General features: G+C 38.5%; 7 protein-coding genes across 30 annotated transcripts in view; 4 read left to right on the forward strand and 3 right to left on the reverse strand.

The window, feature by feature from the left end:
- Positions 1 to 38,909: 38,909 nt before the first annotated feature.
- On the reverse strand, positions 38,910 to 202,915 carry TSGA10 (testis specific 10). Of its 15 annotated transcripts, XM_063695605.1 has the most exons (23): positions 202,641 to 202,915; positions 175,110 to 175,238; positions 168,194 to 168,225; positions 166,547 to 166,571; positions 166,319 to 166,456; positions 165,331 to 165,546; positions 158,376 to 158,441; positions 156,915 to 157,082; positions 156,358 to 156,516; positions 153,060 to 153,230; positions 152,790 to 152,969; positions 151,500 to 151,651; positions 128,841 to 128,956; positions 126,216 to 126,370; positions 120,615 to 120,670; positions 119,303 to 119,471; positions 116,502 to 116,612; positions 112,572 to 112,757; positions 76,568 to 76,777; positions 61,651 to 61,853; positions 59,911 to 60,015; positions 59,575 to 59,724; positions 38,910 to 39,873 (listed from the first exon to the last, which is right to left on the reverse strand). In XM_063695605.1, exons 8-23 carry the CDS (start codon positions 156,963 to 156,965, stop codon positions 39,849 to 39,851), a joined length of 2,199 nt encoding a protein of 732 aa, XP_063551675.1. In that variant the 5' UTR covers positions 156,966 to 157,082; positions 158,376 to 158,441; positions 165,331 to 165,546; positions 166,319 to 166,456; positions 166,547 to 166,571; positions 168,194 to 168,225; positions 175,110 to 175,238; positions 202,641 to 202,915; the 3' UTR covers positions 38,910 to 39,848. The 15 variants fall into 15 exon arrangements, with proteins under 15 accessions (XP_063551675.1, XP_063551674.1, XP_063551673.1 ...); XM_063695604.1 differs by lacking the exon at positions 168,194 to 168,225; XM_063695603.1 differs by lacking the exons at positions 166,547 to 166,571; positions 168,194 to 168,225.
- LOC134756766 (structural maintenance of chromosomes protein 3-like) lies at positions 149,556 to 150,635 on the forward strand. The gene has a single exon (XM_063695615.1). The coding sequence runs from the start codon at positions 149,955 to 149,957 to the stop codon at positions 150,282 to 150,284; it is 330 nt and encodes a 109-aa protein (XP_063551685.1). The 5' UTR covers positions 149,556 to 149,954; the 3' UTR covers positions 150,285 to 150,635.
- C12H2orf15 (chromosome 12 C2orf15 homolog) lies at positions 189,089 to 199,618 on the forward strand. 2 transcript variants are annotated; one of them, XM_019020872.3, is made up of 4 exons: positions 189,089 to 189,231; positions 190,018 to 190,134; positions 195,351 to 195,442; positions 198,440 to 199,618. In XM_019020872.3, the coding sequence occupies exons 3-4, from the start codon at positions 195,417 to 195,419 to the stop codon at positions 198,789 to 198,791; spliced, it is 378 nt and encodes a 125-aa protein (XP_018876417.1). In that variant the 5' UTR covers positions 189,089 to 189,231; positions 190,018 to 190,134; positions 195,351 to 195,416; the 3' UTR covers positions 198,792 to 199,618. The 2 variants fall into 2 exon arrangements, with proteins under 2 accessions (XP_018876417.1, XP_004031536.1); XM_004031488.5 differs by lacking the exon at positions 189,089 to 189,231 and adding an exon at positions 189,399 to 189,671.
- LIPT1 (lipoyltransferase 1) lies at positions 202,896 to 207,698 on the forward strand. Of its 7 annotated transcripts, none has more exons than XM_063695614.1 (4): positions 202,960 to 202,999; positions 203,430 to 203,492; positions 204,247 to 204,372; positions 206,457 to 207,698. In XM_063695614.1, exon 4 carries the CDS (start codon positions 206,458 to 206,460, stop codon positions 207,577 to 207,579), a length of 1,122 nt encoding a protein of 373 aa, XP_063551684.1. In that variant the 5' UTR covers positions 202,960 to 202,999; positions 203,430 to 203,492; positions 204,247 to 204,372; position 206,457; the 3' UTR covers positions 207,580 to 207,698. The 7 variants fall into 7 exon arrangements, with proteins under 7 accessions (XP_004031528.1, XP_055234462.1, XP_063551682.1 ...); XM_063695613.1 differs by lacking the exon at positions 202,960 to 202,999 and adding an exon at positions 203,010 to 203,316; XM_055378487.2 differs by lacking the exon at positions 204,247 to 204,372 and having other exon boundaries at positions 202,914 to 202,999.
- Positions 207,699 to 213,719: 6,021 nt separating this feature from the next.
- Positions 213,720 to 225,414, reverse strand: MITD1 (microtubule interacting and trafficking domain containing 1). 3 transcript variants are annotated; one of them, XM_004031487.4, is made up of 7 exons: positions 225,141 to 225,369; positions 218,374 to 218,475; positions 215,968 to 216,104; positions 215,801 to 215,887; positions 214,990 to 215,105; positions 214,006 to 214,066; positions 213,720 to 213,927 (listed from the first exon to the last, which is right to left on the reverse strand). In XM_004031487.4, exons 1-7 carry the CDS (start codon positions 225,364 to 225,366, stop codon positions 213,832 to 213,834), a joined length of 825 nt encoding a protein of 274 aa, XP_004031535.1. In that variant the 5' UTR covers positions 225,367 to 225,369; the 3' UTR covers positions 213,720 to 213,831. The 3 variants fall into 3 exon arrangements, with proteins under 3 accessions (XP_004031535.1, XP_018876422.1, XP_018876420.1); XM_019020877.3 differs by lacking the exon at positions 225,141 to 225,369 and adding an exon at positions 222,618 to 223,964; XM_019020875.3 differs by lacking the exon at positions 215,801 to 215,887 and having other exon boundaries at positions 225,141 to 225,414.
- MRPL30 (mitochondrial ribosomal protein L30) lies at positions 225,369 to 241,921 on the forward strand. Its single transcript, XM_004031478.5, has 6 exons — positions 225,369 to 225,559; positions 230,497 to 230,574; positions 232,493 to 232,573; positions 239,045 to 239,191; positions 239,411 to 239,484; positions 239,867 to 241,921. Exons 2-6 carry the CDS (start codon positions 230,524 to 230,526, stop codon positions 239,997 to 239,999), a joined length of 486 nt encoding a protein of 161 aa, XP_004031526.1. The 5' UTR covers positions 225,369 to 225,559; positions 230,497 to 230,523; the 3' UTR covers positions 240,000 to 241,921.
- Positions 241,922 to 286,566: 44,645 nt separating this feature from the next.
- Positions 286,567 to 288,358, reverse strand: part of LYG2 (lysozyme g2) — a 12,706-nt gene continuing 10,914 nt past the window's right edge. Inside the window, exons 6-7 of the mRNA XM_055378489.2 lie at positions 288,207 to 288,345; positions 286,567 to 286,685 (exon numbers count right to left, since the gene is read on the reverse strand). Of these exons, the coding sequence (XP_055234464.1) occupies positions 286,567 to 286,685; positions 288,207 to 288,345 (258 nt within the window). The remainder of the gene's footprint in view (positions 286,686 to 288,206; positions 288,346 to 288,358) is intronic.

Consider the following 288,358-nt stretch of genomic DNA (forward strand, 5'->3'; position numbering starts at 1 on the left):
GAAAACTTTTTGTAACAGGCAATTGAAATTCTAGGTTTCTATGGACATATAGTATATATGTATTCTATATAAATATTCATGTGGCTCTATATACACGCACAATGATTTATCTCTGTGTGTGTATATATATACACATACACATATATATGGGGATATATTTATATATACATATTAATATATGTGTGTATATATATATAAACCCAGACCTTTCAATTACCTACTGTAAAAAGTTTTCACCAGTCTATGTAATTGTTAAGGGTGTACATATATACATGTATATTTATACATATTACATATTATATACACATATTACATGTATATATAAATATACATCTGTGTGTGTATATATATATGTATATATAAACCCAGACCTCTCAATTACCTACTGTAAAAAGTTTTCACTAGTCTATGTAATTAAGGGTGTATACATACATGTATATTTATATATACATATTACATATTATAATACATGACATATTACATGTATATATAAATATGTGTGTGTGTGTATATATATATACCCAAACCTTTCAATTACCTACTGTAAAAAGTTTTCACCAGTCTATGTAATTAAGGGTGTATATATACATGTATATTTATATATACATATTACATATTATAATACATATTACATATTACATGTATATATATGTGTGTGTGTGTATATATATATACCCAAACCTTTCAATTACCTACTGTAAAAAGTTTTCACCAGTCTATGTAATTAAGGGTGTATATATACATGTATATTTATATATACATATTACATATTATAATACATATTACATATTACATGTATATATAAATATGTGTGTGTGTGTATATATATATACCCAAACCTTTCAATTACCTACTGTAAAAAGTTTTCACCAGTCTATGTAATTGTTATTAAGGGTGTTTTCAAAAAGGCACTAGATATGGCTTTCCTCCAATAGATATAATTGATAGATTTATTAATGCTTACAAAACCCAGGATTAACTGCCTTCTTCCAAATAGAAGGCCTGAAATGGTCTAAGAGACTTGTATCATCCTGGTTAACTTGACTATTGAATTTTCCGACTCTAGGCTGCTAAGGAAGTTCTTGAACTGTTTTCTGCCCATGACCATTTTCTTCAGATCTGCCTTTAACTTCCTTCTGCAAAGACTCACTGCCTGCTTTTGTCTGAGTAAATGCTTACATAAATCATTATATAGACTTACTAAAGTATGTTTTGTTTAGTAAGAAAGTTTTGGAAGGTAGAGAGAAGTGGACCATGTTCCAAAAATGTAAATGTAATTGAAAAAGGAATCCCTCAGCAGCACCCAGTTTACATTGCCAATAGACAGGCATGGAGTTCACCAGCCATTTGGTAGAGAATGAGACACATGCTAAGACTGGCTGTGCGAGAGTGCAATTTCAGTGAGTTCTTAGGGTTACATAAAAGTGTCGAGGCAAACCTTTCACCCAGATGAATGTAAAAAAATTGGTTTCACACATGTTCATTCAATAAATATTTATTGAATATCTTCTATATGAAAGATATTGGCACTTAAGGATGAATTAGTTGAAAATGGTGCAACAGTCCACTGAAAGAAAAATAGGAAGATCTACATACTAAATAAAAGTAAATGTCAGTTTAAGTTTATAGTTAAATACAGATGAAAACATTTTTCTTTGATAATAAAGTCAAGAACAAGATGATCGTGAGACATGTTCCTGATTCCATGGCTCTATTTGTCTAAAGGCTGTTATCTTGAATCACAGACATGCACAGATGGAGTTAATTAGCTGCCCTTCAGCTAGGCTTACCTCCAATTGCCCAGACATTGATGGAAACATCATTAAAGAAACCGACCTTTAATAGCAATCCCTGAGATTCCACAGCCTGTTAAGAAAACTGAGGAAGCAGAGGGATTTCTGTCACATCAAAGAGTCTGAAATCTTCTATTTCAGAATATTGCAAGATGGCATCTCTGTTACATCAGTTTAAGAGATAATGCAGATGCGTTAATAATTACTATAATGTCTGTTTTATTCTCAGATAAAACTGTTTAAATTGAGCTCAACTAAGCACATATAAGTAGGTGGCAAACAGAATGTAGAGTTTTTCTTAAATCTTAAAAACATGACATCATATTTGTCTTGCCTAAGTAGATACCAGCTCCGTATTACCATACATGTAATTACTATTACTCCAAAAGTAAAATAAACATAAAATAATTCTTTGTTTCCTGAGAGACAAGAGTGGGGTACTTATATATTTTATCTTTTCTTGTTTGTTAAAACTTCATTTGGCCTTCATTTTACTAAATGTGTGGGTGTAAGATACAAAATTTCCTGTAAGTACAGCAAGAACTTTAAAACATAAAGGGAAGTGGCTTTTTCCCCAACACTAGTCATAAACTCTTAGTCGACACTAAGAAAGGGAAAGGGGCTCAGAAAGCATAACAAGAGCTTGTTTCCCAACTGAAGACCTGGCCTTTCTCCTTGGGAGAGCTTCTCCCAACTCCCCTCCCTACATCAGCTGCCTCTGGAATTACCCTTGGCCCTTGAACAACATGGGTCTGAACTGTGCAGATCCACTTATACACGGATTTTTTTTCAATAAAAGTTAACATGGAGTGTGCCTGCCTTTCCTGTGACCTCTCCTACCTCTGACACCCCTGAGACAGTAAGACCAACTCCTACTCTTCCTTCTCCTCCTCAGCCTGCTCAATGTGAAGATGATGAGATAAAGATCTTTATGATGATCCACTTCTACCTAATAGTAAATATATTTTCTGTTATGATTTTCTTACTAACATTGTCTTTTCTCTAGCTTACTTATTGTAAGAATACAGTATATGATACACACAGCATACAAAATGTGCTAATCGATTATTTATGCTCTTGGTAAGGCCTCTGGTCAACAATAATTAATAGATAAATTTGGGGTGAGTCAAAAGTTATTGAAGAGTTATCCACAGATTTTTGGCTGAGTTGGGGAGGGAGAGTGTCAGTGCCCCTAACACCTGCATTGTTCAAGGGTCAACTGTACCCTCCGCAGCTTCACTGGCCCCTTGTTTGACTCCACATGCCACACCTCTCTGACCACTTCCACTGAAAGCAATAAACATGAGCCCCTCAACCACAGACCAGCCAAGTTCATGGAACTCCTAGTGTCCATGAACTTGCATCTTTTCTTTTTGTGACCATCAAGTACATGAATTTTTGTGAGACCTAATCCTTTTTTATTTTTTAAAAAGCTTTTATTTTAGGTTCAGGAATACACGTGCAGGTTTTTTATATAGGTAAACTTGTGTCATGAGGGTTTGATGTACAGATTATTTTGACACCCAGGTACTAAGCCTATTACCCAATAGTTATTTTTTCTGGTTCTCTCCCTCCTCCCACTCTCCAGTAGGCCTCAGTGTCTGCTGTTCCCCTCTATGTGTCCATGTGTTCTCATCATTTAGCTCCCACTTATAAGTGAGAACATGCGGTATTTGGTTTTCTGTTCCTGCTTTAGTTTGCTGAGAATAATGGTCTCCAGCTCCCTCCATGTTCCTGCAAAGGACACAATGTCATTCTTTTTTATGGCTGCATAGTATTCCATGGTGTATATGTTCCAGATTTTCTTTATCCAGTCTTCCATTTATGGGCAATCAGGTTGATTCCATGTCTTTGCTATTGTGAATATAGTGCTGCAATGAACATTCGCATGCATGTATCTTTATGATGGAATAATTTATATTCCTTTGGGTATGTATGAGTAATAGGATGGCTAGGTTGACTGGTAGCTCTGTTTTTAGCTCTTTGAGGAATTATCGCTCTGCTTTCCACCCTGGTTGAACGAGTTTACACTCCCACCAAAAGTGTATAAGTGTTCCCTTTTCTCTGCAACCTCACCAGCAACTTTTAACTTTTTAGTAATAGCCATTCTGACTGTTGTGAGATGGCGTCTCATTGTGGTTTTGATTTGCATTTCTTTTCATATTCTTATTGGCTGCATGTATGCCTTCTTTTGAAAAGTGTTTGTTCATGTCCTTTGCCCACTTTTTAATGGGGATGGGTTTGTCTATTGCAAATTTGTTTAAGTTCCTTATGGATGCTGGATATTAGACCTTTATCAGATGCATAGTTTGCAAATACTTTTGCCCATTTTGTAGGTTGTCTGTTTACTCTGTTGATGGTTTCTTTTGGTGTGCAGAAGCTCTTTAGATCCCATTTGTCAATTTTTGCTTTTGTTGCAATTGCTTTTGCCATCTTAATCATGAAATCTTTGCCCATTCCTATGTTCAGAATGGCATTGCCTAGGTTGTCTTTCAGGGGTTTCATGGTTTTGGGTTTTACATTTAAGTCTTTAATCCATCTTGAGCTGATTTTTGCATATGGTGTAAGGAATGGGTGCAGTTTCAATTTTCTGCATATGGCTACCCAGTTATCCCAGCACCATTTATTGAATAGACAGTCCTTTCCCCATAGCTTGTTTTTGTCGGCTGTGTCAAAGATCAGATGGTTGTAGGTGTGCAGCCTTACTTCTGGGCTCTCTATTCTGTTCCATTGGTCTATGCATCTGTTTTTGAACCACTCCTATGCTGTTTTGGTTACTGTAGCCCTGTAGTATAGTTTGAAGTCTGGTAGTGTGCTATCTCCTGCTTTTTTTCATTTTGCTTAGGATTGCCTTGACTATTTGGGCCTTTTTTAAGTTCCATATAATTTTTTTTTTTTTTGAGACAGAGTCTTGTGCTGTTGCCCAGGCTGGAATGTAGTGGCATGATCTCGGCTCACTGCAACATCTGCCTCCCAGGTTCAAACAATTCTCCTGTCTCAGCCTCCCAAATAGTTGGGACTGCAGGTGCCTGCCATCATGCCTGGCTAATTTTTTTGTATTTTTAGTAGAGACGGGGTTTCACCATATTGGTCAGGCTGGTCTCAAACTCCTGACCTCAGGTGATCCACCCACCTTGGCCTCCCAAAGTGCTGGGATTACAGGTGTGAGCCACCACGCCCAGCTGGTTCCATATAAATTTTAAAATAGTTTTTCTAGTTCTGTGAAGAATGTCATTGGTAGTTTGACAGAAACAGCATTGAATCTGTAAATTGCTTTGGGCAGTATGGCAGTTTTAATGATATTGATTCTTCCTATCCATGAGCATGGAATGATTTTCAATATGTTTGTGTCTTCTCTTCTTTGAGCAGTGTTTTGTAGTTCTCATTGTAGAGATATTTCACCTCCCTGATTATTCTCCCTGTATTCCTAGGTATTTTATTCCTTTTGTAGTAACTGTGAATGGAAGTCCATTCCTGATTTGGCCTTCAGTTTGTCTCTTTTCGGTGTATAGGATTGCTAGTAATTTTTGTACATTGATTTTGTATCCTGAAACCTTGCTGAAAATTGTTTATCAGCCTAAGGAGATTTGGGGCTGTGAATATGGGGTTTTCTAGATACAGGATCATGTCATCTGCAAACAGGGATAATTTGACTTCCTCTCTTCCTATTTGGATGCCCTTTATTTCTTTTTCTTGCCTGACTGCTCTGGCCAGCACTTCTAATACTATGTTGAATAGGAGTGGTGAGAGAGGGCATCCTTGTCTTGCACTGGTTTTCAAGAGGAATGCTTCCAGCTTTGGCCCATTCAGTATAGTATGATATTGGCTGTGGGTTTATCATAGATGGCTCTTATTATTTTCAGCTATGTTCCTTCAATACCTAGTTTGCTGAGAGTTTTTAACATGAAAGGATGTTGAATTTTATCAAAAGTCTTTTCTGCATCTATTGAGATGATAATGTGGTTTTGTCTTTAGTTCTGTTTATGTGATGAATCATGTTTATTGATTTGCATAACCAACCTTGCCTCCCAGGGATAAAGTCTACTTGATTGTGGTGAATTAGCTTTTTGATATGGTGCTGGATTAAGTTTGCTAGTATTTTGTTGAGGATTTTTGCATCAATGTTCATCAAGGATATTGGCCTGTTTTCTTTCACTGTTGTGTCTTTGTCAGGTTTGAGTATCAGGATGATGCTAGCCTCATAGAATGAGTTGGGGAGGAATTCCTCCTCCCCAATTTTTGGAATAGTTTCAGTAGGAATGGTACTAGCTCTTCTTTGTACATTTGGCAAATTCAGCTGTGAATCCATCTGGTCCAAGGCTTTTTTTGGTTGGTAGACTATTACTGTTTCATTTCAAAGCTCGTTATTAGTCTGTTCAGGAATTCAGTTTCTTCCTGGCTCAGTTTTGGGAGAGTGTATGTTTACAGGAATATGTCCATTTCTTCAAAATTTTCTAGTTTGTGTGCATAGAGGTGTTCATAATATTCTCTGATGGTTATTCCTATTTTTGTGGGGTCAGTGGTAATATCCCCTTTGTCATTTCTGATTGTTTATTTGGATCTTCTCTCTTTTCTTCTTTATTAATATAGTTAGTGGTCTAGCTATCTTATTAATTTTTTCAAAAAATCAGCTCCTGGCTTCACTGTTTTGAATGGCTTTTCATGTCTTAATCTCCTTCACTTCAGCTCTGATTTTTGTTATTTCTTGCCTTCTGTTAGCTTTGGGGTTGGCTTGCTCTTGCTTCTCTAGTTCTTTTTGATATGATATTAGGTTGTTAATTTGAGATCTTTCTAACTTTTTGATGTGGGCATTTAGTGCTATAAATTTCCTTCTTAATGCTGCATAAGCTGTGTCCCAGAGATTCTGGTTTGTTGTATTTTTGTTCTCACTAGTTTCAAGGAACTTCTTGATTTCTGCCTTAATTTCATTATTTACCCAAAAGTCATTCAGGAGTGGGTTAATTTCCATATAATTTTATGGTTTTGGGCAATTTTCTTAGTCTTGAATTCTATTTTTATTGTGCTGTGGTCCAGGAGAGTGGTTAGTATGATTTCTGTTCTTCTGCATTTGCTGAGGATTGGTTTATGTCCAATTGTGTGGTTGATTTTAGAGTATGTGCCATGTGCACATCAGAAGAATGTATATTCTGTTGCTTCTGGGTGGAGAGTTCTGTAGATATCTACCAGATCCATTTGGTCCAGTGTTGAGTTAGGTCCTGAATATCTTTGTTAATTTTCTGCCTTGATGATCTAGTCTGTCTATGGGGTGTTGAAGTCTCCTACTATTATTGTGTGGGAGTCTAAGTCTCTTTGAAGGTCTCTAAGAATTTGCTTTACGAATCTCAGTGCTCCTCTGTTGGGTGCATATATATTTAGGATAGTTAGGTCTTCTTACTGAATTGAACCCTTTACCATTATGTAATGCCCTTGTCTTTTTTTAAATCTTTGTTGGTTTAAAGTCTGTTTTGTCTGAAATTAGGATTGCAAACCCTGCTTTTTTGTTTTCCATTTGTTTGGTAGATTTTTCTCCATTCCTTTATTTTGAGCCCATGAGTGTCACTGCACGTGAGATGGGTGTCTTGAAGATAGCATACCATTGGGTCTTGCTTCTTTACCCAGCTTGCCACTCTGTGCCTTTTAATTGGGGTATTTAGCCCATTTACATTCACAGTTAGTATTGATATGTGTGTATTTGATCCTGTCATCATGTTGTTAGCTGTTCATTATGCTGAGTTGTTTGTGTGATTGCTTTATAGTGTCATTGGTCTGTATACTTAAGTGTGTTTTTGTAGTGGCTGGTAACAGTCTTTCCTTTCCATATTTAGTGATTCTTTCAGGAGCTCTTGTAAGGCAGGCCTAGTGGTAACAAATTCCCTCAACATTTGCTTGTCTGAAAAGGATTTCATTTCCCCTTTGCCTATGAAGCTTAGTTTGGCTGGATGTGAAATTCTTGGTTGAAATTTCTTTTCTTTAAGAATGTTGAACATAGGCCCCCAGTCGCTTCTGGCTGGTAGGGTTTCTGCTGAGAGGTCCACTGTTAGTCTGATGGGCTTCCCTTTGTAGGTGACTTGTCCTTTCTCTCTAGCTGCCTTTAACTTTTTTTTTCATTTTGACCTTGGAGAATCTGAAGATTATGTGTCTTGGGGATTATCTTCTTGTGAAGTATTTTGCAGGGGTTCTCTGCATTTCCTGAATTTGAATGTTGGCCTGTCTAGCTAGATTGGGGAAGTTTTCATGGATGATATCCTGAAATATGTTTTCCAAGTTGCTTCCATTTTCTCCATGTCTTTCAGAGATGCCAATCAATCATAGATTTAGTCTCTATATAATCCCATATTTCTCAGGGGTTTTGTTTGTTCCTTTTCATTCCTTTCTCTTTATTCTTCACTGACTGTCTTATTTCAGAAAGCCAGTCTTAAAGCTCTGAGATTCTTTCCTCAGCTTGGTCTATTCTTCTGTTAATACTTGTGATTGCATTACAAAATTCTTGAGGAGTGTTTTTTAGCTCTATCAGGTCAGTTACATTCTTTTCTATATTGGCTATTTTGTCTGTCAGCTCCTGTATCATCTTATTATGATTCTTAGCTTCCTTAGATTATGTTTCAATGTTCTCCTCAATCTTGATGATCTTCATTCCTACCCATATTCTGAATTCTATGTGTCATTTCAGCCATCTTAGCTCAGTTAAGAATCCTTGCTGGAGAACTAGTGCAGTTATTTGAAGGAAAGAAGAAACTCTGGCTTTTTGAGTTATCAGAGTTCTTGAGCTGGTTCTTTCTCATCTTTGAGGGCTGACGTTCCTTCAGTCTTTGACGTTGCTGTTGTTCGGATGGGTTGTTTTTTTTTTTTTAATCTTATTTGATGACCTTGGGGGTTTGATCATCATATAAGGTGAGTTCAGTCTACTGGCTTTGTTATTAGAAGACTTTAGGGGACCAAGGCTTAGCTAAGGACTTCTGGACTGTGTGCTCTAACTCTGGGGGACTGGTATTAGGCCTTGGCTCTGATTTCTGGCTCCTTGAGGTTAGGAACGTGCTGCGCTGGAGAGGCAGAGGTGCTCCCAGATGGCTGGTCACAACACTACAATGGCTGGTGCCAGCCAAAGTACTTCACAGGGCAGTGGCAGCAGGATCTGCCCTCATGTGCATGTGCCAGCAGCAGTGGCAGCAGCAGCACACTGGGTGCATGCTCATCAGCTGCAGCAGGGTGCTAGTGGGTGCTGGGGTGCTGGCCTCTGTGCAGGCATTTGCAGCAGTGATAGTGCTAGTATGGCTGAGGAGGATGGGAGCCCCCGCCAGCAATTGTGTGCACATTTGCACTGATCGTGGTGTTAGCATGGGGACTGAGTGCTGGTGGGCACAGAACTATGTATGCCTTCCGTGCATGTTCACTCTGGTGGCAGTGGCTGCTCAGAGCAGGGATCAGGTCTGCTATTTTCTGTGCCTAGTTTTGTGCCAGCCTCCCTGGTGCAGGGTTGGGGTGCTGGTGGGCTGGGACTGGTGGATTCCATGCCCACCAATGCTTCCATAACAATGACGATGTGGTGGGGTGCACTCACACCAGCAGCAGTGGCATGGCATGGTGCACGCACACAGGTGCACTGGCAGGGAAGGGAAGGCTAGGTCCATCTGTGCACACACGCACCAGCAAAGCAATATGGTGGGTGGCTGTGTGTGAGTACCTAAAGGCAAAGGTGGCAATGGCAAGGCTGCAGGGGAGGGAGGGTACAGGCAGGTTGCCTGATCATTTTGACTCCTCATCAGCAGCCTGTTCTCACCATTATTAGATTTATCTCTTTTTTTTGTTGGTGATGATTATATGGGATATTTCTTTTTGGTATCTGACATTTTTTATTGATATATAATAATTGTACATATTTATGGGGGCACATGTGATACTTTGATACATGCATATAATGTGCAATGATCAAATTAAGGGAAATTAGTATATCCAGCATGTCAAACATTTATCATTTCATTATGTTGGGAACATTCCACATCTTCTTCTCTAGCTATTTTGAGATATACCAGAAATTATTGTTAATTATAATCACTCTGCTACGCTATTAAACACTATAACTTGTTCCTTCTATTTAATTGTGTTTTTGTACTCACTAACCAACCTCTCTTCATTCCCTCTTACCCTGTACCATTCCCAGCCTCTGGTAACTGCCATTCTACTCTTTACTTTGATGAGATCAACTTTTTTAGTTTCTACATAAGTGAGAATATGTGATATTTGTCTTTTGGTGTCTGGCTTGTTTCACTTAACATGTCTTCTAGTTCCATCCATGCTGCTACTGCAAATGACAGAATTTCATCACTTTTTATGCCTGAATAATATTTCACTGTGTATAAGTACTGCACTTTCTTTATCCATTCATCTGCTGATGGACACTTAATGTTGATTCCGTATCTTGGCTACTGTCAATAATGCTGCAATAAACAAGGGATATCTCTTCCACAGACATCTCTTCCACATAGTGATTTCTTTTCTTTTGAATATATACCCAATAGTGGGATTGCTGGATCATATGGTAGAGCTATTTTTTTTTCTTCATTTTTTTGAGGAGCCTCCATATTGTTTTCCATAGTGGCCATACTAATTTATATTCCTACTAACAGTATGTTAAAGCAAACTAAATATGGCCTGAGAAGGACTATGTACTTCTATATTTGAGTCCTTGTGGATGAACTGTAATGTAATTTAGTAGGTAGACAAGATTGAAAACCCAACTTAGGAGTATGTGCCTGTAACTTGTAGCTGAGTCCTGGCCAATCCTAGCAGCCATACTTCAATCACTCATATACTGCTCAGTGTTCAAACTGTGTTCAAATAAGACAAACACCAACTGGTAACCAATCCAGCTGTTTCTGTACTTCACTTCTAACTTCTGTACATCATGTTCCTTTTATTGTCTATAAATTTGTTCTGACCATGAGGCATCCCTGGAGTGCCTCTGAATCTGCTGTGATTCTGGGGGCTGCCTGATTTGTAAATCATTTTTTTTCTTGCTCAATTAAACTCTGTTAAATTTGAAGTTTTTTATTTTTTATCAAGTGTATAAGAGTTTCCCTTTCTCCATATCCTCACCGGCATATTTTTTGTCTTTTTGATAATAGCCAGTTTAACTGAAGTGAGATGATATCTCATTGTGGTTTCAGTTTGCATTTGCCTGATGATTAGAGATGAACATTTTTTCCTATCGCTGTTGGTCATTTGTAGGTCTTCTTGGTGAAGGTCTTCTTGTATTCAGATCATTTGCTCATTTTTTAATCAATTTTTTTTGCTAATGAGTTGAGTTCCCTATATATTCTGGTTATTAATCCCTTATCAGATGAATAGTTTGCAAATATTTTCTCCCATTTTGTAGGTTGTCTCTTCACTCTGCTGATTGTTTCCTTTGCTGTGTAAAAGCTTTGTAACTTGATGTGATGCCATTTGTCTATTTGTACTTTCGCACTTTTGTGTTATATTTTGTAAGACCTTTTGAAGTCTTAATAAAATATTTGCCCAGACCAATGACCTGAAGTGTTTCTCCAGTGTTTTCTCCTAGTAGTTTCAGGTCTTACATTTAAGTCTTTAATTCACTTTAATTCATTTTTGTATACAGTGAGAGACAGAGGTCTAGTTTCATTCTTCTGTATATGAATATCCAGTTTTCCCAGCACCATTTATTGAAGAGATTGTCTTTTCCCCAGTGTATGTTTTTGGTGTCTTTGTTGAAAATAAGTTGGCTGTAAATGCACAGATTTATTTCTGGGTTCTCTATTCCGTTCCATTGTTCTATGTGTCTGTTTTTATGCCAATACCATGCTGTTTTGGTTATTATAGCTTTGTAGTATATCTTGAAGTACAGTATTTTGATGCCCCCAGCTTTGTTATTTTTGCTCGGGATTGTTTTGGCTATTTGGGGTCTTTTGTGGTTCCATACTAATTTTAGAATTGCTTTTTCTAGTTCTGTGAAGAATGTCATTGGTATTTTGATAGAGGTTGCACTGAATCTGTAGATCACTATGGGTAGTACAGACATTTTAACAATATTAATTTTTCCAATTGATGACCATGAAATATTTTTCCATTTTTTGTGTCCTCTTTAATTTCTTTCATCAGTGTTTTATAGTTTTCATTGTATAAATTTTTCACTTCTTTGGTTAAGTATATTTCTAGTTTTTTTTTCCCCTTTACAAGCTATTATAAATGGGATTGCTTTCTTCATTTCTACTTCAGGTTATTTGCTGTTGGTGTAAAGAAATGCTACTAATTTTTGTATGTTGATTTTGTATCCTGAAACTTTACTGAATTTATCAGATCTAACAGTTTTTTTATGGAGTCTTTAGTTTTTTCTAAATATATGATCATGTCATCTGTGAACAAGGATAATGTGACTTCTTATTTTCCAATTTGGATGCCTTTATTTCTATCTCTTGCATAATTGTTCCAGCTAGAACTTCCAAAAATGTGTCAAATAAAGTTGGTGAAAGTGGGCATCCTTGTGTTGTTCCAGATCTTACAGGAAAGGCTTTCAATTTCTCCCAATTCCGTATGATGTTAGCTGTGAGTTTATCATATATGACCTCTATTGTTCTGACGTATGTACCTCCTATAGTCAGTTTGTTGTAGAATTTTTTTTATCATAAAGGGATGTTGAATTTTATCAAATGGTTTTTCAGCATCTATTGAAATGGTCATTTGTTTTTGTTCTTGATTCTGTTAATGACGTATCATGTTTATTGATTTGTGTATTTGGAACCATCCTTGCATCCCTGGGATGAATCCCACTTGATCACAGTGAATGACCTTTTTAATGTATTGTTGAATTTGACTTGCTAGTATTTTGTTGGGGATTTTTGCATCTATGTTTATCATGGATATAAGCCTGTACTTTTCTTTGTGTGTGTGTGTCCTTGTCTGGTTTTGATACCATAGTAATGCTGGTCTTGTAGAATGAGTTTGGAAGTATTCTCTCCTCTTCATTTTTTTGGGATATTTTGAGTAGAATTGATATTAGTTCTTTAAATGTTTTGGGGAATTCAGCAGTGAAGCTGTCAGATCCTGGGCTTTTCTTTGGTAGGATACATTTTATTACTGTTTCAGTCTTGTTACTTATTATTGGTCTGTTCTGGTTTTCTATTTCTTCATGGTTCAATCTTGGTAGGTTGTATGTGTACAGGAATTTATCTGTTTATTCCAGGCTTACCAATTTGTTGGCAGGTAATTGTTCAGAATAGTCTCTAGTGATCCTTTGTGTTATCTGTGGTATCAGTTTTAATGTCTCCTTTTTCATCTCTCATTTTATTTATTTGGGCCTTCTCTTTTTTGTTCTTAGTCTTGCTAAAGTTTTGTCAATTTTATTTTTCAAAAAATAACTTTCTTTTCATTGATCTTTTGTATTGTTTTTAGTTTTATTTCTGCTGTAGTTATTATTATTTCTTCCCTTCTACTACTTTTGGGTTGGGTTTGTTCTTGTTTCTCTAGTTCCTTGAGGTGTATCACTAAGTTGTTTATTTGAGATCTTCCTACTTTTTTGACACAGGCATTTATTTTTATAAAATTCCCTCTAAGAGCTACTTTTGCTGTATCCCATAGGTTTTGGTATATTGTGTTTCCGTTTTCATTTGTTTCAAGGAATTTTTAAATTTCCTTTTAATTTCTCCATTGACCCATTTGTTATTCAGCAGTATGTTAAGATACCCGATATGATTTCAATTTTTAAAAATTTATTAAGACTTGTTTCATGACATAACATATGGTCTATCCTGGAGACTGTTTTATGTGCTGATGAGAAGAATGTGTATTCTGCAGCTGTTGAATGGAATGTTCTGTAAGCATCTGTTAGGTTCATTTGATCTACGGTGCAGTTTAATGTCTCTTCGTTGATTTTTTGTTTGGATGATCTGTTCATTGTTGAAGGTGGGATGTTAAAGACCCCTTCTATTACTGTATTCCAGACAATATCTCCCTTTAGGTCTATTAATATTTGTTTTATATATTTGGGTGCTCTGGTGTTGAGTGCATATATATTTACAATTGTTATATCCTTTTTCTGTATTGACCTCTTTATCATTACACACTTGCCTTCTTTGTCTTTTCAAAACTGTTCTTGACTTAAAGCCCATTTTATGTGATATATGTATAGCTACTCCTGATCTTTTTTGGTTTCTATTTGCATGGGGTATCCTTGTTACATATTTCTGTATTGCCTATCTCTTAACCAATTATATTAGTTACTGTTTTTAATAGTTTTAAGTCCACATACTTAATACATAAATTGTTTACTTACAGTATTAGAGTATTCTGAATTTGCCTATTTTCTTTCTTTTACCAGTGAGTTTAATACCTTCAGATGTGTTCTTGTTACATGTTAGCATTCTTTTTTTTCAGATTGATTGAAGAAATCCTTTTAGCATTTCCTTTAATACAGGGCTGGTGTTGATGAATTCTCAGAAGCAGAGTCTATTGCTCCTTCATGTTTAAAGGATTGCTTTGCTGAGTACAGTAATCTTGGCTAGCAGTCCTTTTTTCCTTCAGCACTTTTAATATACCATCCCATTTTCTCCTGGCCTGCAGGGTTTCCACTGAGAAATCTGTTGAAAGCTGTATTAGGGCTCCATTGAATGTGATATGTTTCTCTTCTCTTGCTGGTTTGAGTATTATTTGTCTTTTATTTTTTGCGAATTTGATTATAATATGTCTTGGAGATTTCCTCTTTGGGTTGAATTTTGTTGGTGATCTCTGAGCTTCCTATACCTAAATGGTGTCATTTTTCTCCAGATTTAGGAAATTTTCAGCCTTCATTTCCTTAAATATGCTTCCTAGGCATTTTTCTCTCTCACTGCCTTCAGAAATTCCTATTAGGTGGACATTAGTTTGCTTGGTAGTGCATCATAATTCTTGTAGGCCTTGTTTACTCTTTTTAATTTTTATTTTTGCTCCTCTGATTGGGTAATAAAGCTCACTAATTCTTTCCTCTGTTTGATCAAGTCTGCTGTTGAAGCTTTCTACTGAGTTTTTCAGTTTAGTTATTGCATTCTTTATTTCTAGGATTTCTATTTGGCTTTTAAATTGTTTCCATTTTGTTGTCAAATTTCTCATTTTGTTCCTGGATTGTTTTGCAAATTTCATTTAGTTTTCTTCTCATATTTGCTTGTGATTCCCTTAACTTCTTTAGGGGGATTATTCTGAATTCTCTGACATTTCATAGATCTTCAAATCTTCTGGGTCCATTGGTGGAGCTTTGTTGGTTTCTTTTGGTCGTATTTCCCTGAGTTTTCAAAATCTTTCTGTCTTGATGCCTTCAAAATCTTTCTTGATGCCTGCACATTTGAGAAGACATCCACCTCTTCCAGCTTTTGCAGGTGTTCTTTGATAGTGTCAGACCTTTCCTAATTAGTATCAGAACTTAAATACCAGCCTGTTGTTTGTTCACATTCTGGGGAGGGCTTATAATGAGCCCCAGAACTAAAACACTGCCCTAGAACTAACCCATTGCCCTGCCATTCTTTCCTGGTCTGAGGAAGACTTACAGTGAGTGCCAGAAGTTAAACATTATCCGGGAACTATATTGCTGCCTTGCCATTGTTTCAGTCTGGGGGCAGAGGTAAGTGGGCATGAGAAGTTAATCCTCACATTTTAGTTGTTTCCAGGTCAGTGAGAAACTCTACATGAGCACCTGAGCTTTCTGGAAAAATCTGGCCAGCTATTCAAGACTTCCCACAGATTGTACCCCTTGCAGCTCTACGACATCAGCCTATCTCTTCAATGTGGCATCCCTGCTGATCAAAGCACATAGTAGCCGCCAAGATCAATGCCCCAGCCACTGTAGTCAGTGCCCCACTCTGTGTTCCTAATTCACCCCAGGTGGCTCAGCCCTTCTGACACTTCCAATGGTTCCTTTGGAATGAGACCAGAATGGGTTTCCTTTGAAGATTCCCAGACTGATGGGGATAGTGAATGTTCACCTTCAATTCCCTCCTCTTATCTCAGAAACTGTGAGTCTAGGGCAATTATCTGTGAGTGGCACTGTGCCTGTTTGGAGGAGGAGGTGGCACAGTCTGAAATGACTATTTCTCTTGCTGATCATGGTTTCTCTAGATTTTGTAGGCCTAGGGGGTTTCTCTACTTCTCCCCTAAGTTTTGGTGAATTCACAGTGTCATTCTTATCTTTGAATAGTTTCTAATTGTACTTTTGTAAGGGTAATGATGCCAGGAATCTTCTATTCTGCCATCTTGCTACCATTAAAAAAAAAACTGCAACAAACAAACAACCCCCCCACCCCCACACACACACTTCCATCAGTAGTTGTAGCAAAAAAAAAAAAAAAATACAATCCTTTTCTTAAAAAAGAGGAAAATCTACTTTGATGTATTCTGGGAGTTTATTAAATCCAAGTCCTAAAAAGTGGTGACTTTTAAAAACCAATTACAAAAATAATTGGGGCAGGACTTCCAGAATGAAGTGTGAGGAGCTTGACCATTTCATGGGGGTAGGGGAGAGCAGGAAATAAGACAGCTTTTTAGGGTTCCTAGATGTTGGACTTAGAAAACAAAGACTTCAAAGCAGCTATTGAAAATATGTTCAAAGAACTAAATGAAATCATGTTTAAAGAATTTACATAAGGTATGATGATGTCTCATAAAATAAAGAATATCAACAATATGTAGAAGTTGTATTTTTTAAAAAAGAACTAATTGAAAATTCCGGTGTTGAAAAGTACAATAACCACAATGAAAAACTGCTAGAGGGACTCAATGGTAGATTTGAGCTGGCAGAAGAAAGAATCAGCAAACATAAAGAGATCAATAGAGTATGCAATCTGAAGAGTAGGGTGAATAAAGAATGAAGAAAAGTGAGCAGAACCTCAGAGAAATGTGGGACACCATTAATCTCAAAAATATATGTGTAAGGGGACTGTCAAGAAAGGAGAGAAAGAAGAAGCAGAAAATATATCTGAAGAAATACTAGCTGAAAAGTAAAAACTTTGATGGAAAACATTAATCTATATATATCCAATAATGTCAACCAACTACAAGATAAACACAAAGAGATACATACCCAGACACAACATAGAATATTCAAGCTAAATACAAAAATAAAAACTTGAAAGAAGCAAAAGAAAAATTACTCATTACATACTCTGATAAGATTAACAGTTGACTCCTAGGCCATTATACGAAGCCCCAAAAGACTAATAGCTTATTTCTCATCAGAAGTAATGGAGGCCAGAAGGCAGTGAGACGAACAATTCAAAATGCTGAAAAAAAATCCTGACAAATGAGATTCCCATATCCAGGAAAACTATCTCTCAAAAATGAAAGAGAAATAAATACATTTTAGCTACCCCAAAATGAAGAGAATTTGTTGGTGGCAAACCAGCTTTAAAAGAGCTACTATAGGAAGTTCTTTACCCTGAAAAATTGTGATGCCAGACAGTAATTTAAATCCACACAGAATAACAAAGAGTTCCAGTAAAAGTAATTATGTAAGTAATTAATTACAAAAGATGGTATAACTGTAGAGTTCTTCTCCTTCCTTCTCTGAACTGATTTATAAAGCAATTATATAGAACAATATGTATATAATTACATTATTCGGTTTATAACATACAGAAATAAAATATATTTGAAAAAACAGTAGTCCCTCCATATCAGGAGGGAGGGGATACATTCCAAGACTACCAGTGGATGCCTGAAATCAGACACAGTACCAAACCATATATACCACGTTTTTTTTGATGTGATAACCAAGATGCCTACTAAGTGACTAATGGGTGGATTGCCTATATAGCATGGATATGCTAGACAAAGGGATAATGTGAGTTTTCATTACACTATTCAGAATGGCATGCAACTTAAAGCTTATGAATTGTTTATTTCTGGAATTTTCCATTTAATATTTTCAGATTGTGTTGGACCATGGGTAACCATGGGTAACTGAAACCACAGAAAGCAAAACTGCAGATATCAAGAGACTACTGTAATATCACAAAGGAGGTGTGTGAGAACAGAACTTTATTGGAATAAGGAAATAACACTAGTTGGTAATTTGAAGTCAAAAGAAGAAATAAGGAGAACCGAAAATAAAAAATAAGAAGGTTAATTTTTTAAAACCCTCTATAAGACTTGTGCTTTTCTTTTTTCCTTGAGCTTATTTAAAAGACATAAAATTATAAGAAGTAAGCATTATAACTGTGTATTACTGGGTTTGTAATATATAAATACTACATATACACATATATACACAGATGGAAGGGCAAAGAGTTATATGGGGTAACACTTCTATAAGTCATTAGAATTAAGTTAGTAAAAACATGAAGTAGATTCTAATAAGTTAAAATGTATACTGTAAGTCCTAGGGCAATCACTAAGGAAATAACTTTTAAAATATCACGTAAAAATTAGGTCAATTAACATGTTAACTAGAAAGTATTCACTTAATGCAAAAAAATACTAAAGGAACAACACAGGGAAAACAAAACATGAGATATATAGAAAACAAAATATTAAATAGCAGAGGTAAATCTAACAATATCAATAATAATATTAAGTGTGAATATAAATAAAAAAATTCAATCAAAAGACAGATAGACTGAATGTGAAAAAGTGATCCAACTATATGCTATCTACTGAATACACTTTAGATTAAAAAATATAATAGATTAGGCCAAGGCAGGTGGCTTACCTGAGGCCAGGAGTTCAAAACCAGCCTGGTCAACATGGCAAAATCCCATCTCTACTAAAAATACAAAAAATTAGCTGGGTGTGGTGGCAGACACCTGTAATCTCAGCTACTCAGGAGGTTGAGGCAGGAGAATTGCTTGAACCCAGGAGGCGGAGGCTGCAGTGAGCTGAGATTGTGACACTGCACTCCAGCCTGGGCAACAAGAGCAAAACTCCATCTCAAAACAAAACAAAATATATATATAATATATATATATTCAATCTTATATATATATAATATATATATATTCAATCTTATATATATATAATATATATATATTCAATCTAACATATATATATATTAAATTGAAGGCAAAAAGACTGAAAAAATATATTATGTAAACAGCAACCATAAGAGAACTTGAATGGCTATAAAGTATCAGACAACATATAAATTAAAACAAAAAATGCTACCAGAGGCAAAGAGAGAAATTTTATAATTATGAAAGAATCAATACATCAGGAAGACATAACAATTATAAACACATATGCACCACCTAACAACGGAGCCCTAAAATACATAAGGCAAAAACTGATGGAGTTGGAGTGAGAAATACACAATTCAACAATAATAGTTGAAGACCAATATTCCACTTTCAATAATGGATAGAACAGTTGGCAGTAGACAAGGAAACACAAAAATATGAATAACACTATAAATCAAGACATAACTGACATCTACAGAACACTCCACACAAAAACAGTTTAGTACACAGTGTTCTCAAGTGCACATGGAAGATTATTCGGGACAGACAAAATGTTGGGCCATGACACAAACCTCAATAGATTTTTAAAAGATTTAAATTGTATAAAGTATGTTCTTTAGCCACAGTGAAAATAAATTAGAAACTGGTAACAGAAGGAAATTTAGGAAATTCAAAACTATGTGAAAATTAAATAAGATTATTTATTGATTACTCCTGAATAATCAATAGGGCAAAGAAGAAATCACAAAGGAAATTAGAAAATATTTTGAGATAAAGGTAAGAGAAAAACACAACATATTAAAATTTGTGGTATGCAGCTAAAGCAATAAAGGGAATTTTAAAAATTTATTTAGTAGAGGAAAATTTATAGCTACAGGTATTTAAGTAAAAAAAAATCTTAAATAACATAACATTTCATTTTAAGAAACTGTAAAAAGAAAGAGAAAATTAAATCCAAACAGGAACAGCTCCAGTCTACAGCTCCCAGCATGAGCAATGCAGAAGATGGGTGATTTCTGCATTTCCAACTGAGGTACCGGGTTCATCTCACTGGGGAGTGGCAGACAGTGAGTGCAGGACAGTGGGTGCAGTGCACTGAGCGTGAGCCAAAGCAGGTCGAGGCATCGCCTCACCCGGGAAGCGCAAGGGGTCAGGGAATTCCCTTTCCTAGTCAAAGAAAGGGGTGACAGATGGCACCTGGAAAATCGGGTCACTCCCACCTTAACACTGTGCTTTTCCAAGGGTCTGCACACCAGGAGATTATATCCCGTGCATGGCTGGAAGGGTCCTATGCCCACGGAGCCTCGCTCATTGCTAGCACAGCAGTCTGAGATCAAACTGCAAGGTGGCAGTGAGGCTGGGGGAGGGGCGCCCGACATTGCTGAGGCTTGAGTAGGTAAACAAAGTGGCCGGGAAGCTCGAACTGGGTGGACCCCACCGCAGCTCAAGGAGGCCTGCCTGCCTCTGTAGACTCCACCTCTGGAGGCAGGGCATAGCCAAACAAAAGGCAGCAGAAATCTCTGCAGACTTAAATGTCCCTGTCTGACAGCTTTGAAGAGAGTAGTGGTTCTCCCAGCACGCAGCTTGAGATCTGAGAACGGACAGACTGCCTCCTCAAGTGGGTCCCTGACCCCCGAGTAGCCTAACTGGGAGGCACCCCCAAGTAGGGGCACACTGACACCTCCCACAGCTGGGTACTCCTCTGAGACAAAACTTCCAGAGGAATGATCAGGCAGCAACATTTGCTGTTCACCAATATCCGCTGTTCTGCAACCTCTGCTGCTGATACCCAGGCAAACAGGGTCTGGAGTGGACCTGAAGCAAACTCCAACAGACCTGCAGCTGAGGGTCCTGAGTAGTAGAAGGAAAACTAACAAACAGAAAGGAAATCCACACCAAAACCCCATGTGTACGTCACCATCATTGAAGACCAAAGGTAGATACAACCACAAAGATGGGGAAAAAACAGAGCAGAAAAACTGGAAACTCTAAAAATCAGAGCACCTCTCCTCCTCCAAAGGAACGCAGCTCCTCACCAGCAATGGAACAAAGCTGGAAGGAGAATGACTTTGATGAGTTGAGAGAAAAAGGCTTCAGACGATCAAACTACTCCGAGATTAAGGAGGAAGTTTGAACCCATGGCAAAGAAATTAAAACCTTGGAAAAAATTAGACGAATGGCGAACTAGAATAACCAATGCAGAGAAGTCCTTAAAGGACCTGATGGAGCTGAAAACCATGGCACAAGAACTACGTGATGAATGCACAAGCCTCAGTAGCCAATTTGATCAACTGGAAGAAAGGGTATCAGTGATGGAAGATCAAATGAATGAAATGAAGTGAGAAGAGAAGTTTAGAGAAAAAAGAATAAAAAGAAACGAACAAAGCCTCCAAGAAATATGGCACTATGTGAACAGACCATATCTACGTCTGATTGGTGTACCTGAAAGTGATGGGGAAAATGGAACAAAGTTGGAAAACACTCTGCGGGATATTATCCAGGAGAACTTCCCCAATCTAGCAAGGCAGGCCAACATTCAAATTCAGGAAATACAGAGAATGCTACAAAGATACTCCTCGAGAAGAGCAACTCCAAGACACATAATTGTCAGATTCACCAAAGTTGAAATGAAGGGAAAATGTTAAGGGCAGCCAGAGAGAAAGGTCGGGTTACCCACAAGGGGAAGCCCATCAGACTAACAGCTGATCTCTCAGCAGAAACTCTACAAGCCAGAAGACAGTGGGGGCCAATATTCAACATTCTTAAAGAAAAGAATTTTCAACCCAGAATTTCATATCCAGCCAAACTAAGCTTCGTAAGTGAAGGAGAAATAAAATACTTTACAGACAAACAAATGCTGAGAGATTTTGTCACCACCAGGCCTGCCCTAAAAGAGCTCCTGAAGGAAGCACTAAACATGGAAAGGAACAACTGGTACCAGCCACTGCAAAAACATGCCAAATTGTAAAGACCATCGAGGCTAGGAAGAAACTGCATCAACTAACGAGCAAAATAACCAGCTAACATCATAATGACAGGATCAAATTCACACGTAACAATATTAACCTTAAATGTAAATGGGCTAAATGCTCCAATTAAAAGACACAGATTGGCAAATTGGATAAAGAGTCAAGACCCATCAGTGTGCTGTATTCAGGAGACCCATCTCACATGCAGAGACACACATAGGCTCAAAATAAAGGGATGGAGAAAGATCTACCAAGCAAATGGAAAACAAAAAAAGGCAGGGGTTGCAATCCTAGTCTCTGATAAAACAGACTTTAACCAACAAAGATCAAAAGAGACAAAGAAGGCCATTACATAATGGTAAAGGGATCAATTCAACAAGAAGAGCTAACTATCCTAAATATATATATGCACCCAATACAGGAGCACCCAGATTCACAAAGCAAGTCCTTAGAGACCTATAAAGAGACTTAGACTCCCACAAAATAATATTGGGAGACTTTAACACCCCACTGTCAACATTAGACAGATCAATGAGACAGAAAGTTAACAAGGATATCCAGGAATTGAACTCAGCTCTGCACCAAGTGGACCTAATTAGACATCTACAGAACTCTTCACTCCAAATCAAGAGAATATACATTCTTTTCAGCACCACACCACACCTATTCCAAAACTGACCACATAGTTGGAAGTAAAGCACTCCTCAGCAAATGTAAAAGAACAGAAATTATAACAAACTGTCTCTCAGACCACAGTGCAATCAAACTAGAACTCAGGATTAAGAAACTCACTCAAAACTGCTGAACTACAGGGAAACTGAACAACCTGCTCCTGAATGACTACTGGGTGCATAATGAAATGAAGGCAGAAATAAAGATGTTCTTTGACACCAATGAGAACAAAGACACAACATACCAGAATCTCTGGGACACATTCAAAGCAGTGTGTAGAGGGAAATTCATAGCACTAAATGCCCACAAGAGAAAGCAGGAAAGATCTAAAATTGACACCATAACATCACAATTAAAAGAACTAGAGAAGCAAGAGCAAACACATTCAAAAGCTAGCAGAAGGCAAGAAATAACTAAGAACAGAGAAGAACTGAAGGAAATAGAGACACAAAAAACCCTTCAAAAAATCAATGAATCCAGGAGCTGGTTTTTTGAAAAGATCGACAAAATTGATAGACTGCTAGGAAGACTAATAAAGAAGAAAACAGAGAAGAATCAAATAGATGCAATAAGAAATGATAAAGGGGATATCACCACCGATCCCTCAGAAATACAAACTATCAGAGAATACTATAAACACCTCTATGCAAATAAAGTAGAAAATCTAGAAGAAATGGATAAATTCCTCGATACATACACCCTCCTAAGACTAAACCAGGAAGAAGCTGAATCTCTGAATAGACCAATAACAGGCTCTGAAATTGAGGCAATAATCAATAGCTTACCAACCAAAAGAAGTCCAGGACCAGACGGATTCACAGCCAGATTCTACCAGAGGTACAAAGAGGAGCTGGTACCAGTCCTTCTGAAAATATTCCAATCAATAGAAAAAGAGGGAATCCTCCCTAACTCATTTTATGAGGCCAGCATCATCCTGATACCAAAGGCTGGCAGAGACACAACAAAAAAAGAGAATTTTAGACCAATATCCCTGATGAACATCGATGCAAAACTCCTCAATAAAATACTGGCAAACCGAATCCAGCAGCACATCAAAAAGCTTATCCACCATGATCAAGTGGGCTTCATCCCTGGGATGCAAGGCTGGTTCAACATATGCAAATCAATAAATGTAATCCAGCATATAAACAGAACCAAAGACAAACACCACATGATTATCTCAATAGATGCAGAAAAGGCCTTTGACAAAATTCAACAACGCTTCATGCTAAAAACTCTCAATAAATTAGGTATCGATGGGACGTATCTCAAAATAATAAGAGCTATCTATGACAAACCCACAGCCAATATCATACTGAATGGGCAAAAACTGGAAGCATTCCCTTTGAAAACTGGCACAAGACAGGGATGCCCTCTCTCACCACTCCTATTCAAAATAGTGTTGGAAGTTCTGGCCAGGGCAATCAGGCAGGAGAAGTAAATAAAGGGTATTCAACTAGGAAAAGAGGAAGTCAAATTGTCCCTGTTTGCAGATGACATGATTGCGTATCTAGAAAACCCCATCGTCTCAGCTCCAAATCTCCTTAAGCTGATAGGCAACTTCAGCCAAGTCTCAGGATACAAAATCAATGTGCAAAAATCACAAGCATTCTTATACACCAATAACAGACAAACAGAGAGCCAAATCATGAGTGAACTCCCATTCACAATTGCTTCAAAGAGAATAAAATACCTAGGAATCCAACTTACAAGGGATGTGAAGGACCTCTTCAAGGAGAACTACAAACCACTGCTCAACGAAATAAAAGGATACAAACAAATGAAAGAACATTCCATGCTCATGGGTAGGAAGAATCAATATCGTGAAAATGGCCATACTGCCCAAGGTAATTTATAGATTCAACGCCATCCCCATCAAGCTACCAATGACTTTCTTCACAGAATTGGAAAAAACTACTTTAAAGTTCATATGGAACCAAAAAAGAGCCCACATTGCCAAGGCAATCCTAAGCCAAAAGAACAAAGCTGGAGGCATCATGCTACCTGACTTCAAACTATACTACAAGGCTACAGTAACCAAAGAAGCATGGTACTGGTACCAAAACAGAGATATAGATCAATGGAACAGAACAGAGCCCTCAGAAATAATGCTGCATATCTACAACTATCTGATCTTTGACAAACCTGAGAAAAACAAGCAATGGGGAAAGGATTCCCTATTTAATAAATGATGCTGCAAAAACTGGCTAGCGATATGTAGAAAGGTGAAACTGGATCCCTTCCTTACACCTTATACAAAAATTAATTCAAGATGGATTAAGGACTTAAATGTTTGACCTAATACCATAAAAACCTTAGAAGAAAACCTAGGCAATACCATTCAGGACATAGGCATGGGCAAGGACTTCAGGTCTAAAACACCAAAAGCAATGGCAACAAAAGACAAAATTGACAAATGGGATCTAATTAAACTAAAGAGCTTCTTCACAGCAAAAGAAACTACCATCAGAGTGAACAGGCAACCAACAGAATTGGAGAACATTTTTGCAATCTACTCATCTGACAAAGGGCTAATATCCAGAATCTACAATGAACTCAAACGAATTTACAAGAAAAAAACAAACAACCCCATCAAAAAGTGGGCGAAGGATATGAACAGACACTTCTCAAAAGAAGACATTTATGCAGCCAAAAGACACATGAAAAAATGCTCATCATCACTGGCCATCAGAGAAATGCAAATCAAAACTACAATGAGATACCATCTCACAGCAGTTAGAATGGCGATCATTAAAGAGTCAGGAAACAACAGGTGCTGGAGAGGATGTGGAGAAATAGGAACACTTTTACACGGTTGGTGGGACTGTAAACTAGTTCGACCATTGTGGAAGTCAGTGTGGCGATTCCTCAGGGATCTAGAACTAGAAATACCATTTGACCCAGCCATCCCATTACTGGGTATATACCCAAAGGATTATAAAACATGCTGCTATAAAGACACATGCACACATATGTTTATCATGGGACTATTCACAATAGCAAAGGCTTGGAACCAACCCAAATGTCCATCAATGATAGACTGGATTAAGAAAATGTGGCAAATATACACCATGGAATACTATGCAGCCATAAAAAATGATGAGTTCATGTCCTTTGTAGGGACATGGATGAAGCTGGAAACCATCATTCTCAGCAAACTATCGCAAGGACAAAAAACCAAACACCGCGTGTTCTCACTCATAGATGGGAATTGAACAATGAGAACACATGGACACAGGAAGGGAACATCACACCAGGGCCTGTTGTGGGGTGGGAGGAGGGGGGAGGGATAGCATTAGGAGATACACCTAATGTTAAATGACGAGTTAATGGGTGCAGCACACCAACATGGCACATGTATACATATGCAACAAACCTGCACGTTGTGCACATGTACCCTAAAACTTAAAGTATAATTAAAAAATCAAAATAAAAAAAAGTAATGTCAAAACCGCAAAAAAAAAAAAAGTTACTTGAACTTGTTTTGCACTGTTATTTTATGAGGCCCTGTAAACTTTCTTCTCTTTTGATATGTTTATTCCTGTGTGAGATAGCATTGCTTTAAATTTTCACTACCTGCTAACTAAAACAGCCTCAAAATGAAGCTGAAGATGTGATGTACATAGACTCACCCTAGTTTTCTTCTCAAGAATAGTTAAACTGACTTGAACATTTTTGATTCCAGTAGAATCATGAGTGGTTTGAAAGTTGTCCCTTGCCAAGAATCCTTAAAACTAGTATATTAAAAAGCTCAGGATCCTAAACCACCAGAGAATTGTGAGTGACTGTCATTCACCAAAAATACCTCACATACGATATTAATAACACAGTTCAGGTCTTCTGAATATTTTTTCCAGGTGAAGATAATAGTTTAAGATGTAATATTTACAAATCTTCATGTACACCCAAGTCAGTTCGAAATATATTTGCCTAATTTGCTTCATGTATGTATCAGTCTGTGGCTGCTTTTAACTTTTGTGTTTAATGTCAAATATTTAAATTTCTTGAAATGAGTTTGCAGTTTCTAAATCCAAGTGCTTAGAATGGTGCTAAGCACATAGTAAGTTTTCAATATATGCTAACATCCGTATGGTATCATTCCCTTACTTATCCCATAGAGAAATTGAAAAGGACACAAAGAAGACCCATGCCCCTTTTCATTAGTACTTTCTGATATTAAGACTACTTAAGGCCGGGCACAGTGGCTCATGCCTATAATCCCAGCACTTTGGGAGGCTGAGGCAGGTGGATCACTTGAGGTCAGGAGTTTGAGACCAGCCTGGCCAACATGGTGAAACCCCATCTCTACTAAAAAAACAAAAAATTAGCCGAGCATAGTGGCAGGCACCAGTAATCCCAGCTACTCGAAAGGCTGAGGCAGGAGAATCGCTTGAACCCGGGAGGCGGAGGTTGCAGTGAGCTGAGATGGCACCACTGCACTCCAGACTGGGCAATAGAGCAAGAATCAATCTCAAAAAAAAGACTATTTAAAATTCTTAAAATAATTAATTTACCAAGCACAGCAGGGCTGCAAATTCACTACTGTTAAGAATTCTAATATGTCTTAAACAGTATATTTTAAATAAGTTTAAATGTTTATGTGTGCTAAAATATAAATGCCTTCTCTTTATTTTCAGTGGACAGTTGAACACCAGATTTTATTTTATTTTTTTTCAACTTAACTTTAGGGGTACATGTGCAGGATGTGTAGGTTGGTTACATAGGTGAACATGTGCCATGGTGATTTACTACACACGTCATCCCATCACCCAAGTATTAAGCCCAGTGTCCATTGGCTATTCTTCCTGATGCTCTCCCTCCACCCCCAACAGGTGCCCAGTGTGTACTATTCCTCCCCATGTGTCCAAGTATTCTCATCAATCAACTCCTACTTATAAGTGAGAAAATGCAGCGTTTGGTTTTCTGTTCCTGCGTTAGTTTGCTGAAGATAGTGGCTTCCAACTCCATCCATGTCCCTGCAAAGGACAGGATCTCATTTCTTGTTATGGCTGCATAGTATTCTATGGTGTCTATGTACCATATTTTCTTTATCCAATCTATCATTGACAGACATTTAGGTTGATTCCTTTAGGTTGATGACTTTGCTATTGTCAATAGTGCTGCAATGAACTTATGCGTGCCTGTATCTTTATAACAGACGGATTTATATTCCTTTGAATATATACCCAGTATTGGGATTGCTGGGCCAAATGGTATTTCTGCCTCTAGGTCTCTGAGGAATCACCACACTGTCTTTCACAATGGCTGAACTCATTTACACTCCCACCAGCAGTGTAAAAGTTGAACATCATATTTTTTTTAAACCCTCAAATCTCTCACAGTAGAAAAGGCAATGATTTTGAGCAAAATTCTTATATATTATCTCTTTACTGTGCTTGTCCATATTTCTTGGCTCAGTACCAAAGCATTTGTTAAGTGAGGGAGGTTTAGCCAGATTGATACTTGTAAGCACAACATGTGAAATATTATTTCCTGAAATGATATCATCATGAATGACATAATGCTGAAACTCAGACATTCTGAGAGGTAAGTCAGACTGTAGTGTGCTGTTTTAATATGGATTGACATTTTCTTCATGGCCCTACTTTTTTAATAGTCTACTCATCATTTCCTTCAATGCATTTTCTTATGGTGGAATGGTTTAGTCTATTATTACTGAATCTGCACTTATTCTTCCATATAAATTAAATAACTAAATAAATTATACCATGAAATGAACGTGTCCCTCTCAAAATCAGTACCATGCTCTCTCCAGATTGGAAGCATTTTGTTTAACATTTTCAGATACAATCCAGGAGCTTTGAGGCCAACTGAGAAGAAAAGGGGAACTGTGTCCCAGTTGAAGCCCAGAATCCTTTGCATTTGCACCTTGTGAAGGCGGAGAGTATAAGAGACTGGTTAGAGGAACCTGAAGAGAGGTTCCCCATGCATATGAGATAAGGAGCTTTTGGAGGACAAAGATGACTAATAATTATAGCTAACAGCAGAAATACATATATAATTATATTCACACACAATGTGTATTTGTATGTACATATATACACACATCTATAAATATACATATTCATTTTTGCTTTAAAGATACAGTATTTAAACTTATTTTTGTTTAGATATTTGCTCATCCTCAAACAATTAACAGAGGTTAACATTCAAAGGGAAAAATGATCTAGACATTCCAATAGATGACAAGTTAATAAAAGCCAATACAAATGTGACTCCTTAAAAATTAATGCCAAAAAAGTTAATGCTATGGCTTATTAAAGTAGAAGTAAAATGCTCAGTTCAAGAGTGGTTATAACTATGCTGTGATCAGTTAATTTCTCTGAAGACAATGGGGTAAAGCTACAATTTTGCCAATTTTGTTGATATTTTGTAAGAACCGACTTTTGATTTTGTTGCTTTTCTCTACTGTTGTTCTATTCTCTATTTCATTTATTTCCACTGTGATCTATATTAGTTCCTTCATTCTGCTTGCTTTGGATTTAATTTTCTTTTATTATACTTTAAATTTTAGGGTACATGTGCACAGTGTGCAGGTTGGTTGCATATGTATACATGTGCCATGTTGGTGTGCTGCACCCATTAACTCATCATTTAGCATTAGGTATATCTCCTAATGCTATCCCTCCCCCTGCCCCTCACCCCACAACAGGCCCCAGGGTGTGATGTTCCCCTTCCTGTGTCCATGTGTTCTCATTGTTCAATTCCCATCTATGAGTGAGAACACGCGGTGTTTGGTTTTTTGTCCTCGTGATAGTTTGCTGAGAATGATGGTTTTCAGCTTCATCCATGTCCCTACAAAGGACATGAACTCATCATTTTTTATGGCTGCATAGTATTCCATGGTGTATATGTGCTGCATTTTCTTAATCCAGCCTATTGTTGTTGGACATTTGGGTTGGTTCCAAGTCTTTGCTATTGTGAATAGTGCCACGATATACATATGTGTGCATGTGTCTTTATAGCAGCATGTTTTATAATCCTTTGGGTATATACCCAGTAATGGGATGGCTGGGTCAAATGGTATTTCTAGTTCTAGATCCCGGAGGAATCGCCACACTGACTTCCACAGTGGTTGAACTAGTTTACAGTCCCACCAACAGTGTAAAAGTGTTCCTATTTCTCCACATCCTCTCCAGCACCTGTTGTTGCCTGACTTTTTAATGATCGCCATTGTAACTGGTGTGAGATGGTATCTCATTGTGGTTTTGATTTGCATTTCTCTGATGGCCAGTGATGATGAGCATTTTTTCATGTGTCTTTTGGCTGCATAAATGTCTTCTTCTGAGAAGTGTCTGTTCATATCCTTTACCTACTTTTTGATGGGGTTGTTTGTTTTTTTCTTGTAAATTCGTTTGAGTTCATTGTAGATCCTGGATATTAGCCCTTTGTCAGATGAGTAGATTGCAAAAATGTTCTCCAATTCTGTTGGTTGCCTGTTCACTCTGATGGTAGTTTCTTTTGCTGTGCAGAAGCTCTTTAGTTTAATTAGATCCCATTTGTCAATTTTGGCTTTTGTTGGCATTGCTTTTGGTGTTTTATTTATTTATTTTTTTTGGTAAGAATTTATTTATTTTTTTTTATTGATCATTCTTGGGTGTTTCTCACAGAGGGGGATTTGGCAGGGTCATAGGACAATAGTGGAGGGAAGGTCAGCAGATAAACAAGTGAACAAAGGTCTCTGGTTTTCCTAGGCAGAGGACCCTGCGGCCTTCCGCAGTGTTTGTGTCCCTGGGTACTTGAGATTAGGGAGTGGTGATGACTCTTAACGAGTCTGCTGCCTTCAAGCATCTGTTTTACAAAGCACATCTTGCACCGCCCTTAATCCATTTAACCCTGAATGGACACAGCACATGTTTCAGAGAGCACAGGGTTGGGGGTAAGGTCATAGATCAACAGCATCCCAAGGCAGAAGAATTTTTCTTAGTACAGAACAAAATGAAGTCCCCCATGTCTACTTTTTTCTACACAGACACAGCAACAATCTGATTTCTCTATATTTTCCCCACCTTTCCCCCTTTTCTATTCCACAAAACCACCATCGTCATCATGGCCCATTCTCAATGAGCTGTTGGGTACACCTCCCAGACGGGGTGGTGGACGGGCGGAGGGACTCCTCACTTCTCAGACTGGGCGGCTGCCGGGCAGAGGGGCTCCTCACTTCTCAGACAGGGTGGCTGCTGGGCGGAGGGGCTCCTCACTTGTCAGACGGGGAGGCCGGGCAGAGACGCTCCTCACCTCCCAGATGGGGTCGCAGCCGGGCAGAGACGCTCCTCACCTCCCAGACGGGATGACGGCTGGGAAGAGGCGCTCCTCACTTCCCAGACTGGGCAGCCGGGCAGAGGGGCTCCTCACATCCCAGACGATGGGCGGCCAGGCAGAGACGCTCCCCACTTCCGAGACAGGGTGGCGGCCGGGCAGAGGCGCTCCTCACTTCCCAGACTGGGCAGCCGGGCAGAGGGGCTCCTCACATCCCAGACGATGGGCGGCCAGGCAGAGACGCTCCCCACTTCCCAGACGGGGTGGCGGCCAGGCAGAGGCTGCAATCTCAGCACTTTGGGAGGCCAAGGCAGGCGGCTGGGAGGTGGAGGTTGTAGCTAGCCGAGATCACGCCACTGCACTCCAGCCTGGGCAACATTGAGCACTGAGTGAACGAGACTCCATCTGCAATCCCGGCACCTCGGGAGGCCGAGGCTGGCGGATCACTTGCGGTTAGGAGCTGGAGACCAGCCCGGCCAACACAGCGAAACCCCGTCTCCACCAAAAAAATACGAAAACCAGTCAGGCGTGGCGGCACACACCTGCAATCGCAGGCACTCGGCAGGCTGAGGCAGGAGAATCAGGCAGGGAGGTTGCAGTGAGCCGAGATGGCAGCAGTACAGTCCAGCTTTGGCTCGGCATCAGAGGGAGACCGTGGAAAGAGAGGGAGAGGGAGACCGTGGAGAGGCGAGAGGGGAGAGGGGAGAGGGGAGAGGGGAGAGGGGAGAGGGGAGAGGGAGAGGGGTGTCAGGCTGGTCTTGAACTCCCAATCTCGCTTTTGGTGTTTTAGATATGAAGTTCTTGCCCATGCCTATGTCCTGAATGGTATTGCCTAGGTTTTCATCTAAGGTTTTTATGGTTTTAGGTCAAACATGTAAGTCTTTAATCCATCCTGAATTAATTTTTGTATAAGGTGTAAGGAAGGGATCCAGTTTCAGCTTTCTACATATGGCTAGCCAGTTTTCCCAGCACCATTTATTAAATAGGGAATCCTTTCCCCATTGCTTGTTTTTCTCAGGTTTCTCAAAGATCAGATAATTGTAGATATGCAGCATTATTTCTGAGGGCTCTGTTCTGTTCCATTGGTCTACATCTCTGTTTTGGTACCAGTACCATGCTTCTTTGGTTACTGTAGCCTTGTAGTATAGTTCGAAGTCATGTAGCATGATGCCTCCAGCTTTGTTCTTTTGGCTTAGGCTTGCCTTGGCAATGTGGGCTCTTTTTTGGTCCCATATGAACTTTAAAGTAGTTTTTTCCAGTTCTGTGAAGAAAGTCACTGGTAGCTTGACGGGGATGGCATTGAATCTATAAATTACCTTGGGCAATATGGCCATTTTCACGATATTGATTCTTCCTACCCATGAGCATGGAATGTTCTTTCATTTGTTTGTATCCTCTTTTATTTCGTTGAGCAGTGGTTTGTAGTTCTCCTTGAAGAGGTCCTTCACATCCCTTGTAAGTTGGATTCCTAGGTATTTTATTCTCTTTGAAGCAATTGTGAATGGGAGTTCACTCATGATTTGGCTCTCTGTTTGTCTGTTATTGGTGTATAAGAATGCTTGTGATTTTTGCACATTGATTTTGTATCCTGAGACTTGGCTGAAGTTGCCTATCAGCTTAAGGAGATTTGGAGCTGAGACGATGGGGTTTTCTAGATATGCAATCATGTCATCTGCAAACAAGGACAATTTGACTTCCTCTTTTCCTAGTTGAATACCCTTTATTTCCTTCTCCTGCCTGACTACACATAATTGTCAGATCCACCAAAGTTGAAATGAAGGAAAAAATGTTAAGGGCAGCCAGAGAGAAAGGTCGGGTTACCCACAAAGGGAAGCCCATCAGACTAACAGCTGATCTCTCGGCAGAAACTCTACAAGCCAGAAGACAGAAACCCTACAAGCCAATATTCAACATTCTTAAAGAAAGGAATTTTCAACCCAGAATTTCATACCCAGCCAAACTAAGCTTCGTAAGTGAAGGAGAAATAAAATACTTTACAGACAAACAAATGCGGAGAGATTTTGTCACCACCAGGCCTGCCCTAAAAGAGCTCCTGAAGGAAGCACTAAACATGGAAAGGAACGACTGGTACCAGCCACTGCAAAAACATGCCAAATTGTAAAGACCATCGAGGCTAGGAAGAAACTGCATCAACTAACGAGCAAAATAACCAGCTAACATCATAATGACAGGATCAAATTCACACATAACAATATTAACCTTAAATGTAAATGGGCTAAATGCTCCAATTAAAAGACACAGATTGGCAAATTGGATAAAGAGTCAAGACCCATCAGTGTGCTGTATTCAGGAGACCCATCTCACGTGCAGAGACACACATAGGCTCAAAATAAAGGGATTGAGGAAGGTTTACCAAGCAAATGGAAAACAAAAAAAGGCAGGAGTTGCAATCCTAGTCTCTGATAAAACAGACTTTAAACCAACAAAGATCAAAAGAGACAAAGAAGGCCATTACATAATGGTAAAGGGATCAATTCAACAAGAAGAGCTAACTATCCTAAATATATATATGCACCCAATACAGGAGCACCCAGATTCATAAAGCAAGTCCTTAGAGACCTACAAAGAGACTTAGACTCCTACACAATAATAATGGGAGACTTTAACACCCCACTGTCAACATTAGACAGATCAACGAGACAGAAAGTTAACAAGGATATCCAGGAATTGAACTCAGCCCTGCACCAAGTGGACCTAATAGACATTTACAGAACTCCCCACCCCAAATCAACGGAATATACATTCTTTTCAGCACCACACCACACCTATTCCAAAATTTACCACATAGTTGGAAGTAAAGCACTCCTCAGCAAATGTAAAATAACAGAAATTATAACAAACTGTCTCTCAGACCACAGTGCAATCAAACTAGAACTCAGGATTAAGAAACTCACTGAAAACCGCTCAACTACAGGGAAACTGAACAACCTGCTCCTGAATGACTACTGGGTGCATAATGAAATGAAGGCAGAAATAAAGATGTTCTTTGACACCAATGAGAACAAAGACACAACATACCAGAATCTCTGGGACACATTCAAAGCAGTGTGTAGAGGGAAATTCATAGCACTAAATGCCCACGAGAGAAAGCAGGAAAGATCTAAAACTGACACCCTAACATCACAATTGAAAGAACTAGAGAAGCAAGAGCAAACGCATTCAAAAGCTAGCAGAAGGCAAGAAATAACTAAGATCAGAGCAGAACTGAACGAAATAGAGACAAAAAAAAAAACCCTTCAAAAAATCAATGAATCCAGGACCTCTTTTTTTTGAAAAGATCAACAAAATTGATAGACTGCTAGGAAGACTAATAAAGAAGAAAACAGAGAAGAATCAAATAGATGCAATAAGAAAGATAAAGGGGATATCACCACCAATCCCACAGAAATACAAGCTATCATCAGAGAATACTATAAACTCCTCTACGCAAATAAACTAGAAAATCTAGAAGAAATGCATAAACTCCTCGATACATACACCCTCCTAAGACTAAACCAGGAAGAAGCTGAATCTCTGAACAGACCAATAACAGGCTCTGAAATTGAGGCAATAATTAATAGCTTACCAACCAAAAGAAGTGCAGGACCAGACGGATTCACAGCCAGATTCTACCAGAGGTACAAGAAGGAGCTGGTACCATTCCTTCTGAAACTATTCCAATCCATAGAAAAAGAGGGAATCCTCCCTAACTCATTTTATGAGGCCAGCATCATCCTGATACCAAAGGCTGGCAGAGACACAACAAAAAAAGAGAATTTTAGACCAATATCCCTGATGAACATCGATGCAAAACTCCTCAATAAAATACTGGCAAACCGAATCCAGCAGCACATCAAAAAGCTTATCCACCATGATCAAGTGGGCTTCATCCCTGGGATGCAAGGCTGGTTCAACATATGCAAATCAATAAAACGTAATCCAGCATATAAACAGAACCAACGACAAAAACCACATGATTATCTCAATAGATGCAGAAAAGGCCTTTGACAAAATTCAACAACCTTCATGCTAAAAACTCTCAATAAATTAGGTATTGATGGGACGTATCTCAAAATAATAAGAGCTACTTATGACAAACCCACAGCCAATATCATACTGAATGGGCAAAAACTGGAAGCATTCCCTTTGAAAACTGGTAGAAGACAGGGATGCCCTCTCTCTCACCACTCCTATTCAACACAGTGTTGGAAGTTCAAGTAACTTTTCAAGTAATCTGGATACCTTTCACTCCCAATCAAAACATCAAGCAAACAATGGAGAATTAAAAAAAAAATCTATACTGTTAGAAAATACAAAATTACCATCTTCTTTTTTTTTTTTTTTTGTTGAGATGGAGTCTTGTTCTGTCACCCAGGCTGGAGTGCAGTGGCACGATCTCAACTCACTGCAACCTTCACCTCTTGGGTTCAAGTGATTCTCCTGCCTCAGCCTCCCAAGTAGCTGGGATTACAGGCACCCGCCACCATGCCTGGCTGATTTTTGTATTTTTAGTAGAGATGGGGTTTCACCATGTTGACCAGGCTGGTCTTGAACTCCTGACCTCAAATCTGCCTGCCTGGGGCTTCCGAAGTGCTGGGATTACAGGTGTGAACCACTGTGTCCAGCCCAGAAAATTACCACCTTATATCCTTAAAGGGTTGAATTTTATTTTGTAAGAACTAGACCCTATCAATAATGGATTATGATACTACATGGTCAGATTAAACACTAACCTCTAAGACCTAATTCAGAAAATAGCTTGAGTACATGAGGACTGAGCATCTCATGCTCCAATGTTTTTGTCACATGAAGTACTTTATTACTATGGGATCACACCACTCTCAGTGATTTACTATTTCAACTAACCTATGATGGTAATATATATTGCCTTATTCAAAAATTTTCACACTTTTTTAGTTAAATTAAAAGAGGAACAACTAAAATTGCATGAATTAAAGTGGTTAGAGCAACAATTACATACAAGGTACTTCATGTTTAGTTGCTATTCAAAATTTTAAGTGCATTAGTGTAGTAAAAAGACTAGGCAACATTGTTTTCTGGAATGCCATGGTTTATAAGACAAAAAATGTGACCTTTTAATTGAAAACAGCCTCATAAATAACAGATATATCGTGTAAACATTCTGAGTATCTGTTACTCTGAAGAATTACACCCACACTTGAATAAAATCTTGTTAAATCCAAGAAGCAGCAAAGAAGCCTCAAAGTGAAAGTTCTTCAGAAAGCACAAAGAGATGATGAAGATTCATTGCTTATTGGCAAATACTCCAGTTAGTGAAAACACTGTGATTGGCAGGCAATGATCACAAAAATCACAGCCAAAGATAAATGAGGCAGAAGAGCAAGGTGGTTAAGTGCATGGTCATTGGCATAAGACAGACACATGTGTTCAAAGACCATGGCTCAGATACTTATTTGCTTTGTGATTATATACAGGACAATCATATAACTTCTTTGAGATTCCATTCTCCTCTCTTTGTACCCATAATATGGAAAAAATCATATCTATGTCACTGGCTGTTTGGGGAACTAATTACTTTCGTTCTCCAAAACTTAGTGATGAACTAAGAATAACTATATTCATTATTAAAGAAGAAAAGTTAAAATAAGAAAGAAGATGGCAGAGTAAAAACAGTGTGATGAAAGGTCATCAGTTTACAACAAAAACAGATTGGCAGTGATATAGCTGATGGGGTGGACCCTGCAGGGACATGATAAACAACATGCAAACAGCCCAATAACCTCACAGATGCCCCTAAACTATGCAAAGATATAACAATCAAAAGAATGCTCAAGTAGGCTGCATGCCTTATGAAAGAGCAAACCAAGACTCACTCACTTAAGTTGTTTCTGAAGTTACCACCATAGATAGCACTCAAAGGTACATAATTCACTTCAGTAACAGACTAGAAAAGACCATTTATAGTAACATGTAAAACATAAGGAATGTTACAAAACCAGAAAATAGATGAGTGTATTTGAGGAGCCATCCTATGATCCTAGAGAATCAAAGCAAGCAACATAATAAAAATGCACAAACTCTACGGGGGTGGGGGCAGGGAACAGCTGGGTGCAGTGGCTCACACCTGTAATCCCAGCACTTTGGGAGGCTGAGGTGGGAGGACTGCTTGAACCCAGGAGCTCGTGACCAGCCTGGGTGACATAGTAAGACCCCATCTGTACAAAAAGTTTTTAAAAATTACCTGAGCATGATGGCATGCAACTATGGTCCTCACTACTGACCTGAGGCTGAGGAGGGAAGACAGCTTTATAGCCCCAAAGGGTTGGATTTTATTTTGTAAGAACTAGAACCTATCAATAATGGATTATGATACTATATGGTCAGATTAAACACTAACCTCTAAGATCTAATTCAGAAAATAGCTTGAGTACATGAGGACTGAGCATCTCATGCTCGAATGCCATGATCACACCACTGCACTGCAGCCTGGGCGACACAGCATGACCCTGCCTCAAAAACATAAAATAAAAATAAATAAAAAATAATTAGAACATTTAAATGCATTTGAAAGAGACAAGTATAAAATAATTTGAGTAGTATAATAATCATATATTTAAGTTAGGTCCACAAAACTCAGAAAGGTGATTGGTTAGTCTTCAGAATTGGGTCACAAACTAATACTTATTACACAAGAAATGCAACTTTGAGCATAGCCTTTGGGAAGCTAAGGCGACTCTATTAAAGATGACAGCAAGGATTTATGAGAAAATGAGTAGGAAGACAGAAAAGAGAAAAGCAGCAGATTCTTATGATAGTGTTATTTTAAAATATTAATATATTTCAAGTATCTGAATTCATAATTTCAAATAATTTTTGAAGCAATAACTATTTAGGAATCATAATTGACTTCAAATCCAGTGGCTTCCACTCATAGTCTTTTTTTCTTCTTTTATTGCTCCAGGGTGAATGACTTATGATCATTGTGGCCAATATTTGTACAGAGTGTCAGCTAGAAATTTTCTTTACATCATTTACACTTTTAGTTGATTCAAATCTAAGTTTTTAGTAGCTGATATTATTATCAGAACATGTTTAATTAATTCATTATGCCCACTGGTTGCTAAACTGTAATAAGGGAGATGAACTCTAATAGTAATAATATACTAAAGATCAAAAAGATAACACCTGCTCCTTTTGAAACTATAGCTTATGAACTTCAGAATGGAGCCTCGTGTGAATGCCTTGCTCCTACTTCCAACAGAAAGTTGCATGACGTCTCAGATAAACCAAAGAAAAGACAGAGTTCCGGCGGTGCCTGGAATTTCAAAATAGGGTTTATATACAACAAATTTTAGATTTAAATTACTCAGAGGGTTAACAATTCTTTTTTCACAAACACCCTTACTTTAGCAGGAGTAGGTGTTTTATATTGAACATGATATTTGAAAGCTGAGAACTCTTTTTCAGGAGACTTCCTTTTCATCCAAGGAAGAATATGTTTGGTATAGTTTCATATATTGTGTTTACATTAGGCAGTTTCTACCATAGCAACAGGCTATTAAATATTTATATCAAGCAATTAGAATCTCATTTAAAATAACAAATGTTCTTGAATATTACCAAAACAAAAATCTTTTCTTTGAAATTTTAACATAGAATGCAGATGAATTTTCTCCTTCCTTTAGATAATGATGGTCCCTTTATACTTACTATATAATTGTCCCATAAAAATGTTCTGTAATTAATGGCACAAGGCAAGTAAAGCATACTTTCAAACATGGAAATATTTTCTTACATACTTCATTCCTGTTTCCCTCATGCTCCCTTCCCACATACTGCCCTCCATACATAACATGTATTAAGTGCATACGACAGTAACATTCAGCTCTTTATCAGCTCTTCTAGATTGATAGATTAAAGTTAATGTGATGATCTAGTGCTAAGGTCATTGAGTCACCCAGTAAAGGTGAATTTTTCATGTTTATCAACATCTTATTTAATAATAGCAAGGACAACTTTTTGCATATTATTTTTAAAAATGCTTATAAAAGGGCATTTTACTTTAAATTATTAATTCTTTAACCAATCTGTAATTAATGTCTTAAACCAGATGACTGAACCCAAAGGTTTTAAAAAAGCAAACCACAGTGAATATGTAGCATGAAATTATAGTAAAATATCAGCATGCTAGTGATTAAACAAAACCTAAATCAGAGCACTTTCCTACATCACTATAGTCATATTGAATAGTAACTATATAAAATGAGAAATTGTCTACATCATATGAATACTATTAATGACAAGCCTTTTTTTATTAAAATGGCAAGAATACAAATAGTTTATATCAGTAAAATACAGTAGCATTCAGGCTCTAATATGAACATTACATCAAAGCCTATGGATAGATAAGGTAAGAGATTTAGGAAATTGGGGGAGGAAGGAAACATCACTTATCTTGTTACTCCAGATTACAGACAGCTGCCACAGACAATAAAATAAAATGGCAATTAAGTTGATTGCAGTACTTGAAAGAAAACTTATTAAAAATAAAGATTTTTAATAAAATCTTACATTCTTGACAGATATATCATCACCTACCTTTCTAAAAGCAGTAGTAGTAAACACAGTTGTAGAATATGTATGTTACTTAGTCTTTGAGTGGTACAATACTATAGGTTTTAAAACCCTGACAACACTCCTACTTTCTGCTGCTTCAATATCAGATTATGGCATGGAATTTATGTAAGGTTGGTTCCAAAATGGAATATCAGATCCCAGACCAGTATCAGTAAGTTGTACCCATTTTGGCACAGATTTTCCAGCCATGAAAACACAAATCACAAAGAAAAAAAATTAACCAACCAATTATTTGAGATACTAAGAAAGGAAAGGAAAGCAGTTTTGTAAAAACACTTTTCCCTGTTTTAATAAGCTTCTTTATTTACTCCAGATAGTGAACATAATAGTGTTCAATAGTGAAGTAAGCAGATTTTACACTCACTATCACTGCATGGATAGAAAGAGCCATATACATTTTTGTTTTTATAAGTCATCTCAGATCACTGCAACATGGCACATTAGAACAGAGATTCAGAGACACAAAGTTAATAAATACATTTAACATTGCCAAGCATTTAAAAGATAAATGCACTCATGTAGCAAAAAAAAAAAAAAAATCAGTTTGTAACTTTGACCTTTCTCAGGGATGTGAAGAATCATTTCAGGTGTCAGAAATCTCTGTAGCAAAGATTCCTATAAGAGAAAAAATCATGCTGATTAATATTTTTAATTCAACTTTTTCAACATGTGTAACAAATTTATTCTAGCAAGTGTATCACTTCAGCAAAACGTAAGATTTTTCTTCGTTTCTATGAAGGAAAACAAAAAACAATATATTTTTTCACTCAGTTTTCACAAACTGTGGTACATTCATACCATGGAATACTATTCAACAATAAATAGGAATGAACTATTGATACTTACAGCAGCTTGGATGGATCTCACAGGCATTATGCTGAATGAGAAAAGTTAATCTGAAAAGGTTATCTCAAAACGACAGAATTATAGAGATGGAGAAGAAAGTAGTGTTTCCCAGGAGACAGGGAGATGAAGAAGGGCAGGGCTACAACTATAAATAGGCATAATGAGGGAGTGAATTCTTTGGTGCTGATGGAACAACTTTGCATCTTGATCATAGTTGTGCTGTGTGTGGATTGTAAAAAATATATATATACACATACAAACAAATGAATGCATCTAAAAACTAGTGAAATCTGAATAAGGCCTTTAGACTAGTTAATCACACTGTGCTAATGTCAATATCCCAGTTTGTAAGATACTACATTATAGAAGCTGGGGTAAGGATATGTGGGACTGTCTGTGGTATTTTTGCAACTACTTGTGAGACTATAATCATTTTATTTTTATTTTTTAGTTACTATTTTTTGGAGACAGAGTCTCACTCTGTCACCCAGGCTGAAGTGCAGTGACACGATCTCAGCTTACTGCAACCTCTGCCCCCAGGTTCAAGCAAATCTCATGCCTCAGCCGCCCGAGTAGCTGGGATTACAGACATGCGCCACCATGCCCAGCTAATGTTTGTATTTTTAGTAGAGTTGGGGTTTTGCCACGTTGGCCAGGCTGGTCTCAAACTCCTGGCCTCAAATAATCCTCCCACCTCAGCCTCCTAAAGTGCTGGGATTATAGTCAGGAGCCACTGCGTATGGCCAAGACTATAATCATTAAAAAAAAGTACCTGTGGTACATCTATACTATGGAATACTACTCAGCAGTTAAAAGGAATATGTGACAACTACTAATACATGCAACAACCTGGATAAATCTGAAATATATTATGCTGGGTGAAAGTCAACCGCCAGAGGCTGCATACTGTATGATTCCATTTACATGACAACCTGGGAAAGGCAAAACTAGAGAGGCAGGAAACAGAGCAGTGGTTAGAGGAAAGTAAATTCAGTGTGATGTCTGTTGTCTAGATAATAGGTGTCAGTCAAAGGACACCATTTGAAACTGAGAGTAAAAGGTTAAGTGAGAAAAAAGGTGATTAAGGGCATTGTTAATCATATTAATAGAAAGGTAACAACTAAAATAAAATAAACTCTTCATAAAAGCCAAAAGAAATTTGTTAAAAAACAAAGAAGACGATCAAATGAAGAAATACAACAAATATCACATAGTACAGAAAGTAATTATAACTACTGATGTGACATAACAGTCATATCAATAATGTAAAAGATTTTAACTCATCTATTTTATTTATACTGTTCTATTCTATTTTTGAGACAGGGTCTCATTCTGTTGCCCAGGCTGGAATGCAGTGGCATGATTATGGCTTACTGCAGCCATGACCTTCCAGGCTCAGTTGATCCTCTGACCTCAGCCTACCAAGTAGCTGGAAATACAGGCACGTGCCACCATATCTGGCTAATTTTTTTTGTGTGTGTATTTTTTGTAGAGATGGGGTTTCACCATTGCCCAGGCTGGTCTGTAACTCCTGGGCTCAAGCGATCTGTCTGCCTCAGTCTCCCAAAGTGCTAGGATTACATGTGTGAGCAACCACGCCCAGTGTAACTCACCTATTTTTTAAAAAGATTTTCAAAATGGCAGGGTGTGGTGGCTCATGCCTGTAATCCTAGCACTTTGGGAGGCTGAGGCGAGTGGATTACCTGAGGTCAGGAGTTTGAGACCAGCCTGGTCAACATGGTGAAACCCTGTCTCTACTAAAAATACAAAAACTAGGCAGGGTGTGGTGGCTCATGCCTGTAATCCCAGCACTTTGGGAGGCCAAGGCAGGTGGATCACCTGAGGTCAGGAGTTCGAGACCACCCTGCCCAACATGGCAAAACCCCGTCTCTACTAAAAAAAAAATGAGCTGGATGTAGTGATGGACACCTGTAATCTCAGCTACTCAGGGAGGCTGAGGCAGGAGAATCACTTGAACCTGGGAGGTGGAGGTTGCAGGGAGCTGAGATCCTGCCACTGCACTCCAGGCTGGGGGACAAGAGTGAAACTCTGACTTAAAAAAAAAAAAAAAAAAAAAAAGGGGATCATTCCAAGATGGTCAAATAGGAAGAGCTCCGGTCCACAGCTCCCAGCATAAGCAACACAGAAGATGGGTGATTTCTGCATTTCCAAGTGAGGTACCAGGTTCATCTCACTGGGACTTGTTGGACAGTGGGTGCAGCCCACAGAGTGTGAGCCAAAGCAGGGCAGGGCATCGCCTCACCTGGGAAGCGCAAGGGGTCGGGGAATTCCCTTTCCTAGCGCTCGGGACACTCCCGCTCTACTACTGTGCTTTTCCAGTGGTCTTTGCAAACAGTACACCAGGAGATTATATCCCATGCCTGGCTCGGTGGGTCCCACACCCATGGACCCTGCTCACTGCTAGCACAGCAGTCCGAAATCGAACTGCGAGGCGGCAGCAAGGCTGGGAGAGGGGCGTCCACCATTGCTGAGGCTTGACTTGGTAAACAAGGCAGCCTGGAAGCTCAAACCGGGTGGAGCCCACTGCAGCTCAATGAGGCCTGCCTACCTCTGTAGACTTCACCTCTGGGGACAGGGCATAGCTGAACAAAAGGCAGCAGAAACTTCTGCAGACTTAAACGTCCCTGTCTGACAGCTTTGAAGAGAGCAGTGGTTCTCCCAGCACGGAGTCTGAGATCTGAGAATGGACAGACTGCCTCCTCAAGTGAGTCCCTGACCCCCTGGTAGCCTAACTCAGGGACACCTCCGAGTAGGGGCAAACTGACACCTCATACAGCCAGGTGCCCCTCTGAGATGAAGCTTCCAGAGGAAGGATCAGACAGCAATATTTGCTGTTCTGCAGCCCCGCTGGTGACACCCAGGCAAACAGGATCTGGAGTGGACCTCCAGCAAACTCCAACAGACCTGCAGCTGAGGGTCCTGACTGTTAGAAGGAAAACTAACAAACAGAAAGGAATAGCATCAACATCAACAAAAAGGACACCCAGACCAAAACCCCATCTGTAGGTCACCAACATCAAAGACCAAAGGTAGATTAAAACCACAAAGATGGGGAGAAACCAGAGCAGAAAAGCTGAAAATTCCAAAAATCAGAGCATCTCTTCTCCTCCAGAGGAACACAGCTCCCCACCAGCAACGGAACAAAACTGGACAGAGAATGACTTTAACGAGTTGACAGAAGTAGACTTCAGAGGATCAGTAATAACAAACTTCTTTGAGCTAAAGGAGGATGTTTGAACCCATCGCAAAGAACTAAAAACCTTGGAAAAAGATTAGACAAATGGCTAACTAGAATAAACAGCATAGAGAAGACCTTAAATGACCTGATGGAGCTAAAAACCATGGCGCGAAAACTACGTGACGCATGCACAAGCTTCAGTAGCCAATTCGATCAACTGGAAGAAAAGGTATCAGTGATTGAAGATCAAATGAATGAAATGAAGCAAGAAGAGAAGTTTAGAGAAAAAAGAATAAAAAGAAATGAACAAAGCCTCCAAGAAATATGGGACTATGTGAAAAGACCATATCTACATCTGATTGGTGTACCTGAAAGTGACGGGGAGAATGGAACCAAGTTGGAAAACACTCTGCGGGATATTATCCAGGAGAACTTCCCCAATCTAGCAAGGCAGGCCAACATTCAAATTCAGGAAATACAGAGAACGCTACAAAGATACTCCTCGAGAAGAGCAACTCCAAGACACATAATTGTCAGATTCACCAAAGTTGAAATGAAGGGAAAATGTTAAGGGCAGCCAGAGAGAAAGGTCGGGTTACCCACAAGAGGAAGCCCATCAGACTAACAGCAGATCTCTTGGCAGAAACTCCACAAGCCAGAAGACAGTGGGGGCCAATATTCGACATTCTTAAAGAAAAGAATTTTCAACCCATAATTTCATACCCAGCCAAACTAAGCTTCATAAGTGAAGGAGAAATAAAATACTTTACAGACAAACAAATGCTGAGAGATTTTGTCACCACCAGGCCTGCCCTAAAAGAGCTCCTGAAGGAAGCACTAAACATGGAAAGGAACGACTGGTACCAGCCACTGCAAAAACATGACAAATTGTAAAGACCATCGAGGCTAGGAAGAAACTGCATCAACTAACGAGCAAAATAACCAGCTAACATCATAATCACAGGATCAAATTCACACATAACAATATTAACCTTAAATGTAAATGGGCTAAATACTCCAATTAAAAGACACAGACTGGCAAATTGGATAAAGAGTCAAGACCCATCAGTGTGCTGTATTCAGGAGACACACCTCACATGCAGAGACACACATAGGCTCAAAATAAAGGGATGGAGGAAGGTCTAACAAGGAAATGGAAAACAACGACAAAAAAAAGCAGGGGTTACAATCCTAGTCTCTGATAAAACAAACTTTTTTTTTTTTTTTTTGAGAAAGAGTCTCGCTCTTTCGCCCAGGCTGGAATGCAGTGGTGCAATCTTGGCTCACTGCAACCTCCACCTCCCAGGTTCAAGCAATTCTCTGCCTCAGCCTTCTGAGTAGCTGAGATTATAGGCAAGTGCCACCATGCCCGGCTAATTTTTGTATTTTTAGTAGAGACGGGGTTTCACCATCTTGGCCAGGCTGGTCTTGAAGTCCTGACCTCGTGATCCACCTGCCTCGGCCTCCCAAAGTGCTGGGATTATAGGCGTAAGCTACCGCGCCTGGCCTAAAACAGACTTTAAACCAACAAAGATCAAAAGAGACAAAGAAGGCCATTGCATAATGGTAAAGGGATCAATTCAACAAGAAGAGCTAACTATCCTAAATATCTATGCACCCAATCAATACAGGAGCACCCAGATTCATAAAGCAAGTCCTTAGAGATGTACAAAGAGACTTAGACTCCCACAAAATAATAATGGGAGACTTTAACACCCCACTGTCAACATTAGACAGATCAACGAGAAAGAAACTTAACAAGGATATCCAGGACTTGAACTCAGCTCTGCACCAAGTGGACCTAATAGACATCTACAGAACTCTCCAACCCAAATAAAAAGAATATACATTCTTCTCAGCACCACATCACACTTATTCCAAAATTGACCACATAGTTGGAAGTAAAGCACTCCTTAGCAAATGTGAAAGAACATAAATTATAACAAACTGTCTCTCTGACCATAGTGCAATCAATCAAATTAGAACTCAGGATTAAGAAACTGACTGAGAACTGCACAACTACATGGAAAGTGAACAACCTGCTCCTGAATGACTGCTGGGTAAATAACGAGATGAAGGCAGAAAGATGTTCTTTGAAACTAATGAGAACAAAGACACAACATACCAGAATATCTGGGACACATTTAAAGCAGTGTGTAGAGGGAAATTTATAGCATTAAATGCCCACAAGAGAAAGCAGGAAAGATCTAAAATCGACACTTTAACATCACAACTAAAAGAACTATAGAAGCAAGAGCAAACACATTCAAAAGCTAGCAGAAGACAAGAAATAACTAAGATCAGAGCAGAACTGAAGGAAATAGAGACATAAAAAACCCTTCAAAAAATCAATGAATCCAGGATCTGGTTTTTTAAAAAGATCAACAAAATTGATAGACCGCTAGCAAGACTAATAAAGAAGAAAAGAGAGAAGAATGAAATAGATGCAATAAAAAATGATAAAGGGGATATCACCACCGATCCCATGGAAATGCAAACTACCATCAGAGAATACTTTAAACATCTCTATGCAAATAAACTAGAAAATCTAGAAGAAATGGATAAATTCCTGGACACATACACCCTCTGAAGACTAAACCAGGAAGAAGTTGAATCTCTGAATAGACCAATAACAGGCTCTGAAATTGAGGCAATAATTAACAGCTTACCAACCAAAAAAAGTCCAGGACCAGACAGATTCACAGCCGAATTCTACCAGAGGTACAAAGAGGAGCTGGTAACATTTCTTCTGAAACTATTCCAATCAATAGAAAAAGAGGGAATCCAGATGCAATAAAAAATGATAAAGGGGATATCACCACTGATCCCTCAGAAATACAAACTACCATCAGAGAATACTACAAACACCTCTACGCAAATAAACTAGAAAATCTAGAAGAAATGGATAAATTCCTCCACACATACACGCTCCCAAGACTAAACCAGGAAGAAGTTGAATCTCTGAATAGACCAATAACAGGCTCTGAAACTGTGGCAATAATCAATAGCTTACCAACAAAAAACAGTCCAGGACCAGATGGATTCACAGCCAAATTCTACCAGAGGTACAAGAAGGAGCTGGTACCATTCCTTCTGAAACTATTCCAATGAATAGAAAAAAGGGGAATCCTCCCTAACTCATTTTATGAGGCCAGCATCATCCTGATACCAAAGACTGGCAGAGACACAACAAAAAAAGAGAATTTTAGACCAATATCCTTGATGAACACTGATGCAAAACTCCTCAATAAAATACTGGCAAACCGAATCCAGCAGCACATCAAAAAGCTTATCCACCATGATCAAGTGGGCTTCATCCCTGGGATGCAAGGCTGGTTCAACATATGCAAATCAATAAATGTAATCCAGCATATAAACAGAACCAAAGACAAAAACCACATGATTATCTCAATAGATGCAGAAAAGGCCTTTGACAAAATTCAACAACGCTTCATGCTAAAAACTCTCAATAAATTAGGTATTGATGGGACGTATCTCAAAATAATAAGAGCTATCTATGACAAACCCACAGACAATATCATACTGAATGGGCAAAAACTGGAAGCATTCCCTTTGAAGACTGGCACAAGACAGGGATGCCCTCTCTCACCACTCCTATTCAACATTCTGTTGGAAGTGCTGACCAGGGCAATTAGGCAGGAGAAAGAAATAAAGGGTATTCAAATAGGAAAAGAGGAAGTCAAATTGGCCCTGTTTGCAGAAGACATGATTGTATATCTAGAAAACCCCATTGTCTCAGCCCAAAATCTCCTTAAGCTGATAGGCAACTTCAGCAAAGTCTCAGGATACAAAATCAATGTGCAAAAATCACAAGCATTCTTATACACCAATAACAGACAAACAGAGAGCCAAATCATGAGTGAACTCCCATTCACAACTGCTTCAAAGAGAATAAAATACCTAGGAATCCAACTTACAAGGGATGTGAAGGACCTCTTCAAGGAGAACTACAAACCACTGCTCAATGAAATAAAAGAGGATACAAACAAATGGAAGAACATTCCATGCTCATGGGTAGGAAGAATCAATATCATGAAAATGGCCATACTGCCCAAGGTAATTTATAGATTTAATGCCATCCCCATCAAGCTACCAATGACTTTCTTCACAGAATTGGAAAAAACTACTTTAAAGTTCATATGGAACCAAAAAAGAGCCCGCATTGCCAAGGCAATCCTAAGCCAAAAGAACAAAGCTGGAGGCATCATGCTACGTGACTTCAAACTATACTACAAGGCTACAGTAACCAAAACAGCATGGTACTGGTACCAAAACAGAGATATAGATCAATGGAACAGAACAGAGCCCTCAGAAATAATATCACACATCCACAACCATCTGATCTTTGACAAGCCTGACAAAAACAAGAAATGGGGAAAGGATTCTCAATTTAATAAATGATGCTGGGAAAACTGGCTAGCCATATGTAGAAAGCTGAAACTGGATCCCTTCCTTACCCCTTATACAAAAATTAATTCAAGACGGATTAAAGATTTAAATGTTTGACCTAAAACCATAAAAACCCTAGAAGAAAATCTAGGCAATACCATTCAGGACATAGGCATGGGCAAGGACTTCATGTGTAAAACACCAGAAGCAATGGTAACAAAAGCCAAAATTGACAAATGAGATCTAATTAAACTCAAGAGCTTCTGCACAGCAAAAGAAACTACCATCAGAGTGAACAGGCAACCTACAGAATGGGAGATAATTTTTGCAATCTACCCATCTGACAAAGGGCTAATATCCAGAATCTACAAAGAACTTCAACAAATTTACAAGAAAAAAACAAACAACCCCATCAAAAAGTGGGCGAAGGATATGAACAGACACTTCTCAAAAGAAGACATTTATGCAGCCAAAAGACACATGAAAGAATACTCATCATCACTGGCCATTAGAGAAATGCAAATCAAAACCACAATGAGATACCATCTCACACCAGTTAGAATGGCGATCATTAAAAAGTCAGGAAACAACAGGTACTGCAGAGGATGTGGAGAAATAGGGACACTTTTACACTGTTGGTGGGAGTGTAAACTAGTTCAACCATTGCAGAAGACAGTGTGGTGATTCCTCAGGGATCTAGAACTAGAAATACCATTTGACCCAGCCATCCCATTACTGGGTATATACCCAAAGGATTATAAATCATGCTATTACAAAGACACATGCACACGTATGTTTATTGTGGCACTATTTACAATAGCAAAGACTTGGAACCAACACAAATGTCCATCAATGATAGACTGGATTAAGAAAACGTGGCACATATACACCATGGAATACTATGCAGCCATAAAAAATGAGCTTATGTCCTTTGTGGGGACATGGATGAAGCTGGAAACCATCATTCTGAGCAAACTATCACAATGACAGAAAATCAGACACCGCATGTTCTCACTCATAGGTGGGAATTGAACAATGAGAACATTTGGACACAGGAAGGGGAGCATCATACACTGGGGCCTGCTGTGGGGTGGGAGGAGGGGGGAGGGATAGCATTAGGAGGAATACCTAATGTAAATGACGAGTTAATGGGTGCAGCACAGCAACATGGCACATGTATACATATGTAACAAACCTGCACATTTTGCACATGCACCCTAGATCTTAAAGTATAATAATAAATAATAAAAAAGAGTGTAAATTTCTCAAAAAAATTCACAATGACTCATAAAGCAAAACTCAAATCCATACTGTATATAAGAGATATATTTAAAATGCAGTTACTCAAAAAAGTTAAAAATATTTACCATGTAAATAGAAACAACAAGAAAACAGGAGTGGCAACACTAATACCAGACAAAGTAGAGTTCAGCAAAAGAAAAAAATCTAAATGCATCAGAAAAGGACACTTTATAAAAGCCACATTCCATGATGAAGAATGACAGTTCAGAATATCAATGCAACAAATAAAACAGCAAACCACCTATATAAAGCAAAATTTAGAGGATATGGAAAAAGCAATTAAAACATACTAATAATAGGAGACTTTAGAACACCACTCTTGATATAAAACAGGTCAGATGAACAAATATTAAACAGTGATATAAAAGATCTGCAAAAAATGAAAAAGTGGAGGTATTTACACCACAGAAATTGGCAAGTGCTACAGATCAGGGCCTCCCCCTCCTCTCCTTTGGAAAGCCAGTTTACCAGCACACCACTGAGCTATCCCTACAGAATTAAAAATACCACATAGCCTCTATAATTAAATAGTGTGGGACTGCACATGAATAGGCAGATCAATGGAATAGAAATAGAAAGTCCAAAAAGAGATCTGAATGACTGGGACAAAGAGTCTTTTAAATCAATGATCTTGCAACTTGATAGTCAGTTGGAAAAAGATAAAATTAGATCCATTTCTCAAACCATACATAAAATAAACTCCAAATGAATCAGATATCTAAATGTAAAAAGTAAAAATATACAAGTACTAAAAGAAAACATTCCTCTACTATCTGGGGAGAGAGAAAGATTTGCTAACTATGAATAGAAATCCAGATGCATTAAAGGAAAAGGTTTAAAATCTGACTACACAAAAATAAAAACTCTTTATAGAGAAAAAGGCAATACAGTAAGATTAAAAGACAAATGGCAAAAAAGTGAGAAAATATTTGTAGCATATATCACCAATAAAGAGATAATTTCTGAAATGTACTAAAAAATTTTTTAACAAAAAGATCTAAAGTCCATTAGAAAAATAGGCGAAGAAATGAATAGCTAATTCCCAAAAAGAGATATAATAATAGCCCTTAAACCTATGAAAAGGTATTCAACTTCACTCACAATAAGAGAAATGCAAATTAAAGCTACACTGAAATACCATTTCTCATCCACCGCAGTGGCACAAATTCAAAAGCTTGACAGTGTGTTCTATTAGTGATGCTGTGGGGAAACAGTACTTTCACACATTGCTGAAGGGACTGCAAAATGGAGGGGAATGTGGCACTGTCTAACAAAACTACATGTGTATTTACCCATTGACCCAGCAATCCCACTTCTAGGAATTTATTCTGAAGATACTGCAACAACATGAAAATACATATGTACAGGATTATTCATTACAGCCTTGTTTGTAATTGCAAATTATTGGAAACTACCTAAATGTCCAAGTTTAGGAGGTGGGTTGCATAACTATGGCACATCCATACACTGGAGTAGTGTGCACCTGAAAAAAAGGACTAAGGAGAATCTCTATGAATCAATATGGAGAGATTTCCAGGAGATAGTGTTAAGTGAGAAAAGCAAAGTGCAAAGAAGCATGCTACTTTTTGCATAAACAAAGAAAGATATGTATCTGTGTATCATTAGCACAAAACACAAAGAAAGAGGGCAGAGACATGGCTGATGGGATGGAAGGCATAAACAGAAAGTGACACTTCTCTTAGTATTATTTTTTGCAGAGTGTTGACCTTTAAAAGCATGCTAATCTACATATTCAAAAATAAAATTAAGTTGAGGAAAAAACTAGGAAGTGGAAATATGAAAAATGAAAGCAAATTGAAACAAATGAATCCAATGTTACTTACAATGAATACCATGACCAAAATAAAAGATGGAAAAAAATTAATCCAAATAAGTTACAAACTCAGTATTTAACTAAATGCTCTCAAGACTTGGGCAAGGTAGCGTACAGGCGTAAGAAGGAAGAACTGCAAACAGATTCTGAGCTTTTAAAAAGTTGGCCTGTTCAGGAGATCGAGACCATCCTGGCTAACACGGTGAAAACCCCGTCTCTACTAAAAATACAAAAAATTAGCCGGGCATTGTGGCAGGTGCCTGTAGTCCCAGCTACTCAGGAGGCTGAGGCAGGAGAATGGCGTGAACCTGGGAGATGGAGCTTGCAGTGAGCCGAGATCGCGCCACTGCACTCCAGCCTGGGTGACAGAGCGAGACCCTGTCTCAAAAAAAAAAAAAAAAAAAAAAAAAAGTTGGCCTGTTTATTGCGGTGACATCAGTGAAGAAATTTTGAAACTATTGTAGATGCATTCTGGGATTGAGCAAATTAGTAACTACATTGATATTGCTGAGTAAACATGTTAATGTTGAGCCAAGGTTCTCACTGTAGAAGAAAGAACATATATATAAGTAATGGAAGAAAGCAAGGATGAAACCTGTGGGCATGGTTTGGAGTTTTGGTTATATTTTTAAATGAGCCTCTGTGAGTGTGTGTGCAAGTGTGCATGTCCGTGAAGAAACATGCAAGCATGTGAGCACATGAGCCACCACATGTATATATAAGAAAACAAATGGGGTAAAATTTTTTAAATAGTGAGTATGGGTAAAGGGCATGTAGATGTTCTTTGTATTCTTATTTTTGTAACTTTTTGAAAGGTTGAAATTGTTTCCAAATAAAAAGTTTTTATGAAATTTGTGATACATAGAAATATATCTAAAATATTTTCCTCTGAAAAACAAGCTGATTACTTTCCTAGAACATATAAATTTTGTGGTGCTATAATAACCAATGTTTTGTAATTAAATGAAAGAAGTTAATGTAGAAATAAAAAGGAAATCAAACTCTTAAAATACAATTTATGGGGCAGATGGAGTATGGCAGATAGGAGACAGGCCTAATGTGCAGCTCCCACATGGAAGGACAGAACATTGTTAGAGACTCATATTGTGATCTTTTGCTCCAAGATTCACTGTAGGAATATACCAGGAAAACCAAAAGAATTCACATATCCTTCGAAAGAAATGGCATGCTGCTGCCAATTCCATGAAACAGGTGAAAAACTGTGAGTTCCCAAAGTGTGAGAGGGAAGAAAACCTACCTCCGAACACGTCCCCACTGGGGAATCTAAAAATCCACATCACGGGAGAAAAATTTAACCTTATCTAGAGATGAAAGGGATTTATGGAGTCACGTAAAGTATAAAAGTAGAAGTAGCAGCAGGAAGTGCCTTGCACGCACTCCCAGTCTCCAGCTCAAGCCCAGGGAAGCCAGCAATGACTATCTCACAGGTGTCCTTGGGAAGGCAGCCAGCAGAATTGGGGAGGGGTCACAGAGTGAAGGAAGCTCCCAACTGAAATTGGTAGTGGTTTTGACTGGGCACAAATTTTCTTGAGCAGAGTCCAGGGGACGAGTGGAAGCTGCTGCAGATAGGAGCCAGGGCAAGAATAGCCAGACAGGGAAGGGCCAGGTTCAAATGCTGTGCTTGCTTTTTCAGTGGGGTAGCTCATGGCCTGGGGCAAAATCTGAGCAAGGCACTGCAGGAGCGAGGCTGGCCTTGCCAACTACATGGGAGCTGGGCGAGGCCTCTTGCTACTGGCTATTCCCCACTTCTCTGGCAAACTGTATGATACAGCAGAGGTGGCCAAGATCCCCTCTATAACATAAGCCCATTGGCCTGAGAACCATACCCCCATCCCCCAAGGTGGCCGTGGCAAGCCCTGCCCAAGTAGAGTCTGAGCCCAGACCCACCTAACCCTGCCCCAACCTAAAGTGATGCATCACTTTCCTGTCACCTCTACTAGAGCAGGTACTGGTATCCATGCTGTTGCCAGGCTGTAGTACAGTGGTGCAATCTCTGCTCACTGCAACCTCCGACACCCGGGTTCAAGCGATTCTCCTGCCTCAGCCTCCCAAGTAGCTGGGATTACAGACATGTGCCACCCACCTGGCTAATTTTTGTATTTTCAGTAGAGATGGGATTTCGCCATGTTGGCCAGGCTGGTCTTGAACTCCTGACTTCAAGTGATCTGCCCACCTCGGCCTCCCAAAGTGCTGGGATTACAGGCATTAGCCACCATGCCCGGCCAAAGACAGGTCTTTAGAATTACCCCAATCAGACAAAGACAAAAAAGAATTTTAAAAAATGAACAAATCCTCCAAGAAATTTGGGATTATGTTAAATGGCCAAACCTAAGAATAACTAGTGTTCCTGAGGAAGAAGAGAAATCTAAAAGTTTAGAAAACTTATTTGAGGGAATAATTGAGGAAAGCCTCCCTGACCTTGCTGGACCTCCTCCCTGACCTTTAAATGAGCCTCTGCAAGTGTGTGTGTGTGCAAGTGTGTGTGTGTCTGTGAAGAAACATGCAAGCATGTGAGCACATGAGCCACCACATGTGTATATAAGAAAACAAATGGGGTAAAATTTTTTAAATAGTGAGCATGGGTAAAGGGTTTGGAGATCTAGACCTCCAAACACAAGAAGCTCAAAGAACACCTGGGAAATTCATTGCAAAAAGATCATCACCTAGGCACAAAGTCATCAGGATACCAAAAGTCAAGACAAAGGAAAGAATCTTAAGACCTGTGAGACAAGAGTTTATCTTTATAGTTTATCTATAAAGATAAACTATAAAGGAAAACCTATCACATTAACACCAGATTTCTCAGCAGAAACCCTGCAAGCCAGAAGGGATTGGGGTCCCATCTTTAGCCTTATGAAACAGCCAAGAATTTTGTATCCAGCAAAACTAAGCTACATAATGAAGGAAAGATAAAGTCATTTTCAGACATGCTGAGAGAATTTGCCACTACTAAACCAGCACTACAAGAACTGTTTAAAGGAGTTCTAAATCTTGAAACAAAACCTCAAAATACATCAAAATAGAAGCTCCTTATGACATAAATCTCACAGGGCCCATAAAACAATAACACAATGGGGGAAAAAAACACCAAAACAAGGTATTAAGGCAACAACTAATGTGATGAATAGAACAGTACCTAACATCTTAATACTAATGTTGAATGTAAAGAGCCTAAATAGTCCACTTAAAAGATACGGAATGGCAGAATGGATAAAAATTCACTGACTAAGTATCTGCTATCTTCAAGAGACTCACCTAACACATAAGGACTCACATAAACTTAAGGTTAAGGGGTGGAAAAAGATATTCCACGCAAATGGAAAGTGAGCAAGAGTAGCTATTCTTATATCAGACAAAACAGACTTTAAAGCAACATCAGTAAAAAAAAAGAAAAAGAGGGACATTATATAATGATAAAAGGAATAGTCCAAAAGGAAAATATTGCAATTCTAAATGTATATGCACCTAACACTGGAGCTCCCAAATTTAGAAAACAATTACTATTAGACCTAGGAAATGAGATGCACAGCAACACAATAATAGTGGGAGACTTCAATACTCCACTGACAGCACTAGACAGGTCCTCAATACAGAAAGTCAAAGAAACAATGAACTTAAACTATACCCTAGAACAAACGGACTTAACAGGTATTTACAGAACATTCTGCCCAACAACTGCAGAATATAAATTCTTTTCTTCAGCACATGGAACAATCTCCAAGACTGAACATATGATAGGACACAAAGCAAGTCTCAATAAATTTAAGAAAATCAGATTTATATAAAGTATCTTCTTTTTTAACTTATCTTTTGTAATTTTTTTGTCTCATTTTCATTGAGTTCTGCTCTGATCTTTGTTATTTCTTTTCTTCTGCTGGGTTTAGGTTTGGTTTGTTCTTGTTTCTCTAGTTCCTTCAGGTGTGACCTTAGAGTGTCTATTTGTGCTCTTTGAAACTTTCTGATGTAGGCACTAAATGCTATGAACTTTTCTTAGTACTACTTTTGGTGTATCCCAGAGGTTTTGATAAGTTGTGTTTCACTATTACCTCTCAGTTCAAAGAAGTTTTTAATTTCCATCTTGATTTCATTGTTGACCCAAAGATCATTTAAGATCAGATGATGATGATGTGATGACAATAATAATAATAATTATTAATTTTTTTGAGATGGAATCTTGCTCTGTTGCTCAGGCTGGAGTGCTGTGGCGCAATCTCGGCTCACTGCAAGCTCCACCCCCTGGGTTCACACCATTCTCCTGCCTCAGCCTCCCGAGTGGCTGGGACTACAGGTGCCCGCCACCACGCCCGGCTAATTTTTTGTATTTTTAGTAGAGACGGGTTTTACCATGTTAGCCAGGATGGTCTCAATCTCCTGATGTCGTGATCCGCCTGTCTCCGCCCCCCAAAGTGCTGGGATTACAGGCGTGAGCCACCGCACCCAGCCTGAAGTATCTTCTTAAACCACAGTGGAATACAAGTGGAAATTACCTCCAAAAGGAACCCTCAAAACTATAAAAATACATGGACATTAAATAATCTGCTCTTAATGGTGGATGCGGGGGCTCACGCCTGTAATCCCACCATTTTGGGAGGTGAAGACAGGTGGATCACTTGAGGTCAGGAGTTCAAAATCAGCCTGGCCAACATGGTGAAACCCTGTCTCTACTAAAAATACAAAAATTAAGGCTGGGCGCAGTGCCTCATGCCTGTAATCCCAGCACCTTGGGGGACTGAGGCAGGCAGATCACCTGAGATCAGGAGTTCAAGACCAGCCTGGCCAACATGGTGAAACCCTGACTCTACTAAAAACACACAAAAAAATTAGCCAGGCATGGTAGCAGACGTCTGTAATCTCAGCTACTTGGGAGTCTGAGGCACAAGAATCGCTTGAACCTGGGAGATGGAGGTTGCAGTGAACTGAGATTGTGCCATTGCACTCCAGCCTGGGCAACAGAGCGAGACTCTGTCTCAAAAAAAAAATAAATAAATAAAAATAAAAATAAGCCCGGCATTGTGGTGCATGCCTGTATTCCCAGCTACCTGGGAGGCTGAGGCAGGAGAACTGCTTGAACCTGGGGAGCAGAGGTTGCAGTGAGCCAAGATCATGCCACTGCACTCCAGCCTGAGCAACAGAGCAAGATTCCATCTCAAAAAAATTAATAATAATTATCATCATCATCATCATCATCATCTGATCTTGAGTGATCTTTGGGTCAACAATGAAATCAAGATGGAAATTAAAAACTTCTTTGAACTGAGAGATAACAGTGAAACAACTTATCAAAACCTCTGGGATACACCAAAAGTAGTACTAAGAGAAAAGTTCATAGCATTTAGTGCCTACATCAGAAAGTTTGAAAGAGCACAAATAGACACTCTAAGGTCACACCTGAAGGAACTAGAGAAACAAGAACAAACCAAACCTAAACCCAGCAGAAGAAAAGAAATAACAAAGATCAGAGCAGAACTCAATGAAAATGAGACAAAAAAATTACAAAAGATAAATCAAACAAAAAGCTGGTTCTTTGAAAAGATAAACAAAATTGATAGACCACTAGTGAGATTAACCAAGAAAAGAAGAGAGAAGATCCAAATTAGCTCAATGAGAAATGAAACGGGAGATATTACAACCAATACCACAGAAATACAAAAGATCATTCGAGGCTACTATGAACACCTTTACACACACAAACTAGAAAATCTAGAGGAGATGGATAAATTCCTGGAGATATACAACTCTCCCAGATTAAATCAGGAAGACATAGAAACTCTGAACAGACCAGTAACAACTAGAGAGATTAAAACAGTAATAAAAAAATTGCCAATAAAAAAAGTCCAGGACCAGATGGATTCACAGCTGAATTCCATCAGACAGTCAAAGAAGAATTGGTACCAATCCTATAGAACACTACTGCACAAGATAGAGAAAGAGGGAATCCTCCCTAAATCATCCTATGAAGCCAGTATCACCCTAATTCCAAAGCTAGGAAAGGACATAACAAAAAGTGAAAACTATAGACCAATATCCCTGATGAACATAGATGCAGAAGTCCTATACATCAAATTTGCTAACTGAATCCAACAGCATATCAAAAAGATAATACACCATGACCAAGTGAGTTGCATACCAGGTATGCAGCAATGGTTTAACATATGCAAGTCAATAAATGTGACAGATCACATAAACAAACTTAAAAACAGAAATCATGTGATCATCTTAATAGATGCAGAAAAAGCATTTGACAAAATCCAGCATCCCTTTATGGTTAAAACCCTCAGCAAAATTGGTACAGGAGGGACACACACTTCACATAGATAGGTAATAAAAACTATCTATGACACACCCACAGCCAACATTATACTGAATGGGGACAGTTGAAAGCATTCCCCCTGTGAACTGGAACAAGACAAGGATGCCCACTTTCATCGCTTCTATTCAACATAGTATCTGAAGTCCTAGACGGAGCGATCACACAAGAGAAACAAATAAAGGGCACCTAAATCAGTAGAGTCAAACTATCACTGTTCACTGATGATATGATCATATACCTAGAAAACCCTACAGACTCATCCAAAAAGCTCCCAGATCTGATAAATGAATTCAGTAAAGTTTCAGGATACAAAATTAATGTGCACAAATCAGTAGCACTGCTATACACCAACAGCAATCAAGCTGAGAAACAAATCAATAACTCAACTCCTTTTACAATGGCAGCAAAAAACAAACAAACAAACAAAAACACCAACTTAGGAATATACCTAATCAAGGTGGTGAAAGAATTCTACAAGGAAAACTACAAAACACTGCTGAAAGAAGTCACTGATGACACAAACAAATGGAAACACATCCTATGCTCGTGGAGAATCAATATTGTAAAAACGACCATACTGTCAAAAGCAATATGCAAATTCAGTGCAGTTCCAATCAAAGTACCATAATCATTCTTCACAGAACTAGGAAAACAATCCTAAAATTCATATGGAACCTCAAAAGACCCCACATAGCAAGACTAAGCAAAAAGAACAAATCTGGAGGCATCACATTACCTGACTTCAAACTATACTACAAGACTATAGTTATCAAAACAGCATGGTACTGATATAAAAATAGGCACATAGACCAATGAAACAGAATAGAGAACCCAGAAATGAAGCCAAATACTTACAGCCAACTGATTTTTGACATAGCAAACAAAAACATAAAGTGGGGAAAGGACATCTTATTCAACAAATGGTGCTGGGATAATTGGGAAGCCACATGTAGAGGAATGAAACTGGATCCTCATCTCTCACCTTATAAAAAATCAACTCAAGATGATCAAAGACCTAAATCTAACATCTGAAACCAGAAAAATTCTAGAAGATAACATTGGTAAATGTCTTCTGAACTTTGGCTTAGGCAAAGATTTCATGACCAAGAACCCAAAAGCAAATGAAACAAAAACAAATATAAATAGATGGGACTTAATTAAACTGAAAAGCTTCTGCACAGCAAAAGAAATAATCAGCAGAGTAAACAGACAACCCACAGAGTGGGAGAAAATCTTCCCAAACGTGCATCCAGCAAAGGACTAATATCTGGAATCTACAAGGAAGTCAAACAACCAGCAAGAAAAAACAAAACAAAACATAATCCCATCAAAAAGTGGGCTAAGGACATGAATAAACAATTCTCAAAAGAATATATACAAATGCCCAACAAACATATGAAAAGATGCTTATCATCACTAATTATCAGGGAAATGCAAATTAATACCACAATGAGATACCTACCTTACTCCTGCAAGAATGGCCATAATGAAAAAATCAAAAAGCATAGATGTTGGCATAGATGTGGTGAAAAGGGAATGTTTTCATTTACACTGCTGGTGGAAATGGAAACAAGTACAACCACTAAGGAAAACAGTACAGAGATTCCATTTAGAACTAAAAGTATAACTACCATTTGATCCATCTATCCAACTACTGGGTATCTATTCAGAGGAAAAAAAAGTCATTATATGAAAAAGATACTTGCACACGCATGTCTGTAGCAGCATAATTTGCAATTGCAAAAATATGGAACCAGACTAAATGCCCATTGACCAACAAGTGGATAAAGAAAATGTGGTATAAATACACCAGGGAATACTACTCAGCCATAAAAAGGAACGAAATAATGGCATTCATAGCAACCTGGATAGAGTTGGAGACCATTATTCTAAGGGAAGTAACTCAGGAATGGAAAACCAAAAATCATATGTTCTCACTTTAAGTGAGAGTTAAGCTATGAGGATGAAAGTTATAAGAATGATACATTGGACTTTGGGGATTCAGGGGGAAGGATGGGAGAAGAGTGAGGAATAAAGGAGTACACAATGGGTACAGTGCACACTGTTTGGGTGTTGGATGCACCAAAATCTCAAAAATTACTGCTAAGGAACTTATCCGTGTAACAAAAAACCACCTGTTCCCCCAAAACCATGGAAATAAAAAAATATATAATTTATGCAAACAGATAAAATATTAGACCTTTCATTTTAGTATAATATATATAATTCTAATTTAATTATCAAAATCCTGTATTTTATATCAATATATCTTGGTAATCATATTTAAATATCACTATTAAAGATAGACTATTGAGTTTCCTTATTACCCCAAATGTTCACTATACTAGATACTGCTATTTGATCTCAAGAGAATGGATCCTTAAACAGACTCACTCTTCCAATGATCGATCTAGGCCTCGGTCAGGAGATCGATGGTGAGCACGTTCTGGTGAATGACATTTTGTATTTGGCTTCATTGTAGAACTCATATGATAAGCATTACTTGAATAATTTTGGCGGCGAAGTTCTTGTACGGCCCTCTCCCTAAAGCAAAATAGTGATGCTTTAAATTTTACATCCAGCAAAATTATTAAAACTATCATAAAACTAGCTCAATTCATACTTGAAAATCTAACCATCATGAAAGAACTAAAACCTCTTGTTACCTAAGAAACAATGCTTTCCATGCTGAAAAGCATTGTTTTTGAGCTTGCATAGAGATAAACTTACCTTTCAAAGCGCTCTGTTCCTAGTTGTCTTTTGGTAATGTCTAAATCAGCTTCCAATTGTGTGACAACATTTCTGAACTGGGCCACATCTCTACTCTGGATGGCCCTGTTTAAAAGAAGATAAGAGTTATAGTCGACTAAACTTAAAATATGGCTATGATTCTGGGGTACATGAAACCATATTGATAGTGGTTTCTCAGCTGGATCCAAATCACATTGTGATTTTTATGGCCAGATTTATTAGTACATCTAAAATATGCCCATGTTAGACATAGTAAGTATGCAGAGTAGCCTACTTGAAAAGCCTAAGCAATCCCAGTCCCATTTAATTAGTTAATCCTTCTCTGTTTCAGCTTCCCTGTGGGAACATATTATACATCATCTGTCTATACTACTTACTATAAATTGTTTTTTATGTAAGTACTTAGAGGTATTCTATAAAGTAGTGGTATGATCAAATAATTAACACCGGAATTCACTAGCTCCATGATTAATATGGTCTGTTTTATATATATCTATTCAACCAAGTGCCTTATAATGAAATTTGACATACACAATCTTCAATTTAATAGAATCTTCCTTAAGGCTAAAAAATGCCTCAAAAAACCTGTAATAAGGCACAATATCATAGGGAAGATAAACATTGATGAATGCCACTCACACAGAACATTCTATCCTCTTCACTTGCTTTCAGGATAGTATCACAGACTGCTGAAATCTAAACTTTAGAGACTAATAACAAACACTTCTCATGCTAATTCTAAGTGTTAGTATTTACCAGCCAGTCTAAAACAGAGTATAGCCCTTAGGGTGGAAGTTTTGGCGTATTTCACGAAGGTAGATTTCCACCTACCATCCTGAGAAAGTGATCCTGCAAAACCTGTTGAAGGAATCATAATAGGCTAGCTACAGCAATGGAAAAGAAGGACTCAGTCACCGCCACTATAACCTGAAAACGGTTTCTGAAGGAAACTGGCCCTGGCTCTGAAGCCCTTGCCTAGTCAGGGGCTCCTAGGATTGCTGAGACCATGCTTCTTATCCTTCCCCATGTCCTGACCTCAGATGTGAGGACAGAGTGGAGGCTGGATGAAAAGTGTTACAGATGGGACAGGTAAGAACAGGGGTTAAGGGTCCCCCATCAGTTTTTATGAGAGGTGATCAAGTTTAATAGAAAAAAAATTCACTATACAGGGAGGCAATTCCACCCAATTCTCCAGCCAAATGTCTTTTAATAAGGTGCTAGGAGTGCTAGAGATCCTAAAAAAAAGAAAAGAAAAAGAAAGAAAAGAAGCCAAAATCAATGTCCTGGGAAGTCTTCTGTATTTTGTGAATGCAGGTGTTCTTCTAGGTATCCAGTACATGCAATAGGTACAAAAGAAAATATGATGTGGCAAATGCAAACACTAGGTTGCAATATATTGGTCTAAATATGAAAATTCTTCTGGTTTCAAACTGGTTAATTTTTTTTCTCATTTTGTTATATTTCCTAAAGGCAGTATTTTAGATCAGACATTCTATTATACTCAAAACTCTGTTGGAAAGAATCAGTAGAGATCATTAAACTTAAATTTAGATAAGAAAAACATAATAGAAAAAGTACCACCTCTTAGGCAAATCACAGTATTTCTGATCCTTAGGCAAATTATAGAAGGCAAATTCTCTAAATTCTAGCTTAAAAATTCTACTAAAGTACCAAAAAATTAAGATGTATGACTTTACTTTATATTGCTAAACAACTCACATTTTATTTTCTGCCAAACAAAGGTGTTCTTTAAGAAGCTGAATTTCAGATTCTTTTTCTTGAAGTGCTATCTGAGACTGATATTCTTTGTCTCGATTGGCCACCAGCAAAGCTTCTAGATTCTGCATGGAGATTCTCTCATTTGCCATCTGACTCCTCAGGAGTTCAATTTCAGAACGAGCAGAATCTAACTCATTCTCCCTCTGTTCAATAACAAGAAGATATCTACACTTATTCCCATTAATTCACTTAACTATTATATTATCAGGGACTCACAAAATTTTCATAATCTGTTATAAACTGGCAACTACTTTTAATGTGATTTGAAATTGTGTCCCTCCTTCTTACCAAATAAACACACCACACATGTATGTATAGTATCACTTTCTCCATCTCTCTGATCATATCAGAAAATTCATTAATTTAAGAAAAGGCTTATTAATTTCAAACTGCAACCAGTTTCTACTACCAGCTTTGATATTTCTTTATATACTCCTGCAAGACTGACAGGATGATATCTGTGAGCACTGCTTTGTCCTGAGTTAGGTGAGCTACATGCTTATAGAATGTCATTGGACTCCATAATTAAGGAATATAAGGAGTAATGTCTTATATTCTTATATAAAGAGTAATCTTTTATAGTCTCTTAATATAATTAATAATTATATTTAATAATGTAATTAAATATAATTATAATTAATATAAGGAGTAATCTCTTATATTCTCTTGCATAAACTTGTGGAAAGCTTCCTTTTGAAAATTATCTTGAGCCTTAAAATATGCTCAGTGAGACAAATGTTTTTTAAAAAGGAGGAAGAACAGTCACTAATATTTAGAAAACAATTATTCCTTATCTTGTAATATACATAACAAATTCTATATGCATTTAAAAGTTAAATTTGAAAAGGTAAGCTTTAAATTCCAGTGAAAAGAAATAAAAATGAAATTACATGGAAGGGAGATAGGTAGGTAGGGAAATTTTCTAAGCTAGATACAATGCAAAAAAAAGTTTCATCACATTAAAAAAATAAACATTTTGATAGTCAATATAAACTTAACCAAAATTTGAAAGGAAACAACTGGAAGACAAATAAACTTAGTAAATCAAATTAATAGCTTATATCTCTACTAACATAAAGAACGCATACAAACTGATGAGAAATATGAGCTAAATGATAATGATCAGAAAATTTACAAAAGGAGAAATACAAGTAAATTGTAAACGTATGGGGAAAATTTACCCTTACTAGCAATCAAATAAACTAAAACAAGATGCCATTACTAGTTCAGGGCTTCTTACCTCAACATTACTGATGTTTTGGGTTGGATAATTATTTGGAGTGGGGGCAGCACTATGCATTACAGGATGCTTACCAGTATCCCTGGCCTCTGCCCAATCAACGCCACCAGCATTCCCCACTCTAGTCATGACCACCAAAAAGGTCATTACTAAATGCACACTGGGAGCAAACTCTCTTTCAGCTGAACTGGAAAAACTCTACCAAAGACACTGTTCTAGTCTATCTAATTCGCAAATTTGTTAGTTTGTGTTAATGAACATTACATTGGGCAATGGCAATCTCATATACTTTGCTGGCAGGAGTAGAAAATGGACCGTGATTTTTTTGACAATAGCTTTTTTGAAATATAATTCACATGCCATCAATGATTTTTAGCATATTAACACAGTTGTACAATCGTTACCACAATCTAATGTGAGAACTTTTTCATCATCCCAAAAAGAAACTCAAGGTTGGGCATGGTGGCTAACACTTGTAATCCCAGCACTCTGGGAGGCCAAGGTAGGTGGATTGCTTGAGCTCAGGAGTTTGAGACCAGCCTGGGCAACATGGTGAAACTCCATCGCTACAAAAAATTCAAAAACTTAGCCAGGCATGGTGACATAGGCCTGTAGTCCCAGCTACTCAGCAGGCTGAGGTGGGAAATCGCTTGAGCCCAGAAGTCGAGGATACAGTGAGCCAAGATGGCACCACTGCACTCCAGCCTCGGCCACTGAAGGAGATCCTGTCTCAAAAAAAAAAAAAAAAAAACACCCAACACAGAACCAGAACCTTCTCTGGCCCTAGGCAACCCCTAAACTATTTTCTACTATTTGCCTTATTCTGGGTGTTCCATATAAACGGAAACAAACAATGTGTATGCGGTCTTTTGTGACTGGCTTCCTTTATTAGCACAATGTTTTTAAGAGTTATCAATGTTTTAGCAGGATCAAAACTTCATCACTTTCATTGCCTAATAATATTCCATTGCATAGATAAACCACAGCTCTATTCATGAGTTAAAAATATTTGACTTATTATACTTTGGGACTATTATAAATAATATTGCCATAAAAATTTGTATACAAGTTTTTGTATGGACATGTTTTCATTCCTCTTGAATAGACAGAAGTGACATTTATGAGCTGTAAGGCAATCTAATTTTTAACATTTTGAGGAACTGCCAAAATGTTTTACAAAGTTGCCTTACTATTTTACATTTCCACCAGCAATGTATGAGGGTTTCACTTTTTCCACATTTTTGTCAACATTTTTTATCTTCTCTCTGATTACAGCCATCCTAGTGGTTGTGAAATAGTATGGTTTTGATTTGCATTTTTCTATTAATGATGTTCAGCATCTTTTCATGTGTTTATTGGCCATTTATGTATCTTATGTAGAGAAATGTCTATTAATATCCTTTGCCTAATTTTTTAGTTGGGTTATTAAGTTTTTTGTTTTTTGAGACAAGGTCTCATTCTGTCACCCAGGCTGGAGTGCAGTGGCATGAAGATGGCTCACTGAAGTAAACCTCCCACCTCAGCCTCTCAAGTCGCTGGGAATACAACTGTGCACCACCACACCTGGTTAATTTTTGTATTTTTTGTAGAGATGGGTTTTTGCCATGTTGCCCAGGCTGGTCTTGAACTCCTGGGCTCAAACGATCCTCCTGTCTAGGCCTCCCAAAATGCTAGGATTAGAGGCATGAACCACCACTACATATTTTGAATATGAATCTCTTATCAGATATATGGTTTGCAAATGTTTTCTCACATCTTGTGCATCGTCTTGCCACTTTCTTGATGATATCATTTGCAGCACAGAAGGTTTTTTTTTATTTTGATCAAGTCTACTTAATCTATTTTTTTTTGTTTGTGTTTTTGATGTGTATTTAAGAAAGTGCTGCCTAACCCAAGGTCACAAAGATTTACTTCTGTGTTTTCTTCTTAATACAGTTTTTGCTGTTACATATAGCCCTATGATTCATTTTCAGTTAATCTTTGCATGTGATCCAACTTCATTCTTTTCCACATAGATATTAGGTTGTCCCAACGCCATTTGCTAAAAATACTATTCTTTCCTCATTGAATTGTCCTAGCACCTGTATTTTCAAAAATCATTTGGGCACAAATGTATAAACCATTTCTGGACTCTGAATTCTGTTCCATCAACCTCTATGTCTTTCCTTATGCTAGTACCACATTGTCTTGATTACTTCAGTTTTGCAGCCAGTTTTGAAATCAGGAAGTGTGATTCTCCAACTTTGTTTTTCTTTTTCAAGATTGTTCTGGCTATTCACTTGCACTTCCATATGAATTTTAGATCAGTTTGACAATTTCTACAAGACACCTGGGATTCTGATAAGCATTGCCTTAAATTTGTGGATCAGTTTTGGGAGTAATGCCATCTTAACAGTGATAAGTGTTCTGGCCCATGAACATGGGATGTGTTTCCATTTATTTAGGTCTCCTTTAATTTCTGTTGACAACGTTCTGTAGTTTTGTAAAGTACAAGTATTTGTCTTTTTTTTTTTAGACAGAGTCTTGCTCTGTCACCAGGCAGAGTGCAGTGGCATAATCTTGGCTCACTGCAACCTCTGACTCCCTGGTTCAAGCGATTCTCCTGCCTCGGCCTCCCAAGTAGCTGGGATTACAGGCACGTGCCACCACACCCAGCTAATTTTTGTATTTTTAGTAGAGATGGGGTTTCACCATGTTAGCCAGGATGGTCTTGATCTCCTGACCTCACGATCTGCCCACCTCGGCCTCCCAAAGTGCTGGGATTACAGGCATGAGCCACCGCGTCTGGCCGTATTTGTTCTTTTTTAATGCTACCCTTTTTGATGCTATTCCATTTGATATAATTTTCAGATTGTTCATTGTTAATGTATAGAAATAAGAAATATGATAACTGGATATTGATCTTGTGTCCTACAACCCTGATGCTCATTAATTCTAATACTTTTTTAGTGGATTCTTAGGATTTTCTACATTTCAGATCATGTCACCTGCGAACAGAGATAGTTTTACTTCTTTTCCAATCTGGATGCCTTTTATTTCTTTTTCTTGCCTAACTGCCCTGCCTAGAACCTCTGCTACAGTGTTGAATAGAAAAGGCAAGGTGGGCATTCTTGTCTTGATACTGATCTTAGGGCAAAATCATTCAATCACCACTAAGTACAGTGTTTGCTGTGGGTTTTTCACAGGTGCCCTTTATGAGGTCAAGAAAGTTTCTATTTCTAGTTTATAGAGTGTTTTTATCAGGCAAGAATGTTGGATTTTGCCAAATGCTTTTTCTGCATCCATTGAGAAGGCTGTGTGGTTTTCGTTCTTGATTCTGTTGATATGATGATGTATTAATTGATTTTTCAGTTGTTAAACCAACCCAGCATTCATGGAATAAACCCTACTACATGGTGTAAATTTCGTTTTATGTGTTGTTGGATTCAGTGTTATAGTATTTTCTCGAGAATTTTTCATCTGTATTCATAAGAGATAATGGTCTGCAGTTTTATTTTCCTGTGAGGTCTTTGTCTGGCTTTGGCCTCAGGGCAATAATGGCTTCATAGAATGCATTAAGAAGTGTTGTCTTCTACTTTTGGAAGAGTTTGCAAAAATGCTGGATCAATGCATCATGAATCATTTGGAAGAATTCACAACTGAAGCCATCTGGGCCTCAGTATTACTTTATGGAAGTTTAAAAATTTCTATTTTGACCTCTTTAGGTTACAGGTTTATTCAGATTTTCTACTTTTCCTTAAGTCAGTTTTAATAGTTTGTGTTTTTCTGGAAATTTGTTGATTTCATCTAAGCATTTAATTTTTGGCATTCAGTTGTTCATGATATTCCCCTATGATACTTTTTTTTATAAGGTTAGTAGTGATGTCCCTTCTCTTATTCCCGATTTTAGTAATTTGGCTCTGTCACTTTGCTAAAGATTTGTCAATTTTGTTGGTATTCTGAAAGAACAAGCTTGTGGCTTCTTTGATTCTTGATTGTTTTCACTTAGTTTCTGTTCTAATCTTGATTATTATTTTCATTCTTCTTGCTGTGGGTTTAGTTTGTTCCCTTTTTCCAGTGTTCTAAGTGGAAGGCTAGGTTAGTGACTTAAGAGTTTTCTTCTTTTTTAATATAGATACGCATTTATAGCTATAAATTTCCCTCTAAGTACTGCTTTAGCTGCATCCTATATGTTTTGACACGGTACACATTCATTTTCACTAATCTCAGAGTATTTTCTTTTTTTCCTTTGTGATTTCTTCTTTGACTCACCACTATTTGGGAATGTGCTGCTCAATTTTCATATACTTGTGAATTTACAAAATATTCTTCTTTTATCAATCCCTAACAATTCCATTGTGATGGGAAAACATATTTTGCATAAGTTCAATCCTTTTAAATCTATTGAGGCTTATATTATGGCCTAATGTATGATCTATTCTGGAGGATCTTCCATGTTGAGAAGACTATGTATTCTACTGTTTTTGGAAGAGTGGTTTATATATTTATGTTAATGCCAATTTGGTTTTTGTGTTGTTGAAATCTTATATTTCCTTGTTGATGTTCTGCCTAGCTGCTCTCTTCATTATTGAAAGTGGGGTATTGACATCTGCAACTATTACTGTTGAACTGTTTATTTACAGCTCAATACAGAAATGTTATTCCTACATAGCTGTTTTTCTTCCTTTTCTCACTAGTGATATTAGTCTTACACTTACATCTATATATGTCACAAGCCCAATGATACATTGTTACAATTATTACTTTTAAATGTTATAGCTTTTAAAGAAGTTGATAGAAGAAAGGACAGCAAAAATATACAGTCAAACTTAGTAGCTCTTTTTTTTTTTATTTTTGAGACGGAGTCTCACTCTGCCACCCAGGCTGGAGTGCAGTGGCATGATCTCAGCTCACTGTAAGCTCTGCCTCCCAGGTTCATGCCATTCTCCTGCCTCAGCCTCCCAAGTAGCTGCGACTACAAGCACCTGCCACCACGCCTGGCTAACTTTTTTGTATTTTTTTTAGTAGAGACAGGGTTTCACCGTGTTAGCCAGGATGGTCTCGATCTCCTGACCTCGTGATCTGCCCACCTCAGCCTCCCAAAGTGCTGGGATTATAGGCATGAGCCACCACGCCCGGCCCAAAGCAGCTCTTTTAAATATGTTCAAAGAAATAAAGGAAGTCATACTTAAGGAGGTAAAGTAAGGCCATAAATGGATGAATTGATAAAGAAAACATGGTATATATACAAAATGGAATACTATACAGCAGCGGTCCCCAACCTTTTTGTCACCAGGAACTGGTTTCATGGAAGACAATTTTTCCATGGACAGCAGTGGGGGTGGGGATGGTTTTGGGATGAAAACTGTTCCACCTCAGATCATCAGGCATTAGTTAGATTCTCACAAGGAGTGTGCAACCTAGATCCCTTGCATGCGCAGTTCACAATAGGGTGCACGCTCTTACGAGAATCTAATGCCACTGCTGATCTGACAAGAGGTGGAGCTCAGGCAGTAATGCTCACTCACCCACTGCTCACCTCCTGCTGTGCGGCTAGGACTGGTACCAGTCTGTGGTAACAGGCTATGGGCCCGTACAGGTCTGCGGCCCAAGGGTTGGGGACTCCTACTATACGGCCTTTAAAAAGAAAAATATTCTGTCATTCATGGCAACCTGGGTGGAATTGGAGGACATTATGCTAAGTGAAATAAGCCAGGCAAAGAAAGACAAATACTGTATGATCTTACTTATAAGTGGAATCTAAACAAGCTGACTTTATAGCAACAGAGAGTAGAATGGTGGGAGGAGGAAGGATGGAGAAAGGGGAGATGTTGATCAGAGTCCAAAGTTTTAGTTAGACTGGAGAAATAAGTTTTGGTGATTTATTACACTGCATGGTGACCACAGTTAATAATAATCTACTGTATAATTCAAAATTGCTAAAAGAAAATTTTAATGATATCATGCAAAAAATAAGTTGATAAGTTGATTGATATGTTATTAGCTTAATTAAACCTGTCTACCATACATACATCAAATCTGTCTACATACATAGACCAAAACATCACATTGTACTCCATAAATATACATAATTATTATTTGTCAACTAAAAAAAGAAAGAAAAAAGTAAAAGAAGGCCTAATAACAATGTCTCATCAAATAGAGACTAATAATAAGGAAATAATAAGCTGCTCTAAAAGACAGTTTCTTTTGTTTGCTTTATTTTCCTATGGATGGGCTGCATTTTCCTGGCTTTTTGAGGGTTAAATTTTTGTTGTTGAAAACTAGAAATTTTAAATAATATATTGTAGCATCTCTAAATACTGATCCTCCCCATCTTGGGGCTTGTTATGGTTGGCTTATTTCCTTATTTATTTGTCTGGACTGTTTCTATGATGTCTGTTTCCCTTGCGGTATATAGCCTCTGATGTTGCTCCTCAGGGTATGCACATAGTTACCCCGATCCCCTCCTATGGGCATTTACACAGTCATTCTAGCCCCTCCCGCTAGGATGCAATGGATTTAGCCAGGCTCTCTTTGACTGTCTCTCTCTGATCTCCCTGTTAAGTGTCTGGCTGGTCTGTCCCTACTGGTATCAAATCCAACTATTAGCCTCTATTAATTGCTAGCTGACTGTTCTATTTATTTTGATAATCAACTGTGGGTTACCTTGCTTCACAGTCTGATCCAATTACATTTGATCCCTTTGCAGGGGTACTACTTCCCAACCCAAGCATTGTTGAGGTACGATTGACAAATAAAAATTATATATACTTAAGGAATATAACATGATGTTTTGATACACACATACATTATAGAATGATTGCCACAATTAAGCTAACTAACATATCCATCACCTCTCTCTCAACTAGTTACTGTTGTATGTGTGTGTTAAGAACACGAGATCTATTCACAGCAAATTTCAAGCATACAGTATATTAACTGTAGTTACCATGCTGTACATTAGATCTCCCAAACTTATTCACCTTGTAACTGAAAATTTGCACCCCTTGTCCAACGTCTCCCTTCTTCCCCTACTCCCCTCACCCCTAGCCCCTCATCACCACCATTCTACTCTCTGTCAAACTCACAGAAGGGGTAGTTTTGAGGCAAGTTTTTGAGGCTTGCTCTGATCCCAGAAGGGCTCTTGTTAGCTGCTGCTGTCCATGGTTCTCTATTCAACTTCTAACTGGTCTATTGTTTCCATTTTTGTTTTCGTGATGTTTCCTCTTAATTGTGAAGCAGTGGCTTTTTGAAAGCTCGTTGGCTGTATGTGCCAAAATTTCCACTTGTGGGAATCCATCTTAAGGACATAATGCAAAATGTGATAAAAGTTTTACTTAAAAAAATTTTCCATGTTGTTTTATACAATAAAAATTTTACATTTTTTATACAGAAATGGTAAAAAGTAGAATAATCCATTTAATATATTATTTTGCAACTATGCAAAAGAACACAAAAATCTGGCCAGGAAAAGAAAAGGCCAGAAGGAAATGTAACAAAATGTCTATAGTGGGAGAAAGTACCTTATTCTAGTTTTAGGTTCTGAAATCCATTGTAGCCTAAGGTGATGACTACATTTTTAAAAATCCTTTGCTTCCTTCAAAAATTATATGAGATTCTCCAAAGCACTTCTCATATTATGCCTAAGGAAATCACCCATAACATAAGCATTCATTAAAAGATGATAAAGGAAGAATATTTAGAATTCATGTTCTCAAAATTCCTTGAGAAGAGTTAGTTAATAGATATGCTATTAATTTAGAGATAGAAAATCAAGACCAGGGTATATTGTATAGTGTGAATTATATATCAACAAATATATCTCGGTAAATGTATTTTAAAAAAAAAGAAAAGCAAAGAAAACTAAGACTGAAAAAAAGGTCCAGATAGTGCTTTAAACTATTTTTATAGGAGAATGAAGGTGGCAACATAGATATTTTTGACCCTAACTTCTCTTTTCTTATTTAAAATTACCTGAATGATCTCAGGGATGGAAGGCTAGTTCAATATTCAAAAACAATTAATGTGATCTATCATATTAATAGGCTAAATAAGAAAAATAATTGGATCTTATAATTAGATGCTGAAAAAGCATTTGACAAAATTCAACATCAATCTATGATAAAACCTCTTAGAAATATGGGAATAGAGGGGAAATCCCTCTACTTGATAAAGAACAACTGCAAAATACTACAGATAACACTAGTGGTGAAACACTGAATGCTTTCTGCCTAATATTGGGAAGAAGGTAAGATGTCCACTTTCACCATTCTTAACTGACACCGTGCTTAAGTACGAAACAGTGCAAGAAGGCAAGAAAAGGCAAACAGATCAGAAAATAATAAAACTGTTCTTATTTTCAGATATAGTGGTTGTTTACCTAGAAAACCCCATGGAATCTGTAGGAAAACTCCTAGAACTAGTAAGTGGATTTGGCAAGTTCATAGGACACAAGATAAACATTCAAAAATTAAAATTGTTGGCTGGGCACGGTGGCTCATGCCTGTAATCCCAGCACTTTGGGAGGATGAGGCGGGCAGATAACTTGAGGTCAGGAGTTCGAGACCAGCCTGGGAAACATGGTGAAACCCCGTCTCTACTAAATACACAAAAATTAGCTGGGTGTGTTGGCACATGCCTGTAATCCCAGCTACTCGGGAGGTTGAGGCAGGAGAATCACTTCAACCTGGGAGGTGGAGGTTGCAGTGAGCCAAGATCGTGCCACTGTACTCCAGCCTGGGGGACAGAGCAAGGCTCTGTCTCAAAAAAAATTAAAATTATTGGCTGGGCATGCTGGCTAACACCTGTAATCCCAGCATTTTGTGAGGCTGGGGCAGGAGGATTGCTTAAGGCCAGAAGTTCGAGACCAGCCTGGGCAACATAGCAAGACCCCATCTCTACAAAAATCAAAATATTAGCCAGGCATGGTGACACATGTCTGTAGTGCCACCTAGCTACTTGGGAGGCTGAGGTGAAAGAATTACTTGAGCCCAGGGGTTCAAGACTGCAGTAATCTGTGTGCCACTGCACTCCAGCCTGGGCGACAGAGTGAGACCCAATCTCTAAAACCAAACCAAAAGAAAACAAAAAACAAAAATCAATTGTACTTCTACATACTAGCAAGCAACACGTTGACAATGACATTAACACTAAAATACCACTTACAATAGCTCAAAAAAAGAATACTTCTTTTTATTTTGTAGGTGGAAATCCAAACATATACAGAACTTGCATGCTGAAAACTACACAGTTAACAAAAGAAATCAAGGAAGATCTAAATAAGACATATCACGTTCACGAATTGGAAGCCTTAGCATAGTAAAGATGTTAATTCTCCCCAAGTTAATGCAATTTTAATGCAATTCCTGTCAAAATTCAAGCAGGATTTTTGAAGATATAAAAAGATTATTCTAAAATTTATGTGAAAAATCAAAGAGATTAGAATACCTAAAACAATTTTGAAAAAAAAAAGAATAAAGCAGATGAACCTAAATTAAAGACTTAATATATAACTACAGTAAACAAAATTCTGTGGTATTGGGGGAAAGACAGATACATAGGTAAATGTAAAAGAATAGAAAACCAAGAAATAGACCCACACAAATATACCCAATTGATTTTTCACAAGGGTACAAAATCAGTTCAATGGCAGAAACATAGCTTTTTAAACAAATGGTAAGAAGAAGTTGGATACTCATAGGCCAAAAAAAAAAAAAAAAAAAAAAAAAGAACCTCTATGTCAACCTCACACTTTACGCAGAATTAACTCAAAATGGGTCACGGAATTAAATGTGAAAAATAAAACTATAAAACATTTAGAATAAGAAGTAGGAAAATCTTTGAGATTCAGAGCTATAGCAAATAATTTTTAGACTTAAAGCCAAAAGCACAATCCATAAAAGGAAAATTTATAAATGCGACTTCATCAAAATTGAAAACTTTTTAATTGAGAAAGACCCTGTTAAGAGGATAAAAACCACAAGCCACATACTTAGTGAAAGAAAATATTTGCAAACCACATGTCTGATAAAGCAGGAGTCCCTAACCCCTGGGCCACAGACTGCTACCAGTCTGTGGTCTGTTAGGAACCAGGCCACACAGCAGGAGGTGAATGGCAGGTGAGCCCGCAAAGCTTCATCTGTATTTACAACTGCTCCCCATTACTCGCATTACTGTCTGAATTCCACCTCCTGTCAGATCTGCAGCAGCATTAGATTCTCATAGGAGTGGAACCCTGTTGTGTTCCACAGGCAACGGATCTCAGTTGTGCACTCTTTAAAGGAATCTAATGCCTGATGATCTGAGGTGGAGCTGAGGCACTGATGTTAGCTCTGGGGAGCTGCTGCAAATATAGATTAACATTAGCAGAGAGGTTTGACTGCACAGAGACCTTAATAAATCAATTGCTTGCAGACTCATATCAAAACCCTATTGCTGAGTGGCAAGTGAAAATTAAGTTGCATCCAGTAGTAGGATTTATAGTGGCAAGTGAGTTGATGTGCTTCAATTGTACAGTTGCATCTAGTGGCAGGCTTTAAGTCAGAATCTGACACTTATTTTAGTCTGCATGTGGCCTGCCCATTTTTTTATTTACCACTTCCATCCGTGTCTCTTTCCTGCACTGAGTACTTGTCTCAGTCACAGTTTTGGTAAACCCACAAGCTAACCATAGCCAAAATGAGTAAAAAACAAACATCACTAGAGAGCTCCTTTGAAAAGGGCAAAAGACCCAATGATGAGACAGCAGAAGAATCTAAGACTATCAACAAAAGGAAAGCTGCATTTAAAAGAAAATACCAAGTCCCACTTAAATTACGGGTTCATTGCAACAGGTAGATTCACATTCTCCAAGTCTACTTTGTATAATATGTAGTGACCGGCTATCCAGTGAAACCATGAAACCTTCAAAACTGCTTTGCCACTTGGAGACCAAGCACCCTGTATTAAAAGACAAGACTTTGGAATTTTTCAAAAGAAAAAAATGTGAACACAAAGAACAGAAGCAATTATTAAAGGCCACCACTTCATCAAATGTGTCTCCACTGAGAGCATCATTCTTAGTGGCTAAACACATTGCTAATTCTAAGAAGCCCTTTGCTATTGGTGGAGAGTTGATCCTGCCTACTGATAAGGATAATGTCATAAAATTTTAGGAGAGGCTGAAGTTCAAAAGGTGGCACGTGTTCCTCTTTTGGCTAGCACCAATAACTAGATGAATTGATGAAATAACAGAGGATATTGTGACACAACTGTTAGGATTAATGAGTCACCGTGGTATGCAATCCAGGTTGACGAGTCTACGGATGTTGAGAGCAAGGCAACAATGCTTGTTTCTGTGTGATATATTTTTCAGGAGCATGTGCATGAAGATATGTTATTTGCGCTTTTGTTGCCAACCAACATCACAGTTGCAGACTGCTCAAGTCTTTGAATGACTACACATCAGGAAAACTGAATTGGTCATTTTGTGTCAGTATATGCACAGATGGCAGTGGTTGCCATGGCTGGATAGCTTTCTGATTTCATTACTTGGGTCAAAGAGGTCGCTTCTGAATGTGAGTCTACACACTGTGTCATCTATAGAGAAATGCTGGCTATCCAAAAAATGTCACCTGAACTTAACAACGTTTTGCAGGATGTGATTAAAATTATCAGCCACATTAAAGTACATGCCCTTAACTCATGTCTGTTCACATAGCTCCGTGAAGAGATGGATGCGGAGCACACACATCTTCTCTTATATACAGAAGTGAGATGACTTTCTAAAGGTGTATCACTGGCCAGAGTTTTTGAGTTATGAGAGCAACTCCAGAGATTTCTTTCATAAAATGTCACCACTGGAAGCACATTTTAGTGACAGAGAATGGGTCTCAAAACTTGCTTACTTGTATGACCTATACAGCCTGCTCAGCAAACTCCATCTGTCACTTCAGGGGAGAATGACAACTGTGTTCAAGTTGGCAGATAAAGTGGCTACATTCAAAACTAAACTGCTGTAATCCCAGCACTGGGAGGCCGAGGTGGGCAGATCACTTGAGGTCAGGAGTTCAAGACCAGCCTGGCCAACATGGTGAAATACTGTCTTACTAAAAATACAAAAATCAGCCAGGTGTGGTGGTGGGCACCTGTAATCCCAGCTACTCAGGAGGCTGAGGCAGGAGAATTGTTTGAACCCGGGAGGCGGAGGCTGCAGTGAGCCAAGATCACGCCACTGCACTCCAGCCTGGGCAACAGAGCGAAATGAAACAAAACAAACAAAAAAAGCCAAACTGGAATTATGGGGGCAACGAGTGAACACTGGGGTTTTTGACATTTTTCAAACATTAACAGAGATTTTGAAGGAGGGTGAGCCAGGGCCTTCTTTCTCCCAGTTGGTGTATGATCACCTAGCTCAGCTTTCAAAAGAGTTTGAGCATTACTTCCGAATCACAAAAGACCCGTGAACTTGGAAGGAATGGATCTGCAACCCATTTGTGAATATGCTAGGTGAATCGACTTTGTCCATGCTAGAAGAGGATCAACTGCTTGAGAGTGCAAATGATGGTGGCTTTAAAAGTATGTTTGAGACAACTTCAAATCTCCATACATTCTGGATTAAAGTCGAGGAGTTCAAGACCAGCCTGGCCAACATGGTGAAATACTGTCTTACTAAAAATACAAAAATCAGCCAGGTGTGGTGGCGGGCACCTGTAATCCCAGCTACTCGGGAGGCTGAGGCAGGAGAATCGCTTGAACCAGGGAGTCGGAGGTTGCAGTGAGCTGAGATCATGCCACTGCACTCCAGCCTGGCGACAGAGTGAGACTCCATCTCAAAAATAAAAAAAATAAAGGTTCAATAGGGTTTGGTAATAACAGAACTTTAAACATGACCAAAATTTTCCACTATTTCAAATACACTATGCATCTTCTATACATACCCCTTTAAAATTCGGGCTCTATCTCTCCAGCCACTTCCTCCCATGCATGCTACACTAGCCATTACAAAGTACTTATTATTCACTCCATACCCTTGTCCGTGTTGTTTTTCCTTCTGAATGGGATGCCTCATTCCTTTAGAGCTCCTGAGTATCTCCTTGTGTACTCTTCCCTGATATTCCTGGGCTGAATAGAAATTTCCTCTATAAAGCTTTTAGTGTCTCTTATTAATATATCATTCATTACAAATTATTTGTATGTCAATGGGAAGTCCCTGAGGACAGGAACCTATATCTTTGAATATTATACTCCCTGTGGCAAGTAGAACGGCAGGCACAAAGTAGATACAATCAACTGAGTTACAGTTAAAAGAACCCGGCCAATTAGTAAATAAATTTAGCTTAAAAGAATATCATTAAAGTTACAATTTAGCTAAATAAACCTCAACCTCATGGTTCTTTGCTGATCGCTATGTCAATGTGTTTTATGATTCTGCTGGCTAAAAGTAAATGCAAATTACATGCTCAAAGGAAGAGTTTCAGTTACAGTCTTAAGTTGTCTGGAATACAGCTGTCATAAACCTCTTGGATTTTAAAAATAAAATCTAAGTTCAAAGACATGGATTCATGTAATATTACATAAAAAAGAACTTACTTTTCCAAAATTATACTAACTTTACAGTAATAGCAATTTTAAAGATTTTTAAAATATATTACATACCATTTCTATTTCTTGATCTTTAGCAACCAGCTGTCGATTAAGAAGTTCTTTGCTTGAGTCAAGTTTAATACAGAGTTCCCTAGTAGAAGACAAATCTGCAAGAGCGGACACTTTTTCAAACTGAACCTTCTGAAGCTCCTCTTCCATTTTTACAACAGATTTATGTAAGGTAGAAATCTGGGACTTGTAAGACCTTTCTGCATTTAAGTGCTGTAAGAATAAAATTATATATATGTATGTATACATATATATTAAACTGGAAGGAAACTATAACATGGAAAAATGAAGTGGGGCAAATCTAAGAGTAGTGCACTTCGACTGTATGAAGTTTAAATAATACAGGTGGTAACAATACGTACAAAACAGTCTAAGATAAATTCAGGTTTTGACTTTTTTTTTAACATAAAATTCATGAGCAGGGTGGTCAACTGGTCATTCTTTTTAATGTACTTAGGAAAAAAAAACCTTTCCCATTTAAAAGTCTCCAGCCCCAAAACTAGTTGAGATATATCATTTGACCAACAGTTTTACCTATATTAGCCAGTTTCAATTATTTTATAATACAAATGCTATTGTTGTTGTTAAAAACAAAAATGCTAGCCACTGTTTTATTCACAACATCTGTTTCTGAATTCTTGACTGGCATGTCAATTTCAATCATAATGTCATAAAATGAAAACTGATAACTCTTTAACACTTACTAATACCTCTGAGGGAAAGAGACTAAGGGCAAGTATAAATTAAGTATATATCCACATTATAGGAAATAAGAGTGTGTTTTTAAAACTATGAGATTCAAGTTACATAAATGCTTTCGAATGTTCAAGATAATTCCACCCCCACCCTTTTCTTTCAGAAAAATGTCTTATGTAAGTGCACTGCCACCTACAGAGAAGTATTTGTTTGCTATAATGTGAAGACAAGTAGAACTGAGAGGCAAATAAATTTATGTGTTTTTACAAGTGATTTTACAAGTGTAAAGCACTAGAATTTGCTCCCATTATAAGTTATTTGGCCATAATTCACTCCTACTTTTCCTCTATCTCTTCCCTTCCTTCCTCACTCACTCTTTCTTATTCTCCAAGCCAACTTTTTATCCATCCTTTCATCCACCCACCCATTCATCACATATATATTGAATGTACTCTATGTTCCAGTCACTGTGCCTAGGTACATATTCGATGGTATGTGGTATCTGCTCTAATGAAACATCCAGACTACTAGAGAAGTCATATATTAATCAAATAATGATACAAATAACTATATAAATACATACAAAGAAAATATAATTAATACCCTAAGAGAAAAAACAAAATGGAATTATATAACATGCTTGATTAAAACCAGAAAAGGCAGAAGAGCAGCTGAAGACTAAACAAACAAATGAACAGGGCAATAAATTAAAGATACTTATAAATATGGGAAATATTAATCCAACTATAATTACTTTAACTGTGACTAATCTATATACCCCAATTAAGACAAATGGTCAGAGTGGATAAGAAAACAAGATCTACTTATTTAGCTACAATAAATTAATATTAATATTCAAATGTTAATGCTAATAAAAGGAAAGTTGGGGTAGCTACATTAATTTCAGACAAAGCAAATTTCAGAGAAAGGAAAATTATCAGTAATAAAGAGAGGGCATGACATAATGATTGTAAAAAGTTAATTTTCAAAGAAGACATAACAATCCTTAATGTGCACATTCCTAACAACAGAGCATGCCAACATATATAAGGCAAAAAAATTGATGGGATGGCAAGGAGAGATACCCATATCTACTATTCTAGATTACTATTATAGATTATTATTGGAGAATGCAACACCCATGTATCAGTAACTGACAGATCAAGCAGGCAGAAAGTCAGCAAGGATATAATTCAACTGAACAGCGTTATCAATCAATTGGATCTAGATATTTACAGAGTACTTTATCCAAAAACAGCAGAATACACATTCTTTTCAAGCTCACATGCAACATTCACTAAGACAGACTACATATGCCCTATAAAACACATCTAAACAAACTTAAAAGAGCAAAAATCATACAAAGTATACTCTCAGATCACAATGGAGTTGAACTAGAAATACATTAACAGAAGGATAGTTGGAAAATCCCAAAATATTTAGAAATTTAACAACATACTTCTAAATAACACATAGGTCAAAGAAGAAATCACAAAAAAAATTTAGAATATTTGAATGAAACAAAAATTAAAATGTAACTTACCAAAATTTGTGGCATGTAGTTAAAGCAGTACTTACAAGAAATTTATAGCACTGAGTGCATATATTAGAAAAGAAGGAATATCTAAAATCAATAACCTGGCCGGTGTGGTGGCTCATGTCTGTAATCCTAGCACTTTGGGAGGCCGAGGCAGGTGGATTGCCTGAGGTCAGGAGTTCGAGACCAGCCTGGCCAACATAATGAAACCCTGTCTCTACTAAAAATACAAAAAATTAGCTGGGTGTGGTGGCAGGCACCTGTAATCCCAGCTACTCAGGAGGCTGAGGCAGAAGAATCACTTGAACCTGGGAGGCAGAGGTTGCAGTGAGCCGAGATCGTGCCATTGCACTCCAGCCTGGGCAACAAGAGTGAAACTCTATCTCAAAAAAAAAAAAAAAAAAAAAAAAAAAAAAAAAAAGATCAATAACCTAAGCTTCTACCTTAGGAAACTAGGGAAAAAAAGAACATATTAAATCCAAAAAAACCCAGAGGTATTAGTGTGTTTTGTGTTGCTATAAAAGAATACCTGAGACTGTGTAATTTATTAAAAAAAAAAAAAGAGGTTTATTTGGCTCATGGTTTTACTAGCCGTACAAGCATGGTGCCAGCAGCTGCTTCTGGGGAGGGCCTTGGGAAGCTTTTATTGATGGTGGAAGGCAAGTGGGGAGGAGGTGTGTCACATATCAAAACAGTGAGCAAGGGAGAGAGAAAAGAGGTCTCAGGTACCTTTTTTTTTTTGAGACAAAGTCTTATTCCATCGCCTAGGCTGGAATACAGTGGTACCATCTCTGCCGACTACAACCTCTGCCTCCCAGGCTCAAGCAATTCTCATGCCTCAGTCTCCTGAGTAGCTGGGATTACAGGTGTGTGCCATCATGCCCTGTGCATTTTTGTATTTTTAGTAGAGACAGGGTTTCGCTATGCTGGCCAGGCTGGTCTCGTACTCCTGGCCTCAAGTGATCCATCCTCCTAGGCCTCCCAAAGTGCTGGGATTACAGGCGTAAGCCACAAGTCCGGCCCCAGATACCTTTTAACAACCAGATCCCATGTCAACCCATTAGCCTGGGGAGAGGACCAAGCCATTCATGAGATCTGCCTCCATTACCCAAACACCTCCCACTAGGCCCCATCTCCAACATTAGAGATCACATTTCAACATGAAATTTTGAGAGAACAAACATCCAAACTATATACACAGAAGAAAAGAAAAATAAGAGCAGAAATCTATGAAACTGAAAACAGGAAATTAATAGAGTAAATCAAAGAAATCAAAAGTTGGTTCCTTTAAAAGATCAATAAAATGATGCACATATGGGCAGGCTAATCAAGAAAAAATTACTAATACTGAAATAAAAGAGAAGCCATTACTATGGACTATATAGACATAAAAATAATAAGGGAATATTATTAATAACTCTGTGCCCACAAATTTGATAACTTAGATCAAATGGACCAATTTCTTGAAAATAGCACAAATGATTTACCCTAATACCAAAATCAGCAGAAGACACTACAAGAAATAAAAATTATAGACTAATATCGCTCAGAAAAATACATGCAAAATCTTCAACAAGATATTAGGAAATTAAATACAATAAAGTGTAAAAAGACTTATACACCATGACCAAGTGCAATTTATTTTGGATATTCAAAGCTGATTCAACATTCAAAAATCAGTTGATGTAATCCATCACATCAACAGGCTAATGAAATCATATGGTCACATCCATAGATGTAGAAAAAGCATTTGACAAAATCCAATATTCATTCATGACAAAAGCTGTCAACAAAGTAGGAATAGAAGAGAATTCTCAATTTGATAAAGAAAATCTACAAAAAATCTACAGCTAACATCAGACAACGGTGAGAAACTAGATGTTTTTCCTCTAAGATTGGGAACAACGCAACAATGTCTTCTTTCAACAGTTCTATTCAACGTATTTCTAGAAGTCCTAGCTAATTCATATGATTTGGATCTGTGTTCCCACTTAAATCTCATGTCACGTTATAATCCTCAATGTTGGAGGTGGGGCATCATGGGAAGTGATTGAATAATAGGGGTGAATCCTTCATGAATGGTTTATCACCATCCCCTTGGTGCTGTTCTCGTGATGGTGAGTGAGTTCTCATAAGATCTGGTTGTTTAAAAGTATGTAACACCTTCCCTGCCCTCTCTCTTCCTCCTGCTCTGGTCCTGTGATGTGCCTGCTCCCATTCTGGCTTCTGCTATGAGTAAAAGTTTCCTGAGGCCTCCCCAGAAGCATAGCAGAAGCCACTGTGTTTCCTGTAGAGCATGTGGAACCGTGAGCCAATTAAAGCTCTTTTCTTTATAAATTACCCAGCCTCAGGTATTCTTCTTATAAGAATGTGAGAACTAGTACAGAAAACTGGTACTGAGTGGGGCATTGCCATAAAAATACCTGCAAATGTGGCAGCAGCTTTGTAATTGGGTAACTGGCAGAAGTTGGAAGAGTGTAGAGGACTCAGAAGACAGGAAGATGAGGGAAAGTTTGGAACTCCCTAGAGACTTGTAAAATTGTTGTGACCAAAATGCTTATAGTGATATAAGCAGTGAAGTCCAGGCTGAGGAAGTGTCAGATGGAAAATGAGGAACTTATTGGGAACTGAATTGCCAGAAATATCTGAATGACAAATCTCTTAATGGCATTTTCTGCATTGCCAGAAAATGCATTCAGAAGGTAGATTATTAAGCTACTCAAGAAGGCACCAGAAAAAGGTGAAAATCAACTTAAAGAAATTTTAAGAAATATAGGATATGGATGACAAAATTTCCAGAGAAATAGATAGCATGAATAAAAAACAATCACAACTTTTGCAAATGAAAGTCAAACTTAGAAAAAGGCAAAAAACACTGGAAAGTTTCAACAATAGACTAGAACAAATGGAAGAAATTGAGAGCATGAAGACAAGGCTTTTGAATTAACCCATTGCAACAAAGAGAAGGAAAAAAGAATTAAAAAAAATAACACTGGCAAGCTGAGGCAGGAGAATTGCTTGAACCCAGGAGGTGGAGGTTGCAGTGAGCTGAAATTGTGCCATTGCACTCCAGCCTGGGCAACAAAAGTGAAACTCTGTCTCGAAAAAAAATATTAATAATAACAAATCCTCCAAGAAGCTTAAGATTATGCTAAATCACTAAACCTAAGAGTAATTGGTGTTCCTGAGAGAGAAGAGAAATCTAAAAGTTGGGAAAACTTATTTAAGGGAATAATTGAGGAAAACTTCCCATCCTTGCTAGAGATCTAAACATCCAAATACAAGAAGTCCAAAGAATACCTGTAAATTCATTGCAAAAAGATCATCACCTAGGCACATAGTTATCAGGTTATCTAAAGTCAACACAGGCCAGGTACGGTGGCTCACATCTATAATCCCAGCACTTTGGGAGCCCGGGGCAGGTGGATCACCTGAGGTCAGGAGTTCGAGACCAGCCTGGCCAACATGGTGAAACGCTGTTTCTACTAAAAATACAAAAATTAGCTGGGTGTGGTGGTGGGTGCCTGTAATCCCAGCTGCTCTGGAGCCTGAGGCAGAAGAATCATGTGAATTCAGGAGGCAGAGGTTGCAGTGAGCTGGGATCACGCCATTGCACTCCCCCTGGTCAGCAAGAGCGAAACTCCATCTCAAAAATAAATAAATAAATAAATAAATAAATAAATAAATAAATAAACGCAAAAGAAAGAATCTTAAGATCTGTGAGGCAAAAGCATCGAGTAACCTATAAAGAAAAACCATCAGATTAATAGCAGATTTCTTAGCAGAAACCATACAAGCTAGAAGGGATCGGGGTCTTATCTTTTACCTCCTTAAACAAAACAATTATCAGCCAAGATTTTGTCTCCAGTGAAACTAAGCTTCAAAAATGAAAAAAAAAAAAAAAAGCTTTTTTTCAGACAAATGCTGAGAGAAGTTGCCACTACCACGTCAGCGCTATGAGAACTGCCGACAGGAGTTCTAAATCTTGAGACAAAACCTTGAAACACACCAAAATAGAATCTCTTTAAAGTATAACTCTCACAAGGCCTATAAAACAACAACACAATTAAAGAAAAACAAAGTATTCAGGCAACTAGTAGCATAATGAATAATAGTACCTCACATCTCAATACTAACATTGAATGTAAATGGTCTAAATGCTCTACCTAAAAGACACAGAATGGCAGAATTGATAAGAATTCACTAAATAAGTATCTGATGTCTTCAAGAGACTCACCTAACACATAAGGACTCATACAAGCTTACGTAAAGGGGTGGAAAAACATATTCCATACAAAATGAAAACCAAAAGCGAGCAGGAGTAGCTATTCTTATATCAGACAAAGCAAACTTTAAAGCAACAACAGTTAAAAAAGACAAAGAGGGACATTATATAATGATAAAAGGAAGAGTCTAACAGGAAAATCTCACAGTTCTAAATATTTATGCATCTAACATTGGAGCTCCCAAATTTATAAGCAATTACTACTAGACCTAAAAAATGAGATAGATGGCAACACAATAATAGTGGGGGACTTCAATAGACAGGTCATTAAGACAGAAAGTTTAAAAAGAAACAATGGACTTAAACTATACCCTAGAACAAATGCACTTCACAGATATTTACAGAACATTCTACCGAACAATTGCAGGACATACATTCTATTCATCAGCACAAGGAACATTCTCCAAAACAGACCATATGATAGGCCATAAAACAAGTCTCAATAAATTTTTAAAAATCGAATTTATATCAAGTATCTTCTCAAACCACAATGGAATAAAACTGGAAATTACCTCCAATAGGAACCCTCAAAACTATAAAAATACATGGACATTAAATAATCTGCTCTTGAATGATCTCTGGGTCAACAATGAAATCGAGATGGAAATTAAAAAATTATTTGAGCTGAACAATAATAGTGCCACAACTTATCAAAACCTCTGGGATACAGCAAAAGTGGTACTAAGAGGAAAGTTCATACTATTAAATGCCTACATCAAAAAGTCTGAAAGAGCACAATCTAAGGTCACACCTCAAGGAACTAGAGAAACAAGAACAAAACAAACTCAAACCCAGCAGAAGAAAAGAAATAACAAAGATCAGAGCAGAACTAAATAAATCGAAACAACCAAAAAAAAAAAAAAAAAAAACCACTACAAAAGATAAAAGAAACAAAAAGCTGGTTGAGAAGATAAACAAAGCTGATAGACTATTAGTGAGATTAACCAAGAAAAGAGCAGAGAAGATCCAAATAAGTCCAGTTAGAAACGAAATGGGAGCTATTACAACCAATACCACAGAAATACAAAAGATCATTCAAGGCTACTATGAACATTGTTACATGCATAAACTAGAAAACCTAGAGGAAATGGATAAATTCCTGGAAATATACAACCCTTCTAGATTACAAGCAGCAAGATTCAAATGGTAAAAAACAAAAAAACAAAAAACAAAAACAAAAAACTGCCTGCCAATGAAGAAAAGTCCAGGACCAGATGAATTCACAGCTGAATTCTGTCATTCAAAGAACTGGTACCAATCCTACTGAAATTATTCCACAAGGCAGAGAAAGAGAGAATGCTCCCTAAATCATTCTATGAAGCCAATATCACACTAATACCAAAACTAGGAAAGGACATAACAAAAAAAGAAAACTACAGACCAATATCCCTGATGAGCATAGCTGCAAAAATCCTCAATAAAATACTAGCTAGCCGAATCCAACAGCATAACAAAAAGATAATACATCATGATCAAATGGGTTTCACATCAGGGATGCAGGGATGGTTTAACATACGTAAGTCAATAAATATGATAGACCACATAAACAGAATTAAAAACAAAAATCACATGATCATCTCCATAGATGCAGACAAAACATTTGACAAACTCCAGTATTCCTTTATCATTAAAACCCTCAGCAAAATCAGCATAGAAGGGACATACCCTAAGGTAATAAAAGCCATCTATGACAAACCCACAGACAATATTACCGAATGGGGAAAAGTTGAAAGCATTCCCCCTAAAAACTAGAACAAGACAAGAATGCCCACTTTCACTACTTCTATTCAACATAGTACTGGAAGTCTTAGCCAGAGCAATCAGACAACAGAAAGAAATAAAAGGCACCCAAATTGGTAAAGAGGAAGTCAATTGTCACTGTTCGCCAATTATATGATCATATACCTAGAAAACTCTAAGATTCATCCAAAAACTCCCAGATCTGATAAATGAATTCAGTATACAAAATCAATGTACATAAATCATCACTGCTATATACCAACAGCGACCAAGTTGAGAATCAAATCAAGAACTCAACTCCTTTTACAATAGAAAAACAAACAAACAAACAAACAAACAAACAAACACAACTTAGGAATATACCTAACCAAGGAGGTGAAAGAGCTCTACAAGGAAAACTACAAACACTGCTGAAAGAAATCATTTATGACACAAACAAATGGAAATACATCCCATGCTCATGGATGGGTAGAATCAATATTGTAAAAATGAGCATACTGCCAAAAACAATATACAAATTCAAGGCAATTCCCATCAAAATACCATCATCATTCTTCATAGAACCAGAAAAAAAATCCTAAAAATCCTAAAATTCGTATATGACTAAAAAAGAGCCAGCATACTGTAGAAAGTAGAAAAGTTAAATCTTCAAAGCTCATCTTGATTTAAAAATAAAATAATAGACACTAGGAATAACAGTTCCTTACTCTAAAGCCTCCTATCAACTATTAGTTCTTACACTTTAGCCCAGTTAGTTGCTTTGGCTTACTCAGGCATGTCTGGACAGGCCCAGGCAAGTCTCAGCTCATAGCTTATGCCCCTTCCTTATTTGGAAATGTTATTGCTTCCTTAAACCTTTCATAAGCAACTTCCTCTTCTTTGTTCTCTCTTGCACTTACCTATTTAGGAAAGTTTTAGGTTATTAGCAAATTGGGTATCAGTTTAAGATTGTGAGGTCCAGCTCCAGCCAACGGATGCAGGACACTGCAGTAAGGATGACCCAAATGCATAAGAGATAAACATGTCTGCTTTTCCTTTGCTCAAGTGTGCTCTCACCATTGTTCCATCTGCAATGGGCACCCTTTCTGCAGAAAGTAAAAATGGCCTTGCTGAGGGAATTAAATTTATGTTCAAGTGCTATTTCTTTGCGACACCAGGGAACAAGCATTTCTAACAATACCCAAAGCAAGACTAAGCAAAAAGAACAAATCTGGAGGCACCACTTACCCAACTTCAAACTATACTACAAGGCTATGTTACCAAAATAGCATGGTACTGGTATAAAAATAGGCACATAGACCAATGGAACAGAATAGAGAACACAGAAATAAAGCCAAAACTTACAGCCAAGTGATCTTCGACAGAGCAAACAAAAACATAAAGTGGGGAAAGAACACCTTATTCAACAAAATGGTGCTGAGATAATTGGCAAGCTATATGTAGAAGAATGAAACTGGATCCTCACCTCTCACCTTATACAAAAATCAACTCAAAATGATCAAAGACTTAAATCTAAGACCTAAAACCATAAAAATTCTAGAACATCGGAAAAACCCTTCTAGACATTGGCTTAGGCTTCATTACCAAGAACACAAAAGCAAATGCAACGCAAAGATAAATAGATGCGACTTAATTAAACTAAAAAACTTCTGCACAACAAAAGAAATAATCATCAGAGTAAACAGACAGCCCCCAGAGTGGGAGAAAATCTTTGCAAACGACGCATCCAATAAAATAATAATATCCAGAATGTACAAGGAACCCAAACAAATCAGAAAGAAAGAAACAAACAATCTGATCAAAAAGTGGGCTATGCACATGAATAGACAATTGCCCCCCCCACCTTTTTTTTTTTTTTTTGAGACAGGGTCTTACTCTGTGGCCCAGGCTGGAGTGCAGTGGTACTGTCTCAGCTCACTGCAACCTCTCTGGTTGAAAATGACATTTTTATAGATAAACACAAACATTTTGAAGGTTTGAGTCACTCGCTTTGTGAGGCTTGGCCAGTGTTATATTGTTCTCTTCACAGCCTTTGTGAGCCAAGACAGGTCTTTGAGTTGAGATGTGCTGGGGCGCAGGTCTTATGTGGTACCACATTCTAGAACAGAAATGACTGGGTGCATTTTGTTGGCCCTGGGGCATCCTAAAAGGGCCCCTCAGTAGGGAAGAAAGCGCTGTAGATGGGACATGGCCAGCCCATCCAGCAGAGAGGGCCCAGCAGGTAGCACGGAGAAGGCTGGTCAGCTGTCTGGGGCTCTGACCAGATGAGATTTCCCTCACCTCAGTCAGGCTGCTCTTTGGCCACTGTGTAACATGGCTTGAAGCTGGGTGCTGCAGTAACTGTCTCTACCGTCAAGCCTAGGAGTGGAACAGGAGCAGATCTCTTACAACATTTGGGGCATAGCCTTCTGAATTTCTGTCTGTGCTATACTGACTATACATACATATGTATATGTGCAAAAGTGCATATTTACCTGAAAGAGGTACTGTCTGCATTGTTTTGTGAGCTTTTTTGTTTTTTGAGACGGAGTCTTGCTTTGTGGCCCAGGCTGGAGTGTAGTGGCGTGATCTCAGCTCACTGCAACCTCCACTTCCCAGGTTCAAGTGATTCTCCTGCCTCAGCCTCTCAAGTAGCTGGGATTACAGGCATGCACCATCATGCCTGGCTAATTTTTTTTTAGTAGATACAGGGTTTCACCATGTTGGCCAGGCTGGTCTCAAACTCCTGGCCTCAGGTGATCCTCCCGCCTCAGCCTCCCAAAGTGCTGGGATTACAGGGATGAGGCCACCATGCCTGGCCCCATTCTTTATTTTGTAAGATTGAGGATAACACATTTTCAAGCAACCAGATGTCATATTTAACAAGCAAAACTTCAAAGTAGGCATTAAAAATATGTTCAAGGACCTGATGATGCATGGTTAATGAAGTAAAGGAAGATATGATGACAATGTCTCATCAAATAAAGATTATCAAAAAATATATATAAATCATTTTTTTTAAAAGAACAAAATGGAATGTCTGAAACTTGAAATTACAATAATTGAAATGAAAAGGTTTCCCAGAGGGTCTCAGCAGTGGATTCTGAACTGGCAGAGGAAACAATTAATGAATTTGAAAAAGACTGATGAAGATTATGCAATTTGATGAAGAAAAAAAGCAGAATGAAGAAAAATGAACAAACCTCAGAAAAATATAGGACACTATTAAGCACACCAACCTACATATAATGATAGTACTAGAAGGAGAGAATATAGAAAGGACCAGAAGAAATAATTGAAAAAATAATGGCTGGAAACTTCATAAATTTCAAGGAAAATTTTCATCTTCATATTTAGCATGCTAAATAAGCAAGTAGGATAAAAACTAAGAGATCTACAATCAGACACATCATTATAAAAATGCTGAAAGCAAGGAAAATATCTTGAAAGCAGCAAGGGAAAAATGGCTTGTCAATTGCATAGGAACTCCAATAATATTAACAACTGACTTCTAAGCAGAAACAATGGAATCCAGAAAGCAGTGATCTAACATATTCAAAGAGCTCAAAAAACAAAACAACCCAAAATACCAAGAATTCTTGTCAACCAAGAAGCCTACACCCAGGAGAACTACCTTTCAGAATAAAGGGAAAATATCTACAGAAATGCTACAAGCCAGAAGAGAGTGGGAGCCAATATTCAACATTCTTAAAGAAAAGAATTCTCAACCCAGAATTTCATATCCAGCCAAACTAAGCTTCATAAGAGAAGGAGAAATAAAATCCTTCACAGACAAGCAAATGCTGGGACATTTTGTCACCACCAGGCCTGCCTTACAAGAGCTCTGAAAAAAGCACTAAAATTGGATAGGAAAAACTGGTACCAGCCACTGCAAAAACATACCAAACTGTAAAGACCATCAACACTATGAAGAAACTTCATCAACTAATGGGCAAAATAACCAGGTAGCATCATAATGACAGGATCAAATTCACACATAACAATATTAACCTTAAATGTAACTGGGCTAAATGCCCCAATTAAAAGACACAGACTGGTAAATTGGATAGTCAAGACCCAGTGGTGTGCTGTATTCAGGAGATCCATCTCACGTACGAAAACACACATAGGCTCAAAATAAAGGGATGGAGGAATATTTACCAAGCAAATGGAAAGCAAAAAAAAAAAAAAAAAAAATCAGGAGTTGCAATTTTAATCTCTGATAAAACAGACTTTAAACCAACAAAGATCAAAAGGGACAAAGAAGGGCATACAATAATGGTAAAAACATCAATGCAACAAGAAAAGCTAACTATCCTAAATATATATGCACCCAATACAGGAACACCCAGATTCATAAAACAAGTTCTTAAAGACCTATGAGAGACTTAGACTCCCACACAATAATAGTGGGAGATTTTAACACCCCACTATCAATATTAGACAAATCAATGAGACAGAAAATTAACAAAGGTATTCAGGACTTGAACTCAGCTCTGGACCAAGCGGACCAAGCAGACCACAGAACTCTCCACTCCAAATCAACAGAATATACATTCTTCTCAGCACCTCATCACACTTATTCTAAAATTGACCATATAGTTGGAAGTAAAACACTCCTCAGCAAACGCAAAATAACGGAAATCATAATAAACAGTTTCTCAGACCACAGTGCAATCAAATTAGAACTCAGGATTAAGAAACTCACTCAAAACCGCACAACTACATGGAAACTGAACAACCTGCCCCTGAATGACTACTGGGTACATAACAAAATGAAGGCAGAAATAAAGATGTTCTTGGAAACCAACAAGAACAAAGACAGAATGTAACAGAATCTCTGGGACACATTTAAAGCAGTGGGTAGAGAGAAATTTATAGCACTAAATGCCCACAAAAGAAAGCAAGAAAAATCTAAAATCGACACCGTAACATCACAATTAAAAGAACTAGAGAAGCAAGAGCAAACAAATTCAAAAGCTAGCAGAAGACAAGAAATAACTAAGATCAGAGCAGAACTGAAGGAGACAGAGACACAAAAAACCCTTCAAAAAATCAATGATGCCACAAAGATACTCCTCGAGAAGGGCAACTCCAAGACACATAATTGTCAGATTCACCAAAGTTGAAATGAAGGAAAAAATGTTGAGGGCAGCCAGAAAGAAAGGTCGGGTTACCCACAAAGGGAAACCCATCAGACTAACAGAGGATCTCTCGGCAGAAACTCTACAAGCCAGAAGAGAGCAGGGCCAATATTCAACATTCTTAAAGAAAAGAATTTTCAACGCAGAATTTCATATCCAGCCAAACTAAGCTTCAAAAGTGAAGGAGAAATAAAATGCTTTAAAGACAAGCAAATGCTGAGAGATTTTGTCACCACCAGGCCTGCCTTACAAGAGCTCCTGAAAGACGCACTAAACATGGAAAGGAAAAACTGGTACCAGCCACTGCAAAAACATGACAAATTGTAAAGACCATTGATGCTAGGAAGAAACTGCATCAACTAACGAGCAAAATAACCAGCTAACATCATAATCACAGGATCAAATTCACACATGACAATATTAACCTTAAATGTAAATGGGCTAAATGCTCCAATTAAAAGACACAGACTGGCAAATTGGATAAAGAGTCAAGACCCATCAGTGTGCTGTATGCAGGAGACCCATCTCATGTGCAGAGACATACATAGGCTCAAAATAAACGGATGGAGGAAGAGCAAATGGAAAACAAAAAATGGCAGGAGTTGCAATCCTGGTCTCTGATAAAACAGACTTTAAACCAGCAAAGATCAAAAGAGACAAAGAAGGCCATTACATAATGATAAAGGGACCAATTCAACAAGAAGAGCTAACTATCCTAAATATGTATGTACCCAATACAGGAGCACCCAGATGAATAAAGCAAGTCCTTAGAGACCTACAAAGAGACTTAGACTCCCACATAATAATAATGGGAGATTTTAACACCCCACTGTCAACATTAGACAGATCAGCGAGACAGAAAGTTAACAAGGATACCCAGGAACTGAACTCAGCTCTGCACCAAGCAGACCTAATAGACATCTACAGAACACTCCACCCCAAATCAACAGAATATACATTCTTCTCAGCACCACACCACACTTATTCCAAAATTGACCACATAGTTGGAAGTAAAGCACTCCTCAGCAAATGTAAAAGAACAGAAATTCTAACAAACTGTCTCTCAGACCACAGTGCAATCAACTAAAACTCAGGATGAAGAAGCTCACTCAAAACCACTCAACTACATGGAAACTGAACAACCTGCTCCTGAATGACTACTGGGTACATAACGAAATGAAGGCAGAAATAAAGATGCTCTTTGAAACCAATGAGAACAAAGACACAACATACTGGAATCTCTGGGACACAGCTAAAGCAGTGTGTAGAGGGAAATTTATAGCATTAAATGCCCACAAGAGAAAGCAGGAAAGATCTAAAATTGGCACACTAACATCACAATTAAAAGAACTAGAGAAGCAACAGCAAACACATTCAAAAGCTAGCAGAAGGCAAGAAATAACTAAGAACAGAGAAGAACTGAAGGATATAGAGACACAAAAAACCCTTCAAAAAATCAATGAATCCAGGAGCTGGTTTTTTGAAAAGATCAACAAAACTGATAGACCACTAGCAAGACTAATAAAGAAGAAAAGAGAGAAGAATCAAATAGACGCAATACAAAATGAAAAAGGGGATATCACCACTGATCCCACAGAGATAGAAACTACCATCAGAGAATACTATAAACACCTCTACACAAATAAACTTGAAAATCTAGAAGAAACGGATAAATTCCTGGACACATACACCCTCCCAAGACTAAATCAGGAAGAAGTTGAATCCCTGAATAGACAAATAACAGGCTCTGAAATTGAGGCAATAATTAGTAGCTTACCAACCAAAAAAAGTCCAGGACCAGATGGCTTCATAGCTGAATTCTACAAGAGGTACAAGGAGGAGCTGGTACCATTCCTTCTGAAAGTATTCCAATCAACAGAAAAAGAGGGAATCCTCCTTAACTCATTTTATGAGGCCAGCATCATCCTGATACCAAAGACTGGCAGAGATACAACAAAAAAAGGATGATTTTAGATCAATATCCCTGATGAACATCGATGCAAAAATCCTCAATAAAATACTGGCAAACCGAATCCAGCAGTACGTCAGAAAGCTTATCCACCATGATCAAGTGGGCTTCATCCCTGGGATGCAAGGCTGGTTCAACATATGCAAATCAATAAATGTAATCCATCACATAAACAGAACCAAAGACAAAAACCACATGATTATCTCAATAGATGCAGAAAAGGCCTTTGACAAAATTCAACAGCTCTTTATGCTAAAAACTCTCAATAAACTAGGTATTGATGGGATGTATCTCAAAATAATAAGAGCTATTTATGACAAACCCACAGCCAATATCATAATGAATGTGCAAAAACTGGAAGCATTGCCTGTGAAGACTGGCACAAGAGGGGGATGCCCTCTCTCACCACTCCTATTCAACTGTTGGAAGTTCTGGCCAGGGCAATCAGGCAGGAGAAAGAAATAAAGGGTATTCAATTAGGAAAAGAGGAAGTCAAATTGTCCCTGTTTGAAGATGGCATGATTGTGTATTTAGAAAACCCCATTGTCTCAGCCCAAAATCTCCTTAAGCTGATAAGCAACTTCAGCAAAATCGCAGGATACAAAATCAATGTGCAAAAATCACAAGAATTCTTATACACCAATAATAGACAAACTGAGGGCCAAATCATGAGTGAACTCCCATTCACAATTGCTTCGAAGAGAACAAAATACCTAGGAATCCAGCTTACAGGGGACATGAAGGACCTCTTCAAGGAGAACTACAAACCACTGCTCAAGAAAATAAGAGAGGACGCAAACAAATGGAAGAACATTCCATGCTCATGGATAGGAAGAATCAATATCATGAAAATGGCCATACTGCCCAAGGTAATTTATAGATTCAATGCCATCCCATCAAGCTACCAATGACTTTCTTCACAGAATTGGAAAAAACTACTTTAAACTTCATATGGAACCAAAAAAGAACCCACAATGCCAAGACAATCCTAAGCAAAACAAACAAAGCTGGAGGCATCATGTTACCTGACTTCAAACTATATTACAAGGCTACAGTAACCAAAACAGCATGGTACTGGTACCAAAACAGAGACATAGACCAATGGAACAGAACAGAGCCCTCAAAAATAATACCACACATCTACAACCATGATCTAAACCATCGTGTTTGACAAACCTGACAAAAACAAGAAATGGGGAAAGGATTCCCTGTTTAATAAATGGTACTGGGAAAACTGGCTAGCCATATGCAGAAAGCTGAAACTGGATCCCTTCCTTACACCTTACACAAAAATTAATTCAAGATGGATTGAAGATTTAAATATTTGACCTAAAACCATGAAAACCCTAGAAGAAAACCTAGGCAATACCATTCAGGACATAGGCATGGGCAAAGACTTCATGTCTAAAACACCAAAAGCAATGGCAACAAAAGACAAAATTGACAAATGGGATCTAATTAAACTAAAGAGCTTCTGCACAGCAAAAGAAACTACCATCAGAGTGAACAGGCAACCTACAGAATGGGAGAACATTTTTGCAATCTACTTATCTGACAAAGTGCTAATATCCAGAATCTACAAAGAACTCAAACAAATTTACAAGAAAAAAACAAACAACCCCATCAAAAAGTGGGCAAAGGATATGAACAGACACTTCTCAAAAGAAGATATTTATGCAGCCAAAAGACACATGAAAAAATGCTCATCAACACTGGCCATCAGAGAAATGCAAATCAAAACCACAATGAGATAGCATCTCACACCAGATACAATGGCGATCATTAAAATGTCAGGAAACAACAGGTGCTGAAGAGGATGTGGAGAAATAGGAACAATTTTACACTGTTGGTGGGACTGTAAACGAGTTCAACCATTGTGGGAGACAGTGTGGCGATTCCTCAAGGATCTAGAACTAGAAATACCATTTGACCCAGCCATCCCATTACTGGGTATATACCCAAAGGATTATAAATCATGCTGCTATAAAGACACATGCACACATATGTTTATTGCGGCACTATTCACAATAGCAAAGACTTGGAACCAACCCAAATGTCCATCAGTGATAGACTGGATTAAGAAAATGTGGCACATATACACCATGGAATACTATGCAGCCATAAAAAAGGATGAGTTCATGTCCTTTGTAGGGACATGGATGAAGCTGGAAACCATCATTCTCAGCAAACTATCACAAGGACAAAAAAACCAAACACCGCATGTTCTCACTCATAGGTGGGAATTGAACAATAAGAACACTTGGACACAGGAAGGGGAACATCACACACCGGGCCCTGTCATGGGGTGGGGGGAGGGGGGAGGGAAAGCAATTAGGAGATATACCTAATGTAAATGACGAGTTAATGGGTGCAGCACAGCAACATGACACATGTATACATATGTAACAAACCTGCACGTTATGCACATGTACCCTAGAACTTAAAGTATAATTTAAAAAAAAAAGAAAAAAGAAAAACAAAACAAACAAACAAAATCAATGAATCTAGGAGCTGGTTTTTTGAAAAGATCAACAAAATAGATAAACCCCTAGCCAGACTAATAAAGAAGAAAAGAGAGAACAGTCAAATAGACACTGTAAAAAATGATAAAGGGATATCACCACTGATCCCACAGAAATACAAACTACCATCAGAGCATAATATACACACCTCTACGCAAATAAACTAGAAAATCTAGAAGAAATTGATAAATTCCTGGACACATACACCCTCCCAAGTCTAAACCAGGAAGAAGTCGAATCCCTGAACTGACCAATAACAAGTTCTGAAATTGAGGCAGTAATTTATAGCCTACCAACCAAAAAAAAGTCCAGGACCAGACAGATTCAGAGCCGAATTCTACCAGAGGCACAAGGAGGAGCTGGTACCATTCCTTCTGAAACTATTCCAAACAACAGAAAAAGAGGGACTCCTCCCTAACTCATTTTATGAGGCCAACATCATCCTGATACCAAAATCTGGCAGAGACACAACAACAACAAAAATTTCAGGCCAATATCCCTGATGAACATTGATGTGAAAATTCTCAATAAAATACTAGCAAACCAAATCCAGCAGCACGTCAAAAAGCTTATCCACCATGATCAAGTCAGCTTCATCCCTGGGATGCAAGGCTGGTTCAACATACAGAAATCAATAAACGTAATCCATCACATAAAAAGAACCAATGACAAGAACCACATGATTATCTCAACAGATGCAGAAAAGGCCTTCAGCAAAATTCAACACCCCTTCACGCTAAAAAATCTCAATAAACTAGGTATCAATGGAATGTATCTCAAAATAATAAGAGCTATTTATGACAAACCCACAGCCAATATCATAATGAACGGGCAAAAGCTGGAAGCATTCTCTTTGAAAACTGGCACAAGACAAGGATGCCCTCTCTCACCACTCCTATTTAACATAATATTGGAAGTTCTGGCCAGGGCAATCAGGCAAGAGAAAGAAATAAAGGGTATTCAAATAGGAAGAGAGGAAGTCAAATTGTCTCTGTTTGCAGATGACATGATTGTATATTTAGAAAACCCCATCGTCTCAACCCATAATCTCCTTAGGCTGATAAGCAACTCCAGCAAAGTCTCAGGATACAAAATCAATGTGCAAAAATCACAAGCATGCCTATACACCAATAACAGACAAACAGAGCCAAATCATGAGTGAACTCCCATTCACAATTGCTTCAAAGAGAATAAAATACCTAGGAATCCAGCTTACAAGAGATATGAAGGACCTCTTCAAAGACAACTACAAACCACTGCTCAAGGAAATAAGAGAGGACAGAAACTGAAAAACATTCCATGCTCATAGATAGGAAGAATCAATATCGTGAAAATGGCCATACTGCCCAAAGGGATTTATAGATTCAATGCTATCCCCATCAAGCTACCATTGACTTTCTTCACAGAATCAGAAAAAAGCTACTTTAAACTTCATATAGAACCAAAAAAGAGCCCATACAGCCAAGACAATCCTAAGGAAAAAGAACAAAGCTGGAGGGATCATGCTACTGGACTTCAAACTATACCACAAGGCTACAGTAACCAAAACAGCATGGTACTGGTACCAAAACATATATATATACACACACCAATGGAACAGAACAGAGGCCTCAGAAATAACACCACACATCTACAACTATCTGCTCTTTGACAAACCTGACAAAAACAAGAAATGGGGAAAGGATTCCCTATTTCATAAATGGTGTTGGGAAAACTGGCTAGCCATATGCAGAAAACTGAAACTGGACCCCTTCCTTACACCTTATACAAAAATTAACTCAAGATGGATTAAAGACTTAAATGTAAGATCTAAAGCCATAAAAATCCTAGAAGAAAACCTAGACAATACCATTCAGGACACAGGCATGGGCAAGGACTTCATGACTAAAACACCAAAAGCAATGGCAACAAAAGCCAAAATTGACAAATGGGATCTAATTAAACTAAAGAGCTCTGCACAGCAAAAGAAACTGTCATCAGTATGAACAGGCAACCTAAAGAATGGGGGGAAATTTTTGCAATCTATTCATCTGACAAAGGGCTAATATCCAGAGTCTACAAAGAACTTAAACAAGTTTAGAAGAAAAAAAACAGACGACCCCACCAAAAAGTGGGCAAAGGATATGAACAGGCACTTCTCAAAAGAAGACACTTATGCAGCCAACAAACATGAAAAAAAGCTCATCATCACTGGTCATTAGAGAAATGCAAATCAAATTCACGATGAGATACCCTCTCACACTAGCTAGAATGGCGATCATGAAAATGTCAGGAAACAACAGATGCTGGAGAGGATGTGGAGAAATAGTAACACTTTTACAGTGTTGGTGGGAGTGTAAATTAGTTTAACCATTGTGGAAGACAGTGTGGTGATTCCTCAAGGATTTAGAACTATAAATACCATTTGACCCAGCAATCCCATTAATGGGTATATACCAAAAGGATTACAAATCATGCTACTATAAAGGCACATGTGCACGTATGTTTACTGCAGCACTATTCACAATAGCAAAGACTTGGAACCAACTCAAATGTCCATCAATGACAGACCGGATAAAGAAAATGTGGCACATATAAACTATGGAATACTATGCAGCCATAAAAAAGGATGAGTTCATGTTCTTTACAGGGACATGGATGAAGGTGAAAACTATCATTCTCAGCAAACTAACACAAGAACAGAAAACCAAACACTGCATGTTCTCACTCATAAGTGGGAGTTCAACAATGAGAACACTGGGACACAGGGAGGGGAACATCACACACAGGGGCCTGTCAGGGGGTGGGGGGCTAGGGGAGGGATGGCATTAGGAGAAATACCTAATGTAGGTGACAGGTTGATAAGTGCAGCAAACCACCATGACATGTGTACACCTATGTAACAAAGCTGCACATTCTGCACATATACCCCAGAACTTAAAGTATAATTTAAAAAAAAGAAAAAAAAAGAAAAATACATTCCTAGAGAAACAAAAAGTGAGAGCATGCCTTGTTGGCAGATCCACCATATAAGAAACACTAAAGGAAGTTCTTCAAACTGAAAATAACTGATCACAGATGGTAATTCAAAACCACACACAAAAAGCAAAGAACAACAATAAAATAATTATGTAATTATAAAAGACAGTATAGCTGCATCTCTTTTCCATTTGAACTGATTTTAAAATCAATTATATAATATTACATAAGATGATACAAATATAATTGTACTATTGGTCCTATAACATATAAAATACAATATATTTACCAATAAATGCACAAAGAACGTGGGTGAGAGCAAAGCTTTATTGGACTAAGGAAATGAAAAGAGACTAACTCAAAGCCAAAGTAACAATGAAGACACCCAGAAACGGGAGGGTGAGGGAAGGCTAACATAACAAAAATCTATAAATATACAGTTGCCCTCATTTTTCCTCTCAGGTTTTTAAAAAGACACACAATTGTATAAAGTTATAATAGCAACAATGCATTGTTTAGTAGTATACAGAAAATCCAAAATACTCCAAAATCCGAAACTTCTTGAGCACTGACATGACATTCAAAGGAAATGCTCGTTAAAACATTTCAGATTTCAGATTTTCATATGTATTTTGAAAAGCGCAACTAGTAAGTAAAATTCAAATATTCCATAATCAGAAAAAAATCCAAAATCTGAAATATTTCTGGTCCCAAGCATTCTGGATAAGGGATTCTCAACCTGCAATATGTATAACAGTAATAGAAAAAAATGGAGGAAAAGGGAATAGAACTATGTAACAGTAACAGTTCCATATATCATCAGAATTAAGTTAGTATAAACCTGAAGTAGATTCTGGTAAGTTAGATGCATGTAGTAAACACCAATAATTCACAAAATGCAGGGATGAAAATCACAAAAAAATTTTTTAATGTTTTATTAGATAATATACACTTAATGCAAAAGGAAACAGTAAAGGAGGAATAGAGGAACACAAAGGCATAAGTCATATAGGAAAAAGTAAAATGGCAGATATAAATCCAACTACAGTCATGTGACACATAATAATGTTTTGGTCAATGATGGACCAGCACACATGATGGTGGGCCCATAAGACTATAATATCATATTTTTACTGTGCCTTTTCTATATTTAGATATGTTTATATACACAAATACTATTGTATTACTATTGCCTATGTATTCAGTACAGTAACATGCTGTATAGGTTTATAGCCTAGGCACAACAGGCTATTCCATATAGCCTAGGTGTTAGGAGATTAAACCATCTAGGTTTCCAGAAGTACACTCTATGATGTTCACACAAAGAAACTGCCAAATGGCACATTTCTCAGAATATATTTTCATCATTAAGAGACACATGACTGTATATCAATAATATTAAATGTAAACTGATAAAGCAATTTAATCACAAAAACTGAAAAACTAAGTAAATAAGCAAGGTTCAACTATATGCTGTCTGTAAGGGACACACTTTAGTTTCAAAGTCAAATAGAATGAAACTAAAAAGATAAAAAATATATCATGCAAAGAGCAACATAAGAAAGCTGAAGTGGTTATGATAATATCAGAGAAAACAGACGTTTTAAAAATGTTACTAGAGATAAAGGAGGACATTTTACAGTGGTAAAGGGTCAAGGCCATCAGAAATGCATAAGAATATACATATATATGAACTCAGTAACAAAGCACTAAGTAAATGAACCAAAAACTGACAGAAATGAAGGGAAAATGATAAAATTCAATGCTCATATTCAGACTTCAATACCGTACTTACAATAATGTTACCACAATAAGGCAGAAGATAACAGGTAAATAGAAGACTTAAACAACATTATAAACCAATCAGGCCTAGAAGACATCTATAGATCACTTCATCAAACAAAGTAGAATACATATTTTTTTCAAGTGCACATGAAACATTCTCTAGAATAGACACTACACTGGGCAATACAACAAAATCAAGAAATTTTTTTAAACTGTAAAAATATAAAGTATGTTTTCCAACCATAATAATAAAATTAAATTAGAAATGAATAACAGAAAAAAAGGGGAAACTAACAAATATGTGGAAATAAAAAATATAGTCCAAAATAACCAACGGGACAAAGAAGAAATCAAAAGGAAAATTGGAAAATACTTTGAGATTACTTAAAATGAACATACAACATACCTAAACTTATGAGATGCCGCTAAAGCAGTGCTTAGAAGAAAATTGATGCAGGTAAGTACCTATCTTTAAAAAGAAAAAAAATCTCAAATCAACAACCTAACTTCTTAAGACACTAAAAAAGAAAGGCAAACAAAATCTAAAGCAAGCAGAAAGAAGAAGAAATAAAAATATAAAGGATTGGAGCAAAAATTATAATAATGACTAGAAAAAATAGTAGAAAATATCAATGAAACTAAGAGTTGATTTCTGAAAAGATAAACAAAACTGAGAAAACTTTAGCCAAACTAAGAAAAAAAGAAGTCTCAAATATACAATTATAAATGAAAGAAGAGACACAACAAGAAATACAAAGAATCATAAGTGACTACTGTGAACAATTATATGCCAACAAATTGGATAACCTAGAGGAAATGAATAATTCCTAGAAATATACAACCTACAAAGATTGAATCATGAAAAAAAATTTTTTTAAAGTCTGAAGAGACCAAAGCAAGTAAGGAGATTAAATCAGCAATAAAAATAAATCTGTCCCAGCACTTTGGGAGGCTGAGGAGGGTGGATCACGAGGTCAGGAGATTGAGACCATCCTGGCTAACACGGTGAAACCCCGTCTCTACTAAAAATACAAAAAATTAGCCGGGCGTGGTGGCAGGCACCTGTAGCCCCAGCTACTTGGGAGGCTGAGGCAGAAGAATGGCATGAACCCAGGAGGCAGAGCTTGCAGTGAGCCAAGATCGCGCCACTGCACTCCAGCCTGGGTGACAGAGCGAGACTCCATCTCAGTAAAAAAAAAAATTAAAATAAATAAATAAATAAATAAATAAATCTGGCCGGGTGCAGTGGCTCATGCCTATAACCCCAGCACTTTGGAAGGCTGAGGCAGGTGGATCACCTGAGCTCAGGAGTTCAGGACCAGCCTGGGCAACATGCCCATCTCTACCAAAAATACAAAAATTAGCTGAGCATAGTAGCGTGCACTTGTAGTCTCAGCTACTTGGGAGGCTGAGGTAGGGGAATAGTTTGAGCCCGAGAGACAGATATTGCAGTGAGCCTTGATGGCACCACTGCACTCCAGCCTGAGTGACAGAAGCAGACCCTGTCTCAAAGATTAAATAAATAAACAGTGTATTCCTGATAGTTAAGATTTAAAAAAAAAAATCTTACATCAAAAAAAAGCTCAAGACCAGATGGCTTCATGGGTGAATTCTACTAAGCATTTAAAGAACTACCACCAATCCTCAAATTCTTCCAAAAAATTGAAAAGAAGGGAAGACTTCCAAATTCATTTTAGTGGTCAGCATTATCATGATACCAGAGCAAGACAATGTTTTCTACAAATTTTCTACAAGGAAACTACATGCCAATATTCTTCCTAAATAAAAATTCAAAAATTTGCAAAAAAAAAATACTAGCAAACAAAATTGGATAACATGTTAAAAGGATCATACACCATAATCAAGTAGCATTTATCCCTGAGATGCAAGGATGATTCAACATATACAAATCAATCCATGTGAAAGGCCACGTTAACAGAATGAAGGATAAAAATCATATGATAATCTCAATACATGTAGAAAATGCATTCGACAAACTTCAACGTCCTTTCATAATAAACATAAAAAAGCTCTAAAGAAACTAGGTATAGAAGGTATGTACCTCAACACAATAAAGGCTATATATGACAAGCCCACAGTTAACATCATACTCAGTGGTGAAAAGCTCCAACAAAAAATGGTTAGAAGTAATAAATTCAGTAAATTTTAGGATACAAAATCAACATACAAAGATCAGTAGCATTTCTATACACTGACAGAATGGAAATCAATAAAATCAATAAAACAATCCCATTTATAATAGCATAAGAAAAAAGATGTTATCTGTTCACTGAAAACTATAAAACACTGATGAAAGAAATTGAAGAAGACACAAATAAATGGAAAGATATTCCATGTTTACAGATCAGAAGAATTAATAATGTTAATGTTCATACTACCCAAAGCAATCTACAGATTCAGTGTAATCCCTATCAAAATTCCAAGAGCATTTTTACAGAAATAGAAAAAAAATCCTAAAATTCATATGGAACCACAATACACCCTTTAGACAAAGCAATCTTGAGCAAAAAGAACAAAGTTGGAGGCATCACACTACCTGATTTCAAAATACTACAAAACAACAGTAATCAAAACAGAATGGTAGTGCCATAAAAAGCAGACATAGAGACCAATGGAACAGAATAGACAGCCCAGAAATAAATCCATTCATTTACAGTCAATTGACCTTTGACAAATGTGTCAAGAAGATGCAGTGGAGAAAGGACTATCTCTGCAAATGATACTGGGAACATTGCCTATGGAGAAGAATGAGATTGGACCCTTATTTCAACATATACAAAAATCAACTCTTAATGGATTAAAGACTTAAATGTAAGACCTGAAACGGTAAAACTGCTAGAAGAAAATGGAGAGGAAATGCTTCTTGACATTGACCAGGGTAGTGATTGTTTTGGATTTAATTCCAAAAGCATAGGCTTCAAAAGAGAAAATAGAGAAATGGGGTTGGATCAAAGTAAAAAACTTCTGCATAACAAAGAAAAGTGTGAAGAGAAAATCTACAAAATGGGAAAAAATTTGTAAACCATACAGCTGATAAGGGCTTAATATTCAAAATATACAAGGAATTCAATAGGAAGAAAACAAATAACCCAATTTAAAAATGGGCAAAGAGCCTGAATAGACATTTGTCAAAAGAAGTCATACAACTGGCCAACAGGTATGTTAAAAAACACTCGACATTGGTAATCATTAGGGCAACATTGCTAATTATTAGAGAAATGCAAAGTAAAAACCACCTCACACCTGTTGGAATGGCTATTACAAGAAAGACGAAAGATAAATGTTGGTGAGGATATGGAGAAAAGGAACCCCTTGTACACCATTGGTGGGAATGTAAATTAGTATAGCCATTATGGGAAACAGTATAAAAGTGTCTTTAAAAATTTAAAACAGAACTACTATATAATCCAGCAATCCCACTTCTGGATATACATCCAAAGGAAATGAAATCAGTATGTCAAAAAGATATCTGCATTCCCATGTGCTCTGAATTATTTACAATAGCCAAGATATGGAATCAACCTAAGTGTCCATCAGTGGCTGAATGGATAGCAAACTTGTGGTATATAGATATACAATGAAATACTATTCAGCCTTAAAAACAAAGAAATCCTGCCATTTGTGACCACATGGATGACCCTAGAGGTTCATTATGCTAAGTGAGATAAGCCAGGCACAGTAAGACAAACACTGATCTCGTTTATATGTGGAATCTAAAAAAGTTGAGCTCATAGAAGCAGAGAGTAGAATGGTGGTTACCTGGAGCTGACAGGGCAGGGTGAGGTGAGAGAAAGTTTCAGTTAGACAGAAAGAATAAGTTTTGGGGACAATAGTTAATAATAATGTACTGTATGTTTGAAAATTACTAAGAGGGTAGATCTTAAATGTTCTCACCACAAAAAAAAAAAAAGGCAAGCATATGAGGTGCTGGATATGTTAATTAGCTTGATTTAATCATTTCACAATTTATACATATATTAAAATATCACATTGTACACTGTAAACAATACAATTTTTTATTTGGTAGATTATACCTTAATAAAACTGGTGGGGGAATAAAGCCAGGCAGAGTTCCTACTGCCAGAAAGAGAGAGAGAGAGAGAGAGAGAGAGAGAGAGAGAAAGAAATTAACAAAACAGCCAGGCAGAGTAGCTCACACCTGTAATTCCAACACTTTGGAAGGCTGAGGTGGGAAGATCTTGAGCCCAGGAGGTCAAGGCTGCAGTGAGCCGTGATTGCACCACTGCATTCCAGCCTGGGCAACAGAGCAAGACCTTGTATCCAATTAACAAAAAAAAAAAAGGAAGAAAAGAAATTACTGAAATAAAGAAAATAACAATAGTCGGCCAGGCACGGTGGCTCACGCCTGTAATCCCAGCACTTTGGGAGGCTGAGGAGGGTGAATCACGAGGTCAGGAGATCGAGATCATCCTGGCTAATACGGTGAAACCCCGTCTGTACTAAAAATACAAAAAAATTAGCCAGGCGTGGTGGCGGGCACCTGTAGTCCCAGGTACTCGCGAGGCTGAGGCAGGAATATAGCGTGAACCCGGGAGGCAGCGCTTGCAGTGAGCCGAGATCACGCCACTGCACTCCAGCCTGGGTGACAGAGCAAGACTTCGTTTCAAAAAAAAAAAGAAAATAACAATAGTCAACACAACCAAGTAATCAAGTTAGTTTCTGAAAAGATCAACTAAATTGACAAGTCTGTAGCTAGATTGATCTAGAAAAAAAGACTCAATTAATAGAATCAGAAATGAAATAATGCAGTAACGCAATCCTTACATACTGCATTAATAGTAATGTGACCTTACTGAAATGAAATAGATTATAAAAATACACTATAAACAACTGTATGCCAATAAATTAAATATCTTGGATGAAATGAACAAATTCCTAGAAAACACAAACTAGCAAAACTGTCTCATGAAAAATAGACTATCTGTATAGATCTATAACAACAAAGAAATTGATTAGCAATTTTAATACTGCCCATAAAGAAGTAATTTTAAAACTTCCCATAAAACTTCTCTACCATATGGCTTTACTGGTAAATTTTTACCAAACCTTTAAAGAAGAATCAATGCCAATTCCATACAAACTGTTTTGAAATACAGAAGAGGAGGAAACATTTTCTAACTCATTCTATGAGGCCAGTCTCACTCTGATATTAAAAACAGACAACACATTACAAGAAAAGAAAATTACAGACGCTCCTAGAAATACACAAAATCCTTCAAAAAAAAAAACAAAAAACTAGAAAGCCAAATCCAGCAACATAAAAAATAATTACATACCATGACCAAGTGGGATTTATCTAAAAATGCAAAGTTGGCTTAGCATATGAAAGTCAATTAATGTAATATACTATATCTATAAAATAAAGAAAAACTATATGATCATCTCAATAGACACAGAAAAAGCATTTGACAAAATCCAACACCCTTTTTGATAAATACACTCTTCAAAGTAGGAATAGAAGGGAATTTCTTCAGTGTCATAAAGGTTTTCTATAAAAAACCAACAGCTAACATCATACTTGATGGTAAAAGATGAAATGCTTTCCCCCTAAAATCAGGAACAAGATAAGGATGCCCCTTCTGGACCCTTCTATTCAACACTGTACTAGAAGTTCTAGCCAGGGTAGTTAGGCAAGAAAATAAAATAAAAGGCATCCAGATTGGAAAGGAAAAAGTAAAAACTATCTCTATTCACAGATGACATGATCTTTGATATAGAAAATCCACCAGCCCAGGTGACAGATATAGAAAATCCTAAGGCATTCACTAAGAACTTTTAGACTTAATAAATAAGTTCAGCAAGGTTGCAGGATACAAGATCGATATACAAAAATTATTGTATTTTTATACACTTGCGATGGAGAATCTGAAAATAAAAATAAGAAAACAATTCTATTTACAGTTGCATTCAAAATAATAAAATACTTAAGAATAAAATTAACACAAGAAGACCTAACTTATACTCTGAAAACAACAAAATATTGTTGAAAGAAATTAAAGATCTAATAAACAAAACTACACCTTGTGTTCATGGATCAGAAAACTTAATATTGTTAAGACAGCCATATTCCCCAAATTGATCTACCAGCTCAGCATAGTCTCTATCAGAATCCCAGGTGGTTTCTTTGTAGAAATTGACAAGCTGATCCTAAAATTTATGTGAAAATTCAAAAGTCTCAGAATAGCCAAACAATCTTGAAAAAATGAAAACAAAGCAGGAGGACTTTCACTTTTCCATTTCAAAAGCTACTACAAAGCAATAGTAATTATGCCAGTGTGGTACTGACATAAGGATAGACATACAGATCAATGAAATAGAATTAAGAGTCTAGAAGAAGCCCATGTGTCTATGATCTATTGATTTTTGATAGAGGTGCCAAGACCATTCAAATGGTGGGGGGAGGGGAGAAATAGTCTTTTCAACAAATGTTACTAAGATAACTAGATGGACACATGCAAAAGAATGAATTTGGACCCTTACTTCATACCATGTGAAAAAAAATGAACTAAAAATGCATCAAAGACCTAATGGAGGGTTTGGTGGTGATAAAGGGTACAGTGATTCTTTTCAAAGTGATGAAAATGTTCTAAAATTGATTGTGGTGATCATTACACAACTCTACGAACATCTAAGCACTATTAAATTGTATACTTTAAGTGGATAAACTATATGGCATGTTAATTATTCTCAATAAAGCTGTTACAAAAAATAGCAACACAAAAATATGTAGAATACAGCTAAAGCACTGTGTAGGGGAAAATACATACCTTAAATGCTTAGAAAAGAAGAATGGGCTAAAACCAATGACCTAAGCACCTACATTAAAATACGAAGAGAAAAATTAAACATATATTATTTAGAAGGAAAGAAATAATAAAGGGAAGAAATCAATGAAATAGAAAACTAGTTCATTAATAGAGAAAAATCAATGAAATTAATACTCCTTCTTTGGAAAGATAAACATAAATGATAAACTTCTGGCTAGACTGATGAAGAGAATAGAGAAATGCTACAAATTACCAATAACAAGAATGCAAAAAGGAATATAACTACAAAGTAAGAACAAATTTGCCTACAAATTTGACAACTTAGATGAAATAGGCAAATCCTAGCAAAACACAAATTACCAAAATGACCTAAGAAATCAGAAATCCTGGCTGGGCGCGGTGGCTCATGCCTGTAATCCCAGCACTTTGGGAGGCTGAGGTGGGTGAATTATGAGGTCAGGAGTTCGAGACCAGCCTGACCAACATGGTGAAACCCTGTCTCTACTAAAAATACAAAAAATTTGCTGGGCATAGTGGTGGGCGCCTGTAATCCCAGCTACTCAGGAGGCTGAGGCAGGAGAATTGCTTGACCCAGGAGATGGAGGTTGCAGCAAGCTGAGATCACACCAGTGTGCTCCAGTCTGGGCAACAGAGTGAGACTCCGTCTCAAAAAAAAAATAATATATATATATATTTTTATATATTTATATATATATGCAATCTAATAATGTATGTTTAAAAATACATCATGACCTTGCACCACGAGTGCAGCCTGGGTGACAGAGCTAGACCATGTCTCAACAAAAAACAAAACCACCATGACCTACTATCCAGGAATTATTTTTTAAAGCAATGTATTAGCCAGTTTAACAAACTAAAAAATTAAAGTGATATGACCATCTCAATAGCTGCAGAAAAAGCATTTGATAAAATTTTATACCCATTCATGATACAAACTCTAAGTAAACTCAGGCCAGGCATGGTGGCTCATGTCTGTAATCCCAGCACTTTCGGAAGCCGACATGGGCAGATTACCTGAGGTCAGGAGTTCGAGACCAGTCTGGCCAACATGTCAAAACCCCATCTCTATTAAAAATACAAAAAAAATTAGCCAGGCATAGTGGCAGACACCTGTAATCCCAGCTACTCGGGAGGCTGAGGCAGGAGAATTGCTTGAACCTGGGAGGCGGAAGTTGCAGTGAGCCGAGATCACGCCACTGCACACCAGCCTGGGCGACAGAGCAAGACTCAGTCTTGGGGGAAACACACACACACACACACACACACACACACACACACACACAACTTTAAGTAAACTTGTAAGAAAAGGGAATGTTTTCAACTTGACAAAATGCTTCTACAAGCCCGGCCAACATGGTGAAACCCCGTTTCTACAAAAAAATGCAAAAATTAGCCAGGCATGGTGGTACGCTCCTGTATTCCCAGCTACTCAGGAGGCTGAAGTGGGAGAATCCTTTGAACCCAGGAGGCGAAGGCTACAGTGAGCCAAGACTGAGCCACTGCACTCCAGCCTGGGCGACAGAGCGAGACTCCATCTCAAAAAAAAAAAAAAAAAGCTTCTACAAAAAACCTGCAGCTAATATCATATTCAAAGATGAAACACCGAGTCCTATTTCCTTATGGCTATATATGAGGCAAAAAATATCCACTCTCACCACTTTTATTCAATACTGATATTTGAAGTACTAGGCAGAAGAAAAAGGCGTTCTGAGAAGAGTAAAAGAGAAGAAGTAAAACTATCTTTATACATTTAGGTCATAATTGCATATGTAGAAAATCCTTTTAAAAACTACAAAAACCTACTAGGACTAAAACATTGCATTTAAACAATGTTACAGAATAAAAGGTCACAAAATTCTATTCTACTTTTGTGTATAGGCTATCAAAACCTGGAACATAAAATTCAAGAATAAAATATCATTTTTACAATGGCATTGTAAAGACTCATGAGATATTCTATAAGAGCCATAAAAAACCCCATGAGATAATATGGGATACATTTAACAAAATATATTTAATACCTATACACTGAAAAGTACAAAACATTGTTGAGAGAAATAAAAGACCTGCCTAAATAAATAAATGAGTGGATACACCATGTTTATGGATTGGAAGACTCAATATTGTTAAAATCTCAACTCTTCCCATACTGATCTGTATATTCAAAATAACGCTAATCAAACCCCAAGTAGGTTTTTTTTCTGTAGAAAATGATATGCTCATTCTAAATTTATGTGGAAATGCAGAGGACCCATAGTAGCCAAACATTTGAGGAAAGAACACATTTGGAGGATTTAACTAACTCATTTCAAGATCTACCATAAAGATATATTAATCAAGTCACTGGGTTACTGGCTAAGGATAGATGTATACCCAGAAGAGAGTATAGAAACAGATCCACACATATATGATCATTTGATTTTTGTGAAAAATTTGCAGATAATTCAATGATGAAATAAGTCTTTTCAATAAGTGGTGCTGGATACCTTCATATCCGTATGAGAAAAAATGAACCTTGACCCTTATCTTACATCATACACAAGTATTAATTCAATTGTAGCATAGATCTAAATATAAAATCTAAAAATATAAAATTCCTAAAAGAAAGTCTATGCACCTTGGTGCATGCAAAGATTTATCAGGACACAGAAGTACAAAGTATAAAAAGAAAATTGGTAAACTGGACTTCATAAAAAATGTAAAACTTCTGCTCTTAGAATGATTTTATTAAGAAAACAGAAAGGCAAGCCAATGACTGGGAGAAAATATCCAAAATCTAAAGTGTTCAAAAAATATCTACAATTTAAGAACAAGAAGATAAACATGCCAATAAAAAGATGGGCAATAGATTTGAACAGCTACTTCACAAAAGAAGATAGACTCATGACCAGTAAGCATGTGAAAAGCTGTTCAACATCATTAGTCATGAGGAAAAGGTAAACTAAAATATGAATGTGATAACCTTACTCATCTATTAACAATACCAAGTGTGGGAGAAGATTTAGAGCAACTATCACACAGTGCAAGTGGGAGTGTAAACTGATACAACCACTTTGTTTTTTGTTTCCATCTCCTCCAGCATTTATCCTTTGTGTTACAAATAATGCAATTAGACTCTTTTAGTTATTTTTAAATGTACAATAAATTAGTGTTGACTATAGTCACCCTGTTGTACTATCAAATACTAGATATTATTTATTCAATTTGTCAAGTTTTTACAAAGTTAAGCATACTTACCATATAATCCAGCAATTCCACTCCTAGTTATTTATCCAAGAAAAATGAAAACTTACATGAACGCAAAGACTTGAACACAATGTTCACAGAAATTACATTCCTCATGGCCAAAAACTAGAAACAACCTGTTATGGACAAAACTGTGTCCCCTCCAAATTCATACGTTGAACCCTAACCCCCTAGTGTGACTATATTTGGAGATAGGACCTTTAAAGAGGTAATTAAGGTTAAATGGGGTTATAAGGATAGGATCCTAATCCAACATGACTGGTGTCCTTATAAGAATAGGGAGAGACACCAAGGATGTGCATGCACAGAAGAAAGGCCATGTGAGAATGTAGCAAGAAGGCAGACATTTGCAGACCAAGGAGAGAAGCCCCAGAAGAAACCAAACCTTCCGGCACTGTGATCTTAGACTTCCAGTCTCCAGAACTGTGAGAAAATCATTCAGAGGGAAATAAACAAATCCACAGTTTCAGAGGAAGACCTTAACATGTCTTTCAGTATTTGAGAGATCAAGAATACAAATATAGTAAGGATTTATAAGACTTGACTGACACTATTAACAAGGCTAATCTGTAAATACATATAACATACATATATGCGTCCACCAAGAAGTGAGCACAGATGCTTTTCAAGGTCATGTAGAATATTATCAAATATTGATTACATAATCTGCCACTAAGCAATTCTTAGCAGATAACAAAGAATTAATTATCATAAGCCATTTTATCTGATCACAATATTAGAAACATTAGACAATAAGATATTAGACACAACAAAGTAAAAATAGACTAATAACCTCAAGTCCCCTGCAAGTTGGAAAGTTTTTTAAAACTTCAGGTCAAGTGTGGTGGCTCATGCCTCTAATCCTAGCACTTTGGAAGGTTGAGGTGGGAGGATCACTTGAGGCCAGGAGATCAAGACCAGCTTGGGCAATATAGTAAGACTCCATTGCTACAAAAAAATTAAAAATTAGCTGGGTGTGGTGACTCACACTTGTAGTGTTAGCCACTTGGAGGCTGAGACAGATGGATCACCTGTGCCCAGGAATTGGAGACTGCGGTGAGCTATGATTGTACCACTGCACTCCAGCCTAGGAACAGAGTGAGACTCTGTCTCAAACAGACAAACAAACTTTAGTAATTAAAAATAAATCATAATGAAACGAGATGATATTAAAAACTGAATGGCAATGAAAGGATTATCTCAAAACTTGTGGGCTGCAGGTGGCTGCACCCAAAAAAATAGAAATTTCCAGTCTTCAATGCATAGAAAAGAAATAAAATCATGAAATGTGATACATTTATTCTAAAATTCATTTGAGACAGGTTAATAAGGACCAAGTACAGTCCAGATAATTTGAGGGAACATTAATTCTTCCAGATATCAAGACTCAACATAAAATTATAATAGCTACAAGAGTGTATTACTGACAAGCGGATAAATTGACCAATGGAGCAGAATGTATGGGAACTTATTTTTATGACAAAGTAGACTTAACTTATATTTCAGAGAAGAAACGACAACGGATATCTATTCACAAAAATAAAAATTATATGTCTACTTCGAACTGCACAAAATCAATCTCAAGTAGGTTAAAGTCCTAAATGTAAATGGCAAAATTTCACATACTTTCAAACATTTAGAAGAACTTTTAAATGAAAATATAGGAAAATATCTCTCTGGCCTTGGGATTGTATAGGATTTCTTAAAGAAGACATAAAAGTATAAACTATATAGGAAAATATTGATAATAATTCTGAGTATATCAGAACTGAACATGTCTGTTTATACTGCAAGGAAGGTGAAAAGACAAGCCACAGACAAGGACAAGATAATTGTAATATCTTTAAAAGGATTATTATCAAGAATACATAGAGAATTCCATTAAAAATCAATATGAAGGCAGGGTGTGGTGGCTCAGGCCTGTGATCCCAGCACTTTGGGAGGCCGAGGTGGGTGGATCATGAGGTCAAGAGATCGAGAACAGCCTGGCCAACATGGTGAAACCCCATCTCTACTAAATACAAAAAAAAAACTAGCTGGCCAGGGTGGTGGGCACCTGTAGTCCCAGCTACTTGGGAGGTTGAGGCAGGAGAATCACTTGAATCTGGAAAGCGGAGGTTGCAGTGAGCCAAGATCACGCCACTGCACTCCAGCCTGGCGACAGAGCGAGACTCCATCTCAAAAAAATATATATATATATGAAAAAGATAAGCTATGCAATAGAAAAATGGCCAAAGTTTACAAAAATTTCATTCAAGAGAAATTCAAGAAAACGTTCATAGATGAAGAATCCTAAATGGCAAAGAAACATGAAAAGGTCCTCAATTTCACTTGCAATCAAGGAAGCACAAGACAAAAAGTATGGAAAAAATTGTCTGACAATATCAAGTATTGATTCATATTTGAGAAAATAACTCATGATTTCTTATGGCAGAATGACACTTTAGAGAGCAATTTGACAAAAACTTAGAAGAGCAGAAATTGCACATATCTTGGATCTACTCCAGGCATATAGCTTTTTAAAATTCACTTCCAGGCATAAATATAGGGAAACATGTAGTCAAGGAGAAATGTAAAAGGTTTGTTGCAGTGTTTTATCACAGAAAAAAGTGAAAAAAAATTAACTTTCCTTCAATATGGGAATGAATTTTAAAAAGGGAATATTTATACAATGAATATATGCAACTGTTTGAGTAAAGCAGTACACTATATATATATCAAAATAGATGTGTCAAAATTATAATATTGAGCAAAGAGGGCAAGTTGCAAATGAATATCTCCAACTATGTTTGTTTTCACTTAAATAAAAACCAAAACATACCAAATAACATTATACATTATTTGTGGGTGTAAGATTGTAGAAAAAGTATAAACATATGCAAAGGAGTTAGACACACTGACAGGAAAGTTATGCACACCAGCAACTAGGGAGGTAGGAGGGAAAAGGATGAGAGAAGTTTTATCTGTAATGTTTTATTTCTTTAAACAAGGAGACATTTGAAGCAAACATGGCAAAATGTTAGTATCCTTACATGTGGGAGCTGGGGATATGTTTATCTGTTTTGTCACTTTTGCACTTTTATGGTATGTTTGAAATAGTTTCTAATTTTAACAAATGCTAATGATTGTTCTGGATGTAGGGTAGATAAGAGATTGTAGAAGAATCAAAGTATAAGGAGAATGGTTAGCATGCTACAATTCACAGTACATTTAAATAATTTACGTGTTTGTTCATACATTTAATTTATGGAAGGCCAAACAAAACTCTTTTAAATATGATGCAGGATGTATTATAAGCATATTTTTCCAAACTTACTTGCTCAACCTCTCTGTTGAGGGAATCTACTTTTTCTTTTAATCTGTTACCCTCTGCCTCAGCAGTGATAAGTTCCAGTTTGAGGGTATTGTTATCTGCCTCTGATTGACGGGCTTTATTTTCCCAGTTTTCAGCATCTTCACTGGCTTTTCGAAGTTGTTCCATCATTTGCCGGTTCTCAGATTCCTGAAAAGCAAACTTTAGCTATTACTTTAAAATGTTCAACATATGATAAAAATTAAACATTATTATCCAAGTCATTGGGAATTCACTTGCCATGAGAAGCGTTTATAATAGAACCCTGAGGAAATGTATCTATACTCTTAGTTTAGAAAACAGGTCATCCTGTAATTAACAAAGAGTGCAATCAGCATCTGCCCTGGCTCCTGAGTAACACTCAGTGAACACTAGTAAATAGTAAATTTAGGTAAATTACTCTTTTCTTCAAGACCTGAATGAATTTGTTCTTATATTTCCTTTTGTTCGAAGTCCTCCACAGCCTGCTTTTCCCATATGTCTGCTTACTGACTACTTGCTGGTCTGGATTCTGAGCCTCTGACCTTTCGTACTGGTGTATTCCCTTGTTCTTGACCAATTTACCAGGCTATGCTGGCTACAGAGCTTCTGGGTACTTGCATATTTTAAATGTCAACTTCCGATAATTTCCTTTCTGGTGTCTGCCTTTTATTCATAGCCCCAGCCTTAATTATCTTGATCATGAACTGTTCTATGATTATCTTTTACCTGCTAGTCTAGTAACTTTCCTGAAATTGCTCATAAGTAAACTATCAAACCTATGCCAATAAACACTAGCTGTAAATATGCATTCATGTATAAATTGAGCATACAATAAGAACCAGATTTTTTAAACTTTCAAAATTCTATCATGAGCAGAATAACTGAAGTAGGGTCTGATTTCTAGTAGGGAAATAAGGAGGGAAAAAAATTCAGCTCCACAAACAATATAATAGACCGAGTAATCATTATTAGGCTATTTAAAAAAATATTTTATTATGGTTTGGTGAATTCATTCTAAAAAATTAGTTGTAATTTTGGTAATTTTTTTAAAAGGCACTAGATCTCTTTCCCTCCTGTTAATAAATAGTGCACGTCCCTATCAGAAATCCTGGGCTAAATAAAATGACCAAATTGCAATAAATAATGTCTAATACTCCTTTCAAATCAGATAAGCCATCTCCTGATTATGTTTACTGGTGGAAATTCAGCTAATATTGCCACCTTGTGGCCTCTAATGTGAAAGATCTTTGCCAAGTCTGTGTTAGTCAACAATATACTAAACTACACCTTATTGGCTTTCAAGATTCAGATACTCCAACTGTGTCAGCAGGAACCTGATATGTGTTTTCCATGACTGTACTAACAATCATAGTTGTGTACAGAGTATGTACTTGGAGGGTGCTTGTACAATATACTTAAACGAATTGTATTCACATTGATCTTTACCCTCTTTAACTTTGTGCAGTACTTACTGTCTATGTCATTCACTTAAAACTGCCTTACAGCTTTGTGTTGTTAGGTGTGGATGTAAAGCCTCCCTGATAACACCTTGTATTTCTCTAAAGCAGGAACCATTTTTATATTAAATTTAGTTCTGTGACCAGGTAGTACATTATTCAAAGTGAAAAGGGATTCCATAGAATGTCTCTCCTGTCCTCCAACCTCCCAGTGCTCCCTCCTTCCTGGCAAGCAGAAAGCATATTTTACCCTTTTTCATATCCTCCCATAGAGGCCTGAGCAGTGTTGAGCATGAGAGGCAACACTATAAAGAAAATGAAACTGTTCTTTGGTATTCTCTATTTCCTGTTTTCAGGATCTCTTTACTTCTATATGGTGCCTCCCCTGTATCCACAGCTCCCTCTGGCCACCCACAAGTCTCACTGCAACACTCCATAGGCCTCAGCTGGAATCCTTTGCATTTCTTGCCTAAATTATGGTTACAACCTCTTCTAACTGCTCTCTCCACTTCTGATTTTGTTACCCTTCTGGTTTATTCTTGACGTTTCCAAAATAAACTTCCTAAAAGGCAATCCTTAAATAACTTATATGTTTTAGTTCTAACAAAAGCTTCTGAAAATAGGGTTCAAAGAAGGTCTTTCTTACCTCTCCTTTATCATCCACTTGTACACACTACTCTACCTACAGAACCTACTTTTTCCCCTACACCTTTGCTCATGTTGTTCCCACTGCCTGGCAGTCATTCTGTTTCCTCTCCGTTATTCATCTCTGGCACTCCAGCACCTAGCACGCTGCATGAATGAGTGAATGAATGAAGTACTCCACACTTCTTGATGGTCTATCCCTATCAAAATGGATCCGTGGTTCATTCTCTCCGGGCCTGCATCCATCCAGTGTTACGCAATCTCATAAACAAATTCATACTAGGATGCTAAAATCCCCAGCACTTCGGAAGGCCGAGGTGGGAGGATCACTTGAGCCTAAGAAGCTTGATGTGTGATGTCTGAAAATATAATTCTAGAATCTGAAAGTTCTAATCCCTAATGGTGGAATTTCAGGTAATGTTACTAACAGACAAGGGAGATAAAGGGAAGTGTTTAACACTGGCTGAAAGCTTACTATGTTAAATGTTGCTCTGGGGTGAGTGCGGTGGCTCATGCCTGTAATCCCAGCACTTTGGGAGGCCGAGACAGGTGGATCACTTCAGGTCAGAAGTTCGAGACCAGACTGGCTAACATGGCGAAACCCCCGTCTCTACTAAAAATACAAAAATTAGCCGGGCATGGTTGCATGCACCTGTAATCCCACCTACTCAGGACGCAGGAGAATCGCTTGAACATGGGAGGCAAAGGTTGCAGTGAGCCACGATTGCACCACTGCACTCCAGCCTGGCAATACAGTGAGCCTGTCTCAAAAAAAAAAAAAGTGTTGCTCTGGATATTCATTTATTTATTTCTGACCTATTCTAGAATAGATTCAGATGGCTCACTGTGCTAGGTGTTTTAAATTATCTCACTTACTTGAGTGTTCTTCCCGATTACAGATGGGAAGAATGAGAGAGGCTGAGTAGCCTGCATAAATAAAAAGCCTTTTGTTCATTTATGGTATTACATTGCTGGAACCTTAAAATCAGGAAGTGTAGGAAACCACGTGCTTTTCCTACACAGGCTGCTTGCTGCCTGAAAGCAAGGATTGCAATTTAGAAATCCTTAGAATCTCTTCTGTCTCAAAGCCCTTAACAGTACTATGCATACCATAAATAAATGTTCAAGATATGTTTGTGGACTGACATGAAATGATAAAATAGTATAGGTGGATTGATTATTATAATAGGTATAGTGTTACCTACATACCACTCAAACCATTAATAGGAACATCCTCCCTCAATTTTAGATAATATTTTACCTAATAGACATATCTAAAATCCTCAGTAAAGCTGCTTGTTTATTCCTGAGTTGCCACACATGCACCACACTTATTGGAGTCATCTGATGTCATGTACATGTGCCTGGTCAAATGATTGCTAACAGAGAAGTGTGAGGAGAACCATCTGCCTTGTGGTCCTAAAAAAAATAGATGGCCCCATAACAGGGTAACCAATTCTGATCTGCTACATAATCAGGTGGAACCTCTTTTGTCAGAGGTTTATAACTGGAAACCCCACCACTTTCAATTAATTATAAGCGAGGTCAAATTGATTTTAGCCCTTTGTCCATCATCCAGTTAGGAAGACTCTGCTTGTCTAGAGTGGCAGAGTTGCAAAACAAAAGGGGCATATTCTCGAGGCATCTTTCTGAACATTCTAAATATGTAGTTAACCCACCATTGTCAAAACTAAAATATACTATGTATTAAAGAAAGCTTTGATTCACCTGTCGTTCTGAGTATACCAACTTCTAAATTAACTCTAGTGAAAACTAAGTATCATGAGCAAAAAGAAAAAAAAATACATACTTCAGACTTTAATACATTCTTCAGCTTGTTAACCTCCAAATTAGTATCTTGAACCTTCTGTTTTATGTCATTAAGTTCATTATGAGTGTCATTCAATTTTTTGGACAGTGCCTACGAAAAAAAGATAGGTATATTTGACTATGAAAAATAAAAAATTTCTATATCTCAAAAATACCATAAAAAAATTTTTAAACACTTGGAACAAATAAAATTAACATACCTAATATATAAACTCATATAAAAAAAGAAAACACATAAGCCCAATAGCAAGTGGGCAAATGACCCAAATAAGCAATTCAAAAAAAGCAGCATAAGTAGGTAAGACCTGAAAAAAACTCTACTAGCAACTGAAGATATGCTAATTAAAACAACAAATTACTATTCTGCTTATCAAATTAATAAAGATTTAAAGCTATTCAGCTATGGTAAAGAATGGGCATTTCCATGTACTACTGGAGTAAATGTAGATTTGCAGAAAGCAAATCTGTGATCAGGTATCTGGTGATGTATCAAGAGACAATTTTTAAATGCTCATAAAAACAAGAAAGACAAAAATGTTGATTATTTTTGAAGGTGGGAAATGGCACATGGGGATTCATTATATTTGAAAATGTCTATTTACATTTTTTTAATTTAAAAAAGAAACCTCAGCTGGGTGTTTTTCCTGTAATCCTGGCACTTTGGGAGAATCACTTGAGCCTAAGAGTTTGAGACCAGCCTGAACAACATAGTGGGAACCCAACTCTACAATAAATAAATAAATAAATAAATAAATAAATAATAATTAAAAAGAAACCTGATAATCTGTGATTCAGTCTGAAATGAAATCTAATAAAATTTAATGAGATGCTGTCATTAAGGCATTTGTTACAGTGACAATATTTATTCACATTAAGTGAATCATGCAGTAAATAATAGTATATCTACATAGTGGCATAACCACATAACGGAATATTACATACCTGTGAGAAATGTTTGGAATGATTTTTAATAATACAGGGAAATATTTGCCTATGTTAAGTGAAAAAAAAATTGTGCTAAAACACAAAAATACCTCATTATCCCAATTTGTTAAAAGTTGTGGTATCAAGGATAAAATTTTTTAAAGTTTCCACTTTCGAGTCTTCTGCAATACTGGTTCCTAACCTGTGGTCCACAGAGAGAGACCTCTCTTCTACCTTGGGCCTATGACCATAATGCAGAAAAAACTACTTTTGAGCATATGTAAATTGTTATGACAACAGTTTTCTTCTGATTATAAAAAATGTTTACAAAGTTTGAACAAGGCAGGAAAATGCTTACAATATTATAGTAAGCTAATAATAGCTATAAAATATTTATTGAGTGATATACTGGACAGTACAGTAAGTGCTTTCCAGGTATAGTCTCACTTATTAACCATTTTTACAGATGCTACAGAGACTCAGAGAAGTTGGTTTATATGATCACACACGCAGAGAGCAAGATTCAACCCATGTGAATCTTACTCGACTCTACTGCCTCTTCATGTAGAAAAAAGCATGATATAAAGTGATAGGTGATTTTATCTCACTACATTAGAAAATGTGTATAAAAATAGTGTTAAAATTTTTAAGTGCACTGTATAGCAATTAAAAAAATATGTCAAATATAACAGTAACTGAGTGTTAAAAACATGGGGGCTTTTCTAAACTCTTAACTTTTTGTTTAGAAAAAAGACTTTCTAAACCAATCAAAAAAATAGAAACTAAATTTCTAGGTTTTCATAAATAAGATATATCCACCTTTAGCCCATATGCTCTAGCTGTAAAGAGTACACAAAGGCAAACCTTACAAATTCCCATGTTTTGGTTTTTATTGCTATTCATTAATTTTTTAAATAAACTTTTAGAATAGTTTTAGATTTACAGAAAAGTTGTGAAGACATTATAAAGGGCACCTCTATTGTTAACATTTTACATTTGTATGGCGCATACGTCACAATTAATAAGCCAATATTGATACATTATTATCTAAAGTCCATACTTTATTCAGATTTCTTTCCTTTTTTACATAATGTCCTTTTTCTGTTCCAGCATCCCATTATTCATTAACTTTTAAACAAAATACTTTAACATCTCAGATAATTTTTTATGATTAACAAAGTATTACAGCTTTATAGCTGTTTAAGTAAATTAATAATCTTCAACAGTTAAAGAACACAGACTTTCAGGATGCAAACTAAACACACTGAAAGTGATATCAAAGTGGGGAAAACCATTTGGTCTTAAAAATTTTGAGAAGGGAAGAAATTTTCCAAATAGGATTTTTAAATGTTCACATTAAAATAAATGTTATTGGAAATGAGAACTGCAGATCAGACTTCAATATATTGCCTTAGGGAGAAAGAGTAATTGTAAGAGGAACTTTCCTAAAAAGAATCACAGTGCTAATGAGAACCAAAAAACAAGACACAGTCCATACATTCATACTTAAAACAGAATAATATGTAGTCCACTTTTAAAAAAAACAAAACCTATTCTTTTCTTTAAGGTTTCTCAAGGTTTTTATTCTCATTTTTTGATTATTCAAATATTTATCCTTCAGCAAGGAAGTACTAAGGTTTAATACAAATATAGCCCTGTTCTCTCTTTTCTTTAATATTTAACCCTTTGTGTCTGAGAATTCCATTTAAAAATTATGTGGCCTATTTTGTTATTTAAAAAAAAAAGAAAAGGCTAGTTCCAGTGTCTGAGCTCTTCTATAAAATAAAATGAGGGCTGTTCCTCACAAGAAATTCATATTTTTTTTCTTGGAGAAAATGATTCTAGGAACAAGTGTACCTGGTTTTCTTGTTTAGCTTTAGCAAACTGTTCCTGGAGATTGTCATTGTCATGAGCCAAGATATCTCTTTCCCTGGCGATCTGGGCCAGCTCATCATTTGTCTCATCCAATTGCCGACGCATTCTGGAAACGTCTTGTTCACACACAATTAGGGCCTCAGTACACTGTCTATTCCACAAATCAAAGAGTACATAAGAAGAGACATTTTACTGAAACAGAGCAACAAATTCTCACAAGACAGAAGATGGACAGTTAGTATGAAAACATTTGAAGAGATTTTAAACACGTTTGAATTTATAGGAATAAATACTGCAAAGACAGTGCATTAGAGTTTCTCAATGTTGCCATCATTTCGCTATGAAAAGGATACTAAGTATACATAATAGTCAATGATTTGCCAAATATTTCAAAACTTCTTACATCAAGTATTAGGAAGCCTTTCATCCTACTTCTGTTATGGCTTAGTCTCCTTTACAGATTCCTCTTCCTCTGCCCACTTAAAAATTAATGCTTTTCAGGGCTCAAGCCCTAGCCTCCCAATTATTCTCACTCTAACCCTTCTCTCAGACAAACTCTATTCATATCCATGGTTCCCAACCCCATCTATATCCAATGACTCCAAAATAATTATCTCCAGTTTTAGCCCCTGTGTTATACCCCAGACTTATATTTAACTGCTTACTAGACATGTCTACAATAAGGTCCCAAAGGTTCTTCAAATTCAGAGGTAAAATCATTTTTTCTCCTCATACTTTCTTCATGTTCAGTATTTGTCCCTGGCCAGAAACCTGGCATTTTCCTGGTGTCTCTCCTTCATACAAAAGCATTTCACTCCTTCTGTCCCACAACTCCTAAACCCCAATTTATCACCACCTCTTCTGCTTAGGTATCTTTCTAACACAAAAATCTCCTCAGAATTCTTTAATGATTTCTTATTGCCCAAAGGATATAACCAATACTCATTTGTCTATAACACAAGCCTCTGCCTGCCTATTTAGCCTCCTCCCTTCACTTCTCCCCTTACACTCTAGGTTTCAACAACACTCACCCACTTGTAGGTCAAGAAGATTGTCAACATGATCTGTGGTTCTTTGCTATTCTTTCTACTTTAAATGCCCTTCCCTTCCCCTTATTTTACTTGGCAAACACCATCCCCTCTTTTAGTTCCTTAGACAGACTTAGGCCTCCTTTGATGAGAGAGTTAGCACCTTACACGTATCACTAAGCCCCTTGTTTCTTACTAACTTTGTACCTAACATGGTACTTGGCCCCCCAGTAAGAGCTCAAATATTTGTTGAATGACTGATTTACCTTGATGCCTGTTCCATCTCAGCAATGATATTCTTCATGCCTGAAATGGTCTTTTCCTTGAAAAATAATATAAGTATTAAATAAAAAAATCTTAAGCTGTTATTTCTGTTAAAATTGAATGAACAAAAAGAAAATTTCCCTTTCCCTTTAGGTTTCCATTTGGTTTTAAAAACATGTATGTCCTATTCTTTTCCACACGTTAAAGCCTAGTATATCAATGTGAATATTTGCACTGGGTAAAAATAGATTATGTTCATTAAAGTAAAGGCTATACTTAGGTGTAATTATGAGATCAGTATATCAAATTCTTTGTCAAAAGATATTTTGTGCAGTCACCCAGCAACACAAGAACCCTATAACCACCTGTTTTTGGAGGCAAACCAATGGTTTGGCATTGGAGTATTGGCATTTTATACTGGGATTTAGAACTGGTTCTCTTGCTCACATTCTTTATGTTATAAAACCCAGAGAAGCCAATCATGTATACCTAAATTTAGTTTTTAAGAATAATTTTGATTAAGTGTATTATTTATATTAGCCAGCAACAAAATCTTCAAAAAGCTGTTCCAATCCAATTACTTATAGAAGTATACTACTGATATTTAGGTGAGAGCTAATAAGAAGGTAAGCATTAGGCCTCAAGCAAAGGTAAGAAAAATAAACTATTTATATTTTCCTTTTTCAAAGGCGTGATGAGGGAGTAGAAGTAGTGGAGTCAGTCAAGGCAGAAATGGGTTTGAATATCTTAATGCCTTTAATACCATTCCCACACCTCTTTTTAAAACTCCCATTGACCCTGAACTAGTCCAACTATAAACAGATACTTAGAGCTAACATTAGCCCTAAAAAAGTAAGAAAGTTATTTCACTAAGTAATAACTAGATTTCACCTTGCCGTTTGGATTTTCAAATTTTAAGTAACTAAGTAAAAAGATTTTTAAAAACCCAAACCTATATTTTCCAACCAATTCTGTTCTTGTTTCTTTTCTTTTCTTTTTTTTTTTTTTTTGAGATGGAGTTTTGCTCTTGATGCCCAGGCTGGAGTGCGAGGGAGCGATCTCGGCTCACTGCAACCTCCACCTCCCAGGTTCAAGCGATTCTCCTGCCTCAGCCTCCCAAGTAGCTGGGACTACAGGCATGCGCCACCATGCCCAGCTAATTTTTTGTATACTTAGTAGAGACGGGGTTTCACTATGTTGGCCAGGCTGTTCTCAAACTCCTGACTTCAAGAGATCCACCCACCTCGGCCTCCCAAAGTGCTGGGATTACAGGCGTAAGCCACTGCGCCCGGCCGTTCCTATTTCTTTAGCGTTAGTTTTACACATATTTGCGTGTGTGTGTGTGTGTGTGTGCGCTATCTTCCTTTATTCATGTGCTCTTCTCCAGGGTATTTTTAGCTACAGTTTCCCATTCTGCTTTCTCATGGAATGGTACAGATTCCACATCTGGCAGTAATAGATACTGGTGTGTTGTTAAAATATGCATTAAAAAAAAAGTTAAACCCCTTCAAGAAGGACAAGCCAACGAAGGAAAAACTAAAAGACAAAATACTCCATAAAATGTAATGTTTACACATTTTTGAAATATAATTTAATACATTTCTGAACAAATTCTGAAAAGCTAGTTGAACTAGTGCTTTTGAAAGTCCTTACTTGAGGCCGAATGCGGTGGCTTATGCCTGTAATCCCAGCACTTTGAGAGGGTGAGGCAGGTGGAACACGAGGTCAGGAGTTTGAGACCAGCCTGACCAACATGGTGAAACCCCATCTCTACTGAAAATACAAAAATTAGCCGGGTGCAGTGGTGGGCGCCTATAATCCCAGCTACTCAGGAGACTGAGGCAGGGAATCACTTGAACTCGGGTGGTGAGGGTTGCAGTGGGCTGAGATCGTGTCACTGCACTCCAACCTGGGTGACAGAGACTCCGTCTCAAAAAAAAAAAAAAGTCCTTTCTTGATTAACCTTAAAATATGTTTGATAAGCCTAAAAAGGGCTTCACTTTATCAATATAAGAGCATCTTAAAAAAAAATTCTCTAGAAACATTGTAAAGTATCCAGGGCAACAAAATTTCTGGGTTGAATCCAATAACATATACTCTTAGCCTATTTTTCTCTTAATGTGACCCTAATACCACCATTTCTCAAATGTGCCATCATTCCTTGTACAACCTCAGTATGTTCTAAGATGTATTCCTTGTACAACTTCAAGGTTTAACAATTTTTTAAAATAATATTTAATATTTCTTATTCAACCTCATATGTTGTCCAACTAGGGATGTAGATTCATGTTAACTGTCAAAATTCAGTCTGGACAGGATGGTGCTAAGTATATTTAGAAAAAATAAACTATAACTTTATTCAAATAATTCTGGCTTTTCTTACCCAAAAATCTATGAAGTTGCCATTGAGTTTTCTAATTTTAATTGGTAGCAAGTAGTAAAACATATTTTTAAACCATGGATACTAGAAAAAAATCACTTTATTCACTATAATGTAGACTTTTCCATGCTAATTTATTTCTGTAATCTCTATATGAACAGTATTAGTTTTCACTGAGTAGCCTTTGTTAGTTCAGCTCTGAGGTATCATTATAGAGAACATTTCATCTTTTGATTGCCTAACGGTACCTTACAAGTTATTTTCCCTACAGAGGATGGATGTGTTTACTTTCATAAAATCTTATACAAAGTTCTCGATTTTGAAGTAGACTTGTAACTCAATATTGCTTGTGAAGGAAATATAACATTGGTACGGTTCGCAGAATGGAAGAAATGTGAAATATTAGATATAGCACAAGAAAATGAGATTTTGAAAGATGTGAAGAATTTTGCTTCTAAATGTTAGTGTTGTGAAAGGAAATCATGCTTAAATATTCAAAAATGTTTTAAATATAATGAGAAGCAAAATTCCACCTAAAAAACCTAAAATTTCAAAACAATGAGTCAGCCTTTTCCACAAGCATTTACCATCTCATGCCCTTTGATGACCTCAATTATGTTCATGATTCCCAAATCTACTAACTTTAATTAAATTTTCCTCCAAACCTAAAAGTCCAAGAGCCTTTAAATATTTCAATATTTCACCTACATAACCCAAAAGACAACTCAAACTCAACATGTCAATAACTTTCCTTTCTAAGCCTGTTCTAGTTCCTGTTTCTTCCTTCATACATAGGAACTATCCATGTGATTCTTAAGCCAGAAACCATACCTTGTCAATTTTACTTCCTTAAGAGACCTATTTCTCTCACTGATACTCCTACTATTCTAATATAGCTCTCAACACTGTTTTCTTAACTAGTGTCCCTGTCACTACTCTCATTTCCCTATAATCCATCTTTTATATGAATTTACAAATGCCAGAATATTTGTTATAAAATAAAGACCTAATTGTAACATTTCATTATCATTATTTCAGTGACCCTCTATATCCATGATGATAGATCTCACACTCAACATCACATGTACTTTTATGATTTTTTTGCTTAACTATCCCATCTCTTCATATATCTATATCTCTATGGGATAGATATATGAAGAGATGGGTTATATACATATATATACACACACACACACACACACACCGTAAGGCTGCAATGAGCATCACAGCAGAGAAGGGACTGTATGCCTATCCCATCTTTTCTTTGCCCTCCCATATCTATCTCTCTACAACCTGTTCTCTGGCCATGCTAAACTATCAGGAAGTCTCATGAAATTCTCATGAAAGCCACTGGACTCTCACTTAAGCTGTTCAACCTGTCTGGATCACCCTTTCTCATTGTCTTCTTTCCCTGACTACTATCTAGTCATTCTCCTGACTACTATCTAGTCATTCAAATATTCTCCTGACTACTATCTAGTCATTTTTCAGGGTAGTCCAGGCACCATCACTTAATGGAAGATTTTTCCAGACCTTCCTCCTCCCTTAACCCAATTCCCAGGCTGAATCAGGTGTGTTTTTGCCCAATTCCAACAACACACTGTGCATATGTCATTATGGCACTTAATATATTCTGTCATAACAGTATCTTTATCTCTCTCCTTATTACACTAGAGGCTTTGAGAAGGCGGACCATTCACCTTTTTTTTTTTTTTTTTTTTTTTTTGAGACAGAGTCTTGCTCTGTCATGCAGGCTGGAGTAGGATGGCACAAACTAGGCTCACTGCAACCTCCACCCCCCAGGCTCAGGTGATACTCCTGCCTCAGCCTCCCAAGTAGCTGGGACTACAGGCGTGTGCCACCATGCCCCTGCCTCACCCTCAGTTTCTAACATAACATCTGGTACATGTCAACAAATGTTTGTTGAAAGAATGAATGGATGGATGGAAACATAAATTAATGAATTAGTTACCTTAGTAATAAAGTAAACTAATAAAGCCCTTATTCCAATGATGCTGCTTTTGCTTAAGATATTTGTGAAAACAGCTTAGGAACTGCTTTCAGAATCAGTTTATAAGCTAGAAAATAATATCAGTATCTGCCTTGTTGGCAACACCTTTTATTTATTTTATTTATTTATTTTTGAGACAGAGTCTCGCACTGTCGCCCAGGCTGGAGTGCAATGGCCCAATCTCGGCTCACTGCAAGCTCCGCCTCCAGGGTTCAAGCGAGTCTCCTGACTCAGCCTCCTGAGGAGCTGTGATTACAGGTGCCCGTCACCACGCCCAGCTAATTTTTTGTATTTTTAATAGAGACGGGGGTTTCACTATGTTGGCCAGGCTGGTCTCGAACGCCTACCTCATGATCTGCCCTCCTCGGCCTCCCAAAGTGCTGGGATTACAGGCGTGAGCCACCGCACCCGGCCTGCACGCAGCCAGCTACATCTTTTTTCAACAACAAAAATGTGGGATGGAGGTTATTATCCAGCTTTATTCACCAGCCCTATATGATCTATTCTCAAAGCCTGAGGATGATGTAAAAATGTGCTCCTAGGGCAGGGTGCAGCGGCTTACGCCTGTAATCCCAGCACTTTGGGAGGCTGAGGTGGGCGGATCACGAGGTCAGGAGATTGAGACCATCCTGACTAACATGGTGAAACCCTGCCTCTACTAAAAATACAAAAAATTAGCCAGGCGTGGTGGCTGGCACCTGTAGTCCCAGCTACTCAGGAGGCTGAGGCAGGAGAATTGCTTGAACCCGGGAGGCGGAGCTTGCAGTAAACCGAGATCGCGCTACTGCACTCCAGCCTGGGCAAGGGAGGAAGACTCCCGTTTGAAAAAAAAAAAAAAAAAGAAAAGTGTTCCTAGTTCTAAACACAATTACAAAGGGTAACTACCTGAAAATATGCTTTTAAGAAGAAATCAGTCTCACTACTTTATTGTCATGCTTTATATTTTGATATCTGAATTAGTTCTTGTCAGTTGATATTAATTACTAATTCATGATAGAAAAATCAACTTAAAATATTAGCTACTAGATTTGTACACATGCTTCCTAAAACTATCTTAAAATATTTCAAAGTCAGATTTTGAAGTTCCAGCTTCTAGAAAAACATTTGAGAAAATTCGAATATTTTATTCAGATTCTAGTTCTTTTAAGCCATAGTTTAACATTTAACATTTCATTTAAACGTTTCTTATAAACCACAGTTCTCAGAACATACTTTCATTGCCAAACTCTCTCCAAGGGATGCAATATTCTGAGATTTTTTATCCAAACATGCTTGCAGGCATTCCTTTTCTTTAGCCAGATCATTGAGGGTTCCACCAAGAATGCTGATTTCTTCTCGCTGTGCAATATTTTGCCTTGTAAAGTTATCTATATATGCAATCATAAAAGTGTTGTTTTAATCAAAATAAAATCTTTTTTCTATTTCAAGCAGATTATCGTACTTTTTGAAGTTCTCCTTACTTCTAATATATATTATATTCAATTACTAACAATGAGTACTATATCCCAAATTAAAAAATTTTTTTTGGTTAAAAGCTACAGTGAATCACAAAACTCTAAATGATGCATAAACACAAAAGCACAATAACAATGAATTAGAATAGTGAAGGAAAGCTCTACATCGCAAGCTGTCAAAGTAGACTTAATGTATGATGGGAAAAGAGAGAGTGGGTGGATGAAGTAAGTGGAATATCAAAACAATCTGCGGCATTTCTCTCCTGTAGTTTCCCCTCCCCTCCCTCTAGCCTAGAATCACTGTTGTATATAAAGTTGGTAAGTAACAAATCTTAATAAAATATTCAATTAAGTCATCTTTAAAGTAAAATGTCTTCTAATATTCTGGTATTTCTAAAGTAGTGTTATAAAAATTCCTAGGAAAAAAAATCATCCCAGGAAGTATGATTCAATCTGTGAGAACTCTTGCAAGCCAATGTCAATGTTGAAGGCCTGAATGATTGGTACAGAAGAATAGTTTTCAAATTGTGGTTTCTCAACCAGCACCATCAGCATCACCTGGGAAATGTACATTCTTATGCCTCCACTCCAGACCTACTGAATCAGAAATTCTGGGGGAGGGAACAGCAATTTATGTTTTAAAAACTCCTTCTTTCCCCAGTGATTCTAATGTATAATGAGGATTGAGAACCACTCGTCTAGAGTAGTTCACCTACTCTAGGTATTAGATTTACCTACAGAAACTGTTAGAGACACAAAAGCTCTTGTTCTAGCCTACTTCAAGGAGGCTGGCTCCAATGATCTTTATTAGCTCTCAAGGTGATTCTGACACAGATGAAAGTTTGAGAACCACTGGTCTAGAGCTCTACAAGGGAAGCTCTGTTAGACAGACTTCTAGGTTAATCCCTACTAGGTTAATACCTGTGAGGGCCATCCAGGAGCAGTGCTAAGGGAGATAATACCATATTGTCATATGCCAAAAGCTTGATCTATATAGTACTGGAGAATACACCATGTCTCTTTTTGCAGGCAGTATTGCCTTTAAGACAACCCACATGTTTTGTGTGTCCTGATATCTGAGTTCATTCCCACTGGCAATCAAACAATCAATACATCTCTAAAATAGCTCTAGTATCTCCTAGCTTAAAAAAATTATCAACCTAACAGCCCACTCAAACTATTACCTTATTTTCTTGCTACCCTTTAATAGCCAAACTTCTTGAGAGACTTCTATTCTTTTCTGTCCTGACTTCACTTCCCATTTATTCCTCAGCCCACTCTATCTTCTACATCCAACACTCCATTCAAACTTTTTTTTGGTGTACCAAATCTTCCAATGTGCCAAATCCAATCAATATTTTTCTTTAGCCTCACTTATTTCACTTCTCAAAAGTGTCTGACAATTGATCATATCCTCCCCTTTTAAAAACACTTTGCTTTCTGGTCTTCCAAAATAACACTCACTTCTGGGTCTTCTTCCTACTTCTTTGGCTTCTTGTTACTCAGTCCTGGATCCTCTTCTCCTCATTCTCTATATTTCCCTAGGTAATTTCACGGTTTTAAAATATCATTTATATGCTGATGTGTCCCAAATATGTATCTTTCTCTTCTGAGACACAAACTTAAATATTCAGCTGCTTACCTTAGATCTTTATTGGGACTTAAAATACCCAAATGTGAGTTCTCCTTCAATATTATCTTTTATATTTCTGTTTTAATATTTCCTGGTTTGATAAATAGTATCTCCATCTACCTAGTTGGTTATACCAGACATTCTTGAACTATATAATAGCAAGTGTTAACAATATTTCCTCTGCTTTAAAATAGGCTCTTCTATAGCCCTGACCAAAATTTTACCCTGTAATATTAAGTTATGACCATATTTTCATACTGATCACTAACAAGAAACATAAATAAGAAACTTTAAAAAAGTAACTTTTTCTATAAACCCCAGTAATATCACAGACATAACTAACACTATCCCCTTGGTGATAAGTGAGTTCTTGCTAGACATAACTAAACATATGTACACTTTCCACCAAAAGTAATATATAGGTACTGTTTCATTACAGCAGCTATGGACAAGCTACAATATTACACAAAAAAATTCAAATTTAAGTTATCATCGTAAAGTTTACAAACTGTTGCTGCTGAGTTTAGCTATTACTTCATTGATAAATTTTAACTTATCACTAAGTACTTATGGTGCTAAATCTAAAAAATTTTGCTGTCAAAGAAAAATGAATTTTTCTACTATTTTTTATTCATAAACTTAGTTAAGCGCTTGTTTCCAAGTTTTTCTGTTATACTGAAGAGAAGAAAATACATCTTTGCTACCAAACTTAAGAAAAACTAAAAGTAATATTAAGAGAAAAAAACTCACCAATTTTTTCATCCAAGCACATAATTTTCTCCTGAGTAAGCTGTAGCTCATATTTTTTCTTAGCAAGGTGTCGCTGAGTATCAGAAAGATCTTTTTCTGTGTTTTCATACAAAAGTCTGCAAATATTTTAATAATAAAACTAATTCTGAAATTTTTGTTTTGTCATCTTGTAGTGTGTTTAAATCTAAAAACTTTTAAGGACACTAATATATTTATTTCCTCTTAATATTTTTATACAGTTTTAATATTTTCATTATAAAACCAGGAAGTTTAAAAAATAAAGGGTAAGAAGGGATCTTCAATCCACCACTCCAACATAAGCTACTATTAGCATTTTGGTCATAATACCTTCCTTAGGTCCCTTAATGCCAAATCAGAGCAATCAGATTAGGAACTACTATGTTAGCTCTGGTTGGGGTTTGTCTGTCTCAACAGCCTAGGGTTTTATGTTTTAATTCAGAAACAAGACGAGGCCATAGAGATGTGTGCAACACAGGAAATAGAACTAAGGTGTCCCATGTAAATATGGAGAGATATACCATTAGTGAGAAGGTCAGACTAGAGAAAAACACCTTGTCAATTGCTGCTAGGCTCAGGAAAATAATAACAACTGTAATGCCTAACCTTGTTTTTTACTAACTCTATTTTTAAATTTTCCCTTTTTGTCTCCTTAACTACCTAGCCTTGTTTCCCATATAAATAAGACTCTCCCTTAGCTGGGAAAGCCGGACAAACTCCATTTGGCCCCTTGATTTACAAGACATTAAGGGCTCCTTACCCGACCCCCTTCCTCAAGGAGTTAACTTGTGTAAGCAGATCCTCAGCATTTCAAAGGAGCCCAATTAACTGATAAGGTACTGGAACAAACAATGTGTGAAGTTCCCAGGATTTTGCTCAAAAAGATAACAACATAAAGCCTTGAGTCTGCGTCCAGCATAGCATCCATATCTAACTCTAACAAAGGATTTAGAGCCCTGCACCTGGTTCCGTTGCTTTTTTTGTAACCGTTTGCCTTTTAAATTGTTAATCTCTCTGTAACCATTTGTTTTTTTGATTCTTGCATGTTTTTACTTCTGTAGAATTATTGCATTTGAGCTCCCCTCCCCCTCCTAAACTAAGGTATAAAGTTAATCAAGCCCTTCCTCGAGGCTGAGAGAATTTTGAGCATTAGCCGTCTCTTTGGCCCCCGGCTTAATAAAGGACTCTTAATTCGTCTCAACGTGTGGCGTTTTCTCTAACTCGCTTGGGTATAACGCAACAAAGAGTCTTAATCTCAATCTAAGCATCAAAATAAAATTTGGTTCCCGATTGGTCATATAATCAGGAACCCCTCGCAAAACTCTGGAGGCATGCTCTCAACCCAAGCACAGAACTAACCCCAGACAAAGGCCTATGGAAAATGATCTCATAATTCAAAATTTAAAAATACATCAAGAAACAATCCAACCTTAGTGGGAGTCAAAAGACACACAAACTAAATTAGATCCCTAAGAACTTCAGACTACAGCACTATCAAATAGAAACTTAGAAATACATGTGTTTAAATACAAACACATAAAATAAGTAATAGGATATATAAAGAAAAAAATAATCAACAAATTTGGAAAAGAACCAAATAGAACTTCACAAAATTAAACTAACATCAAAATTTTAAAGATTACAAAAACTCAGTGGACAAGTTAAAAATACAGAATAGACACTGTGAAAGAGATAACTGGTAAACTGGGGAAAAAACAGATCAGAGGTCCTATATTAGAGCACAAATAAAACAATGAAAAAATACAAAATAGAGGTTAACAGACATAAAAGACAGAATAAGAAGGTCCAATATTTACCAAATCAAAATCCCAGTAGGGAAGAATAAAGACAATATTCAACAAAATAATAGCTAATAAAAGATGAAATCCAAGACTAAAGAGGTATTAACCTGTATCTATTAAGACAATTATAAATGGGGGAGGATAAAAGGACTTAAAAGGAGACAAGATTTCTATACTTTATGCAAACTGATAAAATGTGACACCAGTGGATGGTGATAAGTAAGTACAATTCACAGAGCAACCACTGAAAAATCTATAGACACTCAAAAATACTACAGATATCAAAAATGGGATTCTAAAAAATGTCAAGTAATCCATGAAAAGGCAGGAAAACAAAAACAGAGACATGAGAAACAGAGGAAAGAAACAAACGAAAAACACCCCCAAAAAATAACATGGAGAATTGAGCCCTACCAATAATTATATTAAATGCATATGGTCTACCTTATTTTTAACAGCCAAAACCTGGAAAAAATCAAAATGTCCCTCACCAGGTGAATAGCCGAACAAATTATGGTACATTCATACTATGGAATGTTACTCAGCAATATTAAAAAGTAGCAAAATTTAATACTTGGCTGGATCTCAATGGCATTATTCTGAGTTTTCAAGCGAATCTTGAAAATCATGGCTGTATGACTCTTTCTATAACATTCTTGAAATGACAAAATTACAGAGTTGGACAATAGATTAGTGTCAGATATTAGGGATCATGGTGGGGGAAGAGGAGATGTGACTGTAAAAGAGTAGCATGAGGGATATTTTTGCGGTAATAGACTTTCCGTGTCTTGAATGTGGTAGTAGTTACATGAAACTACATATGTGATAAAATGACAGAACTATGCACACACATGGTACCAATGTCAATTTTCTGGCTTTGATATTGTACTATAGTGATATAAAATGTAATCATTGTGGGAAAGTGGGTGACGGGAATACATCGACTTATCTGTATATTTTTGTAACTTCCTACAAATTATGAAATTATTTTAAAGCAGCAAAACAAAAAAAAGTCCTAGAGTTAGGCTGCACAATTATGCCAATTAAATTAAAATCTCTGGGAATGAGAATCAACATCACTATTGTTTTTTAAATCTCCTCATTTGATTCTAATATGCAGCCAAGGCTGTTAAGGAATGCATCTGATATGGTTTGGATGTTTGTCCGCTCCAAATCTCATGTTGAAATGTGATTTCCAATGTTGGAAGTGGGGCCTGGGGAGAGATGACTGGATCACGGGGGCAGGTCCCTCATGAATGGTTTAACACTATCCCCTTGGTGATAAGTGAGATCTCGCTAGTTAGTTCACATGAGATCTGGCTGTTCAAAGAAATCTGGGACCTCCCCTTTTCTCTTGCTCCTGCCCTTGTCATGTGATGCACTGGCTCCCCCTTTGCTTTCCACCAAGATGGCAAGCTGTCTCGTGCCCTCACCAGAAGCAAATGCCAGCACCATGCTTCCTGTACAGCCTGCAGAACCATAAGCTAAAATAAATCTCCTTTCTTTTAAAATGACCCACACTCAGGTATTTCTTTATGGCAACACAAGAATAGACTAATAGAGCCTCCTGATGTCTCTTCATCTAGGGTAGCAAAGGGTGAAAAACTGACAAAGCAGGTGTATATGAGGCAGAAAGTGATAGTGGTTTTATGGCATCAGCGTCTCTCCCATCCCCCCATACCATGAACTCAAAGAGGCTGACATTGTTAGTCACCCAAAAGCATTGTTTTACACAATAACTTATATCTCCATGGGAAAATGTGTTCCAGGGCCAAAATTATAAGACATTTGAGATGGCCAGTCATTTAAAAACGAAACAAAACAAAACACACTGATTACAAAATCAAGCAGAAGCTGGTATATTAGAATAAATGCATCCAGGCCGGGAGCGGTGGCTCATGTCTGTAATCCCAGCACTTTGGGAGGCCAAGGTGGGTAGATCATGAAGTCAGGAGTTTGAGAACAGCCTGAACATGGTGAAACCCTGTCTCTACTAAAAATACAAAAATTAGCCGGGCACAGTGGCATGCACCTGCAATCCTAGCTACTCAGGAGGCTGAGGCAGGAGAATTGCTTGAACCCAGGAGGCGGAGGTTGCAGTGAGCTGAGATCGCACCACTGCACTCCAGCCTGGGTGACAGAGTAAGACTCCGTCTCAAAATTAATTAATTAATTAATTTTAAAAATGCATCCAAAAAATTAATTAGCCCAAAAAAATTTAAAAGAAAGGAGAAGCCAGGCATGATGGCTCATGCCTATAATCCTAGCACTTTGGGAGGCCAATGTGGGAGGATCACTTGAGGCTGGGAGATCAAGACCAGCCTGGGCAACATAGGAAGACCCCCGTCTCTATAAAAAAATTTTTAAAAATTAGTCAGGCACGGCGGCACATGTCTGTGGTCCCAGCTACTTGGGAGGCTGAGGCAAGAGAATCACCTGTGCCTGAGAGGTCAAGGCTGCAGTGAGCTGTGATTGTGCCACTATACTCCAGCCTGGGCAACAGAGGGCGATCCTGTCTTTAAAAAAAAAAAAAAAGTTGTTTTTTTGGAGGTTCTAGAAAAATTTTAAAAACTAAATAAAAGACACTGCTAGATATTATCAATATGAAAAAAGACAAGGAAAAAAGGTACAAATAACAGTTATAAGAAATGTAGTAGATGAAGTTAAAAAAAATACATGGTGTAAATAGTAGAATGGATACACTTGATAAATGAATTAGCACACTGACAACAAATTGAAGAAATTCCAGTAGAAGGATAAACAAACAGAAAACAAGAAATAAATGTAGAAGACTTACCAAAGCTGACTTTGAGACTTACTACAGTATTCAAGATGGTATGGCATTAGTCTACGGATCAACAGACTAATAAAGCAGAATACAGAGCACAGAAATAGACCACAGATATATGGTCAATCGATTTTCAATAAATACACCAAAGCAATCCAATGGGGAAAGGAAACAATTGGTGCTAAAACAACTGCATTGCCCTGAGTGATGAAATATTCTGTACAACAAACACCCATGACAGGGGTTTACCTACATAACAAACCTATACATGTACCCCTCAACTTAAAAGTTGAAAAGTAAAATAAAATGAACAAAAACAAACCAAAAAACACAATTGTATTCTTTTGTTGAAAAATAAGAACTCTGACCACTACATGACACCATACACAAAAAACCTAACCATAAAATGTAAAATTACAATGCTTTTGGAGAAAGCATAAACATGTATGTTAAAAGTTTTAACCAATCCTGTTAATCAAATCCAACCAAATCAGAATCTACTATGACCAAATGGGGTTTACCCAGGCATGCCAGGTTGGTTTACAATTTGAAAATTAAAAATTAATCAATAATAACTCATCATATTAACAGACTGATAAAGAAATAATTATGATCATATCAACAGATGCAGAATAAGCATTTGACAAAATCCAATATCCATTCTTAATAAGAACACTCAGCAAATTACAAATAGAAGACACTTTTTCCAATCTCATAATAGGCATCTATGAAAAGCTTATTGCTGACATTACAAAGATGAAAGGCTGAACTGCTTTCCTTCCAAAACCAGGAACAAAACAAGGATGACTGTTCTCATTCTTCTGTTGAACACTGTACCAGAGGTTCTACCAAGTAAATAAGGAAAGAAAAAGAAACACAAGGCATTAAGATTAGAAAAGAAGCAAAACTCTTAATTCACAGGTGACATGATAATCTACATAGGAAATCATATAAAATCTACCAAAAAACTGAGGCTAGATGTTCAAGACCACCCTGGACAACAGCAAGACCCTGTGTCTAAAAAAAAAAAAATTGGGGGGCCGGGCGCAGTGTTTCATACCTGTAATCCCAGCACTTTGGGAGGCCGAGGAGGGCGAATCACGAGGTCAGGAGACTGAGACCATCCTGGCTAACACAGTGAAACCCCGTCTCTACTAAAAATACAAAAAATTAGCCGGGTGTGGTTGTGGGCACCTGTAGTCCCAGCTACTGGGGAGGCTGAGGCAAGAGAATGGCGTGAACCCGGGAGGCAGAGCTTGCAGTGAGCCAAGATCATGCCACTGCACTCCAGCCTGGGCGACAGTGCAAGACTCCGTCTCAAAAAAAAAAAAAAAATTTTTTTAGGCCAGGCACAGTAGCTAATGCCTGTAATCCCGTCACTTTGGGAGGTCGAGGCAGGGAGATCACCTGCGGTCAGGAGTTCGAAACCAGCCTGACCAACGTGGAGAAACCCTGTCACTACTAAAAATACAAAATTAGCCGGGTGTAGTGGCGCATGCCTGTAATCCCAGCTACTTGGGGGGCTGAGGCAGGAGAATCGTTTGAACCCGGGAGGCGGAGGTTGCAGTGAGCCGAGATGGCACCACTGCACTCCAGCCTCGGCAACAAAAGTAAAACGCTGTCTGAACAAAAAATAAAAAAAAATTTTTTTTTAAATTGGCCAGGCATGGTAGCGCATACCTTTACTCCCAGCTACCTAGGAGGCTGAGGCAGTAGAATCACTGGAGCCTAGGAGTTTGAGGCTACAGTGAGCTGTCATCACACCACTACTGTCCAGCCTGAGTGACGGAATAAGACAGTGTCTCTAGAAAAAGAAATACTAAAATTTTTTGTTCATCAAAAACAAAGCAATTACAAGCAAAAAACAAGCCACAGACTAGTTTAAAAAAATCATACATTTCAGATAAACGGCTTCTAGCTACAATAATGCCTACAAATAAACAATAAAAACCACCAAGCAAAAAAATGAGCAATAGAATTGAACAGACACTTAACAAAAGAAGATATATAAATGGCACACAAACAGGCACTCAACATCATTAGGAATCAAGAAAATACAGATTAAAACCACACAATTATACCTCTTCACATCCAGTAAAATGGCTAAAATTAGAGACTGAAAACACTAAATGTTGCTAAGGATATGGATGGAACTCACATGGGGTTCTGTGGGAGAAAGAACTAGATAAAATTAATTCAGTGACTATTTTCTCAATTCTCTCAAGGATAGCCCAAAGCTAGTACAATTCTAGATTCCTATGAATCTAAGAGAGATGATAATTCAGTGTAGTAGTCCCCTCTTATCTGTGGTTTCTCTTTCTGTGGTTTCAGTTACCCACAGTCAACTGAAAACAGACAGACCACATTCACATGACTTTTACAATATGTGGTTATAATTAGTTATTGTTGTTATATTTTATTATTAGTTATTGTTGTTAATCTCTTACTGCACCTAATTTATAAATTAAACATTATCATAGGTATGTATATTTAGGAAAAAACACATAGTACATATAGGGTTCAGTATTAATATCTGTGGTTTCAGGCATCCACTGAGGGTCTTGGGACATATCCCCCCTCGATAAGAGGGGACTACTATACATACAATAGGTATCTTAGCAAATTAGAACTCAGTTCTCATTCTCTCTGAGAGGCCTGATTTAAAAGGGCTGCATTATAAATTGTTACTGGGACTGTAAAATCACACAATCACGTGGAAAACTGATCATTCCTTATGAAATTAAATGCGTGCTTACCATGTAACCCAATAATTCCACTCTTATTTATTCAAGAGAATAAAAACATATGCCCATAAAAGGCATATGCAAAAATTTTACAGCAGTCTTACTCATGAATTGCAGCTAAAAGTGGGTGACTAATCCAAATATCTATCAACAAAGTATTAATAAAAGCATGTGGTTTATCTATACTATGGACTACTACTTCACAATTTTAAAAAAGGATTGTGGTAGGGAAAATGGCAGATAGGAGGCAGGACTAATTTGAAGCTCTCACTCAGACGAACAGAGCAGTGTGTGGAGACTCGCATTGTGAACTTTTGCTCCAAGAACTACAGCAGGAACATACTAGGAAAGCCGAGAGAATCCACAGACCCTTTGAAGGAAGAGGATTGCTCCTGCAGGACCTGAGAGACAGCCCAAATAATTTGAGTGCCCAAAGTGGGAAAGTGGGAAAAGGGGATCATCCACCCCTGAACACACACCTTCACTGGGGAAACTGAAGGTCCAGATCACGGGAGAAGGATTTGACCTTACCTGGAGCTGAGATACTTTAGAGAGCCAAGCGAAATACAGGAGTAGAGTAAGCTGCGGGAAGAGCCCTATGGGCTCTCTCAGTCCCCAGGGAAGCCATCTCTGACATTTTCTCACAGGGGTCCTTGGGGAGGGCTGCCAGAGGAACTGGGAAAAGACCACAGGGAGAAGGAAACTTCCAACTTAATTTTGTAACAATTCCAACCAAATGTGAACTTTCTTGGACAGAACTCAGGGAAAGAGGTGAAGCTCAAGTGCAGATGCGGGCAGGAGGGGTGGCACAAAACCTGAAAGCCCTGCTTGCTTTCTCAGCTGGGAGGCTAGTAGCCCAGGGCAAGTTCTTAGCCCTGCTTGCCCACTGCCTGGAAACAAACTTGGTGTTGTTGGTGGGGAGGGCACAGTGGGAGTGAGATTGGCCTTTTGGGTTGCATGGGAGCTGGGTGAGGCCTGTAATTGCTGGCTTTCCCCCACTTCCCTAGTGACCTGCATGATACAGGAGAGGCAGCCATAATCCTCCTGGGAGCATAACTCCGTTGACCTGGGAACCACACTCCCATCCCCCACAGCAGTGGTAGCAAGCCCCACCCAAGGAGAATCTAAGCTCTGACATGACTAACCCTGCCCCACCTGAGGGTCTTCCTCTATCCACCTGGTAGCTGAAGACAAAGGTCATATTCTCTTGGGAGTTCTGGGGCCCCACTCACCACCTGATCCTCCCTATACTACCATAGCTGATGCTCTCTTGAAAGTGCCACCTCCTGGCAGGAGGCCAACCAGCATAAAACCAGTGCAATAAACAACAATAATACAACCAAGGACCCTCGCAGAGTCCATTTCACTCCCCTGCCACCTGTACCAGAGCAGGTGCTGCTATCCATGGCTGAGAGACCAGAAGATGGTTCATATCACAGGACTCTGTACAAACACCCCCCAGTACCAGCCCAGAACCTGGCAGACCCACTGGGTGGCTAGATACAGAAGAGAAATAACAATCACACAGTTTGGCTATCAGGAAGCCACATCCCTCTAGGAAGAGAGGGAGAATACTACATCAAGGGAGTACCCCATGGGACAAAAGAATCTGAACAGCAGCCCCTGAGCCCCAGATCTTCCCTCTGACATAGCCTACCCAAATGAGAAGGAACGAGAAAAACAATTCTGGTAATATGACAAAACAAGGTTCTTTAACACCCTCAAAAAATCACACTAGCTCACCAGCAATGGATCCAAACCAAGAAGAAATCCCTGATTTGCCAGAAAAAGAATTCAGAAGGTCAGTTATTAAGCTAATCAAGGAGGCACCAGAAAAGGGCAAAGTGTAATTTAATGAAATAAAAAAAGATACAAGATACGAGGGAAGAAATCTTCAGTGAAATAGGTAGTATAAATAAAAAACAATCACAACTTCTGGAAATCAAGGGCACACAGAAATGCAAAATGCACTGGAAAGTCTCAGCAATAGAACTGAACAAACAGAATAAAAAACTTTAGAGCTTGAAGACAAGATTTTCAAAATAACCCAATCCAACAAAGACAAAGAAAAAAGAATTTTTAAAAAATGAACAAAGCTTCCAAGAAGTTTTGGATTATGTTAAACAACCAAACCTAAAAATAACTGGCATCCTGTGGAAGAAGAGAAATCTAAAAGTATGGAAAACGTATTTGGGGGAATAATCGAGGAAAACTTCCCTAGCCTTGCTAGAGACCTAGACATCCAAATACAAGAAGCTCAAAGAACACCTGGGAAATTCATCACAAAAAAATCATCACCTAGGCACACAGTCATCAGGACATCTAAAGGCAAGACAAAGAAAAGAATATTAAGAGCTGTGAGGCAAAAGCATGAGCTAACCTATAAAGGAAAACCTTTCAGATTAACAGCAAATTTCTCAGCAGAAACCCTACTAGCTAGAAGGAATTGTTGTCCTATCTTCAGCCTCCTTAAACAGAACAATTGTCAGCCATTAATTTTGTATCCAGTGAAACTAAGCTTCATACATGAAGGAAAGAGTCTTTTTCAGACAAACAAATGCAGAGAGAATATACCACTACCAAGCCAGCACTATAAAGAACTGCAAAACGAGCTCTAAATCTTGAAACAAACCCTCAATATACATCAAACAGAACCTCGTTAAAGCATAAATCTCACAGGACCTATAAAACAACACAGTAAGTAAATACATACATGCATGCATGCATACATACATACATACATAAATACCAAGGTATTCAGGCAGTAAATAGCACAATGAATAGAATAGTATGTCACATCTCATTAGAAACATTGAATGTAAATGGCCTAAATGCTCCACTTAAAAGATACAGAATGGCAGAATTGATAATTCACTGAACAAGTATCTGCTGCTTTCAAGAGACTCACCTAACACATAAGAATTCACATAAACTTAAGGTAAAGGGGTGGAAAAAGACATTCCATGCTAATGGACACCAAAAGCAAGCAAGAGTAGCTATTCTTATATCAGACAAACAAATTTGAAAACAACAGCAGTTGAAAAAGACAAAGAGGGACATTATATAATGATAAAAGGCCTTGTCCAACAGGAAGGTATCACAATCTTAAATATAGAACAATTACTACTAAACCTAATAACTGACATAGACAGAAGCACAATAATAGTGGGGGACTTCAATACTCCACTGACAGCACTTGACAGGTCATCAAGAAAGAAAGTCAACAAAGAAACAATGGATTTAAACTATACCCTAGTACAGGACTATACCCAAATGGACTTAACAGGTATTTACAGAATATTCCACCCAACAACCACAGAATATACATTCTATTCATTAGCACATGGAATGCTCTTCAAGATAGACCATATTGTAGGCCACCAAACAAGTCTCAATAAATTTAAGAAAATTTAAATTATATCAAGTACTGTCTCTGACCACAGTTGAATAAAATTGGAAATCCACTCCAAAAGGAACCTTCAAAACCATGCAAATACGTGGAAATTAAATAACCTGCTCCTGAATGATCACTGGGTCAACCATGAAATCAAGATGGAAATTTAAAAATTCTTTGAAGTGAACAATAATAGTGACACAACCTATCAAAACCTTTGGGATACAGCAAAGGCAGTGCTAAAAAAGTTCACAGCTTTAAATGCCTACATCAAAAAGTCTGAAAGAGCACAAACAGACAATCTAAGGTCACACCTCAAGAAACTAGAGAAACAAGAACAAACCAAACCCAAACTCAGCAGAAGAAAAGAAATAATAAATATCAGAGCAAAATGAAATGAAATTGCAACAAAAAACACAAAAAAATTCATCAAAAAGCCAGTTCTTTGAAAAGATAAGTAAAATTGATAGACCATTAGCGAGATTTAACTAAGAAAAGAAGACAGAAGATACAAATAAGCTCAATTAGAAATGAAATGGGAGATATTACAACTGACATCACAGAAATACAAAAGATCATTTAAGGCTACTACAAACACCTTCACACGCATAAACTAGAAAACCTAGAGGAGATGGATAAATTCCTGGAAATATACAACCCTCCTAGCTTAAACCAGAAAGAATTAGAAACCCTGAACTGACCAATAACAGGGGGATTCAAATAGTAATTTAAAAATTGCCCACAAAAAAAGTCAAGGACCAGCTGAATTCTATCAGACATTCAAAGAAGAATTGGTACCAATTCTACTAAAACTATTCTACAAGATAAAGAGGGAATTTTCCCTAAATCATTCTATGAAGCCAGCATCACCCTAAATACCAAAACCAGGAAAGGACATAACAAAAAATGAAACTATAGACCAATATATCTGATGAATATAGATGCAAAAATCCTTAACAAAATACTAGCTAACCAAATCCAACAGCATATCAAAAAGATAATCCACCATGATCAAGTGGGTTTCAAACCAGGGAGGCAGGGAAGGTTTAACATACGCAAGTCAATAAATGTGACAGACCACATAAACAGAATAAAAAACAAAAATCACATGATCATCTCAATAGATGGAGAAAAGGCATCTGAAAAATCCAGCATCCCTTTATGATTAAATCCCTCAGCAAAATCAGCATAAAAGGGACATACCTTAATGTAATAAAAGCCATCTACGGACATACCCACAGCCAATATAATACAGAACAGGGAAACACTGAAAGCACTCCTGCTAAGAACTGGAAAAAGAAAAGGATGCCCACTCTCTCCACTTCTATTCAACATAGTACTGGAAGTCTTAGCCAGAGCAATCAGACAAGAGAAGTAAAGGGCATCCAAATCAGCAAAGAGGAATTCAAATTGTCGCCGTTTGCTGATGATATGATCGTAGACCTAGAAAATCCTAAAGACTCCTCCAAAAAGCTCCTAGAACTGATAAATGAATTCAGAAAAGTTTCAGGATACAAAATCAATGTACACAAATCAGTAACACTAATATACACCAACGGCAATCATGCAGAAAATCAAATCAAGAACTCAACACCTTTTTTAATAGCTGCAAAGAAAAAAAAAACAACTTGGGAATATACCTAACCAAGGAGGTGAAAGATCTCTACAAGGAAAACTATAAAACACTGCTGAAAGACATCACAGACGACACAAACAAATGGAAACATGTCCCGTGCTCATGGATGAGTACAATCAAAAATGTGAAAATGAACCTACTGCCAAAAGCAATATACAAATTCAATGCAATTCCCATCAAAATAACACCATCTTTCTTCACAGAACTAGAAAAGACAATCCCAAAATTCATATGGAACCAAAAAAGAGCCCACATAGCCAAGGCAAGACTAAGCAAAAAGAACAAACCTGGAGGCACTGCATTATCCAACTTCAAACTATACTACAAAGCTACAGTTATCAAAAAAGCATGGTACTGATATAAAAATAGGCACTTAGACGAATGCAACAGAATAAGAACGCAGAAATAAGGCCAAATGCTTAAAGCCAACTGATCTTCAACAAAGCAAACAAAAATATGAAGTAGGGGAAAGGACACCTTATTCAACAAATGGTGCTGGGATAACTGGCAAGCCACATGTAGAAGAATGAAACTGGATCCTCATCTCTCACCTTATACAAAAATCAACTCAAGATGGATCAAGCACTTAAATCTAAGACCTGAAACCATAAAAATTAAAGAACATTGAAAAAACCTTTCTAGACATTGGCTTAGGCAGTGACTTTACAACCAAGAACCCAAAAGCAAATGGAACAAAAACAATAAGTAGGTAGGACTTAATTAAACTAAAAAGTTTCTGCACAGCAAAAGAAACACTCAGCAGAGTAAACAGAAAACACAAACAGTGGGAGAAAATCTTCACAATCCATATATCTGACAAAGGACTAATATCCAGAATCTACACAGAACTCAAACAAATTAGCAATAAAAAAACAAACAATCCCATCAAAAAGTGGGCTAAGGACATGAATAGATAATTTTCAAAAGAAGATATACAAATGGCCAACAAACAAATTAAAAAATGCTCAACATCACTAATGATCAGGGAAATGCAAATCAAAGACAAAATGTGATACCACCTTACTCCTGCAAGAATTGGCCATAATCAAAAAAATTAAAAACCAACAGATGTTGGTGGGGATGCAGTGAAAGGGACCACTTTTACACTGCTGGTGGGAATGTAAGCTAGTACAACCACTGTGGAAAACAGTGTGGAGATTCCTTAAAGAACTAAATGTAAAACCATTTGATCCAGCAATCCAACTACTGAGTGTCTACCCAGAGGAAAAGAAGTCATTATACAAAAAAGATACTTGTACACACGTTTATAGCAGCACAATTAGCAATTTCAAAAATATGGAACCAGCCCAAATGCCCATCAATCAATAAATGGATAAAGAAATTGTGGTATATATATATACCATGGAATACAATCCAGTCATAAAAAGGAATGAAATAATTACATTCGCAGCAACCTGGATGGAACTGGAGACCATTATTCTAAGGGAAGTAACTCAGGAATGGAAAACCAAACATCTTATGTTCTCACTCATAAGTGGGAGCTAAGCTATGAGGATGCAAAGGCATAAGGATGATACAATGGACTTTGGGGATTTAGGGGAAAGGATGGGAGGTAGGGTGAGGGATAAAAGACTATAAATTGGGTACAGTGTATACTGCTCGGGCTATGGGTGCACCAAGATCTCACAAATCACTTAAGAATGTACTCATGTAACCAAACACCATCTGTTCCCCAAAAACCTATGGAAATTAAACAAATAAAATAAAATAAAAAATAAAAGGTTCATATTAGAAATATTAAAGATTGTACTATTAATACTTTTATAGGTGATAATGATTCTTTAAAAAATTCTATTGAAAGAAACAAGCCAGATACAAAAAAGTATATACTTTATACTTAAAAAAGTATATACTTTAGTGAGATTTAACTAAGAAAAGAAGACAGAAGATACAAATAAGCTCAATTAGAAATGAAATGGGAGATATTACAACTGACATCACAGAAATACAAAAGATCAGACAGAGTCTCGCTCTGTCACCAGGCTGTAGTACAGTGGTGCAATCTCGGCTCACTGCAACTTCTGACTCCCTAGTTCAAGCGATTCTCCTGCCTCAGCCTCCCCAGTAGTTGGGATTACAGGCACGTGCCACCACGTCCAGCTAATTTTTGTATTTTTAGTAGAGACGGGGTTTCACCATTTTGGCCAGGCTGGTCTCAATCTCCTGACCTCGTGATCCACCAGCCTCGGCCTCCCAAAGTGCTGGGATTACAGGCGTGAGCCACTGTGCCGAGCCAAAAAAAAGTATATTGTATCAGTACGTATGTAGGCAGCCCCAACTTTGACAGCCATGTAGGACCACAAAAATGACTGTACAAGCTGTCCAGGCAAAGTAATCTTTAATAATCAATGAGAAAAATAATTTTTCCATAACTTTTAAATTTTAAGTCAAAATATAACTTTATTACTGTCATTTATAAGTGTATAGCAAAATTTTAAAAACTAGTATTTATTGAGTACAATGTAAATTAAAACATTAGGTACACTGAGAATTAACATGTTTTATTCTTTATAAAAAGTTTATCAAGAGTAGTTTGAACAGTGCTTGCCGCCTCTTATCAAAACAAAATACAGAGCAAGCATGTTTTTTATGTCTTGGCAAGTTGTTATACACCTTTCTAAGTTTGGATCAGCTTCCATGTTTTACCCTTTATGCTTTCAATGGCATGAAATATCTCGGAGAGTTCTTTTAATGTGATGGCTTTTGCCAATGTCACGTCTACTGGGCTGCCTTCATCCTTTTTGTCACAATCACTTTCTTCAATTATGTTGATAAGGTTGCCTTTATTAGTTTCCCTGGCTGCATATCTAGAATCTCATTAATGGCAGCAGTGTCAACATTTCCATGACAGCTATTTCTTCCTTAATTCCCTTTACACTTGACTCAAATTTTGCTTCCAGTGTTGTAACTCTTGGTTTCTTTGTAGCATTTTCATCTTTGATGGCCAATTCCCCCCTTTCAACTATCCATTTTATAAAATGTCACATGTTTATCACTGGGAAACGAGGAGGCAACAGAAAACAGACTTTGCTATCTAAGCATAAACTGATTAACATGTCACTGATCAATCACCCACACACTTTAAAAGAAGTGATGTGATTGGTCACTGGTCATGATTTATATCTGTTATTTTCTTAGGGATTTGTAGATTAAAGAGCTAGCAGTAAGTTTGTACTTCATGCGATTACTCACAGTAATTACTCTGGTAACTGAAACTGTGTTGGTAGAGAACTGATATTACTAAACTAAACCCTACTAACCAAATTAATACATATAGAAACCATGCAAAGTGGGGACTCCCTCTAAGAAACCCAGATACAGGCAAAATTTACCCATGGTAATAAGTGTCAGGCAATGGGGAGGAGGAGAAATGACTGGAAAGGAGAATAAGGAAACTATCTGGAGGGAAGGAAACGCTCTGTATCTTTTTTAAAGTATGGTTACACAGTTATATACAATTGTGTACATTCATCAAACTGACCATATGTTATTGCATATTAATGACCTGAATCTGAAAATATATATATATAGGACCCCAAAAACTTAAATTCAGACAAAAATTCTAAAATAAATTCTAAAGGATATTTTTCTAACAGAAAATAAAGGACCCCAGATCACTCAAAGGCAACAAAAGGAATGAAGGGCAATGAAAAGAATAAATGTACAGGTAAATCTAAACAAATATTGACTGAGCAAACAACAGTAAGTGTTTTATTCAGTTTATATATATAGTTATACACACATGTATGTATATGTGTTATTAAAATATTTGGCTAAAAATGGTACAGAAGTTAAGATGGGTAAATGGAGTTACTGTTCTAAGGTTCTTGAAATTCTCAGGTAATCACTAAAAGAATAATAAATGAGTTTATGACTTCTAGAATGATTTATAAGCTGACAGAAAACAATAAAATGATTTTTTAAATACCCCATCAATCCAAAAGAAGGCAAGAAAAGAATCATACAATTGATAATAACAGAAAGCATACAAGACATTAGATTTAAACCCAAAGATATAAGTAAATAAAATACAAATGGACCAAATGATCCAGTTAAAATATAAAAGATGTCAGATTAAATTTTAAAAACTTAACACATGCTATTTGTGAAAGATGTCTAAAACATAAGGACACTGAAAAGTTGACAGCAAAAGAAAATATTTTTCATGAAAATGAATACTCAAAGAAAATTGGTATAGCTATGTTAGTATCACACAAAGAGGTAAGAAACATGAGTAGAGATAAAGAAAGTCACTTAGTAATAGAAAAATTGTAAACGTATATGCACCTAATAACATACCATCAAAATATATAATGAAAAAATTGACAGGTCTCCGAGGACAAAAAATTTTTATACAGAAAATAGTAAATATCAAAACCTTTAGAATATACCTAAAGAAGTATTTTGAGGATAATTTAAAGCTTTACATGTTTCTATTAGAAAAAAAGGCCTAGCCGGGCACGGTGGCTCACACCTGTAATCCCAGGACTTTGGGAGGCCGAGGTGGGTGGATCACGAGGTCAGGAGTTTGAGACCATCCTGGCTAACACGATGAAACCCCGTCTCTACTAAAAATACAAAAAAAAATTAGCCGGGCGTGGTGGCGGGCGCCTGTAGTCCCAGTTACTTGGGAGGCTGAGGCAGGAGAATGGCGTGAAGTTGGGAGGTGGAGCATGCAGTGAGCCGAGATCGCACCACTGCACTCCAACCTGGGTGACAGAGAGAGACTCTGCCTCAAAAAAAAAAAAAAAAAAAAAAAAAAGAAAAGAAAAAAGAAAAAAAGGCCTAAAAAGTAAAAATGTAAACATTCATCTGAAGAAAATTCAAGAAAAAAAGAAATCTAAAAAAAATAGAGGAAAGGAAATAATAAGAACAAAAGTAATGAAATAATAAAAACAAAAAACAAACAATAGAGATGATCAAAACCAAAGCAAAATGTTGGTCTTTGGAAAAAACTAATAATAACCACCAACTGCAGAATAGAAAAACAGGAAATAACTACAGACTCTATGTACATTCAAATGTTCACAGGATATTATAAATAACATTATACTAAACATCCTTTTAAATTTAGACAAAATGAAAACTGCTTACATATATATACTAACTCACGTAAGAAGGAAATTCTAATTATTTCTTTAATAAATAAATGAAATAAAACCTACCCTTAAAGAAGAGATCCAAATGACTTTATTGGTAAGTTCTACAACTCCAATCTTATACAAACTGTTCCACAAAATGACAGAAGAAAAAATGAATTGAAAAGAGTATTATAGTATGAGTTTACATTACCTTGCTATCAAAATCTGATTTTAAAAAGCCATAAGAGACAGCTGAGCGTGATGGCTCACACCTGTAATCCCAGCACTTTGGGAGGCCAAGGCAGGTGGATCACCTGAGGTCGGGAGTTCAAGACCAGCCTGACCAACATGGAGAAACCACATCTCTACTAAAAATACAAAATTAGCTGGGGGTCGTGGCGCATGCCTGTAATCCCAGCTACTCAGGAGGCTGAGGCAGGAGAATCACTTGATCCTGGGAGGCGGAGGTTGCGGTGAGCCAAGATCGCGCCATTGCACTCCAGCCTGGGCAACAAGAGTGAAACTCCGTCTCAAAAATAATAAAAAATAAAATAAAGCCATAAGAAAGGTAAATTATCAGCCAATCTAAATTACAAAAATAGATGTAAATATACAAAACAAAGTATTAGTTAACATAGACCAACAATAAGTAACAAGCATAATATAGTGTGACCAATCTATATTTATTCTACCCTGTAAAGTTGGTTTAGTATTACAAAATTAATCAGTGTAAGTTCACATTTTAACAGAAAAAGGGAGAAAAATAATGTGACCATCTAAATCCATGAATAAAAATTATCAGATCAATTTCAACATTCATGTATGATTTTTTAGTATCTGGGCAAAATAAAAATAGGAGAAAATTTTCTTAAATCTAATATTACATAGTTATCAAAGAACCTACAAGAAATATATTTAATAGTTAATTAGAAGTAATTCACATATAACAAGGCAAGAAAAATAAAATGTATAAGAATTAGGCAGGAAAAGAATACTTGCGGATAACATGATTTTATGTACACAAATGAAAAAAACTTCTGTAGGTGGGTTATTAAAATTAATGAAAAGTTAGCAGGACTGTTGGATACCACACCAAAATACAAAAATCAATTTTATTTTTACATAACAGCCACAATTTTTAAAAACAGTTAAAATCAGCTCAAAATACTGAGTACCTATGAATTTAACAAAATAAATGTAAGACCTCTCTACACAAAAAATAGGAAACATTATAGAGCAAAACTGAAAAATATAGAGAGATATACAATGTTTATGGTGGCCCAGAAGACTCAAATAACATAAAAATAAATGATTTCAAAATTAATCTATGATTCAACTCAATGCCATTAAAATCTTAACAGTGTTTTTCTTTTTCGGGGTGGACTTTGACCAGCTCACTCTAAAATTTATATGAAAATTGAAAATGCAAAGGGCCGGCAATAGTCAAGACTTTCTTGATGAATAACAAGGTAGATTTGTTCTTATAGGTTTAACACTTTTACAGTTATAGTAATTAGGAAAGTTTTGTAATGGTACAAGAACCACGTAAAAGACAAATGGAACAGATTATTGACCCTAGAAATACACACATACATAGATATTTATTTTTAAGAAAAACATCTCTGCAGAGCGGTAAAGGACAATCTTTTCAACAAATATTACTGGGAAAATTGAGTAATCATGTATTAAAAAGCAAAATAAAACAAAACTTGACCACTGCCTCACAACATACACAAAAATACACTCCTGGTAGGGCCGGGTGCGGTGGCTCACGCCTGTAATCCCAGCACTTTGGGAGGCCGAGGCGGGCAGATCATGAGGTCAGGAGATCGAGACCATCCTGGCTAACACGCTGAAACCCCGTCTCTACTAAAAATACAAAAAATTAGCCAGGCGCGGTGGCGGGCACCTGTAGTCCCAGCTGCTCAGGAGGCTGAGGCAGGAGAATGGCGTGAACCCTGGAGGCAGAGCTTGCAGTGAGCCGAGATTGTGCCACTGCACTCCAGCCTGGGCAACAGAGCGAGACTCTGTCTCAAAAAAAAAAAAAAATACACTCCTGGTAAATTACAGATATAAATATGAAGATAATATAGGAACATACCTTCATGATCTTAAGGTACAAAAATATTTTCTCAGTTAAAAAAAAAGCATAAATTAGGCTGGGTGCAAAAAAAAAAAAAAAAAAGCATAAATTAGGCTGGGCGCGGTGGCTCAGGCCTGTAATCCCAGCACTTTGGAAGGCCAAGGTGGGCGAATCACGAGGTCAGGAGATTGAGACCATCCTGGCTAACACCGTGAAACCCCACCTCTACTAAAAATACAAAAAAAAAATCAGCCAGGCGTGGTGGCGGGCACCTGCTGAGGCAGGAGAATGGCGTGAACCCGGGAAGGCGGAGCTTGCAGTGAGCCGAGACTGCATGACTGCACTCCAGCCTGGGCGACAGAGTGAGACTCTGTCTCAAAAAAAAAAAAAAAAAAAAAAAAGCATAAATCAAATGGGAAAGATGAATAAATCTGACTACATAAATAACGTCTGTTAATAAAAAGATACTTTTATTTTTGTAGAGACAAGGTCTTGCTATATTGCCTAGGCTTATTTCAAAGTCCTGGCCTCAAGTAATCCTCCTCCCTTGGCCCCTCAAAGGGATTACAGGCATGAGCCACTGTCCCCAGCCCAAGACAAGCTTTCTTGGAGAACATCAACAGTAGACTAGATGAAGTAGAAAAAAATAATTTGTAAACTTGAAAGCAGGTCATTAGAAAATACCCAGAGGATAAAAAAGAAAAAAGAGTAAAAAGAAATGAAGAAAGCCTATGGAATATATGGGACACTATCAAGAGAGCTAACATTAACAAAGAATTATAAAAACAAAAGGAGAGAGAGAGAAAGGAACAAAAAGATAAAGAACTAAAGATTCAGCCTCAAGAAAGGAGGAAATTCTGTCATATGCTACATCGTGGACAAACACTGAAATTATGCTAAGTGAAATAAGACAACCAGAGAAATACTACTCAATACTCCACTTACAAGATGTCTCTAAATAGTTAAACTCAGAAACAGAAAGTAAAATGGTAGTTGCCAGGGATTGACTGGAGGGGGAAATAGGGAGTGCTGTTCAAAGGATACAGAGGTTCAGTTATGCAATATGAAAAACTCTAGAGATCTGCTTTACCATACTGTTCTTACATTTAACAATACCAGATTATACACTTAAAATTTTGTTAACAGAATTAAAGAAGTACAGCCATGTTAACAAAAACGCTTTGGATCAGTTTGTAAATTTCTCCGAGCAGAAAGAAAAGTTAATAAAGCGACAAGAAGAGTTAGATAGGGGTTACAAATCGATCATGGAGCTGATGAATATACTTGAACTTCGGAAATATGAAGCTATTCAGTTAACTTTCAAACAGGTATCCAAGAACTTCAGTGAAGTATTCCAGAAGTTAGTACGTGGTGGCAAAGCTACTTTGGTGATGAAGAAAGGAGATGTGGAGGGCAGTCAGTCTCAAGATGAAGGAGAAGGGAGTGGTGAGAGTGAGAGGGGTTCTGGCTAACAAAGCAGTGTCCCATCAGTTGACCAGTTTACTGGAGTTGGAATTAGGGTGTCATTTACAGGAAAACAAGGTGAAATGACAGAAATGCAACAGCTTTCAGGTGGACAGAAATCCTTGGTAGCCCTTGCTCTGATTTTTGCCATTCAGAAATGTGACCCGGCTCCATTTTACTTGTTTGATGAGATTGACCAGGCTCTGGATGCTCAGCACAGAAAGGCTGTGTCAGATATGATTATGGAACTTGCTGTACATGCTCAGTTTATTACAACTACTTTTAGGCCTGAACTGCTTGAGTCAGCTGACAAATTCTATGGTGTAAAGTTCAGAAATAAGGTTAGTCATATTGATGTGATCACAGCGGAGATGGCCAAAGACTTTGTAGAAGATGATACCACACATGGTTAACTGGAAAATACTACCTACTGGTTTGGGAGATGTGTATAGTAATATGATTCTCATACCCAGGAACTGTAAATTTAAACCTAAATATTTGGCCAATAGTTTTCAGACTTAAAGCATCATAGTCCTTTTATATTTGTCTTTGTATTTTATAAGATACTCTGTAATGTCATGTTTGTACTTACAGTTTTAGAATTTAATTTCCTGCACAACTTTTTGTAAAATGTTCTGCTCCTATTTTAAATGTTTTGAAACATGCTAAATATTCTTTCCTAATTATTTTATCACTTATACTGCCTTTTTTATAGCTTCAATTAAATAATCGGTTTTATGACTAAAAAAAAAAAAAAAAAAAAATTTCTTAAGAAAGGCCAGGCCCGGTGGCTCATGCCTGTAATCTCGGCATTAATAGGAGTGTGAACTACTATTTTTCTTTCTTAAGTTCCGGGGTACATGTGCAGAACATGCAGGTGTGTTACATAGGTAAACATGTGCCACGGTGGTTTGCCGCACAGATCAACCCATCACCTAGATATTAAGCTATTACTATTTTTCAATGTTCATAGATGCAATGAAATTCAACCTTACTGAATCTGTAGAACCTCTGTTTCTCACAGCAACAGATACTAAAAGTAAAACCACTCATGTAGAGGTCTTCAAAAACTCATTCTCCCAAGCTTATTGCTGTAGGCTGCTTCAATTGATACATCTTCGGCAACCATACCAGTACACAGGAAAGGCTAAGTATAGTACTTGCATTCATTTAATAGATGTTCCATCACGTGCTCCTATTTCTCTGTTACGGCTTTTCATTATATTCTAAATCACCCTTTTTCTAAGCAAACCTGTGCTTTGTGTTTTCTTATACTGTTCATATCCCCAAACAGAATTTAAAGTTATAAAGGTAAATTAAACAATCAAAGTCAAATATATTCGGTACCCAGAAGAGCTTTGTAAAAGCTATTTCAGTTAAAAGTTGAAGTTTTTTACAAATGTAAAGTAAGATTACTAGAAGTGTGATTCCTAGTTAAGTGTGGCATTACCAGCCTGTGACTGAGCTCAGGAAAATTGTTCACTGTGTGCCAAGGGTTCCTACAACTGCTTTTCAATAACCCTCTCAGAAACTGAACTCAACAAATAATTTTCATTATAAAATACACTATAAAAAGCAGAGCTATAGTAATAGTAAACTGTTGGTTGTTTAAAGGTGATTTAGTTTACCTCAAAGAATTATTCTCTGCTTTTTGTCTGCCAAGTTCACTTTCGGTATCCATTGCCTTTCTTGCTAGTGATTTCATTTCTTTTTCCACAGTGCTTATGGTTTCCTTCATCAAAGTCATATTTGACATTTGCTCCATACGTTCATCATCCAGCTATACAAGTAGAATGACAAGGTTACTGCCATCACTAAAAACACCTTAGTAATCTTCCTGAAGGGCATACTCCCTCTGTACAAACTGGTTTATGGCAAGACTAACATGATGAGATTATCAGGTTAGACCTGACTGCTGTAGAAGGTTTTACAGATAAGGTGTTGTGAAGTAGGACCAAGAAAAAGCCACTGCAAAGTAAAGCTTATCACAGTATATCAGTCTATATTTTTCAATCTGGTTCAATTTGACTATAGTATAAATATGCTGTTTGCAAAAGAATTTATTTGTTGCCCAACATTAATAAATTACACATATAATGTAGAATTATGAAAACAAAAATTATTTTCTCCTGTCTAGTAATTTTTTTTTTTTTTTTGAGACAGAGTCTCGCTCCATCGCCCAGGTTGAAGTGCAGTGGCACGATCTCGGCTCACTGCAATCTCCACCTCCTGGGTGCAAGCAATTCTCCTGTCTCAGCCTCCCAAGTAGCTGGGACTACAGGCGCATGCCACCACACCTGGCAAATTTTCATATTTTTAGTAGAGACAGGGTTTCACCATATTGGTCAGGCTGGTCTCAAACTCCTGACCTTAGGTGATCCACCCGCCTTGGCCTCCCAAAGTGCTGGGATTACAGGCATGAGCCACCGTGCCCAGCTCCATCTCATATTTTTAACTCATTATAATAAAACAGTACAGATGAACTTATAAATATATTCAATGATATTTGGTAATAGAAAGTTAAATTCTCTTATGTTTATATAGTGACAATATCATCAATATATATTCATAGCAATATCAAATCTGATTAGGAAAAAGGTGATGTTTCACATTTAAATTTAGTTTAAATAAACTTTGCTTATAATTTTTATTTCATCATAATTTTCTCTCCTTATCCACTCTTTAGGTAGAATAAACCATTTTCTTTACATCTGGCAATATTATCTTTAACAAAATATGGAGATGAGAAAGTAGATAAGATCCCTGAAAATGAATGCCTAATGATTTTTTTAAAGTACCTACTTTGCAACCTAACACCAAAAAACATTTACTCACATTTTTAGAAGGAAATAAACAAATGAAAAAGTGACAATTTACACTATAAAATACCTTAAGTATTTTAGGACTATAAACACTACCTTAGAAAAATAAAATAACTTCTCTGAATACAGAAAAAGGAGAAAGGGGAAAGCCATTGAGTGTTTATAGCCAAAAGAGACTTTTCTTTTTTTTTTTTTTACATTATGAACTGTACACTCCAGCTCCTCTATCCTTTGTTCCAGGTGAGCCTTCTCATTAAATGCTGTCTCTTGAGCAATCTGATTAAAAAGCAAAAACAAAATAAAGTGATTTCAATATCCCTGAATTTGTGTTTCACATATATTCACGTAAATAAAATCCTTTCCAACCTTTAGCCTCTCCCTTAGACTATCTCGTTCTGTGGTCATTCTTCGTAAATCAGTGAAGGCTACATCTCTTTCAGTCTCCACTCGCCGGAGAATAGCATGTGCCGTTGTTGATTTAGGACTCTTACAGCTTTTCATCATTTCTCGTCGAAGTCGGGCAATTTCTTCCTGTGCCTATTATTTAAATCATAGACTTTGGTTTAACAAGCTTTAGAACACATAAACATAAAAAATTTTATGTATCTAGCCAGTTAAAATGCAAACCTACATCAACATGCATGCAGCAGGGTAATGGTATCACTTTTATTTTAAAATAAGCTTATACAAATAAATGAAAATGAATATATTTAATAGAAGTTCATGTTACAACATCTTTGCCAAAAGTCTAAAATAAAATTAATTTGGAGGAAGTCATTGCAACAGAGAATGTTTTGCTAAGAAATATATTTGGTATACTCCATTTATTCATTTTGTAGTGTAAATTTAAATTCAGCACAATTTAGACAGACTACCAGTTTAATGAATATTATCATAGTGTTTCAGTCTTCCTAAATATAAATGCATATGCCATTCCTATGTCTTGGCTACTTCTGCCCTGACAGAAAGGCCCACCAATCCTTACTGATAACCCAACAGAGTCTCTGCACGTCTGTTCAACCATCCTTGGGTCCCAAATCTATTCCAAACCTGCAGATTATTTAATATCATAGTTCGCTGCACAGGTCTCTTTTCCTCTTGATTTTGATCACTGTCTATTCAGATAGTCTCCAAGCCCCAAAGGAAAATATATAACTTCCCAATTTCCACAGCTAAGCCTTCACCAGAACCCCAAACCTCATCTCCTAAAGTGTCTTCTAAGATCTCCCTGACTCAATTATAATTATTTCTTCTCATCTTGAATAGTACCCTCTCCACTGGCACTTTCTCCCCTGCCTTCAGTCATGTACAGTGCTCCCTTATCTTGAAAACCTGTCACTTGATCCTGCTGACCAATTTACCATCCTATGTCTCTTCTTCCTGCGACACATTAAAAAAAAAAAGTCCCATGGTCTATAACTATTGCCAATGGTTCCTTATCATCCATTCTATCACCCCAGAATAACCTGGCTCCCACCCTCCCACCCTGTGTGGAATTTCAACTAAAGACCTAACCAAATATAATGGTCTTTTCTCAGTTCCTGTTCTCCTTGATATTTCAGTGGTCTGTTGCTGTTCACAACATCCTTCTTCTTGAGATTCTTCCTCCCTTATAACATTGTTCCTCCCTAGCTCTCTGTCATCTTTGTCTCTTTCAAAGGTTCCCTTCTGCATCTTGAATATTATAACTTAACTTTTCTGCTCCTCTATGTACAGTTTTCTCATTCAGAGACTTCATCCACTCTGAAGGCTCGAAGCTCACCTCTAAGCAGATGACTTCCAAAGCTAACTATTTAACTCTTGCCTCTCTCTACTCCAGTCCCACATTTCTTACAGTCTGATGGCAATTATGACCTGACTGTGCTATCATCATCTTACTCTGTCTAAAAACAAACTCACATCTTTTTCCTCAAACCACCAATGACTCTATTTCTTATTTTATTACCACATTGCTGAGTCATTCAAGACAGAATTTTAGTCACTGTCATGCAACCCTCCTTCTTCCTAAAATCAAATCATGTCAAATCTTCCTTCACAGGGTCTTTTGCATCTGTCCCTATATTTATCTCCATTGAAACACCCTTGCTTAGTCCCTTAATGCCTTATATGTGCACTACTGTAACAGCCTTCTAAGGAGGAGTCCATGGTCTCTCCCTCCATCAATTCTCTCAAAGGAGAAATTGTTAAATAAGAAGACAATATAGAAAGATTATGTGAGAAATAAAAATTTGCCATAAGGTTAAAATTGTAAAATTATAAAAATGATACTTTGTTCATATTTTGCCTGCCTTTAAAAAAAAAAGATTGTTTGTTGCTTATAAAGCAAAATATAAACCCCATATAATGCCCATTGAACAGCCTGTACCATTTAGTCCAGAAGTCAGCAAACTATATATAACTCACAGGCCACATCTAGCCTGCCTCCTGTAGGTCTGTAAGTGGAGAAATATTTTTGCATTTTTAAATGGTTGGGGAAAATATCAAGAGTATTTTAAAACAAGTAAAAATGATGTGAAATTCAAATTTCAGTATCCATAAAGTTTTACTGTAATACAGCCAAAGTTATTCATTTATGTATTGTCCAAAGCTGCTTTCACCCTACGACAATAGGGCTGATTAGTTACAACAGAGACCACATGGCTTGCAAAGCAGAAGATATTTTTTGTCTGGGCCTTACAGAAAAAGTATATTGATTCTTGCTCTAGTGCAATCTTACCTTTCAAGTCTTAGCTCTCTCCCTTCTCCACTGACACATACCCTCTATTCTAGTCTTAAACCAATTTATTTATCTGCTGATTTTCCTACCTTTATCCTTTGCCTCATACCATTCCTTTAGTTCGGATTGTTCCTTCTAGCCCCTTTCAGGGTAATAGAAACTCCATTCATTTTTCAGGGCTCACACTTTGCATCTTTTAATAAAGATTTCCTTGATCACCATATCTAAAAATGCCCACTTCTTTTGTTTCTTATAATATCTTCTAGACCACTTAATAAAAATCAATAAATACAATATACTTTATCTCCCTAACTAGACTGTAAATTTATAGGAAAACATGGTCAGCATCTTATCATTTTTCTATCCCTTAGAGTAGTGAGCCTAGAACCCTGTGTATAGTAGCTATAATTTGTTAAAAAATTGTGATACTTTTAAAAGAAGTTATATGGGTGATTTATAGGATTTAATACTTGTTGGGTAAAGAAGGTATTTGATTAATAAAAGCTATGCAATTCTAAGCTAGAAAGCAGAGATAAACTACACACTTCTTTTATTCTCTAAAATTAAGCAAATTATATAAAAGTTCCTAAAGTGATGTGATAAAGTGTGGCAAGTTCAAGGTAAAAAGGTCAGGATTTGATCTTTTTACCTTGAACTCATAACAATGTATCATTTAACGGTTTCTTCATATCTTATTCCAAAAATAAGACTATTTTTATACACGTATATGATTTTTGGCTATGGGGATAACATACATGTGTACTCACATACCTACTGTATTGGAAATGTATTACATTTCATTAAGAATATCTTAAAAACATATGTAATCCCCAAATGTTAGATTAACTTGATTTACAGGTTTAAGCAGTCTCATAGATCTCAAAGAAGAATTACATACCTCTAGAACTCAATGTTATTACTTACATAATTTGTTTTTTGTAAGTTTACCTGTTGATAAAGAAGGAAGATCTTGTCTCTCTCAGATTTAAGAACCTTGACATTACCCTGAATTTCCGCCAAATGGCGCTCATATTTTTCCAGCATGCATTTAAGTTCTTCACGATCTCTTGTTGTTGTCTTCAAAAGTTCTACATCACAGTTTGCACCCTATAATTATATAAGGAATTTGAAATTCTTCTTTGATATATAGTACTGATAGAAAGGTGCTACTGATGGTAGTGCCCAATTTCTATTTGAGAAAATAAGACTATATAATGAAAGGAAATTATAAAAAATAAGTTTAAAAACCACGTCTTTTTAAAACAGCTTCATTCCAAATTATTCCACATTTGCCTGATTACCTCCCAAGCGCTACTTATGCTGAGGATAAAGAACCAATATCAGTAGTCTACTGTGCCATCAAAGAGACCTCTGTCTCTCAACCCCTTTGAAACAGCAATTCACAGCAAATCAAAACAAATTATTTTCAAATTAGGTAAAACAAAGAATAAAAGCCAGTGTCTGGGCAACAAACTCCAAAATATTTATAAGTTTATAAAACCTACCCGGGCAGTTGGTGATGGGCGTCTCGGACTTTTAGACCTACTTCTCATCATCTTTCTCAAATGTTGAGCTTCACTCTTATAGTGATCTTTGTCTGCTTCCAAAGTCTTGACAAAGGAATCAAGTCTAGAAGGAGATTTATTTTGTGCTTTTTCAGTATCTAAAATTATCTTGCCAAGGAGGAAAAAATTAGGCCATTATTTCAAGCTAAACTATAGCATCATTTTCTAAGTGAAATTGAAAACAAACAGGATCCTTAAAAACATTTAATTTGGTATTTTTTAAATACAACATTTAAAAAATTATATATCAGTAATTTTTAAAAAGCAGTTAGATATCTTTCTTTTCCAGGATTTCTGGGTATGCTATATTTTAACTGAAAGATAATTTTGGAGAAAAAATGGTAAAGAAATTTTAGAGAGGCCAGAAATGTCCACAGACCTAGCACACATCCTAGAAATGGCATGGATTTGCTTTAGAAAAACATATGCTACTAGGGTGGGCATGGTGGCTCATGCCTGTAATCCCAGCACATTGGGAGGCCGAGGCGGGCGGATCATGAGGTCAGGAGTTCAAGACCAGCCTGGCCAACATGGTGAAACCCCGTCTCTACTAAAAATACAAAAAAAATTAGCTGGGCATGGTGGCATGCACCTGTAGTCCCAGCTATTTGGGAGGTTGAGGCAGGAGAATCATTTGAACCCGGGAGGCAGAGGTTGTGGTGAGCCGAGAATGCGCCATTGCACTCCAGCCTGGGCAACAAAGCAAGACTCCATCTCAAAAGAAGAAAAACATATGCTACTACTAAAGCATCTGTTATAGCATCTAAGTTTTGTCCAATATTGTTCAATGAGTGAATAAATTAACTGAATGCTGGATATTCCATACTTGTAAGAATTCCCACAAATTTGCATTCACTTTCATATATTTAGAAACACTTCTTTGACAACATTTATTTAATAATACTTTATTGGGAGAAAATTATAGATATACTTTCAGATAGAGGGTTTAAAATATTTTAAATAACACTAAAATGTTTAAACAGAACAGTTCATTTCACATTGTTAGATAAATAAAACATTGTTTGGAATTATGTAACAAAATTTATGGCTTAAAAGTATTTACTATTAAGGGGGATAAAAGTTAATGTGTAAACAAACTTCATATTTTGAGAATTATTCAGTCATCATTTTAAATCAATTAACAGATAAGGACATTAATAAAACCAACCAAAAGTTGTTCTTTGCCTCTAGGAAACAAAGGAATAGTGATGAAAGCAGCAAAAAAAAGTCACTCTTACAGATGGGGGTTCCCCTGTGTCCCTAGCAGTTGGTGCAGATTTTAGAAAACAAACATATTTTAATTCCTCACAAAACGCGTGAGAGCCAAAGATATAATTTTTTATAGCTTACTGACCAAATAAAAATGATTCCGTAACACATATTTATGAAAAATGTACTTACAGATTTAAGCCTTTTTATTGTATCTTCCAATACTATAATATTATTTTGCTGGCAAATGAGTTCAATCTGAAGAAAAAGTAAAAAAAAAAATTATTTCTATTAAAGATGTTTAAACTAATTGGAAAAAGAACATCAAAAAAAAGGAAGCCACTTAAAATAAAAACATGAAGGCAGTGAATATTTTAAAGAAGAAATAACCTGTTTAGCGACCTTTGATGATAAAAGATAAAAGGTGATTTACCCAGGATGAAATGACAATTCTCTTAAATTCAATCTTTTGTATAAAATGTTAATTGATTGTATTTTACCAAATTATTCTCCATAAACTGGAACAAAATGTTAGTACTAATTACAATTCTGAAGATAATAGGAAAGCAATAAAAGAATGACTAGAATAAAATAAGTTGACCCAAATTACCCCATTCAGAAAAGATTGCTTTCTCTTCTGAACTCAACTGCTTAGTTCAATTCAACCCACAAAATACTTTTTGTATCAATTTATGACAGTGAACATACCCAGTCTTATAAGATAGGTACCTATAGTCATATATTTAGCATATGACTACATTATATGTTCCTACAGGACAGTGACTAAGTTTTTATGCAAAGCAGTAAAGTTCTTTGCTAATAGCATATTCACTTAATGTATTTTGCAATTCATCAACCTTTCCCTCATTATTCTAAACTGCATCCTGATCTTGCCTACTACATTTTGAATTTGAATTCTCTGGAATTATTGTACTTCATTTGTCCTTTAGACCAACGTTCTCTTCTACGATTTTTCTGGCAGTCATATTTTAAGTTTATGAAATATTAAGGGGTGCTATTATTTGGAACGTTTTTCTCACAAGTGAAGTACTTAGAAATAGAACATAATTACATAGAGTTTGGATAACCTTATGTATAGCCCTGAATAGACAATTTTCAATGTTTTAATGTATACTACTAAGTAGACACTAAAAAGATACAGGTCTACTTTGAATGTGTTAAGATTTCCACATTAAGTATAAAAATTCACTCTGCAAAACAGAGTATCTGGTATGACACATTCTCATAAAAAATAAATTTATAGGCAGACATCCTACATATAAACATAACCAAATAAACTGAAGATTATGTCTAGGTATAACAAGGTATGATTATAGTAGATGTTATTTTCTTCATTTACTTTTCTATATGGACTAAAATTTTGTATAATAAATATGCATTAATTTTACAGTGATTTAAAAAAATGTTGATTCCACTCTGAAAAACAAAATAACTGGCCCAAATGAAAAACTGCTAACTCAGTGTTTTCACTTACTTAACAATTAATGAATGCCTACTACCTGCCTGCCATTGTGTTATGTGCTGGGTAAAGTAATGAATAAAAAAGGCAAAAATCTCTGCCTTCATGGAGTATATATTCTAGCCAAAAAAACAAAAACAAAAGATAATAGTCAAAATATGTTAGTGATTGCATCCCTCAAAAAATAATACAATGAGCGCTCACGTTCTAGGCACTTGAGTTAAGTAAACAAGAGAGACAAAGATTTCTGCCTTTGTGGATTCTACATTCCAGCTAGAATAGACAATAATAAACCTAACAAATAATTATATAGTATACTAGAAAAAGAAGAGCAGAGTTAAGGATACTGGGAATATTTATGGAGGAACAGGTTGGAATTTTAAATAGGGTGGTCAGGAAGTCCTCATTGAAAGGTGACCTTTGACCAAAAACTTCAGAGGAAAGGAAGTCAATCATGTGAAAATCTGGGCAAAAAACATTGCAGGCAAAAGTTACAGCTCTAACAAAGGTCCTAAGGCAAAAGAACATCTGGTTGGTTCTAAGTATGGAGACCGGCATGGCTGGAGCATAGTGAGGGAAGGGGAAAGGAACAGCAAAGTGCTACAGGGAAAAATAAAGCGAGGGAGAAAGACAGGGAGTGTGTGCAGGGAATGTGGGGATGGGTATTTCAGAGCCTGCTGTGTGGAAGACATTGTGTAAAGTCTTTGTTGTCCCCCACCCCACCCTTTGTTTGTGGGGGACAAACAAAGACTTTACACAATGTCTTCCACACAGCGGGCTCTGAAATACTTTTTATTGAATCACACACAAAAGTAACAATAATGATAAGGACTATCAGAGATCCAGTCCAATAACACAGCCCCTAGGTCAATTAAAAATATAAATTATAGGAAGAAATAATGGTAAAATTTTAATTCTGCTTCACATTTCATAGTGTCATGTTCAATTATCTGGGAAATGCCATGTTAACACATGAATGATAAACAACTCAAGATGAGAGAATAAACGAAGGCATATAGTTGAGGTGGTTTTAATGTATATCCAAAAATTCTAATACTCCTTCCTTCAATAGCTGGAGCTTAATTTCCCTCCCCTAGAGTGTGGGTTATACTTAGTGACTCACTTTTAAAGATTAGAATATGGAGGAAGTGATGAGATATAACTTTTGAGACTGGGTCATGCTAAGCCCTGCAGATCCTCCTTATTATCTCTTGGATTGTTGGCTGGGGGAGAGGGGAAGGTGGAGGGAGAATAAACTTCCACAAAGAATACATGAAGCAACCCTAGAGAGAGGTCCACCTAGCAACCAACAGGCCTCCTGCCAATAGCCAAAAGCCATCTGAGTGAGCCATCTTAGAAGTAGATCCTCCAGTAGCAGTCAAGCCATGACTGTGGCAATCACCTTTTTTGTTGTTTTTTGAGATCGAGTCTCTCTTTGTCATCCAGGCTGGAGCGCAGTGGCGTGATCTCGGCTCACTGCAACCTCTGCCTCCCGGGATCAAGCAATTCTCTGGCCTCAGCCTCCCGGGTAGCTGGGATTACAGGTGCCCACCACCATGCCCAGCTAGTTTTTTGTATTTTTAGTAGAGACAGGGTTTCATCATATTGGTCAGGCTGGTCTTGAACTCCTGACCTGAAGTAATCTGCCTGCCTTGGCCTCCCAAAGTGTTGGAATTACAGTTGTAAACCACCAGCCCTGGCCATCATCTTGATAACAATTTCCTGAGAAACAGTGAACCAGAACAACCCAGCTAAGCCACTCTTGAATTCCCAACCCAAGAACCTGTGAGGTATCAATATTTGTCGTTTGAAGGCATTCAGGTTTCAAAGTAATTACATAGCAATAGCCAATAGTTAATACTGAAAATATTTTAATGAAGTAGATCATGGAAGAAGTTACTGTTGACCTTTAAAAATAAGACTAAAAGTAAATACTTCCCAGTGAATACATTTAATACTATCTCAATTCCAGACAAACTAACAGTAGCTTTAGCCTCAGACTCTACCTCTGCATACCCAGAGTATAATCTTAAACACTAGAAACCCAAATATTTTTTCTCAGCAATCGAATTAGAAATCTTGTTTCAAGTGCCACCCCACAAATTAGGCAAGGAATCTCTCCCCCATAAATATAAACCTAAAATGCATATCTAATGTCTTAGGATGATGACAACACACACTGGAGTTCATATCCCCAGTGTTGGTTTTGCATCTTTCTAATCCCCATTCTACTTGGGGACATTCACTTAACTGAGGTTGGTGATTTCCTCATTTCAGGGCATTCTACCAACCCAAAGGCCTATTTCCATTTTGTTCTCTCTTTATTAAGTTTCTGATGTTTTTCCTGTGTCAGCAATGGTATCTCTACTCCAAGACTGCTGTTTACCTCTTTTTCACCCAATAGCTTTCCGATCCTCAAATACACCCAACATTCCACATTATTTATGGAGATCTATTTCCTAGAAATACTCTTTGCCAAACCAGGCAAAATTCCACCTGTAAATTTAATACTTACAGTTTTAGGTAAATCCTAGCTCTTATATTTTAGATGTTTTCCATTCCAAAAATTCTTCCTTTTGATAGCAGAGAATTTACTCTGACATAGTACTTACTCTCTCTAGAACATAAACCCTAACAACCCTTTAAAAGTGATGACTTCTAAACAGGGCATTCTCATTGTTGGAATTCAGTCAACTTGGTTTCCCGCAGTCTGGGAAGGAGTGCAGTTAATTTTTAATTTGAAAACAAAAACAAGGAAGACATACTAAAACTCTTCAATATTGATATATATATATATTTTTTGAGATAGAGTCTCACTCTTTTGCTCAGGCTAGAGTGTGACGTGATTTTGGCTCACTGCAACCTCTGCCTCTCAGGCTCAAGCTATTCTTGTGCCTCAGCCTCCCAAGTAGCTGGGATTACAGGCGTATGGCAACATGCCCGGCTATTTTTTTGCATTTTAGTAGAAATGGGGTTTCATCATGTTCACCAGGCTGGTCTCAAACTCCTGGCCTCAAGCGATCCACCTGCCTCGGCCTCCCAAAGTGCTGGGATTACAGGCATAAGCCACCATGCTTGGCCCAATTTTGATAATTTTTATAATTAAGACAGATGGAAATCAATTTACCATTAAACTGTGAATGTTACTTTAAAAAAAGTAACAATACATTCCACCTGAAGTGGCATTAAAAAATTAAGTTAAAAAAATTTTTAAAGTAACAATACAAACAAAAGTGTATTGAAAAATGTTTAAAATATTCAAGCTACTTTTAAATATCCTTCAAATACTTTAACAGCATCCATTTGAAGATAAATAATATAAAAGTTAAAAACAAATCATTCTTATCTAGTATTTCAAGCAGTTCTAAGGACCTGTTCCAGACAACATGGTTAGAGAAGACTGTATCCTTAAAGTAATAACTCGTGTATTTAAATATTGCACTATTATGGCCAGGTGTGGTGGCTCATGCCTGTAATCCCAGCACTTTGGGAGGCCAAGGTGGGCGGATCACTTCAGGTCAGGAGTTCAATACCAGCCTGGCCAACATGATAAAACCCTATTTCTACTAAAAATATGAAAATTAGATGGGTGTGGTGGTGGGTGCCTGTAATCCCAGCTACTCGGGAGACTGAGGCAGGAAATCACTTGAACCCGGAGGTGGAGGTTGCAGTGAGCCGAGATCGCGCCACTGCACTCCAGCCTGGGTGACAGACGGAAACTCTGTCTCAACAACAACAAAAAAGTTGTATTATTTGACTTTCCACTAATTTAAACTCATCCATTAAGCAGTCTCAATGAGGTTACTGCATAAAAATACATATAATCCTAGAGGTCATCAATTGGACTCATATTTCAAATTACTTTAACAGTGACTTCAATAACGTTTCACCTGATAATTTAATTGCTTTATTATTTGCTATGAGTCCTGTTACATTAAAAGAATGTTTAAGAAATAACACGTAATAACAATTAGCTTTGGGAAATTACTCTGTTACAGACACAATTTACTAATTTGGTGATTAATAAAATCAAGACAAATAAGCATGTTCACACGCTACCATTTAAAAATTCAACAGGTTGTTTTTTGGCCTTCAAATATGCTCTATCTTGCTTATCAGCCATTAGGCAGCAATGGAGAAGTGAAACTGTCATTTTATAATTACGTTTAATCTCTAGTTTCTAAATTTCATGGCAAAGCACTCAATCAAGAAATAAAATGTTGATCAAAATATCATAAAGCTACAGTAACTAAAACAATGTGATGGTGGCACAGAAAAAGGCAAATGAATCAACGAAAACAAATAGTCCAGAAAGTCACAGATATCTGAGAATTTAGTATCTGTTAAAATGATATGTCAAGTCAGTGGAGAAAGGACTAGGCAACCCTACCTCATATTAGAACAAAAAGAAACTAGCAGTATCAACAGAAGGAAAACTATTAAAAAGTATTAAAAGAAAACTTTAGAAAGTATATCTGTAGTTCTTGAGGTGAAAAAAAACCCTTCCTGAACAAGAACCAAATCTCAGACATCAGTAAGAAAAAAAAAAGATTGGCAAATTTTTAAATGTTAGTTAAAAAAAAGTTTTAAATTGACTTTTTATTGATACATAATAATGGTACATGTTTATGGGGTACATGTGATATTTTAATACATGCATCAACGTATACTGATCAAATCAGGGTAATGGGGATATCCATCACCTTAAAAATTATTTCTTTGTTCTGGGAATACTCCAAATCTTCTCTTTCAGCTATTTTTAAATATGCAATAAATTGTTAATGATAGTCACCCTACTGTGCCACCAAACACTAGAATTTATATCTTCTCTATAACTGTATTTTTGTACCAATTAACCAGCCTCTTTTCATCCTCTCCTCCCCGCTATCCTTTTAGCCTCTGGTAACCATCAATCTACGCTCTATCTCCATGAGATTGATTTCTTCAGATTCCACATATGAGTGAGAACATGCAATATTTGTCTTTCTCTGCCTGGCTTATTTCACTTTACATGATGTCCTCCAGGCTCATTAATGTTGCTGCAAATGACAGAGTTCTTTTCTTCTTTATGGCTGAATGACATTCTATTGTGTATATATACATTTTCTTTATCCACTTATCCGTTAATGGACACCTAGATTGATTCCATATCTTGGCTATTGTGAATAGTGCTGCCATAAACACGGAAGTGCAGATACCTCTGTGACATACTGATTTCCTTTCTTTTGGATGTATACCCGGCTGCGGTGTTGCTGGATCACATGGCAGTTCTATTTTTAGTTTGGTAAAAATCTTTTTTAATGGGTATTGAAATCAATTACATGTGTGAAAATAGACGAAAATAAATGTATCTATTAGTTTGTAGATATCTCTGCAGAGGAGAGAGGAATTGGGAAGTGGGAGTAACATTTACTTCACAGAACATTCCTGTTGCTTTGAAATTTTTTACATGACTGCATATTACGTAGGAAATGTTTTGAGTAGAATTTGTTAAAAGAAGTAAAATGTGAGAAACAATTTAATCCTTAGAACAGACATTTAAATATACTGTCAAATCTAAAAAGCTTCCAAATTATACAAATGAGAATGCTACTTTTTCCATTGCATTTAAAAATTACACGATATTTAAAGTAAAATTAAAATCCTTATCCGTGGTAAATCTGGTACCTTGGCTTCTTCAAGTTCCTTGTTGGCGGAATCCACCACAAAATTTTTCTCTTTTTCGAGTTGCTCTGCTAGTTGGTCAATTTTAATCAATTCTTTACAAAGATGCTCATTGTGGCTGGTTAAATCATCTACTTGACTGCTTACCACCTCCTTACTATCCAAGAGTTTCCTAACATATTCTTCCAAGCCATGATTTGTCTGTTTGAGATCTTCAATCTGTTATTATCAGAAAAAAAAATCACATTAAAATAATTCCTTAGCTTTTTTCTGGGGAGCAACTGTGTGACTGGAATCAGGAAGGGAGATTTGCTTCCCTGGCAAAGAAACTTAACTCTATACCTTTTTGTGCCTTCTGAATTTTGTACCATGTGAATGTATTACCTATTTGAAAAAATATATTAAATAAAAATTTTAAATTTTATAGCAATATCTTTCAAGACAATTTATAGTTTATTTTAAAAAGAACTTAATTACTATTGATTTTTAGCCAATCTATTAGAAAAATGGCCAAATATTTATATCTGCAATAAAGAAACTTCAATAGCTTTGAAATTAATTTTAATACCATTAAGAGTTCTTTTAATTAAATTTCTAATTATTGTTATTAAAATATATTAACTCTTTTAGACCAGGCATGGTGACTCACACTTGTAATCCCAGCACTTTGGGAGGCTGAGGCGGGCAGATCACCTGAGGTCAGGAGTTTGAGACCAGCCTCGCCAACATGGTGAAACCCCATCTCTACTAAAAATACAAAAATCAGCCGGGCATGGTGGCGAGTGCCTGTAGTCCCAGCTACTTGGGAGGCTGAGGTACAAGAATTGCTTGAACCTGGGAGGCAGAGATTGCACTGAGCCCAGATCCTGCCACTGCACTCCAGCCTGGGTGACACAGCAAGACTCTATCTCAAAAAAAAAAAAAGTATATATACATATATATATTATTAACTCTTTTTTAAAAAGTCCTTTTGAAAGTATCAGTAACTTACTTGACTAAGCTAAATATCAAATCAATCAAGTATTTGCTGCCTAATGTGGAGGAACACAGCTTTCCTTCCCAGCCCACTATCAAACCATCAATGGATGAAGAAAAGGGCCTTTTCTATCACAAAGGTATCCAAATGCCTCTAAAGGAAAAAAAAAAAATTAGACCCACTGAAGAATGATTATGTCAGGAACTATATTAAATTCCAAAAATACAAAGATAGGTTAGATACCTGCCCTCACGGAACTTTTTGTTTACTTGAGGAAATACAAAGACAATATGTTAAGTGCAATAACAAAAATAACTACGAGGTAAAGTCATGGTACAAATTCTTTTCCATAGTACTTGTCTCTCATTGTGTATTTAACAAATATTTATTGAGCACCTATTGTGTCTAAGATACTGTGTTAGTACCCTGTAAAAGATGCATTAACAACAACAACAACAACAAAAAACACTCGCACACAGAAGTTTCAGTCTGTAAGGAGCATCTGAAATTGCTAAATACCTGACCTCTTAGTTCTAGCATTATTCTTGCCCTGAGGTTGCCCTTTTCAAACAGCGATAGAGTTATCGTCTTCCAAACCATCAAAAACAAAGTTGTCTTCAAAAAAACTTTATAAGTTGTCACTACATAAAAATATGCTAAAAGTCATGAATTATTTTTAACTAAATATGCTACAATGCCATTTATTGTACCCAGTAAATAGCCCACCAAGAGGCATAATTAAAGTCATTATTTTAATCCAGTGTCTCCTACTCTCTTCTCTTTTGGCCTTCTCCCATCTGCTCTCAAAAATTCTTCGAAAATGCAAATTTGAGGTCATTCCTATAACCTTATGTTGCCTCATGACACTGAGAATAAAATTTTAAAATGCCATTTATGATCCAACTCGACTTACCTGTCCAACCTAACTTCCCACCACCAGACACACTATAAAAAACAATCTCATTAAATTCATTTAAAAACTTCTTTTAGGGGAGTTATTGAAATGTACACACTTGAAATTGAAGTGTTATCACAGAACCCTCCTTATGAGAATCCTCAAGGAAAACCCTACTTAGGCTTCAATTTCAGGAAAATACGTGCCTTTTCTGGAAACCTGGTTTGTTCTTACCCTAACAATCATTAATTATTTAACTAATATTTCTATTTGCCTTTGCCTCTAGAAATTTTAAAGCTTAATCCAAAGCCCACCTCTAGCAACATGCACAGAAACTAGGTACAATGATCTGTTCGTTATTGTCATCCCAGGCTTTCACTGTTTACTTATTTTACCCTACCCTTATTATTTCAGCTACTTTCTTTTAAAACAAACAGACAAACTACAGGATGTGAAACAGATAAACTTCAAGTTGTGTTTTTCATCTTTGTTCGTGGCTTTTCCTATGCCATGTTTCTCAGCAACAAGAGCACACTAAAAATGTCTGTTAACTTCCCACTGCACCAGGAGATGTTAAACGCTTCTCCTTTCCAGTATGTGTGCCCATAAAGCCTCTTATATAAGTTTATCTCAATATTTTATAAGATGCATTAAAATCATTTATTTCCCTGTCCCTTCTACTAGATTCTAAACAACTTAAAAGACTGTATTGTCTCATTTCTGTATCAACACATCACTTGTTTCTGCATCATTTATTACGTATCTCACATATAATCCTCAAATTATTAAGTAAGCAAATAAAACAAATTATTAGTAATATAAATGAACACTCCCCTCCCTTCTCTCATGAACTTTACTTTTACTCAATTCCAAGACAAAAGTACTTTAGAAGAGGCAGTCTGGAGTAACACAAAGGATATGGGCTTTGGACTTCGGCAGAGTTAGGTTTAAATCCTGTTGTAGTTCTTTACCAGTTATGTAATTGGGGAATTTACCATATTTTCTTGATCCTAGAAGATGCACCTGACTTAAGAAAAAAAAATAAATGAGAGTCTCTTGAGTTTCTTCTGTTAAAGGGACAGAATGCCTACAATTTGTAGAATTGTCATTAGACATTATATAAGAGCTCAAGTAAAATTTCCAGTATTATAGGTACTCAAGTAGTTTTGTTAAAAATTTTTATTTTTAAATAAGATTCACAGGAAGCAAATGTAGTACAGAGAAGTCTCATATGCCCTTTACTCAGTTTCCGCTGATAGTTGTGTCATAAACAACACAGTATATCATACCCAGATACACCATGTGCATGGTGTTCTATATGATTTTTCTCACATGTGCAGATCTCTGTGACTACCACCTCAAGATATAGAACTGTTCCATTACAACAAGAGCATTCTTCTGCTGCCCCTTTATATTCTCCTTCCCCGCCCTCAATTCTTCCCACCAATGTGTACAATTTTGTCATTTTGAGAATGTTACATAAACAAAATCATAGAGCATGTGATCTTTTGAGATTGCTTTCTTTCATTCAGCACAGCGTCCTTTAGATCCACGCAAGTTGTTATTTGAACCAAATAGGATCGTTCCTATTTATTGCTGAATAATATTCCATGGTATGGAATACCACAGTTTAACCATTCACCAATTAAGGAAAACTGGTTGTTTCCACTTTGGGAATATAACAAAGCCGCTATGAACAACTGAGTAGGATATAAGTTTTGAGTAGATATAAGTTTTCATTTCTCTGGAATAAATGCCCAGGAGTACAACTGCTGGGTTGTATGGTAAATGTATGTTTAGTCTTACCAAAAACTGCCAAATTATTTTCCAGAGTGGCTGTATCATTTCATATTCTTACCAGGAATGGATGAGTGATCCAGTTTCTCCTCATCCTTGCCAGCATTTGGTATTGTCACTATTTTTTATTTTAGTTACTGTATTGTTATTTCACCATGGCCTTAATTTGCATTCCCCTGATGTTTACAGAGGCTGAACATCTTTTTCTAGTATACCAGACATCCTTCTGTGAAGTATCTCTTCATGTGTTTTGCTCATTTTCTAACTGAATTGTTTGCTTTTCACTATTCAACTTTAAGAGTTCTTCATTTGATACAATAGGTATGAGTCCTTTAGCAAATATGTGGCTTGTAGTTAGTCTTTTCATCATCTTAGCAGGTCTTCTGCAAAGTAAAAGACTAACTACAAACCACATATTTTCTAAAGGACTCATACCTATTGTATCAAATGAAGAACTCTTAAAATTGAATAGTGAAAAGCAAACAATTCAGTTAGAAAATGAGCAAAACACATGAAGAGATACTTCACAGAAGTATATATATTCATATATATATATATGTGTGTATATATATTTGAGACAGAATCTCATTCTCACCCAGGCTGGAGTGCAGTGGTACAATCTCAGCTCACTGCAACCTGCCTCCTGGGTTCAAGTGATCCTCCCACCTCAGCCTCTCAAGTAGCTGGGACTACACGCATGTACCACCATGCCTAGATAATTTGTGTAATTTTTAGTAGAGATGGGGTTTTGCTATGTTGGCCAGGCCGGTCTTGAACTCCTGGCCTCAAGTGATCCATCCACCTGCCAAAGTGCAGGGATTATAGCCACGAGCCACCACACCCGGCCAAAAACTTCAATTTTGATTAAGTCCATATTACCAATTTTTCCTTTTATGAGTCATGCTTTTGGTATCATATCTAAGAACTTTCCATACAAGCCTAACTTCCTGCAAATTTTCTCCTATGTTACCTCCTAAAAGTCTCATAGTTTTATGTTTTACATTTACATCTATGGTCCATTTAATTTTTTATGAAGTGTGAGATTTAAGTGGAGGGTAACTGTTTTCCCTATATCTAAATGCTCCAACACCACTTGTTGAAAAGACTATCTTCCACTGAACTGCATCTGCATCTCTGTCAAAAAATCGTTTGGCTGTTCTTGTATAGGACTATCTCTAGATTCTCTGTTCTGTACCATTCATGTATGTATCTATCCCTCACCAATATCACAGTCTTGATTACTGTAGTTATAAGTGTTGAAATCATGAAGAGTTTTGTTTTTGGTGCCTTCCTGTGGATTATCTCAACATTTTTTAGAATTCTACGTTGATTTATTTATAGTGTTTCTGAGTGTAACTCTTGTTTGATCTTTTTCTACCAGTTGTTCTAGGCATTACATTATATATACAGAACTTATCATAGCCTACATTTTAACAGTTCAAGTGAAAGTACAGAAACCTTACCTCCTGTTAGCTCCCTTTACTCTCCCCTATTAATAAAATAATTGTCTTAAATATTTCCTGTACATGCATTTAAAACCACATTCGACAGTTAAATACAATTTTGTAAAATTTAAAAAAAAAATTGGCTCGGAGTAGTGGCTCACATCTGTAATCCCAGGACTTTGGGAGGCTGAGGCAGTGGATCACTTAAGAATGGGAGTTCAAGACAAGCCTGGGAAACATGGCAAAACTCCATCTCTACCAAAAAAAAAAAAAAAAAAAAAAAAAAAAAAATCAGCCAGGCATGGTGGTGCATGCCTGCAGTCCCAATTACTTGAACGGCTGAGGTAGGAGGATTGCTTGAGCCCAGGAGGCCAAGGCTGCAGTAAGCAGAGATGATGCCACTGCACTACAGCCTGGATGACAGAGCAAGACCCTGTCTCCAAAAAAAAAAAAGAAAGAAAGAAATTCTATTTCATTTACCCATATTTTTTGCTCTATATATCGTTCTTCCTTCCTACTGCTCCAAGATTACTTCTTTTATCACTTCCTTTCTGGTTAGAGAAATACTTTTAGCTATTCTTTTAGGGTAGCTCTGCTGGCACAAATTATCTTAATTTTTCTTTATCTGAGAATGTCTTTACTTTCCCTCAACCTTCAAGGATACTTTCTCTGGATATAAAATTCTGAGTTGACAGGTTTGCTTTTTTCTAGCACTTGAAAAATGTTGTGCCACTTCCTTCTTACCTCCAATTTTTCAGATGAAAAATATCTGCTGTCACTTGAATTGGTGTTCTTCTATAGATAATGCATGGTTTCTCTCTGGTTACTTTCAGGATTTTTTTAGTGTCTTGGCATGCATTTCTTTGGGTGACTCCTGTTAGGTATTCTGTCACCTTCTTTCATCTGTTTTATGTCTTTGTGTCAAATTTGTGGGGAAATTCAGCCATTATCTCTTCAAATTTTTTTAGCACCACCTTCTTTCATTTTTTTGTCGAACATAGTTTTACCTGTCTCTGAGGCTCTATTCAAATTTTTTTCCATCTATTTTCTCTCTGACGTTCACATTAGGTAATTATTTTTCTAGTCTTGTGTTCACTGATTCATTCCTCTCCTCCATTCTATTGAGAACATTGAGCTTTTATTTTCAGTTACTTTATTTTTAAAGCTTGTTTTATTGTCACAAAATATATATACATAATTTTCATTTTAACATTTTTAAAGTATATAAATCAGTGGCATTAAGTATATTCACAATGTTGTACAACCATCACCACTACCTATTTCCAGAATTTTTTTATTTCTCTCCCCCAAAAAACTCTGTACCCATTAAACAACAATTCTATCTCCATAATTTGCCTATTCTAGGCAGAGGTGGAATCAAGCATTATTTGTCTTCCTATGTCTGGCTTATTGTACTTAGTATAATGTTTTTGAGGTTCATTCATTTTGCAGCATGTATCAGAATGTGATTCCTTTTTGAATCTGAGTTATATTCCATTGTAAGCACATGCCATATTTTGTTTATCCATTCATTTGTTGACATTTGGGTTTTTTCTACCTCTTGGCTACTGTGAATAATGCTGCTATGAGCATTTGTATATACGTATCTACTGGAGTCCGTGTTTTCAACTCTTTAGGAGTGGAATAGCTGGATCATATTATTAGTCTGTCTTTAAAATTTTGAGAAACCATCAAATGATTTTCACCATGGTGGCTCCATTTTACATTCCCATCAGCAACGCAAGTGTTCCAATTTCTTCACATCCTCACCAACACTTGTTATTTTCCATTATAACAACCATCCTAATGGGTATGAAGTGGTATCTCATGGTTTTGATTTGCATTTCTTTAATGGTTGATGATGTTGAGCATCTTTTTCATGTATTTATTGACATTTGTATATCTTCTTTGGAGAAATGTCTGTTCAAGTCCTTTGCCCATTTTTGAATTAGATTTTTCTGGGGGGAAAGGGGCTAATTGTAGGAGTCCTTTGTATATTCTAGATATTAAGCCCTTTTCAGATATGTAATTTGGAAATATTTTCTCTCATGTAGTTAACAGACTAAGTTTTTGGAGTAGTTTCAGGTTTACAAAAAATTGATTAGGAAGTACAAAGAGTTCCCACACACTCCTCTCTCTCTTCCTCAACACAGTTTCCTCTATTATTTACATTTTGTATTAATGTGGTATATTTGTTACAATTGATGAAATAATATTGTTACATTATATATATATATTTTTTTGAGACAGAATCTCGGTCTGTCGCCCAGGCTGGAGTGCAGCGGCATGATCTTGGCTCACTGCAACCTCTGCCTCCCGGGTTCACACAATTCTCCTGCCTCGGCCTCCTGAGTAGCTGGGACTACAGGCACCTACCACCATGCCCGGCTAATTTTTTTCTATTTTTAGTAGAGACGGGGTTTCACCGTGTTAGCCAGGATGGTCTCGATCTCCTGACCTCATGATCCGCCCGCCTCGGCCTCCCAAAGTGCTGGGATTACAGATGTGAGCCACTGCACCCGGCCTACTGTTACATTATTAATAACTAGTATCTATAATTTACCTTAGGGTTCACTCTTGGAGTTATTCATTCTGTGAGTTTTGACACACATAGGATGACATGTATCCACTATTAGTATATCATACAGAAGTTTCACTCCCCTAAAAATCCTGTGCTCCACCTATTCATCCCCTCTCCCTCCAATTCCTGGCAACTACTGCTCTTTTTATGGTTTCTATAGTTTTATCATCTCCATATAGTTGGAATCATACATTTCGTAGCCTTTTCAGCTTTGTAACATGCTTTCAAGGTTCACTTTGTGTCTTTTCATGGCTACGTAGCTAATTTTTAAAATACACTGAATACTATTCCACTGTATAGGTGTACAACAGTTTGCTTATCCATTCATCTATTGAAAGATATCTTGGTTGCTTCCAAGTTTTTGGCAATTATAATAATACTGCTATAAACATTCATAGGCTGATTTTTGTGTGGACCAGTTACTTTATTTTTTAGTTCCAAAATGTCCATTTGGTTCTTCTTTATATCTCTTATTTTTTCCTGAGACAACTTTTCTTCATTCGTTTCCAGCATGTTCATAATTGCTTGCTGAAGCATTTATATGACTGCTTTAAAGTCCTTGCCAGATAATTGTAACATCCGTTCCATTTCAGTGTTGGCTTCTCTTGTCTTTTCTCAAATCTTCCTGATTCTTTGGATTACAATGCCTTTTTTAAAAATTGAGACCTAGCATTAAAAGACTCTGGATCTTATGTTTTAGCAGGCCTCCTGTGACAATGCTCCAACTAAAAAGAACGGACATTGCCTTATTTCTGCTAGATCAAAGTAGAAGTCCAGTTCCTCTACTTGGCATCTGTTGATATCTGGAAAGGGTGGTGTTCCTAGATACTGCTAGGCAAGAGTGGGAGTTCAGGCTCCCCACTAGGCCTCTGCCATTACCACCAGCCTGGGAAGAATCCCAGAGGTGCCTCATTACTGTTCCCCACGTGTACCCTACTGACACCATGGATGGGTGGCCTTTACTGCTGATAGGTGGTAGAAGTTCAGGTCTCCACCACAGCAAGAAGGAGTGCCTCTTACTATAAAGTAGGAGTAGATGGCTTGGCTCCTCATGTTGTCTCTGCTGACATCACGGGGTTCAGGGCCTCCTTATCCCCTGGTGAGGATAAAAGTCCTAGTTTCCTACTTAGCCTTCTCTGATATCACCCTGGTGTGGGAGGAGTGGGTAGAGAAAGAATGTAGGTGAGGCACAAGTGGGGCTCCTTGTTATAGTCTGGCAAGCGTGGAAAGTGTAGGCTCTTTACTTGGCCTGAGCTGGCAGGAATGGGGCTGTAGTTTTTTCTGTGGTATTTGCTTGGAGTGGATAGTTACTGTCTTAAAAGTTGTCTGCCTTGATAGGCTGCTCCTTTCCTGGTCCTTTTCTTCGGTCTTTCTTTTGTGCCTATTGTTATTTCCAGTTGCCAGTTTTTCTAGCAGCTGTCTGGGACATACAGAGAAAAAGAAACCCAGGAACAAACATGTTGTTCTTTGTGTCTTGAGATCCTTAGCCAATGTTCCTTCTCCTCTCCACCTTTCAAAGTCTTAAATTCTTTTATACATAATGTTCAGAGTTTTTAGCTGTACTTAGCAGGAGGAATAAAAAAAAGTAAGTCTACTCTATCTTCCTGGAAAAAGAAATCTCTTTTAATAGCCTTTATTAATAGCTATATTACATGTCAAGCATCAGGAGAACAGGAACAATACTGAACTTGGAGTTCAGAGAATTGAGTTCAAATTCCGGCTAACACGGGAGTTTGGAGAAATCGTAGTTCTGTCACTTGTTACTCAAGTGTCATAATTATTTAACCTCTTAGAACTTCAGCTTCCACATCTATAAATGGAAATGGCATCACTTTTTCGCAAGTTGGGGATGATTAAGTAAAAACTGTACACCTGAAAACATCTGACACAACACTTGACATGTAGTTTGCACTCACTGACTCTGACTCTATGTTTATCAAAATGGTTAAAATAAAAATTGAATGATTTTAGACCCATAACATTTAAATGAGCTCTGAATTAGTAGTTATTTATTCCCTATCTTCTTGTTTCAAAATAGGCTCCCACCCCAAATTAAGTCAGGAGAATATGTTGTTAACTAAACGCAACCTGTAATTTCAGTGTCGAGATGAATCTATCTTGGTTTCTCACTTCTTGTTCTAGCTGGAGAGTATTCTGGTAGTTTTCAGCTTCAGAAACTGGAGCCCCTAGACCAAAATCATATTCTTTGGTGGTAACCTAGTACAAAGAATGGGAAATAATACAGAGGCATTCAGTTTAAAACAGCTCTGTGATTTCTCACATCAATACATTTTGAAAATTGATAATATTCTTAGATTTTTTTTAACCATTTCCCACCAGCTAAGAGGATTTCATCAAACTTTACCTTCTTAAAATTTATAAAACTTTTTCTGTGTGTTGTCCAAATGGTACTGAACATGCTTTTCAAAGACATTCCCTACACTATCCTTTTGGTAATCATGGTTCTACAGAAATATGAATCAGTAGCAAATTAAAGAGTCTACCTCTAGGCTTGTGTTGTCCAAAATAGCTATTACCGAGCTACGTTTGCTGTTGCTACTCTATACAAGAAAAAAGGTTTGCAATTAATATCACAAAGAGTGAATTTCCTGAATATAGAAATAATCCCTAGAAATAAAAAAGATTAAAAAATACTCTAATAGAAAAATTGGCAAAGAATGTGAACATTTACAGAAACGGCTCCTAAATATTAAGATGTTCAATCTCAACCTTTAGTGACACAAATTAAAACAACACTGAGATACCCCCTTTTAACCATCACATGGCAAAGATCAGTAACATGGATATAGCGTCCTTATATATCACCGGTGGGAGTGTAAACTGATACAATATTTGTGGAGAACAACGGTATAAAATCTATCAACATGACAAATGCACATAGCTTCTGTTCAAATAATTTCATTTCTAGAAATTTATACTACAGCTATATATATGTACACTTATGCAAAATAACAAATGTTAGAGATTTTTCACTTTAGCATACTATACATACTATTCTGCATCACGCTATTTTACTTGACAACATATCTTAGAGATTGTGTAACTTAGGAAAACAATTTTTCTTTCCTTGAATCAAGGCTACCATTGTGTTAAAAAAGAATTTGTTATGAGCATCTTAGATCTTTCCTCAAAACACAGCTGCTGTTCTCCAAAATCCTACCTAGGGAATTACAGAATCAGGATCTCCCCAGTCACTGACCTTATGATGCACTCTGTGTAACCCAGCACTTAGACAGGCCGGCAGATTTATTTCCCTTTTTTCTCTTCTCTAAACAAGACACAACTCTTCTTCATTGCAACAGTTACTGCCCCACCTGGAACCTCAACATTAGATCTCACAGAATATTTCCAATTATGAAGCATTTAAACCCCCAGGGGCTGGACTGAACTCCTAACTACCATTTCTTACATGGTTTCTGTTGAAAAATGTATTGCTAGTTATAAACATGATTTAGAATAACAGAATGAAACGACTCCTCACTAGAGCAGTACTGTTCAATTTTTATTGAATTTAAGAATCATCTGGGAATGTTGTGTGAATGCAGATTCTTATTTACAGGCTGAGATTTGACATTTCTATAAAGCTGCTTGGAGATCCCTATTTGGTTGGTACAGAGACCACATGTTGAATCATGCTGTGCTGTAATTTCTGATTTATTTGAACAGCAAGGACCTATTTAAGTCTAAACCCATCCTATATTCAGAGTACTTCTGTAATTTTGTCCCTTCCTACTTCTCCAAATTTACCTCCTACTTGATACCTCCAAGAATCCCTCTATGAAAGACAAACTATGCAACACTTAAGGGTCTCACTCTGTCACCCAGGTTGGCATGATCACAGCTCACTGCAGCCTCGAACCCCAGGCCCAAGCAATCTTCTCACCCTAGCCTCCCAAATAGCTGGGAACACAGGCATGTGCCACCACAATTGGCTAATTGTTTTAAATTTTGTAGAGTCAGGGTCTCCCTATGCTGCCCTGGCTGGTCTTGAACTCCTGGGCTCAAGAGATCCTCCCGCCTAGGTCTCCCTGGGATTACAGGCATGAGCCACTGCACCCAGCCAACACATTCTTAATACATATATTCAAAAGTATTTTATCATCTGTTCAATGAGCCTTGCCCTCACTTTTTTCTCCATTTAACTTAAGACATTTCTAAGGCTCAGCTGGAATGCCATATCCTCCAGGTTTTCTCTGTCTTCTCCACTGCATAATGATCATCTCTTAATTGATATTTATATATAGATTATAGAAGAATTTATGTTCTAAATTTTTCTGGATGTCTTCCTCACACATTTATTAGACTCTTAAGAACAAGCAATGTCCAAAAACTCTATCCCCATTAACCTGCACAGAGTTATTTACGTAATAAAAAGTGTCAAAAAATTTGTTGAGGTTGATAATGAAGCAGTGTGATAAAGCACACAAAACTAAACTTTCTTCCTCCTCTTTGGTAAACCGAATAAAGTGGGGCTTTTGCAAAATTACCTATCAGGCCCAGCTAGGAATTAAAAATAGCAAGAGACCACAAGTCCACCTGACAATCCTAACCAATCATGCTGGAATTGCTATCCTCCCTCCACCAGCTTTGGGGGCAATATCACTAGAGGAAAGACACATTAGTGTATCTGAAATTCCCATGCCTGGTCTGCCAGCTTCTCTACCTCAGGCCACATAAATATCCTCAACCTTGCTGCAATCTCATCATTAGAATGGAACTAGTGCTCCTGTACTGTTCTCAGAGAAGGCAAGTGAAACAATGTTCCTTCTTAAAAAAAATTATTTTTTCTTTTTTATGCTATCCTTCCCCTAGGCCCCCACTCCCCGACGGGCCCTGGTATATGATGTTCCCCTCCCTGTGTCCATGAGTTCTCACTGTTTAACTCCCACTTATGAGTAAGAACATGCTGTGTTTGGTTTTCTGTTCTTGTGTTAGTTTGCTGAGAATGATGGTTTCCAGCTTCATCCATGTCCCTGCAAAGGACATGAACTCATCCTTTTTAATGGCTGCACAGTATCCATGGTGTATATGTGCCACATTTTCTTTATCTAGTCTATCATTGGTGGGCATTTAGGTTGGTTCCAAGTCTTTACTATTATGAACAGTGCTGCAATAAACATACATGTGAATATGTCTTTAGAGTGACTTATAATCCTTTGGGTATATACCCAGTAATGGGATTGCTGTGTCAAATGGTATTTCTGATTCTAGATCCCTGAGGAATCGCCACACTGTCTTCCACAAATTAGTTGAACTAATTTACACTCCCACCAACAGTGTAAAAGCATTCCTATTTCTCCACAACTTCTCCAGCATCTGCTGTTTCCCGACTTTTTAATGATCGCCATTCAAACTGGTATGAGATGTTATCTCATTGTGGTTTTGATTTGCATTTCTCTAATGACCAATGATGAGCTTTTTTTCATGTTTGTTCGCTGCATAAATGTCTTCTTCTGAGAAGTGTCTGTTCATATCCTTTGCCCACTTTTTGATGGGGTCGTCTGTTTTTTTCTTGTAAATTTGTTTAAGTTCCTTATATATTCTGAATATTAACCTTTTGTCAGATGGGTAGATTGCAAATATTTTCTCCCATTCTGTGTTTCCTGTTCACTCTGATGATAGTTTCTTTTGCTGTACAGAAGCTCTTTAGTTTAATTAGATCCACTGGTCAATTTCGGCTTTTGTTGCCATTGCTTTTGGTGTTTTAGTCATGAAGTCTTTGCCCATGCCTACATCCTAAATGGTATTGCCTAGGTTTTCTTCTAGAGTTGTTATGGTCTTATGTTTTATGTTTAAGTCTTTAATACATCTTGAGTTAATTTTTGTATAAGGTGTAAGGAAGGGCTCTAGTTTCAGTTTTCTGCATATGGCTAGCCAGTTTTCCCAACATGATTTATGAAATAGAGAATCCTTTCCCCATTGCTTGTTTTTGTCAGGTTTGTCAAAGATCAGATGGTTGTAGATGTGTGGCATTATTTCTGAGGCCTCTGTTCTGTTCCATTGGTATATATATATTGGTATATATCTGTTTTGGTACCAGTACCATGCTGTTTTGATTACTGTAGCCTTGTAGTATAGTTTGAAGTCAGGTAGCATGATCCCTCCAGCTTTGTTCTTTTTGCTTAGGATTGTCTTGGCTATATGGGGTCTTTTTTGGTTCCATGTGAAATTTAAAGAAGTTTTTTCTAATTTTGTGAAGAAAGTAGATGGGGACAGCATTGAATCTATAAAATACTGTGGGCAGTATGGCCATTTTCACAATATTGATTCTTCTGATCCATGAGCATGGAATGTTTTTCCATTTGTTTGTGTCCTCTCTTATTTCTCTGAGCAGTGGTTTGTAGTTCTCCTTGAAGAGGTCCTTCCCATCACTTGTAAGTTGTATTCCTAGGTATGTTATTATCTTTGTAGCAATTGTGAATGGGAGGTCACTCATGATTTGGCTGTTTGTCTATTACTGGTGTATAGGAATGCTTCTGATTTCTGCACATTGATTTTGTATCCTGAGACTCTGCTGAAGTTGCTTATCAGCTTAAGGAGATTTTGGGCTAAGACAGTGGGGTTTTCTAAATATACAATCATGTCATCTGCAAACAGAGACAATTTGACTCCTCTCTTCCTATTTGAATACCCCTTATTTCTTTCTCTTGCCTGATTGCCCTGGCCAGAACTTCCAATACTATATTGAATAGGAGTGGTGAGAGAGGGCATCCTTGTCTTGTGCTGGTTTTCAAAGGGAATGCTTCCAGGTTTTGTCCATTCAGTATGATATTGGCTACAGGTTTCTCATAAATAGCTCTTATTATTTTGAGATACATTCCATCGATACCTAGTTTACTGAGAGTTTTTAGCACGAAGGGGAGTTGAATTTTATCGAAGGCCTTTTCTCCATCTATTGAGATAATCATGTGGTTTTTGTCATTGGTTCTGTTTATGTGATGGATTATGTTTATTGATTTGCATATGTTGAACCATACAACTTCATCCCAGGGATGAAGCCGACTTGATCATGGTGAATAAGCTTTTTGATGTGCTGCTGGATTTGGTTTGCCAGTATTTTACTGAGGATTTTCACATCAATGTTCATCAGAAATATTGGCCTGAAATTTTTTGTTGTTGTTGTTTCCCTGCCAGGTTTTGGTATCAGGATGATGCTGGACTCATAAAATGAGTTAGGGAGGATTCCCTCTTTTTTCTATTGTTTGGAATAGTTTCAGAAGGAATGGTACCAGCTCCTCTTTGTACCTCTGGTAGAATTCAGCTATGAATCCATCTAATCCTGGGCTTTTTTTTTGGTTGGTAGGCTATTAATTACTGCCTCAATTTCAGAACTTGTTATTGGTCTATTCAGGGATTCAACTTCTTCCTGGTTTAGTCCTGGAAGGGTATATGTGTCCAGGAATTTGTCCATTTCTTCTAGATTTTCTAGTTTATTTGTGTAGAGATGTTTATAGTATTCTCTGATGGTAGTTTGTATTTCTACGGGATCAGTGGTAATATCTCCTTTATCATTTTTTATTGTGTCTATTTGATTCTTATTAGTCTGGCTAGCGGTCTATTTTGTTTATCTTTTCAAAAAACCAGCTCCTGGATTCACTGATTTTTTGAAGGGCTTTTCGTGTCTCTATCTCCTTCAGTTCTGCTCTGATCTTAGTTACTTCTTATCTTCTGCTAGCTTTTGAATTTGTTTGCTCTTGCTTCTCTAGTTCTTTTAATTATGATGTTAGGGTGTTGATTTTAGATCTTTCCTACTTTCTCCTGTGGGCATTCAGTGCTATAAATTTCCCTCTACACACTGCTTTAGCTGTGTCCCAGAGATTCTGGCATGTTGTGTCTTTGTTCTCATTGGTTTCAAAGAACTTAATTCTGCCTTAATTTCGTTATGTACCCATTATCATTCAGGAGCAGTTTCCATATAGTTGCGTGATTTTGAGTGAGTTTCTTAATCCTGAGTTCTAATTTGATTGCACTGTGGTCTGCGAGACTGTTATCATTTCCATTCTTTTGCATTTGCTGGGGAGTGTTTTACTTCAATTATGTGGTCAATTTTAGAATAAGTGTGATGTGTTGCTGAGAAGAATGTATATTCTGTTGAGTTGGGGAAGAGAGTTCTGTAGATGTCTATTAGGTCCATTTGGTCCAGTGCTGAGTTCAAGTCCTGAATATCCTTGTTAATTTTCTGTCTAGTTGATCTAATATTGCCAGTGGGGTGTTAAAGTCTCCCACTATTATTCTGTAGGAGTCTAAGTCTCTTTGTAGGTCTCTAAGAACTTGCTTTATGAATGAGGGTGCCCTGTATTGGGTGCATATATATTTAGGATAATTAGCTCTTCTTGTTGCATTGATCCCTTAACCATTATGTAATGCCCTTCTTTGTCTTGTTTTGATCTTTGTTGGTTTAAAGTCTGTTTTATCAGAGACTAGAACTGCAACCCCTGCTTTTTTTTGCTTTCCATTTGCTTGGTAAATACTCCTCCATCCCTTTATTTTGAGCCTATGTGTGTCTTTGCATATGAGATGGGTCTCCTGAATACAATACAACAATGGGTCTTGACTCTTTATCCAATTTGCCAGTCTGTGTCTTTTAGTTGGGGCATTTAGCCCATTTACATTTAAGGTTAATATTGTTATGTTTGAATTTGATCCTGTCATTATGATGCTAGCTGGTTATTCTGCCCATTAGTTGATGCAGTTTCTTCATAGCGTTGATGGTCTTTACAATTTGGTATGTTTTTGCAGTGGCTGGTACATTTTTCATTTCCATGTTTAGTGCTTCCTTCAGGAGCTCTTGTAAGCCAGGTCTGGTGGTGACAAAATATCTCAGCATTTGCTTATCTGTAAAAGATTTTATTTCTCCTTTGTTTATGAAGCTTAGTTTGGCTGGATATGAAATTCTGGGTTGAAAATTCTTTTCTTTAAGAATGTTGAATACTGACCCCCACTCTCTTCTGGCTTGTAGGGTTTCTGCAGAGAGACCCACTGTTAGTCTGATAGGCTTCCCTTTGTGGGTAACCCAACCTTTCTCTCTGCCTGCCCTTAACATTTTCTCTTTCATTTCAGCCTTGGTGAATCTGACGATTATGTGTCTTGGGGTTGCTCTTCTCGAGGAGTATCTTTGTGGTGTTCTCTGTATTTCCTGACTTGGAATGTTGGCCTGCCTTGCTTGGTTGGGGAAGTCCTCCTCGATAATATCCTGAAGAGTGTTTTCCAACTTGGTTCCATTCTCCTTGTCACTTTCAGGGTACACCAATCAAAGGTAGGTCTGGTCTTTTCACATAGTCCCATATTTCTTGGAGGCTTTGTTCGTTTCTTCTCATCCTTTTTTCTCTAATCTTGTCTTCATGCTTTATTTCATTAAGCTGATCTTCAATCTCATAGCCTTTCTTCCACTTGATTGATTCAGCTATTGATACTTGTGTATGCTTCACCAAGTTCTCACGCTGTGTTTTTCAGCTCCAACAGGTCATTTATGTTCTTCTCTAAACTGGTTATTCTAGTTAGCAATTCCTCTAACCTTTTTAAAGGTTCTTAGCTTCCTTGCATTGGGTTAGAACATGCTCCTATAGCTCAGAGGAGCTTGTTATTACCCACCTTCTGAAGCCTACTTCTGTCAATTTGTCAAACTCATTCTCTGTCCAGTTTTGCTCCCTTGCTGGCGAGCAGTTGTAATCCTTTAGAGGAGAAGAGGCGTTCAGCCTTTTTGTGCTGGTTTTTCCTCATCTTCATGGATTTATCTACCTTTGGTGTTTGATGTTGGTGACCTGCAGATGGGGTTTCTGGGGTTTCTGTGTGGACGTCGTTTTTGTTGATATTGATGCTATTCCTTTTGTTAGTTTTCCTTCTAACAGTCAGGCCCCTCTGCTGCAGGTCTGCTGGAGTTTGCTGGAGGTCCACTCCAAACCCTGTTTGCCTGAGTACCACCAGCAAACAGCAGAAGCTGCAGAACAGCAAAGATTGCTGCCTGTTTCTTCCTCTGAAAGCTTCGTCCCAGAGGGGCACCCACCAGATGCCAGCCAGGGCTCTCCTATATGAGATGTCTGTTGACCCCTGCTGGGAGATGTCTCCCAGTCAGGAGGCATGGGGGTCAGGGACCCACTTGAGGCAGCAGTCTGTCCCTTAGCAGAGCTTGGGCACTCTGCTGCTCTCTTCGGAGCCAGCAGGCAGGAACATTCAAGTCTGCTGAAGCTGCACCCACAGCCACCCCTTCCCCCAGGTGCTCTGTCCCAGGGAGATAGGAGTTTTATCTATAAGCCCCTGACTGGGGCTGCTGCCTTTCTTTCAGAGATGCCCTGCCCAGAGAGGAGGAATCTAGAGAGGCAGTCTGGCTACAGCAGCTTAGCCAAGCTGTGGTGGGCTCCACCCAGTTCGAACTTCCCACCAGCTTTGTTTACACTCATTTGGAAATGCAGAAATCACCTGCCTTCTGCATTCATCTCACTGGGAGCTGCAGACAGAATAGAACAGTTCCTATTTGGCCATCTTGCCAGCCACTAAAAAATTATTTTTAATTTATTCTTTATTTTTTTCAATGTGAAGTCTAAAATAAGGAAGAACTTTTATTCTCAATTAGGAAGTCACACAGCAGAGTGCTTAACATCATGTATTTCGGTATCAGCCTGCCTACATTCATTATCCTAGTTCTGCCACATCTTAGCTGTGTGATCTTGGGCGACCTGGTTACTTCTCTGACTATAGCTTCCTCATTTATAAAATAGGGATGATAATAAGAGTATCTGCATTGGCTGGGTGCAGTGGCTCACGCCTGTAATCCCAGCACTTTGGGAGGCTGAGGCGGGCGGATCACCTGAGGTCAGGAGTTTGAGACCCACCTGGCCAACATGGTGAAAACCCATCTCTACTAAAAATACACAAATTAGCTGGGTGTGGTGGCAGGCACCTATAATCCCAGCTACTTGGGAGGCTGAGGCAGGAGAATCACTTGAACCTGAGAGGTGGAGGTTGCAGTGAGCCGAGATTGCACCATTGCACTCCAGCCTGGGGGACAAGAGCGAGACTTCGTACCAAAAAAAAAAAACAAAAGGATCTGCATCATAGAGTTGTGTGAGGAGTAAATGAATTAATATGCGTTTTAACTTTAGCACTTAGAATAGTGCCTGGCACATGATAAGCACTATATATATTATTTACTATTATTACTAATTCCTCTCAGTGAGTCAACTTATTTAATTGGCTATCAAGTCCTGCTGCTCTTTTCACTAAAAATTATCTCAGTTACATTTCTTCCATCCCTACTATCACTGTTTTAGTTCATGCTTTCAGACTGTAGCAGTCACATGTATTCACTTTATAAGTAAACTTATAAATAGCTAGAATAAGAATGAACCAGAAATATGTTTCTGGGGATAAAAAGATGTAAAACAAATAGAATCTTACAATTTCAACCCTAAATGAATCTAGGAAAGTCCAGAACAAATACATCAGAAATTACAGCACAGCATGATTACTGCTACATCAGAGTAATGCACATAGATGCTAAGGTAACACTGAGAAAGAAGCTACAAAAAAAGTATTTCTGACTTCTGCTTCTTCAAAAAAGACTTAGGATCTACTCTTCATTCCAAAAGAACTATGAACATATCCCTTCTGGAGCACTTAATGCATTATATTACTTTTATGGGATGTCCACAGCCATGGCTACTTTAACGTGTCTAAAACAGACTTCCTTTTTTTTTTTTGAGACAGTCATGCTCTGTCACCCAGGCTGGAGTGCAGTGGCATGATATCGGCTCACTGGAACCTCCACCTCCCAGGTTCAAGCAATTCCCTGCCTCAGCCTCCCAAGTAGCTGGGATTACAGGCGCCTGCCACCATGCCCAGCTAACTTTGTATTTTTAGTAGAGACGGGGTTTCACCATCTTGGCCAGGCTGGTGTTAAACTCCTGACCTCATGATCCACCCGCCTCAGCCTCCCAAACTGTTGGGATTACAGGCGTGAGCCACTGCACCCGGCCAAGACTCCGCCTCTTAATGTGATCACCTTAGGGGTTAGAATTTCAACCTAAAAATTTTGTGAGGGCACAGACATTCAGACTGAAGCCACACATTAGAGGAACAGAAAGAAAAAGCTATTGGGCGAACAAAGAAGAGAGTACTAGATCTTGTAAGTGAAGACAAGGGCCAAATCATGTAAGGCCTTACAAAGTTTGGATTTTATTTTTAATTGCAGTGGGAAGACATTGGTGTATTTTTGAGCCAGGATCATCTTATTGTAATTTTCTTTTTCATTTTTTTTTCCCTCTCCCTTCTCCCCTCCCACAGGATCTCATTATTTTGAAGTGATTGATATGATATCAATGTGGACAATAGGTTGTAGGGAGCAACAGTGGAAGCAGAAAGATAGCAGGGAATGGTTGCAGTATTTTAGGTGGGAGATGATGGTGACTTGGACCAGGGAGGTGGTAACAAAAATATAGAGAAGTGGATGGATTTAGGATATATATTTGAAGGCAGAACCAACAACATTTGCTAATAAATTAGAAGGGATTTATTGCAGTGAGCCGAGATCGTGTCACTGCACTCCAGCCTGGGCAACAGAGTGAGACTCCATGTCAAAAAAAAAAAAAAAGGTACAGCCACGATGAGTTGCCTGTATATAATAGGCCCCAGAGAGCTCCCTTGCCCCTTCTAACATATGAGGACACAGTCTGAAGGTACCATCTATGAACCAAAAACCTCAGACATTGATTCTGCTGGCAACTTGGATCTTAGAATTCCCAGTCTCCAGAACTGTAAGAATTAAATTTCTGTTGCTTATATGTTATTTCATTATAGCAGCCTGAATGGACTAAGATATTTGCCAGTAACATTTGACTTCAGGTCCTCTGCTCTTGCTTTTCCTCTCTCAGGAACACTTTCTACCCAGCCTTTCACATGGCTATCTTCTCACCCTCAGCTCTTTGGCTGAAATGTCAGAGAGTCTTCCCTGACTTCTTACCTAAAGTAGCCTCTCTCCTACTCACTCTCTCAAATAAGTGATAAGCTATCTGCACTTATCACTACTTGAAATTATATCATTTATTTGCTGACTTGTTTGCTATCTCCCCATACTAGAATATAAAATTCAAGAGCTCCAGGCTTTTGTCTTGTCTCTGTTTTATCCCTAATGCCTTAAAAGTGCCCAGCACAAAGGTGAAACGCAATAAAACATTTTCAAAATAAGAAAATTTAATGATTCAAACAAATCAGTTTCAATGGTGGGTGAAAACAAGTCTGAAGGGGACTAATGAATGAATAGTAAAGAAAAAGAAATGGAAAATGTAAACTTCTTTTAGGAAGCATGATTGTGAGAGGAAGAGAGGTAGAACAAAGGTGGAAGACGACCAAGGTTGTGGAAACGTCATTATGGGAAGAGAAAAACTTGTTCCTTAATTCTCTTTACATAAGGATCCTCTTTCAGAATTAAAAGTTCTGCATCCTCTCCTCAGAAAAATGCAAATACACCTTTACAAACAATTTCAGGGGATTTAAGACTCTATAAGGTCCTTGGACTCCAGGTGAAGAATCCCTACAGTATGGAAACAATGAAGATTCCTAAGGCATGAGTTAATGTTAATTGATGGAGAAAGACAGCTGAGGTAATAAGAGGAAACCCAGATAAAGACGTATTGCCCCGACACAAGAAAGGTGTGTGAAGCAAGGACAGGTGAAGATTTAGACACTTGTAATCCCAATAATCCCAACACTTTGGGAGGCCAAGGCCAGAGGATCACTTGAGCCCAGGAATTTGAGACCAGCCTGGACAACATAGTGAGTTCCTGTATCTACAGAAATTAAAAAATAAATTAGCCAGGCATAGTGGCATCCACCTGTGGTCCCAGCTACTTGGGAGGCTGAGATAGGAGAATCACTTGAGCCCGGGAGGTCAAGGCTGCAGTGAGTCATGATCGCACCATTGCACTCCAGCCTGAGCGACAGTGAGATCATGTCTCAAAAAAAAAGATAAGTGTCATGGAAATCTGAGGAAGTTTCTGTCTGGTTGAATTTTAATTTTTCAGTGAAACTGGAGCTAAGATTATATAATAAAAAGTATCATCGGTGTTGAGCAAAATATGAAGCACATAATATGTATTCAACAAATTACTGAATTTTTTGATAGAATGGAAAATACTGGAGTACTTCAATGGAATTCTGAAATCTGGTTCCACAAAAGCTTACTACAGTTGAGGTGGGTTTTTCTTTTTAAAAATATTGTCTCCAAAAGTGTAGACTTATAGACATTGAAGTAGAAAGGAACAGCCTCACTAACAGAAGGATGTGGAAAACCATACAAGATTTATGAATAATTCTGAGAGAGTATTTTATATAATAAAAATAAGTGGATAAATATTTTGGGAAACAATCAGCAAACTAAATACTGCGAGCAACAATAAAGATTAATCTTAAAAAAAAGTTGAGTAAAGAAGCAAGATGTAAATGAATACTTAGTACAATTCCATTTACACGAAGTTCAAAAACAAGCCAAACTGTAATGTGCATGTTCACATACAATGATGTGAAACATTAAGGAAAATCAAGGAAGTGGCTATCTTAGAAGTCAGGAGAGTGGCTATCTCTGGGGAGGGAAAGGAATATGTAATCTGAAAAGGTGATAAATAGTAATACCTCTAACTGCCTCTGTGTATGGAGGACTTCAAAACCAAATCGTCCTAAACAAACTAGTCTAAGCAACTCAAAAAGAAGACAGAAAAGATCTCCCAGAGAATCTCTACACCTGATTATATTCTGGGCTACAAGCAGTGATTTTTCTTCAGAAGGTAAACAGTACGCGAGATATTTTGGAAGCTGCCATTAAATAATGCCAAAGTTTAGGATTTAAAATTAATATTTAATTAATGTACCGTCCTAGTTATTTCCCACTAATTAAGACTGAAGAGTTTGGCTCATTAATCAATTAAAATACAAACAAGAATCTGCCTTACCCTGGAAGCAGATTCGAATGCGACATCCTACTTCTATAACTAACCTGTTTTTTTCTACTTACAAACCTATTGTTATTCTACTTATGTCCTTACACGTAAACAAAGTATACTTGAAATGCTGAACACCAGTACAGAAAATTTTAAACAAGGAAATCTCCTAGGATATAAGGTCCTGGAATGGAAGAAGGAAAACGTTGGGACACTGTCATCTATGCAAACTTTCCTGAAGCCGCGAAAAAAAAAAAAATGAAAAAAAAAAACCATATTTCTGTGAGTTTTTAGGTATCAAGTCCATGATCACCTAGTTATCCAATTTAAGTCTCAAATAGTTTTTCAACAAAAGCCAGCTTTCCCTGCCTTTACTGTGTATAATTTTTACTAAAGTTATCTGAGATTTTTATGCAAATGCCTATGTAATCTCAGCCTTTCAACACCCCAAGTCTAGAAAGAGGCTCAGAAATGAGCGATCGGGAGTCAGGCTGAACTCCCAAATCTGTGACTTCCAAATTCCTCGGCTCCACCAGAGCTTCCAGAGCGTTTCTAAACTGAACAGTCTCCCCAACAACCAAGCGGAGAGCTGCAGGAGGACGCGAAGCAGTGACCATAGGAACTGGGCTCAAACCTAACCTCCCAAGAAACAGGAGCAACGCGTGCTGCCGAGCTTCCGGCCGGCAGCTGTGCCCGCCGCTGCCCCTCACAGCGGCTCCCGCGGCTAGCGCCCACCTCCGCCCGCCACGGCCCCGCACTCGCCACTCCTGCCCGCTTGCAGCCGCCTTCTCAGAGACCTTCCAGCCCAGTAGCAGCACTCTCCCCACCCCGCGCACCTCCGCAGCTTCTACCTGGAGTTCCGGGTCCCTCCCCGGGCTCCTCGGCCCGCCGTCCTGCCCAGAGCTCATCCCCGCGACTATCAGCTCTCGGCCTCCGCGGGGAATACAAGAACCGCCCACTCTCCATCCTCCGCCCCTTTCTCCTCCCTTCCCACCCCCAAATCGTCCTGGCCCCGCCCCGGCGGATCGGAGGAAGGACGGAGCCCGCGGGAAGGAGGCGGGGGCGGTTAGCGCTAGCCGGCGCCGCCGTGGCCCCGCCCTCACGCTCTGTACCGGAGTGGGGCTCGTCTTCCACCTCCCCGGCGCCCCAGCTTTGCTTCCGTCCCGCTCGCCCCCAGGCCCGGTGCGCACGCGTACCTGGCTCGACCTTCCTTCTCGCGGGGTGTACAAGCCGTGCGCGCGCTCTTTCGCACGGAGCGACGCGTACGTCTACCTGCCTGCCTTACAGGGCACCTAGGAGGGACCCCTTCCTGGCCCATCCGCGCCGCGCAGGCGCACGCCCACGCAGCGCCTAGACGCCCGACCCGAGCGTACCGTCTCCTAGTAACCAGCCGCTAGCCCCCTTTTCCACGACTCGTTTCTTAATCTCTGCCTGAGGCTGCCGCACCTGGATGGAACGCGCATGCGCAAGGCTGTCTCTCGCAGCCCCGCCTTCCCTCAGCTTGAAACACCTGCTGCTTCGCGGCGGTGGCTTTGTGCCACTTTTCCCAGGGCTTGGGAAAAGTTCACCATGTTCGGTGAACCGGTCACCCTCAGAGCTGCTTTCGGGCGCAGCTCCTGCTGCAGCCAGGGCCCGTTTTAAGAGAGCCTTCCAGGTCCAGCCCTCCCGCTGCAGCCTGCAGGGAGCGAGCCGGCCTGTCCTGGTGAGCGTGGGCAGCCTGGAGTCAGGGGAGCCTGGGGACCACGGCCTTGGTCAGCTCTGCACGATCAGGGCTGAATCAGGAAGTGGCAGATCTAGCAACAAAGTCCAGATTCCTGACCGATATTCCTTCTCCACATGCCAGTCCTTTTCCAAATCCCCTCACCTTAAAGTGACAAATGAGCTTTTCAGTGAAAAAGAATGAGCGCTGCATTGTTCTACCAATTTTTTGGAGCCCAGAATGGGGGGGAAAAAGTCTTCTTAATTTTTCTTAATACCTACCATGTCCCTTCTTAAATAACTCAAGAGCTTCTGGATGATAATGGTGACTTTATCTCCTTTTCCTGCAGATGACATAGACACTAGGTTTTTACAGCAATTCTCTGATGACCTTGATATGGTAGAACGCTGTGTATTTCAAGAGTAAGCTCTCGTTTGAGGAGACTAACAATTCCTGTTTTCGCCAGGTGAGTACTCATTTTTTCCCCCACAAGATACCATTGGCAGGGATAAACAACTTTTATGTTAGAACAAATTTAGTCATAAAAATACATTTAATATAAATGTCATGTTTTTCCAATGTCTTTTCATCGTGTTATTACATGGTCTCATATTTTGTCGCATTTATTTTCAGATATCATATACTTTGTAAGTATAATTAGATACCAAAAAAAATTAAGTGTCCCTGTTATTTTAGATTAAGAGGTTAGAGGACACAAGGAGCACATATCCTCGGAAATGTAATTTTTTAAATGCACAAAATAACAAACTGAGAAGTTATGTTAGAGGGAATAATATATAATCTCATTTCCTCTTCAGATACTAAGATTATTTTGAATACATTATCTAGCATTATTAAAAACAAATAGGAAAGAATGTTCTAAGTTTAAAACTATCAGCTGGAGTTGAAGACTTCAGGGGTGGGGAGATTATTAATGTAGGAAGTAGGAAAGTACTTCCCTTATAGAAAGAATAAGGAAAGTTTAAGCACTTATGTATGCCACCTAGACGGTACTGAAGATTATTTGGAAAGAATATAAGGAAATGATCATTTTAAGGCCAAAAGAGGGTGAAAAGATTTTCCTTTTTTTTTCCTATCAAGAACTGTTGACTTTCTCCCCTAACCTGAGAAAGTAAAAATTTCCTTCCCTCTGTGGAAACCCAAGGGGTAGTGAGTGTCCCACCCTGTCCCAACAAAACCTTTTTTTTTTTTTTTTTTTTTTTTTTGAGACAGAGTCTCACTCTGTCGCCCAGGCTGGAGTGCAGTGGCACGATCTCGGCTCACTGCAACCTCCGCCTCCCGGGTTCACGCCATTCTCCTGCCTCAGCCTCCCAAGTAGCTAGGACTACAGGTGCCCACTACTACGCCCAGCTTTTTTTTTGTTTGTTTTTTGTTTTTTGTATTTTTAGTAGAGACAGGGTTTCACTGTGTTAGCCAGGATGGTCTTGATCTCCTGACCTCGTGATCCGCCCGCCTCAGCCTCCCAAAGTGCTGGGATTACAGGCGTGAGCCACTGTGCCCAGACTTTTTTTTTTTCTTTTTTTTAAGACAGAGTCTCACTCTGTTGCCCTGTACCCAGGCTGGAGTGCGTTGGCATGATCTCAGCTCACTGCACCCTCCACCTTTCAGGTTGAAGCAGTTCTCCTGCCTTAGCCCCTTGAGTAGCTGTGACCACAGGTATGTGCCACCATGCCCAGCTAATTTTTGTATGTTTTTGTAGAGATGCGGTTTCACCATGTTGCCCAGGCTGGTCTTGAACTCCTGGACTCAAGTGATCCACCCACCTCAGCATCCCAAGTGCTGGGATTATATGCATGAGGCACTGTGCCTGGCCCAGGCTAAGCCTTATATAGTACCCTGTGCTTGCTCTCTCGTGACAGACACCTTCTAAGGTCTTGGTTTTCTAGTCCCTTAATTTTTCCATCATTTCAAAAGCTTCACTACAAAAACCTCTGTTATTACTATTTTTTATTTTGTTTTCACTGTCCTCTTCCTGATCCCCTCAAAAAAAAATCTGGGACTCCAATTCCATATGTGTTAAGCCACTTGATCTTGTTCCACAGCTCACTGATGCTGTGTTCCTTTTTTTTGTTTGTTTTTTTGAGATGGAGTCTCGCTTTGTCTCCCAGGCTGGAGTGCAGTGGCACGATCTCCGCTCACTGGAAGCTCTGCCTCGCGGCTTCACGCCATTCTCCTGCCTCAGCCTCCTGAGTAGCTGGGACTACAGGCGCCCGCCACCACGCCCGGCTAATTTTTTTGTATTTTTAGTAGAGACGGGGTTTCACTGTGTTAGCCAGGATGATCTCGATCTCCTGACCTCATGATCTGCCTGCCTCGGCCTCCCAAAGTGCTGGGATTACAGGCGTGAGCCACCGCGCCCAGCCTGTGTTCCTTTTTTTAAATCAGAGAGTTTCCTCCTTATGCCGAGGCCTGAAAGTTCCAGGCAATGTCCATTCATAGGGCTTACTTTATTTCCTGTCTCTCAAGGATCACTCTTCCGAACTGCCTATTGTCCAATATCTAAAAGCCATTGCTTCATGTGTTTTGTGTTTTGATGCTGAAAGCAGGCGGGGCACGGTGGCTCATGCCTGTAATCCCAGCACTTTGGGAGGCCGAGGCAGTTGGATCACCTGAGGTCGGGAGTTCGAGACCAACCTGACCAACATGGAGAAACTCTGTCTCTACTAAAAATACAAAATTAGTCAGTTGTGGTGGCACATGCCTGTAATCCCAGCTACTCGGGAGGCTGAGGCAGGAGACTTGCTTGAACCCGGGAGGCAGAGGTGCGGTAAGCCGAGATCGTGCCATCGCCCTCCAGCCTGGGGGACAAGAATAAAACTCCGTCTCAAAAAAAAAAAAAAAAAAAAAAAAAGATGCTGAAAGCATGAGGATAAGTCTGGTCTCTGTTACTCCATCATGACTAGAAGCAGAAGTCTGCCATTCTTCACAGTTCCAGGCCCCATGTCACTAACTATCCTCAAGGGATGTGGTTTGCAATGCAAAAATTGCTTCAGGCTGGGGGAACTGTAAGTGCAAAGGTCCTGAAGCAGGAGAAGGTTTGGCATAGAATATGCTTGAGGAACAGCAATGGGGTGATAGGTCTGGGGTCGAATAAGGCAAAGAGACAGGAGAGAGTGCTTGCTAGTAGAGTTGTTTGCTACAGCTGCTGCAACAATTTACCACACACTTGGTGTCTTTAAGCAACACAAATTTATTATCACACGGTTCTGGAGATTTACAAGTTCAAATTGGGTCTCACTGGGCTAAAATCAAGATGTCAGGCAGGTCTACATTCCTTCTGGAGGCTCTAGGGGAAAATCCCCTTTCTTGCCTTTCCAGCTTCTACTGGCAGCACATGTTCCTTGGCTTGTGATCCCAGTCTATATTCAACGCCAAAAATGGCCAGTCAAGTCCTCTTCACATTGCATCATGGCTAACACATTCTACCTCCCTCTTTCACTTCTAAAGACTCTTGTGTGGCAGGCGCGGTGACTCACACCTATAATCCCAGCATTTTGGGAGGCCAAGGCAGGTGGATCACTTGAGGTCAGGAGTTCAAGACCAGCCTGGTCAACATGGCAAAACCCTGTCTCTCCCCAAAAATACAAAAATTAACTGGTCGTGGTGGCGGGCACCTGTAATCCCAGCTACTTGGGAGCTGAGGCACGAGAATCACTTGAACCCAGGAGGCGGAGGCTGCAGTCACCCTAGATCACACCACTGCACTCCAACCTAGGCAACAGAGTGAGACTCTGTCCCAAAAAGAAAAAAAAAAGACCCTTGTGATTACATTAGTACCACCCAATTAATCCAGGAGAATTTTCCCACCCTCAGAGTCAGCTGATTAGCAACCTTAATTCCCCCCTGCCACATAACATAACATAGTCACAGCTTCTGGGGATTAGGACAAAGACATCTTTGAAGACTATTATTCTGCCTACCACAGCTGGGGACCAGATATGTAGAGAATTTTTTTCTCTGAGATGGGAAGCAACTAGAGTGTGTTGAGCAGAGGACTGCTGTGATCTGGGTTTTGTTATAAAAGGTTCAAACCAGTCCAGGCATGGAGGCTTACGCCAGTAATCCCAGCACTTTGGGAAGTGGGAGAATTGCTTGAGTACAGGTGTTCGAGACCAGCCTGGGCAACACAGTGACACCCTGTCTCTATAAAAAAATGAATTTTAAAAATTAGCCATATGTGGCCAGGTACAGTGGCTCATGCTGTAATCCAAGCACTTTAGGAGGCCAAGGAGGGCAGATCACTTAAGTTAAGAATTCGAGACCAGCCTGGCCAACATGGCAAAACATCGTCTCTACTAAAAATACAAAAATTAGCCGGGCATGGTGGCAGGTGCCTGTAATCCCAGCTACTCGGGAGGCCTCAGCAGGAGAATCACGTGAACCCAGAAAGGCAGAGGTTGCAATTTCTTTGCAACTTGAATTTCTCTGATTCCTAGTTAAGTTTGAATATCTCTTTATGTACTCTCATTATCTGTTTGGGATTCCTCAATCTGTGAATTATGTTTTTATATCCTTTGCCCATTTTTCTATTGGGTTTTCTTTTTCCTTGCTAATTTCTAGGTATTCTCTTTTTATTCCAGCCATTAAATACCATCAGCTTTGGACACAGAAAATATCTCCTTCCAGTCTCTTATCTATCTTTTTGTTTATATTTTTTTCATTGAATAGAAATTCTCAATTATGAGTAATCAAACTCACCTGTTTTCCTCCCTTATTGTTTAAGCTTTTTAGTCTTGTTCAAGAAATCTTTCTTCACTCCAAGGTAACAGATATTTTCTTCTATTGCATTTACAGTTCTGCCATTCACATTTAGGTCTTTAATGCATTTGCACTCCACTTTTTTTTCTTTTTGAGACGGAGTCTTGCTCTGTCGCCCAGGCTGGAGTGCAACGGTATGATCTCAGCTCACTGCAACCTCCACCCCCTGGGTTCAAGCGATTCTCCTGCCTCAGCCTCCTGAGTAGCTGGAATTACAGGCACCCGCCATCACACCCGGCTAATTTTTGTATTTTTAGTAGAGACAGAGTTTCACCATGTTGATCAGGCTGGTCTCGAACTCCTGACCTTGTGATCTGCCCACCTCAGCCTCCCAAAGGGCTAGGATTACAGGCGTGAGCCACTGCGCCCAGCCTACTTCTGTGTTTAAGATACTGCTTATGTCCACATAGTGAGCCAATGTTCACGATACTATCATACTAAACTTAGTCTGTTCTATCTCCTTTGTCTTATAGTGCCACCTGTAATATATGTGAAGTTCCTGAAATACTATCTCCTTTGTCTTATAGTGCCACCTGTAATATATGTGAAGTTCCTGAAATACCTAAGTCCAAGTTACAGCTCTGTCATATTCTACTGATTATTTGTTCCTGTAACTGTACAAGGTTATTTTTATTACTTTCACTTTGTGGCATATCTTTTTGTTTTTTTTTAATTTTTTTCTGATAGGGATGAGGTCTCCCTATGTTGCCCAGGCTGGTCTCAAACTGCTGGACTCAAGAGATCCTTCCACCTTGGCCTCCCAAAGTGCTGGAATTACAGGCGTGAGCCATTGTGCCCAGCCGTGTAGCCTATCTTAATATCTAGTAAAGAAAGCCACTTTGTTCTTTTTCTCCAGATTGATTTATCTCTTTATGTACCTTTATTCTTACATATATATTCCAGATTTCTTCTTGAATGGCAACCTAAATGCCAGTCCAAAGAGGCCCCCAATAGACTTGTTCACCCTTCATGTCCTCAACTCTGGGGAAGTTAAGGTAAGACTCACAGGGCCAAGTCTACCCTATTATATTTGGTTCCTCCTCAGTCCTTTTATTAGATTGAAGTTTAATGTGCAAATTGATAATTATATGTTACCATTCTTTTACGTTTGTTGATTTCAAATGCCATGTTTTATAGAGTTTTGTGTTTTTTAAAACGTTTTTTCAATTTTGTATTTTGAAAAAGTTTTAAACCTACAGAAATGTAATAATAATAATATGTAGAACAACTTTTTAAGCTTTACCTCCTAGATTTAACAGTTGTTAGCATTTTGCATATTTTACTGTCTTTCTGTATCTGTGTATCTATCTATCTATTGCTAAACAATTTGAGGGCAAGTTGCAGATACGATTCTTCACCCCTAACTATTTCAGTATGTATTTCCTAAGAACAAGGACATTGACTTATATAACTACAATACAATTATCATATTCATGGCATTTATCACATTGATCCAATATTATTATCTAATATTGTCCCATATCCAAATGTTCCAGTTATCTAAGTAATGATCTTTGTAGTACATTCCATCCCCTTACCAATTCAAGAGCATTGGCTGCATTTGAAATAATGTATCTTTAGCCTCCTTTAATCTGAAACAGTTCCTCAGCCTCTCTGTGTCTTTCATAACATTGACATTTTTAGGTAGAAGCTATTTGTTTCATAGAAGATACCTCTGTTTGGGTTTATCTGATTGTTTCCTCATGTTTAGATTCAAGTTATGCATTTGACAGGAGTATTTCCTTTCTAAGAAAAAGAGAAACCAAAGAATAGAATAAACTCAATTTTATTCATTTGAAGGCAGTATTAGATATTCCTTTGATGAGGAAGAAAAATTCATCTTCAAGTTCCAAATCTAAAAATCAAATATACCCATATTTCAGAATTTCATCAGAGATATTAAAAAATTTAGCTAAGTTGTATTTGATTCCCAGAAAGCCAAATATATACTATTTACCTAATTGTTATATTAATATTTGAGTAAGTACTATATTTAGGCTACTACAGTAGACCCAGGACTCTGTTTTGTTATAAACACTGATATTCAGTCACAAATATGGATAAACAGGGTTTCAAGATGATTCTTTAGAAATGCTCAGTCAGTAATTACAGCTTGATGAGTATGAAATTGTAAACTATCAAAGATAACACAGTAGCTAAATATTAAAGACATAATACATTCTAAAAAGTGGGTGAGGCTGAGCGCAGTGGCTCATGCTTGTAATCCTAGCACTTTGGGAGCTGAGGTGGGTGGATCACCTGAGGTCAGGAGTTCAAGACCAGCCTGGTCAACATGGGGAAACCCCGTCTCTACTAAAAATACAAACGTTAGAGTTTCTGTTTGGGATGATTAAAAGTTCTGGAGATGGATGACCATGATGTTTGCACAAAAATGTAAATGTACTCAATGTCATTGAATTGTACACTTAAAAGTGTTTAAAATGGTAAATGTTATATATATTTTACCACAATAAATAAAATATAGACTGGAAAAAAATAAATAAAAATAAAAATAAAAATACAAACATTAGCTGGGCCTGGTGGCGGGCACCTGTAATCCCAGCTACTCAGGAGGCTGAGGCAGGAAAATCACTTTAACCTGCCGGGTACAGGTCCAGTGAGCCGAGATCGCACCACTTCACTCCAGCCTGGGTGAAAGGGCGAAACTCCATCTCAAAAACAAAAAAAAAAGGGTGAGGGATTTCGATCGAAGCTGTGGAATCTGCTCCAGATCTCAGGTTGCTACTATAGCATCTTGGGTAGATCACTCTTCTCCAGTAAGCCCTGGGCTTTCTCAAACCTTTTCTGTACAGGAAGCCTGTCCCTTCTGCCATCCTGGTCAACTCTACCTACCAAATTCCTGCCCATCTTTGAAAGCGAAACCCTAACCTAGGCTCCCCTCCTTTGGGAAACTTCCCAAGGCCTCCCTCCATGCTACATGATCATCTCTTTTTTTTTTTTTTTTTAAGACGGAGTCTCGCTCTGTCGCCCAGGCTGGAGTGCAGTGGCGCGAACTCGGCTCACTGCAACCTCAGCCTCCCGGGTTCACACCGTTCTCCTGCCTCAGCCTCCCAAGTAGCTGGGACTACAGGTGCCCGCCACCACGCCCGGCTAATTCTTGGTATTTTTAATACAGATGGGGTTTCACCATGTTAGCCAGGATGGTCTTGATCTCCTGACCTCGTGATCCGCCCACCTCAGCCTCCCAAAGTGCTGGGATTACAGGTGTGAGCCACTGCGCTCGGCCGATCATCTCTCTTTACAGACTAGACATCCTTAATCACAAGTATCTTTTTTTTTTTTTTTTTTTTTTTTTTAAGACAGAGTCTCGTTCTTGTCGCCCAGGCTGGAGTGCAGTGGCGCAATCTCGGCTCACTGCAACCTCCGTCTTCCGGGTTCAAGCTATTCTCTTGCCTCAGCCTCCTGAATAGCTGGGATTTCAGGTGCGCGCCACCACACCCAGCTAATTTTTGTATTTTTAGCAGAGATGGGGTTTCACCATGTTGGCCAGGCTGGTCTCTAAATCCTACCCTTTGGTGATCCGCCCACCTCGGCCCCCAAAGTGCTGGGATTACAGGTGTGGGCCACCGCACCCAGCCAATCACAAGTATCTTTATAGGACATCTTTATTTTTTGCAGAAAATAAAGTACTAGCAGAGTACTTGGCCTTCAGTCGTTATTTCTTTAGCCCATTAGTAATGAATAAAGAGGTTTCGCTAGCAAGAATGAAAGAAAGGACTAAGAGAAGCTCTACTATTTTCTGAAAGGTGATAAAACATATAATCAGATAAATTTCCTTTTAAAAAGACTTTCAAATAAATCTTTAGAACCTGCAAACCCTCCCACAAAGAAAATGTAAACACTGAAAGGTAGGAGGCAATTTTACTTTATATTTCTAGTATCACCACAGCTTTTCATTCAAACAAACATTGCCATGAGGTTAGGGAAATTCCTGCTGCATTCATTTGTTACTTTTTTTTTTTTTTTTTCAGTAATCAAGTTGAAGAAACACTTCCACTACTTAAAAAGGTACCTGCAAATTACTTTCATATTTGTTCAGCTATCCTAATGGGATTTTCACTTAGTAAATCTGCTACTCAGGTATCTGCTATACGTATGGATTCAAAAGTGGATGATCACTTAATACGAGGGACTGAAAAAAGCAGGTTGGAACCAGCGACTCAGTTATTTCAAAACACCAAGAAAATAAGATTAGAAGACACAAATCAAGAAAACTTTACAAGGATTGAAGGGACTGGCACAGGATCTCTTTCTGAGAAAGCCTTGGGTTCAGTGGTATACGTCAAAGAAAGTGATGGACTAGAAATGACAGATGTGGAATGAAGCAATTTGTACGTATTACCAAAGAAACCAAAAACTGCCTTTGACTAAGGGGGGTGTTGAAAGAGAACTTAACCTTACTAGGAAACCCTGACAAAATGACGGAATACTATTGCCTTATTTTGCACTATTTGTGAATCATCTTACACTGCATTTTTTTATGATGCTTATTCAAAAGGCAGTTGCTTTAGGGTGAAAAAGCCTTCCAAAATTCAAAGCAGATTTCTCTGGTATTATATTATATCCTTCTTAAAAACCAGAGTTTTTAAGTAACAGTATTTGAATGGCACCAAAACATTTTCATTTTAATGTATTTCTTTAACAAGTGGTTAAAAAAAGTGTCCAAGCAGCCGGGCGCAGTGGCTCACGCCTCTAATCCCAGCACTTTGGGAGGCCGAGGCGGGTCGATCACCTGAGGTCAGGAGTTCGCGACCAGCCTGGCCAATATGGTGAGACCCCATCTCTGCTAAAAATGCAAAAAATTAGCCAGGCGTGGTGGTGGGCGCCTGTGATCCCAGCTACCTGGGAGGCTGAGGAAGGAGAATCGCTTGAACCCTGGAGGCGGAGGCTGCAGTGAGCTGAGATCATGCCATTGTACTCCAGCCTGGGCAACAAGAGCAAAACTCCGTCTCAAAAAAAAAAAAAAAAAAAGTCCAAGCAATGTGACATCAGTATTTCACACTATTTCTGGTGTATCAGTTTTGTATGTTACATTTCCATTTTGGGATTCTGCTTCAGGATACTTTACTTTCTTACATTTTGCATTTTTGTTCTGTAAAAGATCACTGCCAATAAACTGCAAAAGACCAATAAATTGCATATCTTCAGAAGGATTTCACATTTTAAATCGTGCCTTTAAAACTGCTTTTTCCCCCCACATAGAATCCATTTTAGAGTTAGAAAAGTGTTCTTTCCAAGTGTTAATAGTTTGTCTTGCAGATGGTACCATTTTATGTCACCAATATTTAATATGAGAAAAACAACCTGCTGTTTAAAAACCTTGTTTTGTATATCAGTTATGAAAATATCTGGTAGTTGGAAATCTCTTTAATATTCATTTTAAAAGAGGAAAGGGCATCTTTTCCGGGGGGGAAGCTATATTTTATTAATCAGAAAAATACTAAACAAATGTGTTTGTAGGGAATATTGAGAGTGAAAAACAATTGTTGAATGGGACATAAGCCAAAAAGACAATGCTTTTTATTATTTACAGAACGTAATTCTTTAGAAGAGAAAAAAAATACATAAATCATTCATTTGTTCACCTAGCCTGGCACTGTGCTTGGTGCTGGAGATACAGTAGTGAATAAAATAGCCAGTGCCTTGTAGAGTTTTGTGCCTGTCTACTAGGAAAGACAGGAGATTATACAGTAATTATATAAGATGCAAATTGTGATATGCCATGAAGAAACGTATAGCATTCAGAGAGACATAACACAACACAAGACATACCACATAACGCTGATTTTTTTTAAGATGGTCTCATTCTGTTTCCCAGGCTGGAGTGCAGTGGAGCGATCATAGCTCAGTGCAGTGTCGAATTCCTGTTCTTAAGCGATCTTCCTGCCTCAGCCTCCTAGTAGCTAGGATTACAGGCATGTGCCACCATACCCAGCATGTTTTTGTATTTTTTTAGAGACAGAGTCTTACAATGTTACCCAGACTGGTCTCAAACTCCTGGCCTCAGGTGATCCTCCCACTGGGCCATAAACTTGATTTTAACTGTGGGAAATGGGAAAGCGTATCTCAGGACATTTTTGAAAGCAAGTTGATTAAGAAAGTAAAGAAACAGAATGGTTACTCCATAGAGCAGCCTCTGAGGACATTTATAGCTTTTGCAGTGACATGATTGCCTAAGTGAATGATGGTGATGGTCATAAAAGTGGACAGAAGGGGATAGAGTCCAGGTGAAGTCTGACAGGATGTAGTCATGGTTTGGAAGCGGAAAGTGAGGAAGAAGAAAGGGCTTCTGGCAAAAAAGGCTAGATGCATGCAGGATCCCTGGGGAAAAAGAGTGAGTTCAGGAGCATGGCTTTTAGACTTACCAGGTTTACAAGGCAGTTGTATCTATGGAACTAAAAAATATAAATTTTGACGTTGTATACAGAATGGTACTTAGAGCCATAGAATGAATGAAATTGCTTAAGGAAAATGTAGTGTGAGATAAAGATCTGAGGAACTCCAACATTTAGGGCTGACTAGAGCAGGGTAGCTGGCAAAGGGGACTGCGGAGTTGGCAGTGAGGCTGGAGGAAAACCTGGCAAAAGGGACTGAGGAGTTGACAGGGTAATGTCAAAGTTGTCCACAGGAATCTCCAGGTTGAGGTAGTCAAATGAACACTTAGATGAAGACTGAAAAGTCCACTGGATCTAGCAATATGAATGTCACCCGTGACCTTAGCAAAAGCACTTTTGCTGGAATAATGGGGAAAAGCCATTTTGGAGTACGTTGAAACAATGAATGGGAAGTGAGAAAGTAGATACTGGATGTATAGCAGTTTTTCCAAGAAGCTTGGCTCAGAAGGGTAGCAGACAGGATGACAAGTGGAAAGAGAAGTGAGGTCACTGGAGGATTGTTAAAGAGTACAGCATGTTTGAGTGTCACTTGAAAGGTTCCAGTGGAGAAGCTGAAGAAGTAGGTAAAGGTAAGAATAACCAAGGGACAGAAGTCCTGGAGCAGGGAGGAGGGAATGGGATTCTTTAAAACCTCTTCATCAAGAAACTAGGGGGAAAAAAAAACAAAGCTGTACCATCTCAGATTTCAGAGAAAGGGAATTTAGAAGGAAGTAATATAAGCAAAGAGCAACAATATTCTGTGACTGTTTTTAATAATAACTAGGAAAATTCCTAGTGCAGTTAACTCTGAAAATTCATTCCCACCTGCATAATACAAGATAGACTTACTCAGAGTGACCTTGGTAAAAGGTGTGATAATAAAGAAAGGAGGTGTCATTATGTCTTCATTGTAGCTTTATATGAAGCCCTGGTCATTTACCGTATCAGCATCAGCAAACTGAACACTGAATGATTCTTACTCCAAGAGGCAAGTCTTAGTGGTTTCTATTTTAACTGAAGGAGAGATTAATTTCTGTGCAAGATTGAAAAAGGTGACCACAAATTCTTTGGGCTTCTTTCATCAAGAGGTGAAGTCCATTACCCCACGCCTTAACTCTGGGCTGGCTTTGTTGTTGTTTTGGCCAATAGAATATGGCTGAGGCGCTGCTTCCAAGATTAGGCCTGAATTGAGATGCCCTAGCAGCCAGGCAGCACCTGCCAGAGCATGAATAAGGCTATCTTGGACCGCCCAGCGTAGCCAACCCGTGCTGAATGAAGCCACATGAATATGCCCAGGAGAAACTAGCAGAGGAATCACCCACCTTGCCCACGTTAGAGATATAAACCACTATTTGAGGCAGTTTGTTATGCAGCAAAACTTAGCCGAAACTATTACCTTGCTACCTTGACTGCTGGTGTAATTTCCCATCTCATGGAGTCACAGAATTTTCTTGTCAACTGCAGTGAGTTGGCAAATGGGAATGATCACTAGCCTCAGTGTGTTTTCTGATCCGCTCCATCCTGTATTATCATCTGCGAATACCGTTTTTCCTTTAAATGCAATGTGTCTTTCAAAGCTGACTTGAATTTCTCACCTTTCGAGTTACCTGCCATTTGGACTCACTTATTTGGAGGAGATATGTAAAGACCCAGCGTAATACCTGTATGCTCAGTAAAAAGTATTTGCTGGTACTCCTTCCTGCCCGTCGTGTGACCTGACTGCTCTGGGCTTCTGGGGGCTCCCCCTAAACTCGCTCCACGAAATGACCCCTCCAACCTGGCACGCCCGCTCTCCTACCTTCGCCCAGGGCTGGCCGTTATCTCTGTGCTGTCACGCGGGGAAGTCCCATCTGAACTGGGGCCTTATGACCTTCGGTACTTTTATTCGAACGTAGCCTGCGTCCCTGCCTCGAATCTGGTTCCCGCCCTGAAGGACCCTTACTTAGCACTCCTGCGGGCTGCCGGGACCCCACGGCCTCGCAGGCGGAGAGACTAGGCGCGATCCCTGCGCGCCCCTCCTTCTCTGGCGCTTCAGGGGGCCGGCCCTCAGGGGGCGGGGCAGCATCGCGCGCAAGGCCTGCCGGTTGCTCGGGGTCGTACGACGCACTTTTCCAGCTCGAGCCCTCACGAGGCCGTGGGTACGACCGGAAGCCGCAGGTGGGTGAAACGGAAGCGCTTCAAACCGGGATGTTGCGGACCGTAGCGCGTGGGCGGCCGTGGGGCCTTGGGCGCGCGCGGGGTCTCTGGCGGTGGGTCAGGACCTGCGGGTCGCCTCCGCCGGTGTTGAAGCCTCCTGTGTGCACACTTTCTCCTCAGCACTTGGGACGACCTAATTTCACTGTTAGGAACGGTTGATCCCGAACACAGGAGGGAGGGTAAATATCGTAAAACATGTTGGACGCTAGCTGTGTGCACGCCCCCTGGGAGCCAAAAGGGCGAAGTAAAACATGCACACGACCGTAATGAGATTCTGAGTAAGTTGTATATCATTAGAGAGGAGACAAAATAATAGGGTCTTGGCAAGGTCTTATGAAGAAGCTGCGCCTGCCTAGAAAGATAGATGGGATTGTGCTGTTTTCGCTTTCAGTTCAGTGATGGGGAGCCGTGTTTGGCAGTGCAGAGGTAGCGAAGTGTCCCAAGAACATGGAAGGTAAGGAAGTCTTCCGAGGAAAAACTTCATAAAATTAGTCATTAAAGGGTGAGAGTAGAAAGATTCAAAGTGATTTTGAAGGAACAAAATTTAACCAGACCTTCAAAGGCTTGACACTATCCCAACGACTATGAAATATCCTGAAATACCGTGCATTACTCAGTCGGGGTCTGATCCGCTACTGGAGCATAGAATAAAAAAAGAGGGGCACACCTGTGCTAGATGAATCCACGCCTTCTCTAGGGGAGAGAGGGTATCCCGGCTTAAGAGCAGGGGCTCTCCTGAGTTAAGGAAGTGTCTTCCCCAGAGCCCATTCCGTCAGACGTTCATATCATGTAACTCAGTCCTTTTCTGATTATGTATTCACCAAGCAAACTTAAGAGTTGGCTTGTCACTAGTCCTACAGTGAATAATTGCACAGGCTCATCTGAATATCTGATAGATGGTCTATAGTTCTCTTTGTAAATCAATAAGCTGGCAGTCAGGGATTTTTGGACATCCCTTTGTTTTCACTTTTTCTCACTCTGTGATTTTTTCTTATCTTTCGGGGTTCAATTGAAATGTCACATCCTCACTGAGGTCTGTTTATTGGTTTATGTGTTCAGGTGCTTAGAACAGCTTCTTGCATCTTTTCTCACATGATGCCTTTTTAATGAGGCTTAGCCTAACAACCCTGTTTAAAATTGCAATGTAAGTTTTCTCACATACACAGTTACAATCCTCCCTTTATCAGCTCTACATTTTTTTTTAATAGACTGAATCTCGCTCTGTTGCCCAGCCCATGTCGGCCCACTGAAACCTCCACCTCCCGGGTTCAAGCGATTCTCCTGCCTCAGCCTCCCGAGTAGCTGAGATTACAGGCGCCCGCCACCACGCCCAGGTAGTTTTTGTATTTTTGGTAGAGACGGGGTTTCACCATGTTGGCCAGGCTGGTCTCAAACGCCTGACCTCAGGTGATCTGTCCACCTTGGCCTCCCAAAGTGCTGGGATTACAGGTGTGAACCACCTCACCCGGCCATCTACTTTTTTTAATAGCCCTCCTTATCACCTTTATTCATTTGACTCACTGATGAATCCCAAGTGCTAAGAACAATGTCTGTCATGTAATTGATGAGAATTTTGTTGAATTAATACCTTTGTTGTGTTTTATTCACACTGTATATACAATACCTGGATGAAGAGAGATATTTTGAGCACTATTAAAATACATGCATTGGCTCAGTACATGAATTGGATCAATTCTGGAACCCTAACAAGATCACATTTTTGACCAAAGTCAATATCTTGGACTATAGTTAATTTATCAAGGTAAATGCCACTTTGATGTGTCTTGATTAGGAATCTTTGTTCACTTGAGGGAATACATGGTATATGATAGGAACAGTAAGCACAGAATAGAGATGGGAAAGGGAGAACCCTGTCATAACAGTTAACATTTCATATTTGCCAAACATGAATGGCTTATGCATATTAACACATTTAATTCTCTCAACCATTTTATGACGTCTGAGGCCACTGAAGCAGCTAGAGGTTAAACCACTTCCCTAAAGTCATTAGTAAGTGGCAGAGCCAGGATTAAAAATTTAAGTCCTTAACTACTTTGCCATCCTGCCACACTCTGCACATGCAGACAAGAGTAAGAGCCTTAATCTTAGGAAAAGATATTTCACAAGATCTTGGACAATCTCCATATCCACAGACACCATCCAGCTTATTAGTGACCACCACTCCTATTTGTTACTTTCTCCTTTAAGGCTGCCCCCTACCTGAACTCTGGATCCCAGTACCATCACTTTCTCAAGGACCTCCCTTCTCCAGTGTTGCCCTCTCTTGACTCCCCTACCAGCATCTAAACATGCTCAGATCTATTGCATCTTAAGTCCTCTCCTAACTCCACATTCCTTTCTACCTACTGCCCTAGCTTTTCCACTTCACAACTAGAATACCCTCATTGTATCCACCTTGGGCCTCCTATTTACTCAGTACATCTGGTTCTTACCAAGATCACTGATAACCTTCTTGATACTGTTTAATAGATCCTTTTCAACCCTCATCTTATTTGCTCAATCTTTGGCATTTGGCACTGTTGACCATCTTGTCTCCTTGAAGCTTCCATAATAGCATATTTAAAATTTTTCTGCCTTTTCTTCTATCCTCAGCTTCCTTTGGGAGCTCTCCCTCCTTCTTCTGTATGTCCGTTAAATGTTGCTGCTCTTCAGTCTTATGTCGCAGGCCCTTAAATCTTCTCACTGAACCACCTTCCTGTGGCCTCAGTTACCATCCATTGAGTTCTGTGCCATTGGCCACTAGTTCAACACAGTCAAAATGAACCAATTATCTTAACCCCATACTTCCTCTTCCTATAAATGGGGAGGGAAATGTGTGTGCATATACATGCTTAGAAATAAAATGGGTTTACACCAAAATGTTAATTGTGATTAGGACTATCAATGCTTTTATTTTTTTCTTCTTGCTTGTCTGTATTTTCTCATTTTTCTTGATGAACATTTGTTACTTGTGAATTCTACATAATTTGGCTTTAAGATATAGGTAATGTGGCTGAGTGCAGTGGCTCATGCCTGTAATCCCAGCACTTTGGGAGGCCAAGGCGGGAGGATTGCTTGAGCCCAGGAGTTTGAGACCAGCCTGGGCAACATGGTGAAATCCTGTCTGTAAGAGAAAAAAAAAAGATATATTACATAATGTATTTGCAGCAGACTTATTGTTTGAAAACTGTGAAATTATTTCAACTGAAATTATTTGAAATTTGTCTTCATTTATTTCTTTTGAATACTTGGTTATAGCATTGCTAAAGACTAATTGTAAAGCTAAAAGCCAAAAGCAACTGCACTGGATACTTAAGAGATAAGTTTGGATTAAATAACCGATAATTGATAGTTAGAAAATAGAATTTAATGTTCCTTTTCTCGATGAATTAATTTGTTTGTCTTCCATTTTTAAAAGCATGCTGATCCCATTTTCAATGAAGAATTGCTTCCAGTTACTTTGTAACTGCCAGATCCCAGCAGCTGGCTTTAAAAAAACAGTAAAAAATGGGCTCATTTTACAGTCAGTTTCCAATGATGTCTATCAAAATCTGGCTGTGGAAGACTGGATCCATGACCATATGAATCTAGAAGGCAAACCAGTTCTATTCTTTTGGCGGAATTCTCCCTCTGTTGTAATTGGTAGGCATCAAAATCCTTGGCAGGAATGTAACCTGAATCTAATGAGAGAAGAAGGTATAAAACTGGCTCGGAGAAGAAGTGGAGGAGGAACAGTCTACCATGATATGGGTAATATCAATTTGACTTTCTTTACAACCAAAAAAAAGTATGATAGAATGGAAAATCTGAAATTAATTGTGAGAGCTCTGAATGCTGTCCAACCCCAGCTGGATGTGCAGGCTACCAAAAGATTTGACCTTTTACTTGATGGACAGTTTAAAATCTCAGGAACAGCTTCTAAGATCGGCCGGACTACTGCCTATCACCATTGCACTTTATTATGTAGTACTGATGGGACGTTCTTGTCTTCTTTGCTAAAGAGCCCTTACCAAGGGATCAGGAGCAATGCCACTGCTAGCATACCTTCCTTAGTGAAAAATCTTTTGGAAAAGGATCCCACTCTGACCTGTGAAGTACTAATGAATGCTGTCGCTACAGAGTATGCTGCTTATCATCAAATTGATAATCACATTCACCTAATAAACCCAAAGGATGAGACACTGTTTCCTGGAATAAATAGCAAAGCCAAAGAACTGCAAACTTGGGAGTGGATATATGGCAAAACTCCAAAGTTTAGTATAAATACTTCCTTTCATGTGTTATATGAACAGTCACACTTGGAAATTAAAGTATTCATAGACATAAAGAATGGAAGAATTGAAATTTGTAATATTGAAGCACCTGATCATTGGTTGCCATTGGAAATACGTGACAAATTAAATTCAAGTCTTATTGGCAGTAAGTTTTGCCCAACTGAAACTACCATGCTAACAAATATATTACTTAGAACATGTCCACAAGACCACAAACTAAACAGTAAATGGAATATTCTCTGTGAAAAAATTAAGGGAATAATGTGATTCCAAGTAAATGTCTTAATACAGTTTCAATTAGAAAATAAAATGTCTCATACTTGCACATTGTATGTCAAAAAAACCCTAGTCTCTTTTAGTAACTTCAAAAAAAAAAAAAAACAAAACACAACAACCTAGTCTCAGTAACTTCTCCCCATCTGAAATTATTTATCACCTATCCCTATCTGTGTATTTCTTCTGACCTCTAGGATCCTCTTTCTTCTCTTTCTTCCTTCATTGATTTTATTTTATTTATGTCATTTATTTATTTTGAGACAGAGACTCACTCTCACCCAGGCTGGAGTGCAGTGGTGCGATCTTGGCCCACTGCAACCTTTACCTCCTGAGTTCAAGTGATCCTCATGCCTCAGCCTCCCGAGTAGTGGGACTACAGGCTTTTGTCACCATGCCCAGCTAATTTTTTCTATTTTTAGTAGAGACAGGGTTTCACTGTGTTGGCCAGGCTGGTCTCGAACTCCTGGCCTCAAGTGATCCGCCGGCCTCAGCCTCCCAAAGTGGTGGGATTACAGGTGTGAGCCACCATGCCCTGTCTGTTCATTGATTTTAATACCTGGCATGTATTTATATTTCAGCTGCTGCTGCTTTTACTCTCTTGGGGCTATATATAATATTGGACACTCTGACCTCAGACTTAGTTCTCTGTTTTTCTTACCTCTCGGAGATATAACCCAGATTTCTTGCCACCTCTCCTCATATCTCAAACTCTAAAATTCTCCCTTTTAGTTATATTTTCTTATCTTTCTACTCTCCCACTAAAAATCAAGGCTGTTGCACTTTTCTAAGCTCTTAACCCTCCCCTAATCTCTCCTTGCATCATTTCCCTTCTATCCCAGCCTGAAATTTACTTTATGCTTTACTTTCTTACCAGCATTCTCATTTGCTTCTCTCCTTTGACCTTCTACCATAGCCACTTTTTAATTTTAGTCTAAACAATTGATTTTCTACTCTTTTTGGCAGGTGATGCTGGGGGGAAAGATCATATAATCATTGAAGATTAGCCCAATTTGATATTTATAATTTTCAACTTATGTATCTTTCTGCTGGTGTCAGATTTAATTCATCTCTGGTTGAGCTCCCCTCATTCTTAAGGGGAATGTTTCCACTCTTCTCAAGCTCAGAATTTCACTACTCTTACCTTGTCACAAACCTTGATTCATAATTTGGTGAGAGTTGAGGCCTTCAGAAATGAGTCCCTCCAGCCCCCATGGCCCCCCCTCCTCCCCTCTCCACTCCGTTTCTCTTCTTTCAAGACAGGGTCTTACCCTCGCCCAGGCTGGAGTGCAGTGGCATGCTCATAGGTCACTACAGCCTTGAACTGGGCTCAAGTGATCCTGTTGCCTCAGGTTCTGGAGTAGCTGGAACTACAGGTGCTCAACACCATGCCCAGCTCCCTCTTTATTTATGAGTTATTTTCTTTTAATATATCTCAGTAGTTCCAGGCCCCATCCTTTTTTTATTTTTAGGAAGAGCAGGCATGGACACAGGGTTTTGCCTACAATTGATTATCTCAGAGTGGGGGTAGGGTGAGTGATTTTATTTTTCAAGGTGTTCTTGGGACAAACATGATTGGCACTTTAGCAGGTTTAATGGGCAGGTCCTTTTGTTATTTAAAAGCAATATTAAATACCAAGAAAACACAACTTTGAAGAGATTACTCATGAGCATTTCACACTTGTTACCACCTATGAAAATTATTTTTTGAGAAAGGTTAAAAATCCTGATATAATGTGCTTTGGTGCAGTAATACCATGTTTCTCCAGAGAGAGGATATCATCAGGCAAAGGGTGTTAAGGGCTTCAAGTTCCAAATTGGAAATTTGACCAAGTAACCCCTGAAACATATGGACTCAAGGTATGTTTTGCAGTGGTTTCCCCAGAACTTTCTGAATGTTTGCATATGGGGATGAGAGAGGAGTCAAAATGGCGCATAGATAGATAGATAGATAGATAGATAGATAGTCTTATTTTTTTGAGACAGAGTCTCATTCTGTCACCTAGGCTGGAATACAGAGGTATGATCTCAGCTCACTGCAACTGCTGCCTAGTGGGTTCAAGTGATCTTCCTGTCTCAGCCTCCCAAGTAGCTGGAACTACAGGCTTGCACCACCACGCCTGGCTAATTTTTGTATTTTGAGTGCAGACAGGTTTCACTATGTTGGCCAGGCTGTTCTTGAACTCCTGACCTCAGGTGATCTGCCTGCCTCAGCCTCCCAGAGTCCTGAGATTACAGGTGTGAGCCACTGCACCTGGCCTTTACTCCTAGATTTCTTATGAGATTGGATGGATGGGAGCATACATGGGGAGTAGGGGAGTGTATATCAAAAGTTTGGTTGGGGTGTATTATATTTGAAATGTTTGTGTGCTTCTGAGATGTCATACAGGCAGTTGAATAACTCCAACGAGAAGTCTTGGCTTAACTTATAAATTTGAGGGCTGACCGCATATAAATAGTATTTTAAGTCATGAGAATGAATAATTTTAGACTTTTATAATTCATCTAAAGTTTAAATTTTAAACTATTAAATATTCAGCATCTGGGTCCCCTTATATGTTTGCGGACTTCTCCACCTGGTAGGAGGTAGAGCCTACTTCCTTCTATGGAAACAAAAGTTTACTATACTCTTTCCTGGCCTTCCTTGAAGCTCAGACGTGGGCACATGACTTAAGCTGTGCCAATCAGATGCAACTGCTCCATATTTTGAATTAGACACTAGTGATGCAGAACATCTGGAATGATGAGAACCCTTCTCTGGAAGTAGCGACAGGGGCCTGAATTTCTGGGGTAATGAAGGCAGTGAGGCTAGCGTGATAGTTTCCAAGCCAGTGATATCAGTGGTGTAGGCTACTGCATCCAGCCCTTGCATCAGTGTCAGCAGGGGTGTCATCTGATTAGTTCTGGGTAGTGATTCTAGATGTGATTTTTCACTCCAAAACCTCTGTGTCTGTCTATAGCTCAACTACCTACTATTCTTATAATAAACCCCTTTTTTGCTTATATCAGGTAGGAGCAGTTTTTGTTGTTTTTTACTAAGAACACTCAACCATGTAATCACTTAGGGAAAGAGTGTGAATTAAAAAAAAAAAAAAGGTTACTACCTAGTACCTAGCTTGGGAGAACTTCGGTATTTAAAATGTAAGAAGAATGGAGGAAGAGAGTGTGTTTCATGAAAGTCAAGAGTTTCAAGAAGGGAGTAGCCAACTGGGTCAAATGCTTCTGAAAGTTCACATAATACGAGAGTTTAAAAGTGCCCATTGAATATGGTGGTACAGAGATCACTGTTGACCTTAGCAAAAACGATTTCAGTGGAGTAACTGGGGCAGTAGCCAGACTGAAGTGAGTTAAAGCAAATAGGTGGTGAGAAAATAAGAAAAAAATAAAAAAACATACAGAGAACACTCTTTGAAGAAATTTTTCATGAAGAATGAAAAAATAGGGTGGCATCTGGCTCGAGATGTGTGTACTAATAGGAATGATGCAGTACAGCAGGAGAGATTGCTCTAAGGCCCAAGTCCTTGTGGAGGCTAAAGGAGGTCAGGTCAAGGTCACTGCTAAAAATCTGGCCATCATCCTTATATATTAGGAATACTGACTCTAATTTTATAAATTTGATCTCTCATTTTTTTAACTTAGTTTATGTTTCCTTTTACTCAAGTTTTGTATATTTACATGACCAAGTCTTTTGCTCTTAAGAGTTCTGGGGCTTTCTGTTATACTCAGTTCATTAAGTGGGGTTTTAAATATATATATATATATATATATATAAATTTTTCATTAATTAGCTCTGTAATACATTTAGATTTCTTTATATGGTGTCAACATCATTACAGAAAAATTTCTTCATGCGAGGTAAGACAGAGGCCTTAATGTTATTTTTTCCAACCATTTGTTGAGCTCTTTCTCCACTAACTTAAAATGTCACCTTTATTACATATTAAATACTCATTCATACACAATTTCTCTCTTTCAAATGTGTTTCTGGACTCTTTTATTCTATCCCACTGATTTATTTGCCCATGCCTATGCCCATACATTTTTAAGAAAATTATTGTAGCTATGTCTTTATAGCTGGTCAAGCAAGTCTCCTGGTGTTACTCTCTTTTGTCATTTAATTTATAAATTAAGTTAGAGAGTACTGACATTAAGTCTTCCCATTCAGGAATACAATTTGTCTTTCTAGTTACCCTAATTTTCTTTTATGTCCCTCCATAAAGCTTATAGTTGTTCATATAGTTCTTAACACATTTCTTGATATATTTAAGCTGTACCTGGTAGGCTTCTGGTGCTCTAATTAGATCTGGGGAAAGAACTCCAAATATCTAGAATGGATAGCATATCTGTAGACTCTTTTCTTTAAATATCACTATGTCTTAGCCAGGATTTTTATAGAAGTTGGATAAAAGTTAATTGCACAGGGTTGTGGATTGCTAATTCTCTATAGTAACAGATTCATATGCTTTAGAAATCAGAATTGTTATTTTAACATGAAAGTAAAGAGGCCTAACACATGTTCTTACCTTAATTAAGAGCCACTCCATTTCCACGTGGCATCGGGTACTGGGCAAGATAAGCAAAGATACTCTGCAGAAAGGAACTTCGGATCAGGCCAACACTTGTTCAAGTGTTTTCCTGAGACCCTGAATTTCCATATGATACAGCTTAGCAAATTAGTTTGAGTCTAAAATTTTTCAGATTCACTATTATCAGCACCTGAACCTGAAAAGATTTAAAAAAAAAAATCAGGAACTGTTCTGGAAGCCCTTCCTGGCCTTTTATGCCAGCTCCATCTTGTACCTACCAGCTGTCCCACAAAAGGAAAACAGTGTCCAAGGCTTGCCCAAGACCACTCTGTCCAACCTTGTTCCCATGGTCTCTACCTTTGGTCCTCTACACTGTTTTAACTCTGTTGAATAGTCCTCAGATGTGACATTTATATGTGCACTCTCCAATACTGAACACTGGTACTATAGTTTTCCTCTTACATATGTTAGCTTAGCTGGGTTTTTTTTATTTGTTTCTTTTTTTATTTTGAGATGGAGTTTTACTCTTGTTGCCCAGGCTGGAGTGCAATGGCATGATCTCCGCTCACCGCAGCCTCCACCTCCAGGGTTCAAGCAATTCTCCTGCCTCAGCCTCCCAAGTAGCTGGAATTACAGGCATGCGCCACCACGGCCGGCTAATTTTGTATTTTTAATAAAGACGGGGTTTCTCCATGTTGGCCACGCTGGTCTCAAACTCCTGACCTCAGGTGATCCGCCTGCCTTTGCCTCCCAAAGTGCTGGGACTACAGGCGTGAGCCACTGTGCCCAGCCAGCATGTTCTTTGAGCTGTGGACCGCCCACTACCTCTAGCATACAACCCCTCTTCCAGCCTGTCTCCGTGGAATCTATTCTGTCTCCAACCACACAACTGGCATCTGGATGAAAAGCTTACCCAGAACAGTTGATTCTAAGCTGCAAGGCTTTACAAATGTGCCAGCCAAAGTCAATGAGCTGCAAAATGCATTTGGATAACTGAATGGGTTGATTTGCCTTCATGGAGTTAGGTAATACTGCACAACTGCATGATGGTAAATGTTTACCAAAGACAATTATCTTAATTGTAACAAAATTAACATTTTACTTTCCTGTTTATTAGACCCGAAGCCCATCTGTCTCTTTTTTTTTTTTTTGAGACAGGGTCTGGCTCTGTCACCCAGGCTAGAGTGTAGTGGTGCAGTCTCAGCTCACTGCAGCCTCAACCTCCTAGGCTCAAGTGATCCTTCCACCTCAGCCTCCCAAGTAGCTAGGACTATAGGCACATGCCACCATGCCCGGCTAATTTCTTTTTTTTTTTTTTTTTTTGCTGATACAGGTTGCCCAAGCTCCATCTGTCTCTTTAAAAGCACTCTAATCCATGGTGTCTTTCCCTCCTGGACTTAAAACTCCCACAGGCAAAATTAAGATCTAATTCATCTTCCTAATAGATGTTTATTATTTGTTGACATGCTCCCGCAGCCAAGTAACAGAGAAGCTGGTAAAATGTTTAAATTAGCTGTGTTACTTGAAAGAAACATTGTAAATCTGCTGAGTAATATATTTACAAAAATATTTAGGATTGTTCCTACAACTGAATGATGGATCCATAAATTAGTAGAAATATAAAAGTTTATTGTTAAATTCATACATTATAAAAGTGATCTTTTAAAAAAAATCCAATATTCACTTAAAGTAGACATAATACAAATTAGGCTACCACCCATCATATATTTTTTGTATGCTTCTTATGAAAAATGTCCACTGTTGTTTCATGACATGGTCTTAAATCAAAATCACAATATCCAAGGGAAAAACGACTCTAAGAAGAGAAGAAAAGAGCATCATTAAAAATGATACAAAAACAGTGCTACACATTACTCATAAGATTATATCCTACCTGTGGTTTCTTAAAATAATCAAGTCCCCTTCCAATCTTAATCATCCATCCATTGTTGAACCTGTTGAAATTAGTATATAGTATTATATTCAAGACATTTAAGTCAGACTATTAATAAAGCTGTAGTGTATTAAGTGTCAGCAAAATTTCCCCCTAACAAAGCAAACCACTTCCTCCAGTGGCATGAGTTGAATCATACCTGGGGTTCATTATGAGCTGTGTCCACAATGAAAACAGTCATAGAAACAATCAGTTGATTTAATTATCTGATAGTTTAATCTTGAATTTCAGCTTATTGATAAAACTTTTTCGTGTTCTCCTAACAAGTGGTGGCAGTGTATTCAAGGAAACTGGTGGTGTTTCAAGAGTTCCCCTACCTAGAGATGGGGAATGTGCAGGAGGAGCCCTGGACCCTGACCTCTGCTTTAACTACAGCAGCTGCATTTTCATCTGTTTTGCATATTTAGTTTGTGATTAAGTTTTTATTAAAACTGAGTGCCCTTGCTATAAACATAACCACTGTGCTAAACAAAAGGAAGATATCACTAAAATAACTGCATATTCTGTTTTCTTATAGACTGAGCAAATTGTCATGCCTACTAGAATATTTAATAACCCCTAAGAAGTAAAGCCACATTAAGTAAATATTAAGTTCACTAGAAAATAAATTATCCTAATATCATAACACTGTATATACAGTTGAGTAGACAGAAAAGTATTCTCATTTTCTATATAACACAGAACATGTAAATATTATTCCATTAGGAAATATTAAACTCACACACAAACCACTTGGTTTACTTTGTCGAAAAGAAAGCCAAGTGTTTTTTTCTTCTCAAAAGTGAAAAAGTACTAAATGGAGTTTTATTTGAATTTTAAATATTTATAAATTATTAAATATTTATATGCAATTATATAAAACATTTACAAAAATTTTAAGTATATATCAACTGCATAAAAATTAAAACATTATTGTAGACTAACCTAATTTCTCGGTCATGTATTGAAGAAGAGTATTGAACTTCTAACAGCACTCCATGACTCCTGAGTGACTCTTCTATTTCTTGCAGGCCTCTACTTTGCTGCACTTGCTCAATGCCCTTTTAATAGCAAAAATATGATTATCTGCCGCAGTTATTATTACTATCTTAAATTATCCCTAAGCTATACAATCTATATCACAGGTGGATTAAGATGGAAATGTTCTATACTAGTTTCAATGTCTATTATCTCAAAAAAAAAACCAAACAATGTGAGGTAGTTTAAAGAGCAATTGTTTTTATCAAAATCATCTTTTTTTCTAATGTGAACATAACTCCATCCTGTCTCCTTAAATGTAGTTTAGAATAGTTTTAGTCATCCAGGTGGAGCCTGACTGCTTTTGAAATCAATCATAGAAATCATAATTATTTAGAAGCATTCCTATTTTAAGTCAAAACCAAGATAGAGATGCCCACTACCATATCATATCATGCTGCCATCCCCCAGATATAATAATTGGTAAAGAAACAAAATTGTCCATAGTGCAGACAGTGTGATTGCCTCCTAGAATATCCAAGAGACTAAACTAACAAACTATTTGAATAAGCGCATTTAGCAAAGTGGCCAAATACAAAATCAGCATCCTAAAATCAATAACTTTTTTTATGACATGTTATGCATACTGTTAGATAATAAGTTAATTCCCAAGGAAACAAATCTAGCTGAAGCACTGCATCTGTGTTCTCCTTGACTGGACTACATCTTGTAACTGAATAAAGTTAATAAGAAAGAGTAAGTGCTTTCAGGTACCTACTTCATCCAGAGAGGTGAGAAGGTGAATAGTTTTTACTTTACATGGTCTCTTAATAAGCATCTCACAAAATCGAAGAAAGTTATACAGCTAAAAGACATTAGAATGGATTATTACTAATTTAGTACATTGAATATGATATTTCATTATATTTTAGTATGTTCACATACCTGATGAGTATGTCTAATATAAGGATCTTCTATCCAAACTTCTGTAACTGTCTCATTAAGGTATTCGCGAAAAAGTGACTCATAACTGAAACCTGTTGCATTCTCTTCTATTTTAATTTGCTTGTGATATTTTCCATCTATAAAACACAGGCTTCAACAGTAAAACCAGTGACCATTTTTTTTTACACATTTTATATTTTATATGGAGTGATTAATCAGCATCAGATACATATTAATTTTTTTAACTTATTCAGCAAATACTTATTGAATGCCTACTAAGTATCATATACATTGCAGGATGTTACACGTACAAAGGTATTTAAGGCAAACCACTCCATTAGTGATTTCCGCTTTCACAGAGGCTAGGCAAGGGGGAAAATCTAGAGGTTTCCTGGAACAGGTCCTTGAGCCAGATCCTATAGACCAGGCAGTTTGTTGAAGGGAGTAGTGTATATATAAAGGTATCCAATAACTTCCTGTCACCATGGGTAGCACCACATACTAAAACTCAGTGGCTATCTGGTCCTCCTCTTCAGACTTGTCTTTTTATGTCTTGCAATCTAATAACTAAAGTGAGTATTAAACATGAATGCAGGGCAGAGCGCAGTGGCTCACACCTGTAATCCCAGCATTTTGGGAGGCCAAGGTAGGTAGATCATTTGAGGTCGGGAGTTCGAGACCAGCCTGGCCAACAAGGTGAAACCCCAGCTCTACTAAAAATATAAAAAGTAGCCAGGCATGATGTCAGATGTCAGGTGCCTGTAGTCCCAACTACCTGGGGGGCTGAGGCAGGAGAATCACTTGAACCCAGGTGGATGTTGCAGTGAGCTGAGATCATGCCACCGCACTCCAGCCTGGGCAACAGAGCAAGACTCTGCCTCAAAAAAAAGAAAAAACATTAATGCAGTATAACATGAAGCTTCAAAGTCTTTCTTGGCACGTGTAGAGTTTTAAACAGAAATTTATAGTACTTCTTAATAAGCTAAAGACTGGGATGTCACAGGATCAATAGGATAGATCTATTGCTTTTGTTCATTCAAAATGAACATTGAAAAAGTTATCAGAAACCTTTAAGGTTTTAAAAAAACATGACCCCTGGCTGGGCGTGGTGGCTCACACTTGTAATCCCAGCACTTTGGGAGGCTGAGGCGGGAGGATCACCTGAGGTCAGGAGTTAGAGACCAGCCTGACCAATATGGCAAAACCTCAACTCTACTAAAAATACAAAAATGAGCCAGGCTTGGTGGTGGGTGCCTGTAGTCCCAGCTACTTGGGAGGCTGAGACAGAAGAATTGCTTGAACCCAGGAGGCAGAGGTTGCAGTAAGCAGAGATCGCGCCACTGCACTCCAGCCTGGGCGACACAGCGAGACTCCGTCTAAAAAAAAAAAAAAAAAACCCTAATGGTAGCCCCTAAATTATACATTACACTTTGTTTAAAAATCAGTAGTTTGGATTCTGTTCCAAATATTTCCACATAGATAACGTTGGCAACTATGCCTTATTTTTTAAGCCAAGATAGCCGCATAGAGGTTAATTTAATTCCATGTACTCAAAACCACAATGCTGAAGGTACTATATTTCATCAATGTTTTGGAGTAAAATTTCATTCTAAATTTCAAATCGGGGCTAAGGAAACATAACTTTATTCCCACTGAACAAAGGAGCTCAGTGGGGGGTCCCCAGGGTATGTACTGATACAGGATAGTAGGAAGAGATGGGGAAAGGGGTGTAGAAAGTATAGAGAGGAAGAAAAGCTGGGGCCTGGGGGCACTGGCTTTTGAGGGCAGCAGTACCTTTGGCTATAGAAAGCAGCAAGTATGCACTCAGGTAAGGGTGGAAATGGCCATTTACAGACATTTGTAAACTGGATGCTTAGGAGTAGAGAACTAAGAATAGGGAACAATACCTACCTGACCTCTAATCATTAGGAATGCTTAACTCCTGAGGTGTTTTGATTCACAACAAAATCTGAGAGAAATCCCAGGAGTTTCTTTAGCTTCTTTCATGATTTTGGTCATTTCATAAAGGGAAATATAAATAAAATACACAATTTACATTCAGTATTCCCTGTAGTATTTCTTAACATAGGGTCCACACATAAGCTTCATAGGGATTTGTGAACCCCTTAAAAATGGCATGGAACATTCTCCAGTAAGTATAGCTTTCATGAGATGTTCAAAGGGGTCTGATATTCCCACCCCCAACTAAAAACAAAAGCCAAAACAAACAAACAAAAAATTAAGAACAACTCCTGTATGGGAGTGGAAATACAGATTAAATCCTGTAACCTCCCAGGGACAACTGGTCCAGACCACACAGAGCTCCAAAGGGCAGGAGCCAGAAACATTGGGTGAATGGACGGTCACAGTTGTTTATGGATGCGTTTTCTAAAACAACCTCTTTACCTTCTTTTTCTTGGTCCAAGTACTTCTTTATGTTTTCCGCTCTGTCCATGTATTTGGAAATTTTTTCTCTGAGATTACATCTCTTAGTATTATCTTTGGTACCTACAAATTTAAAAATATATATTATCAAGTATCAAAATAGTTTTTCTATTTAATTTGGGCATTATTTTCAGTTTCTCAAGTTTTCTACAAATTTCCTATCCTCTAGTATGGCTTGCCTCAGTCCTCAAACACACACAATAAACTCAAATTTGGCTTGAACATACAAGACCTTCATATTTACACAAAGCGTGATGCAGCTTGGTTTAGGAGTGGGAGCTCTTGACACTATGTCTCATCTCTGGGACATCAAATCTGGTGGGATGAAAGGTGGCTCATTACATGTCAAACTCATGTCTGAGCACTATTTTATCCTAACTACCCACAAGTTTGAAATTTTTGCATAATTAAAAGATAGCAAAAAATATTTATCTTCCACAAAACCAGCTACTCTTCCAGACCTCCTCCCCATTATAGTTAATGCACATTTTTCCAGCTACCACAAAAATGTTATTTTTGAATATACATGATCATAAAGTTTTACCCAACCACCCCTCCTCCCAAATCAGTCAACAAATCACTTCTTGTTCCTTCCCTTTTTTCCTTTCAACATCGCTTATATTTTCCATAATAATCTCATTTTTTGTTTGTTTGTTTTGAGATGGAGTCTCACTCTGTCGCCCAGGCTGGAGTGCAGTGGCATGATCTTGGCTCTCTGCAACCTCCACCTCCCGGGTTCAAGCAATTCTCCTGTCTTAGCCTCCTGAGTAGCTGGGACTACAGGCACCCACCACCATGCCTGGCTAGTTTTTGTATTTTTAGTAGAGACTGGGTTTCACCATGTTGGTCAGGCTGGTCTCCGACTCCTGATCTCAGGTGATCCGCCCACCTCGGCCTCCCAAAGTGCTGGGATTACAGGCGTGAGCCACAGTGCCCAGCCAATAATTTCATTTTAATCTGTCATTTTAAAAAACATTTTGAGTTAACTTTTTACATTTACAGAAAAGTTGCAAAAATGGTACAGATAACCTCCTTCACCTAGATTCTCTTAATGTTAACATATTACAAACCATACTACAAGTATCAGAGCTAGGAAATTAACGCTGAAACAATACTATGAACTTATCTACAAACCTTATTTGAATTTCACCAATTTTCCCACTAATGAAAGTTTGCTTTCTGGTCCAGGATCCCATATTGCATTTAGTTATGTGTCCTTAGTCTCCTCCAATCTGTGTTAGTTCCTTAATCTTTCTCTGCCTTCTATGACCTTGACATTTAGGAATAATATTGGTCAGTTATTTTTGCAGAATGTCTCTCATTTTGGACAGTCTGATGTTTTCTCATCATTAGACTTGGTTTATGCATTTTTGGCAAGAAAATCACAGAAGTGATGTGCCTTGCTCAGTGGGTACATGATGCTGATGTGTCTTACTACTGATGATATTAACTGACCATTTGGTAAAGGTGTAGTTCAGATTTCTCCACTGTAAAATCACTATTTTCTCTTTTGTAATTTGTAAGTACCTTATGGAAAGATATCCTGCTTCCCATCACTCTTTCTCCCACTAATTTTAGCATCTGTTGATGGTCCTTGCCTGCAACAACTATGACTGTGATGTTTGCAAAATGGTGGTTTTCTATTTCCATCATTCCTTCTCAATCTATTTATTCGATTAAATAGTATGGGCTCAGGGATATTTATTTTACTCTATGAGTTATAATCCAATACTATCATTTTCCTGCTCAAATTTTATCAGCTTTGGCTTTGACATCTCCTTCATGTTAGTTCCTGTGTCCTTTTGTCAAGCCCCCATCGCTATTATGTCCTTACATTTTGATTCAGGATTTTTTTGTTTCATTTTGTTTCGCTGAGACACAGTCTGGCTCTGTCGCCCAGGCTGGAGTGCAGTGACATGATCTCGGCTCACTGCAACCTCTGCCTCCCAGGCACAAGGAATCCTCCCACCTCAGCCTCCCAAGTAGCTGAGACTACAGGGACACATTACTATGCCTGGCTAGTGTTTGTATTTCTTTTCTATTTTCTGTAGAGATGGGGTATCACCATGTTGCCCAGGCTAGTCTCGAACTCCTGGGCTCAGGCAATCCACCTGCCTTGGCCTTCCAAAGTGCTGGGATTACAGGCATGAGCCACCATGCACAGCCACAAGATGTTTTAAACCAAATTTGTCCAACTCTTGCATGTGGCCCAGGACAGCTCTGAATGAGGCCCAACACAAATTCATAAACTTTTTTTTTTTTTTTGAGACGGAGTCTCGCTGTGTTGCCCAGGCTGGAGGCGCAATCTCGGCTTACTGCAACCTCCGCCTCCCAGGTTCAAGCGATTCTCCTGCCTCAGCCTCCGAAGTAGCTGGGATTATAGGCGCCTGCCACCACACCCGGCTAATTTTTTGTATTTTTAGTAGAGACAGGGTTTCACCATGTTGGTCAGGCTGGTCTTGAACTCCTGACCTCAAGCAATCCACCTGCCTAGGGCTCCCAAAGTGCTGGGATTACAGGCATGAGCCACCACACCTGGCCATTCGTAAACTTTCTTAAAACATTATGAGGGGTGTGTGTGTGTGTGTGTGTGTGTGTGCGTGTGTGTGTGTTTTAGCTCATCAGCTGTCATTAGTGTTAGTGTATTTTACATGTAGCCCAAGACAATTATTTTTCCAATGTGGCCCAGGGAAGCCAAAAGATTTGTTAAAACTCATCCTGTTTATTTTTTGCCCCAGCCCTGAAATACACTTTTCCAAGGAGCCTCGGTCACTTTTATTGAAGAATGGCATTGAGAAACCAAATTCTGGGTGCCAGCTGTGTTCATTGCTGCTGGGGGAGTCCCACCACTACTTCTAGACCCTCTCAGTCGATACAGCTAGGAGGTATATGTAGGCTTACTAACACATACATCTATATATACATACATCTATATGTATTTGTTTCTGTCCATCTATATAAATATTAAAAACCATGAGTTCATGCTGATAACTTTGATTCCACAGAGCTCATTCTAGCTTTCCCCCATCCCACTCCTGCCCAAATAAAAGCAAAACACAACCTTTCCTCAACCTTGCTAGACTTTAAATTATGTAGTAGTTCAGTCTTAGTCATTGTCCTTGATCAGCTGGCAGTGTCTCACACATAGACCCATCCTTCAATCATTACGCTACAGTTTCTCAGGCTTGGACCCTTACAGCCATCTTTGATTCCCATTAACCTTGCTCCCATAGCTAATCATGTGCCAGTGCCCCCTCCTTATCTTAATACTGGTATCATCTCCCTGGTTCATTCAGGCCCTTATCATGTCTCATCTTTTTAAAAAGGTTTTATTAATTTTAATTGGCACATAATAATTATACATATTAATGGGGTACAATGTGATGTTTTGATACATGTATACATTGTGTAATGATCAAATCAGGGTAATTAGCATATCTGTCATCTCAAATATTTATTGTTTCTTTGTGGTAAGAACATTGAAAATCCTTCATTCTAGCTATGTTGAAACATACAACACATTATTAACTCTAGTCACCCTATTGTGTAATAAGACACCAGAATTTATTCCTCTTATTTAACTGTAATTTTTTTTTTTTTTAAAGAGAGGGTTTCACCATGTTGGCCAGGCTGGTCTCGAACTCCTGACCTCAAGTGATCCACCCACCTCAGCCTCCCAAAGTACTGGGATTGCAGGCGTGAGCCACTGCACCTGGCATCTAACTGTAATTTTGTACCCTTTGACCAACCTCTCCCCATTCCTCCTACCCACTGCCCTTCCCAGCTTCTGGTAACCACTATTCTACTCTCTACTTCTATGATATTAACTTTTTTAGATTCCACATATGAGTTAGATCATGTGGTATTTGTCTTTCTGTGTCTGGCTTATTTCACTTAACAATTTCCTACAAGTTTGTCCATGTCACAAATGACAGGATTTCATTTTTTATGGCTGAACAGTACTCTACTGTATATATGTACCATATTTTCTTTATTCATCTGCTGATAGACACTTGGTTTGATTCCCTATCTTAGCTATTATGAATAGTGCTGCAGTAAGCTTGGGAGTACAAATATCTCTTCAACATAATGATTTCATTTCCTTTGGATATATACCCAGTAATGGGATCAATGGATCATATGGTAGTTCTCTTTTTAATTTTTTGAGGAATCTCCATACTGTTTTCTATAATGGCTATACTCACCTCTTATTTTGATTCCAGCAGGAGCTCCTTAATTGGTTTGCTTAACTTCAGTCTCTACAGGTTAATGTCTACTTTACATCCTTGCCATATTCAGTCCTTTATTCAAGAAATATTTATTGAGAACTAACAACATGCCCAGCACTGTTCTAAGTGCTGTGGATACAGCAGTTCATAAAACAGACAAAATTATCTTCTATTGTTCCAGTAGGAAGAGAACAATAAAAATAAATTGGCAAAACATGTATATTAGATTGAGGTAAGTGCTATTAAATAAAATAATGAAGGAGGACAGGGAGTGCTGGGATGGGGTTCTGGGAAAGCCTCACAAAGAAGGTGGTATTTGTGTAAAGGCCTGAAATAGGAGAGAGAGTATACCATGCAAATAAATATCTGTGAGAAAAGAGCACATTCCTGAAAGAGACAAGCCCTGAAATGCAACTCCAATTATGTTACTCCTTTGTAAAAACCTTAAATGGTTTCTCCTTGCCTGTGGAATAAGTTAAAATCTCCTGGTAGTCAAGGCCATCCACAATGTGATCCAAGCCCCTATCTACCTTTAAACTTTACTTCTCACTCTTCCTCTTCAGACACATGCTCAACCAAACTACTTATTTCGTAAGACAGCACAGGAATTTGAAGACTCTTAGATGAATTTCTGACTTCTGAAATTCTTTTTCCTCCAAAGCCCCAATCAAACTCCACCTCTACCTTTCCACCCTCACATGACCTTTAACTGTTTAAATCCTCATTGCGTTTATCTATAGATATCTCTCTCCTGGCACTTATTCCCTGTATTAGCGCTATTTGCATTTTGGTCTTAACCCATCTATGTGACATCACTGTCTCTGTAACTTCTACGGGATCAGTGAAGCACCCTAGAGCAGAACTGTGATTCTCCTGCTTCAGATTCCTAGTGCAGCCAAAACTTGAGCAGTGTTCCACCTGACCAACACAGTACACCATCTCTCTTTTGGGATTCAGTATACCAGAGTCGCTGGGGCCTTGGGCTCCGACTGTGACTCTACCACCTCCTAGTGGCAGAACTTGAAAGCGAACCATACTTTTTATGCTGTAAAACGAGAATACCATCAACTCCTACTTGATAGGGCAATTGGTACGGATGAAACGAGATCATGCTTTTAATGTTTTCTGCAATGCCTGGCACTCAGCACTGAAACGTGATAGCTATGCTTATTGCTGTTGTCACTGTCATCATTATCATCAAATAATGCCCCAGGCAAGGTAGAGTTTACAGTTATTTTTTCTTTTTTTTGAGACGGAGTCTCGCTCTATTGGCAGACTGGAGTGCAGTGGCGCGATCTCGGCTCACTGCAACCTCCACCTCCCGGATTCAAGCAATTCTCCTGCCTCAGCCTCCCAAGTAGCTGGGACTACAGGTGCGTGCCACCATGCCCGGCTAATTTTTGTATTTTCAGTAGAGACGGGGTTTCACCATGTTGGCCAGGATGGTCTCGATCTCTTGACCTCATGATCCACCCGCCTCGGCCTCCCAAAAAAGTGCTGGGATTACAGGAGTGAGCCACCGCGCCCGGCCGGTAGAGTTTGTAGTTCTGACCAAAGCACCAAACCATAAAGGGCTCCCCTCTGCTGCCTCAAAGCTTCTGTAACACTTTAATTATAAGAAGCTTAAACTAGAAAGCACAGAGGGAGCTTAGTCCAGACCGGGAGTGTCGGGGGTTGGGGAGCAGGAGCTGATCTTATCAACTTAATACATAAATATTGAGTGTCTACTGTGAGCCAGGGTTGTGCTGGGTGTTAAGGAATATTTGGGTATTTCTCAACATTGAATAATACGAAAAGTCTCACTTGTCTCCTCCACAACCCTGCGCATTTCTCACACCGAACTTCATCCGTTTAAGAAAAACTTTTCTTCTTCTACCGCTACATAATTTTATTTTGGCTTGCTTTAAATGCAAATGTTTAAACAGAAAGTTAAAAATAATCGTATAATAAACACCCTTATTACCCATCACCGAAATTTTTAAAATTAGCATTTTTGCTCAAATAGAGCTTCGATTTTTAAGAAATTTTTGCTTAAGGAAAATTAACTAAAGACATCATAGCATCTCTTTCTAAAACACTTTGGTCTGCATCTCTAAAAATTAAGGAAAGTTTTGGAAAAAAAAATCATATTGCCTAAGAAAATAATTTTAATGTCCCCCAATCTATATTCAAACTTTTCTAACAGATCCAAAAATGTCTTTTAAAGTTCGTACAAACCCAGGTCCTATCAAAGCTTATATATTACATTGCGTTATATCTTATATCTCTTAAGTCTTTTAAAATCTAGACTAGTAGCCTCCCCACCTTTTCTAGATGACATCAATCTATTAAAGATCTAAAAGAAAGCGGCCCAGTTGTCCTGTAGAATATCCCACCTTCTGTATTTAACTGCTTCTTCGTGGTGTGGAAAAATCATTTTTAACTCATTCACTTCACCCCAGACACAGCAGGAACCAGCTCCTTTTCCTCAGGTCCTCCCCGCCTTGGCTCATTGCTCACCTTTCAGAACCTGCAGGAGCAGATCAATCCCCTCTTGGTAACACACCAGAGCCTGCGGATACCGCGACTCCGAATCTAGTTCTACTGCCCGCTTTAGCACAGTGGCTGCAGCTGTGCTCTGCGGGTCCTGCCTCAGCCCGGACTTCGCCATAATTCTGGAAGTTCTCCTCCGCCTCAACCCAGGATGAAGTTGAGCGGGTCTGCTGCGCTTCCGGGAAGTGGTCATGTGATACCCAGGCGCCTGCGCTCTCTTTCTAGGGACTTTCCTGAGTGGGAGGGATTTCGCCGGAACAAAAATGCCTCAGTTTGGAGGTCGCGCTCACTGCGACGGCAGGCTTTGAGTGTAGCACTTGGTAGTTCTTCCTCTGCTCTGCTTCCCTTCGGAGGAAAAGTTCAGGCTGAAGGTTTAGCGGGTGCCGGTGAGTGGGGAATGAGTGGCGGAGAGTGCGGCATTCTTCGCAAGGTGTATCCGGGAACCCTCTGCAGATCCTAATTGATTTTCCCTATTGCGTTCTGAGTCGGCCGGTTACGGCAACCTAAATGGGTCTGCGCCTGATCCCGTCACATTGGCTCTCGTAAGGCCATTGGCCTGCAGGATTCCCCCTTTTCCCAATTTGCAGGATCCAGGGCCACGCTGCTTTTTGTGCCCAGACTCTTGGAGCTCAAGAACGGAGCCGCCGAGGCTGGACAGCTTGGGAAAGGGAACCCAAGCAGCATTTTCTGTGCTGCTGCTTTATTCATAACTTAGGGTTGCCACTGGGTATTAAGGTTGCTTTTTTTTTTAATGAAGACAGAAAATTGCCTTTATCTTTGTATTGCTTCATTTTATAATGCAAACATCCAAGAGTTGGCAGTTAGAATATTTGCCATTTTATTAAAACTGTGATTTGTTACCATTTTGATCGAGACCTACCAAAAGCTGTTCTGCCCTTTTTGCCAAGAGGCAGTAATGAGGGCTGCCTACTGCTTGTTAGGCACTAGGAGTTCAGAGAAGAGACACGCTTCCAGCTTTCAGAGATCTCTGGTATCTCTGCAAGAGTGATTCCATGTTTTGCATTTCAGAAGTATTTTTCCCCCTTTAATAATTATATACATTGTCCGTTTAGAAAAAGAAATCGATTTTTAACATTCCTGTTGCATGCATGCTCATTGTAAAAAGACAAAAGAACTATCGGTCGGTAGGGGGGAGAAGGGGGAGGAAAAACGCCTTTTTTCATACCCCCAGGGGTATGTTAACGTTTTTCTGACAACCTTCCAGAGTTTTTCTGTGATTACACACGTTCACAGACATTTAAAAAAATAGAAATGGGATCATACTTCTCCTGTGATGCCTGATATTTTCCTATTTTACAGAAGACAGCATAATTGTTTCAGGGTCCAGGAGTTACGTGCCTAATTATTAACAGTAACTTTTACTTTATTAAAACGTATTCCTTGCCGGGCGCGGTGGCTCACGCCTGTAATCTCAGCACTTTCGGAGGCCGAGGCGGGAGGATCACGAGGTCAGGAGATCGAGACCATACTGGCTAACACGGTGAAACCCCGTCTCTACTAAAAATACAAAAAATTAGCCGGGCGTCGGGGAGGGCGCCTGTAGTCCCAGCTACTGGGGAGGCCGAGGCAGGAGAATGGCGTGAACCCGGGAGGCGGAGCTTGCAGTGAGCCCAGAACGTTCCACTGCACTCCAGCCTGGGCGACAGAGCGAGACTCCGTCTCAAAAAAATAAATAAGATAAAATAAACGTATTCTTTGAGTCAAACGTGGTGACACACACCTAGCTCCAATTACTGGGAAAATTGAGGATTGCCTGAGGCTGAGTTCAATACCAGAAACATAGCGAGACTCTGTCTCTAAAAACTTGTAACTTTTGACTGTCACACCTTCAGAAGTCTGTAAATATTTAAACTTCACTTATTCTGCAAAAATATATTATGTGTCTGCTATAGGGCAGATACTGCTTTACACAGATGTTTGGGATACTTCTATGAATATAACAGACCCAAAACAACAAAATCTAAAAACCCTTTTCCTATGGAATTAGCGTGCTATTGAATGTACATGCACTAAACAACAAAACCTAACAGATAATTAAGTTACGTTAGAAGATAAGCACGATAGAAAGCAGTGAAGAGGAATTGGGAGTGTTGACAGTTGGGGTATGGGTGAAAATGTTAAATGATGTGATCTGGGTTGACCTCATTGAAAAGGTGAGATTTGAGCCAAAAATGGAAAAAGATAAGGAAATTAGCCATGTAAATCTCAGGATCATTCCAGGAGAGGAAATGGTCAGTCAAAGGGAGCGTGCCTGCTTGACTAGTTCTAGATCAAACAAGGGGGGCAGCATGTCTGGTGATTGAGCAAGAGAGTAATTGGGGATGGAGTCCTGGAGGTGGGGAAGGTTGGTAGTGCTGTACTACAAAGACATGAGAGGGTGAGGGTTAAGAATTAGAGCCGGAGGTGGTGGCCCATGCTTGTAACCCCAGCACTTTGGGAGCCCAGTCGGGCGGATCACCTGAGGTCAGGAGTTCAAGAGCAGCCTAGCCAACATGGTGAAACCCCGTCTCCACTAAAAATACAAAAATTAGCTGGACGTGGTGGCGCGTGCCTCTGATCCCAGCTACTCAGCAGGCTGAGGTAGGATAATCGGTTGAACCCAGGAGGCGGAGGTTGCAGTGAGCCAAGATTGGGCCACTGCACTCCAGCCTGGGTGACAAAGCGAGACTCTGTCTCAAAAAAAAAAAAAAAAAAAAAAAAATTGATTTTCACTGTGATCAAAATGGACAAGCATTGGAGGTTTTAATTTTTTCATAAATAAACTTTATTTTTGAATAGTTTTAGATTTTCAAAGAAGTTGTGAAGATGGTACAGAGTTTCTGTATATGCTACACTGTTTCCCCCTTTCATGTTTGGTATACCTGTGTACAGTTGATGAACCAATATTGATACGTTATTAAAGTCCATACTTTATTTAGATTTACTTAGTTTTTGCCAAATGTCCTTTTGCTATTCCAGGATCCCATCCAGGATACCACATTACATTTAATGGTCATGACTTCTTCCTTAGGCTCTCTTAACTGTGACAGTTTCTCAGACTTTCCTTGTTTTTGATATCATTGACAGTTTTGAGGCAGTTAGGTGTTTGGGAAGATACTGGAAGAGAGTACCTACATAAATTATTTGGAATTCTTCTGAATGGGATATTTGTTCTTTCTCATTAACTTATTCACCTATTTCTATTAGTATGAATTTAGGGTTGTTTATTTATTTATTTATTTTGGTTTGGATTATAAGCCAGTAATACTTTGTTACTTATTTTGTTGCTGAAATTGTTCCAGCTTTGGGTACAGTTGACTGCAGTGTCCCTTTGACATACCCCATCGTTATGTTTTTTCCAGTAGTTCCTTTCTAGCATTACAAAGTGCTCCAGACATAATCAGCCATTTCTCAAAGGAGCACTGGTTCCTTTTATTAAAGAATGCAGCCAAGATCTGGGCACTGGGTGTGCTCCTTGCCACTGAGTGCTATTGCTTTAAGTCCTCTCAGCTAACAGAGCTAGCCCATGTATATATGCATATCTATAATTACTTCTATATCCCTCAATAGCTATATTAAGCTACACATGAGTTCCATTTCCAATCTAGTATGTAAGGATCATTGTAGCCTTCCCCTCTTGCTTATGTGTAACCTCCCACTTCAACAGTGAGAATCCTGGCTCTCTGGAAGATTTTTGAGCAGAGTGACATGATCTAAGATTTAATGAGATGATTTGTTGCTGATACACAAAAAAGATATTAGGGGAATTGGAATGGAAGCAGAAGTCCAGTTAGGATTTTGTTGAGATCTAAGTGATCAGAAAGATTTTTTAAAGTGTGAAGCTAAGTATGTTGGATTAAGTACCTAACCTTGATACGAGGAAGTCTGGTAAAATAATTTAGCATTAGATAGGTTCAGTTGCTGAGGAATGTTTCTGAGGTCTGGCTGTCTTCAGGAGATGTCTTGCATTGATTCTCACAGTTCCATTGCTTTATCCACATCACAGGAAAGACTTGCAGAACTTGAATGAGCTAGAATCTGCGGGACACTGAATTACAACACTTAACCTATTTTAGTGTGTTAGAGCAGAAGTCTCCAAACCCCAGGCCTTAGACCCAGACCATTTGCTGGCCCATTAGGAACCAGGTGGCACAGCAGGAGGTGAGCTGTGGTTGAGTGAGCATTACCACCTGAGCTCCACCGCCTGTCAGAGCAGTCCAACATTAAATTCTCATAGAAGCGTGAACGCTACTGTGAACTGTGCATGCAAGGGATCTAGATTGCATGCTCCTTATAAGAATCTAATGCCTGATGATCTGAGGTGAACAGTTTCATCCGGAAACCTTCCCTTCCACCCCTCCCTATCTGTGGAAAAATTGTCTTCCATGAAACTGGTCCAGTGTCAGAAAGGTTGGGGACTGCAATTTTAAGAGTATTCTTATTAGCTTTGTAATAATTTAATAATAATAAAAGCTACCATTTATTGAGGGCTTCCCACATGCCAGGTACTGTTTTAGGTGCTTTGTAGAATAACTCATTTGCAAGACAGGTATTTTCTTTCTTTTCTGGGGGAAAAATTGTAACGCACGAATTAAGTAACCTGTCCGAGATATACATGTAGTTCATGAACTTAATCTTTCTGCTGTCAGTATAAGTCAGTATAGTAGGCTACAGTTGTTTTGTGTCTAATTAAATAAATATGACCTTTTTAGGTTATAGAAGCAATGCGTGTGCATTGAGAATAGTTTAAAAAGTACAAACAAGCAAAAAAAATTCTACTTTTTAACAGAAAGGTGTTATGATTTAGTGAAAATGCACTTGCCTAGGAATTAGGAGAATGGGGTTCCAGACCACAAACTTTATTGATAGCTGGATGCACTTGGATAAGTTATTGAACTTTCTGGAATTCATGATCCTCATTCATAAAGTAAGGATGTGGGCAGTCAGTTCTAATTATAGGAGTTGGAATTTTTTCAGTCCCTTCTAGCTCTTTAATTTTCTGTGATTCTATGGCAAAGCATTCTTTATCTGCCTTCATTGTTGAAGAAGACACTTTAAATGATAGTAATTTTGTGGAATCAATCTAGGACTGACTCATTTGATGAAAGTGGGATGTGGTTAATGTGTATAATTACTACCTGTGGTTGAATAAAACATTTATAAATTAATTCTTGCCCTTATTGTATTAAAATAACCAATAATTTTACTGTTAAACTTAAGTTTACAATTAATTTGCTGCTTAGTTTTTTAATACTAGAGAAGGGGAAACCTGTTCATTTCCAAGACATAGTTGACTGATGGGTCTACTTCCTACTTCCCACAGCCTCTAAAGAGAGCAATCACTACACTTATGGCTGGGATTTTGCGCTTAGTAGTTCAATGGCCCCCAGGCGGACTGCAGGTAAGTGTTTCTTTTCAAGAATTTGTCTTTTCTACCCGTTATGAATTTTTTTTTAAATCATTACAAGGCAAGCTAAGTTCTTTTTTTTATTTTTTTGAGATGGAGTCTCTCTCTGTCACCCAGGCTCGAGTGCAGTGGCACAATCTGGGCTCACTGTAGTCTCCGCCTCCCTGATTCAAGCAATTCTCCTGCCTCAGCCTCCTGAGTAGCTGGGACTACAGGTGTCTGCCACTATGCCTGGCTAATTTTTGTATTTTTCATATACTCGGGGGTTTCACCATATTGGCCAGGGTGGTCTCCAACTCCTGACCTTGTGATCCACCTGCCCTGGCCACCCAAAATTAAGTTATTTCACCAGTTCCTTTTCGAAATTGTTTAGATATTGAGAGTTAATCTTGTTTATGTATGGTTTTTCTGCTGTTTTATCCCTAAAGATCTAGAATCAAAAAAGATCTTTTTCTGGAAAACATGCCAATAAAAAATGGCTGTCATTGATTCCCCTTGGTCTGTCTTAATCTTAAAGTTTTAGGTTGTTTTTCCCCTTAGATTACGGAAGGAGTGCATTTTCAATAATAAAATATTAGAAAAATATAGAAAATCAGAAGGAAGAGAAATAATCTCTAAGAGATCCTCAGTGTTAGTATTTTCATGTATCTCCTTCTAGGCTTGCTTTTAGAAAGTGCAGTGGTGCTGCCTAATCTGCTCATAAGGGCCAGAGCCTAGATGAGCCTATTGACCTGCTCCTGGCTGCAGATGACAACAATGTAAGGGGCTTTGTATATACTACCTTAACCTCAGATTAATCCTGTGAGGTCAATATGAGTTCCTTTTTAGAGCTGAGGAAACTGACCCTCTGAGAGAGTAAGTGTCTCATGTCTCACAGCTGGTAGGCAGCAGAACTCATCCCAATGCCTGTCTTCTAGTGGTTTATGCCATCTCTGCAATGCAGGAAATGCTGGGAGGGAATGATGGGAATGACTGTTGCCCATTCCCACAGCAGTATCCTGGTATGAAAGGTTGGCAGTGAATCCTTTTTCTTCAGCAGCCTGAGAGAAATGGGATTGGAGGAATGTAGAGCAGGAACAAGAGGTAGGAACTAGGAGTGATGACATTGTTAGAACTAGGAGGGAAACTAGAAACTCATTTTGGATTTCTTTTGTATTGTCTTGTTAAATGTGAGTTATTGCACATTGTCTAGAGCAAGAGTTGATAAACTATGGCCTTTAGGCCAAATTCAGCCTGCCACCTATTTTTGTAAATAACAGTTTTATTGAAAAATAGCCACACCCGGCTGGGCGCAGTGGCTCACACTTGTAATCCCAGCACGTTGGGAGGCCAAGGTGGACGGATCACGAAATCAGGAGATCGAGACCATCCTGGCTAACATAGTGAAACCCTATCTCTACTAAAAATACAAAAAAAATTAGCTGGACATGGTGGTGGGCACCTGTAGTCCCAGCTATTCAGAAGGCTGAGGCAAAAGAATGGCGTGAACCCGGGAGGCAGAGGTTGCAGTGAGCCGAGATTGCGCCACTGCAGTCCAGCCTGGGTGACAGAGCGAGACTCCGTCTCAAAAAAAAAAGAAAAGTTTGCATATTGTCTGACTGCTTTTACCCTGTGATGGCCAAGCTGAGTTTTGGCAATGGAGACTACATAGCTCTAGAGCTGGAAATGTTTACTATCTGGTCCTTTACAGAAAATGGTTACCGATCCGTGGTCTAAAAGTATATTTATATGCTTTTAGCTTTATATTATGTTAGTGCTTAGATGGGATGCATTCACTCAGCTAGGGAGCTAAGATATACCTTTAATAATTATAGGGTAGGTTGGAACAGACTTCTGTTACCTAAAGATTGGTGGGTATGGATTTCTGTACTGACAGAATTCTAAAAAACAAATGATTTATATCATATTTTAGACCGTGACAAAAGGTGTGGAGTCTCTTATTTGTACAGATTGGATTCGTCACAAATTCACCAGATCAAGAATTCCAGAAAAAGTAAGAACAAAGTTTGATTTTTTTTAATGTTAGTGTTGTTTTAAAAAATGTTTTAAGTGGTACCCGTTTTTGTAATATTGAAAGATTTTATGTTAAATTATATGTGGATGTAGGTGGTGGTACAGAGTTTAAAGCATAGTGGGATTTATGTGAATGGTGATCATAAAAATAAAGCTGTTCTGTCACTTGTGTCACTGGCCTTCACAGTAATGGGTTTTTATTATTTCAGTCTACTTATTCCTGCTTATGGTTTGTACATGTGTGTTGGTATCACCATTGTCCTGAGAAAGCAGTGGGTCTTCCTACTCAGGCTCTCACTGTGTCACTCTTCATTTTCACTTTCCGTATCGATCATTGTTACTTTGGATCTTTCAGCTTTTTCTATTTCATTTCTGTGTACCTATCATTCTTTTAGATAATATTGACTAAGCCCGCCATTGATTTTTGTTTAAAATTTTTTTTTGAAGAGAGTTTTGCTTTGTTGCCCAGGCTGGATTGCAGTGGTGCAATCTCAGCTCACTGCAACCTCCGTCTCCCGGGTTCAAACAGTTTTTGTGCCTCAGCCTCCAGAGTATCTGGGACCACAGGCCCGTGCCACCACACCCGGCTAATTTTGGTATTTTTAGTAGAGATGGGGTTTCATCATGTTGCCCAGGCTGGTCTTGCACTCCTGATCTCAAGTGATCCACCCGCCTTGGCCTCCCAAAGTGCTGGGATTACAGGCGCCCGGCCTGTTTTTATTTGTTTTTTAATTAATAGTCTTTGTTTCTTAAAGCAGTTTTAGGTTTGCGGAAACATTGATTGGGAAGTATGGAGAGTTCCTATGTGCTCCCTCCGCCCAGCATATACAGTGTCCCCCACAACTGATGAACCAACGGGACACAGTATTATTAACTAAATACCATAGTTTACACTAGCGTTCAGTCTTCATGTTGTGAAGTTCTATGGGTTTTGACAAATGCATAATGTCATGTATCCACTATTACAGTATTATACAGAATAGTTTCACTGCCCTAAGTATCACCTGTGGTTCACCTATTTATCCTTCCCAACTCCTAACCCCTGGCAAGCACTGATCTTTTTATTATCTCCATAGTTTTGCCTTTTCTAAAATGTAATATACCTGAAATCATATGGCATATAGCCCTTTCAAACTGGCTTCTTTCTCTTAGCAATATACCTGTAAGGTTCCTCCATGTCTTTTTGTGGCTTGCTTGCTTATTTTTTATTGCTGAATAATATCCCATTGCATAGACGTACACAGTTACCTATGGAAAAACATCTTGGTTGCTTCTAGTTTTGGACAGTAATGAACAAAGCTGCTATAAACATTCATGTATAGATTTTTGTGTGGACATAAATTTCCAACTCATGAGTTAAATACCTGGAGCATAATTGCTGGATTGTATGGTAAAGACTACATTTAGCTTTGTAAAGCCTGGGTTTTTTGTTTATTTGTTTTGGGTGGGGGGTTCCTAATATTTTTTATTGTGGTAAAATACACATATAACATTTACCATCTTAACCACTTTTAAGTGTGCTGTTCAATGGCATTAAGTACATTGACACTGTTGTGCAACTATTACAACCATCCATCTCCAGAACTCTTTTCATCTTGCAAAACTGAAACTCTATATCCACTAAATAATAACTGCCAACCTAGGCAACATAAGGAGACCCAGTCTCTACCAAAAAAAAAAAAAAAAAAAAATAGATGGGTGTTGTGGTACACACCTGTAGTCCTAGCTACTCAGGAGGCTGAGCAGGGAGGATTGCTCAATCTCAAGAGGTTAAGGCTGCAGTGACCTATAATTGTGCCACTGCACTCTAGCCTGGGCAACAGAGCAAGATCCTGTCTCAAAAATTAATAATAATAGTAACTCCCCATTTTCCCCTCTCCCTAGCTTCTGGTGACTACCATTCTCCATTGATTTTCTTAAAAGATAAAGCCGTATTACCATTGACTACTTTGATACCTTTAATGTGCTTGGTGTTCTTTTATCAGAAATCTCATCCAGGTACAATGGTTCACACCTGTATTCCTAGCATTTTGGGAGGCTGAGGCAGGAGGATCACTTGAGTCCAGGAATTCAAGACCAGCCTGGGCAACATAGTGAGACTCTGTATCTACAAAAAATTTAAAAATTAGCTAGGTGTGGTGGTGCATGCCTGTAGGCCCAACTACTCAGGAGGCTGAGATGAGAGGATCACTTTAGCAAGAGGTCAAGGGTGTAGTGAGCCATGATCGGATCAGTGCACTCCAGCCTGGGCAACAGAGTGAGACCTTGTCTCAAAACAAAATAAAGAAATCTTTTTTATTTTTCAAGTCATTGTCTTTCCACTGCTATTCTTTCCACAACTATATTGTCTTATATCTTTCCATGTTTCTTACTCTGTATTTCTGGAAGGATAGATACAAATGTTGGCATTCATTTAAAATATGCAAGGCTAGACACAGGCAGGAGAATAACACACAACTGGGGCCTGTAGGGGGCTAGTGGAGGGAGACCACCAGGAAAAATAGCTAATGCATGCTGGGCTTCATACCTAGGTGATGGGTTGATAAGTGTAGCAAATAGTGCAGCAGATTGCCGTGGCACATGTTTACCTATGTAACAAACCTGCACATCCTATATTTGTGCCCTGGAACTTTAAATAAAATAAATGTGCAAGGCAGTGTTTTCGATCATCAACTGTGATAAATGTGAAAACCTTTAAACCTCATGAAAATAGCCCCTGACTATCTTTTTTTTTTTTTTTTTGGAGACGGAGTCTCGCTCTGTCTCCAGGCTGGAGTGTGGTGGCGTGGTCTCGGCTCACTGCAACCTCCATCTCCCGGGTTCAAGCGATTCTCCTGCCTCAGCCTCCCAAGTAGCTGGGATTACAGGCATGTGCCACCACACCCAGCTAATTTTTGTATTTTTAGTAGAGACGGGGTTTCACCATGTTGGCCAGGATGGTCTTGATCTCCTGACCTCGTGATCCACCCCCCTTGGCCTCCCAAAGTGCTGGAATTACAGGCGTGAGCAACCACGCCTGGCCCCTGCCTATCGTCTGAACTTATTCCTGTATTCTCCTGTATTCTCAACTGGTTTCTAGACATTGCTACTTGGATAACTTATAGGTATTTCAAGTTCATATCCAAAATTCAACTCATCTTACTTTCCCTCCAAACAACCAAATAAAAAAGAGGGTGCGTCTCTTGTATTAGTTATGTCAGTTAATGCTACCATCCTCTATCTAATTTCCCAGACTAGAGACATCTGAATCAAGCTCAGCCTCCCTCTTCTTCACCCAACACAAATCCATCTATATTACTGCCCAGAGTTCCCATATCAGTCCTTTTTCTGTTACAGCTACTGTAGTTCAGGCTCTTAAACCATGGTCACAAGTGCCTCCTAACTGGGTTTCCTTGTATCAGTCTGTATCCCCAGTTGGTTTTATTCTTAGGTAAGAGTTTTCTTTGCAAATCTCTTAGAAACATGGTCCTATTGGTTCTAACCTTCATTAACTCTGTATCCCCAGCAGTAATTTCTAAAGGCTCAACATAGTCGCGCATAGTTTAACTTCATCCCCTGCATTACTTTTCATGCTTTTTTCTATATTAGCCACCCTGAACCACTTGCCTTTCCAAAATATTTTGTGCTCCTTCATACTGTTCCTTTAAATATTCTCACCTTTCTTTAGTGCACCTACCCCTTCCTCTGATCTCCACCATCCTTCTCATCCTAATCTCTAGAAAAATATAAACAAGCAAAACTCACCAACAAATACTCTTAATCTTACCCACCCCGAGATAACTGCTGCCAACTCCTTCCACGTTGTATGTTTTATTTTTTTCTTTTAGACTAGTCAAGTGCAGTAATGAGGAGGAAAGAGTAGAATAAGGAGTTCAATCTGTGTTGTGTGTTTTAAGATGTGATTCATCTCATATGAATCAATGCTTCTCTAGCTGCTCTCTCTGTTTAGTAATATAATATGAACCTCTCACTGTATACATTTTTTTTTAAGTTCCGGTATACACGTGCAGATTTGTCACATAGGTATACATGTGCCATGGTGGTTTGCTGCACCTATCAACCCGTCATCTAGGTTTTAAGCCCTACATGCATTAGGTGTTTGTCCTAATGGTCTACCTTTGCCCCCGACTCCCCGTGTGTTCTCATTGTTCAACTCCCACTTATGAGTGAGAACATGCGGTGTTTGGTTTTCTGTTCCTATATTAGTTTGCTGAGGATGATGGCATCCAGCTTCATCCATGTCCCTGCAAAGGACATGATCTCATTCCTTTTTATGGCTGCATAGTATTCCATGGTGTATATGTACCACATTTTCTTTATCCAGTCTATCATTGATGGGCATTTGGGTTGGTTCCATGTCTTTGCTATTGTAAGTACTGCTTCAATAAACATACATGTGCATGTGTCTTTATAGTAGAATGATTTATATTCCTTTGGGTATATACACAGTAATGGGATTGCTGAGTCCAATGGTATTTCTGGTTCTAGATCCTTGAGGAATCACCACACTGTCTTCCACAATGGTTGAACTAATTTACATTCCCACCAATAGTGCAAAACCATAAAAACCTCAGAAGAAAACCTAGGCAATACCATTCAGGACATAGGCATGGGCAAAGCCTTCATGACTAAAACACCAAAAGCAATTGCAACAAAAGCCAAAATTGACAAATGGGATCTAATTAAACTAAAGAGCTTCTGCACAGCAAAAGAAACTCGCATCAGAGTGAGCAGGCAACCTACAGAATGGGAGAAAAATTTTGCAATCTACCCATCTGACAAAGGTTTAATATCCAGAATCTACAAGGAACTTAAATTTACAAGAAAAAAACAAACAATCCCATCAAAAAGTGGGCAAAGGAAATGAACAGACACTTCTCGAAAGAAGATATTTATGTGGCCAAGAAACATATGAAAAAAAGCTCATCATCACTGATCATTAGAGAAATGCAAATCAAAACCACAATGAGATACTACCTCATGCCAGTCAGAGTGGCGATTATTAAAAAGTCAAGAAACAATAGATGCTGGCAAGGCTGTGGAGAAATAAGAACGCTTTTACACTGTTTACATTTCTACAAAACTGTTTTTAATCATGAATGATATTCTTTTTTATTAAAATACCATCTTTTGGGGGGTCAATTTTTTTTCTCAATCTGCTTCCCCAGAGGTATGACTCTTGATCTAATGTCTTTGAGACCTTTATATATATTTTATATGAGTCTTAGAAACAGTATTTATAGAATATATCACATATGCACACTCATGTATTTGGTACAGATGATGCACATAACAGCTTACAACACATAATTGTGTGGACATTTCTTTTTGGTTTTTGGCTCAAGAATATATTATGGCCATCATTCAACGTGAAGACCTGCAAAGATAGTAAACCTCATTCATTTTAATGGTAGTATTGTATCCTATAGGATACATCAGAATTTGTGTATTTGCTCCAGGCGTGGTGGTTCACGCCTGTAATCCTAGCACTTTGGGAGGCCAAGGCGGGCGGATCACAAGATCAGGAGTTCGAGACCAGCCTGGCCAACATGGTGAGACCCCCATCTCTACCAAAAATAGAAAAATTAGCTGGGCATGGTGGTGTGCACCTGTAATCCCAGCTACTCGTGAGGCTGAAGCAAGAGAATCGCTTGAACCTTGGGGGCAGAGGTTGCAGTGAGCCAAGATCGTGCCATTGCACTCCAGCCTGGGCGACAGAGCAAGACTCCATCTCAAAAAAAAAAAAAAAAAAAAAGAATTTGTGTATTTGTATCATTTTACTTAGTTTTATTATTAATCATTTTATTTAGAATGGATGCATCATAATGTAGTTATCATAGTGAGGAACACGGGTTGCCTTTAAATTTTTCAATGTTACAAATAGTGTTAGAATACACATCCTTATTCGGTATATTTTGTGTACTTAGAGGAGTGTTTCTGTGGGATAGTTTCTTAGAACCTTTTGATTCTTAGATAATTAATTCAAATATTAGCTCTGTGGAGCTGTTTCTGATCCCTCATAGGCAGAGTTCATTAGTCATCTGCCTGTATTCTCATAATACTTTGTAGATTCTTTTTATAATACTTATGTTTTATTTTCATTTTTAATTTACATGTTTGTTTTCCCACTTGATAGTCAGCTCTTCACCTGAGAACAGGGAGGGAAGAGGATGCAGCCCAGTGCCCAGCTCATAGCAGTGCTTACAGATTCTCCTGACATTTAAATTATTTAGTGTTGTCTGGTTGCTCCTGCTTTGTTCTACAGGTTAAACTCCATCTATCTGCATAATCAGATTGATAGAAATGTTCAATCTGAGGTTGAGGATTACATGATGATTAAGGATGAGGTAATTATGTAGTTGTGTATGTGTGTGTCTTTTAAGAAAAAATGGGAGGTACACAGAAACTGTATAAGTTGGAAATTTACCATTTATAATTCTTTCCTTTCTAGGTGTTTCAGGCCTCACCTGAAGATCATGAAAAATATGGCGGGGATCCACAGAACCCTCATAAACTGCATATTGTTACCAGAATAAAAAGTACAAGAAGACGTCCATATTGGGAAAAAGATATAATAAAGATGCTTGGATTAGAAAAAGTATGCAATTATTTTAATCATCTTTAGTGTTGTTTACATTTGCTTTAAATTTTATACTTTTAAAACTTTGCGGTATACATTTATTATTTATTTTGTATTACTTAGGGTAATTTATTTATAAATTTGGCTTAGAATGAACCTTCAATTTAACATTTTACTGAAACATGGAACTATCTGCTTTTCAGATTGATAACATTGCTTTGTTGTTGTTGTTCACAGGCACATACCCCTCAAGTTCACAAGAATATCCCTTCAGTGAATGCAAAATTGAAAGTAGTTAAGCATTTGATAAGGTTTGTTGTTTCTTCTCAGCTCTTTTTAAAATGTATTGCCTAGTGTAATTCTAAATGCATTTTTCTTTTTTCGTTAATGTTCTGAAAAAAACTTTTTAAAAAACTAAAATTTTATTTATTTTTTTTTAATTGACACATAATAATTGTACATATTTATGGGGTACATAGTGACGTTTCAATATATATAAAGTATAGTGATCCGATCAGGGTAATTGGCATATCCATCATCTCAGACATTTATCATTTCTTCATGTTGGGAACATTCAACATCCTCCTCCTAGCTATTTGAAACTATGTGTTATTGTTAACTGTAGTTATCCTGCGGGGATATAGAACGCTAGAACGTATTCCTCCTATCTAAACACATTTTCTTGTGTCACAGAATCAAGCCCTTGAAGTTGCCACAAGGACTTCCAACAGAGGAGAACATGTCTAACACGTGCCTCAAAAGCACTGGGGAGTTAGTAGTGCAGTGGCATCTGAAACCTGTGGAGCAGAAAGCACATGAGTCCTAATGCCCCAGCAGCTTCTGATTGGAAAATGCAAATTGTTTTTATTTAAAGATGGTGAGAAAGTGTTTTCATTAAAATATGTTTTCAAAACCATTTTCAGGCCGGGCACGGTGGCTCACCTGTAATCCCAGCACTTTGGGAGGCCGAGGTGGGCAGATCACCTGAGGTTAAGAGTTCGAGACCAGCCTGACCAACATGGAGAAACCCCCATCTCTACTGAAAATACAGAATTAGCCAGGCATGGTGGCACATGCCTGTAACCCAGCTACTCGGGAGGCTGAAGCAGGAGAATCGCTTGAACCCGGGAGGCAGAGGTTGCGGTGAGCTGAGATGGTGCCACTGTACTCCAGCCTGGGTGATAGGATGAGACTCCATCTCAGGGGAAAAAAAAAAAAATTTTTTTGCACTGACTAAACCTGCTGCAGCTCTCTTTTACTACAGACTTGGAGATTTTAGTTTAATTTGGTTTAATTCTCTGTCCTTTCCCTTTCACTGTTTCACTCCAAAACGTGTAAGAATGGCATTGTTTGAACATCTGCGTTTGGGTCTACTGCCGCCTTAGCAAGCCTCATTAACCATTTTATAAAAATTGCGTTATTGTTGTTGTTTTTGAGACAGGGTCTTGCTCTGTCACCCAAGCTGGAATACAGTGGCATGATTTCAGTTCACTGCAGCCTCGACCTCCCAGGCTCAAGTGATCCTCCCACCTCAGCCTCCAGAGTAGCTAGGACTACAGGCAGTGTGCCACCACATCCAGCTAATTTTTAAAAGTTTTTTCATAGAGACAGGGACTCACTATGTTGTCCAAGCTGGTCTCAAACTCCTGGGTTCAAGCCATCCTCCCGCCTCAGCCTCCCAAAATGCTGGGATTACAGGCATGAGCCACTGTACCCAGCCAAAATTGTTTTCTTTTTTAAGTGAATTCAACAATTTCTGTGAGTGGCTCTTTGCATGAACACTGTGCAAGGTGTTGGAGAAATCCAAAGCTGACCAAAACATGGTCCCCGCCTTTTGGAGCTTACAGTCTGTTCTGGGGAACAGAGATTCAGCCAAAGTCAAGAAACACTGGATGCCAGCTAGATTATCTGTTTTGTGCTTTGGTGTCTATAAGTACATATGTGGATATGGGTTCATTTTATCCCTAAATTTAGTACCAAACCAGCATTTAATATCTAATTATAAATCTAATTTGGCCTAAACTTTATTACTGCACACTGCCTGAACAAAACATATTCGTCTCTATGTAAATTTTTTCCTCATGGAACAAGGGTGTGAAATGAAAATATTTTAGGATTTATTCAAAAACAGACTATTCTGTTTTCAGCTTCAGAATTGTTCTTTGAATCCTAAGGAACCTCTGTCAACAGTTGAGGTTGCTGTTGAAAAGAAAGAAGAAGGAGGCAGAAATCTCTCAGGGAGAATTATTTCCTTTTTTTTCTATTTCAGATACCTGGGGGGTGGGGAGAAGTAAGAATTGTAAGGGAGGTTCAATAGTGGGGAATTCTGTGACAGCTGATTGAAGATGATGATGAAGAACCTCTGCATTCTAGTTACCCTTTGCTTCCCTTCGCCTCTTGTAAAATTTGGCTTGGCAACAGTGACATTGTCATGCTTATTGTCCCAGTATCCATCCTGTCGTAGATCTTAATGTTTTTGATCATTGCGTTAAAGTGGAAGTGCCACCCACAGTGAAACCAGATCCCATTAATAAATAAGCTTAAAGGCAATTGCAGTTTTAATTCCATAGTTATTGAATATCCAGTGTGTGTAAGGCCTGGAGGGGAGCCAAAGGACACTAACTTCTAAGAGCTCTGTCTAGTTGGAGAGAAACCTGTGTGCCACAACATACAGTGTCCTTGCCTATGTGCTATGTGGGGTTGAAGACATCTGTGAAAATAAAAGCAGCCTCTGCTAATTTAGTGCCATCTCTTTTACTGTGCTAATTTTTTTTTCTTTAGAGACAGGGTCTCACTCTGTCGCCCAGCCTGGAGGGCAGTGGTGTGATCGTAGCTCACTATTACCTCCAACTCCTGGGCTCAAGTGATCCTCCCACCTCAGCCTCCTGAGTAGCTAGGACTACAGATACATGCCACCGCTCCCGGCTAGTATTTTTTAAAATTTTCTGTAGAGCCAAGGTGTTGCTATGTTGTCCACACTGATCTGGAGCTTCTAATCTCAAATGATTCTCCTGCCTCAGCCTCCCAAAGTGCTGGGAATACAGGTGTGAGCCACCACACCTGGCCTTACTGTACTAATATTAATATTGTGTAAATTGGGGGAAATACCATGGTTAATTTTTACTCAAACAGTAAGAAAGTTTGAGTAACTAATTTTAATCTCAATAGCCCATAGCTAGAAGAGGGGATCTAAATGTTAAGTTGAATATTTAGAAATAAAAGTGTCTACAAGAAGAAAAGTCTTTAGTGAAAATATGGGCATAGGCCAGCAGCATTAGCTTTCTATTGCTGCAGAACAAATTACCACAAACTTAGCTGCTTAAAACAACACACACTTATTGTCTCACAATGTTTGTGGGTCGGAAGTCTAGGCGTGGCTTAGCTGGGTAGTCTGTTTAGGATCTCAATGCTGGAAAAATGTGTCTGGCCAGGTGCTCATTGTAGCTTTGACAGGGAAGGGATCTGCTCCCAAGCACTCTCAGGTTGTTGGCAGAATTTGTTTCCTTATGGCTGTAGGATTCATGGCAAGTTGCTTCTTCCAAAACCAGCATTGGAGACAGACTAGCAAGATGGGCACTACACTCTTAGATAATCAAATAAATGCAATCATGTGCCTCATGTCACCTTTTTTGCATTCCATTAATTAAGAACAAGTTGCAGTTCCTACCTACACTCAAGGAAGGGAGGAATTACACAGAAGTGTGACCACAAGGAGGCAGGGCTCATGGAGGCCTCCTTAAAGTCCCCCAGCCAAACCTGAAAAGTCAATCCTAGACCTTATCGTAGTGGCTGTGTAGTTTAGAAGGGTTCTTCAGATTGGCATTCCTTTGCCTCATATCATCACTTCAAAACCCTATAAGGGTTTATTCCTCGGTCTTGACTTTGTGTCTTTGAGGATTGCTTTGTTTAGTGTCACCTGCCTTCTTTCAGGAGGTTTTGCCTGACATCTGGTGGTGACCATGGCCACCAGGTCAACCCAAACACTACCTTTAAGGACCACTGCAGTTCTCTTAGGGTCTCCTCAATCTAAAATTGTACCTCTTTCAGGCCAAACACCTATTTTCTTCATTTTTTTTTTCTCATAAGAATGCTAGCTAGTATGCCTATTATCTAACTGGCACAGTTTCACCAAGGACAGTTTGGAACTACACAGGCCATTTTAGGGAGCTTTTGACATGAACAAGATTGCTTCTTTGGGAGGTACCTTAAAATGAAAAGCAAAGAAACTTCCATGCGGAGATTGTCTTGTTTTTCTCAAAATGAGATAATTTTGCTTAACATAAGTAGTATCCCTTCCTTCCTTTCCATACTTTGAGGATTAATAAGGACTAGCTTTTTGATCACACAGCTTGATAAAATTTTCAAGGGTCCAAATTACTGTCTAAACCATTTGCCACTCTTTGTGTATATTTGTCAAAATCTGCTTTTCTATATCAAAGCTTTTCTCTCAAGACCTGAGGGAATTAATTAATAAGGAATCCTTGAAACACTGGAAATTCTAAAATAAGAGTCAGATACAAAACACCGGTCACTAAAATTCTTACCTTTATGTATTAGAATGGCAATCAATTAACAAACTGAAAATGTCTTTGGATATTATTTCTGTTTATTTTTTGCCTCAAAATTATTAAATGACATGAAATAAGTGCTCAAGAAGAAAAATAAACAATTCTTCATTTCCTGTTCTCTAGTTTTCTGTATTACCTGGAAAAAAGAAAATTTGTTGGTCACTTTAAAGATAATATAAACAGCTGAACATGGTGCACACCCCGACTCCCCACCCCACTCCCATGCCTGTAATCCTAGCGCTTTGGGATGGCAAGATGGATCACTTGAGTCTAGGAGTTTGAGGCTGTGATGAACTATGATTGCACCACTGCACTCCAGCCTAGGCAACAGGGCGAGATCCTGTCTCAAAAAAGAAAAAAGAAAAACAGAGCGGTACAATTACTGTCTCCCAAAAGATTATTTCCATTATTCTAGATTCACCAGTCCTCCATACCTCTTTTCTTTTTATTATAAAGCTGAACAGGCACTAGGGTACTGATTGAACTAAGTGGAAATCACCAGGGGTCCATTGCTTATTTCGTAAGATCCAGTAGCCAAGACATATTCACCCCATCTGAGAACTATAGCAGTAGCAATAAAAGTGAAAACTTCAGTTGATTTAGTTCCAGGGTTTCCACTAAACTTGACAGCTTCCCATGCTGTGCTATACAGGGTCTTCTACTGACAGTAAACTCGCAGGATTTTTCAGCTACTTACCTAGTCTCCCATGAATTTTGTTGCTTTGCTTTTACACATCACTGGCCTATATTACAACACTCTAAACTCAGCCACTTCCTTCACCCAAAAAAGCAACCGCCCATAATTGCTTACCCCTCTTAGGGAACGATCCATACCCTGCACAGACTTAGAGATTCCCTTGGAGAGCTGATTTAATTGTGGTTTTAGATTATTCACACTTAAAAAGTGAAACTAAAAATTGCCAAGTACAGTCAGGCATGGTGGCTCATGCCTGTAATCCCAGCAACTTGGGAGGCTGAGGTGGGGGGATGGCTTGAGGCCAGGAGTTTGAGACCAGCCTGGGCAACATAGTGAGACCCCATGTCTAAAACAAAACAAAACAAAAAATTTTAACTTAGCTGGGTGTGGTAGCACATGCCTGTAGTCCCAGCTGCTGAGGAGACTGAGGTGGGAGGATTGCTTCAGCCTGGGATTTCAAGGCTGCAGTGAGCTATGATTGTGCCACTGCACTACAGCCTGGGCGACAGACTCCCCTGGGGTGGGGCAGGGGGGGAATGCTATGTAGACTATATCATCATAGTCAAAGCTTTTCTCAGAAATCGTATTCATTTAGTTTGGCCAAATTAATTGCCCCCTCCCAGATCTGCCAAGTTACAAAAGTAAATATTTATATTGATACAATAGGAGGTATTTGATGTGGGAGTAGTGTATGACTTTGCAATGCTTTAGAAACAACAACAAAAATCACCTGACCACTACAGGAACCCCTGTAGAATTGACAATGAATTAAAGAACCTTGACATGCTTTGCTGTTATGGAAGGAGATGGCCATAAGAAAAATGGAAATTAGCAAAACTATTTTGTGATATTACCCACAATAGCAGAGAAGAATTGGCAAAAGTATTGAACCAAGATTGATAGGGTAATTTAAGCATATTGCTGAGGATGTTTCGAATGTGTGTCCGTCCCACCTGCCAGTGACATAATCCTGACAAGATCGTTATAACAGGACCTAGGAATCTTGAGGCCCATTGAACACCGTGATTTTCTATCAGCTAGCCAAGGAGGACTTGATACTATCACAAACATTTCTTGCTGTACTTACACACTACAGGGCAAGCAAAACAGAAAATATTAGGATAAACAAAAAAGCCGCCTGACTCCCTAAAAGACCCATCTGGATTCTGGGACACGTTTCTTCACCTGGGTTTTATAATCTGGTATCCCAGCATTAAGACCCGTTATGAGACTCATCATCCTTTTGTTTCTGGTAATGGCCTGTTACAGTTGGTCGATGTACACTGTCCAAAATCTGGAATGCTGCTCTGTACCCACTGTCAAGTCAAAGGTCTCAACAACTCATCCTGCAACAGGAGAAGGGATTAGCTCTAGCCCAACTACAGACCATGCTTCTGGGACATCCTCCTGGTCTTGACAGTGGTGAAAATCTGGATGTCATGAATTCTGTGGCCTGACTTCACCTGCCCTTGACTAAAGAGGGGGATTGAGGAAAAGAAAAAGCAACTTCTGACAGCCAGGAACTGGCCTGGAACTCTCAGCCCTTGGTGTTTCCAGGAGCTGGCCTGGCCTCACAGGTGGTGTTCTTCTGTTGAACATAAGGAATTTCACAGAACATCAACATCAGATAAAGCTGCACTGAATGTAATGGATCAAGGCAAAAAGAAGACCACTCTAGAGTCATGTCTGAGCACAGACCAAAACATGAATGTGGTTCAAGTCACAAACATAACCAAGCATCCACCTATTCTGGCTAATGTGGGTCACTGCAGCTTTGCCAATCACAGCTTGAGCTTCATTTCATTTCTCCCTCCTTCTAGGTAACATTGATTAAGATACCAATCACAGAATTATCTTTCTCCTGACAGCATCCAATCCAGAGCAAAACCTACTTTTTGAAACACTCACCAAAATAACCTGATAAAAGCCCAGATCCTTTCCAAACCCTTCTTCCTGGACTGCTCCACATGGGGACATGGGGTGGTTCTCCTCACTGCAGTGAGCACAGGCCTTCACTTCTCAGTGGACCCGACCAGGCCTGTTTGTCACATCCCTGCTGGAGTGCCTCATGCAGGTCTGTTTGCCCACTCTGTCCCCTGTCTAGGCTCCCAGCAATTATCCCTCATGGTCTCCTCCTGATTAGTGGGCCCTGCCCCACCACACTTTTTCCACCCCATCCCTGGCTTTCCTTCTGCCAGCACAGCCTTCTCTACTGTTGCCCCAGCTGTTCTCAGACATTTTCTCCCTCTCACCGTGGTGGTAAGCCTTACCACCTCTGCTCCAGAGTCTCAGGCCACTGTGTCCTCTTCACCCTCCATCCGACCCCTACCATGTGCTTCCTCATCTTGGCCACCAGGGTCTTCTCGGTCATCAGACCCTACTTCTTTTTTTATTATTATTTTTAATTATTATGGATACATAATAGCTGTATAAATGTATGGGATACATGTGATGTTTTGATACAGGCACATAGTGTGTAATAATCGCATCCAGGTAATTGGTGTATTCACCACCTCGAGCATTTATTATTTCTGTTAGAAACATTCCAATTCAATTTTCAGTTATTTTTAATTATACAAGAAAAATTTGGGAGGCTGAGGTGGCAGGATCACTTGAGGCCAGGTGTTCAAAACCAGCCTGGGCAACATAGCAAGACCCCATCTTTACAAAAAAAATTTTAAAAATGAGCTGGGTGAGGTGGTGCACACCTGTAGTCCTAGCTACTCAGGAGACTGAGGCAGGAAGATCACCTGAGCTCAGAATTTGAGGCTGCAGTGAGCTATGATTGTGCCACTGCACTCTGGCATGAGCAACAGAGTAAGACACTATCTCTAAAAAATAAAATAAAAAATATGTATATAATAAATTATTGTTGACTATGGTCACCCTGTTATGCTAATACTAGATCTTATTCACTCTATATTTTTGCACTCATTAACCATCTATACTTTTTCCCCCATCCCCACTACCCTTCCCAGTCTCTGGTAACCATTATTCTACTATCTCTATGATCTCAATTGTTTTAATTTTTGCATATGAGTGAGAACAAGCAAAATTTGTCTTTTTGTGCCTGGGTTATTTCACTTAACCTAATATCCTACAGTTCCATCTATATCGTTGCAAAAGTTGGGATTCCATCTTTATGGCTCAATAATATTCCATTGTACATATGTACCACATTTTCTTCATTCATCCACTGATAGACACTTAAGTTGATTCCAAATCTTGGCTATTGTGCAGTGTAAATGTAAATCTGCACTCCATGCAATAAACATGGAGTGCAGATATCTCTTCAATATACTGGTCTTTCTTTTGGATATATACTTAACAATGGCATTACTGGATCATATGGTAGCTCTATTTTTAGTTTTTTGAGGAACCTCCATAATGTTCTGCATAGTGGCTGTACTAATTTACATTCCCACCAACAGTGTACAAGGGTTTCCCTTTCTCCACATCTTTGGCAGCATTCGTTGTCTGTCTTTTGGATAAAAGCCATTTTAACTGGAGTTAGATATTATCTCATTGTAGTTTTAATTTGCATTTCTCTGATGATTAATGATGTTGAACATTTTCTCACCTACCTGTTGGCCATTCATATGTCTTCTTTTTTTTTTTTTTTTTTTGAGAAATGTCTAATCAGATATTTTGCCCATTTTAAAATTAGATTATTTGATTTTTTCCTATTGAGTTGTTTAATCTCCTTATATATTCTGATTATTAATCTCTTGTCAGATGGGTAGTTTGAAAATATTTTCTCCCATTCTGTCGGTTGTCTCTTCACTTTGTCGATTATTTCTTTTGCTGTGCAGAAGCTTTTTAGCTTGAAGTGATCCCTGTTATCCATATTTGCTTTAGTTGCTTGTGCTTTTGAGGTATTACTGAAGGAGTCTTTGCCCAGATCAATGTCTTGAAGCATTTCCTTAATGTCCTTCTCTTCTCTTCTCTTCTCTTCTCTTCTCTTCTCTTCTCTTCTCCTCTTTTCTCTTCCTTTTTCCTTTATTTATTTATTTCTCTTTTCTTCTCTTTCTTTCAACAAGGTCTCACTCTGTCTCCCAGGCTGGAGTACAGTGGTGCATTCATAGCTCACTGCAACCCTGGACTCCTGGGCTCAAGTGATTCCCCGATCTCAGCCACATGAGTAGCTGGGACTATAGGTGTTAGCCACCACACCTGGCTATTTTTATTTTATTTCTGTAGAGACAAGGTCTTACTATGTTGCCAAGGCTGGTCTTGAATTCCCAATGTTCTCTTTTAGTAGTTTCATAGTTTCAGGTGTCAGATTTAAGTCTTTAATCCACTTTGATTTGATTTTTTATATGGTGAGAGATAGGGGTCTAGTTCATTATTCTGCATATAGACATCTAGTTTTCCCAGCACCATTTATTGAAAAGACTGTTCTTTCCCCAATGTATGTTCTTGGCAGCTTTGTCAAAAATGAGTTCATTGTAGATGTGTGGATTCATTTCTGAATTCTCTACTGTTACATTGGTCTATGTGTCTGTTTTTATACCAGTACCATGCTGTTTTGGGTCTCTAGTTCTACAATAAACTTCAAAGTCAGGCAATGTATTTTTCTGGTTTTGTTCTTTTTGTTCAGGATGGATTTGGCTATTCTGGATCTTTTGTGGTTCCATATAAATTTTAGGATAATTTTTTCTATTTCTATAAAGAATGTTATTGGTATTTTGGTAGGGATTGCACTGAATCTGTAGATTGGGTAATATGAACATTTTAACAACATTGATTTTTTTCAATCAATGAACATGGAATATCTTTCTTTTTTTTTCTGAGACAAAGTTTCACTCTTGTTTCCCAGGCTGGAGTGTAATGGCACAATTTTGGTTCACCGCAACCTCCGCCTCCTGGGTTCAAATGATTCTCCTGCCTCAGCCTTCAGAGTAGGTGGGATTACAGGCATGCACCACCATGCCCGGCTAATATTTTGTATTTTTACTAGAGATGGGGTTTCACCATGTTAGTCAGGCTGGTCTCAAACTCCTGACCTCAGGTGATCTGTTGCAGGAAGTCAGGGACCCTGAACGGAGGGATCTGCCAAAGCCATGACAGAAGAATATAAATCGTGAAGATTTCATGGACATTTATCACTTCCTCAATCAATACTCTTGTAATTTCCTATGCCTGTCTTTACTTTAATCTCTTAATCCTGTCATCTTCATAAGCGGAGGATGTATGTCGCCTCAGGACCCTGTGATGATAGCATTAACTGCACAAATTGTTCGTAAAGCATGTGTGTTTGAACAATATGAAATCTGGGCACCTTAAGAACAGGATAACAGTGATTTTCAGGGAACAAGGGAGATAACCTTAAAGTCTGGCTGCCTGTGGGCTGGGCTGGACAGAGCCATATTTCTCTTATTACCCAAAATGGGTAAGAGAAATATCGCTGAATTCTTTCCCCAGTAAGGAATATTAATAATTAACAGCCCTGAGAAAAGAATGCATTCCCAGGGAGAGCCTCTAAAATGGCTGCTCTGGGGGTGTCTGTCTTACGCAGTTGCAGATAAGGGATGAAACACTCCCTGGCCTCCTGCAGCACCCCCAGGCTTGCTAGGATTAGGAAATTCCAGCCTGGCGAATTCTAGTCAGACCGGTTCTCTGCCCTCAAACCTGTTAAGATGTTTATCAATGACAATGCGTGCACAGTGGGACATGGAACTTCATTAGTAACTCTAGTTTTGCCCTGACCTTGTGATCTCACCCTCACCTTCTGCCTTGTGATCTTTTGTCACCCTTGAAGCATGTGATCTCTGTGACCCACACCCTATTCGTACACTCCCTCCCCTTTGAAAATTGCTAATAAAAATTTGCTGGTTTTACGGCTCAGGGGGCATCACGGAACCTACCGACATGTGATGTCTGCCCAGGCACCCAGCTTTAAAATTTCTCTCTTTTGTACTCTTTCCCTTTATTTCTCAGACCAGCCGACTCTTAGGGAAAGTAGAAAATAACCTATGATGAAATATTGGGGGTGGTCCCCCCAATAGTGGTCCACCCACCTCAGCCTTCTAAAGTGCTGGGATTACAGGCGTGAGCCACCACGCCTGGCCTATCTTTCCATTTTTTGTGTGTCCTCTTCCATTCTTTCATATGTGTTTTATAGTTTTTATTGTAGAAATATTTCACATGGTGAGCCACCCTGGCATCCCAGGGATGAATTTCACTTGGTTATGATGAATGACCACTTTCATGTGTTGTTGAATTCAGTTTGCTTGTATTTTATTGAGATTTTTTGCATCTATGTTCATCAGAGATATTGCCCTGTAGTTTTCTTTTTTGGTATGTCTTTGTCTGTTTTTGGTATCAGAGTAATACTGGCCTTATAGAATTCATTTGGAAGTATTCCCTCCTCCTTGATTTTTTTGTAATAGTTTGAGTAGGATTCATTTTAGTTCTTCTTTAAATGTTTGGTAGATTTCAGCAGTAAAGGAATCAGATCCAGGGCTTTTCTTTGCTGGAAAACTTTTTTTTTTTTTTTTTCAGACAGAGTCTTGCTCTGTCACCCAGGATGGAGTGTAATGCCGTGGTTTCAACTCACTGCAATCTCTCTGCCTCCTGGGTTCAAGCATTTCTCCTGCCTCAGCCTCCCGAGTAGCTGGGACCACAGGTGTGTGCCACCATGCCTGGCTAATTTTTGTACTTTAAGTAGAGACGGGGTTTCACCATGTTGACCAGGCTGGTCTTGAACTTCTGACCTCAAATGATCCACCTGCTTCGGCCTCCCAAAGTGCTGGGATTACAGGCGTGAGCCACTGTGCCCAGCCTGGAAAACTTTTTACTATGGCTTTGATCTTGTTACTTGTTATTGGTCTATTCCGGTTTTGGATTACTTCATGTTTCAATCTTGTATGTATCTAGGAATTTATCCATTTCTTCTAGGTTTTCCAATTTATTGGCATATAGTTGCTCATAGTGCTTTCTAGTGATCCTTTGAATTTCTGTGGTATCAGTTGTAACATCTCTTTTTAAAATCTCTGATTTCATTTATTTTAGTTTTCTCCCTTTTTTCTTAGCAGGATAAAAGTTTCTCAGTTTTTTTATCTTTTCAAAAAAATCAGTTTTTCATTTCATTTATTTGTTCATTTATTCTTTTTTTTTTTTTTTTGAGACAGAGACTTGCTCTGTCTCTGTCACCCAGGCTGGAGTGCAATGGCACAATCTCAGCTCACTCTAACCTCTGCCTTCGGGGTTCAAGTGATTCTCATGCCTCTGCCTCTTGAATAACTGGGATTACAGGTGCACATCACCATGCCCAGCTAATTTTTGTGTTTTTAGTAGAGATTGTGTTTCACCATATTGGCCAGGCTGGTCTCGAACTCCTGAGCTGAAGTGATCAGCCCTCATCAGCCTCCCAAAGTGCTAGGATTACAGGCATAAGCCACCATGCCCAGCCTGTATTTTTTTTTTTTTAGTTTCACTTTTATTTATTTATGCTATGATCTTTATTATTTTCTACTAATTTTGGATTTGGTTTGCTCTTGCTTTTCTAATTATTTAAGATGTATTGTTAATTAGTTTGTTCTCACACTGCTATAAATATACTACCTGAGACTGAGTAATTTATAAGCAAAAGAGGTTTAATTGACTCACAGTTCCACATGGCTGTGGAAGCCTCAAGAAACTTACAATCAGGGCGGAAGGTGAAGGGAAAGCAAGGCACGTCTTACATAGAAGCAGGTGAGAGGGAGAGAGAGTGTGTGCAGGGGAAGAGCCACACACTTATCAAACAACCAGTTCTCATGAGAATTCTATCACAAGAACAGCAAGCGGTAAGACCACCTCCATGATTCAGTCACCTCCAACAGGCCACTCCTCTAACATGTGGGGATTACAATTCAAGACAAGATTTGGGTGAGGACACAGAGCCAAACCATATCATTTAGGTTGTTTGATTTGAAGTTTTCCTACCTTTTTTGATGTAGATGCTTATTGCTATAAACTTTCCTCTTAGTGCTGCTTTTCTTGTATCCTGTATGGATATGTTGTGTTTCCATTTTCATTTGTTTCAAGAGACTTTTAAATTGCCTTCTTGATTTCTTCATTGACCTGCCGGTCATTCAGGAGCATATTGTTTAATTTCCATGTATTTGTATAGTTTCCAGAGTTCTTTCTATGGATTTCTAGTTTTATTCCATTATGATCTGAGAAGATACTTGATATTATTTCAATTAAAAAAAATTTTAAGACTTTGTTTTGTGGCCTAACATATGTTCCATTCTTTAGAATGATCCATGTGCTGAGAAGAATGTGTATTCTGTAGCCATTGGATGAAATGCAAATATCTGTTGTGTCCATTTGGTGTATAGTGCAGATTAATCTGATGTTTCTTTGTTGAGTTTCTGTTTGGATGGTCTGTCCAATGCTGAAAGTGGGTGTTGAGGTCTCTAGCTAATATTGTATTGAAATCTATCTCTCTCTTTAGCTCTGATAATATTTGCTTTATAAATCTGGGTGCTCCAGTGTTGGGTACATATATATTTACAGTTGTTATATCCTCTTGCTCCCTTTATCACTATATAATGACCTTTTTTGTCTTTTTTTATAATTTTTGTCTTGAAATATATTTTTTCTGATGTAAGTGTAGCTATTCTTGCTCTTTTTTTGGTTTCCATTTGCATGTAATATCTTTTTTCAACCCTTTGTTTTCAGTCTGTGTGTATCTTTAAAGTGAGTTTCTTGTAGCCAGCATATAGTTGGGTCTTTTTTCTTAATTCCTTTAGCCACTCTATGTCTTTTAATTAGAAAGTTTAGACCATTTACATTCTATGTTATTATTGATAGGTAAGGACTTAAACTGTTGCCATTTTGTTATTTGTTTCTGGTTGTTTTTTCAGCCTCTCTTCCCTCCTTCCTTTGGTCTTTCTTTGTGTAAAAGTGATTTTCCCTGATAGTATGTTTTAATTTCTTGATTTTTATTTTTCATGTATCTCTGTAGGTTTTTTGATTTGAGGTTACTATGCAGCTTGCAAATAACATATTATAACCTATTATTTTATTTTATTTTATTTTTTATTTATTTATTTATTTAGATGGAGTCTTGCTCTGTTGTCCAGGCTGGAGTGCAGTGGCGCGATCTCAGCTCACTGCAAGCTCCGCCTCCTGGGTTCACGCCATTCTCCTGCCTCAGCCTCTCAAGTAGCTGGGACTACAGATGCCTGCCACCACGCCCAGCTAATAACCTGTTATTTTAAACTGATAACAACTTAATTCTGATCACAAAAAAACAACAAACAAGCAAAGAGAAAATAAAAACTACCCTTATCCCCATTTTAAAACTTTTTGTTGTTTCTATTTATATATTTTTATACTATCTCTTGAAAGTCATCATAGTTATTATTTTTGATAGGTTTGTCTTTTAGTCTTCCTATTCAATATATGAGTATGTAACCAATATATGTGTCTTATACCTCACAATTACAGTGTTGGGGGTGTTGGGGTATTCTATATGTGTCTGTGTACCCTCTGTTATCAGTGAATTTTAGATGATTGCTTATTGCTTTTTAACATTCTTTTCTTTCCAGTTGAAGAACTCCCTTTGACATTTCCTGTAGGACAGGTCTGATATTGACAAGCTCTTCCCTCAGCTTTTATTTGTGTGGAAGAGTCTTAATCTCTCCTTCATATTTGAAGGGTATTTTTGCTGGATACAATATTCTGAAATAAAAGTTTTATTCTTTCAGCACTTTGCATGTGTCATACCACTCTCTCCTGACCTTTAAGGTTTCCACTAAGAAGTCAGCTGCCGGTTGTATTAGAACTCCTTTATATGTTGTTTGTTTCTTTTCTCTTGCTACTTTTAGGACCCTTTCTTTATCCTTGGCCTTTGGGAATTTGATGATTAAGTGCCTTAAGGTCTTATTTGAGTTAAATCTGCTTGGTGTTCTATAACCTTCTTGTACTTGGATATTTTCTCTAGGTTTGAAAAATTCCATTTCTATTTCTTTGGATAAACTTTCTACCCTCACCTCGCTCTCTACCTCGTATTTTAAGGCCAATAATGCTTAGATTTGCCTATTGAGGATATTTTCTAGATCTCATAGGGGTACTTCATTCTTTTTTATTCTCTTTTTATTTTTTCTCTTCTGACTGTATTTTCATATAGCTTGTCTTCAAGCTCACTAATTCTTTCTTCTGCTTGATCAAATCTGCTATTGAGAGACTGATGCATTTTTCAGTTTGTCAATTGAAGTTTTCATCTCTAAAATTTCTGCTTGATTCTTTTAAATTATTCTAATCTCCTTGTTAAATTTCTCTGATAGGGTTTTGAATTTCTTCTCTGTGTTCTCTTGAAGTTCACTGAGCTTCCTCCGAGCAGCTATTTTGAATTCTGTGTCTGAAAGGTCACATATCTTTGTCACTCTTGGATTGGTTACTGGTTCTTTGTTTAGTTCATTTGCTGAACTAATATTTTCCTGGATGCTCTTGATGCTTGTGAATGTTCATTAATATCTAGGCACTGATGAGTGTGTTAGTCTGTTCTCACACTGCTGTAAATAAATACCTGAGACTTGGTAATTTATTAAGAAAAGGGATTTAATTGGCTCACAGTTCTGCAGGCTGTACAGGGAGCATGTCTGAGAAGGCCTCAGGAAACTTACAATAATGGTGGAAGGGCAAAGGAGAAGCAAGCACGTCTTCACGGTGGCAGAAAGAGAGAGAGAGAGAGTGAAGGAGGATGTGCCACACACTTTTAAACCATCAGATCTCATGAGAACTCACTCACTATCATGAGAACAGCAAGAGGGAAATCCACTCCCATGATCCAATCACCTCCCACCAGGTCCCTCCCCTAACAGTGGGAATCACAATCCAACATGAGATTTGGGTGGGGACACAGAGCCAAACCATATCAATGAGTTAGGTGTTTATTCTAATCTTTGCAGTCTGGGCTTGTTTGTACCTGTCCTTGTTAAGAAGGCTTTTCAGATTCAAAGGGAATTGAGTGCTGTGATCTAAGTCTTTGGTCACTGCAGTCTTATCTGTACTAGAAGGTATCCCAAGCCCTCTATCTGTACATGGAATGGGTGGATGGATGGATAGTATGAGTCTCTTGAAGACTCATAGAAGTACCGCCTTGGTGGACTTGGGTGAGATCTGGAAGAATTCCCTGGATTACCAGGCAGAATCTCTCATTATCTTCCCTCATTTTCCCTAAAAGGAGTCTCTTTCTCTGTGCTGGGCTGTCTAGAGTTGGAGAATGGGTGATGTAAGCACTACTATGGCCACCATAGGTAGGACTGCACTGGGTCACACCCAAATTCAGCACAGTACTGGGTCTCATCCAAGGCCTTGGCAACTACTGCCTGGCTACTGCTGATGCTTATTCAAGACCCAAAGGCTCTTTCCTCAGCAGGTGGTGAATTTTGCCAAGACTAGGCCCTTCTCTTTAGGGCAGCATGTTTTCTTCTAGCCTAGGGTGAGTCTAGAAATGCCATCCAGAAGCTAGGGCCTGAATTCAGGGGCTTCAGGAATCTGCTAAGTGCCTTATTTTACTGTGGCTGTGCTAGTACCCAAGTTGCAGGACAAAGTCCTCTTTACCCTTCCCTCTCTTTTTTGCAAGTGGATGGACTCTCTCCCAGAGCTGCACTGCCTGGAATTTGGGGAGGGGTGATGCAAGCACTCCCTTGGCCAGTACAACTGGTGTCTCACTGGGTCACATGTACCCCAAGTTCACAGGCTCTGAGCCCATTGCAGTACTAGGACTTGCCCAGGGACTGCAGTCCTTGTGGCTGAGACTGCCTTTCAAATATATTTAGGACCCCAGTCCACTTAAGTCAGCAGGCAGCAAAGCTGGCCAGAACTCAGTTTCCTATTGCTAGAGCAGACGATTCCTCTCTGGCCAAAAATGATCTAAATGCTCCCTCCATGGGCATTAGCCAAATTCATCTCTGTGTTGCTTTTGGCTGTGACAGGGCAGCAGGGAGTTCCAGTGCAGAATCCCATGATCACTTCATTCTCCCTCCCCTGAGCACACAAATTCTCTTTTGGCACATGACACTGCCAGGGGATGGGGAAGGGATGGTTAGGCCAGTGGTCCCCCACCTTTTTGGCACCAGGAACCAGTTTCATGGAACACAATTTTTCCACAGACCAATATGGAGGGGATGGGGATGGTTTCATGGTGATTCAAGTGTATTATATTTATTGCGTAGTTTATTTATATTATTATTACATTGTAATATATAATGAAATAATTATACAAGTCACCATAATGTAGAATCAGAGGGAGCCCTGGGCTTGTCCTCCTGCAACTAGACAGTCCTATCTGAGGGTGATGGGAGACAGTGATAGATAATCAGGCATTAGATTCTCATAAGGAGCATGCAATGTAGATACCTTGCATGCATGGCTCACAATAGGGTTCACATTCCTATGAAAACCAAATGCCACTGCTGATCTGACAGGATGCACAGCTCACGTGGTAATGCTCACTAGTCCACCGCTATGTGGCCCAGTTCCTAACAGGTCATGGCCCAGTACTATCTTTTTTTTTTTTTTTTTTTTTTTTTTGTGGAGTTGTGGGGGGTAATTATTTTATTTTACTTTTTAAATTTAAATTGTTTAATATTAAATGAACATGGCCACATTATAAACACTGAAAACTAAAGGAAACAAAGGTACTAAATGCTAACATAACTATTTCTACTTTAATGTATCTCTTTTTACATAATGTATATTCAAATATATACTGTATATGCAGTGTTATAACTCAACAATGTATTATAAGCATTTATGTGTTATCGCAAAGCCTTCATAACCACTGTTTCAATAGCTGCATCATATTCTGTTGGTTAAATATAGCAAAACTTACTTAAATAGTCTCCTATGGAATATATAGGTATGTGGTCTAAGGGTTGGGGACCCCTGGTTTGGGCAATGCAAGACTGTCTTTCCTGCCCTCTTCAGTTCCTTTTTCCTTGATATGATATTAAAACCAGTACTGTGATTGCTCACCTGATTTTGAGTTCTTATGAAGGGACTTTCTTGAATAGATAGTTGTTGAAATTGGTGTTCCTCCAGAGGGATGATCACTGGAGTGTTTTATGCAGCCATCTTGCCCTGCCTCCTCCCAGCTTCAAAAAATCCCTACCTCTTCTCAACTTCTCCCTTGGTCACCATCAATTCTAGGCTTCTTTCTGTTACCTGAGCCCTATTTGCCCCTAGATCCTACAGTCTTAATGGACCACCTCTCAACCCCCACCCCCACCAGAACACACTCAGATAATGAATCTGGTTTCTCAACTAGACCCCCACCTCGTCTCCAGACTGATCCTCCTCACCAGATCCCACCCTCACCGAGGGAATCAACCTTTCACCCAACTTGATTCCCCCATGAATTCTACTGAATCATTTGCCTGGCAACCCACCCCCACCAATCCTCTTGCTATGGTTTGGCTGTGTCCTCATCCAAATCTCATCTTGAATTCCCACATGTTGTGCGAGGGGCCCAGTGGGAGGTAATTGAATCACCAGGGCAGGTCTTTCCCATGCTGTTCTCATGATAGTGAATAAGTCTCACGAGATCTGATGGTATTATAAGGGGGAGTTCCCTGCACAAGCGCTCTGTTTGCCTGCCACCATCCACATAAAATGTGACTTGATCCTCCTTGCCTTCTACCATGATTGTGAGGCCTCCCCAGCCATGTGGAACTGTAAGTTCATTAAACCTCTTTCTTTTGTAAATTGCCCAGTCTCAGGTATGTCTTTATCAGCAGCGTGAAAACAGACTAATATACCTGTCTACCGCATGACTATCAGACACCTGCATAACTCTGACTCAATCTGACTTAATTCCTGTCCAACTCTATATTGTCCTAGAGAACTCATGTCCACATAACACCTGTTGGTTGGCCTCTTCTCTCCCCACAATCTCAGGCTTCAACCACTCAATTCTGCCCAGTTCATTCTTCTTCTGGTAACAGGCATCTGCCCAGGACTTGTTCCTCCCCACCTGATCACACTGATTTCTAGCAAGAGCTTCTTTTCTTCCATCCATAAAAGGCTTCTCTCTGAGGAAATCCTGAAATAGTTGTTTGGAGACCAGTAGCTTCTTTCTCCCCAGCCATGAAAGCCAGGAGCTCCTGGAGACACAAGTCACAAAGACAAAGTAGTTCACAACATCCACTAATAGTAATAGCAACTGACTATCAGAATATGTCAAAGCTCAATGGACTTTTTTGACTCATCCATTACAAATGATGTGATCATTTACGTAAGTAGTTTTTTTTGAGAGAGGGTCTCACTCTGTCACCCAGGCTGGAGTGCAGTGGTGTGGTCACAGCTCGCTGCAGCCTTGACCTCCCCAGGCTCAGGTAATCCTCCTGCCTCAGCCTTCCAAGTAGCTGGGACTACAAGTGCATGCCACCACACCTGGCTAATTTTTTAAATGTTTTGTAGAGACGGGGTGTATTAGTACATTTTCATGCTGCTGATAAAGACATACTGAGACTGGGTAACTTATAAAGAAAAAGAGGTTTAATGGACTCACAGTTCCATGTGATTGGGGAGGCCTCACAATCATGGTAGAAGGTGGAAGGCACGTCTTACATGGCAGCAAGCAAGAGAGAAAGATGAGAGCCAAGTGAAAAGGGAAATCCCTTATAAAACCATCAGATCTCGTGACACTTATTCACTACCAATAGAACAGTATGGAAGAATCCACCCCCATCATTCAATTATCTCCCACCAGCTCCCTCCAACAACATGTGGGAATTATGGGAGCTACAATTCAAGATGAGATTTGGGTGGGGACACAGCCAAACCATATCATGGGGTTTCACCATGTTGCCCAGGCTGGTCTCCTGATCTCAAGCTATCTGCCCATCTCGGCCTTCCAAAGTGCTGGGATTACAGGCATGAGCCACTTGCAGCCAGCCTATGAAAGCATTTTTTAAGTTAGAAGAGAAACTCTTGCACCCCGATAAAAGCGGGAGCATTTGAGGAAATATGGTTGGGACTTCTGGGGCTCTCCATCTTCATAGCTGGGGACTGAATCCCAGGCTTGGGATAAAAGACTCCTTCCCAAAGAGATGACTCTGGCAGCAGCAATGTTTTCTCCTCCCCTCTGCTGTCCAGCTCAGCCTGGGGCCTGAGGTTGAGCTTGTGAGACTAGCCTTTACCCACTGGCAAGGAGAAATACAGCCCTGTTGGGTAGGGGTCCCCCAGCTCCATCCAGCTCAGCCCACTCTCCACAGGCTTCAAAGCAGGTAAACTTCTATCCTGGAGCAGGTGAAATGGACAGAAAACAGGAGCAAGAGATTGTTATTATATATTACATTGCAGGACACCTTTTCTGAACTTAGGATTTCAGGCTGTCTGCTCACCACATGTTCTGGCTAATGTGCTGTTTAAATAAATGGATGAATGGATGGATGAACAGATAGATGGATGGGTGGATGCAGAGATGGATGGGTGGATGGATAGATGGATGGATGGATAGATGAGTGGGTGGGTAGGTAGATAAATGGGTGGGTGGATGGGTGGATGGATGGATGGATGGATGGATGGATGGATGGATGGATGGATGGATGGATGGATGGATGGTGTGATATACTTTTTAAGTGCTGTCCGGAGCCAGCTTTGAGGCCAGGACTAGGGGCCAGTAAGTTCTTTTCTTGAGCAGGTGATTAAGTCCACACTCCCAACAGCCTCCCTTTTTGGGGTCTCATACTTGGGGCCATTATCCACCTGTGCTAATCAGTCCATGGCCAGGTACCACACAACCAGGGATAGTCCTATACCCAGAGCCCACTGAACTTATTCAAATGAGCCAATCTTAAGCCTGCTTACCCTGCTTCTCCCACTCCTTTCTGCAGAAACCACAACAAAGGTGCTTGCCCATGGCTCCTCGCTTCCCTCTGCCTCATGACTGATGCCGATTATTCCCCTTGTGGCCCCCTGTGGTGTGACATGTACTCCCTCTCCGGGGATCCGTGAGTATAGAAAATTATCTTTTCATTGGCAGTCATCTCCTAATCTGTTGGCCTTACCCTACCTAAATAATAATAAAAGCTACTCAAACAAATGGATAGCTTGATGGATGGATGGATAGACAGATAGACAGACAGACAGATAGATAACAGATTGATGGATGGATAGATAGATAGATAGATAGATAGATAGATAGATAGATAGATAGATACATGAGAGAACAAACACTTAAGTAAGGAAACAAGCAGCTATAGTGACTGCTCCTGTAACACAGTATGGCCCTAACAGCAGCCACAGGGCACACCCCTCTTCCCAATGCACCTATATCCTTATCACCCCAGCACTTCACCCTCATGCTGGGGCTCTGGCCCAGACTCACTGGGATGTGGGAACAAAATGGTAGGTTCTTACAAAAGGAACTTTTTCCTCCTGAAATGAATGCCTCCCTAGGCTCAGTCAGAGCAGGACTTGCAGGAAGGGAGGTAAAGGGCAGCTGGGGCTTCTCACCTGACTCGGGGCCCTGCAGGAAGACAGGAGCACAACACACCTCTCAGCTTTTGTTTTGTCCACTTCAGAAATTTCTAGCTGGTGTGTTTAACCTAATCAATCAGAATCTTGGTGGCTTGATAAATATGTTTCTCACGGTTCAATGTTCCCATGGGTTTGTGGCATCATATTCAACCTCAGAAATATAGATCTGGGCATGGTGGCTCACACCTGTACTCCCAGCACTTTGGGAGGCCAAGGCAGGCAGATCACTTGAGGTCGGGAGTTCAAGATCAGACTTGGCAACATGGTGAAACCCTGTCTCTGCAGGTGCCTGTAGTCCCAGCTATTTGGGAGGCAGAGGCATGAGAATTGCTTGAACCTGGGAGGCAGAGGTTGCAGTGAGCCGAGATAGTGCCACTGTACTCCAGCCTAGGTGACAGAGCAAGACTCTGTCTAAAAAAAAAGAAATTCAGACAAGAGGGTCGATAATTTCTCAGGGAGAATTCAACCCTTCTAAAAGAGTAGACCCTAAATTCCAGGTTCCTGTTGGGATGTTAAAGTATTTATTTTACACTGCACCTCATTAAGTTCTCCCTCTTTAGTGTGCAGTCATGCTCACTGAACTTTTTTTTTTTGAAAGTTAAATTCTGTTTGTCTTGCTCAGTCAATCTCCTGCTTTGAAGAGTTCTTACTTTTGGTTACAGTTGTCCCCAAACTGTCAGTTTGTCACTTATACTCACATCTCATTTATTGCTTTCTCACACCCTCTGGTTCAGAAATTTGGGGGGCCACTGGCAGGGGGTGTTGCTTTTATTAAGTCATTTTCTATATTTACAATCTTAATTTGGTAAAATCTGTCTGAATGTAGAGACTTGACTTAGCACAATTGCAAGAAACTGCCTTCTCAAGATGAGAGTATAGAGTAGAACTTGGAAAGGGCCCTTGCCCAAAACATCTCCCTATCACTCTGCCAAGGGGTGACATTCCACAATCAGAAGTATGGTTATTTAAATAAGTTTTTTGAGATCTATTGTACAGCATGGTGGCAATAGCTAATAATAATGTAATATATATTTCAAAATTGCTAAGAGAGCAGATTTTAAATGTTCATAGTATGAAAGAGTGATAAGTATATAAGGTGATGGATATGTTAATTAGCCTGATTTAATCATTCCATAATATACATATGTCATCATTCCATAATATACAATATACATATGTCACATTGTACCACATAAGTAGATACATTTACTATTTGTCAATTAAAAATAAAATAAGTTAAGGCTTTGAGTCTTTAAAATCCCCTAGGAAGGGGCAACTCTTCAGAAAAGAGCGAGGTCTGAGCCACTAACTATCCGAGATGCTCAGGCCAACATTTCAGTCTGATGGGGTTGGGGAAGGAAGTGGGAGTGTGGGGTCCTTGCAAAGCAGCAGCCTAGAGGAGCACAGAGGAGATCCACCACGGAGGAAGCCCCAGTTGGGTGTATGAGGGCTAGAGGTGCAGGGCAGATGGGACCTAGAAGGGCACATTCTGCTGACTTAAGGCAGAGTATGAGTTAGGATCATTTTCGTGCTATAAGATAAGCAGTCCCTGAATCTCTTCTCATGGTTTATAGCCAGAATTCACTGGCTGACTGAGCCAGCCTTCACCACTCTGCTGTCACAGCCCGAATCCATTTCCTGTACCTCCCCAATCATTTCAGAGAATTGCAGTCAGCCACAAGATAATAGCTGCACACAGCAATGGCATTTATACCTACAATAAACTATAAGATAAGACTTCCTTTACAAGTCCATACTAGGCTTGTTCCTGACTTGATTTTAGGGAGAAACTATTGAGTAGTTCAACGTAAGTAAGACGTTAGCTGACATTTTTGTTGGTGTCCTTTATCAGATAGAGAGGTTTTTTGTCTTTCTGGATTGCTAAGAAGTTTTCTTTTTTTTTCTTTTTTTAAGTCATGGATGCATATTAGATATCGCCAAATGCTTTTTCTGCATTCTGAATTTTAAGTCAACCTTAAATTACTGGAGTAAACTCCACTCCGTATTGAATAATTATCTTTCTTATATATTGCTAGATTTAGCTTGCTAAGATTTTGTTAAGAATTCTGATGGATGTTGGTCTTTGACTTTCTTTTCTGTTTTTCTTTTCTTGCAATTTAGCCACATCCCACTAATTTGGGTATATTATGTTTTCATTATTATACAATTTGTATAATAATTGTATAATGAATAATTTCATTTTTATACAATTTGAAATATTTTCGGCCAGGCATGGTGGCTCACGTCTGTAATCCCAGCACAGGAGACCAAGGTGGGCGCATCACATGAGGTCAGGAGTTCAAGACCAGCCTGGCCAACATGGTGAAGCCTCATCTCTACTAAAAAAACAAATTACAAAAATTAGCCAGGCATGATGGCGGGTGCCTGTAATCCCAGCTACTCGGGAGGCTGAGGTGGGAGAATCGCTTGAACCTGGTAGGCGGAGGTTGCAGTTAGCCAAGATCGCATCCCTGCACTCCTTTCTGGGCCACAGAGCAAGACTCCATCTCCAAAAAAAAAAGAAGAAGAAGAAGAAATATTTTCTACTTTGCTTTGTGATTCCTTCTCTGACTCATGGGTTGTTTCAAAGTATGTTGTTTTGTTTTCAGATATTTAGGGATTTTATAGATATTTTAACATTTTTACTCTTTTTTTTTTTTTTTTTTTCAGGCAGTGTCTCACTCTGTTGCCCAGGCTGGAGTGCAGTGGCATAATCCTAGCTTGCTGCAACCTGAAATTCCTGGGCTCAAGCAATCCTCCTGCTTTAGCCTCCCAAGAATCTAAAACTACAGGCCCACCACCAGGCCGGCTACTGAAAAAAATTTTTTTGTAGAGATGGGGTCTCATTATGTTGCTCAAGCTGGTCTTAAATCCCCAGCCTCAAGCAATCCTCCCGCCTCAGCCTCCCGAAGGGCTGGGATTACAGACATGAGCCAATGAGCCTGGCCATTTGCTCTTAAATTTAATACTCTTGTGGTTACAGAACATCTCTTGTAAGATTTTAATCTTTGAAATTTATTGAGACTTGTTTGATGGCACAGATTTGGTCTATCTGAGGGAACTTTCCATGTATTCATGCACAGAATGCCTATTTTTTTGTTATTTGCTTGAATGTCTATAAATGTCAATTAGGTCAACATGCTTGACAGTATCTTACAGGTCTTCTAGATCAGCACTGTCCAAAAGAAATGTAATGTCAGCCACATATGTAATTTTAAATTTTCTAGTAGCCACAATCAGTGAAGAAAAAAGAAACAGGTGAAATTAATTGTAATAATACGTTTTATTTAAGCCCAAATATCCAAATAGCATTTTAACATGTAATCAACATAAAATTACTTATTTTATTTTATTTTTTTGGAAACAGAGTCTCGTTCTGTCACCCAGGCTGGAGTGCAGTGGTGCGATCTTGGCTCACTGCAACCTCCGCCTCCTGGGTTCAAGCAATTCTCGTGCCTCAGCCTCCCGAGTAGCTGGAATTAAAGGTGCGCACTACCATGCCCAGCTAATTTTTTGTATTTTTAGTAGAGACAGGGTTTCACCATGTAGCCCAGGCTGGTCTCGAACTCCTGAGCTCAGGCAGCCCACCCTCCTTGGCCTCCCAAAGTGCTAGGATTACAGGTGTGAGCCACCATGCCCAGCCTGTAATCAACATAAAATTATGAATAAAATATTTTACATTATTGTTTTCATTTTAACTCTTTGAAAATCAGTGTGAACTTTTCATCTCCCAGCAAACCTCACTTTAGACTAATCATGTTTCAAGAGCACAATAGCTGCTTGTGGCTCTAGTGGCTATCATATCAACAGCAGAGTTCTAGATCCTCACCAATTTTTTTCCTTTTATTTTATTCCATCAATTGCTTAAAGAGAGATGTTAAAATCTTCAACTATGATTGTGGATTTGCCTATTTATCCCTTTATTTTTGTCAGTTTTGCCTCATTTATTTGGTACATATGCGATCAAGTAGGCTTCATCCCTGGAATGCAACGTCAGTTCAACAGACACAAATCAATAAATGGGATTCATCATGTAACAGAACTAAAGACAAAAACCACATGATTATTTCAATAGATGCAGAAAATGCTTTCAATAAAATTACACATCCATTCATGTTAAAAAAAACTCTCAATAAACTAGGTATTGAGGAACATACCTCAAAATAATAAGAGCCATCAATGGCAAACCCACAGCCAACATCATACTGACTGGGCAAAAGCCAGAAGCATTCCCCTTGAAAACTGACACAAGACAAGGATACCCTCTCTCACTACTCCTATTCAACATGGTATTGGAAGTTCTGGCCAGGGCAATTAGGCAAGAGAAAGAAATAAAGGGCATCTAAATAAAAAGAGAGGAAGTCAAACTATCCCTGTTTGTAGATGACATGATCCTATTTTACAAAGCCCCGTAATCTCAGCCCAAAAGCTTCTTAAGCCGATTAACAACTTCACCAAAGTCTCAGGATACAAAATCAATGTGCAAAAATCACTGCTTGATTGTGGTGAATAGGCTTTTTGATGTGCTGCTGGATTTGGTTTGCCAGAATTTTGTTGAGGATTTTTGCATCAATGTTCTTCAAGGATATTGGCCTGAAGTTTTCTTATTTTGTTGTATCTCTGCCAGGTTTTGGTATCAAAATGATGTTAGCCTCATAGAATTAGTTAGGGAGGAGTCCCTCCTCCTCAGTTACATTCACATATGGCACAGGAGAACCAAGATATGCTCTAGTGGATCTTCTGAGCCCCAGACATAGTTATCCATGCCTCCATTAGTAAAAAGAACTCTTGTCTTCTTGAATCTTCTCTAAAGGGTTACTAGAATAAGATCTCGTCTTTGCCTGCTATTCCAACAGCACAAGAGCCCCCAAATGATCAGATGGCAGCCATAGTTTAGGTTCAGTGAGTTACTGGGTCCCTTGGTAGATATATTCTCTATCATCATCCTCCATGCCTCTGCCCCTAGAAGCCAGATCCTTCAGACCAACCCAACTTAGTGTTACAGAGACTGGAAACACAAATACCTCTAGTGGCTCACTGGGAGTGATGCTGAGAGATGTCCCAACTATTTCCAATACTTCATTTCTAGAACCATATACTCTACCTATTGAGGACCTACCATAAAATGGCCGTTGGTTCCAAGTTGTGGAAACAAACAACGACCCCTTGTTCAAGAAGCAGGAAAAAGGTGCCTTTAAAAGTATGAAAGGTGTGGTGGCTCATACCTGTAATCCCAGCACTTTGGGAGGCCAAGGCGGGTGGGTCACTTGAGGTCAGGAGTTCAAGACCAGCCTGGCCAACATGGTGAAACCCCATCTCTACTAAAAATACAACAATTACCTGGGCATGGTGGCAAGTGTCTGTAATTCCAGCTACTCGGGAGGCTGAGGCAGGAGAATTGCTGGAACCCAGGAGGCAGAGGTTGCAGTGAGCCGAGATCACATCACTGTACTCCAGCCTGAACGACAGAGCTAGACTCTATCTCAAAATAAATAAATGAATAAATAAATAGATAAATTTTTAAAAATACAATAAATAAATAAATCTTATTGGAATTTGTTGGCTTGAGGTCTCTGGAAGCATTTTGGGTCTCTGGCCAGAAACCAACCAATTCAGCAATTGTGGTATGTCTGGTGCCCCAGTGTCAGGAGAACAGAGAGAGTAAAAGAACAATGGGGTTTGGTTCCATTCTCTTAGAGCTGCAGCTGCACAAAATTAAAAGGGAATTCCCCTACTCCAGTGGTTTGGCTTTTGCTGCTGCCATCACCCCTGCCAAAGGGTTTTTTATGGACCAGAGCATGAGAGAATGGAGAAAAAGTAGAACAAAAATATGTGGGATTTTTATCTGTGGCATTTTTCTATTTGGCCCCTTAATTCAGAACTAGAAAGTTTTCCTCAATGTTTCTCTGTCTCTACTCAGTTCTCACTTCTGGGTTTGAGATGCTTAGAGTTCATGCAGGGGAATACTAGAGGGAAAAATAAGGGTAAATTCATCGCCAGTTTGGTGGTATTCTCATATCAAATTCTGATGTTTTTCCCTGATAATCCTGCTGATATTTATTTGTTGGAGTTTTTAAACAGCTGCCCATGCATTTGTCCAGATTTTATAGTTGTATTTAGTGTAAGAGAAAAGTAGTCATGTGTTTGCTCCATGTTATCCAGAACTAGAACCCTTCCCTTAATATCATAACTTCAAAATATAGAAAGCAAAGCTTACCAGAACTAAAAGGGAGAATAGAAACTTTTAAAATTATAGTTGGAAACCTTAATACCCTCCTCTCAACAAGTGTTAGACAAACATTTAGTAAAAATAAAAGATGGAGATGATATAATTAGTTGACCATCCTGTTTTACTTACACAGGGCACTACATCCAGCAACCACAGAATGCACATTCATTTCAACTGCACACGCAAGATAAAAAGCAAATTCCAGGCTGAGAAAAGATAGTTACGAAGTATGTATCAGATAAGGAATTCATATCCAGAATATATAAAGTAATCCTAAAAAGCAATTGGGAGGCTGAGGTGGGCGGATCACCTGAGGTCAGGAGTTCGAGACCAGCCAGACCAACATGGAGAAACCCCACCTCTACTAAAAATACAAAAATAGCCAAGCATGGTCACACATGCCTCTAATCCCAGCTACTCGGGAGGCTGAGGCAGGAGAATCGCTTCAACTTGGGAGGCGGAGGTTGTGGTGAGCTGAGATCACGCTATTGCACTCCAGCCTGGGCAACAAAAGCAAAAACTCATCTCAAAAAAAAAAAAAAAAAAGAAAAAGAAACCACTAAAAATTGGTAAGAGATTTTAAAGGCACAAAGCAAAAGAAGATATCCAAATGGCCAATAACTAAAACTAAGACTAATAACTAAATAAATAAAACTAATAACTAAAACTAAGACTGACAATAGCAACTGTTGGAGAAGTATGAAGTAACTGGAACTCTTCATACTTTGTTAGTAAGAGTGTAAACTGGTAAGACCACATGGGAAAACTTTTTGGTAGTTTATTTTTTTAAAATTTTTATTTATTTATTTTTAATTAGGTGTTTTGTTTTTTTTTTTTTTTTTGAGACAGAGTTTCGCTCTTGTTGCCCAGGCTGGAGTGCAGTGGCATGATCTCGGCTCACTGCAACCTCCACCTCGCAGGTTCAAGCGATTCTCCTGCCTCAGCCTCCCAAGTCACTGGGATTACAGGCATGTGCTACCACGCTCGGCTAATTTTTGTATTATTAGTAGAGACGGGGTTTCACCATGTTGGCCAGGCTGGTCTCGAACTCCTGACCTCGTGATCTGCCTGCCTCGGCCTCCCAAAGTGCTGAGATTACAGGCATGAGCCACCACGCTGGCCTTTTAAAAATTTTTTTGAGATGGACCTTGTTCTGTCGCCCAGGCTGGAGTGCAGCGGCATGATCTCAGTTCACTGCAACCTCCACCTCCCAGGTTCAAGCAATTCTCCTGCCTCAGCCTCCCGAGTAGCTGGAATTACAGGCATGCACCACCATGTCTGGCTAAGTTTTGTATTTGTATTTTTAGTAGAGATGGGATTTCACCATGTTGGCCAGGCTGGTCTCGAACTCCTGACCTCAGGTGATCTCCCCACCTTGGCCTTCAACTAAAGTGCTGGGAATACAGGCATGAGCCACTGTGCCCGGCCTGGTAGTTTCTTATGAAATTAAACAGACGTCTACCCTATGACCCAACAACTCTATTCATGAGAATTTACTCGAGAAATAAAAGCATGTATCTACAAAAAGACTTGTAACAAAAATGTTCATAGTGCCTTTATTTTTAAAAACCAAAAAATGTCTGTCAACCTAAGGGATTGTAGTGTGTTCATACGATGGAATACTACTCAATCATAAAATGAACCAACCACTGATCCATGCAACAGCATGCATCTCACAGGCATTATGTTAAACAAAAAAAGCCAGGCCAAAACAGTATAAACTGTATGACTGTATTTATATAACAGGCAAAACTAATCTATGGTAATACATGTTGGAATATTGGTTACCTTTGAGTGGAGGGCCACATTGCCTGGGAAGAGGCATGAGGCAACCTTCTATAGTTATGGAAATGTTTTTTATTTCATTACAGATATTGTATTTTTTAGTTCTGGAATTGCCACTTGATTGCCATCTCTATTTCTATGTTGAGATTTTACTACCTTTTCATTCATTAGAAGTTTAATTTCCTTTATTTCTTGAGCATACTTACATACTTATAATATTTAAAGTCCTTGCCTGCCATTTCTAACATCTGGGTCATCTTGAGGTTGGTCCCTCCTTGTTGATTTCTCTCTTGATCATGGGTCACATTTTCCTGCTTCTTATATGTCATATGTAAGTAATTTGGGATTGTAGCTTGGACATTATGAAGGTTTTATTATAAATACTTTGGATTCTGTTAAATTTATCTGAAAGTTATTGATTTGTTTGTTGTAGCAAACAATTGGTCTGGGAAGGAAGGAAGGAAAGAAGGAAGGAAGGAAGGAAGGGAGAGAAAGAAAGAGAGAGTGAGAAAGAGAGAAAGAAAGAGCCAAACTGAACTTCTAGAATTTAAAAATTCACTGCAGGAATATCAAAATATAGTTGGAAGCCTTAAGAACAGACTAAACCAAGCTGAGGAAAGAATTTTAGAGGTCAAAGAATGGTCCTTTGAATTAATCCAGTCATATAAAAATAAAGAAAAAAGAATTTTTAAAAAATGAACCAGACCTCCAAGAGATAAGGGATTAAAAAAGACCAAACCTACACTTCATTGGCATTCCTGAGAGACAGTAAGCAACTTAGAAAATGTATTTGAGGATATAGCCTGTGAAAATTTCCCCAGTCTTGCTGGAGAGGTCAACATGCAAATTCAAGAAATTTAGAGAACTCCTGTGAGATACTATACAAGATGACCATTCCCAAGACACAAAATCATTAGACTTTCCAAGTTCAATGTGAAAGAAAAATCTTAAAGACAGCTAGAGATAAGGGTGATATCTCTTACAAAGGGAACCCCATTGGGTTATCAGCAGACTTTTCAGCAGAAATCTTACAAGCCAGAAGAGATTTGGGGCCTGTTTTCAGTATCCCTAAAGAAAATAAATTCCAATAAAGAATTTAGATATACAATCATGTCATCTGCAAACAGGGACAATTTCACTTCCTCTTTTCCTGATTGAATACCCTTTATTTCCTTCTCCTGCCTGATTGCCCTGGCCAGAACTTCCAACACTATGTTGAATAGGAGTGGTGAGAGAGGGCATCCCTGTCTTGTGCCAGTTTTCAAAGGGAATGCTTCCAGTTTTTGCCCATTCAGTATGATATTGGCTGTGGGATTGTCATAGATAGCTCTTATTATTTTGAGATACGTCCCATCAATACCTAATTTATTGAGAGTTTTTAGCATGAAGATTCTTGAATTTTGTCAAAGGCCTTTTCTGCATCTATTGAGATAATCATGTGGTTTTTGTCTTTGGTTCTGTTTATATGCTGGATTACATTTATTGATTTGCGTATGTTGAACCAGCCTTGCATCCCAGGGATGAAGCCCACTTGATCATGGTGGATAAGCTTTTTGATGTGCTGCTGGATTCGTTTTGCCAGTATTTTATTGAGGATTTTTGCATCAATGTTCATCAAAGATATTGGTCTAAAATTCTCTTTTTTTGTTGTGTCTCTGCCAGGCTTTGGTATCAGGCTGATGCTGGCCTCATAAAATGAGTTAGGCAGGATTCCCTCTTTTTCTGTTGATTGGAATAGTTTCAGAAGGAATGGTACCAGCTCCTCTTTGTACCTCTGGTAGAATTCGGCTGTGAATCTATCTGGTCCTGCACTTTTTTTGGTTGGTAAGCTATTGATTATTGCCTCAATTTCAGAGCCTGTTATTGGTCTATTCAGAGATTCAACTTCTTCCTGGTTTAGTCTTGGGAGGATGTATGTGTCGAGGAATTTATCCATTTCTTCTAGATTTTCTAGTTTATTTGCGTAGAGGTGTTTATAGTATTCTCTGATGGTAGTTTGTATTTCTGTGGGATCGGTGGTGATATCCCCTTTATCATTTTGTATTGCGTCTATTTGATTCTTCTCTCTTTTCTTCTTTATTAGTCTTGCTAGCGGTCTATCAATTTTGTTGATCTTTTCAAAAAACTAGCTCCTGGATTCATTAATTTTTTGAAGGGTTTTTTGTGTCTCTATTTCCTTCAGTTCTGCTCTGATCTTAGTTATTTCTTGCCTTCTGCTAGCTTTTGAATGTGTTTGCTCTTGCTTTTCTAGTTCTTTTAATTGTGATGTTAGGGTGTCAATTTTAGATCTTTCCTGCTTTCTCTTGTGGGCATTTAGTGCTATAAATTTCCCTCTATACACTGCTTTGAATGTGTCCCAGAGATTCTGGTATGTTGTGTCTTTGTTCTCGTTGGTTTCAAAGAACATCTTTATTTCTGCCTTCATTTCATTATTTACCCTGTAGTCATTCAGGAGCAGGTTGTTCAGTTTCCATGTAGTTGAGCGGTTTTGAGTGAGTTTCTTAATCCTGAGTTCTAGTTTGATTGCACTGTGGTCTGAGAGACAGTTTGTTATAATTTCTGTTCTTTTACATTTGCTGAGGAGTGCTTTACTTCCAACTATGTGGTCAATTTTGGAGTAGGTGTGGTGCTGAAAAGAATGTATATTCTGTTGATTTGGGGTGGAGAGTTCTGTAGATGTCTATTAGGTCCGCTTGGTGCAGAGCTGAGTTCAATTCCTGAGTATCCTTGTTAACTTTCTGTCTCGTTGATCTGTCTAATGTTGACAGTGGGGTGTTAAAGTCTCCCATTATTATTGTGGGGGAGTCTAAGTCTCTTTGTAGGTCACTCAGGACTTGCTTTATGAATCTGGGTGCTCCTGTATTGGGTGCATATATATTTAGGAGAGTTAGCTCTTCTTGTTGAATTGATCCCTTTACCAATCCCCATCGTCTCAGCCCAAAATCTCCTCAAGCTGATAAGCAACTTCAGCAAAGTCTCAGGATACAAAATCAGTGTACAAAAATCACAAGCATTCTTATACACCAATAACGGACAAACAGAGAGCCAAATAATGAGTGAACTCCCATTCACAATTGCTTCAAAGAGAATAAAATACCTAGGAATCCAACTTACAAGGGATGTGAAGGACCTCTTCAAGGAGAACTACAAACCACTGCTCAATGAAATAAAAGAGGATACAAACAAATGGAAGAACATTCCATGCTCATGGGTAGGAAGAATCAGTATCATGAAAATGGCCATACTGCCCAAGGTAATTTATAGATTCAATGCCATCCCCATCAAGCTACCAATGACTTTCTTCACAGAATTGGAAAAAAATACTTTAAAGTTCATATGGAACCAAAAAAAGTGCCTGCATTGCCAAGTCAATCCTAAGCCAAAAGAACAAAGCTGGAGGCATCACGCTACCTGACTTCAAACTATACTACAAGGCTACAGTAACCAAAACAGCATGGTACTGGTACCAAAACAGAGATATAGATCAATGGAACAGAACAGAGCCCTCAGAAATAATGCCGCATATCTACAACCATCTGATCTTTGACAAACCTGACAAAACAAGAAATGGGGAAACAATTCCCTATTTAATAAACGGTGCTGGGAAAACTGGCTAGCCATATGTAGAAAGCTGAAACTGGATCCCTTCCTTACACCTTATACAAAAATTAATTCAAGATGGATTAAAGACTTAAATATTTGACCTAAAACCATAAAAACCCTAGAAGAAAATCTAGGCAATACCATTCAGGACATAGGCATGGGCAAGGACTTCATGTCTAAAACACCAAAAGCAATGGCAACAAAAGCCAAAATTGACAAATGGGATCTAATTAAACTAAAGAGCTTCTGCACAGCAAAAGAAACTACCATCAGAGTAAACGGGCAATCTACAGAATGGGAGAAAATTTTTGCAATCTACCCATCTGACAAAGGGCTAATATCCAGGACCTACAATGAACTCAAACAAATTTACAAGAAAAAAAAAAACAACCCCATCAAAAAGTGGGTGAAGGATATGAACAGACACTTCTCAAAAGAAGACATTTATGCAGCCAAAAGACACACAAAAAAATGCTCATCATCACTGGCCATCAGAGAAATGCAAATCAAAACCACAATGAGATACCATCTCACACCAGTAAGAATGGCGATCATTAAAAAGTCAGGAAACAACAGGTGCTGGAGAGGATGTGGAGAAATAGGAACACTTTTACACTGTTGGTGGGACTGTAAACTAGTTCAACCATTGTGGAAGTCAGTGTGGCAATTCCTCAGGGATCTAGAACTAGAAATACCATTTGACCCAGCCATCCCGTCACTGGGTATATACCCAAAGGATTATAAATCATGCTGCTATAAAGACACATGCACATGTATGTTTATAGCGGCACTATTCACAATAGCAAAGACTTGGAACCAACCTAAATGTCCAACAACGATAGACTGGATTAAGAAAATGGCACATATACACCATGGAATACTATGCAGCCATAAAAAATGATGAGTTCATGTCCTTTGTAGGGACATGGATGAAATTGGAAACCATCATTCTCAGCAAACTATCGCAAGGACAAAAAACCAAACACCGCATGTTCTCGCTCATAGGTGGGAATTGAACAATGAGAACACCTGGACACAGGAGGGGGAACATCACACACCGGGGACTGTTGTGGGGTGGGGGGAGGGGGGAGGGGGGAGGGATAGCATTAAGAGATATACCTAATGTTAAATGACGAGTTAATAGGTGCAGCACACCAACATGGCACATGTATACATATGTAATGAACCTGCACATTGTGCACATGTACTCTAAAACTTAAAGTGTAATAATAATAAAATAAAAAAATAAAAATAAAAATAAAATTAAAAAAAAACAAGTAAAAACCTCACAGCAGCTTATGTTAATTTTTCAAACAAAAAATCATTTATTCACAAGTTACCCAAAATACTTTTTTTACTGTTTACCTGATATCTAAAGTAAAAGCAGAATAAAATAAACTTCTCACCAATAGTTAAAAAAAAAAAGAATATTCTGCCAAACTAAACTTCATATATGAAGGAGAAATGAAATCTTTTTCAGATAAGCAAATGCTAAAGAAATTTGTTACTTCTAGACCAGCCTTACATGAGGTCTTTAAGGGAGTTCTAAACAAGGAAACAAAGGAATGATACCTGCCAGCACAAAAACACAGTTAAGCCCAGAAACATATGCAGCCTAGAGATCCTCTAAAGCAACTACATAATTGAGGCTACAAAGCAATCAGCTAAGAGCATCATGACAAGATCAAACCTCACATATCAATATTAACCTTTCGTTAATTGTCTAAAATGCCTCACTTAAAAGGCACAGAGTGGCAAGTTGGATAAGTAAACAAAACCCAACAGTCTACTGTCTTCAAGAGACTCATCTCACATGTAACAACACCCATAGGCTCAAAATAAAGGAATGGAAAAAGGTCTATCACACAAATGGAAAACTAAAAAGAGCAGGAGTCTTTATATATTCTGTTATATCAGATAGAACAGACTTTAAACAAACAACAGTAAGAAAGGACAAAGAAGGAAATTACATAATGATAAAGGATTCAATTCCACAAGAAGACCTAACTATTCTAAATATATTTGCACTCAACATTGGGGCACCTAGATTCATTAAAAAGTACTTCTAGACCTACAAAAAGACTTAGAGAGCCAGACAATAATAGTCGGGTACTTCAACACCCCCGCTGATAGCATTAAACAAATCATCAAGGCAGAAAACTAGGAAAGAAATTCTGGAATTAAAACTACACTTGACCTATTGGACCTAATATCAATCTAGAGAATACTCTGTCCAAAATCACAGAATACACATTTTTCTTGTTTGCACAGAGAACATACTCTTAAGACCAACCACATCAGCCATAAAGCAAGCCTCATAAAATTAAAAAAGAATCAAAATCTGTCCAGGTGTGGTGGCTTACACCTGTAATCCCAGCACTTTGGGAGGCTGAGGTGGGTGGATCACACGAGGCCAGGAGTTTGAGAACAGTCTGGCCAACATGGCAAAACCCCATCTCTACTAAAAATACAAATATTAGCCAGGTGTGGTGGCACATGCCTGGAGCCCCTGCTACTTGGGAGGCTGAGGCACAAGAATCACTTGAACCCAGGAGGTGGAGGTTGCAGTGAGCCATGATTGCACCACTGCACTCCAGCCAGGGTTATAGAGCCTTCAAAAAAAAAGGAATCAAAATCATATGAAGCATACTCTCAGACCACAGTGGAATAAAAATGAAATCAATACCAAGAAGATCTCAAAACCACACCATTACATGGAAATTAAATAACTGCTCCTGAATGACTTTTGGGCAGATAATGAAATTAAGGCAGAAATAAAACAAATTCTTTGAAATTAATGAAAACAGAGATACAACATACCAAAATCTCTAGGATGCAGCAAAAGCAGTTTAAGAGGAAAAATCGTAGTGCTAAGTGCCTACATTAAGAAGTTAGAAAGGTCTCAAATTAATAATCTAACATCACACCTAGAGGAACTAGAGATACAAGAACAAACAAACCCCAAAGCTAGCAGAAGAAATCACTAAAGCCAGAGCAGAATGGAATGAAATTGAGACCAAAAATCCATAAAAAAGATCAACAAAAGCTTGAAAGCTCGAAACCTTGAAAAGAAACGTTGGTTCCTTGAAAGGATAAACATGACTGATGAACTTCAAAAGGTAACCTTGGTTCCTTCAAAGGATAAACATGATTGATGAACCACTAGCTAGATTAACAAAGAAAAAAAAGATCCAAATAAGCACAATTAGAAATGACAAAGGTGACATTACAACTGATCCCACAGAAATACAAAAGATACTCAGAGACCATTATGAACAAATCTATGCACATCAATTAGAACATCTAGAGGAAATAGATAAATTCCTGGAAACACACAACCTCCCAAGATTGAATTAGAAATAAAATGAAACCCTGAACAGACCGATAATGAGTTCTGAAATTGAATTAGTAATAAAAGAAAAAAAACATAACAACCAAAAAATTCCCTGGCCCAGATGGATTCACAATCAAATTCTACCAGACGTACAAATCCTCAACAAACTAGGCATTGAAGGAACATACCTCAAAATACTAAGAGCCATCACTGACGAACTCACAGCCAACATCATACTGAATAGTCAAAAGTGGGAAGCATTCCCCTTGAGAACTGGATCAAGACAAGTGTGCCCACTCTCACCACTCCTATTCAACATAGTACCAGAAGTCCTAGCCAGAGCAATCAGGCAAGATAAATAAATAAAAGGCACTCAAATAGGAAAAGAAGAGGCCAAACTATCTCTCTTCATGGATGATATGATTCTGTATCTAGGAAACCCTAAACTGGAAGACAGCTAGAACTGATAAACAACTTCATTAAAGTTTCAAGATACAAAATCAATGTACAAAAGTCAGTAGCATTTCTATACACCAATAACGTTCAAACTGAGAGCCAAATCAGGAATACAATCCCAACTATAATAGCCACAAAAATATTTTAAAATCTAGGAATACACTTAGTAAAGGAGGTGAAAGATCTCTACAAGGAGAAATACAAAACACTGCTGAAAGAAATCATAGATGATACAAACAAATGGAAAAACATCCATGCTTTTGGATTGGAAGAATCAATATTGTTAAAGCAGTCTACAGATTTAACACTATTCCTGTCAAACTACCAACATCATTTTTCACATAATTAGGAAAAAAAAAACTATTGTAACCCAAACGGAGGCTGAATAGCCAAAGTAATCCTAAGCCAAAAGAACAAAGCCAGAGGCATCACATTACCTGATTTCAAACTATATTACAAGGCTACAGTAATCAAAACAACATGGTACTGGTATTAAAACAGATACATAGACCAATGGAACAGAACAGAGAACCTAGAAATAAAGCCACACATCTGCAATCATCTGATCTTTGACAGGTGACAAAAATAAGCAATGGGGAAAGGACTCCCTATTCAATAATTGGTGCTGGGATAAATGGCTAGCCTATGCAGAAGAATGAAACTGGACCCCTACATTTCACCATATACAAAAATGAACTCAAGATGAATTAAGAACTTAAATGTAAGACCTCAAACTATAGAAATCCTAGAAGAAAACCTGGGAAATACCCTTCTTGATGATGGCTTTGGGAAAGAATTTATGGTTAAGTCCTCAAAAGCAATTACAACAAAAACAAAACTCGGCAAATGGGACCTAATTAAACTAAAGAGCTTCTGCACAGCGAAAGAAACTATTAACAGAGTAAACAGACAACAGAATGGGAGAAAGTATTCGCAAACTGTGCATCTGGCAAAGGTCTAATATCCAGGATCTATAAGGAAGTTAAGCAAACCAACAAGTAAAACACAAATAACCCCATTAAAAAGTGGGCAAAGGACATGAACAGACACTTCTCAAAAGAAGATTTACAAGCAACTAACAAACATATGAAAAAATGCTCATCATCACTAATCATCAGAGAAATGCAAATCAAAACCACAGTGAGATACCATCTCACACTATGGCTATTTAAAACTTTTAAAAATAAATGCTGGCAAGGCTGTGGAGAAAAGGGAATGCTTATACACTGTTGGTGGGAATGTAAATTAGCTCAGTCACTAGGGAAAGCAGTTTGGATATTTCACAAAGAACCAAAAATAGAACTACCATTCAACCCAGTAGTCCCATTACTAGATATACACCCAAAGGAAAATAAATCATTCTGCCAAAAAGACACATGCACCCATATGTTCATCACAGCACTTTTCACAATAGCAAAGACATGGAATCAATCTAGGTGCCCATTAATGGTGGACTGGATAAGTAAAATGTGGTGCATCATCAAAAAGCTTATCCACCACGATCAAGTCGGCTTCATACCTGGGATGCAAGGCTGGTTCAACATACGCAAATCAATAAACATAATCCATCATATAAACAGAACCAACAACAAAAGCCACATGATTATCTCAATAGATGCAGGAAAGGCCTTTGACAAAATTCAACAGCCTTTCATGCTAAAAACTCTCAATAAACTAGGTATTGATGGAACGTATCTCAACATAATAAGAGCTATTTTTGACAAACCCACAGACAATATCATACTGAATGGCCAAAAACTGGAAGCATTCCCTTTGAAAACCAGCACAAGACAAGGATGCCCTGTCTCACTACTCCTATTCAACGTCGTATTGGAAGTTCTGGCCAGGGCAATCAGGCAAGAGAAAGAAATAAAGGTATTCATATAGGAAGAGAGGAAGTCAAATTGTCTCTGTTTGCAGATGACATGATTGTATATTTAGAAAACCCCATCATTTCAACCCAAAATCTCCTTAAGCTGATAAGCAATTTCAGCAGTCTCGGGATACAAAATCAATGTGCAAAAATCACAAGCATTCCTATACACCAATAACAGACAAACAGAGAGCTAAATCATGAGTGAACTCCCATTCACAGTTGCTACTAAGAGAATAAAATACCTAGGAATCCAACTTACAAGGGATGTGAAGGAGCTCTTCAAGGAGAACTACAAACCACTGCTCAAGGAAATAAGAGAGGACACAAATAAATGGAAAAACATTCCATACTCATGGATAGGAAGAATCAATATTGTGAAAATGGCCTTAGTGCCCAAAATATTTTATAGATTCAATGCTATCCCCATCAAGCTACCAATGACTTTCTTCACAGAATTAGAAAAAACTTCTTTACATTTCATATGGAACCAAAAGAGAGCCCGCATAGCCAAGACAATCCTGGGCAAGAAGAACAAAGCTGGAGGCATCATGCTACCTGACTTCAAACTTTACTACAAGTCTACAGTAACCAAAACAGCATGGTACTGGTACCAAAACAGAGATATAGACCAATGGAACAGAACGGAGGCCTCAGAAATAACACCACACATCTACCACCATCTGATCTCTGACAAACCTGACAAAAACAAGAAATAGGGAAAGGATTCCCTGTTTAATAAATGGTGTTGGGAAAACTGGCTAGCCATATGCAGAAAACTGAAACTGGACCCCTTCCTTACACCTTATACAAAAATCAACTCAAGATGGATCAAAGACTTAAATGTAAGACCTAGGACCATAAAAAATCCTAGAAGAAAACCTAGGCAATACCATTCAGGACATAGGCATGGGCAAAGCCTTCATGACTAAAACACCAAAAGCAATGGCAACAAAAGCCAAAATTGACAAATAGGATCTAATTAAACTAAAGAGCTTCTGAACAGCAAAAGAAACTATCATCAGAGTGGACAGGCAACCTACAGAATGGGAGAAAACTTTTGCAATCTATCCATCTGACAAAGGGCTAATATCCAGAATCTACAAAGAGCTTAAACAAATTTACAAGAAAAAAGCAAACAACCCCATCAAAAAATGTGCAAAGGATATGAACAGACACTTCTCAAAAGAAGACATTTATGCAGTCAACAGACATATGAAAAAATGCTCATCATCACTGGTCATTAGAGAAATGTAAATCAAAACCACAGTGAGATACCATCTCATGCCAATTAGAATGGCAATCATTAAAAAGTCAGGAAACAACAGATGCTGGAGAGGTTGTGGAAAAATAGGAACGCTTTTACACTGTTGGTGGGAGTGTAAATTAGTTCAACCATTGTGGAAGACAGTGTGGCTATTCCTCAGGGATCTAGAACTAGAAATACCATTTGACCCAGCAATCCCATTACTAGGCATATATACCCAAAGGATCATAAATCATTCTACGATAAAGACACATGCACACGTATGTTTATTGCGGCACTATTCACAATAGCAAAGACTTGGAACCAACCCAAATGTCCATCAGTGATAGACTAGATTAAGAAAATGTGGCATATAGCTGGGCACGGTGGCTCACACCTGTAATCCCAGCATATTGGGAGGCTGAGGTGGGCGGATCACGAGGTCAGGAGATCAAGACCATCCTGGCTAACATGGTGAAACCCCGTCTCTACTCAAAATACAAAAAATTAGCCAGGCATGGTGATGGGTGCCTGTAGTCCCAGCTGTGTTGGGAGGCTGAGGCAGGAGAATGGCATGAACCCGGGAGGCGGAGCTTGCGGTGAGCTGAGATCGAGCCACTGCACTCCAGCCTGGGCGACAGAATGAGACTCCGTCTCAGAAAAAAAAAAGAAAGAAAATGTGGCATATATACACCATGGAATACTATGCAGCCATAAAAAAGGATGAGTTCATGTCCTTTGTGGGAACACGGATGAAGCTGAAAACCATCATTCTCAGCAAACTATCACAAGATCAGAAAACCAAACACCGCATGTTTTCACTTATTAAGTGGGAGTTGAACAATGAGAACACATGGACACAGGGAGGGGAACATCACACACTGGGGCCTGTAGGGGGTGGGGGGCTAGGGGAGGGATAACATTAGGAGGAATACCTAATGTAGGTTATGGGTTGATGGGTGCAGCAAACCACCATGGCATGTGTATACCTATGTAACAAAACTGCACATTCTGCACATGTAACCCATAACTCAAAGTATAATATAAAAAAAAGAAAGAAAATATGGTGCATATACACCATGGAATACTCTGCAGCTATAAAAAAAGAACAAAATCATGTCCTTTGCTGCAACATGGATGCAACTGGAGGCCATAATTCTAAGAGAACTAATGCAGAAAGAGAAAACCAAATACTGCATGTTCTCACTTATAAGTAAGAGCTAAATATTGGTTACACATGGACATAAAGATGGGAACAAGAGACAGATTATAAGTGGGGTGAAGTAGGGAGGAGCGCAAGGGTTGAAAAAATACCTATTGGGTACTATGCTCACTACCTAGATGATGGGTTCAATTGTACTCCAAACCTCAGCATCATGCAATGTACCCTTGTACAAGTCTGCACAAGTACCCACTGAATCTAAAATAAAAGTTGAAAAAAAAAAAAACAACATTAGGTTAATTAAGAAGAGAATGGAGAAAGGCAGAGGGCAGGTCTTAGCATGGTAGAAAAATTTAAACAGCAATTAAGAAATAAGGTGCTTGGCCAGGTGCAGTGGCTCACGCCCGTAATCCCAGCACTTTGGGAGGCCGAGATGAGCAGATCACCTGAGCTCAGGAGTTTGAGACCAGCCTGGCCAACATGGTGAAACCTCATCTCTACTAAAAATACAAAAAAAAAAAAAGAAAGAAAAAGAAAACATCTGGGCGTGGTGGTGGCACATGCCGATAGTCCTGGCTACCTGGGAGGCTGAGGCAGGAGAATCACTTGAACCTGGGAGATGGAGGTTGAAGTGAACCGAGATCACGCCATTGGACTCCAGCCTGGGCAACAAGAGTGAAATTCCGTCTCAAAAAAAAAAAAAAAAAAAAAAAAAGAAGAAGAAGAAAGAAAGAAGGTATGTAAAGCAAATATTGACAGAAGCAAAACAAGAAGAAAAAGAAAGAGGAGTCATGGGACTTGTCCCAGCAGGGTGGAAAGCTTTAGATGGTTATTAAGAAGTGGGGTGAATAAAATGGATATTGATGGATTAAAACAAAGGATTTAACACAGCACTACCAAAGGTTGAGCAGGCCCAAGGGAACCCCTGCTGGTCCCTTAACATTAAAGGGTTCCAAATAAGCCTGCTCTATTTACTCCAGTTTGGAGAAATTTAAAAAGCCAAAGGCAAAGTTTATCATGAGAAACCTGACCAGCAATCACTGTGACAGTTGTTAGCAGGTTCATCAAGATGAAGATTGACAAAAGGGTCACAGTCCCTTGGCTCTACCCCTTCTCAGTGGAGACCCAAAGCCTTATGCACATCAGTAGGTAAAATGGTCAGCGGTGGGGGCAGTGTGGAGAAAAGATTACTGGGACTCAATACAGGAGCCCCCAGCACTGTGGTACCAAAACCCATTGATGAAGCCCTGAGGCAGGCTGCAGTTAGAATGAGGGAACCGTAAAAGGTAAGGGTTGATAGGATCATGAAAGGTGGAATGTTTAAACAGACTTTAGGTAAAGCTGTGTGTCCTTTACCTGAATGTTTTATGGGAATAGATATTACATCCAGCTGGGGAACACTTTTTTTTTTTTTTTGAGATGGAGTCTCACCCTGTTGCCCAGGCTGGAGTGCAGTTGCACGATCTCAGCTCACTGCAACGTCTGCTTCCCGGGTTCAAATGATTCTCCTGCCTCAGCCTCCCCAGTAGCTGGGATTACAGGTGTGCACCACCACACCCAGCTAATTTTTGTATTTTTAGTAGAGACGGGGTTTCACCATATTGGCCAGGCTAATCTCAAACTATTGACCTCAGGTGATCCACCCACGGCAACCTCCCAAAGTGCTGGGATTACAGGCGTGAGCCACGAAGTCCGGCCTAACACTTCTTAATACCTGGTATTGTAACACCAAAACCTGTTAAGTCCTAATGGAGGCTGCAGTTAGGGATGTAGTGGTTGATGGAATTAAAGTCTGTAGGCGAATTGGTGTTTTTCAGCAGGCTTCGTGAGAAGTGCTTGCGTGCGTCTCTTACCTGATTGTATTATGGGAATGGACATTGTGTCTGCGTGGGGAATGTTTCCCCTACCTAGCATTGTAAAACAGAAGCGCGCAGCACTTCAATCATCAGTGTGGAGAGCGTTCTTAGAGGTCACCGGTGTGGAAGCTGAGGCTTCCTCACCTTGCTTCCCCTGCACCACACTGCAGAGGCCAACACCTATTTCTTATTAGGTCACAGTTCTCTCAGCAGGTGAGGCATTAATGGCCAAGAAAAAGAAAGGATGAGAATACAATCATGAATAAGTCTAGCAAGGGAAATATTTTTAGGTGTTTTTATTATTTTTTATTTTTTTGCTCTGGAAACTGTTAGTCCAAACTGCACCATTTTGTAACCCCCCCAGCCATTTCGCAGACCTTGGTCAATGTGAAACATTCCACAGGGGTTTGGGCTGTGACAAACAGCCTCCCCAACCGCTTGACTCTCTTATTATATTCTGCTGGAAGAAAGTGTAAGGAACCTCACACTGCACCGGAACAGGCACCAAACTGCCTAATCATGGGAACATGTTATCAACATTTTCCCAGGCAGCAGGCCATGCCCCCTGTTCCAGACCCCTCCCACCCAGCCTATAATTGCCCCAGCCTGTAAGCGGCGATGGCCATTGGCATTAAGCTGCAGGTCTTATGCTGGACATAAAGCCGGCATTTGCTGCAAAGCCACCACTCTCTCTCTTTGTGTCCTTCTTTAACCCTAGCCTTCCCTTCAAAACCCAACAAAAACTATTTATAAGACAGTTTTTCTTCATACTCCAGTAAGAACCTAATTTTTTGTTTGTTTGTTTTGGTTTGGTTTTGGAGTTTTTTGTTTGTTTGAGACAAGGTTTTACTTTGTTGTCCAGGCTGAAGTGAAGTGGTGCAATCATGACTCACTGCAGCCTTGATCTCCCCGGGCTCAGGTGATTCTCCCCCCTCAACCTCCTAAGTAGCTGGGATTGCAGGCGTGTGCTACCATGCCTGGGTAATTTTTGTATTTTTTTGTAGAGATAGGGTTTTGCCATGTTGCCCAGACTGATCTTGAACTCCTGGGCTCAAGCAATCCTCCTGTGTTGGCCTCCCAAAGTGCTGTGATTACAGGCGTGAGCCACCATGCCTGGCCTAAGAACCTAGTTTTTGGACAACTATAAAAGTGCTGTTTTACATAATAGGATGTAGACATGTAATAATTCATAACACCTGAAGGGGGCACAGGCAAAAAATATAAAGAAAATTGAGAATGACTGGATATCATATCTAATGGTGCCACATTTGTGTCTAACATCTTTGACATTGTTCTCAGCAAATCCCTGGGAATCAGCTGTTGAGCTAGATGGAGATGGGAAGAGGATAAAGACTGAGATAGATGACTGGGCACGGTGGCTCACGCCTGTAATCCCAGCACTTTGGGAGGCCAAGGAGGATGGATCACCTGAGGTCAGGAGTTCGAGAACAGGCTGACCAACATGGAGAAACCCTGTCTCTACTAAAAATACAAAAAAAAAAAAAAAATTAGCTGGGCGTGGTGGTGCATGCCTGTAATCCCAGCTACTTGGGATGCTGAGGCAGGAGAATCGCTTGAACCCGGGAGGCAGAGGTTGTGGTGAGCCAAGTTTGCGCCATTGCACTCCAGCCTAGGCAACAAGAGCAAAATTCCATCAAAAAAAAAAAAAGACTTGGATAGTTGTATTATATCTATTAATTCTAACAGGTTGTTGAGAAGCTTGGCATGAAAATCATGAGGCATAATGAAGTTTGTGTGTTATTTCCAGATTGTTCTTACCATGTTGTTAAGTCATAGATGAAAACAAGCAATGTTTGAAGGATAGTCCCAACCTCCAGGTGTACCTAATCCTGATGAAGCCGATGCTGTTAGCACCCTCCCATATCCCTGGGCCTTTTAGAATTTTCGGTTGATTTCCAACTGTCAGTATTTGTACCTCTGTACCTCTGTACCTGCAGCCCCTTTTCCTTGGAAATATGTGTTGCTTATTTGCAAGGCAAACCAGAGTAGCAAAGAATTAACACCCCCCAAAGCCCTACAGGCAGATCCCTCAACCAACGGCTCTCAGGAGTTGATGTATAAATGCCCCAGCTCCTTGTACCTTGGGCAGAATAATTCTGTGGTGTGGGTTTTGCACCATTCCTAGAAGTTTTCCTGCAAGGTTGAGCTCAGGTGCCCACTGTGGTAGCTGGCTCGGTGACACGTTTTATTGGCTGTCCTACTGTCCCTGTATCATCCAGCCACCTCATACGAGCGTTCCAAAATAAACTACCCACACTGGAAACCTTGCCTCAAGTTCTGCTTCTGGGGAACCAAACTAAGACAACTTGAATGTGAGGTCTCCCATGGGACATCTCTTGCATCCTAGTCATAAAGAGAACACTGGGGGAATACATTCAGGGAACACGTGAGCGTACTATTTCTTGTTTTTCAAATTACCTGAAAGTGATCTCATCTAGATGTACTTTATTGTTGAAGTAGTGACATTGAAGGGGCTAGTGATTAGATGAAATTCATGCATGTGAGGGAAAGCCCAAAATAAATCATTCCTGAGCAAAGTGAACATCTGAAGAGCATCCTGGATGGCCCACATGCAGGGAGGATAATAAAAATATTTAACACCTGGTACAGCATGGGCCTCAACCAGTCATAGAAGCTGCTGGCCTACCTGCTAAGGGCCTGCCACACAAACTGACCATTGGCCCTGCCCAGTGAAACAAGGATTCCTGGTGCTGACTGGGTCAAATATTCAGGCTGGGTTGAGAGGTCAGTGGGCAAAGAAGGATTTACTTGGCTTTCTCCAAGAGGGCTCAGAGGCAGGTGTGTATGATTTTGATTCCTTCTCAGAAACAGAAGTGATGGACTGAAACATTCATTGAACATCTCCAAAGGGAGTTAAAGGCCCAGCAGGGCCACAGTGTCACACGTCCACTTTACACTCCAACATGTTATCACTTGTGTCCTCTCCTGACTATGGAAGTAAAGGCCACAAACAGCACACAGTTTCCTTCCAGAGAGTTGTCTCTTCTCCGTTGTGGGTAGTGTGAGCAAGACCAAGGTAGCAAAATAGCCAAGGGGTAGGTTTGTATGTGACCCAAGATAAATAGCTCCGAACCTCTCCTGGCACTATGAAAGTGATGCAGAATGAAGACATAATCAGAAAAAGGTGTTTGGAGTACATATATGAGGATATTGGTGAGGGTGCTAATTCATTTGCTTACTATGGATGCTGTAAAGTATGGTTAACCCATTCCTGCTACCCAGACCCCAGAGTTGCCTGGTGTCTCTTCATCTCCTTGACCTTCTTAGTTTGTTCTGTTAGCCTTCCAGTAATTTCTTTTTAATGCTTAAAATTTCTATAAGTGGTTACTTTTGCTTGCAACCAAAGAACCGTAATTGATTTGGGTCCTACATGCTTATCTTCAGCCATGTTTTGTGAGGGATGGACCCTGTGAAAGAAAGCGTGTGGCAGCAACTGCTGAAAATAAGAAAAGCCAGTCCCTGGATCTTCACAGACAAAAGAAAACACAGGAGGTTGCTGTGGGTTTGAAGGACTTGGTGTATCTAACTTGAATGACAGCTTCACCTCAGTTGGCTCTCAGTTTCCCATGAAGCTAGAATTCCATCCCTATTTCTTCCATTGTCCCATGGATTGGCTGGCTTACGAGTCAGGAACTTCTCATAAGCAAAGCCTGAGGGTTCTGGGCAGATACTGGAAAAAAGACAAAGGCTCAGGTAAGGCTTACTTAACTTGTTAGCAATTCTGGTAGACAGGGAGTAGGTGGGCATTGGAATCACAGGCTAAAATGAAGCCTGGCTGGAATACCTAGGGACCATTTGCCATGATATTCACATTTACTACAAAGTAATTATATATATGTCTATGTCCATTTCCTAGGAACCATATTGTGAACTGGATGGATTTCTTTTATTTTTCTTTCCTTTTTTCAATGCTTATTTTCATTCAGAAAATTGGGAAATGAATTTTCTTTCACAATTTTAGTCATTTCTTTGCCAGTGTTGTATACAACACATTCACATAAAACTCTCAAAGGCAGCCATCTGAGCACTCTGCCAACCTGGCCCACCCACAGAGCTTTGCCTAGAAGCTTTGTCTTTTATAGAACTTAGCTCGAGCAATGATATCATTGACGAAGTCATTGTCTATGTCCGATGGGGTGGCAATCGCTTCAATTCCTGACTTAAAAGCTGAGAGACCACCTGAAATGAAACACAGAGAGTTAGGCTCAAATATTAACTTTCAACAGAAATAAGCAATGAGCATTGCCAAGATGTTAGCTTTCCAGGCAAATCTTCCAAAGCAGGCAGTCCCAAATCCTCCTCCCTCTCTCTCCCTTTCTGAAAGGACGTGCTATCCCAAGAATCACTGGGAAAATTCCAGATTGCTTTCTTTCTCTTTTTCCAAAGTCTTTGGTCTTTCTTGTTGCAAAAATCAGATTTGCTTTTTTATGTAATCCAGGCCTGGCAGAACTAGACTCCCAGTACATCCTCTGCTGAAAATGCTTGTAACATTCTCTCATTTATTCAATAATTCACTCATCTATTCACTCACTCATTTATTCATTCAGGAAATGTTTTCAAGCACCTACTATGTGCCAGGAGAGGTGCCACACTGACTGCAAGGTACCCAAGACACACTTATTTCTTTGGGTATGTGTACATATGCATGTGTGTGCTATTTTACCCTAGAATTTTATCTCTAGTAGTTATGTATGTGTTTAACATAATTGTGCTCTGCTCTGATATCCAGAGAGAAAGATGCCTGGTCCTGATCCCTGCCTTCAAGGACCTTGAAGTAGAGACTAGAAACTGTTCTGATTAAGGCCGTTAGAGTGTGGAGGACATAACATTGGCCAATAGAAGGTAAACCTAATAGGAATTGATGTGGTTGGGTGTGAAGAGAGAAGGAACCAGAGAGCCTAAGAAAGCAATATGGTTTTCAGGCTGGGATGACTGGCTATATTATGGTGCCTCCAAGACACGTAAAATGCAGAAGAAAGAGCAAATTTATAGTGGGAAGTTAGTGAGTTAATTCCATCTGGGAGATGCTGAACTTGAGGGGGCCTGTGGTCAGCCAAGCAGAGATTTCCACTTGGATATATAGCACCTGAAGTCCCGCAAATACTCACAGAGTAACATTGTTCAGACAATTTGGAAAGTTGTTGACAGTTTCTTATAACAGGAAAAAACCTATGAGAGGTAGGCAAACAGATAGATAGATAGATAGATAGATAGATAGATAGATAGATAGATAGATAGATAAATTTTTTTTTGAGAGATGGGGTCTCACTCTGTCTCCCAGGCTGGAGTGCAGTGATGTAATCAATGCTCACTGCAGCCTCAACCTCCCAGGCACAAGCAATCCTCCTGGCTTAGCCTCCTGAGTAGCTGGGACTGTGTGTCACCATGCCCAGCTTTTTTTTTTTTTTTTTTTTTTGTAGAGACAGGGTCTCACTATGTTTCAAGGTATTGCTTACTCAATAGCTCAGTAAGCAATGAATAAGAACCCCAACATTCTGCAGAAGAGGAAATGGAGGTTGAGGATGGAGGACCTCTCAAAGTAACTCAGTGGTTCAGGGAATGCAAATGCAGCCTCTAGACAGCTCCTCCCAGGGCCACTGCTGACCCCGTGGAAATGCTCCCAGGGAGTCTCGGGTCACACTGGCCTTCAGTGGTCTCATTCATTGCTCATTTAAACAAAGTACTCAGAATACAGCCTACCTTTGAGGTGCTGAGCAACACTCCACGTGGGGAATTTTTTCTGGATTGCCTTAATTCTCTCTGTTAGAATCCCAGTAGCCTGTGAAAGGTGCTCTTTGCTGTCCCAGGCACCGACAGGGTGGTACGTTTGTTTATCAAGCTAGAAAATTCAG

The sequence above is a fragment of the Gorilla gorilla genome, chromosome 12 (genome assembly GCF_029281585.2).
Source record: "Gorilla gorilla gorilla isolate KB3781 chromosome 12, NHGRI_mGorGor1-v2.1_pri, whole genome shotgun sequence".
Lineage (NCBI taxonomy): Eukaryota > Metazoa > Chordata > Mammalia > Primates > Hominidae > Gorilla > Gorilla gorilla.

Bases quoted from the DNA above. Each gene is read 5' to 3' on its own strand.
- LOC134756766 (XM_063695615.1), top strand. From the start codon at position 149,955: ATGACAGAAATGCAACAGCTTTCAGGTGGACAGAAATCCTTGGTAGCC.
- TSGA10 (XM_063695600.1), bottom strand. From the start codon at position 188,877: ATGAGCTCTGGGCAGGACGGCGGGCCGAGGAGCCCGGGGAGGGACCCG. The intron at 175,239-188,820 runs GTAGAAGCTGCG...TCTTTGTACTAG, and splicing joins GGAGGGACCCGGAACTCCAG to GTTACCACCAAAGAATATGA. The intron at 60,016-61,650 runs GTGAGTTGTTTA...TCTTTTAAACAG, and splicing joins TGTTTGGCAGAAAATAAAAT to GGCCATCCAGAGTAGAGATG.
- C12H2orf15 (XM_019020872.3), top strand. From the start codon at position 195,417: ATGTCCTCAACTCTGGGGAAGTTAAG. The intron at 195,443-198,439 runs GTAAGACTCACA...TTTTTTTTTCAG, and splicing joins TCAACTCTGGGGAAGTTAAG to TAATCAAGTTGAAGAAACAC.
- LIPT1 (XM_055378487.2), top strand. From the start codon at position 203,437: ATGGGGAGCCGTGTTTGGCAGTGCAGAGGTAGCGAAGTGTCCCAAGAA. The intron at 203,493-206,456 runs GTAAGGAAGTCT...CATTTTTAAAAG, and splicing joins GTGTCCCAAGAACATGGAAG to CATGCTGATCCCATTTTCAA.
- MITD1 (XM_004031487.4), bottom strand. From the start codon at position 225,366: ATGACCACTTCCCGGAAGCGCAGCAGACCCGCTCAACTTCATCCTGGG. The intron at 216,105-218,373 runs GTAAAGAGGTTG...TGTGTTTTATAG, and splicing joins CTTGGACCAAGAAAAAGAAG to ATGGAAAATATCACAAGCAA. The intron at 214,067-214,989 runs GTTAGTCTACAA...TAATTTCAACAG, and splicing joins ATACATGACCGAGAAATTAG to GTTCAACAATGGATGGATGA.
- MRPL30 (XM_004031478.5), top strand. From the start codon at position 230,524: ATGGCTGGGATTTTGCGCTTAGTAGTTCAATGGCCCCCAGGCGGACTG. The intron at 232,574-239,044 runs GTAAGAACAAAG...TTTCCTTTCTAG, and splicing joins GATCAAGAATTCCAGAAAAA to GTGTTTCAGGCCTCACCTGA. The intron at 239,192-239,410 runs GTATGCAATTAT...TGTTGTTCACAG, and splicing joins AGATGCTTGGATTAGAAAAA to GCACATACCCCTCAAGTTCA.